General features: G+C 38.8%; 8 protein-coding genes across 12 annotated transcripts; 3 read left to right on the top strand and 5 right to left on the bottom strand.

Moving 5' to 3' along the window:
- Positions 1–40278: 40278 nt before the first annotated feature.
- Positions 40279–67765, bottom strand: fign (fidgetin). Of its 2 annotated transcripts, XM_075478718.1 has the most exons (3): positions 67615–67765; positions 66717–66751; positions 40279–44290 (listed from the first exon to the last, which is right to left on the bottom strand). In XM_075478718.1, the coding sequence occupies exons 2-3, from the start codon at positions 66739–66741 to the stop codon at positions 42051–42053; spliced, it is 2265 nt and encodes a 754-aa protein (XP_075334833.1). In that variant the 5' UTR covers positions 66742–66751; positions 67615–67765; the 3' UTR covers positions 40279–42050. The 2 variants fall into 2 exon arrangements, with proteins under 2 accessions (XP_075334833.1, XP_075334834.1); XM_075478719.1 differs by lacking the exon at positions 66717–66751.
- Positions 67766–111381: 43616 nt separating this feature from the next.
- On the bottom strand, positions 111382–137731 carry grb14 (growth factor receptor-bound protein 14). 2 transcript variants are annotated; one of them, XM_075479723.1, is made up of 14 exons: positions 137374–137731; positions 136165–136294; positions 120759–120915; positions 119339–119460; positions 118449–118523; positions 118196–118333; positions 117014–117124; positions 116774–116869; positions 116358–116420; positions 114354–114470; positions 113887–113956; positions 113719–113806; positions 113300–113393; positions 111382–112655 (listed from the first exon to the last, which is right to left on the bottom strand). In XM_075479723.1, exons 1-14 carry the CDS (start codon positions 137559–137561, stop codon positions 112509–112511), a joined length of 1596 nt encoding a protein of 531 aa, XP_075335838.1. In that variant the 5' UTR covers positions 137562–137731; the 3' UTR covers positions 111382–112508. The 2 variants fall into 2 exon arrangements, with proteins under 2 accessions (XP_075335838.1, XP_075335839.1); XM_075479724.1 differs by lacking the exons at positions 136165–136294; positions 137374–137731 and adding an exon at positions 124547–124927.
- Positions 137732–141664: 3933 nt separating this feature from the next.
- Positions 141665–165392, bottom strand: cobll1b (cordon-bleu WH2 repeat protein-like 1b). The gene is made up of 14 exons (XM_075479722.1): positions 165119–165392; positions 164815–164895; positions 149446–149634; positions 148077–148281; positions 147773–147998; positions 147594–147638; positions 147401–147495; positions 146963–147199; positions 146719–146845; positions 145075–145288; positions 144892–144977; positions 143297–144750; positions 142253–142361; positions 141665–142159 (listed from the first exon to the last, which is right to left on the bottom strand). Exons 1-13 carry the CDS (start codon positions 165157–165159, stop codon positions 142275–142277), a joined length of 3087 nt encoding a protein of 1028 aa, XP_075335837.1. The 5' UTR covers positions 165160–165392; the 3' UTR covers positions 141665–142159; positions 142253–142274.
- A 1238-nt stretch (positions 165393–166630) lies between these two features.
- slc38a11 (solute carrier family 38 member 11) lies at positions 166631–171168 on the bottom strand. Its single transcript, XM_075478717.1, has 12 exons — positions 171034–171168; positions 170828–170948; positions 169974–170048; positions 169747–169881; positions 169485–169550; positions 169257–169363; positions 169098–169177; positions 168934–169004; positions 167806–167967; positions 167600–167712; positions 167335–167466; positions 166631–167262 (listed from the first exon to the last, which is right to left on the bottom strand). Exons 1-12 carry the CDS (start codon positions 171043–171045, stop codon positions 167023–167025), a joined length of 1314 nt encoding a protein of 437 aa, XP_075334832.1. The 5' UTR covers positions 171046–171168; the 3' UTR covers positions 166631–167022.
- A 1251-nt stretch (positions 171169–172419) lies between these two features.
- On the top strand, positions 172420–209337 carry scn1laa (sodium channel, voltage-gated, type I-like, alpha). The gene is made up of 27 exons (XM_075479720.1): positions 172420–172593; positions 176966–177282; positions 180965–181083; positions 182324–182413; positions 182520–182648; positions 183231–183322; positions 186200–186433; positions 187936–187999; positions 188160–188301; positions 190254–190460; positions 190944–191210; positions 192225–192599; positions 193901–194033; positions 194141–194379; positions 194469–194642; positions 195683–196039; positions 196222–196701; positions 198810–198954; positions 199057–199211; positions 199352–199525; positions 202352–202474; positions 204583–204864; positions 204970–205026; positions 205613–205748; positions 205831–205937; positions 206062–206332; positions 206429–209337. Exons 2-27 carry the CDS (start codon positions 177019–177021, stop codon positions 207610–207612), a joined length of 6000 nt encoding a protein of 1999 aa, XP_075335835.1. The 5' UTR covers positions 172420–172593; positions 176966–177018; the 3' UTR covers positions 207613–209337.
- Positions 209338–215286: 5949 nt separating this feature from the next.
- Positions 215287–228566, top strand: ttc21b (tetratricopeptide repeat domain 21B). The gene is made up of 29 exons (XM_075479721.1): positions 215287–215460; positions 215863–215992; positions 216096–216206; positions 216284–216450; positions 216562–216684; positions 217430–217587; positions 218893–218977; positions 219106–219204; positions 220031–220226; positions 220325–220422; positions 220690–220890; positions 221097–221226; positions 221322–221479; positions 222207–222431; positions 222541–222779; positions 223077–223149; positions 224041–224151; positions 224230–224368; positions 224851–224957; positions 225181–225369; positions 225587–225697; positions 225787–225868; positions 225961–226111; positions 226197–226358; positions 226752–226947; positions 227205–227429; positions 227577–227697; positions 227789–227856; positions 227941–228566. Exons 1-29 carry the CDS (start codon positions 215437–215439, stop codon positions 228016–228018), a joined length of 3957 nt encoding a protein of 1318 aa, XP_075335836.1. The 5' UTR covers positions 215287–215436; the 3' UTR covers positions 228019–228566.
- A 798-nt stretch (positions 228567–229364) lies between these two features.
- galnt3 (UDP-N-acetyl-alpha-D-galactosamine:polypeptide N-acetylgalactosaminyltransferase 3 (GalNAc-T3)) lies at positions 229365–237724 on the top strand. The gene is made up of 11 exons (XM_075479719.1): positions 229365–229681; positions 229965–230504; positions 231171–231343; positions 231868–232017; positions 232201–232435; positions 232536–232653; positions 232783–232983; positions 235078–235209; positions 235427–235528; positions 235621–235773; positions 235876–237724. The coding sequence occupies exons 2-11, from the start codon at positions 230008–230010 to the stop codon at positions 235987–235989; spliced, it is 1875 nt and encodes a 624-aa protein (XP_075335834.1). The 5' UTR covers positions 229365–229681; positions 229965–230007; the 3' UTR covers positions 235990–237724.
- An 867-nt stretch (positions 237725–238591) lies between these two features.
- csrnp3 (cysteine-serine-rich nuclear protein 3) lies at positions 238592–260492 on the bottom strand. 3 transcript variants are annotated; one of them, XM_075479715.1, is made up of 6 exons: positions 260240–260492; positions 259348–259388; positions 245906–246075; positions 242125–242384; positions 240431–240727; positions 238592–240246 (listed from the first exon to the last, which is right to left on the bottom strand). In XM_075479715.1, exons 3-6 carry the CDS (start codon positions 246054–246056, stop codon positions 239116–239118), a joined length of 1839 nt encoding a protein of 612 aa, XP_075335830.1. In that variant the 5' UTR covers positions 246057–246075; positions 259348–259388; positions 260240–260492; the 3' UTR covers positions 238592–239115. The 3 variants fall into 3 exon arrangements, with proteins under 3 accessions (XP_075335830.1, XP_075335831.1, XP_075335833.1); XM_075479716.1 differs by having other exon boundaries at positions 259348–259383; XM_075479718.1 differs by lacking the exons at positions 259348–259388; positions 260240–260492 and adding an exon at positions 249036–249438.
- Positions 260493–262711: the final 2219 nt, after the last annotated feature.

Raw genomic sequence — 262711 nt, 5'->3', positions numbered from 1 at the left:
GTAGGGGATGGTTGCGGCATGCACGGCGTTTCCTCCTGCGTTGCCTTGCAAGGAAAAAATACGTTGCGATGTTGATGAGAATCTGTGGCCAGACAGACAGCAACGTCTGGACGGCCAGGAGGTCATGAGGGAGGGGCAGGGGAGGTGGAGGGGGGGGGGGAGGGGGAGCGGGAGGGGGACGACAGCGACCAGTAAAGTGTTGCTATAGTGTTTTCTGTAAGCTGCAGATTTTTTTACAGTACTGTAGGCCACATAATTTTGTTTTTTTTGTTTGTGTTTATATTACAGTATATGTGTACTATGTATATTTTTCTTTTCCTTCTACAATACTATACTGTATGGAAGTTACGTACTTCACAGTATTTGTGTGAATAAAAATGGTTGGTATGAGTGTATTGTGTGTGCTTTGAGGCTAATCTTACTGTGAAACTTTTTTCCTTCAGTTTTATACACTATTGTATTCTGTTAGGTAGTCCTATGCCATAGTGACAAAACATCTAAACATTTTGACTTTGAGTGCTCACATAATGCCAAAAAGGACAATGCATTTTGGGGGCACTGACTATTTGAATGAGTAAGAAACTTAATTTTGACACATGGCTGAACTGTTTAGGGGGAGATATGAGCTTTTGCTGGTGAACCATGGTGTTTTGCTGAACCATTCAGTTTAGTTTTGCAAAAAGTACTAAAGAGTGTTGAAAACGTCCTGTCTGTTTCAAGAAATGAGCCTAGGCAATTGAGAAAGATCTTTGCAATTTGGGTGGCACTGACTCTTTACATGGGAAAGAAATCAGGTCTGAAGCATGGGTGAACAGTTTTGGGAGAGATATGTGCTTTTGCAGGTTAGCTATGCTGTTGTGCTGAACTATAAGAGTGTTATGCCAAATGATCTTAGAGTTTTGAGAATGTAATTTCTGTTTCAAGAAATGAGCCAAACCAATAGAGAAAAACTGTAAAGAGTTGTAGTCTGTGTGTACTGTAATGTCTCTATGCTGACACCATGTGGTTACTACAACAAGTTGCATGATGCGTTCAGACTGCTGGAAACGTGATTACCATGGGAGACTCAGCCCAATTCAAGAATATAATTTTGTAGTCATCTTTGAACTCATCATCTCTGTTTCAACCATAAAAAGTTGAGCTGCACATCTTTATGTTTCTGAAAACTCATATTCCAAAGGCTTATCTCTTTTATATGATTTGAAAATATTACTTTGGAAATCAATTTGACCCCAAACCCTCAGAATGCTAAAAAGTTATTCATGGACAATAAATATGAATATAATGTACCCTTTTGCTTTCAAATTAGCAATGATTTGATATGAACTAATTTTCAACTAATAACTGTATTTGGACATACTCTGCATCATTGGTTTGGTGTATGTGATTGGAGCATAAATGACATGGCATAAATGCTGAAAACATTTTTTGCTTAACATTCTGAAGTCGAAACGCTTCACTTAAAGGCGGGGTAGGGGTTCGTTTTCTGGAGCATTTTTTTACATATTGCTTGAAATACTCTTCACACCCCCATTGCAACCAATTAATTAAAAGTTTTGACACAAAAATGAAAAGTTTTAGTGGCCTCTAGAACGTACAATCTAGGAAAAACAGTATCCAATCATACTGAACGGACCGTTAACAATGATTGGATTCTGATGCGTCTATCAAACTGCAATCTGCTCCTCCCTCCCCCTCCTTCCCCCTGTGCGCGTTCCCTTCTTTGTGAACGAATTACGCAACCAGAAGCTTGGCAGGACGCTAAACTATAGCCAGCTTGGCTAGCACCTAGCATTATTAAACGTATAGTTAGCATATACTAAATACTAAATACGGCAACGATCGATGCTTGCTGTCAGAACAGCACCTTCGTGCTCGTGAACAAGCATTGCGCGTTCATGTACTCTAGAGGCGTGGCTTCGGGGGGAATCTGAAGAAAAGGGTTGGGACTTTTGACCTGTGTATTTTCAAAATGCAGCTTCGCTGGACTCAAAATCCAGGATCTCCTACCCTACCTTTAACATTCTGCCTGTCTTGCCACAGATTTTCATCATTCATCACACCTGATATCACCTTCCACGCTGCAACTATCCCCACCAACTTTCTGCGGCAATGAAAGCAGCATCCACTATAACAAGTAGACATTAGGTCTTGAGACAGATGATTGTGTCCCTTCCTCCTCAATACTGAAAAACAATTTTCATCTATTTGGATCCAGGGATGGAGAAGATGTTGGAAGGAAAACCAGTATATTATTTTGGTGGACAGTAGACAGTCTCCTTATTGCATTTGAGTATCGTATGATTATGTTATCTGACACAGTTTCAAATATCATCAAGGGCTACCTTACTCTCTGAATCTCAATAATGGGTACTGTGTCAAGGGTGTCAAAGAAAGTCAGTTTCTGGATATGGGACAAGTAAATAGCATAACTATATGACATTCTCAGATATTGTCACATACAGTGATTTTGCCACAGTTTCAACTCCAAACACAAAGCTGTAAGATATTTAACTTCTTTCCAGCTTGATTTTCCCAGAACAATTGAAAAGAATCAGTTTTACTATACAATTACACAGATACTTGAAGTAAACATATTCGGTGCCCTCCTCTGAAACTTTGTTAATATGCAGGCTACAGTGAAGGAAAACCCTTTAACACTTACTAACACAACACCACCACACCAAAGGTGTGTAACTCCTTCACTATGTCATAGTTTTACTTTCAAAGGACGTTGTAGTAAAGTAGTTTCATAGTAACATGATGTCTTATTTGTAGCCGAGATTCTTATAGAGTTTGTATTTGGAAAGATGCCATTATCCTTTAAGGCAGCACACAGCATCTCTCACAGTATAATAGTACTAATTGCCACCATCATGTTTCACATTTCCTTTTCTTGTGGAGGTGTAAAAGCTGAAACCTGCACAAGGTATTCATCTTGTTCTGCAAACTGGAAATTGCAAATATATAATACTATATTACAGCCTACAGTATGTACTTCTGTGTTTAAAGATGCACAGTGAGCAGGATGTATTTCTGTCTGCATGTGTATAATGCACAGGATCTTGCTTTTAACTATTTGTCATTCTACTGTATTTTTTAGAAATATTTTTCTACAGTGCTACAACTCGTCAGTAAACAGAAACATAGATAATTCCAATTTTGATAACATGCTTGTTTTAGTGTAACGTTCACATGTCTCAGTTCCACGATGAGGACCTACATGCAGAAAACCCAAGGGAGGCATACATGATGATAAGCAAAGCTATAAACATGCTAAAACTAATGATATACAAATTAACATGAAAAATTAAAAACTGTTGGGGCGAATAGCTTGGAAAGAAAGTAAAAATAAGACGAGACACATAAAGAAAGAAACCAATTTACATACATCCTTGTCCTTCTTTGCTTTGCTCTGTGTTGTAGTATTCCCTTCCCTACACAACCATTAATCTTTACCACCCTTACTCCTCTGCCTCGTGATTACTTACGTGGGCGTCAGCTTCCTCTGTGTTCAGAAAATGTTGTCATTCTGTTGGAGTTTTTTGACATTACAAAATTACAAAAGAAAAACAACACACTGCTGTGATGATATTCACAAGATAACTGCGATATGTAATTTGATTACTGCTTGACTCAGATAATGATTCACACATATTCAGGAGATTATAGTTATTCAGTCGACAGTGTGACATAAACCTTTTTGATCAGAAAAATGTACTTGCTAGTAACAGCGGAAAGTCATGACCAATACCCACTCAGTCACATGGATCAAGTTAAAGTTGTTGCAATTGCTTTTTGGATCTGTCATCAACAATGTTTCAGTGGTGCTAAGGTTTTTGCATGTTGTTGATAATAATGAAAATGATAATAATAATAATTCATAATCATTTGAGAACTGAAAAGCTGATAAGACATAGTGATTTATTGATGGAAAACTCTGCCCCTTCACTCGAACATTTCTGAAACACCAGTAAAACAGAAGAGGGCAGTGTTGATCAATGCATAACCAACAAGTTCTAACTAACCAACTGTTTCATTTGTTTGTATGACATTCTCCAAGAACTGTTGGTCTTCATGACCTGAAAAAATTCTATGCCTTCAGTTTCACACTTACAGTGTGTTTACAATCGGTATAACACTTTCGTCTCTATAGAAATTGAACATTCTCCAAACAGTTGTATTTACAGACTTGCAGCTTGGCAGAAGAGTTATTCAAACATAAAAAAACCCATACAAGGAACCAAAACAATTCTTTACAAATATTTTACTGTCATTCATTACAGTACCATCAAATGTCTGTCATGTATCTACTGGGCAAAAAGCAAGATTCAACAAACATGGGAGCACATTGTATCTTTTATTGCATGAATTGTATGAAGTAGGCTGCAACAAGAAGCAACAAAAATATTTTTGTTGCTTCTTGTGAAATATAAATTAAAAAATATATTCACTCTCTTCCTCTTTCCAATACACCTGGGAAATAACATTGCATGCCTGATCCATCACCTGCAATCTCCTGGAGATATAACCAGACATCTTGCATTTGCTGCATCCAGGAAAGCCATCTGATCATGCGGCCAGTGGTCATAAACTTTCCACCTCCATGAGGAAAACAGCTCCTTCGTGGGGTTTAGAAATGGAGAATGTATTGGAAAGTAAAGTGACACCAACCTTGAAGAAGGTTGTAAACCACTGTGACTAGAAGAGAGTGATGAAACCTCATATTTTCCCATAAAGAATAGTCTTTTATGGATTATGGAGTTTTCGAAATTCAAAACAAAAAAGTTTTGAGTTAGTTCTTTTGCATCAAAGTGATGACAAGTGATTGGCAGTTTAGTCTACACTGACCCCTGTTTTGCTGACGGTGATTTTTGAAAAAGTGAACTCAGTCGGTTTCTACACATTAGAGAGACCAGTAAGCATGACACATGCATGGAAACAAGCATTGTAAGGTAAATTTAGTCTCAATTCATGCTTAATACTGGATGGACATATGCTCTCAAATTGATCTGGCTGGAAGGAACAAAGCTGTGGTGCAAAGTGTGTTGGATTTTCATACCAAGAATTAAGGAGGGAAGTTTATATGCTTAGATAGATAGATAGATAGATAGATAGATAGATAGATAGATAGATAGATAGATAGATAGATAGATAGATAGATAGATAGATAGATAGATAGATAGATAGATAGATAGATAGATAGATAGATAGATGGATAGATAGATAGATAGATAGATAGATAGATAAAGTGTACTTTGAAGCCACAAAATGAAAAAAGGGTGGTCAGTGTTAAAAGTCATTGTTAAGTTGTGGCACTGATGATAAAAAGTTATTCTTGTGAGGAGGGTCAATTGGTACCATACCAATGTAACATTCATATCATCTGAATTATGAATCAGCGTAAGGAGAGTTCTAAGTTCTAAGATGATGAATATTTAAATGATTAAGTATACAGATCATCGTATTGACAAAGGGAGAATACTAATGTCCACTTTTTTGAGTCTCATTAGAGGTTAAGCAGAATGCAAAACTGCATGATTTATTTTCAATCTTGCACTTTTGCACCTTTTGATTTGGCATTTCTGAGATTAGATAACTTATTTTTCTATTAATTTTTGAAACTATAAATCTGGCGTGGAACAAAATGCAAATGAGGGATAAGAGGTGCCTTTTGTCTTTTAAGATGTTAAAGATCTGTTTTAACTGTCATTGTGCAAAATATTCCACGTGCACAAGACTGTGCCTGTAACAAATCCTTCATTTTCAAGGACCATGATCTCATAGATGACATGCTTAGACTGCCTGCTGTTCCCACTGACACAGACATTGTCTGTAATCTATTAAATTGAATGTTGTATTTAACTGGTTTAGAGCCAGGGCACAGTTACATGCTTTTGTATCATTCAAACTCCTCTCTCTGGTGGAATGTGCTCATTTTGGTCAGAGTGAGGCAGAGAGAAAGGGAGTTAGAGCCCATGCAGGTGAGAGTGTCTAACAGAAAGGAAATCAATATGATGTAAATTATTAAGAGCTCAGGAATGCATCTGACCCCTACTGTCTTGCAGCAGGCTGGGCTCTGAAGGCTGGCAGGTGGACGCGAGCTTGGACTCTCCCTCTAACACTCATTAGTGGCTGGAAGCCGGGGCTCCTTGTGAGTGGGAAGGCAGGGATCACAGCAGGGAAGTGATGGCCCAGGCCTCTCACATCCCAGCTCAGCCTTCGCTCTGGCTTTGCCAGCCTCTCCCTGGAAGCTCATTAGTAAGTGCACTGATGCATAAGAGCTAGTCATTAGCTGGTCTTTTTTTCCGTCTTCATCTCGCTTTCTCCCCGACACCATGTCTGATCCTGAAGACCGGTGGCAGCGCTGGTTTAAAAGACAAGCGAAGTCCACATTACCGCAGGTGCTCTAGACGTATGGATATGAGACAGTGGTAGCCATGAGTTTTTTTTTCCTTTTTAGAAGGTGGAGGGTGGGGGTGGGGAGGATGAGGTGGGGATGTCAATTTGGAGTTTTTCAAATGGAGTCCATCCACAGCCCTTCAAACCAAAGAGTAAACATTAGCACTTGACCAAGGCTTTGGCTGGGCTCCCCTTTCTTCCTCCATGGTTGGTTTTGATCTAGGGTATTTGCTTTTGCTGCTGGCCAGATCCCCTCAGCACCTGATGGTTGCCCAGGCTCTGAGTAAATAAGATCTGGGGCCCAAGCATCTTCAGGGCTGATGGGTAAATAAGGTCTCTGGTGTGCGTAGCGTGCCTGCCAGCAGGGTGAACACTGGTGTGGAGCCCTCTAGAGACGCGCCATCCCCCTTTTCTATATCTGGCTGTTTAATTCTGTTATCCTCTCTCTCTTAAACTTTCTCCATTCCACCTCCCAGGCCAGCACACAAACACTTTCACAAACAGACCTCCTTCTCAGCAGGCGTACTGATAAATGTTTGCAAGTTGTAAAAGAGAACATTTATGACTTCTGAAGCCCTTGCAACTGGACCAACTGGCATAAAATAACTGAATCACTTGACGGATTGAACAAATAGAAATTGTGCAAAAATCAATTTAAGACATATGGCGTATGAATTCTATTGTCAGAACATTACCTGGAGTTTTTCACATGTTTTGTCATTAGCCCATTATAATTTTGAAGTTTGCAGATGGATCTCATTAGAATTTAAAGATCTCATAATTAAAAGTGTTTTGGAGATCACACAGGATCAAGCTCTTCTCTCTGAGGAGCAGCTTGGCATTTACTAAGTCTTTAAATGTCAGAAAGATAAATGATGATGATAGCTCCTGTAATAATGTAATTACTTTTTCAATGGTAATCTTCCAAGCCCACAAACAAATGGATTTCATATGGTACTGAAAGATTAAACAATTTAACACCTGATGTCTCTATGATTTATAAAAAAAAAAAGGCCATAGGGGAGCTGCAAAATAAAACAGGGTTTATATTGCTCAACCTACATATTGTTTGCCTTGGTGCTTTCAGCTCAGCATTGGATAATGTAAGTAGTCTATGAAAGTCTTAAATGTTTTGTGCTAGTTTCTCCTGTAAATGTAAATCATCCAGCAGCTTGTCTAATGAATAAATTCCTGTCCAATAGTGGACTAAAAGGTACATAAAAGTTTCCATGCTATAGTGTCATTCAGTCAGTGTAACGAGGGGTTTGCCTTTGTGAAAGTTTACTGAGTCAAATCTCAACAGCTTAATGTGATCTGGCACTAGCCATGCTGGATCCCCCTATGCCAATTAATTCAGGTTGTAACTCACAGACTCCTGCTGACCAATTCACATCCATTGTTGATAGTTTTTGGCTGCAGGAGCCTCTAACTTCCTTGTTAGAGCCAAAAACTGCAAGAATCCCACCACTTCTTTCAGCCCCATCATATTGTCTCTTGATTGCCAGCAATTAGTTAAGCCAGGCAGGCTGAGAAATGACAAGATGGGGCATGGCTATTGCAATGCATGGGCGTTGTTGGCTCACACGCCAGCTGAAAGCCTTAACAATGTTTGTTAACCCAAGGGGTCACCACTGATTCACTAGTCCAGACAGAAAACAAGATTTATGTAGCACAAATCAATACACATTCAGACTTTTACCTTTGTAGAGCGCAAGCTACGCACTTCGCTCTATCAGTCTAACATGACACTAATGTGTTTTTATTCCAGTTTAACCCAGCCAGTGATGAATCTGTTGGCAGGCGAAGAAGAAGACGGTGAGAAGCGGGCTGCCCTTGATTACTTGGGGAACACACGGCAACATGCAGAGGCTGATGCAGTGGCATGTCACCGAGGCAATGACCCATCAGTCTTCAGGTTTCCCGCTGGGGATTGTTTATCTGCTGTTTATTCAGTGTGAGAGAAATCTGCAATTTACATCCCAGTGCCTAACAGTGTATCAAATGGACTAATGACAGTGTACTTGAGTGTTGATCCCACTCACTTCTGTCTTAAGTGAATTAGAATGAATTCACATCCTCCAATTCTCCTTACCGGGTGTGTTCACAAGCCAACCTAACTGGTTCTCTTTATTCTCTATGCCATCCGCTCTGATTTCATTAACATTGCTTGTCAACCAAACACAAAAGGACACACACCTGGCATAACACTCACTGCAAACAACACCAGAGTAAATTACAGAAGAGTAGGAAACCTCTTCTTAAGAGCTGGCAGGCCAATAATGCAAAATTTGTTTAATGTCGTCCCTGCTTACCATGTTAAAGAGGGAAATTGGGAGGTGACACGAGTGATGGCCAGCATTCTCTGGGTATCGACCAGCAGGCACAATAGAGGAGTTGAGTCTGGTGCCAAGTTCTATTTCAGGGGCTGCATTCCAATTGATTAGGAGGCTTGTGAAACAAACGCTGGTGACAGAAACAAGATTATGGCCTCGGCAACTGTTGGGCAGAATGCCAGGTGTGCGGTCTTTCCTTGCAGGATCTCTCTCGCCCGCTCTGTCTCTCATGCACACATTAGCGACAAATTAAAAACACCCACAATGCGACCACTGGGATAACTTAGCGTCATTATCTCTCTGCATTTCATGACATACTTGACCAGATTTAGCTTGTTTCCTTTAATTTCCACTTACAGAGAGTTTTCAACCCAGGATTCGTCAAATGTCCAACAAAAAAATCTACATTTTGCAGGACTCTTGAAAATAGAACATTTCCAGAATGATATTTAACCAAGACAACGAGTCATGTCTTGCTTTAGTCAAGGATAGTTTGAAGTACTTTGAATGCCTTAGCTCTGAGCTTCTGACTTTATGAACTGAAGAATTTATAAGTGTGCTTGGAGGGTATTATTCTGTGTGACTTTGTGCGTGCAGGGCCAATAAGTGGTTTCACGCCTTATATTCGCAGCAGCATACTGTAAACTATACCTTGTCTTGAAGGAACTAAAAATCTGGACAATAGTTCTGGAAAATGAGAGCATGCTCAATTTGCATTTTAATGTGGAAATGAACATCATAAAACAAGTTATCCTGACCAAATGCTACTCCTGCAATAAAGTTCTGGCTTAATATAAGTAAGTAATCATTACAATTACATTTTTGAGTGCATTGAAAGTGCATCAATAAGAACATTTTAGCTATAGATATACTTTTTGATAATTTAGTTTTGGTTTATGTTCATCACAAGACAAGCCAAGTGTTGCATCTTGCTCTTTGCAAATATGCTTTGATTGGGACACGTATGAAGAAGCCATGCATAAAATTTATGCATGACTGATGCAAAGTTCACTAGGCCTGCGCCAAACAAAACACTGTTCAATTAAAAGGGAAGTAATGGCATCCTATATAATAAGGGATATCTGTGCATGCATAAACTGACAGAAAAGCACGATGGCTCATTTGTGTCATGCTATGTAATTTAGTTAATGCATTTCCCCTTGCTCTTTAAAACACTTGCACATTCAAATTTGCCATCATAATCTCTATGACAGAGGACATTAATTACGTTCGCTTGCTGATCTCTGTTTCTTCACAACATCTCTGATTAAAATTTCACACATTGTAATGATGTGCTTCAGAGCTAGAAGCTGTGAAACAGTCAGTGGGCTTGAATTCCTATTCTTGGGAGGTTTGTCTGGCCCCCCAAAAAAGGACACATGTAATCCAAATGAAAGCTGTTAAGTGCTTGAGGAGAAGCTTTATTTACATGCAAATGGAAATATATCTTAGCAACTTGTTCATTATAATATTGTGCAAATGAGGGAACAACAAAGCAGCAACTTCTCTCCGCATATGTGGGTTCAAATATCATATTTGGGAAGTTTAATTAAGCAATAGATTATATTTTGAAAGGAGCATTCACTTTAATGAATCCCCAGAGACTGCAGATAAACATGGAAATACTATCAAAGCATTAATCTATTTAATGGATGTAAAAATTAGTGATGTAAATGGCTTTGAGCCTTTATTTTTATTGCTCATGGGGATATTTAGCAGATAAAGACGACACTTATGTAACCTACATTGTACTACATTTATATGGTCTCCAAAAAAGTATTAGTTTTTGGAGACTACACAAATGATACGCTACCATTTTCAAGGACAAACATTTATTTAAAGCATGCTCTTAACAGCAATAACTGTCAAAACACTGAAGCGTAAGTATCTCTGCTTTGTTTCTAACCTAATTCAGAGCTCATTCAAAATTCTTACTTATCTCTAACATACCTGGAACAGAGCACATAACTCTCACTCCTCTGTTTCAGTGAGCTCTTTTTGAAGCAAAAAGAAAAACCTTTGGCCATTTCAGTTTTCTCAATAAGATGTTTACCTGAGTGTGGCTCTATATTCTGCAATCCCGAAACAGTGCAGAGTCAGTGAACCCTGCTACATTCTGTGATGGAGGAGTGCTACGTGCCCAACATTCACCTCTGTGAGGCTGGCTGTTGTTTATCCCTGTAATGTCCATTTTATTGGGAATCTCAGCGAGCCTTCACACTGCCTGCTGCGTTCAGCAGTGTGGAGAAGCCGGGGCCGGTAGAGTGGTGGTCAGTGTCTGTCAATCACAATCACAAGGATCAGTTAGTCGCCATCAGTCTGAGAAGCCGTTGTTGCCCGGCTTCCATCTCCTTGCGCTCTACCTCCACAGACTGACCTTTTTTTCATTATTTGTTCTTTGATCTTTCTGCCTTTATACATCTTATGTCGCCTGACCCTTTTTGATTAGCTCATTCTGTTTGTTTAGTGCTGTTCATTGTTTACAATTATAGACAGAAGTGGCAAAAAAAAAAAAAGGACTGAAGAATATGCATTATTTTTAAGCTCAAAGGAGGGTTCACTTTTGTGTTTGAGTCTATAAGGGGGAGGGCTGTTATTGTGGAAGAGAGCAGTCAGAGGTGATAAGAAGGGAACACCACAATATACTCTAGCTGTTGGAAAACAAACACAAAACATTGATTTTATCATTTTTACTGACACCCAAAGCTCTGCAGTTGATGTTTACCTGACATGAAATAAACAGTATATTGGAGTGTAGACTTCTACTCTGCATTTCATTTGCCACCCTGCCCTCAGTATATGTATGTCTTTGACCTGTTCCCACCCCTAATTTTCCCTATCACATTCTGAGCAGACCTGCCAACGGTCAGCTTCATTACAGCCAATATCTTAAATCACCTCTCATGTGCTACCCACCAGTTTGAAGCTTGGTCTCCTCTGAATTGCAGTCATTTAAATGTTCCTGCGCTGATTGTGGGTGCAGGTGGTAATACATTAAGGGACTGAGACAGCCGGTGGCACAGTGCTGAAAGACCTTTATCCATTTGTACTAAGTTTCCCCTCACATTCGGAGGCATGTCGGTCTAATTAGGCCAATGGTTTTGACTGTGGCCATATTCATATGGGACAGCTCACTTTAAGTTGTACAACAAGGTGATTCTACATCATGTATACTCCACCCGGCCAATAGATTATGACACAGTCTAGAGAATTTCAAGTTGAAATTGTACAATAATGAAAGCAGAGAAAGGCTGCAGAGAAGAACTGTGACAGGGTTATTGCTCTTTTACTTTCCATCCTTTAAGTAAAGGAAGCCTCAGATCTCCAGGGAGGCGGAGATGTCTGATGTGCAAAACACTGCTTTTTTATTTGAAAGGAACAAATCAAAAAATGTTTGTAACTACTTAGAAAGAGAGTCAATTTATAGTTTGGAACCTCATGTTTCCATGATATGAAGACACAGGTGTTTTACAGTGCTGTGAGTCAAATCAGTGGCTTTGGCTCAATCTTATAAAAACAACTTGTCTCTGTGTATGAACCATACTGAGTTCTCAGTACGTCTCTGTCTCTCAATGATGAGCTCTTCAAGCAGGTAAAAGCTTCAGAAAGCCCTCGGTCCATTTCCATTCTAGCTTCCAGCAGTGTGAGTGGTGTGACAGCCTCTTGGGGCAAAGGGATTATTGAGATCAAGCCTCCCCCAGCTCTATGCCTCTGGCCCAGCCAGACGAGCCAACCCAGTCAGTTGCTTGAGCCCCCCCGGTGCCTTACAGAGCAGCCCACCAGACGCACAGAGAGCAAAGAGGCACCAGGGACCCCTCTAATTGTCCATGCTTTGGGCAGCTCTCTGGCAAGCCAGCATGAAGAAGGCCCCCAGTCCCAAGGCTGTCCCACTGCTCCCCACTCAGCCCTCACTCACAGATTCTGAGGACGATATAGTATCTGCTTTGAGGCTTTATGTTTCTGTCCTATGAAACAGCTGGAAATTTTGAATGTCTTTGAAAATCTACTTATAACATGGCCCTTGCTAGTGTTACAGGGTATCTATATTGTGAATTTGTATTTATTGATCTATTCATTCAATTATTCAATCATTTACATTTTTTATTGCTGTTAATCTTATGGTTTACTAAAATATCTGTAGAACACATATGTGTAATAATAATAATGATAATAATAATAATAATATTGATAATAAAAATGATGATGATGATAATAAATCTTTAATGTTGTTAATGTAAAACTGCATATGTATGCTCCACTTACATCCTTAATGTCAGTGGAACTCTAAAACAACAAGAAATATTTTGTCAGTCTAATAGATTCCTTTGTGTTGGTTCTTAGAGGACATGTTTTCAAAAGAAGCTTCTCTTAACCCACCGGTGAGAGAAGGAGGAATTGTGGAGGCCATTGCTGCTGGGAACTGGATGAGGACTGACAAGGCCACCCATACAAAGGAAGGGGCAGCCTCTAGTCAACCAGTGGGGGGAGGGGAGGCACATGAATGTGTACAGCCACAGTAATAAGGGCGTAATTACTTTTATACATGCTCAGTGTTTTGTTACCACTCAAAAATATACTATGGTCTTCTTTCGATATTGAACTATATGACTACATAATTTTTTCCGTTGAATAACTAAAGAGATGAATTACTGAGTTTTCCACTAGAAGTAGAACATTGTGGCATATTGCAGTGATAAGGTGCTGAAAAATTATTTACAGTTCATCTTAACCTTTATAAATGCAGTGTCAACACAAAATAATAATAATGCACAAAAGCATAGAGGCCAGCAGACTATTCTAAAAACTGACTGAACATCAATAATATATTTTGTGTATTAGCAGCTCATTAGCAACCAGCACATTGCAGAAAATCCACTTGATAAAAGTGATTTAATCATTTTTACTTCTCCTTCCTCTTTCGAATGATGAAAAAATACATCTTGTAGCGGACAGATTATGCTTCAAATATACATATATACAGATGAATGTGTTTTCCCGTAGATGGCCTGCGGCTCACTTAACCTGCGATAGGTGCCTACTGGTAATATGATTAAATCTCTTTAATTCATACCTAAACCCAATGTTAGGTGTGGCTACTGACTAATATTTTTGGCTTTGTTTTTCTTACTTCTTTAGAAAAAAAAGTCTGGGATAAAACAAGACCAAATGTGCTTGTGTTGTGGATATTGTGCAACTATTGAAAAAGTTATGGGCTCAGTAAATGGGCATTAAGCATGCTGGTCATGCCAGTAACAGCTATGCAGAGAATAGCCAGACAATAGCCCCTAACTGGACTGTGACAGGGTAATTACCGTGTGCACATAATAAAATACTCTTTACATAGGTCACTTGGAAAGTGTAATTTAAAAAGCATTATAGATTATTTTTATTGAAGCAATTAAATCAAAAAGCAAAAAAGTAATTAAATGTGGAGGTAATAATAGTCTTGGTCAACAGGATTTGTTTTGAGAGAAGGATTTGTCAGCCTCACCTCTCTAATGCACCCTTTATGAACCAGACACCGTTTAATTCACAGTTTACAATTTTATTATGTTAAACTGTTTTTTTTTTCCCAACAACAATTACGTTTATAATGCCAAAAACTGAGCAGCATTTAATGAAATCATTGTCATGAGTGATAATCGCAAGTGAATGCTAGATCTGAATTATCATCTTCCACTATGTTCTAAATTAATGAATCGTCTGTATTCATACTAGTGGTTTATAATTATGTTAAATTGGCCGTCTTATCAACAGTCAAAGACTTGGGATTATCAGCGTCCTGACTGTGTGGACTGTGCCAAATTCCTTGTGGATATTCGCCCGTTCCTTGCACAAAGAAAGAAGGAGAGATAATACTGGGAGGTTAAACTCCACAATTTTCTCTTAAAAGATGTAAGGAGCGCTTTTGCACAAATGCACTCCTGCTTTATGAGGGAAATCAGACTGACGGGTCTGTGGGGCATTAACATCCACTTGACTCTCAGTGCAACTGATTTTACAAGCCAACACATACATAGAGCTGACACATCAACACTGTTGATCTCTGCAATTGTGCCAGGTAACTGAATTCAGATGATATGTTAATGGGAAGGGGAAAGATGTTGCCCTCGTTAGAACACGGGCCGCTTGAATTTCAGAAACGTATTATCATTCAGCCTGCACATTTCTCTGAATAACTGCAATAATCAAATTGTCAGGCAGGAAAAAAAATGCTTCATTTTAATGCAGGAAGGTCTAAAATAAATTGGGTCAAAAAAGAAGCAAGTGAAATTTCTTGTTAATCAAATACGTGTAAATAAAGTGGGTAAAATCCCACCAGGAAGAGAAGAAAGAATTTAAGAAATAGTTCAAATTAAAAAGCTAGAGTAGCATCTTTGCTGGAGCGCATTGAACCCTGCACCTGTTTTATTATAAATTTGAAGCATGAAGTATGAAGCTGTTCAGCAGATACTCCACACATATTGCCAGCTTCAACTCCACACCTCTCCTCAACTACTATTAACATTTCTCTTGACATCCGCAGTGTCATTTATGGAAAAGAAGCTATAATAACCCTTCACATGTGTCCTTTGATTACTCTATAAATAGTTATCCTGACACATAGTGAGAGAAGTTTAACAAAGCTAAATGTTTAAAAAAAACAATGTATGGTCAAAAGTCAACAAGGAATTTTCAAGCTGAGAAAAACTAATGAATGGGGAAGGTTGTTGCTGACTTCACATGTAACACTTTGGACATATTTGGACATGTTAGTTGTGATTTGATGCATAACATTATTATATCCTTTTGTGTAATCTCCTGTCATTGGGAATGCGAACAGCAGAGGGCAGCTTGAATGCATAAATACAAACTAGAAGGACGCATCTTTCAGTCATCAAAGGCATGCACTCGTTTACATCTCTGGGTTCCCAGCACTCACCTCAGCTACTGTCTGACAGCCGGCTGGAGAGACAGCGATCAGCATCAACCGTATCACAGTACCACACTGGGGACAGTGGAGGAAGTGAGGAACAAAAGAATTGTGGAGTGACAGGTAATTGACCAAGACCAGCCAAGTAGCAGGTAATGTTTTGAAAGCCTCATGTCAGTTTGTGAGTCACATAAAATCTCTAGTTTTCTCTGTCCTCCCCCTCTCCGCCTCACTCTTACCTGCGGGTTGCAGAAAGTTACAGCAGTCGCTGCCGAAGAGCAAACCTCAAAGAAAACACTGCTCTCTGCTGCTTTTATTGTTAAACCTGTGTTCAGCCATTGTCTGCCCTCCCTCCTGAGCGCCATCTCTCCCCCTTCCACGCTGTGTCTAACCCCCCTCCCCTCTCTCACTGTGGCTCAAGATGAATCTGCCAGCATGTGCCCATGCTCTTCATCACTGTCAGGTGCCCCATGGTGGTCCTCCTCCTCTTTTTCAAACCGGGCACCAACCGCTGGCTAGAATTATTCCTCACCTCCAAAACTCTCCCCACTGTTTCTAAATAAATGTGGCTGTGGTAACCGAGGAGTGCTGCTCATCCATCTTTACTGCGCAGTGTGTGGAGTGTGCAGTGTTTACTGAAGTAGACAGAGAGTCTAATAGGCCACACAGTACTGTAAAGTGCAAAGACACAAACTGTGGACTATATTGGTTTTCTGTAATTGGTTTAGACTAGAAATTTGTTCTGCCCCACAATTTAGAGCAAAGCTGTTTGTTTGTTAGTGTCACAAACTGATTTCGCGTTAACATCCTTAAGAATTACACTGAATCATCCACAGCAGATGTTAAGTTTGCGAACCACAGTTTTTCCACATTGCAGCAGCTCATTAGCAGTTGTTTGGCCAACTACACAAGATTCATTGAAAGGACTGACACAAGAATAAGAGATAATGTTAGACTTGTTGTCAAGGCACATAAGATAGCTATCATAATGCCTGCACGTCTGCATGGTTTAACTTAATGTTTGAGAAGAAAACACTTACACATGCTGTATCAACGATGTGTGCAGCTGTTGTTGAAAAAGGATGCTTGGATTTCTTTTCTTTTGTGTGGCTTATCAGCAGATAATTAAAGAGGATACATTAATGTGTTTTCTTTGAGGTAATTAAGCTCTTCCACATGACTGACGTTGTCCTCACTGTCCCTTCCTTCATGCAAATTCAATTTCACTTCCAGTCTTTTGCTATATTTGTTGAACGTCCTTGTTAAAGAATGTAGACAAGAGAAAGTTAAACCATTTAATTTCTTATGAAAAGAAAAACATTTAGACTGTTAGTTGCTTAAATAAGGAAAGCACCTGCAATTCATCAATAACAGCAGTTAAATCAAATGACCTGCCATACTAGACCCTCAGTTGATCTCTCGTGGAACTCATCCACCACAATTCTTTCCTTTCTCAGACTGAATCTTATTCCTCAACATAAATGCACACGCTAAGTTCGCCCAAGTTCAAGTTTAAATGGTTTTGTAATTAACAAGTAAGCCAAGCTTAAAAATGTCACATTTATTGTATTTTCATATCTCAGAAATTCAGTCCTGAAACAGAATGATGTGTGTTTTATAGCAGTTACGATAAGAGGCTTACACAGTCAAAATCTCAATATAGATCATTTGACAAACGTCTTTGGTGGCCACTCGTTAAATTGGTTTCACCCGCATATTTAGGCCTTATTTAAAAGATATCCTTGAATAATGATAAGCTGTTTAGCTCCTCTGAAAAGAGGAGGGTGAAGCAAATGAACCCATTTCACTCTGTTTTGTTTAATCTGTAACGTTGTAGGTTCTCTGCAGTCTTTTCTCCCTTAGTTTATAGCTGCTATATTCTGGGACAAATTAACTCAGTTTAAGCACACCTACCTGAATTTAAGGCAGTCTAATGCTCCGTGTTGCATATCAAGGATACAAGAACATATTATCTGATCATTCCTTGCATTCATTACATTAATGAATCAAATATGAATAAGTGTTCTCTTCACAAAAGTCCATTACCATAAACATGAATATTAATGTCATTATGTGGTGATGCTGAGCTAAAATATCTAATGACATGTTTCAATATGCCAGTGGAGCAAAACTAAGAAACAAACAAAAACACTTTTTCCCCTTCTAATTTTGACCTCAAATATGCAAATTTACAAATGATAGTTCAACAATAATTGTGAAAAACTAATATATTTTTGCAAATACAAAACATGTGTCTGTCATTATAATTAATCATCTCTAATTTGCTGTTTGTCACTGAGTTGTTGACAGGTAAGATCTAAAATTCTTTAACCGTTTTAGGCATAGTACTGCAGGTGTTCGGAATAATGTGGCTCGAAATCACTAAAAGCAACAAAACGCAGCACTAAGAAAAAATAACATCACGTTTCTACATGGTTAACAAAACACTATATTTCACTAACACAGTGTTTTATGGCACAATGATGTTGACACGCAGTGATCGCACTTGATATATCTCAAGCTTTTTCTTTTGAAAGCCCAAGATGTAAAACGTGCAACTAATCATGAAGAAAACAAATGTTTCAAAAAGGTGTTGCATGGTCACTTTTTTTGGAACCAAATACACCAACAAGCTGGTTGTATTTTACTCCTGCTGAAACGTTGGCTGTCAACAGAGCTCCCATCAAAAGCGGCAGTACCAGTGCCTAGAGCGTCTGGCTCTGTCCTCTTTTTTTACAACCAGACTGTGTCTCTGGCAGCTGCACGCATGCACACTGGCCGAGGTCAAAGCTGTCACTTCAGAGGGCACTGTCAAATCTCAGCCAACGCAGGATGATGTGAGAGTGCTCCCTACAATCACCCAGATGTTTCCAATCAGCTGGACTTCTATCCACACCCATTTTCTGTGCTGAGTGGCGAGTGCCACCATCTACCTCTGGAAACCTTTTATAAAAGTGAAGGAGAAAATAATTATTCATTGAAATGATCTTCTGAATCCATTTTCTCCAAGTTGTCACTGTGTGTCTTGGAAGATTTGTATCATTTTTAAGGCAAACAACAAAAAGTCAAGGGGAGAACAGGAGATTTATAGAAATGTTTTGACAGATTTCAGCAAATTCTTTTTTTTTTTTGGCTTGACCTATGATTTCGATGGTGAAGTTGTGTGCTAGTTTTCCACACAAGTTTGTGTGTGAATATGTTATGTTTTTTTCTATCCTAACATCTTTACATTTAACCCACGTTCATTTCTAACTTTTTTGGCAAGATAATCGATTAACTTAAGTAGTATAACTGTTGTGCTTCACGAATGATTTATTACTGTATTCATTTACAGCCTGAAGTTTGATGCAATATGAGCTTACTCTGTGTGAAATATGATCTGAAAAATAAGAAGAAAAACCTGACTACAATTCTAGATTACAGTAGGAAAAGTTTGGCTTTATTGCACAGGAACCTTGTCTGTAAGTCAACCTTACAACTGTCTGAGTCATTTATTTGTAACAAGATGATGTATCTACAAATATTTAGACTAGATATTTAGATATTTCTGGACTACTTTACGGAGCAATAAATGAAAAATACATTGACAATTTTGATGATAAAAATAATCTTTCATTTCCAACAAAATGGGCACTTTTAGATGCTGCAAAGGGACCCATGTCAGCAGTGATGTCAGCACTTGCTGCATTATTAAGAGGGGACCTATGTTTGTGTATGTGCTCACATTGTACATTTTCCCAAAAGAAGATGTACCTAAAAAAAGAAAAACAACCCAAAAAACAGACTAATTGGGACAAGAAAACCTCACATTCTTAAGCGTTATGACAGCATGAGAAAAGTACATTTTGAAGAAGCCATAAAGAAGATTATGTACAATGTATTTGATGGCACTTTGGAAATGACAAAGACAGAGTAAGTAGGGGGTAGGGTCCCAGTGGTTGGCCCCTAACAAGTTTGTTCAACCATGTTTGTATATACCAAAGAAAATCAACATGTCCTGCAACATTAAATAGTCGGTAAGAGTGAAACTTGAAACAAAACTTCACATTATTAAATGGCCCATTGATTTAAAGACTGTCTGTATTAGTGTTATGCATAAAGCAAATGCATTAAATGTGACAGACGGTAGTATTCAACTCTAGATTCTTTTACATCAAGGAGCAAGAAGGAATCATCCTTGACTTCAAACAAGCCCACGAATGAGGCGAGGCGTGCCTCAACCATCCAATGCAAATTATCACAATTTGGAGTGTTATATTCAGACGAAGACCATTGCTAAATGGTCAGACAAGCTAGTCACAGATATTAAAATAAATTAAGTCTAATTTGAATTTTAGTCACGCTACGTTAACTAATAGAACATTATTAACATTTCAAAAGATAAAAAAAAAAGCTTTTTCCTGCAAAATTAACAGTGGCTGGGCTGACCTGTAAGCCATGCAGTCTGATCACCGTAATGACAGTGTAATGGCATATTTACATTAAAATCTTGGCTGCTATTATGGAATTCAAAATGGGAAGCTCGGTCAGGGATTATTTAGTCTGGCCTACTGGCCTTTCGGTGAATCTTTCTTTCTCAACTTAAATACAAAGCAAAAAGTTCTCATTTCATGACTATTTATGTAAACGGTCTCTGTGGTTTGCTTTCCTGCTCACCACCCTTATACTCTCTTTAGTTCCAACCTTTTTTTCTCATCTCCTCTCTCTTTTCCCTCCTTGGTCTTTATAGGCAATTATCATTTCACTTCAGAGATGTCAAAATCCTCCACTTCAGTTGTATCTCGAGGAGCTTCGCTGGGATGAGTGGAATTCTTCACCGACAAAGATGAGTAGCCCTCTCCCACCATCCGTGAACCTTCTGATATTGCAGTCTTTGAAACAAGAGAATTTCTTTGCATTTTAAATATTCCTAATTCATTTCCCCCCCTTTGATATCCCTCAAGAAACTGCTGTGCTATTTCAAGATAGAGGATGTGAGCACAGAAGCGATATGATCAGAGTGGTGAAGAGGTTTTAGGTTTAAGGTTTCATTGGTGTGAAAGGAGTGATGGAATGAATTTCTTGTAATGTTGAATACATTTTGGCTGAGAATTAGCTTAGCTTTGCTTGACTCTATGGCTGAATTTCAACTCACCACCTCCCACAACACTGTAGGGCTGCAATTAATGATTAAACTGCTGATTATTTTATCAACATATTGCTCAATTGGAACAATTGGACCAAAAAGAGTACAAAAACAGTGAAGTATGCATATGAAAGTTGAATCAAGCAAACGTTACATTTTCTTTCGAGTTGAAAATCCCAAGTATTTAATCCACATTAACTGATCTTAGTTAACCTATTAATATGAAAAATAAATTTGTAAATTCTATATTTGAAAGACATATCTCAATGTAAATATGAAGAAGATAAAAGAATGCTTTGTTTCACGTTTTGAGAAGCTGCAAGCGGTGAATGTTTAGTATTTTTATTTGACAGCAAATACAGTTAATATCTAAACTGTTGATCAATTTTCTGACTGTGCTTCAATCAATTAATTGAATAACTGTTTCTGTCCCACACAGGTTAGTACACATCACTTCATGTGCAAATTAAAAAATATATATGATATATGAATAGAATGAATAGAGTCTTATGCAATTTTATGTAATGTTTTGCTGTGGTGCTGCTGTACTGTCCATCACAGTGGCTCCAGTATTCTTTGACTCTAATAATCACCACAGTAGAAAAAAATTGACTGAATCAACAAGTGTAGAGCAAAAATGTTGTTAGTTATATCAATCATTGAGTTCATTTTAAAAACTTACACGATTTGTGCCACAGCTTTTGCAGATCTTCATTTCTAAATGTTACTTTTATTTGATATAATAACTGTGTCCTGGTAATTGTGTTCGTGTATTTCTTTTTTTTTTCAAATCTTATCAAGAATTGATGCAACTTACGTGAATACACACATCCCAGTCTCACAGAAAAACACAAAATAAACTAAAACTGTCTGATTTGTGTTAGAAAAGTTAATTTTTGTTGGATACTGGACACAACATAGAGGAATATCACAGTGCCACATTTCACCAAATAGTCATGCAGTGACTCTTGGATCAGAAATAAGAGGTCGCAAAGTCGATATTTGGAGATCGATTGGGGTTGGTGAAATAAGCTACACACACAAATACCAACCCAGTTTGAGGCTTGTCCCAACAAATTATATTTTATAGTCACTTTACTTTTGAGATCAGTTGCTGTTCCATTGCTGTCTTAAACATTGTAAAATACTTGGTTAAAGTAAGGGATTGCCCTATGATTGGTTAATGTTAGCCATGAAAAACTATGATTAAAGTTTGGAAAACATAATGGGTTGCATTATAACAGACACCGTTATAATATATAGCATCAAATTTTCTTTTAACTAGATTACTGGCTGCCAAGTCCTGCCCCATTGGCTAAACACATGAAATCTGATAAACAAACCACACAAAGGTTTTCCTTAAATTTGTTACTTAAAACGCTACCCCGGGTGGACTCCACACCAAGTTTCCTGAATTGAGATATTTTCATAATCTCTTTCCATGAGAAGAATTACATGATTACCCATGACCAGTTAGATATCTATTATAGTACTGATAATTGCATCCTGTTGTATTTATAAGTAATATAGACTAAATTATCAGTTAGAATGTTTTGTACCACTTTATAGTCTTCATCTAGGACTTTAATATGAAGCTGTATGACATCCCATACTAGCAATATCGTTTATGAACATTGATTTACCCCCTACTGCGTACTGTGAGCCGAGTTCCAGCCTCGTTTTGGCGTTGACGAAAGTAGTCCGGCTAGTTGGCTGGGGTTTGAAAAATATAACATTCAAAAGAGTAATACATTTGCATCACGAAATCGTTAAAAAAGTCAGACCTCACAATCGCTTGGCGCTATTTTCTCTCCCTTCGCCATTATATGTCATCTTTGTTATGTTACCTTGATCGTTAATACACGAGTTCTGGCATTACATTTTCGACGGTTTTTATCTATGGTAAATAAAATGTGATACTGAAAGGGTGGTTTGGCAGTGCTGTCTTCCCTTTACCTTACTGCCTTTTGGAAACAGATCTATCATCAACACACGGACTCCACATGACTGTTGGCCGTGAATGTTGGACTTCTGACATTCTGCAGGTGGGAAGAGGTGATATGTATTTAAAAATGCAAAATGGCATCTAATGTTTAGCGTTACTGCATGTTTCCCAGACCTGGGGGTGGACCTGACCATCTGCTCCCCTGGTCAGATGGAACTATGCTTTTGGCAATGCTCAGAGCAATTTCATTGGGCTGCATCTCAAAGGACATTCAGTATTATCAGATTTATCTTTCCTTGAAAAAACAGAGACACTGGCACAGTATGAATAACAATATGCTTAGAGAAGGAAGGGGGTGAAATGAGTAGAATGGAGGGAGAGGGACAATAATAACAACAAGTTGCCTTGCAAGCAGCCAGAAACTGTCACATTATGGATGGAATCACTTCAGAAACATAGAGAATTAATACCCTAATGAAGCTTCGAGTGGCTATTAGGTGTGTGTAATGTGGCTCCCGGGGGCTGGGATAGCTGTCCAGCAGCTTTAGGCCCTTATTTGTGCACAGTCACCTCAGCAGTTGCTTTTATTAGGGTAACATTAGAGGAAAAGGGAGAATGCCAGAGAAAGATAACGTTTTATTACTCTGGTTCCCAGGGAGCCATGCTCTACCTGTCACAGGCACACAGAGCATGCTGTTTCAGTTCATTTTACAGCTAAATATCTCTGGTACAAATGTTTCTGTCTGTGGAACAACATTTGGGCTATTATCACCAAAGTGTTCCTGGTGCTGCCTGGAGATGAGTTATTTGGTGTAATGTTTCAAACGGTGTGAAAGGATTTCAGTTGCACACAGCTGTGAATACAAATTTCATTCACATTTTTCATCCACATTAATATACTCGATTTCTCTCTTTTTCCCCACTTCTCTTCCACTCTCCTGTTCTTTTGACAGGCCAATTGCATTCCTCTGCTTTTTTTTTTTATTATATATCCTTACATTTTCAAGGAGCGAATTGCTCTCCACTGTCACTGTGCTCTGGCCAAGAATTCATTTTTAGTAGGTCAAATGTTTCAGAGTGTCATCTTTGACAGGAACCAACCAGCACGATGAACACAAGGAAAGACACGGCCTGCTGATTTTTTTTTTCTTCCTTTTTCTTTATGTTCAATCACTGTGTACACTTAAAGCATGGCAAGCATGCAGTACACGAAGCATGGGCACAAATTGTCCATATAGAAATCAATATTGAATTAAAACACTGCCTGCTCATGAATAAGAAAAAACAAAAAAGAAAAAACAAATTAATAATGGTAAGGGGCTATTGGAGCTGCAGGACTCTGCAGTCAGCTAATGAAGGTTATGTTGCATGGCAGAATTCAGTAATTGCAACGCACAAGTGAGGTATTAGACAGGATGTAGCTAATGGAAAACAATCACATTTAACATGGCTCCTTGGTTCTAGCTGTTCAATAAGTGAGCAGCAGGCTGGCTCTCAACAAACAGGAGGCGGTGGCAGGGGGAGGTGGGTTCACACAGCACAGGGTTTTAATGTGATCGGACTATAACAGACAATCTATTTACAGTGTGCTCTGGGGAGCTAATAAACAAATGTTGAGTAATTTCAGCCAGCAGTAATTACCCTTGCAGCTGACAAGGAGAGTGTGATACTCTCTCCTTCACCTCCGGCTCAGTCCAGGAGGCTCTTCGGAGCTCGGTCCTCCTCTGCTCATAGATGTGGCTTCAGGCCAGCAGTCAAGCATGCAGGATAGTTTACAGCACAATGCTTCTTTCTGGGCACCGGGGTATCAGATTCTACATGCCATTATTCTGTTTTGGTTACGTGATAGCCAAGCAAGAATGAATATGATTCAAAACTCATAACTTGTCAAAAAAAAAAAAGAAAAAAAAAGACATGAATGTGCTACAGTTGTTTACATATAATCCAATTAAACACAAATTTAGGTTACCAGCTTCAGAGCTAATTAATACCTGTACATGATTTCGGTGAAACTCATCACTTCCTTTAGCCACATGCCTATATGAACTATAAACCAGTTTAGAAATCATCAGGGGAAAAGAATGAATATCAAGATTAGGAAGGAAACAAATTACTTTGCAGGTTAGATGAGCACGAAGGCCAAAGGCATCTTTATCCAGAGAGCTCAGACTTGATCCCCCGGCTATGGTGAAATAGATTTTTATGCAAATATATGTATTGATCACTGCATGTCTCTTTGATTGAGAAAACTGCATGTGATTACATAGAGATAATCATTATGGTGTAGGTATTAGTGGATCTTATTTACATCAACATGGAAAAGATTATCTGTTGCGCACAACTACTCAACATTTTCCAATACTTGTGTCTTTTTTTTTTGTGGATGGATTGCTACAGTTTTTTTTAGCACATTGTCACACATATCTGATGTTTAATTCTCCTGTTGCTGTGCTCTTGCAGCTTTGTGTGAGCGGTGTGTGTCAAACACTGAGATTTTCTTTTTCAGAACACAGTACATTAGCCCTAGACGCCTGGTCTTCCTGACCGGTATGGCACAAACAATGCCACATATCAGATCCCAACATTCTCTACAGAATAACAAGAAGGGAGTGGAGCGGTGACGTGCAGGGTCCAGTTTGAGGGTCTGACAGACGGATAGTGAGCCAGCCTGTCCCTTATCCTCAGACAGGCAGATGTCCCCTCTCCCTGCGTGGCCGGCTGCTGACCAGGGGAGAGCCAGGCGGCTGCTGAAATGAAGAAACTTGAGAGCTCCTCAGGGGGTGAGCTGGTCATTTGATGTCCAGCACAAGGGCAGGGTGTGATGCTGAATGAGCGGAGGGAGAGAGGCAGTCTCTGCAGTCTGTTACAAAGGCCTGGTCTGAAGGGTGGGGAAGGAAGGAAAAATACTGAGCACAGACAGACTATTATTAAATTTCATCCATTTTTGTCAGAGCCACAAAACACATCCAGGAAACTTGTGTGAGTTCAATGAAAGCAATCAGATCAAATACAATTCGGTTTAATCAATTCAGATGTATGTTCATTACCATGTATTCATTTTTTGCAAAAACTTGACAATTTTTGTGTTTTATTAACGGCCCATAATAACTTGCAGCACAAAGGGGAGTGATAAGAGACGATCGACAAATCCCAATGAAATATGTGAAACCATGGCATCTTTCTTACCTGGCCTGGGTTCAGTCTTGCAGGCAGAAAAGAGCCCTTTGAAGGCTACAGAGAGGAGATGAGAGGTAGAATTGCCTGCAGAGGGATCAACTATGCCAAAGTGCCAGCACCACAGTGCTGTAATTAATCGCTAGCGATGGCAGCCTCAGTCTTGCTGCCCTGCTCAACTTTTCCCTCACGACAAAACCTGCGGTCAGGAGTTGTTAGGCAACATTAACTGACTGTACTGTGTCCATTTTCTGGGATGAAGGGTGTGTGTGTGTGTGTGGAGATTTCTCAGGGTGGGTAGATATAGGACTACTGTGGGGGCTCAGGTTAGGAGAGCGACAGTACATAAGCCATGGCTATGTACCTTTCATCTTGGAGGAGATTTGGAGAGGTTTCAGACCACAGAGACTTCTTAATTCTCACTAATTCATTTGCGTTCCAGATTCACTAGGCCAGGGATAACCTGAGAATGATAATGAACTCGCAAAGGGAGTGCATGGTCCCTTGCCTTTGAATGTGCTCGGAATAGATTCAGATAATCTTTACTTGTGAATCTTTCTTGAAGAGAAGAATCCTATTAAGGAAGATTGCTTGTCATGAGTTGTTCTCCAAGTCGGGATATTTTGCTGGTCAACAGACATACTCATGAGAAAATATATCTTCGAAATCATACTTTAAAATGATTATTTATTCAGAAGCTGCATGATCTGGAATCAATAAATTCTACCCACCACCTTACATAAATGCTTTTTTCCCCCTGGAAATCAAAATTCATCCAAACAATTTATTATCATTACAAATGAGGCAGTACACTATTTACATTTATTGATTACAGTGCCACATATTCAATACTATACACATACAACTAAGATCATGTTTTTCATGGCAAAAATATATTTGCTGTTTAAAAGTTCTCACTTTTCAGCACAGCAATATGATCATGGTCCTTCAGAAATAAAACGGATTTTTGCACTGCCACACAACATTCACAATCCAAATGTGCTCGTCCTTTGCAGTCAGACTGAAGACTGAACTCAAAGAATTTTCCATAGGCTTCTTTATAGCAGGCTGACAATGAATAGAGAGATTTTCAAGAGATTTACAGGTCTGTGGAGTTCTGAGGGATAGATTGCAAACTCTTGTGAAAAAAGGGAGGGAAAGCTGCCTTACTTTGGGGCTGGTCTCATCTTTGGTCAAACAGAAGTGAGCTTAATTTGTGGGTCTGCCTGGGGAATATCAAAGGAGAAAAAGCTTTGAGTGACGCCAAGCTTGAGCTCCCTGATGTTAGTGAGATGAATGAAAGCAGGGTCTATGGGCTACGGGGCCTTCTCACACCCTCACATTAGGAAAAGTCTTTTAAGTTCTCATCATGGTGATTGTGTAGAATGCAGTACAATGTAAGTGTTTGAGAGGAGCCCTTGTCATCAGTCTAACTGATATATATATTTTGATGTGCGTCATAAATATAACCAAAGTTATAGTTGTAGTAATAGTTGAACAGACTTTATGTGATTATAGGTGTAAAAACCCTGTGAAGGGAAAAAGTAAAAACATCTGAAAAGTTTGTAGTTTCAACAATGTTTCATTACAATAATATTGCAATATAACTCCTTTATTCAAATTGACTAAATATTTGCAAGTAGTGAACAGTTATTCTATTTACATATTGTTATTGTTACTGCATGTGTAAAGTGTTCACTACACTGTACATTCACTGCAAATGCTCCCATTTCAGTTTATCATATCATCATAATATGTGTGTGGATCATTTCTTTGTCAATTATTACATATTTACACCAGACTACACTGATGAGCATCCATCAGGAGTTGTAGTTGTTGTGAAAAACCTTAAACTCTTAAACTCTAATTCTTTAGCTTCCATATAATAAAATGGGTGTACTTTGCTTATAAAACTGAATGGAGAGACTTTTATGAAGAATATTGCTGTTTAGAATTTTAGGTCTTTTATTTGCATACCGACATATTGTAAAGTGACTATTAGATCTAAGATATGGCAACTATATAGTATTTACTCACATTTAAGTTGTAAATAGCATTCAAGTGAACTAAATGAAAAGACATATCGTTCCAAGTTTATTTCTTATGCAGAGGAATTCACTCTGCCTTTCAGTGATTTCCAACAGAGGACTTTCTGTGCTATTGTATAGGACTGGCTGGCCTTGATAGAATGACCTAACATTTTGACAGGACAGAATATAAAGCTGTTCTTTATTCTGTGGACATTTCACCAGATGCAGGCATGGGAACTGCTTTAATCAATAGAAATGTGGGTGTACTGTATGATTTATTCCAAGCTTTGCTTTATAAAAAAAAAATTTAAGAAAGCTTTGGACATTGCCACACATGCAAGCTATAACAAGACCCACTCAATTTTCCCTGAAAGCTTCTGTTTTGATGGTTGTTGCTGTGGAGTTTCTACAAGCGCTATCTGATCAGCCTCAGAGGCTTGCCAACGAGACAGATGATTAGGTACGGCAAAGAAGCCTCATCACCGGCTAAAATTGATGACTCAATGCTGGATGACAGACAACTCCATTTGTATCAAGATAAGGCCCTGACAGTCCTACAGCAATCACAACTGAGCCATTATTGAGCATAAAGAAGAGCATTTATAATATCATTAAATCCAGATACACTTCTCTTCACATCTGGCAGGCAGCCATGCATGTGAAGGAGGGGGGTTAAGGGACAGAAAGAGAGAAGCAAAGTAGAAAAAAAACACTCGGGGCAATCATTCCTGGCAGTGAGCTGGCAGCTGCAGTGTTTTTTGTAATTTCAATATGTTTCTCTGCACCTCAAGCTTGGGTGCAATAACAGCTTACAGATTGCTTATGTCATCAAATTTTGACAAACTTCTCAATTGCTTTTGACCTTCATCTTTAGCCATATGCTTTCTTCTTTTTTCTTATCTCCCCTTGAGTCAATAAACAATATATTCACCTGACAGTAATTGTGTGTATCAAACAGGAAATGCTTGAAAATAAACAAGAAAAACAATAATTGATGTGTTTGTTACTCCAGGAACAAACTACGAACACTGACAAATCATCAAGGCTTTTTTTAATATTGTGTTACAGTTTCTCGTTCACGAATTCGGCAAGAATTGGTTTTAAGCTGGCGAATGTAAGTTCAGTATTCACTGAATTGCATGATCTCTGGCAACTGGCAACAACTTAATCGGGAGAAAAAAAGGGATTTATTTGTTGGCTGCCACATTCTGCCTTCAGTATATTATGGTATTAAGTTTGTAAGTCGGTGGAACTGTAGTGGATGGATGGAACACTGTTTGTCCAGAAGTTCCCCAATTCTGTGTTTTGATGATGGCTGTGGAAAGCATTGCATATCATGTTGGTCCAACATCTCCCTTAGGTGTTAAAGTGCCAACAAGTTCTTCGTTTTGATCCGATCATACAAGTGATTTTTTCCATAGTAGCGATGATAACTAGATCCAGATTGCTTTGCTCAGTTCAGGAAAAAGAGCTGACTCTTTCATCTCCAAAATGGCACTTCTCTTAGTACCATTTATGTCTTATTGTTTGTCATTTTGACAAATGATTAGTATGTATGCTTAAGTATATTACACTTACATTCTGAGTAAACATATTCAGCTTAATAATATTTTTTATAAACTTACATACTGTTAAGTAAAAAAAAAAACACGTAAAATATTACTGCAGAAGTGTGCTGGTAATTTTATTTATACTGACCTGAGCAAATTTGCATTTCAGTATACAAATTCTAAAATGCCTTATATGCCTACGAAGGCAGTTAGTAGACCCTGATTCCTTTGTTACTAAAATGGGTCCAGAATGCTACTGCGTTTTAGATTCACTTATTAATTTCGGCCACTCCTCCTGCCTTTGTGCTCTCCTCTGTGCACTGACTGTTCCTCTGTTTCTGTGGAACTGCACCTCCTTCTGCTTTTTAACCTGATGGTATGATTTTATTCTGTTATTGCACCTGACTGGTTTCCTGACATCGACGTGGTCAGTAAGAGCCTTTGACAGTTACAAAGCGGTGATGTTGTCATTATGGTATTAAAAGAATACGCTTTATCATTGTTATGATTATTATTAATAATAATAATAATAACGGATAATCGGATCAAGATAATTCTTAAGTATTTCCTTTTAGAAGCCACAAAACCTTCACAACTTGATAGGAGGGGGTGTGATAACAAGAAGCGCTTTCAATAATTCCTGCATACATGACACGAGTTCAAGACCAACATATGACAACAACTTTTTCATTTCTGAGTGGTGTTCAGTTAATAATACAGTCACACTTTACTAAAATACTTTTGTGACGTCCTGGATGGGTTTAGCAATGAAGATTTCTTTTTGGTTTGGGTTGGATAAAGATCATGGTTATGGATAAACAAACAGAAATTTCATAACGTGTCACCCTGATGGATGGTATATTCTGCTTTTTGCCTTTGTACCATGTAACCACAGCACATTCCAACAAAACTGTCTCTTCCCGGTTGGATTTAATCTGTAACTCCACTTGGTTCAGTTATATTGCAAAATTACTTGGTGAAGTTTAGAAAACAATCGTAATTAGGACAAAAAAAAGCATCCTCTTTAAATGCGACCGCGGCAGTCCCTTTAATGGATATAATTTTTATGAATCCTATGCAATTAATCTCATGACCACAAGACATTGGACTCACCACTGACGTATTTATCAGCGCTTTCGGCCTGTATGAAAGAACACCTCATGGTATTTGGGTGAAGCACAGTCTCTAATTTGAACTGAAAAAAAATCTGATCCATTTTGCTTCCATCAAACCATTCAATGATCCTTGTGCCCAATAGTAACATATAATTGCTGTAAACTGGCAATACAAAACCCTTGGTATCACTTCTTTAAATAAATATATATCAATATAAGTAAATGATAATTGCAGACATGCAGGTTAGCCAGCAAAGTGTATCAACTTCTCAGGTAGACTGAATGAAGCCATAACAAAATGCTTGTGTCACGCAGGCACAACTTTGAGGAAGAGGACTTTGAGGATGAGGATTTGCTCCATATGTCGTGTTGTAAGTAACAAAAGCAGAATCATTCTCATTTTCAGGTGGCTCAACACTAATTTGAACATATGTATAAAAATTATTTTATATCTCTGCCAATATGCACCCAAAGTGCAACACACTGGGACTTTATCCTATCCATGTGCTTTGGCTATTGGTCTAAACCAAAGCAAACAATATCTGAATGTAAACTTACGTGGGATTTATTCGTGTTCACACAGCAAGATGGTGATATTCAGTACGTCAGCATTACGCTATCTGAACCCTCATGGGGGGATTTTGGAGTGACAATGTGATGTTGTGTGAACAGATGGAGGCTTATTGGAAAAGATCACTCCCATCAGGAGACAATTTTTTTTATCATGGGCCAAAGATGATCACTTTTTATTTATCCCTTCCAATGTTAGCAACTGCATTTCGTACCATAAGAGAGCCTCTAGAAGTACATTTGCCTCTAGAAGTATATTTGTAACTGATTCTGCGATGTTTCTAAAAAGTACATTTGAACTACTACTAACTACTTGTGAATGTCTATATCCCTTTCAGATTCCATTCGAAAATATTACTTTGATTAGACATTTGCTCTATTTACTGTTTCTGTTGCATTACATTAATTAGGTGTATTCCTCTCAGTCAAGTCTTTGTTATTCTGATGTGAGAACCTCTCTACCCTCGTATAGATCAAAAGCATTATAGAGACCTCTTGAATTGTAAACTGACAATGTGGCATTAAAAAGTATCTTGTTTCATGATCTGATGATCAGAGTAAACAACACTTTTCATATTATACAGCCAATCCACAGTTTGACATTTCCCTCTGATTTTCATATCTTTGCCTGAAATGACAGTCTGTGTAACGTGTGGGGGCTTTAAAAATGCCATGCCTGATATGAAATCAATTTGCATTTCCCCAGTGCCTGGATAACATGGCCCTGTCAGAGGACCCTGCAGATCTGCTGGAGATAATGACGTTATGGAGGGCGACTTGCACAGTGGAAAGGATGAAATTGAGAGAGTGACGTTCCGTGTTTCCCATGATTGTCTTGACAGGGGGATGTGTGACTATTGGACATGTACTTTTCTGTCTTTGCTACCCATTAGGTCCTCTTGTTTCCAGTCAGGGGTTAAGACAGACTAAAGAGATCCACCAATTTTGAAATATGACCAAAGCCTCCTTCTGCAAGTGACTTCAAGGTAAAGAAAGCTCCCTGCTATTATGAATATTTCAGAGAAAAAAAATCAGCATTTGGTTATATATACTATAAATGTATGGTGCATTACAGCGTAAAATATTACATTTAATGAATTTCACAATTTCAATAAAGAGAATGATATAGATCATTTTCTTCCTTTAATTTACAGATTTTGATACACTGAATAGCTATTTGGCACCTGAAAAGATTAGAGAATGAAGGCCTAATTTTGACAAAGAGAAAAAGGAATAAAGTTTTATAAAACGTACTGTTTGTTATATTACTTTATTTGCATACTATTCTAGGAGTTCAGTGTGGCTCTCTTTTTTTTAAAAGAACCATACAGTAATGGTAAATACACTTTGGCCACTTCATAAAAATGTGAAAAGGAATCAAATTCAACAGTACACTGTTACAAAATAGAATGGTATTAAAATAGGTGACTTTACCTAGCCTACACATTTAGATATATGCAAAATAGATAGTATTTCTTGAACAGGTTTAGTGTTAAGTTCTATCTTTCAAAATATTTTGTACACTTTGTGATGGGGTGGTGGTGTCATGGGGCTGTTAGGCTCTGTTTAGGCTCAGCATATAGCGATAATACGTAAACTGCAATATTTTACACCAGTGACTGAGCTTCTTCTCCAACTCTGTTTTATCTACAACCCTATTTTCACTTAATAAAAAAAAAAACAGCACAGAAATCAAGAAGTAAACTATAATTCTTAATAATAAGAACCGGCAGTTTGCATAGCTCTAAAAGTAAATGTGCTGGGGATATACACACTAATTATATTTGCAGATCACAGCTTGACTTGTATGGTTTTTTTTTTCTTTTCAGTGCACCTCATTATTTTTTCATATCAAGGCAGAATTGCTTTGAATGCCTGGGGATTAACAAGGTCATATCATAATAATCTATGTGTATATGGTGAGTTTGATGATGCAGAAGGACCACTAAAGTACAAAATATGCTTTTCCCCGTGTTATCTTAATAAATAAAAACAACCCAATGTGTATGTGCAAGTGGCCCATTGGGGTTTAATGTCCACCTTTGGCAAACTGTCATCTATATTTGAAATACACAGCTGTATGCTGGGATGTCCCAGGCATAATAAGTTGTAGACTCATGATGTTTGAACGAGACAGGCAGATAATGAGACATCCTGGCTCTAATCAACCTGATACAAGTCTGAGGAGGAGGAGAGATGGGTCTGTCACACCAATAACAGTTTTCAATTAATAATAACATAATTTTGTCCAGTCTCTCAGGATTGGGGTAACTTGAGGGGCTTCCCCCACATACAGTGTAACAAACCTTTGTGCTCTGCAGCTGTGCATGACAAACACACAGCCTCTCTAAATTGTACACACAGACCCAGACACACAATGCACAAATTTATACTTGTCTGTATGGTTTGTTAGCACTCAAGAGATAAAACTTTACATGTTGCTCCCAATTAGCACAGCAGTGACCGTGCACTGTCTCCTGTGCTCAGCTTCCTTTCTGAAGAGGGTCTATTTATGTGAGGACTCATGAGAATGTGAGAATTGAGGCGAGAGAGAGAGAGAGAGAGAGAGAGGGGAGATATGGACTGTGTGAGATAGTGTGTGTGTTATGAGGTAAAAAGGGTGAGAGAGGGAAGGGAAGTGAAAGAAAGAGATAGAAAGAAAGGGGGAATTGAAATGGCTTAAGCGTTCATTTTGAGTGGAGAGACAGGTCCTATTAACGTTTAACAGCATTTGTGCAACTTGGTGCCGAGGTTATGATGCAAATGAGGAGGAATTAAAACTGGCCAGAGGTTTGTCATTGATGGATTGCAGTCTGGCGGTGCTCACACTTCCTAGTGTCCATCAGAAGCGATTACTGTGTAATTAAACCTTATTTCTGGACTCTCCAGTGCATAATTACTTTGTGAATGTAACCATCATCTAAAAGCTGCAAAAATGCTTTACCATTCGTCTAGCAGTCAGTTTCTCAGGCTTGTGTCAGATATAGCCATCAGACAGAGCAAAAGAATTGTCACTTTTAATAAGAGGCGAAAAAATTAAATGAAACAGTATGCTTATTACAGAAAAATTAGGCTTTCAAGAGTCCTTTCTGTTATTTGCATAATTTATCCCCCACCCCACCTACCACTCACATGCACACTGCAAGCTTTAGGCAATTTCCCTCACATTTAAATAGATTGCACATTTAAGGCTACTTAAGGAAAATTATCACTTTGCATATTTTAATTGTTATGAAGGAAGTGATTTGAGAGAGGTCTGTGGCTCATCCTCTTGAGCCATGCGGTTGTGAAGCTGTCTGATTCGGCTGCTCAGCGCTGCAGCTCCACAGATAACCTCCGAGTTCACACACATCCACTCCAGTTTCATCAGAATGCAAATGAGGCACAGAACACTGGGACAAGTGGATCTTTGATATTTACAAAATAGCCACTAATAACTTGAGTGTAATTTGTTTGACTCAACTTTATTTATCTCTTATTTGTTCTGATTTTATTTATTTTTCTACCTCCTGGTCAAATGACCCTTTTAAAAATTCATTGGAAAAAAGCAAAGATGTTTGCTGCAAGAATTTCAGAGCAAGAGCAGCAGGATGGAGGAAGAATGTTCTTCCCTGGAACCAGCCTGAGACAAAATGTTAAAAAGGAATGCATATGCAATGTAAAGTAATGTATTTTCAATCTGCAGTGCTTGGCACTATGAAAGGAAAAACTTGCAAAATTATCAATGTGGAGGAGATGCACGGTAGAGACTCAAATTAAAGTTACTAAAGCTGTTCGGAACATATTCAGTTTTGATTGTGTATGAATTGTGTGGAAACCTACCTCCTTGTACATTCTGAATTCAGCATGCAGTTTCCTAGATTAGTAAATAAACCACACATAGTACACAAACAGATACAATTCTCTTTGTTTTTCTTTTCTTAATCAATTACTCAATTGACAGAACATCAGACAGAACAGGCCCTGTGGGTTGTGGTGTTCAACATAAATGAAGCCAAAATACCATGAATAAGGCATAAAGGTGAGAAACTACAGGCAAAACCATTATCTTTTCATTTTACATTGGTCTACCTTTGCATCCATAACAAAACCATAGTATAAAGTGTAAATAAGAATATAATTATTTAACAGATACACATCAAGCTTTTCATTTCATGGCATTTTTTCATGCCATGAAAATCTACTAATACTCGATGAAATATCAAATCTCATTATTTCTAAATCAGAATATAGTTGCTTTGATATACATGTTAAACCAAGGGAGTTTTATTGTGATGTTTATTTGTTAAAAATGCAACTCTTTCCACCGAAGTGTATTTTTTTCTGGTCAGTTTTATGAATTTAAACTCCATTTTCCTTTCCTTTTTTTCTTTTATTTCTTTAATGCTAAACACTGTAACAATAAAGGCTTTCAGTTTTACAGTAAATAATTTTTTTTTCACACAATGCTCTCTGCATGCATCAATACCATTCTACAAAGACAGCTCTACATTGGAAGCTGAAGTGTTTTAATGTGTAAATACTAATACTTTTGACCTGTCAAACTCATCAGTCCTTACGCAGAAAAGTACTTAATTACTGGCAGGCACTGATCTTAAGAAATTACACTTTTCACTCCCCTTGCTTTTAGTATGGTTCATTTTACTGCTTTTAATCACATTAATCACACATCTTTATTTAGAACTGTCACATGCAAACAAAAGCATGCTTAATTCAGTGAAGAGAATGGCTAATTCTCCAAATAACTGGCTTACAGTTGACCTGAAGTTCTTTTGCCTACCGATGTTGAACGCACTTATTGTAAGTCGCTTTGGTTAAAAGCGTCTGCAAAATGACCGTAATGTTACAGGACATGATACAAGCGCAAAATATTTTGTATTTCTTGCTGTAAAGCCAGTGTTATTCTCTCCATGATTAGACTAATCAAATAAGAGAATATGTAAGCTTTCATACCAGTCCACTCACAGATGATAAGGATATGCTCACGGAATGAAAAGAGAATAAGCACTAACGCAGTACACTTTGTTTATCCTCAATTTTGTTATTTCCACAGAAACTTCCCATGGATGCACAATATACCACCTAATGATATGATAAAAGTGGATTTTAAATCATTTATTTATTTTCCTATTTAAAAATGGGTTTATATGTCATTTTATTGCTGGGAGGAGAGTAATAAAGGCCTTTGGATTTGTGTTTTTACTGCTTCTTCTATTTACAAGTTGGTTTTGTATGGGGTTGTGGTGTTTTGAAAAAACAATAAAAAAGGGAGTAGCAAAAACCTTTCAATTCAGCCGCTGCTAACTGAATTACTATCAATTATATTACTATTTAATTGCAGTGAGGAAATTAGAAGAAGAGAAATTCTGATTTAATTTGGTTCTGGTTTAAAGCGGCAGTAGGCAACTTTTTTTTAGTCATATTAGCTTGAACTGTCATGGGATTCTGGAAGTAGAATATTAAATAGGCTGTTTAGGAAAAATAACGAAATCTGTAGCTCCCTCTGAAGCCTGTAATCATGCTTACAAAAACCGAGCGCTCCCGGCTGTTTTTAACCAATCAAGTTAGGGTGGAGGAATCCTACCTGTCAATCACAGCTTGTGCACACGCTGCTGAGCGTGAGTCTTCCCCAGCTTGTGAGCGCTCACACTGGTGTGAACTCACGTGCACAACCTCGTCCACAGAGGGGGAGGGGTTTGGGGGGCGATTCGGAGCTTGTTAGAGGTTGGGGGAGGGACCTGAAAGTTGTGTCAGTTCGAATTTTCCGACTTTAGACTCGGAATTTTGAAAACTTGCCTACTGCAGCTTTAACATTGTCTTTTATGAGGGAAAAATAAAAAAGCATATTCAGAGTTCAGGAAAAAAAGAAACATCTTTATTCAGAATTCCAATAAGTTTCATGTACCTTGAAATGAAAATACAAATAAATTGACTGTACTGTAAATATGGCGATACAAACACACATATAAACATGTATGTGGTGCGTTTTCGTATGAATACTGTATATCAATAGCAAATGTACAATACATACAACTATGTGCAAGTTCACTTTCTGTACATATATATGAAAAGTAAGAATTCAAAATGTCCATACCCTAATGTTAACCCCTCACACAGGACTTGCATGTAGAATTGCAAGTGCACATACGTTGCATGTTACCATCGCACTACAACAGCTCACAAAGAGTTAAAGCAATTTATTATTTTTTTAGAGAAATAATTTGCATTTGAGCAGATACAGTCCACAACAGCTTAATGAAAATTGGTTATTGTAAATAAACTGTATGTCAGATGTCATGTGCAGATCAACTCGATCTTTGTCTTCAAGGTGCCTTATTTCTTCTGTGACTGTCTTTTTTGAGGTAGACTGCACTGATTCAAGGGCAAGCTTTTCATTTCCTTCTTCAGCTTTTTTTTTTCTTTTTCTAAAAACTGTTTTAACTTCTTTTTTAAGTACCAAATGCTTAACATTCAAAAAAAGTGAATACTACAAGAACAACAAGTAGCAATGAGGTAGAAATGGTTATAAAGGATGTCAGACTAATACACGAAGATGGAATAAACTTTTTAAACAATAAATGCAATTATGGGAAATGTAAAAAAAAAAAGTTTGTTTAGTGACAGACTTGGTATCACTGTGAGACTTGATGTGCTCATCAAATGTTTAGCTCAACTGTTGCTTTTGACTTTAGGTCCTTTTCACATAATATAAACCTAAATAATGAATGTCTATTTTTAATGATAGCATCTAAGACTTGTGAAATATACACAAGCATCTGGGTAAATGCCAAATTGTTTTTAGCTGTGAGCCTTTCTACTGTTTGGTTGTCATGAAAATTCAAATCAAACATATTTTTATTCCCTACTTGTCACACACTCACGCTTTGTCAAGATTCTTCACATTACTTTACAAAACAGGGAACTGTTCCACAGCAACATATTGTCAGTGTAATCTTCTGCCAGTTATCCTCCTGCAGTAAATGACAAACAGGTTGTGACAACAGTAAACAGGGACAGGAAATAATCACTTTATGGCACTGAGTTATGAGCAATTAAGACAGATAGAGTAAGGAGGCTGGAGTGGATGAGGGGGGGCGGACACCAGACACCTAAGCATGGAACTTGTGTTTGAGTCCAGGCTGCAGTTGTCTTCCATCTTTATTTCCACTAAATTAAAGTATGCAAAACATTTTGGGTAGCCGTAGATACACACAATGAAATACAATACATTTTAATATGGAAGTCTTCGTTGAAATGTTCCATTTTGCCATGGTGGCGCATCCCAACATTGTTACGTTATCAGCTCGGGAAACCCTGCACATCCAAAAAGGACTCATTAGGGCTATCCTCTGCATTCAAAACCAGTGCAGCAGACTCTTAACCAAATGTTGGTATGCGATGAGTGGGAGTGGGAGCATGATGTAAAATTAAAAGAGGAAAGATATAAAAATGCAAATATACATTACTAGCACTGCACGGTTTGCGAATAGAACATTCCCCCTTTTCTCATGACTTCTTAAACAAAACAAAAGGAAGAAAATTGCATTTGCATTTCAGACAAAACATTGTATGGCATGATGTATTTCTGCCACTATCTGTGTGTTTCAATTAGAACAAATCAGCCTAGTGTTTCTCAGCCAAACTAAGGCATCATAAAACTCCTGTTTACACTAATAGGTAGCGCAAAAAATCTTTCTATTTTCAAACAATTTTACATTGTAGAAGTAAGGGCACTAAAATGTATTATTCTTCAAAAGCATGTTCATCATACTCAAAATGCTCTACTTTGGCCACAAAAACAAAGAAAAACGAACACTTGTGCAACAAATACTGACACAATATTAAAGCAGTGTTTTTAGGAAGAGCACTCTAACTCTTTAATTTGAACGTATTTCCCAAATCCTAAAAAATAACAACAACAAAAAAAACCCTGATGTAATTACATTCGATTATATTTTTGTTCATGTACCAGATTTTCTCAATAAATCTTTCAAAACGTGCGAGTCTGAAACTGGAGCTCATCTAACAGGGAAAAAAAATGCTTCGCTTGTGGTTTGGTCAATACTTTTTTTGTTGTGAATATGTTGCTGTGTGACATTTTTGAAATCCACTACATTAACAATGTAACCAAGCTGGGAAAATTACATGGCATTTAAATTCTGAGAATCCAGAGAGTTTTTGAATTGGACAAATTATCCTTAGTTTCAAGTCACCATAATTTGTGCAGTGTTTTTTGAAAATGCTGTAATCGTCTTATGAATAGAGTACTCACCTATACACATACAGCTTATAAAACACAATATTAAAGTATGGACTGGTTTACCATCAAAAAGGTGGACAGCTTTTGTAGCAGCAGTGTTGATGCTATGTTATTGTTTTGGACACTTTAAAAATTCTGATATGAACCTAAAGAAGTCAATGACAATGGCAAAATCTGTTGGCATTAATCAATATGCATTAATGTGCTCAAATTTTAATCAAACAAAAACAAAACAAAAAAGTCAAATATGTGAAACAGTCAACAGATATCGTATAGATTGATTCTTAAAAACCAGTGCCCTTTAGTGTCTCTGCAGGCCTTCACACCTACAGTGCTTTCTACCTCAGTGGCATGTTTCAACGTGCAAGTGCGTTACTTTTTTTTATAGCTCTGAGGACATAATACATTCAATAATACTTGCCAATTCAGCTCTCAGACTGGCTCTTCTTTCACTGGAAATGTTGTGTGGAAATTTCCTGATTAATGGCAGCAAATAGAGATAAACTTCACAGTAACAGTTTAAATGTGAAAATTACAGTAAAGTAGCAGTAACAGTAATACTTTGAATGCAGACCATGTACAACTAGCTTTCAAGACATGTACTTAAAAAGGAATGCCACTAAATTAATGAATTATACAAATATTGTCTACCATACAGAAGTCAAACCAATTCTTGTATAAAAGGTATATGTATATATATATATATATATATATATATATATATATATATATGTATATATATATATATATATTTATATATATATATATATATATATATATATATATATATATATATATATATATAGATATATATATATATATATATATATATATATATATATATATACATACCGCATATATATGTATATATATATTCAAGACAAAAAAATCTGCACATAGCATCACTGAGAAGCCTGTGACATCTATTTTTTTAATACAGATTCAAGGGTCTAACAAGGTAATGCAACAAGATCTACTTGTGAATTCAAGCTGATAAAGACCAAATTGTCCTAAGGCAAAGGCAGAGTGTGTAGTTTTCAGTGGTATTCCCCTTCAAGTGCATAATGTGGTGAAGCAAAGGGTAATAAAAATGTAAAGCTAATAGATTTTGCACATAACTAAATATTGTTTGGTGCGTTCCCCATGGGGTTTCCTCATCAAACAAGCAGAGTATGTGGTCGTGTTTTGCTGTATTTGTGAATTTGTCTTTCAGAGATAACAAAGAAACTGTAGTAGTAAGGAACGTAGGCCTTACATAATCCTTAGGTTTCATTAATGATAAAACAGCAGCAGGACAGAGCACAATAGCTCAGGGCTGATGTCTTCCTCTACCCCGAGATGTTTGTCGGCACCTTTCGAAATTTCTCTCAGCACAGCACCACCACAAGCTGAACAGGAAACCGAACAACTGGATCATTGTTTTGATGTAAATGAAGGTTCTCCATGTTATAGCCAACGGGGAAAGAAAAGTTCTAAATGGAAATTTTCTCAAGGTTACAATTTAATCTGCTTTAAATCCTTTACTTTAAAGGCAAATCTCTGATCATAATACCAGTTTCCCTTTCAAATAAATTCAAAGGTAAAGAATCCTAAACAAACTGATTTTAGGCCTTGCAAATAAAAGACAATACCCTCATACATTCACTGTAGTAACCTTCTCATTTTGAGCTTTTTGAGGTATTATAAAGCTTTTTCTGTTTTGATGCTGCAACTTCAAATGCAGGCCAAATGCTTGTGTAGCTTGTAGTGCTTCAGTGAAAGCCCATGAGGTACTAAATATATCAACATCACGTTCCTGAGTTTTCAAAAAGAGAACATCAAAAGAAAAAATTCTGAATTTTACAATGTGAATTACTTACTATAACAATATTTTGACAGGAATGACATTTTTGTCTTATTTTAAGTGAAGTCACCTTGTAAAACATTTTCTTTTCTTGGAAACGACAGAGGAAAGGCTCGTATATCGAACAAATGTAAGTTTGATTTAAAACAAATCACACTGTTTCAGCCAAAAAAAGTGGGTGTGTCAGTGTTCTTGTAATGAAACGACTTACACATATAAAAACCAAGTGCAGGATAATGAAGCCCAACAAAAAAATTATGCCAATAAATTTAATTCAGCTCAAATTAACCACAGCGGTTCACAGAGAGCACGAAACAGACACAGCTGAGAAACACTGTTCCAATGAAAAAATTTTTTTTTTCTTTTGTCACATTGTAAAGCTTTTGTTATATTAGCACATATCACCAATGACGACTGTGAGGCAAAACAACAACAAAACAATTTAAAAAACAGAAAAAAAAACTTTATCAGCACCATCTCAGGCACTTAATAGCAACAAAATCTCATGATCAGCAGTATATATATATATTTGTATATATATTTATATACAAAAATTGGGGCATTGTTTACAGGTTATTTCAGTGAGCGCATAGCCTAAGCCAAGAAAAATCTTAAATTGATTTTTAACAATGTGTGATGTCCAGACAGTTGTGAAGCCTGTAAGGGCAATCGCTATGCTCTATATAGTATGTTCATGTCATGTCTTTTTTTTTTCTTGCTCACTGAGGGCCAAAGACCTTATTTGTATTCAACTTCTGAGTTTTAAGAAATCGTGTTCAATGGGTTTCTTTCATTGACTACAGCCAAACATTTTATTCCACTCAGTGTACATGTCAAGCTCTTTTTGTGATATGCTTGACTGGAATTTGCAAAATACATTGTCAAAGTCTTGATAAGAGACTGGTCTCATCTGACCAGGGTGAATATTTGACAGGTCAGCACCAGGCATGCCATGGAGAGGACCGACCAGAGCCTCTTGACATAGCTGGGCCACATCCAGTCCTGAAAATCCTTCTGTCCTCTGAACCAGAAGTGACATCTCTTTGTCACTAAGACAGTAGTTGTGCATTGAGAGCAGTTGACTGATTATCTGATGGCGTGCTGACCCATCAGGCAAGGGAATGAGCAATCGCTTAGTAAAGTACCTCCGTAGGCTCTCAGGGATCTCTTGAGGCTTGCTGGTAGAGCAGACCACAAGAACATGGTCCTCAGCAGAAGTCAGAATACTGTCGAGCTGTATGAGGAGCTCAGCTTTGAGGTGATTCACTGGACTCTCGTCACTGAGCTGGGCTGACAACAGCAGATCCAGATCACTGATGAAGATGACTGCTGGTTGGCGACACCGTGCAACAAGGAAAGAGGCCTGGATGATCTTGTCCCCTTCCCCAAGCCACTTGGTCACCAGTGCTGAGCTGCTTAGTCGCAAAAAGGCAGCCCCCAGCTGAATGGCCATGCAGCGTGCCAGCATTGATCTACCAGTTCCCTGAGGTCCAAACAAAAGGAGGCTCCGAGGTAATGTGGCAAGTCCATTAAACATATCAGGCCTTAAAATAGGCCACAGTATCTCCTCTTTAATAGCTGCTTTGGCCATATCCAAACCTGCGATGTCACTCCAGTCCACCGGAGAACCTTGCTGAAGGATTTCTGTTGTCACCATCTCCACCAGGTTGGAATCGCTGTTCTTCAGTTGTTTCTCTGCAGCATGGATGGAGGAGGTAGCCGTACCTATTTCTGGTCCTGTAAGGGAGTGGGAGAGGTGTTGTCTGTGCTCTTCAGTTTGCTCGCTCATGATGGGAGATCCAAACTTGCTGTAGGGCTCACCAGTTCTGAGATCCCCTGCAGAGCTTTTGGTTGATCCATAGGACGGCGGAGTTAGTGCTCTGCCAGGGTGTATCTTAAATTTTCTTGGCTGATCAGAGGACATTGGTTGTTTGGTTGGCTTAAAACCTAAAGATGATACTTCAGCATTTCTTTCAAAACCACTGCTCCTGTTTGAATCTGACACGCTGCTGTCTGCTACTATGTACATTGGACTCTGTGAGGAGCGCTGTTGGTTATAGCTGAAATTACCATAGCTTGAGTCCATATCTCCATGTCCACTCATGTAGAAAGCTTTTCGTTTTAATGAGTTGGATGTACTGCCATTTAAAGGTGTAGGTGCAATTGGTGTGTGATTATGGGACTGGTAGGTGTAGCCAGGTAGTGTGGAGGGAGGTATTGGTGTAGGGGCTGCAATACCAGACGGTAGATAAGCGGAAGGGGGGGGTGCTCCCCCAGGGCTATAACCAGGACCCACAGCAGTCTGTGAAGCATACCCTGTTGGAGGATAATTGTAGTTGGGTAGATTTGGCGACCCAGCATTATAGCTTGGCACTAAAGCAGGGGGAGGCGGTGGGGGAGGTGGTTGTAACAGCCCAGCACTGTGCAAAGGAGAGGGGTGTGGAGAAGGAAGGGCTGGGGTATTCTGGCTGCTGTAGCTAGAATGAAGGTACGAGCCATTGTAGCTGGCAGTATATTCCTGAGAGGGGAGGCCCGAGTGAAGAGTGGTGACTGGGTGACTCCCACAGTTACTGCTGGAATAGCTAGGCTCAGACAAGCTGCTGGCCACCCCTGGGGAGCTGCCTATGCTAGCCGACGCATCTGTAGGGGGTAGGGCAGCTGTCATTCCAGCTTTGCTCACAGATATAACATCTGGAGCACAGTTCATTGGGTAAATCCCCTCCTGCCAGGCCTCATTCTCTGACTTTCGTCCATTCATGAGTCCGGTGGTGGTGTTATCAGAGTAGGAGCACAGCAGGGCTCTTTCATTTGGGCCTTCTAAGATCCCAGAATACTTCTCTGCATATTTCTTGAGCAGATTGGAGGCAGTCAGTGCAGAGATGTCATCGTTTGCCCACGCATACTGGTATGTTCGCTGTAAGTGCCCCCGGTAGGCCTCCACTTTGTGTGCTGGCGAGCGGGTTGTGGATGAGATGTCAAAGTGTTGTTCTGCCCATTGTGTGTGCTCTGGGGTCCACTGCATCTTTAGACCTAGATATTTTGCATAAGGGAGAAATATGTCAAAGTGAGTATCAAATATAATTCACAACCATTTAAAATTCATAAATATTTTAGAAAGACAAATGAGTAGAAATTTAAACACTAAGAAAAAAAGGTTTTAACTATCTTTCTACTTCTTTGAATGAAGAATGAATGAATATTACAAAGAAAAAAACATTACAACCTGCTTCTTAAACTGTCTCTCATCTGATAAACAGACAACACTAACTGGATTCACATCATGGTCAGTGGGAGGATGTGGGACCCAACACCTGGTTACTGTGGTATAATCCACCCAACGCAGAGCAGAATGACACAGACATTGCAGGTCAGTCTATAATCCAACTCTCATCTGAGGCATTCTGAGACAGTTTCAAATCTGCTTGGAGGAGAGCAGCAAAGCAATCTTCCTTGGCAGCGCTCTGTTGCTTTCATCACACAAAGCCCTCAGCCCAGCATGAATTACATCCACATCGACTCTGCCTACTGCTTCCTCGTCGACAATAAAGAGAAAAAGAAAGAAGAAGAAAAAAAAAAAACATTCCTCACTTGTCTTTTTTCTCTGCAGCTTCACTTTGTCTCTCTATGATGCCTTAACGGTTTGAATGATGGAAATAATCAAGTTAAATCCTAAAGTCAATATGCAAATAAAAGATTTCCCTGATGCTGTCATCTTTTACTTTCGGATTATCAGTGAAAGTGCTGTGCCCCATTAAAAAGTAGACTATTAGAGATTACAGCTCAAAACAATCTGAGAGTGTATAGAGGCAAATCTTTCATCAACACTAATCTGATCAAAAGCTACACAAAGATATGAAATAAAGAAAGGATGCGATTAAGCAAACCTTTCTTGCCTGTTAAAATACAGCTGTCTTTGTTAAGATGCTGCCAAACTACTATTCTTTATTATTCAGTAGGTTAAGTCCATATCAGAGGATTTAAACAACAAACAGCTATTGTCCAGAGGCAGATTACAAATGCAGTGTTTGTCTGTAGATTCCCTTCCGACTCCCTCCCAGCCGTTTGCCAACGTGCCACACTAGACACCAGCTGCTAATTAGGAGGATGATGCTGCACTAATTGTGTTAATTTACAAGGTTTTAGTCAAAGAGATCCATGCTATGGCTCACATAGTTGTCAACCATCCAAGCTAATGATTAAAGGAAAAAAAAGATAAAGGCACGATGCAATAAGCCTGAGCAGAAAAATAAGGGAGTCATTATTATGGATGAACGGCTACAGAAATTATGTAAAAAAAGTTTCTTTTCATGGTAATAAAAATGCTGAACCTTATTTTAAAAATGTTTTAATAAAAGCTTATGTGGCAGCCAGACTCTTGAGAATATTAAAAGTAGTTACTGATTACCTTTTTGTATTAGTTACGCACTATATTCTAGGCCAGCTATCTTTTTAGGTTTGTAGGTGGGTGGATCGCAAAAGTAAGAGATTTTAAGTTCTAATAATTTTTTCAGTGCACCGTGACATTTAATTGCATTTTTTTTTGTACATACGGTAGAAAATGAGAAAAAGGTTTGCACAGTTATTACAGTATTGGGGAAATAGCAACTAGCACTGCATTGTCTGCCAAGAATCTCAACCATTATGGGATAATGGCTCTTGTAAAAATCATTCACTAGAGTTCCTTAACACTCAAGGCCCATTTTGTCAATAGCAAAATTGCACACAGCTCACATTGAGTGAGATTCTTGTATTATAGCAAATACACTCTGAACAGTGTACCACTTTGGACAATCAAAGAGGAGCTACTTGCAAAGTGTACTTGAGATCACTGAGCCCCACACAGACGATCAAAATATAGCGAACTACTTATTTTCTATGTAGAAAACCATTTAAACTGAGCAAAAGGTCTATTGAAATTAGGAAACAGAAAAAAAAACCTACATCCTGCAGTAATGTGAGTTCAGTTATGTTAGATCAAAATTTAACGTTGCATATTAGAATGAATGTGAATGTCATCACGTTTGTGTCGTATGTCTGTAGGTGAAAAATCTAAAGAACCCAATATCTGATAATATCTATATAGCACTGAATGTGAGAAACGATAAGACTTTATATAACCTGATTGGTTCAAGGTTTCAATCCTAGAAGATACAATGTGCACTAAAACATAGTATCTATACATATATAGCGAGAGACAGAAATACAATTAAACACACACTGCATCCACAAATTTACATATGCTCACACACTACATTATCATAATGATCTGGCACTTTGGTACTGCGGTAAAATCTGCCCTTTATTCTAACTGCATAGAAATTCAAAACATCATCCACAGGTTCCTTTGTCCTTCTTTAAAATGGTATAATTACAGAGCATACAACTGGTGGAATGTTTTCAGATTGCCTCAGGACATGAGCTCAAGTTCCACTGATCAGCCATCAACAAATAAGGCCTTTGTTGGACTCTTTGGTATTTGTCAATTCATGGCTCTAATTAATCCTCGAGGGTAAATTTTAAGACAATTTCTTTCAGGGAATTTTTTTCTCCCAAAATGCAGCCAATCTTTAGTCTTAAAAAAATGTTAGATTTGGATGATCCCCTACAAGTTGTGAGATATATTCAAGAAAACATATATTTTTCAAACGCATATAGAATCGTCATTAATAATAAAATGGTGGTGTCCTGACAATCATTGTTATCTACTGTGCATATCATTTCACACCCATCAGTGAAAAGAAAAGCAGTTGAGCATGCGACATGTGATGATGTCATGGTGTCATTCTGCGTTGTGGCATGTAATTTCTGGTTCAGTGATCATCATCGATGAAACAGAGAGGCTGACCTTTTTGGGAACTATTAATCTGGTAGCCCAGGCCGTTTTTAAGCAAACAAGACTGGGCCTCCACTCTGTCCATCCAATTTCCTTGCGCGTAAATTGGACCACCGCTTGCACAATTCTCTATTCATTACAGTGCCGCTGAAAGGAAGCACAGAGGTGGCAGAGTGGTTTTTCTTTCCCTTTTTCTGTGTATGTGCGTACGGTAAGTGTGTGTGTGGGAGAGGGAGAGGAAGAGAGAGATAGAGTTGAGGTAAAATGCCTTCCAGGAGGTTCCCAAGCATAAAGGGCTGGACTTTCCTTCCCCCTTTTGCTTTTGGGGGAGGGGAAGGTGGTTGGGTAGAGGGAAAGCTGTCTTAATTGAAACGCGGCCTAATCAGACTCATTACCATTTTTGCCAATTTGCACCATCAAAGATGCTTATTAGGTAACTGTGTTTAATAAGCCACTCTTTAGAAAACTAACTGTAATGAGCTCTTTAAAGTCTGACTTGAGCGTGATTACACACTGAAAACTCAAACTGAAGCAGACTGGTACATTTAACCATGTACAATGTCATAATTAAGCCACACAAACTCTGCACTTCACACCACACAATAGTCCCAGCTGAGGCAGTAGACATACAGAAAGTATTTATAATTACTGATCATTACAACCCTGGGATTCTCAGAGCCAGACGTAAACATAATTATGGGAGCATTTGCTCTTATTCTGCACACACAGAGCTCTCTACTTGACAAGCGTGCAAATATTGCAGACAGACAGTAATTATGTTTATAAATAAAAACAAGCTCATATTCATATTCAAATTCACTGGAGATAGTCTTTGTAGGGGTGGGGCGAAGTCTAATACACTATGAAATGGTAATCGGTACGGCTATAGAGTCATTCATCTCACATATCAAGTTAAGACTATTTAAACTCAATTTAGAGCTTCATGTGGCAGTAATTCCAATCTTTGGATGGCAGGGTGCCATTTAACCCCTCATTTAGAAAAGATAGGCCTTCCTCAGTCACTGTCTTTTCTAAGGCTACTTCTTATACATTTCACAGTCTGACCACCCATGGCAGCAAATTACTACATGTCCCCACACTTTCAAAGTCCACTGATCCCAGTGGATTATATTCTAATCAAAGGTGGAAAATGACTGTGAAAGCATGCTGTTATTCTATGCTTATTGTATTTAACCTGCCAGTTAAGTTACAACATCCCGTGACAATGCCTTTGTTTGTTGTCACAACAATACCTGATCATATAATAACATTCCAGCTGCTGCTATAAAGACAATTGTTCTCACTATTTGTTTATTCATACATGTATTGGGTAAATGGAACAATGAAAAAATGTAACTTTGGCTGAATTCTTAGAAACACGCATTCATTCTGAGAGGTAGAAGCACTGCTGTAAAAATATTAGGACACCTCATTAAATATTTAGTTCTTCATTTAGAAATATCAACACAACAATATATCAGTCTTACATTAACCTTTTTCAACAGCTTGGGGCTTCTTGCATGCACATCCTGTTTTTAATCCCCCCACAACATCTCAATATACAACAAGTCCTTCAACTGAAAGGGTCATATAAGTATGTTCATACCCCTCAATAGTGTAAATAACCCCTTTCTGTTGAGTATTGCCCCTACAAGCATCAGAAGGGAAATACGAGCATTTCCTCTTCAGTGCAGATGTCATTCTCAGGTATTTTGTTAAAGAAGCCACACACTCCTCAGAAGGAGTGGCTGGAAGGAACAGATAAGTTTTGTACTTTAAACCAAGGGGGTTAGTGTGATATGAGATTAAGGCCAACATATGTTCCATCAATAACCTCATAACACTTTACTAAAATACTTTAGATTATGAAATTTCATGGACAGGGTTTCATGGCTGCATTGTTCTGGTTTCTATGGTTTTATGTAAGCAAAGAATGTAAAGCTGTCACTTTCTTGTTGGCTTTAGAAAAAGTATCAAATAAAAGGTGTCTGGGTTGGGTTAGTAAACAATCATGGTTCCGGGTAAAAGACATCATTTTTACGATCTGACAGTATCTTCACGAACACCACTTTTACGCCTCATGCACAGTTGTTATCATGACCACTAGAGATTGCATATTCTTTAAAGGGAATAATATAACATATCTGCCTGCATGAACAAACACCACATGGTCAAGTTTTGGGGAAGAGGGCAGTCTCCAATATAGGATTAAGATCTGGCTTTGACTGTGCCATTCCACAATTCTCCATTTTTTTCTCTTAAGCCATTACTGAATGGATTTAAGTAAATGTCATTGACTATTGTCATGTTGGGTGAACCACCTCTGGCATCTCTGGACAATGGTCTCACATTTTGTCATGATCTGTGGACATTTGTGTTCTGTTTTTGGCTGGGTCTTAGTGTTACTTAATTGTTCTGATTTTTGTGTTTTCTGTGTTAGGTCTTTTAAGTTCATGTAGGGTTTTTCTGTTTTGTTTCATCTACTGGATTCTTGTTATATTCCTCATTACATTCCTTGTGTTGCGTCAGTTAGTCTTGCTTTCTACTCTCCCTGTACACTGGCATTCAATTAGCCAATTATCGCACCTGCCCTTGGTTGGTCATTAGCTCTCTCTGTATTATTACTCCCCGGTTTTCTTTGTTCAGTGCAAGATCCATGATGTCGCTCTTCTGTTGTGTATCATGCATTGTGCTCTTCATTGTCTCTTGGATTACCTGCCACCACAGTGCTTTGCTCTGTTTGAGTGATTTAGTAAGTTATTTATCATATGCCTGCCTGACTCTGGTAGATTTCCTGCATTTGAGTTCACACACAACACTGACACATTTTCCTGAATCACGCTTTGCTTTGCACACATGCCCTTCGAGCCAGGACTGATGTGCCTTTGTTCTGCATCGGTATCATGAATGAAAGTACAGAGTCGGCATGGGGGGGTTGAAGTTAATCCGCTGCTGTTACACCTCAGAGCCAGCAAAGGAGGTAGTTACAGAGACGCAATGGGCTACGTGTGTAAGGTCAAGCTGGTATCGTGGAGTGCGCCTTTCTAACCAATGATGCTGTCGTCACTCAGGTGATTCCGTGATGCTGGCTTGAAAACTGTAAACATACACTGATGCGAGCTGATCCGCCCCTGTCTAGCGTGTTTGAATTACCAAGAAGGAAAAGCGACGGGTTAATGAGGACATCTTTTTTGTGCCAATAAGCCGCAAATGATGTGTGAAAAGGGCTTATGATGGTGAGTGTTCCAGGTCCTGCTGCATCAAATCAGCCCCCAACTATTCCTTCATCCATCAATTTTCTATACCCCCCTTAATCCAAGTCAGGGTCATGGGGGGGCTGGAGCGTATCCCAGCTGCAAGAGGAGGGGTACACCGGGATAGGTTGTCAGTCTATAACAGGGCCCAGCCTCAAACCATGCTACTGATACCCCGATGCTTTTATAAATTATTATGAAGGTTCTTTCACTCAAATGCTGCCTTTGGTTTTCGGCAAACATGTCCCATGTCACTGTATTCAAATAATCCAGTTTTAGCAGCGTTGGGAGTAGGGCATTCGACCTGGTTTCCTTTTTTAGTCACTAGTAGCGTAGCTCATTGGTTTTACTATTCAAGTAATCCATTACTAGTTACTTTCTCAAATAATTAATCTGTTACTGTTGACATTTTACGGTATAGCCTGTGTGTTTTGTTGCCACTAAACAGACAAAAAAGAAAGCGAGACAAAAAGAAAATCCCATTCTTTCCGTGTCTCTTCTGCTCCTCAGCAGGCAATCAGCCCTGCACATATCAGTGCACATGTGCAGCTCACTTTGAGGGAAATTAATGAACGTGTAGCTGGTTATGTGGTAAAGGAGATTTTTTTTCCCCCTTAAAATCATCGATACAATCCCAGTAACTTGTAAGCTATATGCATTGAAATTCACACGTTTGGTTGTATGCTCGTTCGTAAACATGATCATGGATAAAATGCTGTAAAGTGGATATCATGTATATATGATTCAGATTATGCACCACAAAACAAACTGTTATGAGGTAGAGCCAGTGCATAGAGGGTGTGCTTATTTTTTCTAATAAGAAATTTATATTGATTATATTTTGCATATCATTATGCCCATATGCTTACCTATGCTATTAAAAGACCAAGTTTTCATGGGCTCTCCTATGTTATTATTTTTTTTACAGTACTATGTAAAATATTCAATGTATATGAGACGAATCCAACACATGCTTTTGTTGGAATACATTGCAGCTGTCACCATATGCTTGAAGGATTCAAAGAAGTGAGGATTTGCGCAAAGCCACAGATTAAAGCAGTTGATCGATCCAACGTGTAACTATAGAATCACAAATACATTTCATGAAGAAATGAAGTATGTCATTATTATTTCTTGAGGCACACTTTATAATATTTCTCTGTCATATCTGATGTTACATTCATAGGTGCAAGACTTCTTAATTCTTTAAATAGTTTACAAATTATAAAGAGACTTCTTTATGCCCTTTATCCATCATTTAGCTTCCCATATGCTCAGTTGGGAACTTTGCTGTATTTACTTGAGCAATGGACCTTGTCACTGTTGACTGCACCCAGTGAGGGCAGCCAACAGACATTTGACACATAATCACAAAGTCAACAGTTTCTTTTAACTGCTATGGAAGAGCATCACCAAATGCATAATTCACAATAAGTTAATTCCATGTCCTCAGATTTTTTCAGTTGAAATATGTAGTCATTTAAGGCACCTGTCTAACATTCATACAGCGAAAACATATTTCTGATCTCTGAAGCAAAGACCACAATCACTAACATATCTATTCAACATTCCAGGCTGAAACTAGATAATGCTCTGCTTTTCTGAAAGGTGTCGTAAAATGTGGATAGCATGCTTAGTTCTTCATGGGAAATCTTTGCAGCTTAATGAGCAGCCAGCTCAGTCCCAGAAGCAGATATATCACTAACTCAAACCACCTTAAACAATTTATGTATGATCTGATATACACACAAAATAAGACGAGAAGATATGGAATAGTCGAAGTTGTAGTCATAGAGCATCCAAAATGGATGTTAAAATATCCATCAGCTTTCATTCACTGTTTTCATGAATTCATCAGTGGCCTCACCAACCACAGTATTTTTCCTATAATTACAATATATTATTTACTCAGATAGAACATCACAAATAAAGCCAACAGCAAAGACTTAAAACTATAAAGAGCCTTTTCTTAAAGATTGTGGTAATAATTTATTTTCACTGCAGTGAATTTGGTTCGAACTGACGTCATATGAAACTGGTTGCTACAGCAGCAACCACCCCAGACAGAGATATCTAACTGAGTTAAAATGTCAAAACCTAAAAAAAAAAAGACTGTTTATTTAACCGTCGTGTAAAGTGGCCTTCCTCTACCTTTACAGTTCAGTTGATCTTACAGTCAAGGAAAGATTCCCCTGTCATTTTCAGACATGAACATCTGAGTAGATTCGCACCATTGTTACACTAATGGTATACCAAATGAGAAAAGTCTGCACACCATTTATAATAGTGTATCACTCTGCCCGCCCACTCAATGCCTCACCCAGAATTAGCTGTGAAAGCATCATATATGCCCACTATCATTGTTCCAATAACAAACAATTGCCATGCACCATTAAATCTAACATCTAGAAATCTTTTGCATTTTATGAGAAAAGAGTCTGGCAAGCACTGACCAAGTACAGCAGTAGCACAACACATCTTAACACTCATCTGATGAAATGTAAATCCCTCGGTGCTAATACAGTTAGCACAAGATAAAGATAGATATATTGAAAACATTTTACAACTGTATCTGTCACAGCTTAGTGTGGTCAATTATAGCATGTATTTTCCTATTCATTGTTAAAGATTTACAAGCTGACAGTGTGGTTAAAAAGTGATGACTTTGGTGACATGATTACATCTATACTTTTTGTGGCAGGTAATTTACTTGCAGTTTCGTGCCACACAGGAACACCAAAATAAAGATCAAAATAAAAATACAGTTAAACAACAGGGTGAGAGTCAGCTCACACCCTGACTGCCATGGTCGAGAAAAAGTTAGACAATTATTTGAGGACAGCAAGCAGTTACCATAAAAACATAGTCGCAATTCGCAAAAAATTAAAACATTACTTTGGCAATTATCATAGAGTTGTTAAAGCTGAAAAAACCTTCAGCACAATGTTGCAGGAAGGTGTCAAAATGCCAATTTGTTTAAGTGCACCCAAAGCACATTTTATGCTCCTTAGACAGATCTGCAACAGCATGGAGAGATTTTCTTCTCAGAGATCAGTGCGCTAATTCCCATTGTCTTTGAGTTACTTAGACTACAATGGAGGTTCCTAAAAAAATATGCTCAAGTAATTATAACAGAAGCAAAGTGGCATGAAGTGGGGCGGCCACAAGGTCCAAGCTAAAGATTTTGGTGGGACGATAGTTCAACAGAACACTGGACTTGAACAGATATGGTTATTTGTTTTCCTTCTGAAATTATAGTCTGTGTTCTACATGCATGTTTAATATTGTAACCTTGAAAATAAAGGTTCTCTATTTTGAATTAAACCCCAATCTTTCCAAAATGTATTTTAGCTTACACCTAAAGTAAGCAGAGGTTACAACAAATAGATAAATAAATATAATCAAAAATTGCTGTATTTCCTGACAATGCACCTACAGGTGTGAGTGTAAGGATAAAACACCATAGTCTTTCCAGGAGTAAGGCAACCTGACACACGAGTTACCTTTGAATAAACCATATAAATCCTTGTAAGATTTATATGCTCTAAAAGCTGTTCAAATGTAGGAAAATGTGTTCTTTGTTATATCATTGAGTGTCAGACTGGACAGGGCAAGGAAAAATTAATGAGGCACAAATTCAATTTTGTCTTCAGTTTTAGACCTTTTTTTTTGTTATACAGTTAACCGAACATACAAATTGAATAAATAAAAATTCAACACAATAATATTTACACAATACAATGTGCCTTTTCTTTTCTCCAGAATCTACAATGACTCATTTTAATTTCAATAATACATTGTCACAATTAGATAATCCCATTATATTTAATCATTTTTATTATACTTTGCTGTTATCTGAAAGTTAAACATTCAAGAACGCTAAATAGTTAAGAATGATTACTGATTCTGATTAAATTGTAAAATGTATTTGTTGCATACTTCTATTCTAAAGTCCCATGAATTTTTGGGCTGAGCTCACGATTAACTCTGTTGGCTTTAGGGCAGCATGTTTTTCTTATATTTCATATTAATTCTGGATATTGTGAGGGTGAGCTGTCACTTCTTTGTCTCTGTGATGCTCATTAAACCAAGACTCTTCAGACCAAGAGGCTCTTGAGGCAACATCTTCCATTACTGCCCTAAGTACAGCTAAATCCACACATATGCTAAACTAACAGTCCGGCACACACCAGTAGAACTCGAACATGGGTTAAAAACTAAGACAATTACAGCAGACAGCTTTCATCGTGTTCTGTAGTGCATGATACTGATGAATACTCAAATGGCTTGTTAGTTAAAAGAACACAGTTGTTGAACTCAAACAGGGGGTAAAACTTGTTTAACCTTAGAGCACACATACAGCAGAGCAGGGTTTTTTTTTTTTACTAACCAGTATGAACTTGGCTACTTTGCCTCTCAAGGGATCACTTACACACTTCAAAAGAAAGGAGAAGCATATTGTGACCCTCCTAAATGTGGAATCATTGACCAAAAGCAACCCACTAACTCTTCATCCCCCAAACTTTAGTTCCCTTGAGGATGACGAGAACAAGTAAAACAAGCACACCTTTACTTTCACTGGAAGGCAGTGGTTTCATCACACCGACTCATCTTATTTACACACCAATGGGCCCATTGGAAATTACCAAATGATCTTGTTCACTGGTCCAATTCACAACTGTGATTACTTCCAACCATTAGACTTAACCACCATGAAAACATGGTGAAAAGACGTGAAAAAAAGTACATAAAAAAAAAAACTCATAATTCCCAGTATGGAGATAAAACAAACTTTTATTCTTAAAAGGGTGTATTGCTTACCACATTAGTTTCCTAATCCAACAAAATAGTGAGGGAGAGCAAAATTGATTGAAAAATAGAAAATAAAGAAAATTTAAAAACTGAAGTGTCACCCATGACACAACAAAATATCTAAGAGATGCTCATCAGTATTTGTCAAAAATTCCTGGGAATGAGAAGAAAAAAAAAGTGCACACATTCTCCTTCGTACACGGACTTTAGTTCTCTTTAAAAATCACTTTTAATTGTGAAAATTATTTAAGCAAATATACCTTATAGAGATAAACCATCTCCACAATTCAATCTTTAAACAGATATGAAAAAAAATCCTTTGTAGCATATAATAACATTTACGATCCATCTTTAAATGTATTTATATGATCCACTGAAATGCAAGGCCGTTTGAATTTTCCTAAACCCATTCTAAACCCAACTCTGTTGTATAGAAATAATTGCAACTGCATTTATGAAATTAAATAATTGAATTTTTAAAATCTTTTTTGCATGTACATGAATGCCAAGGGCATCTGCTGCTCTATTTGCATTTCACAATGCACTAAACTGATTAAAGTTTAAATTGAAATCTAACTTCAAAAACACCCGAGTGAGCAGCAAAAGGATGTTTGCCTGTAACTGCTGTCAGAAGAGTTCTGAAGCATTCTGTGGTATCGACTGCAAGTCTCAAAGAAGGTCACTTCTCCAACACAGGCCAGACAAAAGGTGAAATGAGACAACTGAAGCAATTTTAGGTCAATATGAAATAGAAATCTCTCAGCTATACTGTAATAAAGTTACTGAAGTGAAGTAAGGAAGCCATAAAGGAGAACTTTTACAAGGAAAGAGCTGTCAAGGAGATTGGTTCGCCCACTGGCAAACAATGATTTCAAAGAGCTAAGTTGGCAAAGTGAGCACACCACGGAGGTGAATTACAGCATTTGCCTTTGAAGGTAAGACTAGATTTAGAGGAAAGATTGATTTTTTTTAAAAGTATTGAACAATTTTTGATAATCCCAATATATTCCCAATATATATTTCCCTTGAAATGCTGTGTAAGTGACCAAACAAGAATATCATATTTGTATGTTTCTTTACCAGCTCGATGTGTGTGTGTGCTCGTGTTGAATAAAACAACACACTCACACCCATATGCTTTTCCAGGCTGCACTTAAAACAAATTTACTGCTCATGTTTTATATTTTCCTTTATATAAACCTGCTCTACCAAACGGTTGAGTCAAAATAAAAATTAACCACTGAAGTATTTCCTAAGCAAAGTCAAGCACAACTAGAGATGTGGGGCAAACTGAAGGGAAAAACAATCACAAAGCATATTTGTAACCTGTTGGGTCACCACTTGCCATCAAAACAGCATCAGTGCACCTGGAAGTCTTACACAGACAAAAATAACTGAGGCACATGTTACACTGGTAACACAGAAATATGTTTGCTCAACATAAATGTATTGAGTTGAGGGTTTATTAACAATTCATTTATTGAGTTTACCAATACTAGACTCAAAACATTTAGGTTGAGCAAACACATTTCTGTTTAGTCAGTCTAACATGTCTTTTTGCGTTCAGATTTTCAACTAATTGGATATCCACTGACTGTGAGGACCATCGTATGATTTCATACTAACCCAGTGGAGCTGCACTGTTGTCTTGGAAGAGACCCCACCCATTGCCACGTAAAGGTTTAATCATAAGCAAGTTAACTGAGAACAATTTTTTTTGAATGATTTGCAGTGATTCTTAAGCTGCCTGAAGCACTGCACACTAAATGCATGCCAACAAAATGACACCAGCGCTGAGCCACGAGATCCCCTCACTGTATAGGAATCAGAAGTTTAGGTTTTTCCTCTTTCCTTCATATTATCTCTAATCGTGTTGAGTTACATCAGAAAAAAGAACTTGAATGATATGCTTTTTCATAATTTTGAAATAATGTTGTAGAAAAGGTTGATTGAAACCACATTTGCATTTAATTAATTTTTTAAGACTGTTTTTGCCTTATCTAAAAATGGGTCTGATAGAAGATGGAAACATCTTTAAGCTGTGAAGTAATGAGCTGAATACCCTGCTGATCTGCAGTTTCCTCCTCTTAGGAAGAAACATGGTCGATACGAGACCATGAAAGAAAAATGACCATAGTATATCCATAGTATCTGTTTCTTTTCAATGAGCCAAACTGTAAAAATCCTCAAAGACCTCTCTCCATTCTCAGATTTAGCTTTGTTTCAAGTAGGTGGACACTAAATCTCCCACTAACAGAGCCATGTGTATCTATAACTTATACCACAATATTACGCAGTTAGTTAATTTGTTCCAAAGCCATTAACGTAGCCAAAACATAGCAAATTTGCATGATTACAAATCCTCAATTCAACTATAAAATGCATGGATGCCATCTTGTTGGGGTACCCGAATAAAACTAGAAATTCAATTAACTTTACTTATTTATCACCAATTCACAGCTGTAGTAATCTCCAAACCAAAGATGGAAACAGGTTTAAACGAGTACCATGAAGCAAGAATTATTCCTGGTTGCTATAATAAACATCTCTAATTTGTACGATTGGCTTAACCTTTTGCTATTTCCATTCGCAAGCATGCTGTAGCAGAGCAATGCTGTAATTGTGCTACAATTTGTACAAAAGGCAAAAATGAAAGATGTCTATTTACAACAACCATAAACCGCTGTGAGACAGGCGGACGAGAAATTGGAGCCTTCAGAGAGTTTAGTGCTTTGACATAAATGAGGAACGTGCATCAGAAATTATTCCAGAGCATTCCTTAATAGATTATGAAATGAAGGAAAGAAAAAAGGTCAATTTGTGTCAAAAAAGCAATTGTGAAAAATAAATTAGATAATTAATAGAAATCGAGAGGTAGGCATTTCAAATATTTTTCTCAGTCTCTTTGTTCAACAAACACCTTTCGGGTGTTATCCGTCCATTCCTCAGGTAGGTTTTGCATTTTACACTACAAAGCACAAATTATCAGTCACAGAATGAACAGACACCAAACATTTCCCTGATTTCATTATGTGCACTTCTTTATGCAGTTTAAAGCAATGATTGTTCCACATTGTGCTGCATTTGCATGTTCAGAGTTCAGCCAATTAAAAGCTAATTAATTAGACACAATTCTATTAAGACACAAATCCCAGTCATCAATATACACAAGCAAGGGTTAGCCGTTGCTCAAATGTGAATTGGCTCTTTGCGCCGCATGGACAAGAGAAGAGCACAATAGCGCTATTGGAGCTCACAATAAACAGTTTGGCATGCATATATTTGTTGGAGCATGAACTCATCAGTGCTCATAGATTTTACTTCCCTGGATAGAAAGCTGAGCCGTCACTTGGACAAAGATCTCTCAAATGATCACTATTAGGAAAAACCTTCATTATCAAATATTGATACTGTCTGCTGTTTGTCTCTCTGTTCCTGCAATCACCCTCAAAGAAATTATTCTGCAAATGCTTCAAGCAGTGTAAGAAAGAAAATGCAAACACGTCTCATCAGTCCTCCTTTATCCTCTCTGCACAGCAGAGCTCAAAAACAAAATGGTTTTAAAAAAGCGGTCAAAGGTTTCTTTGAAGATTCACATGATCAGAACTCAATCAGGATTCTACATTGTGTCTGCGTTTAGCTTGGACTGGACTTAGCATGTCCTCTCAATAAATGCTACCATAAATTGGGATGTACTTGAAGTTATTACGTTCTTGTTTCGTATCTATTACCTTTATTGGACATCTTCATTGTGTTCCAAAAAAAGGGACTGCTTTATATGTTAGTGTAAGAGAATCTATAATAAAGATAACAGTAAACATGCATTATGATCTCTGATTGTAAGTCCTGGATGTAATGCTTGATTCTTTACAGTGCACTTTTTGGGACTGTCTTCCATGCGCCAGCTTTCCATCTATTGCACCGAATGCTTATAGGGGGAAAACAGGCACATAGCCTACTGGAAGAAACATGCAATATAAAAACATTTACTCTGCTGTTTATTTGTTAAATTTTTGCCTTTCTTACAGGTTAGGTGCATACTGTTAAATAAATGTGCTTCTGGCTCATGTGAGCTCCCTTGATGAATTGTGAACAGCCAGTAGTGAACAGAAAGTACATTGGTCCACTTTGTACAAGGCAATTCATACAGCCTTGCTCATTTGGGTATGCATGAAATAACAATATCCTACTGGGAGCACTCTGAGTTTCAAACACTTGGGGTCAACTACACAAGCAGATTCCACATGTGCAGCCTGTGGCCACTGAGGTCTGGAATCTACCTCCCTCCTGGCTGGGTGACGTTGCATGTTCTATTTCCAGACTGAGGGTTGAAGTGAGGCTGCAGGGAGTGTAACACTGACCCACATGACCTGTGGCCTAGAAAAGCTGCCTGAAGCTCTGCACACTGAAAAACTCCTCACTCCTTTGCTACAGCCTTTCAAAGGCAAACAAAACCTTGGCGAGTAGCATGTGTCTTTTCATGCCGAATGATTTGCATCCTTTTTTATTCACATCTTTGACTTGTTGTCACTGTATTTTGCACTGTTAGTGGAGCCTGATGCTCCCTCTCTGATGTCTCAAGTGGGATGAAAGAAAAGCAAGCCAAGGAGGCAAAACTGCTTTACTTTCAGGCCCAGTGTCTACAGGCCACATGTCTCCAGTCATCTGTCACTAGTTTACATACATACTATGACACTTCCGCTCTCTGTGGGAACGCGTTGTCACTACTTAGCCGCCAGCGGAGGCTGACTGGGTGCTAGATGGGTCTCCCCCAGGTACCTCTAGGGAGCAACATTAGGCCTACTGACAGACTGACAGGAGCACACAGACACACACACACAGGCATGACACACATGCACACAGTACAGCCCTTTTCCAAGGAGTGCTCACTACAGTACACCAGCTCACTAGCTCCCAAGGCATAGCACACTTTGCATAAAGCAGTGACTTTGCTTTACATCAATTTTTTCCGACACAAAATTATTTTCACCCCTCTAGCCTCTCCGTGCTACATAGAAGTTTTGAAATGAATAATGGAAACAACAGAACTGAAGACTCATGGGATCCATTTAAAGATGTGGGAGAGGCGATGGAGTCAGGGTTAGGCTGCTGAAACATCACGCTCCGAGTAAATGAATCTCCTATTGTTCCGGACGATATAGAAATGCTGCCATAAACTGAGTGCAGGCCTAATAATGCCAAGAATGATGTAGTATTAAAACATTTTCCCTTTAAATAAGGAGAACATTACAGAAAAACTGCAACAATAAACTAGGTTTTTTTTCTTTTAATGTCAATAAGAGAAAGAAATTATCTCTAGGCTAACTGAGTTAGAAAAGCTGCAGACACAACCAGCTAACAACATTGAATAGCTCTGTGCTTTGCAGATATCTTACACACTGGTATCAAACAGAACGCAAGCCTTTGTTTAAGGCATGCAACATGCAGGACAGAGCATATAGGACAAATGCCTCAATTGGAGGGAGTTTAAATTTTGTTTAGCTCTCAGCAAAACCTTAGTGTGGTACTTCTACCTTCCCTCCCCAGATAACTACAATGGAAGTGACCGTGCGAGTGAGGGGCAGTCCACTGTAACAACTATTTTAGACCATGCAAAGTCAACGTGACTCCTGAGGTGATTTCCTGATAAAGAACACAAAAGAAGTGTCAGCGCTCATGAAGCTCAGTGTTGATGCTGATCTCTTAAGCGCTCATTTCTTAGCGACTTCTTTTTCCTTTTTTAAAACGCATCTAATACAAGGTGGACTACGAAAGAGACGGTCAAATTGGCCACATGCCAAGACAATACTTCCAGGAATTATTCAGACACCTAAAGCAAAACCCAGATTTATGAGTTTAACTTGTATACATTTATTAATCTAATAAAAATCTTGCATTTTCTTTCTCTCCCTTCGTGTCCAGTCGTACTCCTTTACTCCTGCACAAACAGCTGTAGTCACGTCACTGTAGACACCCGCTGCCTTGCCAAAGCCTGACACCTTAAACCTCCATGACAGCATATACACACCCCCCTCTCTCCTCTCCCCTCTGGTCACCGCTTTCTCCCTCCTCGCTACACCATCAGGCAAACCTCAACCCATCCTCTCTCGTCCCCGGCTCTCAAGCCTTCCTCTGCTAGCGCCTGGCACCAGGCCAAACTGTCAGCCACCCGACGCCACGGAGGATGAATGAATCACTGAGAACTTTAAGAAAAGCACTGATAGCTCACATCTCATCTGATCATCGCTTTAGATAATTGTCTCAAATTGATGTTTAAGACAATTAGGATGGGGGGGATAAATGGAAGGAGGAAAAAAAAAAGAGTCAAAAGATGAGTTTTTATATTCAAACCAAATACAAGCATGCTCTTGAATATAAATGTCAATGTTAATTCAAGCGTGTATTTCAATACATGAATCGTAAAATCATTATTTAGTCATTACTACAATTTCAAAAGCATTAAATGGCTGCGCTGTACTGTTTTTCTGTGAGAAAAATGTTTTCATCATTTTTTTTCAATCTAAATTTCCAACAAGCCACAGTCAGTCAGTCAGTCAGTCAGTCAAGTGTAATCATAATTAAGGGATTATATTGTTATATTCGAAGATATGCATAAAAGGACAGTCATTTCAAACATTTACTACTTCGAGTAGACTATAATAAAGCTGACAAATGTTGTGGAATGAAATATTACTTAAAGAGCTGTCTAGTTGCTCGCCGCCTTCGGTGTGTATGCAGTGGTGGCCTCGATTATCAGATTAATCAGAAACTGGTTTATGAGAGAACACAAGAGGAATTTCAATAGAGCAAAAATACTAGTTTTTTTCTCATCCTCATGTGAAAGGCTCGCTGCTATCTCACAATATGAAACTCCCCAACAGCATGTAAAAAAAAAAAAAAAAAAAAAAAAAAAACACCTTGGAAGAAGGACAACAACAAACATCTCTCTTCACCAAGGTTATTCAATGATAAGCAACAGTACTCAGCCACACAATGATGGCTCAAAGTGCCAGCTATTTTCAAAAATCATGAAATTGTAGATTTTGTTAAACATACTGTTGGGTACTTAAAGCCTGACGGTTACAGTATGTTATCTGGTTTAATAAATAAATTGGAGATTTGGAAGCGGATTCAGTCCTGAGGACACGATGTTGTTATTTCTCATAGATGAATAACAAGATCATCCTGTTGTCTAGAGCTCTCGACAGCTCCTCCAGTCAGACCGCGGTTATGCAGCATCCCACGAATTATGTTCTCAACCAGAAAATTCAAAAGTTAACCTCATAAATTTGATAAGAAAACACTTTAACGGGATGTAAGGAGGACAGCATTTACAAAAAAAACTAAATATGGAAGATTGTCTATTTTTTTTTTTAAGAAATATGCATACTGTTGAAATGCAGGGTTAGGCTAAAGTAAAGATTTATCAATCTACAATTGTTTTGGTCAGTTAAAGGAATTTTGAAAATCTAGAATTCCCCACATCTAATTAAAATGTAAACAGTGTAATGAGGACATCAGTGATTTAGGCAAATGTCTCTGTGGCTGCCACTGGGGGTATGATAATTACAGAGGCAAATCTATGAATGCACATGAATCTCCTACAAGTCCAGATTAAAAGCCTTAGTGCTAAACCTAGTTTAGTACACCTGGGGATTGTCTATTCTAGCCAATCCCCAACAGGCTCCAAGCTGCCTCGTCTTCTTATGAGTGCAGAGACACCTCATGTGAAGGAGATGAAACAAAGCCCCTGTTTCGATGTGTTGGAAGAGAGATGAACAAAGAGTTTGAGGCAACAAATTCTGAACTCTGTGTAAATAATATGCCTTGCAATGGCCTGAATAACGCAGCCCTGCAACATACGGTACGTTCTCAAATGTTGCTATTATGATCAGTCAGTTAGTGGACCTGAAGCTTGACAAGCACATTATATTTTATATATTGATCATAATGACATTTTAGGATGTACATGTCAAGGATTTGTTTCTTTACAAAAAAAATTGAAAGCTTTAGAAGGGTCTGTGTTCAAACAATTTTAGGTATTAAAACATGCCCAAAGAAAAACAGACAGGCAGACCAACAGGCATGCACACAAAAAGAAAACCTGCTTATCAACTTATATTTCAGCTTTTCTTTCCAGGACATATTATGCCTTATAAAATCAAAGTATTCCAAGCAAGCTGCAGTTAAACTGATTCTAAATATCATTAATAGGCATCCTGCATTGTTTGGTCAGATAGAATCTGTTAATCCAAATTAACCTGTGAGCATTTTGTTAGAATTAGAAGAAATAAAATCACATGACAGGCCCACAGCTAGAAGACATATGAAGCGTAAATACAAGCAGCCAATGGTAGGCACACATATTTTAGAAAATCTCTATGCCATATGCTGTCACTCAGACTCAAAAGTCTGAGCAGACATTCACTGTGTCTAAATGAGATGGTAGGAGGAGGAGGAGGAGGGAAAAAGGGAGGATGTCAAGGATTCATGGTCCTTCATCTTTGCAGTAGAGCAAACACGTCCCTCAGTATAGCAACAGACAGCTGCCTCCACCTTCTAATGCAGTCCAACTTAAATCACTGCGAGAATTGTCAGTGTAGAGAGAAATGCGCAAAGATAACACAGCAAGCTGCCATGAGGGAAACGACAGAGAAGTGGATACAAGGGAGGGAGAGATGAACCAAGACAGAGACAAAGAGAGAGGAGGGAGGGGGAACATGTTAAAAGACTGGAGTTTTTTCGTCCCTTTTTGCTTGAGTCTTGACTCCAGTGGGGACTCTTTAGCTTTTTATATGAAAAACAGCAAAGACACCACTTAACATATTTGCTTCAAGATGACAATCCTGCTCTGATGTGGTTTAATGTAGTTAAAGGTTTGGGACAGGATTCCTTGTAGTAACTGTCAAATAGATCGATCGGTAAAGATGAACATTTCATCTGTTTACAAAAGCTCTGCAGACATCCCAGGGGGCATTTACACAGAGTCAGCGCAGTGTATTCTGGAGCTGGCTTTAATTGCCGTCATTAGTGTATATATGAGGTGTCAGTTGTACTGTATACCGTCTCCCTAAAGTAATGCTTTAAATCATGCTGTCATTTTTAGTGATCACTTGTGGCGTTACACACTTCGGATTACAGACAGAACATTCAGAGAAGCTAAACTGCTTCACAAAGACAAATCAAGCTTTTAAGTCAAATATTTATCTAAGATGCACATCCCTGAGTGTATGTGGACACGTCCGTAAATCAGTGACCATAATTAACCAAAGACCAATTGAACCAAAGTAGTTGGTTGTACTGCATTATAACAGGGGGGTATGCAGACACTAAATTTATGGGAACCTACTCTGTTGCAGCCTGAAAACGCACACGGCAATATGAGCTTGTAAAACAGCACTGGAACAGGGGGAAAAAAAATTAAAGTGTTATTTTGACAGTCTAATATTTTCCTGCAATCTGTCAGACCAAATTACACTGCACAGTAAACAAGAAATTCCGTTCCACGAACAGAAAGTAATGCCCTTGTCTAAATAATGTGTCTCAATGGAACAAGAATATTCTGGTATCTTTTTAGTTTACCGCACACAGGTCCGTGTTATTATTTACTACCTCTCTATACAACTTGTGTGACATATAGTGAAGATGGTGATGAAAACAGGAGGGTCAGCATCTGTTGTCAAATTCTGTTCAGAGATTTATGTCAAGCAGCAGCTCAGGTTGTTATCATTGGTGCCATCCTATCAGGAATAAACAGGGCTGTCAGCTTCTTTCCATGCACACTCAAGGTGTCTGAGGTTAAGTAAGGATCTGCCAACACACTGCAGGAGCTCAGACATGGAACCCTTCCAGAGTTTGAACTCTGATAAATATGCTAAGGTAGATCTTAATAATTATTTCAGATCAAAGGTACAGGTGAATACTTTAACTGGTAAGACTTTTGTAAAGCAGATGCATTGTAATTCCCTCAGATAAAGTCACTTTTACTCATGCTGAAATAATTACTTTCACTAGAATTTGGTGTGCAAATGTGGTAACATCGAAATGCATACATTACCATGTGTTTTTTCTACGTTCTCAGTCTAATCACGCCACCCCAAATGTGAAATATTACCTTTGAAGAGGCTGGGAAATATATTAAAGATTTAAGGCACAAGCTATAGATTAAGTTGAAAATATTGTTTATCGCTCCAAACAATTTGCTGTCATGTTTAGTGTCCATGTCTGAGCAGCTCAAATCAAAAGTCATTTTAATACAAATGCATGCATGGGGAGGGAAACAAATATGAAAAACATTCAAATCTGAGAGAAAATTTTAATACCCACTTTACAAAAACCACATTACAGCCAAACACTCAAACATAATGAACATGATGGTAATATACATTTTTTTTCCCACTGAGTGACAGATGCTGTTATTTTTGAAGAGGAGTGAAAACATACTTCAGCTCACTACTGATGATGTTAGTTTCCTCTCAAAGCATAACATGCAAATGAAATGTGTGAACACAATTAAGTAAATTGTTCTACGGAGGTGGAAAAGGTTCACACAGGACAAAGTGTTTGCAGGAGAGAGCCAACATACAACTTGTTACTTTTCCTGACTTTGTGTCCATTTACTGGCTTGTCACAAATAATTGCCACTGCAACAAGAACAGCAACTATGTCTGATATCTCTTTGAATTCATTTGTGAACAGATCCATTAGTGTGGCAGTGACATCTAAATAAAAGCAATCCTATCCGTGAGGTGTTTGTCAGAATACTCATATATTGCTATAATTGGAAAAAATGACAGTTACAGTATTGTTGTATCACCGGTCATTTTTTCATGCAATTACTTTTTAGTAATCTTTTATTACAAAAAAAAAATTGTCTATTTGTAATCCATCCCGATGGCTGTAGAACTGTGACAGCAAATTTCTAGTTCATCATTTGTTTCAATTTTCAAAAGAGGTCCTGAACTGCTGTGGTGTCATAGAATTCAAAACTAAACATCTCTCTCATATCAGTCCTTTAAAGTAAAAAATAAATAAAAATCTCTGTGGCTTGATTCTAAACATAAAAGCAGACTCAACACAAAAAAATGTATTTGGGGTAGGTTTGAAAATTGGATCTTTTTAATGTAAATTTGCCTCACTTCAAAACGTCATATCCATGACTGTTTAAGCAAAGTAGTCATATTGTCAGCGTTTTGCATGCAAAAACACACAAAAAACTATCCAATCAGTAAAAAGCAAAACAGAACTGCACATAAAGAATGACAATTGCAGAAACCAAATTAAAATGGGGGACAATTCCCTTACCTTCTCAAGGCTCTTTGAACTTAAATAATAATGTCATTTGTGTAAAATGATTCATACACTGCGTCCTGATCTGATCTGAGTTATGATCCTTCAATTATTGAACCTGAACCAAGCAAACTTTGCGAGATGAACCATGCATGCACAAAGACAAAAATGCTGCAATGACAGCTTTTTTTTTTTTTTCCAAATACGACAAATACCAAATAATAATATAACAACACTTAACACAATTACAATTTAAACATAGGCCTACCATAAAAACTGGTGCTAGTGATCATGTCTTGAAGCCTAAAAACAAGAGGAGAAGGAAAACAGCAGAATCGGAATTTTCACGAGGAGGAATTCCAAAGGTTGCTTCTCATTACAGCCACTTTTTTCTTCAGCTATCGGATTTCACAACTTTAAGAAAAAAGCACGTCCCCTTGTTCTTTCTTCAGGTGTTCATTTCGGTCACATAATTAAGAATATCATAAACCAAGGAAAATTGACCATGCGTGTTAGTTCGAAAAAAAAAACCGTGTATTCGCAAATAGAAATAGTCTTTATGTAAGCCGTGGACGGAGACGCGAGAGCCACAGAGGCACGACTGGAGGCTGTCACTTCTTGCGCGAGTTGAAACTAGAGAATAGGAAGCATGCGAGTGACTGGAGATGACATAAAACACACATCCTTCATGCCGCCCATTAGAGGAAGAGGCTAAACCAGCGTGATGCCCCCTCCCTTTACTTTTAAAATAGATTACTTGCCAGCAGTTGTCCCACTAAGAACGCTATGACAACCCATCCATCTATTAACCTCCCGCCTGCGGGTATCGCGGCAAGTTATATTCAGGCTGACATGCAGAAACTTCTCGTTACAGGAAAGTTATTTAGGAGACTGGATCCAGCCGTGCGTAAACCCCTTGTCCCCCAACAACGCAGTCAAACATTAATAGCAAAGTCGCTCTAACTCCAAAGCTGTTGTTTAGTTTTTTCTAAAGCGGTGACAAGTCATTTTGCCTGTGAAAACGCAGAATGACTGGCCACAGACAGCCTGCGCTGCAGCCTTGTGATGCTCGACACCGTCTCTCCGCGAGCGTTTGGTGCGGACAGAGCAGCTCCGTTTCTCCTTTTTAAATTGTTCGCATCCCTGATAGACAGAGCGGGACTTACCTGTGTAGGGGACAGGGCAGCGTCAGGGTTTATAGAACCATCGATCCGGAGAGTGTGGAGATGAATGGCTCGCTGCGGTCAAGCGTGGCTGCTCACGATTTGAAACCATTCCAAGTTAGTGAGGGGAAGACTGACCACAGCCTCTGCCATGTTGGAATTCCAAACCCTGGACAGCTGCTCCACTGACTGAAGGCAGCACGCTGCACACTGCGCATGTTCTCTCGAGCGAGAGCCAAATTCAAAGAATCACCCTTATTAAGAACCAGATAAGTAGCCTATCGTGGCAACATTTCGCCTGGGGCAGTTTGACGTATGACATTTACAGTACTGTCTGCAAGGGCCTCTACCTTCCTCTACTTTGCTTTGTATATATACTGCTGAGTGCAGTCTGGGGGGCTGTATATGTTTCTATGTTAATGAAAACTAATTGTCTTTATGCTCTGGTTATCCCTGGGCACCATGTGTTATTCCTGTGGTTTAAATTAGCTTTACATTACAGCACTGGCACTGAAAATGTGGCCTTTATTTCTTCTTTATATATATATGTATAGGTAACTAAATATAAAGAATTGGGTCAGCATAAAAGCATGCTTGTTTAATGAGAATAAAAACGAACAGCCAGCAGCAAACCAGAGTAGCTTAAAGAACCTTTATTGAGCTTTTAATGTTATTTCATTTAATTTTGTTGTATTTTTTCCTCTATTAGTGTGCTATAGCTCTATTGTGCATGAAAAGGTCTGTAAAACCAAAGGAGATCATTCTCTCCCACTGGAAAATGCTCGTGAAAGGCCTCATTTGTAGTCCAGGGTTAGTCTGACTCAGGGATGTAAACTTCTGGGATAAAGGGCCGTTCACACTGACAACAATAATCATAAGAGTGATGATGTGAGCATCACTGAGCAATAAAGTTTGGCAAACAGCAACGCCAAGCATGCACGCTACGCTTTACGTGGACCCCAAAATGGATTCTGATGACCTGCTGTGCCGCTGCATATTACACACAGAAAGAAAAAGAAAACCAATCGGGTGTGAGCTCATGAAGAAAAGAGGAGTTGGGAAAATTTGTCTCTCAGTTACAAGATCTGTTTTTCAAAGAGTTATTGAATACTTTTTAAAGTGTTGAAATCAGTTTCACTGCTCCCTGTAAATGATCAAAGTAAACAAAATGAAACTTTAGACAACCCATCAGCACCAAAGACCACCTGACTGTGTGTCACAAATAGATTGTTCTGTTCTGTGTATATATTTATTTGATTTGCTGTAATTATCTCCTTTTTTAATCAAATTGCTCCACTAATCATCTCTAGGGTCTTATTTGCCACTATTGTTGAAATTATAAATGTGACGTGAACTCTATTAGCCACTTCAGTTGGAACAATATTTGTAGCTATGTTTTTTTTTTTTTTGTAGTTTTCATGTAGGCATGTTGCTCTTGGTGTGGACAGCCCTTAAGTCTCCCAGCTGGCTGCACCCTTCAAGCAGTGTCCCCTCACTACATTAAACAACCTCCATGCTGCCTGATCAGCCTGTACACACTGAAAATAGTAGGTTTTAAGGAAGACAGCAATTGTGCAATAAGGTGAGCTTGTCTTGTTCTTTTAGCAATTTCTTGTTAAGATTTGAAATCCATGTCTATGGCTTTCGCTGGGAAGTTCTTGCGTGTTTGCCCACCAGTTCCACCAGAACAAGCTCCCACTCTCCTTTGCAGAGGCGCCGTGACTGCGTTACGGCCTGGTGTCACCCAAGAAGATTGGGATTAGTGGGAAAACTTGCAAACACGTCAGTGCTTTCTTTTTCAGAGGGAGCTTTTCAGGAAGTGTCCTTGAAGGCCTTCTAAGCAAGTTGTTGCCTAATTTATTCCTAAAAAACAAAACAACATGCACTCACACAAACCTAATGCATCCCAATCGAGTCTGAAAAGCCAGTAGAAGTCTAGTGGCACATTTCATATTTCTTTGGAGAGACAGCCCTCTGTTTATACTTAATGATATTATATTAACTTGTATATAATATATAGAATATAGAAATAGATTATTTATTCATACGTCATCGTTATTTTGCTTTTTTCATTATAGTTTTTGGTGGCAAGCTTTTGGCAGGGGGTGTGTAGACACCCATGCAATGCCCCGGTGCGGGTGTGTGAACCGTAAACATGATCATTAGTTGGAATTGCCATCTCCTCCTAGTTTATGCTACACCTTGCCGTGAGGTTTTGCAGAGGTATGGACATGCATGCTTGCACTTATGAACATAACATCTGTGAAACTACCAGTCTCATTTCTCTGACTTACTGTTATGTTCTGTGACTAACCACAGACTTGCCTCTTCATTCTAAAGACCCCCTTTACTGTGCTCACATCACAGCTGAGGAGCGGGTAAAGTTTGAATGCAGCAGTTACAAACACAAAACACTTAGTGGATCTTTAAAATTCCAATTAAATAGTTTGCAAAGTGGGGTTTATTTCCATACCTTTACTGTTTGCTGTAAAAGGGGAGGTTAGGGAGGTGATCGACTCTCCAGCATACTATGACTGGTCAGCTCCGCTGTCTGAGCACCTACTGCCTCTACATCAGCTCTGCTGCAACATAAAATTCAATAAGTTGTTTAATTGGACACAAAATTAGTCACAACCCCGAGTGCAGAATAAGTCAGCAACTTTTATGCAGCATTTTCCAGTAAAAGACAAACTCCAAATTATACCTATGTTGGGCCATATACTGCAAGATAGGTACTAGTTATGACGCTAGAGAGCATTTAATTAGATTGCATGGCCACTTCATTTAATTAATTTTTGTTTAGCAGATGCATTTATCTGCTAAAAGCGACTTTTAAATGAGGAATACATTGGAGACAGAGTGGGATTCAGTATCTTGCCCAAGGACGCTTTGACATGTAGACTGGGGAAGCTGGGAATCGACCCATTAACCTTCCGACTGAAGGACGACCACTCTACTCCTGAGCGGCAGCACCCCTCAGAGACAGAAACTAACATGAACTGATTCAGACAAAGGGTGACAAGAGGTACTGCAGCAGGACACGGTGAGAGAAAAAAAATTGTTTTTTTAAAGCTTAAAAACCTTTTCTAACCGACCACCCAAATGCAACAATAATATGTTTTTTTTAATTGGATAGAGGTCAACTACAGGTGGTCTTTTGACCTTTTAAGACTGTAAATTCCATGAAATCACATGTTCACATTTTATACAATCCCACATAAAATGTCATTCATAACATAATTTGGTCTTTGTATGGATTAAATGAACGTATATTGTGGAAATCAGCTGAGATTCTGAGCAGATTTTTGCCTTCTTTGGAGACCAAAGATCTTTTTCCCTTCCCTTAAAAAGCGTTTGACTTAAATCCTTTAGTTAGTGTCAACTATAAAGGAATCAATATGCATTTCTTAATATTTTGTCCAGAAAACTTTAAAAAAACATTTTTTATTTTATTATTATGACGCATAGTTCTGCAGATTATTCTCCACAACCTCACTATTATCTGCACACAGCCTTGAAAAAGGGAGGTGATCCCTTCTCCACAGGGGACGTCCGAAAGACCCTGGTTGGGAAACATGATATGATGTTTGGCACCAAAAGTCGCATTATGCCCTCTCATCTCCATACCCAAGGCCCTGGGAGTGATGCATTGATTCAGCCTTCAGTGCTCCCTTGACTGCACCATGTTAATTCCAAACTGCAGGAACTCTTTTGAGAGATCATGAGGCAGGACACAGAGGAGCCACAGGGCTGCTGTGGAAAACGATAGTTTAAGCTCACACACTCCGACAGCTTTCACTACTACTGCATAGTTGCTGCTTGCAAACAACAAAGAGTATTTTGCCATGATAATCCCATATATTCTGGCTATAATGCAGTCAAATCCTGTTAATACTTAAATGATTTGATCAGAAATAAGTGTCCAAGCTTCCGGAGGAACAGCAAGTGAAAATCTCTGTGCTGTGGAGGTCATGGTGAAAACAACAGCAGTGCATTTCCAGGTGTAGCCACTTCCATTGTCTCCTTCCTCATATGGGCATGTTCAGTCTATGCCTTTGTCCTTGTGTCAGCAGGCAGGACATTCTGAATTATTTTGCTCAGCTGCCTCCCTGAACTCTTGATACAGCACGTCAATACACACACGCTGCAGACACTCACACACACACAGCCAGCAAGAGCACAGTTCATGTCCATCACACACATGAATCCCTGACATATCAAACCTATGAGAAAAATTATAATCATAATTGTTATACATTTACTGTAACTGCTAAATTAAGCATATCAAGATATTTCACATATGAGTATATTTCTTTTGATTTCATGACACTTATGTTGAGAAAACATTCTTTGGGAAAAAAAAAAGAAAAGAGAATTTAATGAAAACAACTTGTGATTTCTCCCTTCCTGTTGTAAACACATAGAAAGTGAAACTGCTCATTTCCCCAAGAATGAATCTATGGCTCTACATGGCATGTGACTGGCTTTTTTTTCACCCTCTGCCTACAGACTCTTATGTCATGTGTGATCACTTCAGCAGCGTTGCTGGGCTTTTTTTTTTCACTGCCATGACACCCTGACTCTGGAGAAACCAGCAGCGTGCAATGGAGCATGCATGTTCATGTAACAGTTTTTATTCCCCTGATCAGTGGTTTGAAGAATTATTGACCGATCCTTACAGTAATCACAGCAGATGCACTTGGATCATGTTTTATGATAGATAAAAAACATATTGAGTACTTCCAATAGCCCTACAAACCTATAATGCATTATCATCCCCAAATTGTGCTTATATTTTCCATCATTACGCAGTTTAATCAAATTTGATTTAGGACTTTTCAAGAAGTGATGCTGTAAGCAACATAATCAACAGAGATGCTATACTCCATCTCTGAGCCATCCCTGTCAAGAATTTCTCATTAGGAATAGAGATCTTTGAGCACATAAGGACCATCATTGTAGTCAAGTCACAGTAATAAAGCATTTTGCTACAAGAAACCAGCTATAATAGAGAAGGAAAGATGTGCAAAAAGACTTGGTTTTGAACATTATTCTAAAATGTGTATCTAAGTCCCTGTATGGACTCAGGCTAAAATCCTAATAGGGACAAGCTTGAAGTGAATAGAGCACACAAGAGGATAAGCTACTAAATCTTGCAATAAAAGCAATGTGATTTACAGTAAATTCCACAAGGCTGACAGTGCCACAGCTGAGGGCATAAACACTCCTTTCAGTGCTGCGCCTCACTTCTGTCTACTGTGAACTACAATCACATCGGCATGCTGCTCAGCAGCAGTGACTTTGATAAATCACCAGGAAGTCCCACTGTTGGCTTAAAAGTAGAGCTTGTTCAGTTGCAATTCTGCATTTGTGCCTCTTTAATGTGTATGGAAGTGGCTTTAGCAGTAATCTGTCAGTGATTGATTAGATGTGGCTGAATCCGTTCTCCTCCACTAGCTCGTGGTTCGGCCACAGCTGTGTATTTACAGAAAGATGGCTGTGTTAGGGAAGAGGCTGCCTTATTTACCTGCAACATAAACATAGTTACTTCCACTTGGGTGACTATACACTCAGGATGACCACCAGTAAAACTAGAAACAAGGAGTGACATGTTTTGTTGTTACTGAATTCACGCTCTAGTGGATAAAGAAATGGGCTTATAGACCTATGACAGAGTTGCTTTGGGAATAAATCTCGTTTAAATCTGTCATCCATGTTTGCAACAGCAGAAAAAGATCCACTGATATGTGAATACAATACTGTCTCCTTTCAGATAGTGATATAAAAACAGAAATGTAACAGATGTGTATGTAACCATTAAAACATATTTATTTTCTATGTGACTCAAGAGGTTGAAAAAGCAATTTGGAAAGGGTGCTGGGTATTGATCACACTTACCAACAATCCATTTTAATTAAATATTAAGAGAATGTGCTGTATTGATAGTTACTGAGCAGGAACTGCTTCTCTTTAGCCGTCATTTAAAAAAAATGTACAACTGGAAAAGAGGACAAGCTTTAATAAAACTCTCATGTAATTAAGAAGTATGAAAGCTAGGCTGTGTTATATGCATTTTGTATTCAGTGAATACTTTAGTTATTTTTAAAAGAAGGTCTGAGTATGAACATCCGTGCATGAATTTTAATGGAGATACTTAAATGGTAATTATTCCACTCAGGCTCAAACGTAGGTAACAAATGGAATTCAATCAGTGTCCGTGCATAATGATGGTCATTAGGAGAAAGAAAATAATAATGACATCCTATCTGCATTAAACCTGCAGACACTTTACACAATGATCCTGCAGTCATTATTGATCTCCATGGAGATAAGCAATTGTCACTTTTCAACATTGTGTCTGAATGTTAAATACAGCTCATTTTGTTTTTTTCTCAAACTATTTCAGCCAACACCAAATTTTCATTTAATTTACTTCACTCCTTGAAATCCTTGTCTTGTTTGACATGATTGTAATTTAGGTTCATTGTTACAGAGGCTCACCCACTATTTTTCCCCCTGAGTTTCATAAGGCTTGTTTAAAATGAACACCACAACTGAATGTGGTCGTAGGGATACTCTGAGTGTGTCTGATATGTGAATATGCATATAGTACACATACTGAAGACTGTCGTTTCCTACTCTTGATTGCTGCATTATGTTTTGTGAAGCAAAAATTAAAGCAAATTACCCAGCGTTTGAAGCCACAGTTTTTGGATCAAAATCTGGAAAACAGAACTACAGAAAGAAATAAATGTGCATTCTTCCATCAGGTATTTGATTAATATTCCCATGCAATTAGTTTTGATCTTTGAATAATTCATTATTAGATGGAGATTGTAACAGTTGCTTACACATATTGTACAGTAGGCAGCATGTATTGAGTCGTATCCAAGACGGCCACTTGGTTGAATAATTAAATAAGATCTCCAATCAAATGATCCATGATTTGCATGCCTTCTGTTGCCAACTAGCTCCATCTGTTTGGTTTTGAGAGCTCTGACACAGTTGCTCGTGTGAGTGAAACAGCAATAATGTAATTGTGGATGTGACAGATACACCAGATGATGCAGGGACTGTTTGAAAGTCTGGTCCAAGGCATACTGTACAGCATGGTGTCATATGGTCTGCAAGAAAGCATGACAAAAACAGTTTCATAAAGTCTCTATAGTTTCTTCTTATTCTGATTAAAATGAAAGAACTTTCATGGTAATTATCTCATGAATTTAATCACACACTCCTAATGCTGGAACGGTGTTTAAAACCCTCGTCTGAAGCCTACATCACAAAGTTGTTGTATCTTAATTGAATAGCAGGCTTCAAAGCTCAGAGGGTGAAGGACAATAGTAGCAGGGCTAGTTTGGCTTGGTGCCAGTGGACAATGCAGAGCCGGACTCGGCTCTCAGCAGCAGGCAGAGCCCATGCTGAAGTCCACATCAGGAGAGACAGCCTCTGCTGCTTTGATGGATCTGTCATCACAGCCAGTATCTGCCCTCAGCTGGAGTTCAGGTATTCACCACCAATAACATGTTACTATCCCAGATTAGGCTCTAAGTCTGCCTCCCCTTGTTTGCGCCCTCTCCTGATGTGCTCAGAGGACAGTGTAGTGCCCGAGATCACATTAACATCAAGACAACTTATTAAAAGTCTGTTAAAATTGTTGATTAGTCTGTTTTTAACCTAAAGAAACCCATTACCTAAGTTCATTTAAATCTTAAGACTTACCATTGTTGTAGATGGCCTATAAGGTCAATTTATATTACGCTGTTAATTTCAATGAAACTGATTAGTTAACAATTAGATAACATTCAAGACGTGGTCAAAGAGCTACATGTTAAAAGCCAGTAAGACATGATTTACTCTAGTTGTATGCTTTTTATGTCGAACCACATCTGCCTATTTGAACCAGTGATGCCAAGGTCATTCAATTAATGCCTCTCCCTTTTTATCAGGCTCACTAGCTCCACAGAAACTGAGTGCCTCTTTGTCCATCACAGCTAAGTGCTTTTGTGCTCAAGTAAAAGCCCACTATGATCACAAAGCAAAATTCTTATTTTTTCTGTCTGATGAGCATGAATTGAAAAAAATTAGATATTAACAGTGAAATTAGTCTTTCTACTCATTTTTTTTCAAAGTGTTTATTATTACCGTTATTATGTGAATTGCCAATTGTATATGTTTTTGCCTGGTGTGTAAACAGTCTTACAATGAAACTGACATTTTCTTTATGCCTTTAGAATGTGTGTTAAGACTTTGATATTTGTTCAAGGTGTGTGCCCTCAAAGATATATGACATTGCAAATAGTTGAGAGGCCAGACCTGGTTCAAGAGATGATTTAATGGCAAGTGTAGCTAACATTTCATATACAATGAGAATGGTCTTCCAGTGATGAAGTCAGATTTGACCATAGACAGTTAGCATATTTTAAAATTTCTTATCAGATCATTAAATTTTGATAGGAAAATAACATCAGACACAAATCAACATTGAAAAGTGTTTTATGGAAATATTACAACATATTTGGAGGGATATTTGAGACTTTCCTTCATCAAAATCTGTACCCATAGGTTGTTTGTTCATCAGGCCAAAGCAGCCTACAATTATGTTGACAGTAGGTATGACCTCTAGTGGTTGTGGGAGTAACTACATATGAGTTGCAAAAATGGCATCCATAAAGGCGTTGGTTTGGGTTGCGTTATAAAAAGAATTTATTTTAGTCTAAAATAATGATGGCACCATCACCATGTAGTTTTAATTTCTTAATCCTAACCAAATGATCTTATTTGGTAAAAGTTTCATGGTCATGTAACATGTTTAAATGTAACCAAGACAACTAGCAAAATGGTGTCCTTAGGGCGTCACCTTGTAAAAAGAATGTATTTTAAACCTTGAAGGTGTGGTACTTCACATGACGGAATCATGAGTTGTATTCAAGGGAACAACCTGGACAAGGGCATATTAATTTACCTTTTTACAATAAAGCCCTCAAGTCTCCTTTGGTCAAACTGATTGTTGTCAGAATTATTTTGACTTTGTGCCTTTGTTTGTGTCTGGAAATGATAATCTCAGTCCATTATGTGTATAAGATATGTTGGTCAAAAGTACGTTTCAGCACGCATAGCCTCATGAAAAATCAATAATCATGTAAAACATAAAAGTGGCTCTTCAGGACACATTATCATATATGCGTAATGTCAATCACAAAGGTCCAGTACAGCACACACAAATTTGAGAGAAGCAGACGCTTGCAAAACACACTGCAAAGGGTTTGATTCCTTTTTGCAAGGCAATGCTTTTCCAAACAGCTCCAAGTCTTCCTGATCGGCTCTAATCCCCAGCTTTCACACATAAGTCATTGAGAGCGATGGAGTCCCCTCTGTTTACTCACTCCAACCCAAATGATCTTTCACAAGTAGACCACTTCAGATGTGAAATGGAATTTGCCAGGGTGTTCTATCCCAAGTCTATTTCTCTGTACGCTTTACCAATTCCCAAACAAGGTCCAGTCGCTCACATATAATGTCTATAAGGATTGTGCCTGGCTCCTCTGTTGTTTTAATGGCCCACGGGAAAAGCTCTTTGACGTGAGTAACGGAGGGTTCTTCTTAAGCACATACACAGCACCAAATTTCATTTTGTTTAGCACTGCACATGTCCATTGGACATTTGGGAACACTTATTACAGCGTGTGTATGATTTAACATTATTGTAACTTAAGAAAAAAACCCGTTAGCAACCAACCTTAATAAACAAAAAAAAAGGAGAATACTCAAGCACACAGTACACTAGTTATAAGCAGTGGTCGTGATATTTATCAGGATTTAATACTAGATTTAATTTCTTCTTCAAAAAGCAGTATGTGTTTTGTCAGATGTTTTGTCAGTTTAAAGAGCTTAACTGATGGCCTTATCTTTGCAGTGGCTGACAGTATTACTGCTATGGTACATAGTTATGATAAATGGTTGTTTTAAGAGGGCTGCATTTACTTTGTGGAGTCATTATGAGAATATTATGTATGAGAAAACAGTCATTAATATTCATTATAATTGCTAACTACTGAGCTGAATGCTGATGGAGTGTGTTCAGTTGCCAGTTGCCATCACTGGCCTGCCTTTCCTAATGCATCTCTCACCACATTTGTACAGCAATCAATGTAGGTGTTTAAGAAGGTGTTTGCAACACAATCTGACTTTTAATCAGTAAGCCCATAAAAAGCTTGTGGGAAGAATGAATTAGTACACAATAGTCGTAAAAGTATTTTGCAGTTGTAATGGTAAAAAGTCAGTAAACCTGAAAAAAGAAAAAAACATTTTGCTGTCTATGTGAATCCCTGTTGTAGAATTCAGTGAATTAGCTGCCTCGTAGTCTCCAATGAATAGTCTTCCTATTTCAGATGATAAGGGCCCCGATTTTGTTTGTTTCTGGTAATTGGAGCAATGTTGAAGTGAGGAGCACTGATACATTTTCAAGTCTATGTGTGAATGAGGCTGGCGATGGAAGAGAAAGGTCAGGCCTTGGACTTGCCTTTCTCCCCCAGGGCCCTGAGCAGTGGGGGCTGGAGAACACCACAAACAATTAAACATGTTGCTTCTCAGGGCAGAGCAGCCAGACTCCTGTTGGTTAGAGAAGTTTTTTTCTACCTCAGTGGGCTGTTGTTGGTCACTCTTCAGAGCAATAATCTGCAGGTCTGAGCAATCAATACAGCCACGACAGCTTCAGCTTCCATTAGCGCAGGCGTCTCTTGAGTGCCTGTGCATGAGCAGAGTGAGCACAGAATAGGCATCAACAAACACACCGACAGCCACACACACACACACACACACACACACACACACACACATACATATATATATATATATATATATATATATATATATATATATATATATATATTCAAGCTCATGCACTGAATCACCCACACACATGTACATGCACTGACACAATGGATACAAATACCTACATGGTACGTCTATAGATAAACATAGAACACACAAATTCATTATCCCATATCCAAACAATTTAAGAATATCTTACACGATCCTTTATTTAATTTACATAGGTAATTTACTCTCTCATTCTTTGGACACTAGCAATGTTATTTTTCATTATTTAGTCATTTAATGAACCGTCCAGGCAATTTACAATGCGTTGATGAATTACAACAACTGTGTCCTGCTGCAATGCAGTATCAGCTTCTACTAAATAAGATGTGAATTATGTTGCTATCAACAAGTCCTCTAAAGTAAATGACAAACTATGTCTGTTTTATGATGTGACAGTGCTGAAGTTCAGGTTTGGTAAAATTTAACAACATAACAGCACCTGACTCTCTCCTTCTCTCTCTGTCGTAATTCCTGCTCCCTAGAGGCTTTGCCATTGATCATAAAAATATGTTGTCTTGGGGCAGAGACTGAAATTACTGATGCTGTCACTTTCTTCAGAGGACAGACTCATTTTTATTGTGATGTTTATGCTCAAAGCACTCAGTGTATGGAAGAGCCAAGGCCTTGGTTAGAATCTGAAAAAGTCTGACAAAGTATAAGTTTGCTTTATTGACTACATGTAACCATGTCACAATCTTTCACACAAGCAACAGGCTTCGGCTCGATCTCAGCACCCAACATCAACGTGTGATACATCTGTCTCAACAACAGTCTTACTATTTTTGCACATTTCAAGCATGAAGGGCTTAACTGATTAAAGAAAACATGAAATCAGACCATTCTGTTTCTCACAGGAGAAGTCGTTTTTACTTTGGGAGTTAAGAAGAATATATAAGTGTGTTGTTTCTTTATGCCCATCACATAAATCATTTTCTAAGTAATTATTTAATATCAGATAAATATTCATTGGCATTTCTCATTCATATTGCTTTATTATAATTTTATTTAATTATAATTCAAGTGTCAGCTGCCCAGGCTAATGGGCAACCATGCAACTCTGAGGTCTGACGCCGGGTCTTTGCTTGATTTGATCCTACTTCTTCGGACATTATTTTTAGAAACGTATTGTTCATCTTTTTTTGTGTTCCACCTGCCCAGTTTTGCTTTAAATATATGTATATATATGTATAAGTACATACATACATGAGTCAGTGTTCGGTGGTTAAAAAAGAAATTCCTTGAAAATTGTCAGGTACAAGGAAAGGACTGAAAATGTGTGAAAAAGCAGCCAACGTTCAAAGAAAAATTTTGAAAGATCTTCAGAAAGCCTTGGAGAACTATTGCTGAGGACCACTTAATAAGAAAGCCTGGCTTTTTGGCAATCAAAATTTAAACAAAATATAAAGAAATAAAGGGCAGCAGAGTACTGTAAGCTCGAAAATATCACCGTTATTTTCTGTTTTATATAATGTACAGAATATACCTACAAACAGCATCCAGAGACCTGTATAGCATTTATTCTTTGTACGTGAACAAAATTATGCTGACAGAACTGTTTTCAACAACAAAGATAGTGAATAACACCTTTCTAAGCGCTACATGGCATATGTTTTTCCTGAATTGTAGATAATAATGCAATCATCTAAGCATCTGAGGCAGCGCTGTGTGTTCTGGGGCAAGTGCATCTGTGTGAATTTGGTTGCTTTTGAACTAGGTAGTAATAGAATCAACAAGTAGAACACAACTGGCATGTCTCGAATAAGACGTGACCTTGAGAAATCTTTGTAACTGAAGTGTTACAATTATACAAACACCTTGAGACACCTTGCTAAATACTTTCTAGAGGAAAAAAATATATAAAAGTAATTTTCCAACTATTCCTCAATGTAAAAAGCACTAATTGGATTCTCTGGTTATTGTGTGTCTTACAAAGCTCTACAGTACCTGTCTTAATACCCTCTGAAAAGTCCTGTAAAGATGACAGCCACAAAGCAATGATTAGAACAGTAAAGTAAGAATAACATGCACAATCATGAGTTTTAATGACAGATGATCCTAATACAAGGGCAATGAAAAAACTTTCAAAGAAAATTCCTTTTTTTGGGGAGTACTGTCTTTTGTTGTTCTTACTTTTTGAGCGCCACATAACTACGCTGACAAAGAGCAGACAAACTTTCCTGCAAAATAACTGCAGACGATTGTAGGGGCCAGACTCTGTATGTGAAAACACTCAAGGTTGGTTTAAAAGAGAGCTTCTTTTCCTTTACATTCTTATCATCTCTACTTCTATCAGCAGACTCACAATAAGATGCTGAATAGCCCTATGGGAAGGTGATTCACAATCTCGATACATTCTAAATGCAGAGCAGATGATGATTTACATTTGGTTCTGAGTATATTAATCCTAACCAAAAACCCTTTGTATACTGCTGAGAATAGGCGTGACTGTGCCCTCAAGAGAAATATGTTATTCTCCGATAACGTGCTTGTTTTGTCCTTTATTTAGACAGGAATCTCTTTCAAAAGCCTGCAACACCACATCCCCACAAAAAACTATGAGCTACCTGATATAAATGTATAAAAGAGATAGAAATCGGTTAGTTTCGTCCATTTTGTTGTGATGCTCTTCATCCAGTTTGTGAGTTGTTTTGTGTGTATGTGTTTTAGAGGGTGAGCAGGTTGAATTTCTCTTAATTGTTCTGTGACCTTTCTATATACCCTTAGCAATTAGCTGATGAGTTTGTCTGCACTTGTCAGTATCACTGGGTTGTAATCAACACAAACAGAAAGAGACTGCTCAGAAGAGGGACTAGCTACCAGCTTAGCATTCAAGGACCCTTACCTTACTTAATTTTATTAATGACAAAACAATAATCAAATGGAGTTTGATGAAAGGAAGACTGATAACAAGTGTTGACCTACTTGGAGTATACAAGAAGTATGGCTAGAATCATACAAATTAACCCTTGATGTAAGGTGGTCATCCTGTGATTATTTATATTAAAAAACAGAAGAAAGAAACACAAACAGAAGAAATCATATTTCTTGGGAATTAATATAAGATGTTTCCATCCAAACCTTTCTATCTTGTGTTTTAGTGCTGTACTGAAGGTTTGAGTTAGTTTAAGCGATGGGTTTGGACAAACAACCATTCAGGACGCCAAGGTTACATCGGAATCAGTGTCAGCATTGTGTTACTTGCACAAAAGCTTCTTGGGCTCAGGGCGCAAAACTTTGTGGTTTTACAGTAAACACAGCAAATATGTAAGATGCCTATGTTTATTTTGGGAGTACATAATGGGCTGAGACTTGTGACCCTGGAAACTTAAAAAAATGTTTTTTCTTACAAGTGATGAATGGCAGACTAAGCTGAGTAGACCAAAATAAATGCATAAATATATGAATGAATAAATACCATAAATCAATCACGTATTGACTTATGGAAAAGTAATCCTTTATAATTATATCATATGACCCACTGGAAGTGTATGACAGAGTATATTTCTAACACCACCAGCTACTTTTGTTTCCCTTGTCCACTGTTCAGGAATTGTTTGGCTGCATTCTGGCTGAGGCTGTTGACACCAGCTGATTACAGCCCATGGGTGTGAGGACAGTAAAGACTTAGCTGTCATTTCAAATGTCAGTCTTCCCTCCTCTCAGCTCCCTTTGTTCATTCTCTGTGTTACACACACGTTAAGGTTAAGTCTGCAAAACAGATGACTTTTACATACAAAGCAATAATGCAGCACCTTTCGACTAGTTTTGTGCAGGTGTAACCACTGAGAAACAATTTTTCAGCAATATTTCATTTCTGTGATTCACTTTTTTTCTTCAAATGTCCATCATCTGTTTTTCCCTTTTCAAATATACTCCAGGAGGGGCCAAATTGGGTTCCTATCTTAGTAAACGTTAAAACTTGGTCAGCCTAAAATACATAATGGGTCTTTTTGAACAAGGTTTCCCTAAACTTAATTTTCTTTCCTAAACCTAACCAAACAATTGCTAAAAAATTAAATTAAATTTAAGACACAAAGAAAATCTATTACATAACTGTTTAGTTTCAATCCTTTCACAGATGTTGCACCCTTTATGCATGAAAACTGTGACACCCATCTGTTGCACTGGCCCTAAAGAGGCAGAACAGATCAAATCTAAAGGCCCTGTCACACTGTTGCATATGAGAGAAGCGTATGAGTTGCGTATGAAAATTAATAATATAATTTTCATACGCACGAAAAGTCCTTGAAAATAAAGAATGACTAGCGTATGAGTAGCATATGAACTGCGCATGCCCAGCGTACGTTTCAACGCGCCTATATCAGCAGCCTTTCCACAAATTTGCTCCATTATTGCAGTAGACGACGCGCTATCAACATCTCTCGAGACATTCATCTCGATCATGCCTCCCAAGAAGCAATCGTCGTTTGCCCGGGCCCTGGGCCGAGGAAAAGGCAAAAAAACACAAGAATCATTCTCACCCAAACCTGCTGAAATGCCTGATGCACCTGCGGCTGATGAGTTACATGCTTCTGAGCGATCAAGATCCCCAACTCCTCCCCCTGACCGCTCCCGTGAATCGTCGGTTGCCTGCCGCCTCTATCTCCGCCCGTCTGGCGGAGATGGAGGCGGCAGACGGGCGGAGGCTATAAATACGCTAGCTGTACGGTACACCTTCATGCCAACATATGGCAATTTATGTCCAGCGTTCTCGACCTATCAGTAACGTACCTCTAGCGTATTCAGCATATGCCTAGCGTATGCTTAGCGTATTAACCATACGCACAAAAGTTTTGAGCATGTTCAAAAAATTATTTCTGCCTCAGCGTATGCCAACGTATGCCAGCGTGCTTGAAACGTATACAACCTATGCCTAACGTTCCCCTGGCGTATGTCAGCGTATACCAGCGTATGAGTGATAATTTTCATACGCAACTCATTTGCTTCTCTCATACGCAACAGTGTGACAGGGCCTTTAATGAAGGAGGACATTTGTTTTTTGGTCTGTTTTTATGTTTTCTGTCACTATAAGGTCAGGAAAACATCACTGCTGGCCTTAAGATAGACCCTCTCACGTCTTTTTCTTTTTTTATCAGTCGGAGATGAACCATGCTCTGCAGATCAGACACCGAGGCATCGATGTGAGGTTTTTAATCCCAAATACTGCTGAACACACGCCTACCTTCATCTGAAGCACGGCTCATTTCAGACAGACGGATTTCACTCACACAGATACTGATATATTTATCCAGTGATAGTGCAGGCACAAAAGATTAATATCACTGAGATATTTTACATTGAAAGTAATGCTGATTCTAATGAAATCCTACATGCACATGGTTACAATTTTGTTCCTGCTTCACAATATACATGAGAATGGGCCCAAAAACACAATACATTAGTACCAGATGGAACACAAGCGCCAGTCTCTAAAAAGGGAAAACATAGTCTTGTCATATTTTTATAAACCATGACAAGACTGATGCTGGTCATCATAAGCCAATGTTGTCTAATTTGTTATATATCTTTTTGGTTGAGTGCTGTTGCTGTGCTTAACACACTAAAAATGGTCCCTTTGCTAAGTTAGAGAGGTAGTCTGAAAAATGTCCAGACCTCAGAGATAACCAGCTGTGCTTGTTAATGCCTAAAGCAAAAATGTGGTGTTTGTAAATTAATGAAATTGATAGACCATCTTTATTCAAAGAGTTTGGCAGAAGAGCACTTCTGTGATAATGGGTTGTGCCAAATGTGAGGGCACCATAAACATCGCTGCGGTCACACAGTAAGGCACTTATTTTTGTTCTATTATGGGAAAGATGCATTTTAACACAATCTATTAAGTGAGCTACTCAGAAAAACCAGGGCAGACTGCAGTACTTCAGCCACAAATAATTGTAATTAAGTGTCTTAAAATGAAAATATGCTTGTCCACTACATGCAAATTAAAAAAAAAAGAATAAAAAAGTAGTTCAACATTTTCTTCACTACCTGTTCGTAAAGAAGCTACGGGTAATTAGACATAGAAAAATGTTTATCAACTGGACTCACTATGAGCGAGCACACACACTGTCCTCCCACCACCTGAGTTGTGATATTCCTTTAAAGCTGCAATTATCAGAAGATTAACAAGTTCATGCTGCTATGACAGGATGCTGTGAGAATGAATTTCAGTTCCAACAGCACTTGGCAGTTTGCCATCGCTGAAGGTGACAGAAATCTTGCCGATCTTGCACGACATTGAAGGCGGATGGACGGAGCGGGCTGGGTGGAGCTTATGAAACTCAAAGTCATTGCTGTTTGGGCTTCCACCCTGCCCTCGCTGCCCCAGTCCGCTGGATCAGCTTTACTCAGCAGATTCCTCTCCTGTGGGAAACAGGAGAGGCAGAAGGCGGCTGAAAGCTGTCTAACCTAACACATGGCTAAACCCTTTACTGTCCTAATGCTAATTATTGATCATATGATTAAGGCAGATGAAGAGATTTTTTTTTTTTTTTTAAATGAGAGCTGCAATTGTGCATCTCCACGTCGTCTGGAGAGACCTGGCAAAAGATCAATACTTTCAATCAAGGCAGAGAGCTCTTCTGTCAGTCACGCTGAGTAAGGTGATTACAATTGAGTCTTAAGACAATGAAGAACTTTACGGGGCGTCCTCAGGCAAACTTGGTCTCCTCGCAGGGATTCTAATGAACTTAGACCTGCTAAATAGGCCTTTCAAACTACTTCATCAAAGATCCTGAGTGACTGGCCCAGCACCAATGCTGCCAATTTCTCCGTCTCTCATCTGTGAGTTCATACATGTGAGGACACACCACATCAAAGATGACACAACCACTGAAATCAAGAGTTCCTAACTTTAATCCACTGAATACAGTACCAACAAACTCTAGATTGATACTTTTTGTTACAGGCCAGTCTGAGAGGTGCTTTATTCTGATTTTATTCTAATTTTCTCATGACATTGTCGATAGGTTCATTTCCACTAATTCTATATCAAGGTGATTGGTTTCAGTTTTAATCTGAGTAAGTTGAAAGCATCCAATTCCACTTATGAAGTTTGGAGGTCATGTCTGTCATGGGTCTTCATGAGGACACAGACACAATTTTTCGTTGTAGGCGCTGCAAGTAAATCACATGCTTTCCTTTTCAAGAAATATGTAGATGAACAAATGTGATCAAAGCGATAAAATTCTGTGCTTCTCTCAGACAGCAGTAATGACAGAACTGAAAATTCTTTGAGAGGACATACATCAACATTTCGCTGTGATTCTTAGATCTTAGTGTAGTTTATTCTTTGCCTGTCAGTAAACAGAAATCATTGTTTCCTGTATGTTCTTATCAGGTTGATCGTGGGAAATGTGTTGGCAGGATGGCGTTGCATAGCGCTGTGGTGGTTTTGCATCATCACCTCACAGCAAAACGATTCCTTACTCAAATCTCAACTGTGGCTTCTCTGTGCAGGTTATCTCCTGGTACACAATTAATTAATGTTGACAGGCAGTTTCATGGTTAGAAACACAAGCAAAAATCATCGCTCTTCAATAATAAAGAGGTAATTAATGAAAGTGATTTCATGTGTACCTCTCTCATAGCAAATATCTCCAGTCAGACAAAAGTGTTTATGTATGAAAGCTTTACTTTCTCTCAGAAATACTATTGTTTTTAGTGTTATCTTACATTGTTCGAATGGAGTTCAAACGCTGCAAGTTCTCAGTTGCAACCCAATGCAGCACGCCAGCTTAAAGTTATACGAAAGTGAGTTTACAGATTGTTTCACAGCAGTTACGTTACGTTTTTTTAAGTGGGGTTGTGTGAAGTACTTAAGAGTAGTTTGTGTCTTACCTGCAGTAGACCACAGTCTGCTCTCAGCTTTAGTTACTCAGATTGGGACCGGAGAAGAGCAAATTTTTGCCATCTTAAAAAATTCAGTCTTTAAGAATTGATAGTGGTTTGAGCAAAGATAGGGCACAGCCACCCTGCATGCAATGGAGTGTAGCAGCACAAACATTCTGCATTGGAGAAAATGAAATGATTGAAAAATAAATAAGTAAATAACAAGTACAAAAGAAAAACAAACTATGGTGTAAAAATGGGATAGTGTAAGAATATGCAGCATAACGTTTGCTCAAAAGGCTATGGCATTTTTTAGGTTGGATTTGTTTAAATGGTGAAAATGAGCTACTCTGTGGCCCTGTTCTGACTAGCTTTAGGCTTAGCTAACCCGTCTGGAATTCCTCCCCGATTCCAAAAACTGAGAGCTGTCTGACTTCTGTCTACTTGAGGTAAGACACTGACTACTCAAAAGTTCTTCACACTACTGCACTTCAAAAGAAGAAAACCCTAAAAAAAAAAAAAAAAAAAACTATTTAAGTTTTAAAAAGCAAACAAACCCACCCACGCCTCCCACAAAACCCCACGGGAAGCTGCAGCATCTGCAGATTTCATATGAAAAGTCCATTTTCTGTGGAGCTTGTAAATGTGTGTGTGGGTGTGTGCGACAGCAATTTGTACCGATCGCTGTATTTTTAGTCTTCACAGCCGAGTGCTCTCATTGGCTGGTGTCTGCACATCTTCTGCCCAAAGATTGCCGCCCCAAAACAGATAACAATTAGGAAAACCCCAGCACAGAAATCGACTTACACTCACTTCTGTAGGTCTCAAGATATGACTCAGAGGGATTACTTTGGTTTGTTTATTTTAGAAATATGTTACACTGTATGTCAGGATGGACCAGCAACACATAGATTCATTTGGGTTTTTTCCTCAGACAAGCTTGGCTGTATTTTGGCCAATTCTGCGGTGTCTTGGGTAGACTTGTTCGTTCTGTACTGCCAGTTTGGTGTCAGTATGGGGAAAAACAATTTTTGTCATGGCTTGTCAAAGGTAATTTTACTTTACTTAACAAGACATTTCATAGTAAAGTCCCACATATTTAGGCAATTCTGCATGGTCTGCTTTTAAATCCTAATGCTACAATTAAAGTAATTTTTTTTTTTAACTTTTATTAAAAGGCCTTACTTCAAATTGTCTGAAGCTTCCCTGAGTACAAAAGAAAAATGTTTAGTACATGTTCTTTTTAAGTTTAGCCTAATACAGTGGGTGTTCCAGATCCATTCATCATCTGTCTATTTCAAATTCATAGTGACTGTATAGCGAATGGAATGTTTGAAATCAAACACGTTTGTTATGAAAATTAAATTCTATATAAAGAACAAGTTTGGCATGTGAAAATGTCTTTTTTCTACTAATGTAGAAAAGAAAAAATGAAAAATTAAGCTGAAAATTGTGATCTTTTACAGAATATCTGGGGGAAATATTTCCGAGTAGAAATCTCTCTTTTAATTTCCCAACGTCAACACAGGTTAATGTAACGAATCAACAAAAGCTTATTGGCAAAAAAGCACCTCTGCAGATTTGCACCAAAAAAAGCCGTAAACCTTGATTGCTCCATCATGCTGAGTAAACATGTATTTGTAAAACAAAGGTTCAGTAGCAGTAGTTCTGTGCTGGGGATTTTTCTCTGTCTTTAACAGGCAGCATGAAGCAGCGTTCATCCCTCTGTGGCTGACACCAGCCTTTCAGGGAGCAGGTGACTTGTTAGTACTCTAAGCAACAACGGGAACAGATGTGTCCCTGACAGTGGATGGATGGTCAGGGTCCATCTGGTCAGTGCAGCCCTGGACAGGAATGATGAATACAGCTTCATCAGTGAATAGCTGCCATCAATCGCGTGGCATGGCGATGGCCAGTGACAGCCACACGCCAGCCACGGGCCCCAGGTGTGGTGAGCGGAGAGCTGGCTGGCTTTGGAATGCAGGTCAATCAAAGAAGTCTGAGCTGGTGGTACATGTTGAAATGTAAAGTGCATGCGTTACAAAGCAGATGAAGCGCATTGCTTAGTTGTAGGTGAAAAGAATCTGTTATTTGATACATAAGCAGACTGGGGCCCAGATTTATTTCAGTGCAGGGCTGTAACTAAGTCTTTGTGCTAAGGATGTGCAGCAAGCGTCTCGACACGTCATGGCTCTACATTGTCTTCCCCAGCAGTCCCAGATGAAATGTGTTGCATCCTTGTCTGCTTCAGTGCATAGACATGGAGAGGTACTAAAACATTGACCTTGCTGTGGTCCATTCTGAATATGTTATGACTCCTGGTCCCCTTGAACTGTCACAACTTTAAAGGAACAACGTCTAATGGTTTCATACCTTGTGTGTAGATCATTAAGCAGGACGCCGAAAAATGACTGAGTAGAAAATTGTGCGGTAGCCTACATATTTATAAACATAATAATTAATTTATGTTGTAATTGAAAGAGAAATGAAGATCCTTTCTTTCAATGAGGAGGAAAACCAGAAAGGTTGTGCTTTCAGACCGAGGTGATGGTGCAAACATGTCACTTCAGTACGCTGTCTGACTAAATAATGCAGTCGTTTCGGACTGGCAATGACAAAAAGAGCCAGAAAACAAAACAGCAAGTGTGCTGTATTTATGTCACCCTGAAAATGACCAAGATTTAAAAAAACAAATAAAAGAACTTTGATGACAAAAATCAAATTAAAACAAATAGAGGAGTATTCAACATTAGAGTACTCAACACACAAAAAAGATTCTCAGACAAATCTCAGACAAATCAGCCTCAATTATTGCTTTTTTTTTGCCTTTTCAAGAAACAGATGAATAGCCATTTTTACACAGTTGTCACTGATGTCATCTAGATCTCAATGTAGGGGATAAAAATAGCTTGGCTATGTGGCACACTATCAAGGAGAAAGCCTAAACACAAGTGCACATATGAATGACCGGTTAGAGAGCGGAAAAGTCTAATACATATTTATTGGCACATTTCATCGTCTCTCTTGCCTAACATGAGCCTCAACCCGTCTAGTTCTTTCAAACCTGCTGATGTCAAAGGCTCACTGAAACATTTTTTTTAAATTTCTCTTATATATGATATTAGCTGCAATGATAATTGACTAGTCAAAGGAACTACAATACTTATACAGCATCCTTATTCTTCTTGATTTGCTCTAATTGAAAATGAAATCTGTTTGAGATGATTTCTTGTGCTTGAAAACCTTTAACCACACTAAAACCAAGCCACTAAAATTGAGTTAGTTGTTTTGATAATATTTGTAGATCAGGTATTGATATATGATTGCTTTCTTTTGTTAAATAGTGTTATTTTTTAAGTGCGTGTTCTTAGGCTATGCATATATATGTCTATATATCCATTTCACTAGGACAATTAGAAAAAACAAAAAATTAACTGATGCACTATCATGTCTTCGGGTATTCAAGTATTCAAGCACAATTGTGTGTGCATAGCAGTGAGGAGAATTGGTTTCCTTATTTTTTCCTTTCCTTTAGCTCAGTTCAGGCATTTACTCTATAAGCAGGGAAAGGTGGCCATAAGCCTGCAGAGAGCTGGTTTTGTACATTACTGCAGCCCTGTCGTTTCCTCAGTGGGGTGTCCCCTGGGAAAATCAAGGGGAGGAGAGGGCCATGGGGGAGGGTCCAACAGAAAATATACAACACAGGCATTACCTTTAGAAAAAACATTCAGGTGTTAGTTGTCTGATGCTACTTACATGTGATTAAGCCTTTGCTTCTAAACGGTTTGATAACCTTTGAGGTGTGTGCAGCTGATGTGTTCTTGTCTTCTCTTTCTGTCTCCCCTCTGACAAATACCACAGATGACCATCTTAACAAGAATCACGCACACATTTGAAGCTACGATTTGCTTTGTGAGGCTTCTTGGAAGTGACATTAATCCACTTTTTCTTCAACAAACTGACAAGAGCACAGAATGGAGGTGTCACACTTGCCGACAGTGGAGGGGGCAGTTTGGCTTTGACTGTCCTGCTAAAGCACTGCAGCTGCCTGTAGGAGTCATAGCTCTGCAAATAAAAAAAAAACACCATTAAGCAAACTGCTCAATATTGAATAAAATAATTTCTGTCTTTCAAACAGAATGCAACAAGAATTCTACATTTAATTTTTCAAATGAGATATTCTCAGAAGAATGCAATGTAGTGCAGGTAAATTGTTTCAAGGATGGCCATTTTGCTGGTTGTTGAAGATGGTAGTTCACCTTTTGCTGATCTTTAAAACAAAAACTCTTCTTCCATTTGGCATCTGCTGGGATGCTGCAGGAAGTTTTACTTGTGTATTTATTAGAACATGTTGAGCAAATGGCATTACTAAAAGCAATTTGACCTGGTCAGATGCAAAGATGACTACTTGTATTAAAGTAATTTTTTTCCTTTGAAGGAACATATTGGCTTCTGCTGAGGAATACTCGTTATGAGGTCATTCAATCACTGACCAATATCTTGGGATTTTCGAGGCTTTACTTTTTCTCGTATGCTGTACAGCTTGTTAAGTTGATAAAAGGATCAAATGCATTGTGTATTCATAGCACAGCTCAGTAACAATCACATCAACGCTGTCATCATTGGGCTGCATGTGAGATTTGTTCTCACTACAATCCAAACAAAGCAAGAAGACATAAAAAAAATGCATAATTTGTCAAAAATAATACTGTAACATATCTGAACTGTTGAAAGTAATGCGATAATAACCCAGCAACACATGCTCAAATTCTCACTTTCACACTTTGAAAATTGTGCAATTAAGACAAGTGGATGTTCAGATTCCTAATTAACTCTCTCTTACAGCTGATGGTGGTAATGCAGCACATTGTTTTTGGTAAATACCACCAAAATCAAAATCATCCTAGTTTCTTTGAACCAGGGATTTTAGTTATCAACCAGCCTCATGCACAGCATGCAAGACAAGGGCACAACTAACACCAATGCAGTTGTTGCCGAGAAGGTACTCATTTCTAGGACATCAGATGCTGAAGATCTGCCAAAGCTCGTAGCACTTTGCCATTGAATGCACTAGTCACGGTAATGTTTGACATTGATAGAAAACAATGCCCTTATAAATTAAAAGTTACATCAATTGATTTAAGCACCAAAAGCAGTTCAATATATATATATATATATATATATATATATATATATATAAGATCATACACCATTTCACAGTATCAACCCTGCACGCCAGAGGGAGTCAATGCATTAGGATCTGATATTAAGGGATCCTGACATAGTGGTGCCATGTGATGCACTGGCAGCAAAACTGGACAAACACTGTTCAAATGGGCTTGAAGCAAACCAAAAGTCACATTGATGTAAAGCAAATTGACCAATGTTTTTTAGTTTCCAAAACTTGCTAATGATTGAATATGTAAAATTTCAAATCAATTTCTCTGTGATAGTATAGAAGTATATTATGTTTTAATCCAAGCTCCCGAACGTTCAAGTTACTGTATGTCGGTCCCTTTTTAGTCCAGAGGGGGCGATCTTCCAAATTATCTTCCACTGTATAACCCATCTGGCTAATGGGCCTTTTACTTCCCAAGAGCGAGTTATAAGACCAGAGGCACGCTTGTTGCAGTTTTTTAAAGATAAAACATAGTGATGAGCTGCATGAAAAGCCTCAAGTTAAGTTTCAGTGTTAGCTTGGTTTGTTTTGAACTGAACGTTTGCTGCTCTTCAGCGACATCCAGCTGTTTTCAGAGGTTGCATATTGCACCTTTACGTACTATATCCTTACCTGTGGATTCAGCCTTTGCTTGTGTCTTTACTTGCCTGAATCATAACCAGTAACTTAGTTAATGACAGGTCCATTTCTGCTGTGACAGAAAGATACTTGACATTCAGCCTAGTGGTTCTGGTGATATTACTCACGCACATGGCACACTGAGACAGAGCCGCTCACTTTTCTCAGTTGAACAGTTACAGAACATCACACCCAGGTTACCCAAGGTCATTCTGAATGAACTTTAATATAAAGCACATTGAGTTCACCTTCATCATTAAAACTACATTTCACTCAAAAATGTTTTACTAATACAAATATAAATCAATCTGCTCTCAGTCATGACTATATATGTTATCTATTCACACAAGTCTCTTAAGTACTGATTAAAATTTTTTATTGTTTAACAAATATTAAGTTCAGGAAAGGGCTGCATGGTGGTGTGGTGGTTAGCACTGTTGCCTCAAAGCAAAAGAGTTCCAGGTTCAACTCCAGGCTGGTGCCTTTCTGGGTGCTCTGGCCCTCCCACTGTCCAAAAACATGCATGCTACATAAAATGGTGTCTCTAAAATCCTTAGGAGTGGTTGTTTGTCTCTGTGTGGCCCTGTGATGGACTGGCAACCTGTCCAGGGTGTACCCAGCCTCTTGCCCAATGGGATGGCCTCCAGCCCCCCCGTGACCCAACAGACGGATTAAGCAGGTATAGAAAATGGATGGAAGTTTGGGGAAAGGCTGTTCCCTGGTTTGATGTGAAGCGACAGCGTTTCTTTGTGATCTACACCGATAAACTAGAGTTTTTGCTGTTGGATGGAATCAGTTGAGTCATTTGGATGCCTTGCTTAGCTAATGGTTTGGTGATGGCAGAAGCCTTCAGCACGCATTAAAGTAGACATCAGCCCACAAGAAAGAGTGGCCTGGGAGAGAGAACTACAGTACAAACTAACAATGGCAGCTCCAGTTTTTTATATTTATAGCGCCCAGCAGGTGTCAGCCACAGCAGTCTCTCTGCCCCCTTTGACACCCCATGGCTGCCTGTTCTCCTCTGTATGAAAGAAAAGCGAGGGGGTGGGGGTGGGCAGCTGCCGCCTGGGATTAGGTACCTGAATCCAATCTTGAGGAGCAGTGGGCTCCAGTGGCGTTAAAGTGTTTTCTGGAGAATTTCTCATGTTCCCCACTAGCTGATTATTTCCAGATTTTAGTTCTGCCTCAGCGGAGATGAGCTCCACACAGTTTTGCCAGTTGTGGTTAAGATGTTGCTTGACACTCACAGGCCACACTCAGATGAGTTGTGTAATCCCATTTAGGGTAGCACATGTCAAAAGCAAATAATAAGTTTTGGTGTTACCGTTTGTCTACATGTCTGAATACACAGAATTGCATTTAACAAGCACAGCAGGTAAATTGGAGATAAATTGAATCTTTGCTTTGTCCTAAGACAAAGACATTCCTTTTCACCTCTTTTTGCCTTCGTCCCGCAGTGTCAGCACTCCTCTGTTTACTCTTGCTCATTGACCTTGGTTGTTCTTCCACTTCATAGCCCTGCTAATATGACCCCCCACCCTCTCCACACATACACATGCACATACTATAAAATCCTTTGAATCACTGAAGGGATGGAGGGAGATTCTTCAATGTAGCAGCACAGCTACAATGACTGGCCTCCAGCAGAAAACTGAAGAGAGTAGAATGTAGGCTTCAACTCAACAATGTATCCTTGCCCATAAACACAAGAATATGTGTATGTAGATTTGTTTATGAAGCCAGAGCTTCTCACCATGAGGTTGTGTGCACGACACAATCTGTATGGTGGGATTTGAGTTATAGGTGATAAGTAGTAGATTTCAGTTTTTTTGGCTTACTGTGGTAAAGCTGTGAATAAACCTTTGACACTATCAAAAAATGCTAATGGCATAATTTAGTTAGTTGCCATGTCAGTGTCAGTTGTTGCTCGGGTGACGTAATGGACATCCTCCAGTAGTGGCAGGATGGGTACTATGCTAACCACTACTCCACATGCCATAATGTCTTTGAGCAGTACCCTGAGCCCCATATTGCTCCAAATGGCGACCCAGTGCCTTATATTACAGCCCCATGGCTATTACTGTGAATTGTTTGATGTGAAAAAAACCTGGGAAAGCACTTTGTATGACCTATGACACTTCGACATGTGGTCCGGGGGAGCCAGGGATCAAACCTCCAACAGACGGCCGCTCTTCTTACTGAGCTACAGCCAAAGGATGAGCTCATATGTTTGATGCTTAAAATCTCTCTTGATCTGATGCAACTTTACATTGTCTCATCTTACTTCTGCTTCCCAGCCTTGTGTGTCGCTTTATTGACTTGATTTCAAACAGATTATGGAATTAAAAGCGAAAGCTTCTATTTTCACGCTGTGAATGAGCAAAAAGGAGAGACAGATAATAAAAAAAAGACGATTATAAGCGGAGGACTCTCAGGTTAAATCGACTCCTTGTCTGGGCACATGTTGAGTGTTTCCAAAATGAAGTTTTCTGGCTACGCTCAAACACAGGTGAGATACACTCCAGTCTCTGTGACCCTGAACAAGAGGCAGGTATAGATGGTGGATGGATGAATGGATGAATGGATGAGTTGTTGTTTAAAAAATAAATGTTTATACCACTGTGGGTTCCCCCAAAACAATCTTGTGAGTAAAACTTCCCTCTTCTTTTTTGCATACACTACAGTTTTCGGACCTACATGTGCAGACAAAGAAAAAAGCGACACCTATCGTCAATCTAAGAGTTATTTGTAATGGCTAACCAAATGATTGCTGAGTGAACCCTGAACAGGTGCAAAAAAATCACTGCTTATGTGCAGGTTACCATAGAAACTTCACAAGCCAGAATTGGCTGCGGTCATCTCAATTAACCCCTTTCGTCTTTTTACATTAAGAATATTTCTGGTAGTGTAATCAAATGCAGTTCTTTCAACACATGAATTTATCTCCCTGTCTTGGTTCAAGAGATGTAAGTACTTTGTGTTGTCAGACAGTTTAAATGAAAGATTTCAAGAATGCTTCACAAATAGCACAACTAAATTTTCTCTTACCGCAGCTTGAAATTCTTGCTATTGCTGACTTTCTCAACCTGTTTGCCATTACTGCCATCACTTTAGTGCAAGTTCCAGCCATCTGTAATCTTAAAAGAAATTGCATCGAAGGTTGACCGTATAAATATATTTTTTTACATAATGCAGACTCATCATTTCTGATGTTCAGGGAACACACAGTCCAAAGCCTTCAAACACCAGCAACTATCATGGCCGAACCCATGAACTTGGGACAGAGAGTAGACCAGCTCTATACAAGCCGACACCATGAACATCATGGCAGCGCAGTCACTGTGTGTATCTTGTTTCAGCATGCAAATACTTTGAATACTTTAAATCTTTTGTTCTCATGGAAATATGAGCCCATTACAAGGGAATGAGCTCATGTCTTAGAGATAATTGCTGCTTACAGGTGATAGTTTCATTGCATTGTCTCAACTCTGACAGTTAATTGAATTACTACTTAGTAACATGGGTAAATGCAGCCATTGTTCAACAGCCCAGCACTCCACTGTCTAAGAGCAACTTTTGATCTTGTGCATCTAAAATTCATGAGCAGATTGGTTAAGGGATTTTGTCTAGAAACTGAGTAGTTTTAAAAGAAGCTTATCACGGGCATGTAAACATCTTTTTTCTTCACATGTCATAGCCATCTCATGATAATGTGAAAGGGGCTGCTCATAAGTAATGAGCTCGCTGGGAGCTCTTACCTGAGTCCTCAGTTCCCTTCAGCTTCAGTGAGCTTTATTGTGACTGGCCACACAATGTTTAACTGCACTCTCACAACTTTTCTGTTTGGGTTCACAGTCACAGGATTCTGTTTTTGGCTGCAACATGGACATGTTTTCAGCTAAAAGTTTAAAAATGCTTTTTATATTCTGGTTTGACATGTAAATAGTATTTTGTAACTGTAACCATAATTTTGTGAACATTCACAAATTTATCCATGACCCTAATTTAGCTAAGGTGTCCATTGAAGTTTTTATCTGTAACAATCTAATACTTTCATTACAGTAACATCTTGTGTGCAGAAAATTAAGTCATCAATCACTTTCTTTCAGAATGACCAGTTTGAGGTTAATGCATGAGGATTTTTATGTAGTCACTGATACTGGTGCTGATGCTCTACTCTAGATTAATAGAATCAGACAGCCACTGTAAACTATCTAAAGGTTCTCTTTGGAAAAGAGGTGTTACTGTCTGCCAGCTTGATGATAAAACAATGTGATTTGTAGGCACAGATAAACATTCTGGAGAAATCTGTAACGATACAGATGACTGAATCTGAAATTAAATCGACGTCTAGACAGACTTTATTCTCGACTTACTTAAGCATTAAGATGAAGAGAGACAAATATTTAAGGTCTTTGATGTCACTATTCACTGCAGGATGATGGCACGTTCAGCACAGTAAAGCTTCTGTATACTTGCTAATGATGACAGAGGAGGCCAGAGTGTCAACATGAACTAAGGGAATTCAACAAAATCCTCATTACAAGGTCTAATAATTAAAATATTGATTAATTAGTGTTACATTGATTTACAGTCACACTGTATCAAACCGTGAGTCCTTAATTACTGTGCCATTATGGCACGAACCAACCTACTCCTTTTTTGTCACATGTAATGAAAAAGAACATTTCTTTAACTGCCTTTTAAATTTTTGACCTGTAAAATTTTAATGGGGAGTACAGTGGGTGTCGAATCTGGATTGGCAGTTAAGTCATGGGTGGCTAATGTCTGTGAGTCTGGTTAAGTGGTCGTACACACTGGGAACTGAAACGCCTCTCCAGAGGGATTGGTCAGGGTTACTCTTCTCACCAGTCTCTGCAAAGGCACAATGAATAATTACACAAAACTTGACTTTTCTAGTGTTCCAGTGCACTTTTTACAAAGCATTAAAATGTCTGTGAAATATCCCCCAAAATATTTTTAGGAAGCAGGGATATGTAGTTATAAAAGTTCTTTGATACGAGCTCTTTTTGCGGTTCGCATTTGGTGGTTAGTTAATGAAGAGGTGTTGAACAGGATTTGAATCCTATTTTCTACTCCAAGGACTCAGAAAATGGTACTTCAAGCACTTAGGGATCCCTTTTTTCCCCCTGAAATTGGAAATTGCATAGATATGAGAGTGAAGTACAAATCATTAACAAAGTTTTGGCTAACTGATGACAAGGTACAGTGCTTGATTCTGTCCACAGCCCCAAACCTCAATAAAGGTGTTATAAATTATTCTACATACAGAAATCATTTTGAAAATATCTACAGCAAAAGCGTTTAGAAAGGTTCGGTTGTTTTTAAAGTTTTAGCATTGTACCTGTATTTATTCTACTATACACATTTATACTACAACTTTATTTTCCCTTGTTTGCCTATTTCTGGTCTGGCAGTGTCATAGATTGTTTATACAGTATCCACCAACATTTTAGAATTTACATTCTAAAGTCCAATAGTTTTAATGTAAATTCCAAACCACAGGATTTATGTGAGTAAACTTGAAATTCTAATTGATAATGCCTAAACTTAACAAAATAGTTTTAATTAGGGGTGTCCCGATCAGGTTTTTGCCACGGAGGCCGAGTCCGAGTCATATAATTTTGAGTATCTGCCGATACCGAGTCCCGATCCTTCTACAGTACATTAAAAAAATGAAGAACGGTGAAGAAACAGATCAAGGATGTCCCTGATTTTTTATTTTATTCACTTATTTTATCATTTAACTAATTCAATTAGTTTTATCGTTTGAAGTGTTTATTAGTTTTATTAATTTGATAATTGAATTAATCAAATAATAAACAAATTCTTGACATTGTAGTTTAGTGCAACAATGTCTAATATAAAAACGAGCAGTAGTTCAACTTGAAATACCTGGCAGGCATGTAAACATATAAGCAAATAAAAGTGCCACAGTGTTATAAAGTAAGGCCAGTCATGAGGCATTGGAGACCCATCCAAGATGGCGGCCTCGCTGACACGTTAGCTCCAATAAGCAGCGTCAGTCTATTAGGTGTCTACGTATATTATGTCTATGGTTGAGACGGTCTGACTCTGTACCACCACATAACAGTAAACACTAAGCTGTTATCTTTTTACATTTGTTTTGAAATATTATAGTTCTGTTAAAAAAAAAATAATGAGAATAAATATACATATATAGATAGGCTATATATCCGATCGCTGATCTGGATGGAATGTCCGATTCCGATCGAGTCAGAAACCACGTGATCGGCCCCGATTTCCGATCATGTGATCGGATCGGGACATCCATAGTTTTAATGCCTAAACCTTACCAGGTGGTTAACACAAATGAACCTTATTAATCAGCCAGTGAAAGCAAGGGTAAGTAGTTAGCCTGAAAGCACACAAAAACAGTGATGGAAACCAACATCGGTTATTGAAAACACCATTGCTCCATGTAGTTGTTTTAGTGTCATTTGGCTCCAATGAATAAATAAACAAATAAATAAAAGAGATAAGAGAAGAAAAAGTGCAAAAAACTGTATCTCTGGAAATGTATCAACAGATTCAGTTTTCTTGTTAGTTTTTACATTTTGCCCCTGTGAGACTGCATGAAAATCACTGAGCACACAAAAAACACTCAGAAATGAGAGGAGTTATGTTTAGGATATTTATGATATAAGGTTTAATGTAGAGCCTAGGGGCTTCTGATTTATCTTAGTGTGACCTATGAAAACTAAGCAAGTATTCTCAGATTGATTTAATGCATTACACATACTTGTGCTCTTTCCATAGTTACCATGACACTTAAGGCCTCCCACCAACCACCTACTTGATTGCAAATGCTTCATAGTGGCACATTTAAATATCTACTAAAACACACAACTGTTACTTTAAAAATTGATTTAAAGAATTTAGAGAAACAGATAAAAGCAATGTCTTATTTATGGTGAATGTAACTTATAAGAGCTTGTTTTTTTGCTTAAATAATGGAAATGAAACTCCTAAAATAAACCTTTGAAAATAACAAGAACTAAAACAGCTATTGAAATAGCTCTAGGGCAGTAAGAAAAAATAAATAAAAAGGTTTGGGGGACACAGCCGATATCTTTTTATATTTTACTGAAATGTGAACAGTAATACACATCCATGATTTGACCGCGTCGGAGCCTATATTCACCCAACCTTTGTTTGCACCCTGTATTTGCATTTCAAAGAGAGCTCTTGGGAAGCTGATTTGCATATTTCTATCTAATTAACAACTTTTAAATGAACAAGTCAAAATCTAACAATTGTTCCTCTCTGTCATAGAAAGGTCCATACTGACTGTCCGTACCATTAGGTGTAAAGAATGACACATTGGCTAACACTGAAAATGCTACACAGATTTACTGTAATTTGATATATTTTTGGGGATTATTCATTTACGAAACAATGGAATTATCATGGGTAAATGAACAGAAACCCAACTTTTCTAAAACAACAAATTAAAACATTTTAACTATTTATTATTTTCAAAGGACCTCTAAACAATATTTTAGGGTTTTAGGTACATGTTTTATTTTATGGTGCATTCCTCCTAGACTCATTCAAATTTCATGACCGTCCCTTAGTGATCCCATTATTATGTATTTTTTGCACATCTCTCCATGATGGTGAATCGAAAGGAAGGTGAAAGAATGGTCAAGCTACCATATCATTAAAATATCCTAAATTCTGACAAAGGAAAGAAACAAAGTTCACTGTGTTAAGGAAAAGCTTGGTCATGGTTAAGAAAAAGACAGGCTATTCATTTCTGATAGATGCTTTGTTCATCTGAATTCTCTATAAGATATAAAATATGAACTAACTATGTGATCATTAATTGGGCCCATTGTAATTTGAGGATTCTGGGCTGCATATTGTTGGCAGCTCTCTACGGGGTCTGTCTGTGCAGGAACATGTCGAGGGGGTACCAGCCAGGATGCCTCAGCCATTTAGAGAGCAGCTCGCCACTCGCACATCGGCATACAAATGAGTGGGGTTAAAAAGGCACGGCTCCTCTCAGAGACAGCCCTCCTTCTCCAGCTCCGCTCCAAAGGGTCTCCACGGACTAATTTCCAAAACCACCTCTTAATGTGGGCTTGTGTCAATCACCTGAACAGACAGCTTCATCCCCTGATATGGAGTAGTCATAGAGTAGAGCCAGGCAGACCAAAGGAAATACAGTGGTGCTTAACAGGCGCCGGCATACAGAAAATAAAGAAGAAAAGCCCTTATAGCCAAACTGATTATTTGTAAAAGATAATGTTTATATTCACATTAGAACTGTAAAGTCAGCAAATAAAAATGGTACTTTTGGTAAAATGCACTTTATTGTTTTGCCACAGAATTAGCTGGTGTATTATCAAGCTTTGGATTTTTAGACTAAATTGAGTTATAATAAAGATGTTTACAAGTCTGAAGTGTACATACATATTATTAAACAACAACTTTGTGTGACACCCTTTCGTGTTCTCTTACTTTTCTGGACATTAAGTAGTTGGGAGACCATCCCTCAAACCCAGCTTTGCCTTGTTGAGTTACAATCCAAGATGACATATGACATGGGAAATGATGAGAAAACCATTGGGATACTTACAGTAGATTGATTCTCTCATTGCCTCATTCTTTTCTAGTTAGTCCTTTATTGGCTACGGAGGTAGAGTCGTGAAGCTGAGTGAAAGAGGAACGAATCATTCTGCCCTGTTTAATCCACGGGACATTGAAGGAGGGTGATCACTTCTTAAGAGCACAAAGGCCTTCAAGGAAATCACTGCAGTCTATGAGGTCCCAAAGCTGATTTAAAAGAAAGATGTCCCAGGTCCCAGCTTTTAACAGGAATAAAGCCATCCTGTACAATAACAATCCAAGGCTCCAAAGGCAGGCACTACTCACGGTCAAATAAGAAGATCTCAGGTTTGGATGAAAACCCTGCGTCCCTTATAGAGATGAAGATGTTTGGCTCTTACAGATAAATTAAGTGGTGTGAATAAAACAAACCCTTTGACACATTATCATGCCAAATTGCGAGAAAATCTACTAAAGTAATATGGTTAGATGATGTGGATAAACTGTGTTTAACATACGTTCCAATTAGATTTATGGTTAGGCATGAAGGAAATCCTTGTGAAGTCCCTTTCTCTTCATTATCAAACAGTCAGAATAAATGGCCCACCTTTATCATAAACCTTAATCAAAGCAGAACTGCATAAAAATGAATCACATCACATCTTCCATTTAACCTCAAAGGGAAAATGGAAGACAAGGATATCATTATCTTTATTGTTTGTTTCAGTGAAATACATAAGGTGTATAAGAAATTTGCCTAACAGCCAGTGGCAACGAATAGAGATAATGAGCGTTCTTGCATTTTCCTGCAGCTTTGTCATTTTTGGTTGAGTTGAGACACGTTGATTGCATTTATGAACTCCTACGTAGCAGATGATGTGCTTTAATTCACATCTTTCTAACTTTATCCCAAGCAGCTATACAGACAAAACGAGCTTTCGGGTTATACAAGTTGAGACGCGGTATATTTGAAGTTTCTTTTTTTTTTAATTGTTCGCTAAGTAACTGATTTAGTTTTAAAGTAGACTTTTAAAACTGAGTGTAAAATTAATGAGAGCATTATAACTTTTTGTCAGCGTAAAAAATTCATTGCTGCTATAATTCGGTCACCTCTGTGGTTCTCAACTTATTTCATACACATTTCATGTGATGAATCCTGATAGTGTGTATCTCCATTTCAGGGGACCCTGGGAGCTCAGAGAGGGACACCTGCTTGTGAGAAAAGCATTGGCCACATTTTTGTAACTGCATATCTGTTCTCTGGATTGTACTTTTGCTGTGCAAGCCATAAGTTTAGCTTTAACATTCCTATGTCTGTTCTATTTCATCAGTCTCATTATTTTAAAAATAATATTCCAGATTTCTTCAGTTTACACTGCAAGTGCACAGTAGACTTAAATAGTAAATTGAATAAGCTTCTAGCTGAAAAAATACTGCAGGCTGCCAGCTGGAGTGAAGTCATACTGATTTTTGATACCTTAATTATAAACATCAATCAGGAATACGGGATTCATTAAAATGATTTATGATCTCAGGTTAGAAAAGAGTTTGCCAAAGGATCAGATGAACATCCCAATATGTAATATTGTTATAAGCTAATGAATATCTTAAAGCCCTTTTTAGAAACATGAATAATACCACGTTAATAACAATGCTATCAAGATTATAGCATTTTTGCCTATATGTTGCATCCACTGTTATCCAGTTTAGTGCATGACAAAGGAAACATAGGCTTCAGTCTTTGTTGCTACACATCAATGCACAATTCAGCTTAGCTGGATTTGAACTTTAAGAATTTGTGCATGCTGAAAGCTAAAGCCCTTTTGTTAGTTTTTAAGTGACACAGGTGGCACTTGACGGGAGTGTTAAGCACTGTTGCCTGGAAAAAGGTTCCTCGGTCGAACCTCACCTGAGGCTTTTCTTTGCAGAGTTTGCAGGTTCACCCTTTTGCCTGTGAGGATTTTCTTTGAGCACTCCGGTCTCTTCCCACAGTTTGAAGATATGCATGTTTAGTAAATTGGTCCACTGTTCACATGCTATAGCTATGAGACTAAGTGTGTATTTTTTTCCTCTGTGTTGGCCATGTAATCATGGTGACCTATCCATGTTGTGCCCTGCTTCTCACCTGTCGAGTCAGCTGGGATAAGCTCCAGCCTCCACAACTCTGCAAAGGAAAAAGTGGGCAAAGAGAACAGATGGATATGTGACACACAATTAAGTTACACTGCGAAAACACCAAAGCCATCTGATGGCTCTGTGAGAGGACCCGCTTTATCTGTTAATCATTTGGCGCTATGCAAAAACACTGAATTGAATTTAATTGAACACACCATGACAATCATGAAAATTAGCTTGAGATACACACCACAGAGTGGTCCAGTATACAGTAAATGTATCACCTGAGCAACCATTTATATAACCCAGCACAATAGCAGAATATGATTTATTTATCGAGATGCACATCTGTATTAGCAGCACACTCACTACAACATGCTGCTGCCTACATGCATGGTCCACGCCACTATTACTCCGTCTTACAGTAAGCACAGACTGTTTATACATGCAGTGCAAAGCTTACTTTAACAAAACCATGTTGACACTCAAAGAACATAATGTTACACACCCGAAATTTCTGGAGAGATAGTTAACTGCCTCATTTCAAACATGTGCAGCCACTGTAGATGACGGTAATAAACTCATATACGCACAGATCCCCAAATGTCTATATAACATCATCACAGATAATATTTACAATGAATTTTTCATATCATTTTAACTGACTATCTATTGCCCACTGGTCCATTTTACGTGCAAGTAAATAGTGCACTGACTTTATTTTGAGGAACAAAACCAATAATTTGTATCCACTGTTTACACAGTGGAACACGCCAGAGATGTGTCAGTAAAGATTACAGCTTGTAAATTCTTATTGCCATCTTTCAGTTGTTTGAGAAATATGACAGCAATTACTCCACCACCATGGTAGCTGACCAACCCTGAAAACCATTACACATAAATATGTTGTGATCCCCGTGTTCAACAGCCTGTTGTGGACAGAGATGCTTTCCTTTCCTTCTACTGTGCAGGCATGTCTAGGGTCATGGCCATTTTGTCCATATCCCATTTCTTGGTGTATCTTTAGCAAACCAAGTAAACCGATGCACTGCAGCTCTTACTAAAGTCTTTCTCTGTTGTTGCTATATGTGGGTCAAAGAGGAATCTTTTGAAAACAGGAAGATAGGAAAACTGCCCAGCAGTAAATGAAAGGGGTTTACAAAGCTGGAGCTATTCTCTTAAATGTCTGACCAGACAGCCGATAGTCAGTAGAAATACTCTTAAGTACAAATATTTCTACACCTGCTCCATCACTTTTGTACCTTTATAAACACAGAAGCATCTGGAAGGCAGTTCCAGTCTGAGATTCAATTAACTTGTGCTATAATAAGGGGCAAAGACTTGAAGTTAGCAGTACAGAACTGAGGTACAGAGGTATGATTGACGTGAGCCTGTATTCAACCTCAGCTTGAAAGGAAGCGCACAGTAAACAAATAGCATGCTCTCAAAACATTTCCTGTGTATTAAATTGTCAAAAGAAAAAAAAAGAAAACCCTCCTTTTTTTTGGCAACATGAAATGATGTTTGATTATAAGATATCACTGCTGTCCAGGAGATCAGTGCTAGAATATGTGAGCATTGTGGCTTGTTGATGAATTGAATAAGTCTGAGCTGCTCTGTAAATCTCTGAGTTGAAGGACGAGCAGTATCTCATGCTGGCCTCTATCTGAGGGAAGAGAAAGCCTTGCGGCAAAGATAGAGAGGAAAGCGGGCAGTGGGGAGAAATCCGGTAATTTCAACAATTTCAATATTGTCCTTCTGTGAGAGTAAAAACACTATCCTTGTCCCTCTGATTATGTTCTTTAATTCTTAAGTAAAATATGTTGATGAATGTTGATTGATCTATATAGGCTTGCTTGGTATACTGTACTTGAGTTTCAGTGGTTGTTTGAAGAGATAAATTTGTATGTGTTTATCTGTGTGTCCAGCTATTTCTGGAGCCAAGCATATCATATTGCTATGACATCAAACGTCAATAATCAAAAGTGCCCACTTTTGGTTCCAAACTTTTTTGAGGGCTCTACTCACATCCAGGCTCTGAGTACTTAAAGCATAGCAAACTCCCCTCACTAAATGATTGACAGTGTCAAATCCAGTCTCAAACCTATTATGTTTTACTTCACTGCTCATTTCAGTGCTCTCTCTTACGATGGCCACTGAATGTGAAGGTTCTGAGGCTTGATCGTGTTTGCTAAATGTACTGTAAACTGCACAGTAATTAATGTGCGGAACATTGATGTCAAAAAGCATGTCACCTACAACATTTTCACCCATTATGCAAACTTTTGACTCACTGATTTGAAGTCATTTAGATCCGTTGTACTGGTAATGTTTGTTGCAGTAGCAGAGAGTAATACAACCAACATAACACATTTACGCTGTATGACTCCATGCTCTTAGATAAAAAAGCCAATCAGTCTTTGTTGTTTCTGCGTGGAACAATGAATAGCAAATCATTGATTATATATGTCTATTCTGACACTCAAACTAGTGGAACAGTATCAGCCTCAACAGGCATTGTTCAGAATTAGATGACTAGTCAGCAGTGCCGCAGCTCTGTGGTAAAGAAACGAACATGTTTACAGCTGATGGTGGGACTTTTAATTCTAATTTCAATTTCATTTAATTTCATATGCCTTAACTGGGCATATGAAACTTATCTTTGTTTGATTGTTATATTCTGTCTGTAGTAACTCTTTTTTCTCATTGGAACATCTCTATTTTATTGGTGGAGGTCAGATCAGAGGGGCAATTTTCTGAGTAGTTTTACTTATTCTCTGGAAATATAACACAACATCTTCTATTCTTCAATCCTCCAAATAAAGTTCTCTAGAAAGTCCCAAAATAAATAAAATCAGATATTCAGCACAAATCAGTAGTAATAGTTTTGGGTAAGGCCTTCTAATTCAATGCAAAAAAAAAAAATATATATATATATATATACATATATATACATATATATACATATATATATATATATATATATATATATATATACACTTTTTACCCTAACACTTTCCAAGTATTTTTTAAATCTATTCGAAAAATTTGAATACAAACGTCATTTAAGATTTTTCTTTTATTTCTTCTTATTGATTAAAGCGTCACATTTGCATTCACATTCTTCTTATCCGTGTTGTTAATTTTGTTATGATATTGTACCATTTTAGTAAAGACTAGTTTTGAGAAGCACAAGGGCATTTTAACTGCATCTCTCACTGTAAAGACCATGACAATTCTTAAATATTAAAGATGAATACTAAAAACATCTTCCGACTGTCTGTCTGTTCTGATGTAGATTAATTTCCTACAAAGTACAGCAATGGCACTACCTTAATAATAAGTCGATCTATGGCATAAATGCTGTAGGCATACAATGTGGGGAGTTGTAAATTCATTTGGTTGTGTGTTTGGATGCTTTCTGCCCTCTTGTGGTGCAGATCTGTAGCTTGAGTAACATTTCAAATTTGCTCATCAGCAAGATGCGCGAAATGACAAAGAAAGACAAATAATAGCAATAATTACATGCATAAAGCATGCAAATATTGAAAAGAAATAACACTAAGAAGCCGTTTGATGCATATAACCTCCATGTGAAATCTAGAAAAAGGACAGATGAATAGTTTTGGAACACATGTAACGCTTTCACAGGCAGCTCAGTTTTACATATGGGGTGCAAATTCTCATTTCTTGTGTCAATTAAATTGACAGTAATAAGATTGTGTTTTGCTAAATATGTTGCATGGCACCCGGACAAGGAATTCACAGTAAAACAAAAGATTTCTTTAAAGACACTCAAGTAAAAGCACAGAGTAGATTAAAATAATTTAGAATCTACAACATGATACATACATGATACATAAGCACCAATCCTCCCTGACTCTGAGCCAGATTAGACTGTGAGTGAATCTGTTCACAAGTGCACAGCTAAAGGTCGGTACAGTATTGGATTTTTTCAAATATTTTTCAAAATACCCCCTGGCATTGCAAATATTTTTGACCACTGCATAATACGTTGGGGAAGGATGAATCCCCACTCCTCCGTGCCCCCATCTCTCCTGCTCTCTTACACAGACACAAAAACGCACAGATACCACAGCGCAATGCCTGCCAATCTGCACAGAAAAACACCGCTCTGGGTTATTCATCGATTGACCATTCAAATCCCAACATATGTTTCTCTGCTTCTATTCCGCTGTGTTCTCAGAAATGGACGACTTCCTAATTCTTCCACAAGGTTTCCTACCCTGTTCAGGAGTCACTCGCACACCATGTAAATGAGAAGAAAAAAAAAGAAGGAGGAAAGAATTTAAATTAATCCAAAATATGTACAAATGTGCTTGTGCACTTGTACACATGTGTATCAGTGTGTGCTACTGTGAACATTTTGACCTTTTTAGCAGAAAAATGCAAAGAGAGTATATCATACTAACTGCACTGATAAAACTACATGTTCAGGTATGAATGATAGCAAGCATCAGCAGATGAATCTGAGAGTGTTGGTCTACTTTTACAGTGCATAGTAATTCACCTCAAGTTGCTGCACTGTCAAACATCTCAGCTTTACTTTGCTTTTCATGTCTTCCTTTAGTCCAAAATGTTTTTTTTTTCTCTCCGAAACCTCCTCCTGCTTCTATCTCTGTCTTTTTCCTCGTGTTATCCACCCTTTTGATCACCTGAAACATCAGTCCTTCACCACCAGAAGCTGTGGTTTATGTCTCCCTGCTGTCCGTGACTTGCTGCCTGCCTTCAAGTGAGAGAGCCTCCCTGCTGAGCAAGTGCCAAACTTGAGAGTTTGTGGGAGAGCTGAGCACATTTTACATGGAGGACTGCCTTAATGTTTTTTTGTTGGTGGGAAGACACACAGGGTGCTGCGCTTCAGATACACTTTGTTCATGTGTGCAAGGCCAAACTAATCCCTCTATGTCTCCTCGCCTCACTCTCCCAGACACTAAACCAGCAAAACCTACAGCTATCACAGAAGCAAATGTATCCGCTTTGAATATTCTGAATAAAAAGCTTTGTGTCTCTTTATATGTTGAGCTCTTGGCTGATATCATGTAGGGATGTTATTATTTTATCTGGTAGGGATTAGAAGGAGACATGGCCTCTGTAGGTCTCCCTCAGAGCAAAGCCAGACCTCCCATGGTAATTTCTCAAGGTGAAGAGGAGCGTTTGCAATGTTTCAGCTTTGAAGGTGGACTCAAAATACAATAACAGAAATAACAGAAGCCCTGCTGTACAGGACACGCCAATTCAATGGCACTACTTGTTTGCAAAGATCTCAGAGGCCAGGATCTATGGTGGCCCTGAGGTACAAAATAGAAAAAAAACAGAACAGAATTACAGGAAACAAAACAAGGCAACGTAAAACTAAACATCTCATAAGAGCAGCAACAAAACAGGAAATACATCAGAATTTGATTAATGTTTTGGGGGGGATTTTCTAAAATGTTGGTGTTTTTTTCTTTGGTAGCTCTTTTTCTTTGGTTGCTCTCCTGGTTGTGTTATGGGTTTTTGTTGTCCTTTGCACCTCCGTATGACTGTGTTTAAGGATTAAGACAGACTGTTCAAGTTCACACAGGTCCAGGTGTTAAATGAAACTTTTAGCTTCACCAGAACAAACACGGTAAATAATAACAAGAAGGAAAACATTAAAAAAAAGATATTTTCATTTTTTGTTTGCCCAGTTTTTGTTTGCTCATAAATTGTATGAGCCTCTCTACATGGCAAAACGGCAACGAAATGCACATGATGCATACGATTAAAGCAGCTCCCTTAAGTATTTAAAAATAGGTCTGCATGTCCAGCCTTTTGAGATTTAATGACTATACTGTGACTCCACAGAGAATTACTGCCAGTAATTGATTATTAAAACTTGAAATTGCAAACCATATCCATTATTTGACAAGTGCATGTGTTATCCTTGTAATTAACAAAGCTTGGTGCTTACCATTTGCCACTTACAAGACCCCCTGAAAAATATATCAGAGGTTAGAAAGGCAACTTATGGAGCAAGCATTGTCTGGGCAATTATCTGAGACATAATGCATGACCCGAGATGCCCAAAACCTCAAGAATTTCCACCAAAGCACCTCCACAATCACAAAAAATTTCCAGAAGGTAAGATACTAATTGGTTAGCAGTTGTACTGGTTTACTATAATGTTTTTCTCATTTGAGCTATTAAATGGGAAACATTTTAAACACCTAAAATTAGCTGCTATTCTCAATGCACAGAAGTCCCTTTTTTAGATTCATTGTAGAATAACAGACTCTTCTTTTGTCACTTAATCATTTCACACAACACAGAGTGAACATGTTCTATGGCATTCATAATATATGATGAGAATAGCCTGCAACAATCACCTTTTGTGCATTCATGACGCAAAAAAAAAAATCAAAATGCAAAAATGTGTCATTGCTATTGCATTTACTGTTTTTCATTTAACATAAAATAAATCAGATATTACTATTGTGTTTATCATTATTAAAACTATCAATGTTAAGCCTGTGTAATCTATAATCTACGAAAACAAGAGATAATTGTTGCCCTGTGTTTGAGCAGTGTTTACGAAACATTAAATCAACAAAATGACAACGCAAAAAAGTAGTACTCCAACTGTAACTACCCCAGAGTGAGCCACAGTCTGGTAATTGTAAATGATTAACCAATGAACTCATTAGTTAAGCAGTCTGATGTGTATTCAAAATCTGTATTGTGTGTGTTCTTTTTCCAATAAGGGAAAACAGGAAAAGGTTGTGTATTTTTATTTTTTTTCAAACTGACCCACGATTATCTTAGCCCAAGTCCACTGTGGCCTCTGTAGAGCTGTTGGATTTGCTTCTGGCTTTTGATAGTCCTGATGGGAAAGCTTTTTGCAAAGGAACAGTTAAAGCCTCTAACCTCCACTACAACACGCCTCCCCCCAAACAAAGATATTCTCTTTTCCTCATAGACCATAACCAAAGTCCAGATAATGCCTTTTTGGGATTCAACAGTAGAGTTTTCATTTCATTGAAGACAATCTGTCAGTGGCCAAAGACAGAGAAGGCAGATGACTGAATATAGACAAGGGAATACAACAAGAGTTGACAGTTGATAGTTCCGAAGTATAAAAAACCTGAAGTCATAAGAATGAGTGTGCAGCCAGGAGTGAATCCACTGTGGTGCGGTGGTGTAAAGTGTTACAAACAGTTGTAGTTGTCCACGAGGGCCAAGACAGAGCAGAGACAGGCTTTCTTTACTGGGAGAGATGGTGTATCCACAGGCCGTTTGGGCTGGGTAGAGCTGGATGAATTCATTAAAGGAAGCCCAGTCTCTCTCAGCTGCCATCTCTCCCCCTGCAGCCAAACTCCGATCAATGGCAGGAATACATCCAAAACAACATTTAGCACAAGACCTCGGAAGCAGAGGTGCATTTTAGACTTCTCTGTGTGCGCACATCTCGCCTGGATGTGAGCACTGTTTCGAAATATGCGATTGAAGCAGAGCAGGGGAGGTATAGGGGCAATGTGTTGGTCTCATAACAGAGAAGATTGACAAGATATTCTGTTCCATTTTCTGTTGTGTGGGCAATCTATATCCATTAGTATTTTTTTTTTCTATGTAGTCTATATAGTTCTTTGGTGATTATAAGGGAAATATGATTAACACAAAATTAATTCCTGACCTTGTACCTCAGACTTTTCCACTCATTATTAATGTAAAAGCAACTGCACATAAATCATCACTGTAAAAAGATCTACTTAATGTCATTTATAACACATTCAGATTCTTGGATCATTGTTAGCACATAAAACTTTTTGACTACAGCAAATTACATTAAACACTGACATAGTTGTGCAACTTTTTTGGTTTAAACTGATCTAAATTGTATATTTAAAAAAAAATGTACATCAGTTTTATGTTATTTAAATTCAAATTGTATTAGTGTGTTGCAAAGCTCCTTCTTGTACCATCTTATGGTCATAACAGCACAGTATGTAAGCACATACTGCGTATAGAGCTGTATTAACCCATATATTGCCCACATAATAATTCAGTAAATCACACTTGACAATGTTTATCTAATGCGACCTGTTCACAGGCTGCACAGTGAGACTAAATTTAACAGCCTCCTCGTGAAGTCACAATGAAAATCTTCCCTTACGGAGCAGCACCCAACTGTGTGCTGACGAGATGGCTCAGTTGGACAATCTATCTCATAGTTAAATTGTGTGTCATTGAAGCTGTGGAATAAAACTGCATGCCCTACTTTCCTAAAAAAGAAGATAATGTAATGTAATAGCTTCCTTTTTTTAAATAAAGGCAACATATTCCCAACAGCATGAATGATACACTCAATGGCAGTTTTTAAACATCACCAAAACTTCACTGATGAAGGTTTAGCATACAGTGCGTTCACCTTGCTGCTTTTTGGTAAATGTGAAAAGGAATGACAATAAATCATACCTGAGAAATAAACATGATTTACATACAAATGAAGACTGTAGCTCACGATACTAATCAATCAGTGCTATTTTCCTGCTGAAAAGAAAACAAGAGTCGTGTAATTTTACAAATACCTTGTTTTTAAAACTGATGTATTATGGCTTAGTACAAAAAAAAGGGGGAAAAAGGACTGAATGATGCTGAATATACACAGTAGTGTTAATAACATAACAAAACATCCCCAGTGTGGCTCTACATGAGTGGCAGTAACATCGAAATACAACCAACCTAAGGTGTTGCAAATTGCACCTGAATCTGAAGAAAATAAAAAAAGGTCAATTTCCTTGTACAATAAATTCTGACATGATCAAAATCAGTTACACAGTATTTAGATTTTCTTTGTTTTGGGTTTACATTTACAGTTCTTTTTCTAAAAAAAAATGCACTTGCTCTTGTTCTAGAGCAAGCACAAAGGTAATTGCATGAGAACAAACACTTCATTTAATCACAGAAATGTAAATCGAATGCACAGTGCAGGGTAGTGTGGTTGCGTGCCATTTCTTCAGCTTTCTTTTCCTCTCTCTTTTGCTCAGTCTGGTTGCAGGCTATGCATTGACACTTCCTGAGAGGTCTCTTTAACTATCAGTTAGAAAAAGAACAATCACAAAACAAGTACATGAATACTTGGAGAAACATAAATTACGTTGAAAAGTAAGATAGCTTACATTACTGAAATTGGCTGGAGGTTTCATGTAGTGTTATTCCCAGCCTGATACGGTTGCAGGAAAGCAATTGTGTTCAACCATTAGCTTCGACAGACCTTAACTGATATGTAATACTCTATAGATGCTTAAATTCCAGCTGGTGTACTTTTAGAACCTTCTCTAACTAGCATCATGTTGTGAATTTTCAGCTGTTTTCAGAACATATTCAGCTTTACAATATACAGTGCAAGAAGTCATGTTTACACTTTTTAAAACAGATTTACCACCACATAGAGACACTTTACAGGGTTGACAAAATTATCTTGCATGTGATCTACAGCAACAGCAGTCATTCATCTTAAAGTTCATTTAGAAAGACTGTTTTTCTAGAAAAAAAAAAGAAAAATAAGGCTGCACCAAGATATGAAAACCACTGTCTGTTATTCTTTATTCTTCAAGGCACAAAAACACAAGAAGCATTTGTCCAGAGGAACCTGGAATTAAGGTGCACATAGGCTCTCTGGGGCTTCCTGGATCCCGGTTCACAGGGTGATCTGGGTACAGTGGTGCTTGAGCTTGCAGGGAAGAACCCCACGGTTCAACTGGTAAAACTCCACCAACTGGATCAAGTCAGAAAAACGTGTGTGGCCATCGTCCAAACTGTAGAACAAGTCCCCTTCATCATCCACCTACAGTGGAGCACACAAACAGACATGCACACATGCAAACCCACACACATAGAAAATGCATACAAGAGATATGACTTATTAAACACACGGCTCGAGGGCAGGCGTAAACATATCGAAGCTGTTGACTACCGTGCAGAAGTTTTAGTTATTTTAGATGTTTGGATCCTTTCACTCAAGGGATCTGATCTAATCTATGCCAGATTCACTACAGCATATCACAATGACTTCAAACATAAAACCAGATTTAAAATGACCTATCTTGAGCAACAGGAACAAGGAGTCCTAATATAGATGATCTATATGTCACAGAGTCTGTCTAGGATTTAATTGAAGAGATAGATGAGAGAGAGACAGACTAAATCCGCATTCAGTGCAGTAGATATAGAAAGTTTTCTACAAAGTTTGGATCAAATTACCTGCCAAGAACTTAAAAAAAAAAAGAAACTGCTGGTGAGTGTACCAACATTAGGAGAAATCAAAGGCAAATGATCATTTAATTTAGGTTATGGGTCTTTGTGACACGTTGTATGATAAAATACATATTTGTGGCTATATTTCTGAAAGCATCCTCACTTAACTTTTAATCGTAAAAGCTTTTGTACAGTACCATACTGTTTTTTTTTCAAATTAGTAATTGTACTCACTGGTAAGATCTGAAAGTGCCTGATTTTCTGCAAGTGGCACAATGACAGAACAAATGTCTTTGGGTTGCTTTGGCTGTCCCTCAGAAGAAATACTCTGGAACAGAAAGAAAGCTCTTCACTGTGGCTCAAAACTTAAAGTCATAAAACATAAAAACACAATTATTTACCGATCATGCCTGATCTGTCAGTATTCAAAGGATGACATAGTATGACTGCCTAAGACCTAATATTGTAACCGCCAAAGTAAAAATGATGTTTTTAGTGATTATATGGCATTTTGTAAATAACAATCTATTGTGAACATGCTTGTTCTTCTTCAAGTAGATACTGGGAAATGAGTCCCTCTGACGACTGGGAACCCAGAAGTTGTCCTAGTTATGAAAATGCACCACAGAAAGAGGAAGAGTACAACAACTCACCCATCAACGAGGCCCTGCTGAGTGATTAGACGCTGAGCCTCCTCGCGAGACAGTTTTCCATGGAACCATGACTGCGCCACGTGAATTGCTATATCACAGAGACTGTATCTTACAAACTTTCTTGCAGTTATTATATATAGCAAACAGTTAAAGGAGCATCTCACAAACCTATGTTTGGTAGAGAGCTGTGTGCGGTGGAGGGGCTCCCATGACCACTCAGGCGGTGGCAGCTTTTCCTCTGAGGGAAACACGAGTTAAAGCCGAAAAATTACATATTATTTCTATTTGTTTGTTTTTCTGTTTTTATAAGGTGCTCACAATCTGATCCTACTTAGCCTAATTTCTCTGAGCCGTATACATAAATATTGTGTAATTCTGCAAATATTTACTAACTCATAGATTCGTTCCACCCCACAAACACCTTTTGGGGCATTTGATTTAAGGATGTTTCATAAAGATTACTTAAGTATTTAAATGCAAGTTTCCACAGGATGAAAAACTAGGGTTGTGATTATTGTGAAGCATTACTCATTATGAAGCTTATCTTTATTCTAACTGGTTTACTTGCAGTATGGGAACCTTTTAGAAATGTCCAGAAAGAGTGGAGCAATTTCTTAAGAAAACCTCTAACTCACCCTCCAGGACAGGCCTTCCTCTACAGCCACAGACAGCGCCTCAGAAGGGTTCTCAATCACCCGAGTTTTTTGGCCAGAAAAGTCCATGGCCACCAGTGAGTTCTCTGAGATGCTTCTCTGAAACGGCACACGTATCACACACTGTTATTAGAGGACTGTGGTGTATACGTAAAATGTTCATCTTTTTTGCGTTATCTTTAATACAAGACATTTAGATAAAAACATGGTCAAGTTGATGGGAAATTCCTTTTTTTTTAAATAAAATGTATAATAGCCGAGCTGTCAATATCAATTTTGTTTTTGGTTCACTTTCCTTTGTGGACTGAATATTGGACTGACTTTTGTTGCACTGTATTGCCATCTAGTGTCTGTGTGATGTGACTCCAGCCTCATTCCTGGAGAAAACTCCATTGAAAAGGGATTAGAGTGGGATAAGAATGACACAGAAGTAAATTCTAACCGTTTATGCTGTCATAAGGTGAGTGGTTCAAAATACCTGCACACATGAAAATTTTTCTTACCGGGATTACCTCAAAGCTTTTAAGTTACCACAGTCATTGCTGTACCATGTTCTCAGCTTGCCACTAAAACAATTGCTTAAAACAAAGTGTGTGATTCTTAAAATCTTACAATTCCTCGAATTCTGTCTGACCCACATCAACCATGTGAACATTCACATCCTTGTTTAAATTGTGTTCATTAAACTTGAACGTGGCCTTTTCATATATTTTAGTGTGACTTCCGTATGCGAAGCTGTATTCTCTTTTGTGTAGCATCTTTGGCAAAAACTGCCATTTTAACCACATAAGTTTCAGTATCCAGGCCCTGAATCTGGCTGAGTTGTGGATTTTTTTTTTTTTAAATCTTTCTAGCTAATCCTCCTGGCAGGGCTGTTGGTCACATAGAACCCTCCGACAGCAGAGAAGAGGTGATGAGATGCTAAATGTGAGAGCAGCTGATCATTATGTATTTTTAGAAAGCGAGCAGTTCACAAAGATGTCCACATAACCCATAATAGATTGCATTTGCTTCCTCAGTAGAGTCTGAAGCTATTCTGGGACATGGAGCCTACATCACCACACTGAAGGTGCCTGATTTGTCCTATGTAATTATATTACTTCAGTGATATATGTTGACATGTCTTTTTAACATTTGTATGTGAGTCTAAAGTTATGTTAATTGATTTTTTTTATGGGTTGGGGGAAATGGGACAAACAGAAGCATAAAAGCAAATAAAAGCCCATCACTGACCATCTTATAAAGCTATTAAAACAAACACTTAGCAAACATGCACCTACATATCCACCATACATGGGAAATCATAACTATTCATTTGAAGGTTTGATTATGCCCACTTCAGTCTATTTCACTTCTCTTTTAACTTGATTTAGCCCAGCTGTTGTTTTTTTAGCTGCTAAATGCTTTATCGTGTTCACTGTCTCACAGTATTATCATTGTATCACTTCCTATTTTGTTGGTATGAAAAAAATGTGTTGAATGTGGCCAGACAAATGGTTGAGTGTGAGCAATTTAGGCTAAAAATGGCTAATTTCAGATAGGGTTTAAATGTTCCATCATAGTCTTTGTAGAAAAGATGGACATAGCCAATGTGGAGGTGCTTAGTGTGCATTATCATTGACAACTGCGAGCTGCTTACAGCTTTTCATTTCTGTTTCTAGTCGACTCAAATAAAAACATTGTCAGCCTTTCGAATTAAAGTTGATACATTCTGCCTTCTCCACACTCTGGTGTTCTTAGCTTGATTTACTCCTTCTGATCAGTGTGCTGGTGGTCATTTTAAAACTCATCCCACAATCAAACAGATGTTATGCCCGGAAGAGGCACGTTTTAGTCAAATCAACACTGCTACACTCTGATAACTACATGCTCCAAAAACAAAGATTTACAAACTGATGCATGACATCGGGGTGGCTTAATTCAATATCAGCCACAGGTTCTCATAAATTGTTTTATAATAACATAATAATAACAACTTCAGCTTACCATTGGTGAGGCTTTCTGCTTCTGGTGTGGCTGAATGAAATTTTGGTAAAGTTGCATCCCAAACTGAAACATGAAACAAGATGAACATTATACTTTTGAATCAAAATATTTATTACATGCCAACTTTGACATCATTTCATGGCAGTATTGCTATAATAGAACTGAGCAGGAACAAATAAGACTTTTGTGCTTCACTGTATTTTATTTATGGAGCAGCAGGAGTGACTAATGCTTTAAACAGTTTCAGCAGATATCCAGACAATGAACACATGCTGCTTCTATCAAGAGTGGGAGTGCTAATCCAGCATCACTCAATAGTTTCCCTTGACCTCCTCCAAAAGCTAAATCTGATTCTAGCACTGACTCAGCATTCCTCCCGCTAGATATCACCCAGAGTTATTCATCAGCAAGCCAACCTTTAACAAGCGTATGGCTGTGATCCAGCAGGTCTTCGTCTGCTCATCATCCGCACAAAGCAACTTCAAGTCTCGAACTGAACTGCACTTTGTAGACTGGGGCGAGAAGTTACAAGCAGAAAAAATAGTTCAATGTGCTTTGAGTCAGTACTTTACTTCTGCTTCTTTTGCACAGTTCTAACAATGATCTTTTTCATGATAACAAGCCCTGTCAACACTGCTTAAAGAAAGCAATAATACCTTGATACAGAAGGCAAACTCTGTGGGCGCACTATGTAGTTTCTTGGCTGACAACACAGTGTAAACATCACTATCGCTGAAGTCAGCGAAGAACTGGAGATGCCTTGGTTCCTATGAGAAAAAGAGAATCGATAATAAAACAAAAGTACTGTTTAGGTATAAATTTAGGTGCAAAATATGAAATCAGACATAAAATGGTCTCTAACGCCAATGCTTTTAAAACTGGTGTTCAATATTTGAGAAACAGACATGTGTCAGCATCTGAGGCTCTTATTTCATTTTACAATATGTCATCACTGAAAAAAAAGAAAAAAAAATAGAACAAAACACAAAGGTAATTGTTTTTATTTCCTTTTTTTTTAGTAATTGGTGGGATACATTTCTGCCAAGCATAAAATATAAATCTAATATTTCTATTTAAAAAAAAAAGACATGTTATCAGTCATTCTGGCCATGGTGAGCTTATAAATCTTATGGAAAAATGTAGACATATTGACAGCATCAATAGCTACATTGTGCCAAAGATAACTCGCTAAGTTGATAAAGCTCAAAGACTTCCATTGTTCTGCTTTCATGTGACACACTGTTCCCACTTCCTTATTTAAAGTAATGCCTCAGCCATTAGTGTCTGTGCTGACTGACTAGCAATGTGTTTGACCACGACGCCAGATGAATAGTAAACACACTGGAATAAAAGCAAGCGCCCTTCCAAAGCCTCTCTGCACTTGAAGACAAAAGGTTACTGTTACTGTAGGAAATGAAAGCAGCTGAAAAGCAGTTGCACTGGTGTGGCTAGTGCTCAGGTATAAGCTTAATTTGTCAGCAGTATTGAGAGTACTGTTTCAGCTTGGCTGCTATGCCAGCTGACCTAAGGAAAATCAAGCTCAACCTGTTCCATTGCCCTTTCAGAACATGGTTAGGATGTATCCAGAGGATGAACTGGGGCCCCCATAGAGTAACAAATAGAGGGCTAGGAGGAAGTTTTAAAAAACATGAAGACAAATATTCACTTTTCCTACTGGTCTCACATATTTCAATCCTGTTCTTATCTAATAAGTGTGTAAATTGAGGGTATCTAGATCAATTACTGTATGCACAAATCATGTTAAAGCAATGTATTGCACACAGAATGGTTTTGGAAGAGGTTTTGATTTTTTTTTATCTTTTCATTCATGTACTAACCTTGGACGTCCCCTTACTGGAGAAATAAATCCCCGACCTGCGCAAGACAAAATAAAACTTCTTCCAAGACTTCCTGCTTTGCTCTTTGGCATGGAGGTACCCATGGATCTCTGGACAAGTGCTGGATTTGAGAAAGGTCTGTGTTGGGTAGAGATATATTTGTCCATAGATGGGCATGTTCAGTTAGTTATCAAGAAAACTATTGGCAATCAAAAGCAGATAGAGTGCACTATAAACAGAAAGAACTTGACACCTCTATAAGCTCAGAGTGATCCACCATCCCATTGGTTTCCGTGGATATGGAGACCATGTTATCTGGGAAAAAGTCCTGTGAAAATGAGAGTGACATCCATGATTACAACACATTTAAACTTCTTCAACTCACATAATTGTGGGACTGTGATGGCGATTTTCCATTTCATGATATTGAACGGTTCAGGCTGTAAGTATTGCATAACTAATGCCCACCGACTCGAAGTTACAAGTGAGTCGAACAGATACTAAACTGTGATTCGGAATACAGTCCAGAGCTCTGATTTGTCAGAAAGAGTCATCACCTGTGGGCATAAACATCTCTACAGCAGCGCACAATGACACACTGCTTTGTTCAATGAAGTCATTTGAAAGTCCAGCAGAGAATTTATAAAATAAATTAACAACAACAATAATTTAGTTTTTTCATGGAACACATATTGTGCTCATGATTAATAAATTCATGAAAGTGTTATTCATTTACAGATTGATCTTTGTTTCGCTGCTGACCAGAGCTGAAACAAGCAGTTGTCATGATCATTCTCAAAAGATATTCAAACCCCTCTGAAATAAAAGTCTGCGATAAAGTCAATCAGTACAATAAATAGTCTATGCTCCTCTATACTCCTCACTTGTAAGTAACTTTGGATAAAAGCATCTTTTAAATCAAATTACTGTAATAAACACACACAGTAAATTATTGTCTCGCCTGTGCCGCTACAGTTTCCCAGACTCCACAAAGAGGGAATACTGTCTGTAGTGGAAAACAAAGGATGGAACTTCTGTGCTGGGCAAAACCATACTATATCGTACTATCTACTAGAAAAATGCCATGAGTGGGTGAGTTCAAAAACAGATCATATGCTCGCCTTATACACGATCGTCACTCACCAGGGGTTTTCTGAAGAATTCATATTTGGCATAATTCTTCCTGAAATATAGTCTGCTGTCTGTGTCCATTCCCCCGCCTGATAGCACCTCCATGATAGACTCATGGTCTTCAATAGTTCTCTCTAGAAAGAGCAGAAGGGAAGAAAATGAAAGAAAGGTCTGTACGGATCTAGAAACCATCACTGAGAATTAGGAGCAAAATGGTTTTTTTTGCCAAAGATGCTCTGCTTTGGTAAGAGGATGTTTAAGTTTGTGGAGATATCTAGGAGCACAGTGAGAGTAGCATTGAGGCAAATAAGTCCTTAGATAAATTGCTTACATGGCTATAAATAACATATGCAACATGAGCAGATGAGCATGTAATAAGCATTAAACATTTAATGCTGCGGTGTCACCATAAAGGCTCAAAAGATTGTACAACTGATAATGTTTTCCAACCACTGTTCTCCAGAAAGATGCAGCTTATGTTTGAGGTCATAAGCACGTCAATATGCAGCAACTCTGTACATGTTCCTACATCACAATGTGCTCTGGCCACATCTTGTTGCGGTTAATTTGGCTGCAAATGCTTATAAAAAGGTGATGGTGATGATGGTGAAGGGTGCTATACTGCGGTCTTTCAGACAAGAAATCCAGAGTTTGACAGCAATCTCTTACACTCCTTGTGATTCTTCTGTTTTCTATTGCGGTCTAACCCATGCATGGTTAGGGTTAGAGTAAAAAGTATATGGAAATATGAAAATATGTAGTTCACACTGTCTTAAATGAATACGGGAAAGTATATTTGCCATACAAATGATAGCACAATAATCAATATGGTTAATACAATGGGTCCTCACCACTGAAGGCAATTATTACATGCTTGGTCAAAGCTACTAGATCTCTCTCAAACTAAATCTGGTACCTAAATCTTTTATTTGTTTGTGATGGTTTCACCAAACCAGAACCAAATCAGCAGTGCCAGGCTATGCCAAAATGTAGACCACCCAGCAACCTCCAGTAAAAAACTCAACTACTAAAAAGAACATACGTCTGACTTTCTACATATTTGCCGTGACACAGTGTTTATACTGAGCTTAAAGGTCAGTATAAATAGTAGATATTTTTTCAGTTGTGTGCAACCGTGATAGAAAAAAAAACATACCGTGCAATCAGATTTAAATGTTAAAAGAAAATATTTGAAGAAAAATGCTGTTTTCATGAAATTATTTAAATACATTTTGGAGCTTTTTTAAAGTGCATCAAAATTTGCCTGGAATCATGTAACTCTGAGCATTTGATATAGTGCAGTGGAACCTACTAATGAGATACACCCACAGGTTCAAGACTATGATGTAAACCTGAGAGCTTACACGCTTTTTGCTTTCACATCGCACAGACTACAGTATAAAGGTTATTTCAGCAGAAAACGAAATCTTACCTATTCCAAGATGAGCGAGGTGTTCAAATAGAGTCCAGCTGTGGTCATCAATGCAGTGATTCTTCAAGACAAACAGCTGGCATATATCCCGGGCAGTGACATCAGTGGGAACCTCTACAGCTTTGCTGGTATTATCTTCACTATAAACTTTGATTACCTGAAACAGATATATTTCATCATATTTCATCCAAGCGTCAGGTTAGAACACCGTTCACTGTGTTTATCAGTGTGACACACACACAGTGATAAAGCCTGTTTCCCTCTCCAGCAACACAATATTTAAAAACTTACAGTTGATCAATGCCTTGTAAAGTAGAACATACATGTTTAAGGATATACGACTTGTGCAAATATCTGACACTAACACATGGCTGTATCAAATTTGAACTGATGAATCCAACTGGAACAATTTCTTACTGTTCTGTTCGAGCACACTTTTTAACCATAACATGAGTATATTGCAAAGAAGAGTTTTTGTGAGAAACATAAAAACACACTTCTGACCGCACAGTGTCTAATAAAAGAACCTTTGAATGTTTCCCTGTTTTCTTCTATGCTGCAGTAAAGTCAAAAGAAGTTGTACGACAATACTGCCTCTTAGCACCTGTGCTCTCCTGACTCCACGTTGGGGGTCATCACCACCTCACCTGCCTCCTTTCCCTGCCAATAAAGATTCATGAGGCCAGAGATCACATAGTTCATTCACAAGCAGCTGGAGATAGATAGTAACATAGCTCCAATCCCCTTCTATTCAAACACACACACATATGGCAAGCAGATATCCTACAAAATGCCATGCAAGAGCCCAAAAGTGCTGACTAAATCAAATCAAAATCAAATTTATTTGTATAGCACATTTCATGTACAAACAGTTCAAAGTGCTTTACATAAAATAAAAGCATTGCATAAATGTAATGCTAGCGGGGTTAACTCAGTGTAAGGTTGACGGAGATGGGTAAGAAGGGAGGGAGGTGCAGCAAAGACAAAATAGTTGATGTTTTTGAAGCTGAGCTTGAATAACCTGACTCATTTTGTGAAGACAAAGGAAGACAGAGCTCTTTAAGAGGGCTGAGCTTTGGGTCCTCAAGGAGCCATCGGGAAATGGAAGCCGCTGGAGATGACATCACCTCTTAGTGTAAACCATTTAGTGTTCAATCAGCCCACATGGAGCCTAACAGGAGCTGCGGATGTCTAGCAAAGCCAAATGCCTGAATTAAACAGGTCACTCCACCATCCAGTGTTTATTACAGTTATACAGTAACACTGTAAGCTTAGTGTGTATCTATTTATCTATGTAGATATATCTATATATATATCTATATATGAATGAGTGAGCAAAAACACATCATAGAATAAAAAATTGATTCACTCCACTGCTAGGGATGACTTCATCGCAGGCTTAAATGGATATGGCTCTCTGAGATTTGGCTTAATAAAATCACTCAGGCATCACATTTCTCCTGGAGCAGGCTGGGTTTTGATAGTGAACAAGCAGCCCCTTTATAAAGCACTAGCACAGCAGACGTACATAAACTTTAAATTGCTTAACAAAACCCAAGTCAGTTTTATACAGTGCTTAGTTTGGAAGGCTTGAGGACACACATCTTCTCATGACATGAGGAATGCAGCGATGCACAATCATGGTGTAAATTGTTACTACATCTCCATTACTCTTTTAAGAAAAGGAAGAACAAAAGACCTACTTACTTTACTTTCACCATAAAAAACAAAAGTTTAAAGATAAAAAAAAGTGCAAACACACCAAAGCTGACTATTGGAGGAAGTGAGGAAAAATGGATGAAGGGTGCGAGCAAGATAAAAAAAAAAAACATCGGGTTGGATTTTACTGCTGGAGAGAGCTCACAGAAAAAAGAGGTTGCAGAGTGTTTTGTTTTTTGAATGTGAGTATTTTTGGACTTCTCAAAAATCCTACTTTTATTTCAGCTGTACCTATATATACTGTTGGTTAGTTAAGCATGCAACTAAAGTTCTTAATATGATTAGTGTGAAAAAAATGTCTCAATTTGTAAAGTAATTGAAGTTGGCAGAAATAAGTCAAAGGAAACCATTTCACTTATTAATGAAGGGTGTAGGAGTAGAAAGTGAACCGTGTATAAGAATCTCGATCATGAACTTGTTTATATAGTTTGTTGCATTTCACTGGTGCCTTTTGCATAGCTTATAAAACGGCAAATGATGCAATATTTTTAGCTTTGTTCATTTCAAACAGCTCTCAAAAGGTATGCATTATTGTTTTGACAAATCCAAACTGAGATTTTATCTTTTAAGTTGGATCAAAACGGGAATGGTCAGGCTCTCTGACAACAGGATCTACATACAAGCAACATTAATATGATGCCAACTATAGTACTTATCTAAAGAGCTGTGTCACATAAGTGAGGGGTGAAACAGGGGGCAGAGCAACAGAACATTACGTGCTGTAAAGCCAGTCTGGACAAGGCAGAGTAAATCCAGATACTTACTATGCAGCACTAAATATAGTCTCATTGAACATAAACTCCTCTATTAGACCTTCTTATCTCAAGGACAGGACAGTGTGTGCCATTTTGCCAATTAGCCTCCTAAGGTTGAACCTTGAAGTGCTCTCCCACAGCTGTGACTCTGTCGCTGAGTGGTGATGAGAAGTTGGCCTACAGCCTTGACTAAGAAAACCACCAGAATCATCCTCGCATTTCTCCACTGTCATAACACTGGGAAAACTGACAGTTTCAGATTCATTTAGGGCTTTCTTCCTAAAGGCCAGACCAGGTACCACTTATGCCAACTATTAACGGTTGCATTGCCAGCTGCTCAATACTACAACCCACTCAGTACTAGGATCTACCGGAAAGTAAAAGCCAGACAGTGCAATCAGCAGGACATGAATTACAACAACAGGCAAATGTTATCTAGCAATACTGATAAGCAAACTGTGAAGTTAGTTGCTGCTTTACATATTGCAACGGCTGCACAGTGTGGGTTCTTGTATGGTGAGCAAAAATGATTTGGCTTTGCTTTCATTTGGGATGTCCATACATTTTTCAGACGAGAATGTATTGATAATGTATCAGCTTGGGAGTCGTATCAGTTTCCTGCTTTGTAAGTAATCTGGTGAGATAGCAAGGTGTTTGCAAGAAAGGAAGCAAGAGTTCAATTAGCCATTGGAAGTAAAGGAGCCTTTTTGAAGGGAACAGGTTGGAGTTTCAATTTAATTTGACCATTTTCGTGAAAATCGGAAATCAAGCATCACGCCACAGAAAATGCAACACCACCTATAGTGTTAAATCTTGAGGGCTTCACTGGCTTCCCTTGTTCAGGACTTCAGCTCCTCATTAAAGAAGATGATACAATTGATATATATGGCATACATTTATGTTCCTGTGAGAGTAGGCTGGTGTGTGGGATTAATCTCCCTCTGGAACTTTCAAATAACATCTTTGTTATTAATGTGCCATTAATTGATCACAACAATAAACGCGTTGAGTTTAGTTTTTCTGTGACTTTTTTGTAAATTCAAAGGTTTAAACAACTAGAACTTGTCCAAGTAAAGTATTCTGAATGAAACAAGAGCATTATTCATGTAAATAAATTCTTCTGAAAGTTCGAAACAATAATGAGTCTTTATACACCATTGCGGTCACATGAGCTTCAACCTCATCCAGTGCCATCTCAATAGCAACTTAAATTTAGAACAAGAACAGAAGGCAGCAATTGAGTTGTTATACTGAGAGAAAAAAAACCTGAATATTAAGGAAATACCATAGAAGAAATCCATGTTAGATTCCTACCCGCTTCTGCAGACAAAGTGGTGTGATGGCAGGAAGGGTGACTCTTCTCGCATGGAAATTCATGCTGTTGCTTTACATCCACAATCAACTAAGAGATGAACATCCATAAATAATAACTGAAGGTACAAATTATAGCCGTGATGATATCAATAATTTATTCATGCGTTAGAATTTAACACAAACACATTTTTCTATATTGTTACCCTAATGTATCCTATAGAAAGCCCTTTAAAGTGTGCTCCCTCAGAGTGCAAGTGTGAGAAACTAAGGCATGTTGCCTCCCCACAACACAAACTCCTCCTTTGTCCTTGAGAATGTAAAATCTTTTTTCCTTTTTTTCTACTTTTAGAAAGAGAGCTCCAACAAACAAAATAGAGAAAAAAGAATTCTCATGACAAACAGAGCTGAAATATACAGTACAAGGCCAGAGGGAGCTTAAATACTTGTATTAAAAGTAACAAAATGATAAAGTAAGACCCAAACAAAGGAGCTGAAGATTTAACATGTATCAGAGTGTTTCTGCTGACTTTGTCTCCAGACAAAACAAAGTTTTTTTTCAGGTTTCTGATACAAAATACATTTTACAAAACAAACATTCTTGAGCATAATCATAAAAATCTTATTCAAGTTTCTATTCTTTATGAGAAATGAAAATTTACAAAGATGATCACTGAAAGAATTGTAAAACTCAACCCCATTAACCCACCAGCTAGATGTAAACCAGGCCTCAGATTTCTCGCTAATTCCTTTATTTCGAATTATTTTTCAAAATAGCATTCATTGATTAATCTATTAACTATGATGGTGATTGTTACATTGAGTATTAGTATTAGCAGCATGTGTTGTCCATTTGACATCCTGTGCAGCACACACAAAAACACACCCACAGTTAAGAATTCGCCAAAACACTCTCATGCAGACATGTGAGTTTAAACTATCAGTGTGTTCACAATGTGATTCACATATGAACCGTGTTAGTCATATAATTATTATTCAGCTTTCTGCATTTCAGGGGACACTGATTAACACAAATATGTGCAATACAGTGAAATGTTATAGATTCTATTTTTCTTCTAGGCTTCTTTACTGACTGTGTCATGTGTTTCCATAGTCTACTGTAACTTGTTAATATCTAATTCTGAATATAGAGTAACTTTGCATGATTTATATGCTGCAGTAAGGGATTTATTAAATGTCATGCCAATGAACTACCAAAAAAAAGAAAAAAGGAGAAGGAAAAGAGACAGATAGAGAGAAATGTGTATGTCGTTTACCAGAAAACGGTAAAATAAAACAACAATTTTGATGGTGCGTCAGTTTAAAAAAAACCTCAAAATGTTATGTTCCCCAATGAGCTTCCTTTATTCACAAACCAGCATCTTGATTTATACAATTTCGTTCACCAGTGTATAAAGCATAAAATGTAACAGAACTTGCTCACACACAAAAAGGGCACCCACAATTTCACAGTATTGACGCAATGAACCCTTAAAAGAATTGTTTGTGAATGCAATGAACCAAGGGGTTTTGATAAAAAAAAAAAAAAAAAAAAAAACTGTCATGTAAAGTCTGATTCTACTGGTTACATAACTCTTTATTCCCTCTACTTTTTCTAGTCTCCTTTAAATGTGTCCAGTTCCAGTCTAGATGAAAAGGTTAGCTTCTCCATCATGTAAACAGCTTGAACAAAGAACATCTAAAGGTGTTCAGGAGTGTCTGGTGACAGGCTGTACGCAATAGATCCTTTTGGCCCTTTGGGATGGGGGTTGGGATCTCTGTGGATTAGCGTGTCTTCTCACAGATGCCATCAGATTTTAGACAGTTTGAAGAACACCTCAGACTCTTTTTACGTTCCCCAAGCCATTGCTAAGGAGCGTTTGCAGGGACCGCTGTCATCCTGCTGTGGTCAGATTTCAGTCATGGTATTGTTGTTTACAATAATGTCAGTTACCCAAAATATGCACCCTGCAATGAAAATGGTAATGATAATTAGTTTGCCCCCACTTCAATACACTTTATTGTGATGCCTGTAATCATGGAACTAGACTGCAGTATTGCAGCCATTTGACAATATGCACAAAGGCTTGTGAAAGTGCTTGTGAAAAATAATCAGATGCTGTGAAGAGCAGATGTAATTTCAATATGGCTATTTGTGTATTTAGAAGAAAGAAACAATCCCAGACATCGAGAGAAATGAAATGACCACATATCTACAAACTCATTTGGCCCCACTATTTTGAGGCTAAATATCTGGTTAATTTCAAAATAATGTGCGTATTCATTGCTTTCTAAACTACCTATAGTTTATGCGTTTTTGTTATTAACCATAGACAATATATTATTTGTGCTGAGAAAGCTGTCTGAATATGAATACTCTGACTCACTCAGCAATCTAGAGGGGTGCCCCACATAGATAAAGCAGCTACATTGTAAAACTTCTGAAATCTTTGAAAACTTATTGCCAAAAGTCAGATTACTGCATTTCAACCCATAAATAGGTCCTAAACTGATTTATATCCTCTAATTAGTAAATGGCATTATATTTACCTTCACAAAACTAAGCATGTAGCAAAATTGGGCTGAACTCATGAGTGAACTCATGAGAACAGACAAGGAAAGAAGAGCCTCCCACAACAGGCTTCATCTTTATCTGGAAACACAGCACACTGACTTGTGAGAGTACAGACAAGTAGACGCTGCTAGTTATCACACAGCTAAAATGAATAGGAATTAATGGAGCCAGGATGATAACAGAGTCTCCACAACTCCCATAACAAAGCCAGCTCCAGACACATTGTCCTTGACAATAGCTGATTCAATCAAGACCCCTCTGCAGGCTCTGTCAGAGTAAGACAGCAACCAGAGGTGCGGTGGTCCGAACAGACGAGTGACAAATTAAAGGAAAAACTTGAACCTTTAACCCCTACAGTGACGGGATCTGGTGGCTCTGTTATGCTGTGGGGGACATTTTGCTGGCATGGTTTGGGTCCCTATTTTCTATTAGAGGAGTGGCTCGCTGATGGACATCTGTGGGATAATAAGGATACAGCAAAGTTTTACATACTTGTATAGTCAGTGACAAAGTGCCGTGAAGCTTGTAAGATGACAAACCATATAAGAACAGGAACCCAACACATTACTAAGAAACTAAATTGTATATTGATTTTTCCTGTGGGCTGCACGGTGGTGTGGTGGTTAGCACTGTCGCCTCACAGCAAGAAGGTTCCGGGTTCAACACCCAGCTGGGGCCTTTCTGTGTGGAGTTTGCATGTTCTCCCCGTGTATGCGTGGGTTCTCTCTGGGTACTCTGGCTTCCTCCCACTGTCCAGAAACATGCATGTTAGGTTAATTGGCATCTCTAAATTGTCCTTAGGAGTGAGTGTGAGTGTGCATGGTTGTTTGTCTCGTTTGTCTCTATGTGGCCCTGCGATGGACTGGCGGCCTGTCCAGGGTGTACCCCGCCTCTTGCCCATTGACTGCTGGGATAGGCTCCAGCCCCCCTGCGACCCGACCGACGGATTCAGCGGTATAGATAATGGATGGATGGATGGATTTTTCCTGTAATTTGTCACCTTTCTACGTATGCAGGTATATATTTCAAATTGTACCTACATTGACGGAAATTGTAGGTGGGGACAGAGGGGACTAATACATCGCTGTAAATAAATATTTTTTACATGAATCCATGAAATACATCTTGGGTACCCATGCTAATCGCTGACTCAAAATAACTGGGCTGGAAAGTTTTAAATGTCTGGGCCACTCCCCCTCTAATTTCACAGTAGTGGTTTGGTCCTGTCCTGGCCCCTCCCCTTCCGCCTCTCTTCCTCACACCACTGACAGCTTTAGCTCTGCATTGCAATGCGTGCCATTTCCAGCTGTAATGAATTACTTTGTAAAGGCTAAGTTAAGACAAAGGATGTATCAAAAATTAATTAAAAAAAAAAACGTAGAGTAAAACATGTTACACTTGTAACCAGAGTTTATTTCTCCTCCTCTATGAAAATGTAATTTAATCACGTGTTTCAGTCCGTGTCTCTATGTAGCCATGTGTGTACACTCTTTTTCTTTCTTTTTACCTATTTCAAGCAGTTTGGTTTGTTAGAAAGTCCAGACTTTTGTCTACGATATTGTATCCTTGGTTTAATCAAACATGTGTGTTTTCCTACCCAAAACCTTGCCTGTAACGGACAATGAGTATATCATTTCTCTGAAATAATCTTTATCTTTACTTACCCGAAACAGTCAAGTTTTAAGCATGTTCTTTTTTCTTACTGCTTATTGAAGGTTCCACTTCTGTTATTTTGTTTACAAATGTTGAGATAATGATTTCCATGAAAGACAACTAAACACAAAAAAAGTCTTTGTTGAAAAAATATTAGAAAATATTAGATAGGTTTCTAGTTTGTTTCCTAATATTCTGAACTTTTACACATAGACTGAACAATTGAAATGTGCTCTATCAGAAATCTGTATCAGAAATATTAAACCTCATATACAGTTAGGAAACTGCTGTTTGCCCTGTCAGTGTTTAAGATATTTGTTTTATGGGTGTCTATTTGTTAGGCAGCTAAGGTCAGTTGACATAGCGGAGAAAACAAAAAGAAACATCTTCCAGTCTGTTTTCAGCGCACCACAACAAGTAACCAAATGGACACTAGTGAAACTGTTTAATAAAGAAGAAAGCAACTCAGAGAACAGAGCTGGGCTCAGACACACATGGACAACCAGAGAGTTTCATGTAAGTTTGTAGATCTTTTATGGGTGCTGAGAAATGTGTACTCGGATTCTATGAAATAGGTGGAAGATTCAGAGTCAACCAAGAACCCGAGACTTCAAATGACAGCACAGCATACAGAAAAAAAATGAATGATGATAAATCTATAGAGCTAATAGTTCCCCAATCAACATTTGCTTCTGTCTATTATCCCCAACATTTTAAAGGAAATATTGACCTACGTGTATCTAATGTATCTCTATGCATGAGGATTATCTGAAAACCTATCTGAAAGTCCCAGAGATTGCAATCAATACCTATGTGGTAGAGCAAATTCTCATACTTTAAAACTCCTAAGATTTAGAATTAAAATCCTGAAAATTCACAGTACATACGTTCATACCTGGCAGTAATATGCAAACGCACATGCATCTTGAGTGGCCGCTTGTGATATGATCTAAGGTGCCCAGTCTATGTGCAAAAAAAAATGCTGCCTGTGTACCACAGTCAGCTCTCAACTAAGAAACTAAAAGGGCATCAGTAAGTCTTCTAATGTTTCTGAAAGATCACAAATGCATGAAATGACCTGAACTATAAAAAATGTTTGCCATTAACATCCCTCAGATTTGCCTGAATCAGTTGAAAAAAAGTTACAGGGTTAAAGGAGCATGAAATAGAATATTTATGATCCGACAAACCTCGGTTTCAGTACACTTGTGCTGACTCAAAACACATTTAATTAAGCTGTTAAACTCTCTGCAGATAGTCTCCAAAGCAAGATTGCGAAAAAAAATCTACCCGCAGTAAACAGCAGCTTTACTTCCAGTAATGCATCCATGGACTGTGTGCACCTTGTATTGCATAATAACTCAGTAATCCCCTTGTTCTGATGCTTCACTCTAAGTTCTGCCTATTGACCTTAAAACAACACTTTTAAGGAGCACTCTGTAGAAATGAATGTAAATGACGAGCAGGAGGTTGTCTGTTAACGACACATTCTGAGAGTTTGGGTTCCACTTAGAATGTTTTTTTTTTTCAGAACTCAGAAGAGGGGAGGAAACATCATAATGATACTCTAATGCAACAGGGGGTCCGCGGAGGTACTGCAGGGGTGGTCGCGAAATCTTTGATTGATTAGACGATTTTTAACTTTTTTTTTTCTCACAAATTGTGTGGAAACGTGTGCCATCCGCAGATGGTTTGAGGATTCATTGTCCCATCTACATGCATGTTTAAAGTTAAAATCTGTGGATCATTTGAATAGCTCAGTGTTGTATGCAAGATGTTTGTTTATAAATGGCAGTGGCACGGCCACCCTGTACCTTGCACATGTTTAAAATAAAAACATGAATATATTAACCTGTGTATTATTTGAATCGCTTAGTATTGAATGTATAATAACCGAGTAGCTATGTTTATACACGGTTTATACACTAGGCGCCGTTAAATATGAAACACAATTGTATGCCATATAAATAGTAGGGGGGTCCCTGCTCCAACTCTCCATCAGTTTGGGGGTCCCTGGCCTGAAAAACGTTGAAGACCCCTGCTCTAATGGTTGATTTTCTAGAGTTACATCAGGGTGGGAGGTGGTTGTTCAACAGGCGCCAGGACATATCTCTGTTCACGCGGGTAAAGAATGTGGCCATTCATGTTCAAGAACACCTTGGCCTGAAAGATTGGATCTGAATACATCTTCTGTTCACGCCAAGTGTGTATTTAACTTTCTCCACCTTTGTTTGGAGGAAACCAGGATGCATGTTAATAACAGTTCTGAACAATGCCTTTGTCGTCAACTTTTGCCACTCGGTATCATCTATCAGTAACTATTGTAACAATCTTGCAATCTTTCAAAAGGAAAAGCAACGAGAATCCAGTTGTTAGTTATGAGAGGGACTGCAGTTTAATATACTATGTTTTTGTTTTTTTATGCTCTAATCAAATCAGATCTGAAGCAACTTCTGAACATGCGTGTTCCTGTCTAAAAGAAAGTGGAGAAGGACTGTTGTATAAGAAACTTAACTTGGACAACATTTAATGAAGATAGGCCATGTTTTATGTTCGCGGTGTTTGTGAAAGGGTGTGTGCTTATAAATGTTGTATCACTCTCACACTTTGATCCCTGCTTGTTGGCATCTATACAAGATCCTAGTCGGCAGGTGCCTTTCCCTAACAACACAGCACCAATGCAAAACCATATCACATCTTTGGGTATTTGGCAAAGGCACCTGAACTTGAGATTAATGAAATATGATCACAGTGTTATCATATGCTATGATCAACCATCAGGAAGCAAGATAAATGGAAAAAAAAACATGAAACATATATATGAAAAACCAACGAGACAGAGATATGGAGAAAAATAAGGGGACTCTGTGTTCAGCTCACACCAGATGACTTCCTATATATAACACAAACGCTGTTTGGCACAAGGACTGAAAGCTATGTGCGAGGATTAAAGAACATGACTCCCCTGATTCTAATTACTCAACTTTTTTATTTAACCGCTGCGTTGTAATCACTGACACAAGTTGAGGAGATGCTTAAACCCAGTAATCTCACAATCCATTTTATTCCTTTCATAGAAAACATTAGATGTGTCATATCTTAACCAGCAAACTTAAAATATCCTTGGTTTTCATTTCAGAGGTCTGTTCATGTTATGGTACAGTGTAACCTAAACTAAGTTGTCAGTTTGTCATTAGTATTTCTAAGGAGTACAGCTACTACTACACAGAGGGCAAAAGAATATTTGGAAGACAAACTTCAATTGGCTAAAAATACTTTAAGTTGTCATAGTGACCTAGACACAGCCATGTTAATCTCTCAGATAAATGTCATGTTAGACACTGACATTGCGTTTATCAATAAACATTTAACTTTTGATGGACTTTAACACTGTTGCTGCGGAGGATTTTTAATTTTAATTTTACATTTAAATTTTAAGGTTCTGAATTGAATTGAGCGTTTTTTCTGGTTAATGTGAGAATATTCTTAGGGCAAAGAGCAGGGTTGTCATGTGTGGAGGACTGAAGATAAAAAATGTTGAAAAAATAGAAATGGCTCAGTAAATGAAATAATATACCAATATATACGATAAAATAAATAAAAAACATTACTTGTGAAAGCTAAAGCAAAGAGTTCCAATTTACTTCTGATGTGTGATGCATGCAGCATAGAGGAGGCTGGATAATCTTTTAGACTGACATCAGTTTCCTTTCTAAATCTGAGCGGCTCACTAAATGACACATTTTTTATTTAAAGGTGCTAGAAAAAATGCCAGGAGTTTTTGAGTTGGTATTGGTATTGATTTCCATAACGTGTCTCCTTTGATATCCAGCAATGGGATTTTTTTCAGACAGGTGGAATTTGTTCTATATTATCCTGAATGGTGGTGGCAGTGGATGTTTATTTATAGAATCATCAATTATTTATGATCTTGATGTTAAGGTGGCAGCATCATTTCCTGGATCTGTGAGACTGGAGTAATAGACTGAGGGGTAAGTTATTAACACTGATTTCTTTCTATAATGACAAATGGAATAGTGGGGTTTGCAATCTTGCAAATATTTCTAGCATCATCATATCGTGTTAAATACTCTGTGCTTGTTTCAGTCATGCCTGTGTCTGCCTTAAATCTTGAAGCCAAACGTATTATAGGGCATGCTCTGTAAGGCTGTTGATTTTTTTTAAAAAGCGAGAAATACTCTGATATTTAAACCAAGTGAGAAAACAATTCTTCTTCTGTCAAATTCATCTGAGCATTGTGGGTCTGAGATATATAATGCTAGCATGCTCATTAGCCAGCTAAAGTAACAATAAAACCTAGGAAAAGTAAGTCCTGTGACATCAAGTCTACTCTCAACTCAGCATGACAGGAGGAAGTACTGCTATCCAAAAACAAGAGTGTGAAAAGAAAGAGTGGAAAGAAAGAGTGTGTATGTATGAAAGAGTCACTGAGTACAACCATGACTAAAGCTCTTGACGAGCAACAGCTGGAAAGCTAGATGGCTGGCGAAAGGGGTTACAAGCTAGCATTTGTTTTCAGCCCTATCAAGAAGTTTCTTAAATGATCACAAATGTCGTAAGCCAATGCATGTACAACATTATTTAGAAATTTATTTTTCTGGTGGCTGTGGTTGACAGAAAAACTAAAAACTTGTTCACATTTTGATCATGACTATGTGGCTTCATTTTAGTAATGTGTTATGACACTGCAAACAAAATGCCAACAGCAGACAAAAGAGATTATATAGATCCTCAAAAGTGAAATAGCTTTGAAAATCTTTGTATTATAGAGGTATCACACTGACATCGCAGCTAGTTTCCTTGCTCATTAATCTTAACCTGTCTCTTTAGAATATCATTATTTTCAGATAATAAAGACTGATGGGAAAATTACAGCCCAAAAAGACTTGGAGGGCAATTTTCCATTGCAGAAAAGATCGGATGGTGGGTGTGGGGACAAGTGCTGCACATTTGGAACAATGATGTCATTGGTTTCTTAAGGGCCTCTGAAAGGAGGTCATAACCTTGTCCCACAACGAGTGTGACATAAAAACAGCTGTTCAGTCTGACATACTCCCTTTGTCTTCTCAAGAATGTTGGTGAAAAGACCAAGTAAGGGGCTGTCAAGCCCATGAGGTGCAGACTTCATCAGCAAGATACATAAGGATCACTTTAAGATTTAATTACAAGGAAACCGCATGGTTTTAGAATGAGGTCAATTGGTTATGATTGTTCCCCTTCACTGTGAACCTTGGGTATTATTCTCATATCAAAGAAATCAAAGAAAATATCAAATCCTGGCATATCCTTAATCTATCTTCACATTTGGTTGGAAGGTGCAGGAGAATCTATAATCACTCTGTAATTTCTGATGTGAGTGCTTTAGGTGCATCAAGAGGAAATAGAGTTGAAGGGTTCATTTGAGACAGAAAGATAATCAAGAGATATTATGCATGCAAAAGAACAGATACTGGTTTGATTGAACTCTTGTGTACTACTAACAGCAACAGAAAGCATAACCCTCCTGATTTATTTCAATCTTCGCAGCCACACATGAGCACAGAGAGTTCTAATGCTGCAGATAGTCAGTAGTAATTGCAGAGCTCTGTAATTAAGCTTTACAGGGAGTCTTTACTTTAAGTTGCACTCTGCTGCTACAAATACAAACTCAAATATATTATACACACAGACAAACCACAAAGATACTGAAATCAACTCAAGCTCACAGTATAGGGATCCACATCCAGGAAATATTTTGTGGTTGGCGAGTCAAACTAACAGCCCAGGAAAATCTATAGACAAAATCACACTGAAAGTTATGCACCCATAATTGTCACTCGAGCTTTCCAAAATAATGAATATGCCGACTGTCCATTCCAAGCTGAGGATCCCCTACATTACAAAACAGTATGTGCAAGTTGTTAGTGGAGTAATCTATGTCTAGCACGTCTAATCTAGCATGTACAGCAAAATAAGACCCATCTCCATTGATGCACATCACGTATTTCCCCTTTGTCAGGGATTCTTAACTTCATGCTGCAACACACAAGGTAGTTATCCCCCTTAGCACTGTTTGTACAGGGTTAACATTGTAAATTGGTGTATTTTTAGTCAAACGTGATCTTTTCTAAACTCTGACCGTGTAGTTTAGGTTTCTAAACTGAACTAAGGTTTCTGCTAAACCCAACCAATCGGTGAGGGAGCGCAAGACAGGAACATTTGATCAGACAAAACTCACAAAAAATGACTACAGTCTAAACTACTGTAATTAAAAGCCCTTGGACTTAGTCCGTCACCACTCCAGCTTCCCGGTGCTCCATCATAAGGAGGCATTTGATCCCTACATCAAATATCCTTGATAGTTTGTAGCAGTAAATATGCCAAAAATCCTCCTCTACATACGTCAACTAAAAACAGTGAAAAGAGTTAGGGTCTGTGTCCACAAACAACAGTTTTAATTTTTAGAGTTCTTCTCTTAAGCCCTTATTGCTTCTAGGTAAACCCCCAGGGTGGCATTAGTTTCTATGACTCCATTATTAAGAGGGCTTATATCGAAGGTCCTGCCCCTCTCTTGATCTTGTAACAGTGAAAGAGAAGCAACTTTAACGAACACGGTGGTGTTTCGAAATGTGTTTTTGATTGTTTTGGGGTTTTTTACACTAAAAGGGTTTTCACCTCTTTCAAGGTAACATTTAGTCTAAAATGAACTTTAAGGAATTGAGCAGAACGTCTGGTATTGTTATTGTGAAATTGCAAGAGAGTGAAAAGGCAACAGCAGGCAAGAGTGAGGAAACCACTGACTGATTATAAAAGTAAAGAAAAAAAAATCATGTAATAAATAGCAGCCAAAAGTGTCTCAACATCTAAACCAGAGTGAAGGCTTTCCAAGCACTGGTAGGTACTTCCCAGCATTTAGTGCATGATAATCACACACCCTGTGCTAAAACAAACAACAGTGCTGTGGGCACTATGCCAGGTATTTCTTGGGTAAACCATGAAGTTATCTTGTTTCTAATGTAAATCTACAGGTGGTAAAATAACTTATAACTTAATAATTTATTTGTATTATCCATTTTTAATTTGGTTTAGTTGCCATTGTTTGTAGGTAGAAACCTGCATTTCCATGAGTATTACCATGTTGATTATTTTAGCATGCTGACATAGCATTTTTTATCTCACTGCCTTCACTTTACATACTTGTAAAACCGGTCCAACCAGCAACATGTCCTGAAGTTACAATCGAATCTAAAGTCAAACACTGTAACTTTTAAAATGTCCTGCAGTTGTTTTCTAACTCAATTTCAATTTGCTGTCAGTGAATTTGCTTGCCTCGGGCAACAAAGGCCTTATTCTGTCAAATTTGTGCTTCAAGTTCTGTAAATGGGACACTCACCTGAGTTGCACTACTTTTGGTCCATGGTAAAAAAGATTCAGAGACGAGGGGGGAGAGGGCTGAGTGGAGAAGATCAGGAACGGGGTTTCTAACAGGGGAAGATAAGGACTCCTCTCCCTCTTTAATGCTCCTGAAGAATAACAGCACAGATATAAGAGGGATGGAAACATCTTACGTCAAAGTGTGTATGAGATTCTTTAGTTTTCAAAATTGCCACTTAGGTTAAGCTGAATTTCCAAATATATATACATGTAAATACATATACATATACATATATATATATGTATATATATATATATATATATATATATATATATATATACACATATATATATATATGTGTGTATGTGTGTGTGTGTATATGTATGTAAAATTATCCCTGGACTGAGTCCACTGTGATGAAACAGAAGAATGAAGCAGCTGATAAACACTTTGACAGAAACAGTCAGTCTTTACACTGACCCCCCTCCCTCTTTATGAACAAACTGACACACCCACTCAATAACAGATTTTGATAAGACGGCAGTTCATGTACTCGGGCGCAGCCGCTGATTTTACTACTATAGTAAATGGGCAGAGCTTGGGCAGTTTGTTGAAGAGACGGAGAGAAAGTATATTCTCTTGCAATAAATTAAATAAATAAATAAATGAGCCAATTAATTTTTTGCATGATGTGAAAATATTTTTCCAATATGTAGCTTCACTCAACAATATAACATAACAATGCAACAGTCGTTTTTCAGCATAAAAACATGTGTGTGTATTTTCAAGGATAGAAGTTGTATCATTAGTTTTAAAGCTATAATCTATTCACTGTGATTTGGTGTAGAGCTAAACAGGTCAACAAAAATACGTTTGCCAGATGATAATGTGAGAAAACTTCACCTCATAGTTTCACTCCTCTTCTACTGAGTCAACCACTGTCTCACTCAGACTAACCGTCCAGGTCTTTAAATGCAGTGTCAGAGTAAAATATCGCACTTCATCCATAAGTGGTCTAGCCTATCACTGAACAACACCACAGCTTTCTAACAGACATCTCTGATGGCTCCTGCAAATACAAACACTGTGGTATTCATCTGTGGTTCAGCTCACACTGTAGAATGTGGAGCAGAAACCACTTCTTTCATTTAAGTACTTTTATCACGATCGCAATCTATAAATACCCCTGTGCCTTACATAGTATGCGTACAGAAAAATGACTCGTACCTGTTCCCATTGCAGAGCTTAGTCCTGGTCTTCGGAGCATTTGGCGTGAGTAAAGGATCTTGCCACGGGATGAGGGCTGGGCTGGGAAAGCCACTCACATTCCCCTTCCCACTCTGAAAAATCTCTGCTTTCTGTCCGAGGCTTCCAGAAGTGTGTACTTTGTTCAGTGTCTTATTCATATCACACATGTGGGTCGGCTAAATCCAAGGCATCATCTGGAGCAGACAGTGGAGAGGAGCTGTTGAACTGGAGTGTATGCACGGTTGGAGCAGGCTGGCTGGCAGGGCTCCTCAGCTCACAGCTCAGCAGAGTGCACACATGCATACATACACACACTCACACACAAGTCTCTCCAGCTCATCTGCTGCCCACAGGGCTGGCCCTGTGGGGCAAAACGATCCCTCCTATCCAAACATGATCCACCACAATAAAGATATTTTTAACACAATGACTCTCAAAACAACCATCCTTCCTCTGACACATGGTAATTATTAATGATCAACTAGTTTGTTTCTTTTATTTATTTTGTTGATTTTGCTCTTTGATGAATTTGCATTTTCTAACTGGAAGTCAGGATGTGCGCTCTCAAAGAACACTCAAACAAAGACGTTGGTAATGAGTACAGGAGGGCTATAAATCCAACTGTTCTTTTGCAGTGGACTTTGCACAGGGATTGCACTTTAAACTTAGTACACTGTAGTAGGCCTGTGGTTGTAAAGAGTAGCTAGCCCAGCAGATTGGTTGACTCGCTGGCTGTGTCACTCAGTGACAGGCCCCATGTGGGGGATGGTTGGGATGATAACATCATTCTGAGAGGTAATATGTAACAGACCCTGACCAGGGAAGACACAGACTAACAGACGGCATAGGGTTAAAGCAATAACTCTGTACATTAATAGCTGACATTTCGTGGCCTACTTCATTAAATCATACCAGCAAATATGACTACTTCAGCTATGGTTTAAAACCTTTTTTGCATATCAAAATGATAAAAGAACAAAAAGTTTCCTACTGAGAAAACAGATGTCTGGAAATAAAAATCAGACTCATATGTACGATACAATCTTTATCTTCCTGTATCTACTGTAATCTACTCAATTTACACATACCACAGCCTCAGGATATCCCAGCTCTGCGTTGGTCTTGGTGCTACTATAGAGGCCTTAAAGGGCATATAGACATAGCATGAGTGTGTGCCAAGAGGACCATATTTTATGCAATGAAAAACCTGTTCTCTAAGCCAACCGTGTTTGTCTTGCTATTTTTGCTATTGCTTTTATCTCCTTAAATCTGAGGTATTTTTCATAAGTAATAAGAAAAAGAGCTTAGTTTAAGCAGTAACAACAAGCTAATTGTAAGACTAAACAATTTTGAACACTATGAAAGGGTTCCTTTCATAGTGTCCAAAATACTTAAAATATTTATAATACTTACTTAACCATTATACACTTAATGATGGTTCATTATTAAGTGTTCCCATTGTTATCAGTGGCATGCTGACAGCCGAAAGAAGTTCATCTAAAACGGACATTTTTTATCTCCACCCACTCAAAACTGTAAAGTGGAGAGTAAATAAAATAATCATATCAATGAGCCTGTGGCACTCATGTTATTGAACCTGTTTAAACTATTTTCATGTGCAGCTCAAGCAAATCTGTTGCAACATAAATGAATGATCGGGAGCTTTAATAATCTGAATGGGACATTCTGAAAAAACTTCCAAAATGAGCTTTTGTTACATTTTTATTTTAAAAAATAAAAGAATAAAATAGATAAATAGATAAATTTAAAAAAAAAAAAGAATAAATAAAAAAATGCAGGGAAGGAAATGACAGAGAGGAAGAGGTTAATTGTCCAATTCTGCATTAACTTATGGTGGGTGCCAGTAACCCTAAAGTCCACACAGGTGCCCCTTGGAGAGTGACGATGGTATTGTCCAGCACATGAACAATAGACGTGTTCTACTTAGGTTTTACAATTGGAACGTAACCAAAATGGTTTTTGTTACTGGTGTAGATAAGGGTTATGTTAATCATTTCTAAAATAATATACCAATTTCTTTATGTCACAATAAAGTATTTGTTTAGAGAGTCAATCAGTGGCATATTTCATAGTTTAACTGACCACTGACACTTTTTGCTGTCAATGTCAATGAGTTAAAAACAATGGCATGGACAAACAAAGAAAGAGATGAGCTGCTTCGTGTACGGGGTCACAGTTGCGCCAATATTGTTCACATGTGCACTGTTTATGTTGCAGACTAATTGTGTTCTTGAAACTGCAAACTGTACTGCATTGACAAAACTATTTCCACAACAATGTTGTCTATGTAGATTATAACTTGAAAACATTTCCAGTTTCAACTTGTTACTTAAAGCAGAATTAAAGTGTCTGAATACTACAACTATGCCCTACAGACTCATTCTGATGGGAGAAGTCGTACTTCACAACATTTCGTTTAGCTTTTTTAATATGAAAACAAGACGTTTGCGATGCAGCATAACGTTTAGCAAAAAGTTTGTTGATGTGGTGAAGACAATGTCATTGGAGGAAATGAGGAAAGAAAAAGAAAACAGGATGTCGAGCGATGTCGACTTATGGCGCTTTTCCACTAGCTCGGCACGGCTCGCCACGGCTCGGTTTGGTTGTGTTTCTATTATAAACGAGTATACTTCGTGCCTGCTCGACGTGGGCGGGGTCGTCGTAACACGGCTGGGCGTGTTGCTGCTCACCCTGTGGCTTTTTGTCGCACAGAAGGCAAGAGAAGAGAGCCAGAGAAGACTCCTGGCCGCCCGACAAAACAGTATTGAAAAGTACCGGAGAGTTTTGTTTACGAGCTTCAAAAAGACGACGTTTGGAGGTACGCTAACGGTTGCTAACGCTAGCTTTTATTATCCGCGTTATGACGCTTCCAGTGACGACAATCAGTGGAAGGCAGTCGGCTGACGTCACGTTTTAGTAACGCTTCGGCCCGCTTGGAACCAGGGCTGAGGTGATACGGAAAATCGTCCCGGTTGCAGGTACGGCGTGCTAATGGAAATACGCAATGCCGAGCCGAAGCGAGCTAGTGGAAAAGCGCCATTAGCCTTGCTGCTTTTGAACTTTAACGAATAACCTATTAGCTCTCTCGTTCTCTGTTGCGTTTGCTTTGCTTCCCAAGTTGTCAAAATGTGGTTTGGTAATTATAAAATGAAGATCTCTCTCCCTCTGCTCTGCACATTTTCTGAATTGGAGCACATTGAAGCGGCGATTGATTCTTTCAAAGAAATGAAGTCAGTCATACTGACAGACGGTGTGTTTATCCGTGTTATTCATTAGAGACTGAGATGTACGTAAAATATAACCTAATCATTATCATCTCTGCCTCATACATAAAGCCTCAGTCAGCCACCTCAGTCGGGTTTTACGCCAGCATGCAAGACTTATTTTCAACAACTGTGGCCACCGTCGCATCATCGTTCCCATATTTTCGTTTTATGGTTATATTCCCCAGGCAGTGAGCACCTATGATAGCTGGAGCATACACATCATTCACCACAATCATTTTTAAAAAGTGCTTGTGCTGTAAGGAAGAAGTGATTCACCACAACTCTTCAGAGCATTGCACTTTGTTTTGGTTTCTCAGATGTTTCCAGGAAAAATGTGTTTTTGGTTGCGAGGACAAGTTGACCCTTTTAGGGAAGCTTCCCTAAAGACCAAGCAATATTGGAGCAGTTTGTTTTTTTTCTACCCAGAAACAGTCTCAACTCCAAGGAGGTTTGTTTTATGAACAAGGTCCAGTACGATGCTGGCTACAGGGAAATCAAAGCTAAAAGTCAAGGCCACCACAGCACCTCAAGTGGTGAGTGAAAGGGTTTCAAATATCTGTGTTGTGTTGGCATTAGCTGTACGAATGCATTTTATTGCAAACAAAATGGGGACACCGAGTCAAAAGTCAGCAAAGGGGGCCAACAGTCCTTTGTGTTCATACATTTGTTCACTAGGCAACTGAACATATCAATCTGTTGCTTATTTTTTAAGTTTAAAAAGGAGTTGTTGCAACTCCCTGACCAGCAACAGGAGCTGTGCACTTCTCATCTGCTCCCCACCCCTTGGCAAGCCTCCAGAAATTCAACCAATCAGGAGACACTTTCACCAAACCCTCTGCTTCTCAAGAGGACACTTCCTCCAGTTGTCCTGAAATGATAACATACTATTTGGAGTTATGGGTGCAGCGCTAATCTAGAGGTACCCAAGGTTAAGAAGTAGAAGCACAAATAAGCATACCAGGTCTACTTTAAAGACGGGCAAGTGACTGAATAAAAGCTTTATTTATATCAATCACTGACAAGAACTGTACACATCAGTGTATTTCTGCATACATTTGAATCAAAACTCTGTAATACTTAAAATATATCTGAAAAATAATCTAAGAAATATTCACCATACGTCAGTTCTGGTCTCTTTAACATCAAGTATTATTTAGATAATACATTTTCATAATACCCCCCCCAAAAAAAAAAAGAAATTACAGCTCCGTAAATGATTCTAATAATTTATAGAATTGTTCTCATCCAACATCACTGATCGCTCACAAGGCTTTGCATTAAATGCACAATACCCATCACATAAAATAAAAGAAAAACATTAAAATATGCAAGAACATTACTTAATGATGTGAAAATAAAAAATTAATAAATGTCAAAATACATAATTTTAGGTTGGCTGGTGAAGACCACTAAAAGGAGGTTTCTTCTTTTGTGTCATGGGATAAAGGAAAACTCAAATTGGACAAGAGGAGCTTCTCCTGCAAGAAAAGAAAAAAAAAAAAAAAGTTATGGAAGATTAAAATGATACAACATCACATGATACTGGATTTTGCTTACTGTGGATAATGTACCTTAAGAAGAATTTAACGACTGCTATGGACCGCTCTTGTTGGCCATTTCAAAAACGTCCTCTCTCTGGAGTGTGGAGCCATCACTATCCATCTCTTCATTTTCGCAATCCTGAGATTTTAAATATAGAGACACAGGAATTACTGGAGACTTCCAATGTCCCTCAAGAGAGAACACATACGTCCTAGAAGCACCAGGAACATTTGGACAGCTTCCTTGCCTGTGCACATAATGGAATATTTTGTGCACACAAACAAAACTCAGAATGTGCTATATGCTGATACACATCAACTTTTTAAGCATTTATGGCTGAACAGCTTACATTGTACATCAACAAACTTTTCATTGCATGGCAAGCAATATTTTGCACTGTAAGAAGTATCCGAGTATTTATGCCAACAACCGCCTCTTATCAGCCAACTAAATCTTTTAAAACCTATGAACAACTAAGTTCAACCGTAACAAGGAATATGGGTTACCTCATGAAGAAAAAAAAAAAAAAAAAAAAAAAAAAAAAAAAACATGATAACAAGAGAAGGAAAGATTGTAGGCATTGCTCAAGTATTCATCGTCTCAATGTCCTCCTTTCATTTTCTACTTTTCTTCAACTACTTTGTAAAATACAATAAATCATAAACATTAACTACAACCATCTTGTCCATTCATTTCAAATTAGCTAAACAGAAATGCAGAACTTAAAAAAAAAAAAAAAAAGGCTGGCATCAAACCCTGGGCTGATCCAAGTCACTGGATCACAAACGTGCCACTAAATGTTCTGCTACCTGTAAGAGAGTCATGTGTGTAAGAAGCGCCACTGGTCACATTCCAGCTGATAAAATCCAAATCATCAGAGCCGATGCAAAACAGAAAAAAAATTAAAGACGTGCTTTGGTCTGAAGTGCCGGGGGCTCTTCTACTGAAGCATTATTATGTTTGTGTGTCAGCTGAAATAAAAAGGAAACTCTGACTAGCAACTGTGGTCTCATGAGCTTTCATTTTTAGTTGGATATTTTAACGTCACCATGCAACACTGTATCAGAACTAACCTTGAGTTTAGTTAATCCTCCGACTGATGAGTGACTTGTAATTGGAGAGACGGGTGGAGACGGGGTAAAGGGAGGCGTGTGGGAGAGGGAATGGCTCCTTTTCACTGCAGAGGACACTGCCTGGGCAAAGCGGGATGGAGTTGCAGGAGAATAAGGTCTTGGAGCTGCAAAGCTCCTTAATTTGTCCAAGCTCAATCCTACGGTTGGCTCTCTGGCTGGCACACTACTTTGCCTTGTCATTTTCATGAAAGCAACATTCTTGTCATCTGGTTTGGGACTAAGCTGGACATTAGTGGCCCCTGCTGTCTCCTCCTGACACTGCACAGGAGGAGGAGGAGGGGGTGGCAATGCTGCCCTTTCTGCTCTCCCTTGAGTCTCCTTGAGGCCAGAGCCAGGGCTGGCAGTAAGATTTTTCTCTGCAGCTGAAGTAACATAATACCCAGGTGTTTTTTTGTGCTGTGCCAAGTGGAAAGAAGTAGGTTTGGGTTTCGTTGCGGGTGGAATTTTCATCTCCTTGACCTCTGCTGGTGCTTGAGACGCTTCATTAGCTGAGGATGAGATTTCGTCTGTGCTGTGTAAACTTGTTGGTGATGAGGAATGAGTAGGTTCAGGTATACTTCCATTTACAGTGTGTTGCGTAGTAGTATTTGTAGTAGTAGTAGTAGTAGTAGTAGTAGTAGTAGCAGTGCTAGTCAGTACGTTTTCCCTGGGTAAATTAGAATGAGGCTCATTTTTTTCTTTTGAGACGTCCGTCTGCTCCCTCTGTCCCGTCCTCTCTTCCGAATCAAGAGAACAAATCTGAAGTCCCTCTGCTGGAGCTTCATCAGGAGGCGTTTCCAGTGTCAGTGCAACTTCAAAATATCTTAGTTTCTCAAGAGATTTCTGTGGCACAATGGTGTATGTTGTCATCCCAACTTTGGGAATGTAGTCCCTCGTCAGCTCGTTGGAAGGCTTGTGTTTTGGCTCAGAGTCTGTAGCGTGTGTAGATGGCACTTTTGTTGCAGCAGGGGCACTTGACGGCGAGCCTTGGCATGATGAGGTCTCCGACTTGGTGGATGAGGCACATTTGAGGTCAGATGGTTCCAGCTCCTCTGTCAAAGTGGCCATGTCTCTTCTCCCCACAGTTTCTACATCAGGCACATCTGCTGATGATGGTCGTTTGTCCTCGTGTTCTTGTGGAGACACAGGGAGCCGTGAGAAATCCGTTTGCACTTCAGCATCTTCACCACTGGGACGCAATGTGCTGGTGGTCACTGAACTCTCTAACCTGCAAGTCAACTCCCGGAGGGTTTCAGTGTTTACTTGAACAGAGGCCTGAGCCTCCGCCTCCGGAGTTATAGGCGGAGGGAGGCTGCAAGCACTGCAGTCACCATCAGCACCGTCAACTACAGACTCCTCGAGCCCACGACAGATGGGTTGTGGACTAATATCTTCAACCTGAAGTGGATCTCCATCTGTAAAGAAAAGAGCATTTTTTTATTTTAAATGCGAGACATAAGTTGACAACATTACTCACAATTAAAAAAAGTATGATTTCTGGAGACAAGTTTAGAGCAGATATGAAGTATTCTCTTATCATTTGAGGGAAAACACACCTTTGATTGTCAGCATAGATGACACTGTGGCATCAGTTTCCTTCGCACTCAGCAATGCAGAATCATTCAGTGTGCTCTGAAGCTGACTGAAGAAAAGGAAAACAAGCAAATACTTGCAGATGCACAAATAAAATCAATAGATAAACATGCCTCAGCCGTGAGTAGCATTACTCGAGTTCGTACTTGCCATCTGAGGACAGATCAACAGACTGATCTTCCCCACTGCCCTCCACTGACATCATGCTCGCCGTCTCAATATCCGGGGAAGGGGTATGCAGCGAGACTTCAGGTGACAAGTTGAAGCTGCTTTCCGCTTCCTGGGTGCTACTAGTAGCTGTAGATTTTACTGATGCAGTCGTCTCCTCTTGTTCCATAATCTCTTCCAGTGTGTTAGCAGCTGCAGAAAAACATTAAAAAATAAAAAATATATATATGTGTAATTCACATTATAATTACAGGCTAGCAGCCTGTATTAGGAGTATATTTAAAAAAAAAAAAAAAAGATACACGAGTAACATTTGAAGATAATTAATTCAGTTGCATTATATGCATTTTCCTTCCAGCTTCATTAAGAAAGAAACATGCAATTATACTGTTTATATATTAGCACCCATAAGAACACAATGGTTTCAATGAATACTTTCCACTGAATGAACTTTTACATCTCAGCTCTTAATTTAGCACCAAAGGAAGCACGTCACAGAGGAGCAGAAGCAACAGGAATTTCAAGGCCGCTTAAACAAAGCTTGCGGTTTTCAGCTTCTGATCTTGATATGTACCCAGTCACAAGAGGCAATTACAGAAAGAGCGCGGGAGGTGATCCTTCTCGGGGAAATGAATGTTGGAAACATCAGGAGTGTACAAACTCATGTTATATGAATGACGACTGACATAAAATAATGTGAGGTTTATCAATGTGATCTGGGAGCCGTGTTGGGAGTGAAAGGATTACGGGTTAGCGAGACGCAAAAGAAAACCAAAAATCAGTTATTTAGAGAGCAGCTTATAAAGGATCAACAATTTTACAACTGTGCATGGCTGGATACCATCAAGAGCATGTGAGTGGGAGAAGTTTGTCTAATCTTCCCCTTATCTTGACAATTCTAGCAATAAAAACTGGCATAACCGACTGTTTCATCAAACCTCAGTTAAAAATATTTGGACATACTTTTTCTTTAAATTGCCGTGTATACAGGATGGGTGGAGTTTCTCCAACAGGACAATGAGGTCCCATGGGTCTACACAATCACAGGAAAGTAGGCCAAAACAATGCAATTTTGGCACAACCAAGAGGAAAATGCCAAAGAACTTCTAACCAAATACAAAGCGTCTTATCAGACACCGTTTCTTCCAAACTGTTAATTATGGTTTGGAATTTAAATGGAAAAAAAAAAAAAGTTCAGGTTCAGGAAATATAAGTCGGAGAGGAGACCAAATGGGAAATTAATCTAAATGGACAGGATGAGGGAATACACAAGCAGACCCAGAGGCACAACTTGTTATTTCTGGAATTTAAAAGCTTACCAACTTCATTTAGATTAATAACTGGCCATGCTTTCAATGTTTGTGTCTCCTAACCATGCTGTAGCTTCAAATTAAGCACTTCACAATAACAACCACTAGGAAGCGCAAGAGTCAAATAAGACAAAAGCAGACTAAAGTTTTGAGAGGTTAAGGTACACACTTGACCGAATTTGAAGTTCACACACAAACTCCTCCTGATTAAATTTTAGATGTATGGAAACGGATAACCACACAGCCCCTGTGAGTGAAAGTATAAACTGATAGGAAATACTAACGAGCAAGCAAAAATAAACAAAGGCAAACCTTGCAAAGTTTCATCTAGAGAAACAGATTCCTGAAGAAGAGCACTTGGAGACGTTGGGGGTAGAGGAGCCTTGCGTTTAGTTCTCTTCAGCGAAGACTCTGCTGAGGACCCTCGACTTACACCAATCTACTTGACAAGATTTATACATAAACAATGCACATCAAAGAAATCATGATTAGAAATCAAGGATTTTACTTCAGATCCAACATCAAAGCCTCAATCTTATCTTAAAAGTCCACTCACCTGATCACTGTCAAGTTGGGTGTTCGGTTCAGAGTCAAGTGTCTGGGGGGTGCCGAGGTCCGAGTGACAGCTCTGAGAGACGAGGAGCGGGGGTTGGGGTGCACGTCTCTTCTTTGGCACGTCAGTAAAGATTGTGGGAGAGCCCAGCGGGGATGAATTTGAGCACGGGAAGGCCATACTGAGCGGTCGAGGCTTGCTCGCGAGTACAGGAGAAGCTGGAGCACTGGCTGTCGTTGGCTTTAAAGAGCAAACATCCAATCAGAACATGATAAGAGGCCCGTTTCAGAATCACACAGTGAACATTAACTAATGGCGAACCAAAGCAAAGAAACCTCCCTCTGAACATTCATATTTGCTCGCCGAAAAAGCAAAACATTTGTCGTTATCAGTGAATTCAATCAACATTGACATGCAACCGTTTTGCCACAGAATATTTACCTGCTCGGACTTTTTCTTGCTTTTTCGAAACATGCTGAAGAGGCCTTTATTTTCTTTTTCTTTCTGATTTTTATCTTTCCCTGGTGTGACCGCACCTGGAAAGACATATGAAAAGTCACAACTGTTCGAACACTCGGTCATAAACACGATAGCACTTTTGAAATCAATCACGCCATGTGCAACAATGACATACCTGCACCCGTTGGGGAGCTCGAGCATACAGCAGAAGCAGGTTGTCCTGCAGAGCCAACAAGTTACAGACAAAACGTAAGTTGATGAGGGACAGGATGAGAAGTACTACACAGAATATATGCTAAACCACAAATTGTTTGTATGCACTTAGGTACAGGGTATGAACACATTAGAACTTACCTTTTGTGTCCCTTGCATAAACCTCCCGTATTGTGTAATCATTAAGTGAATTGGACAAGTCCAAAGGGACCGGTGACTGAATGTCTCTCAACAGAACTGTGGTCTCCGTGTTGAATTCACATTTCTCACAGATTGCTGGTAGGTGTTCAGCAAGGGGAACTCTGGGATTTACTCGCAATATTGTTTTCTGGGATTTTTTGTAGTTTATTACCATCCGAACAGTTGCCTAAGGAACACAAGAGACAATCATCATTTATTTGGCATCAACAACAAAAGGATTTGTGTCCCTTGTTTGACACCGTACCTCGGGCATCTGAGGGGCCGTCTTCTTATTTTTATCCTCTCCTTTAGGTTTCAGTATGATCTTTTCTGCATCCAAAGTTCCTATGAGAGCATTGGGTTTGAGCTTGATATTGTTGCTGTTTGCAGTGACCAGCTCTAAGGTGTGGCTTGATGGATTCAGGTGATACTTTGCGCAAAGTGTCACTAACAGATCCATTAGGGGTTTGCTGAAAAGGCACATAGCAAAAACAAATAATCCATTAATTCAAGTAAAGAAGAATAACAGGAAAACAAAGAAACTTTGCAAAGAATTAGAAAAAAAAAACAAAAAAAACAAAAAAACTAAAGAATGAATTCCTCAGGTTGCAGTAAAATTTGAGATTTTTTATCTTTACAAAAATCGACTTGAAACTTGCCCGACTTGTTCATATTTTCTAATTTATCGATACAATTTAAGAATATAGTGAAATATTTTAACTATTATCTTAATTTCCAAAAAGATGACATTTCAAAATGAATGTTTGCTGGATAAAAAATAATTTGTGTTAAAAGAAATTAATTAAACGATTAAAAATTGATCAAAAACAATGGCCAATTAGCTGACTCGTGATTAATTAATTGATAGTCGCAGATGCACCGCTTTGCAAAAAAAAAAAAAAAAAAAAAAAAAAAAATCTTTTTTTTTTTAATAGATGGGTACATTAACTGATTTAAAAGCTGCAAGAACGTGTGGAAACAACAGCACAAAGTAAACTTGAAACCTCTAACGCCAATTTATTGTATATTCAACCTGAACAGGTTTACGTGAGGAAAAGTGAATCTCTTCGAACTAGATTATTCACAGAGACTTCTCGAGAGAGGTAAAAGGTTGCATAAAAAACGTTTGCATTGAGATAATGAAAGCTTTATCTTAAGTAAACTCCTCTGATGGAGAGTCTGAACTGTGAGACGAAGAAATACACGCAGACCTTGCTCTGCAACACTGACATTTGGGTATGCCAACATGTTGAGCTGAATGGGTGGTAGAGTCGTAGTTGAAGTATTCAACTAGGTCATTATCTCACAGTGGTGTGCAAAAGTGAGATAATCCTTTCATTTTTAGAAACACATATTTGTTAATGCCCAAGAGTGATCAAAAATAAAATAAAATGCAGTGCAATACTGCTCCAGTGCACACTAAAACCACAAAACTCTGCAACTCCACCCATCTGACTCAGTCTGATAAAAGCAGGATGTCATGTGATGACTTCATCTGTCATCAGGCTCAAGATGTGGATCTTAAATGAGCAAGTGCAATGTAATGCTCTTGCTCAAACTGTGTATACATACGTGCATTATCTCACACATCCTTATTTAGAGATATTGATTCAGATATTTGAGACCATCTGTACCTTCCGTGAACCACTGTCATCTTTTCCACTCCACCAGGTAGCACCACTGTGAGAGAGAGCTCTTTATCAATAAGGTTCTCCTTCTGCTCCATTGTTAAATGAGGGCTTCCTGGGTGCCACTGAGAGAAACCTGGAGAATCCAGCCTCTTCAGTCCTGGCGGGGATGGGGCTTTGCTTTTGGTCGACACCCTACAGTTGGACAAAAAAATAAATAAATAAATAAAAGTGTCATCTACTCTTAAATGTGTTTAGTATATGGCCATTGTTTTGACACAGAGAGAGAAATAAAATAAAAACATTTAAAAGGAAACGGATGTTTTTTTTCTTTATTTTCTTTTAAAGCAGTGGGGCTCCAACACTGACAACAAGTCACAAGACATCCAAATGGACAGATTTACTTATTGAGCCTGAAATGAACAAACGGTGGAAAAGACACCGATATCAAAACTCAAGAATTAGTCCTCTATTGTGGTCACTGTTAAATATTTAAGTTCAGGGAATGGGGTGTTATAGCATCATGCATTTTCTTATCAAAATCGTCATTTATGCAAGTCACTTGGAACAGCATTCGAATGGATGATTGAAAGCATGACAAGCAAATCTTAGTTCTGAGGCGTGTTTCAACTGTTTGTCAAGACTTTACATTCCTGGAAACCGCGTCAGTAAGAGGTGTGAGAGAGCAGTAGCAGTTGCAAGAGTTTACAGGCTACTGGACACACATTCACACAAACTAATAAATAAATAAATTATAGACAAACATTTTTTCCCCACGTTTTTCTGTCAGCTGGCCATCTGTCAGACTTGCATCTGAAATCTACGACACAAAGTATTTACGATAATTAAACCATTTCCATAATGCAGTGTTTTGGACTACAAACAAGAAAATGTTTTTCTTTGAACAGGGCCGTCATTATAGAGTTTAAAGATTAGCTGCAACACATTTTGTTTTGTATCATTACTTCCCTGGCATGGAAAACAGCAGATGTTACGACAAGAAACGAGTGTAAACACGAGAGCACATCTTCAGCGAGCCCATGATCCCAAACATTGGAAACATTCATGTGTCATTTCATTCAGTCAGGGTGCGCACACGCACACACAGGCTTTTGCAGACCCAGTGCTCTGAATTACGGCTTGCAAAGTCTCACGTGGGGGCACTGCTTATTCAAACAGAGGAATCCGAGCAATGCAAGGTCACAGGCTCCACTGAGGCACATCTACTGAAGGATTATTAGTATGTGGGCGGACGCCCTTAAAGGCTTATATGTATACACACACACACACACACACTTGTGTTTTGAATACAAGTTATGAAACTCTAGTCCTACATTGTATATATGGTTAAAAAAAAAAAAAAAAAAAAGTAATTTTTTTTTTCTATTTTTAAATAAGTGGTAGAATGTCATAATCATTCTGCCTGAATCCCAGTTACACTTGAGAAGTGCAAACTGTTCAAATATTCTGCAAATAATTAACAGCTGGGAAATAGATTTACAGGTATTTTACAACCAATATAAAAACCAAAACAACTTCATTTCATTTAGGGGAATGACCCAACTCCAGCCCAAGGCTACAGAGTCTAGTTTTCCAGTTAATGCCATTGCTGACAATACTGAAGTAGCGACCGAGACCTCAAAGATTCAGCCTGCTGGTTTGCAATAAACTACTATTCCTTTTTGTGTTCAAATTTTCTAGTGAGAGTCTCATTACTTCTCTTAAAGGGAACACAAACAGCCACAACAACATTTTACAAGAAATCAACTAGTGATTGTAACAACATAAATGTAGCACCACGTTAGTCAACGCGCCCTTTGCCTATTGGCTGACGCCGACCCAACCCTTATGGCTGTCCACAACCAGCTGCGCTCAATGGGTAATCAGCTGCTGCTCGCAATTGGATGCTGGCATTTGGGGCACTTCATTTAAACTTGGTTTGCTGTCACTGCTTTTTTTTTTGCTTTCTGCTTGCACCCACCACCTCCCCTGCTCCACCGACTTCTCATTGCCAAACAATGTCATACTGTTGTTCATTGTTGCTTGCTCTGTTCTAGGGGGTTTGTTGCCTTTACAGCAAATGGAAGGCACTCCACCTGAGGATGCTGCTGTTCCCTGTCTTGGCTTCCATGGAGCTCATGGAAAAGTCGGGAACTTCCTCCGAACAGAGCCATACCGCCAAACACAATTGTATGCATTCAGAATAAGCTTCTGAAATTCATCTCTGTTTCTCGTCTCGTTTTGACGAGAGTGGGTCTGACAGAACTTACCATTGCATGCTTTTTTTTTTTTTCATAACATGTCTTTTAGTAAAAAAAAAAAAAAAAAAAAAAAAAAAGAATCATATTTATAGCATTATTTTCCTAGTTCCTAAAGCAACTATGTCAGGCTGTAAAATTCATGAGCCTTTCTTGAGCTGATCATATGATCATTTGTCAGCCAGACTACAGGCTGTACAGTTGCAGAGGAACATAGTGGGAATTTTTCAAGAAAGACTGCTCCAGCACCAGGAAAGCAAGCAAGCAGAGAATAGTGCAAATGCACATCTTAAAATCTGTTCATTATAGAGTCATAAAGCCACGCCATCTAACAGAAACAATAACCAGCAAGCCCAAAACATCCGTCATGGGTTGTTGAGCATGTTTTGGGATATCCCGTTCTTCTGTGTCACAACAACAAATTTAAAAACCTGCTGGAAACAAACTTAGATATGTAAATACAAAATAAATCCATCAAGAAACTTGCTTGGCTCACTCAGACCAACTTGGACTGAACCAGCAATTCCTAAATCCATTAAAAGTAGTTTGTGTACAAAGTCCTTCCAGTCTGCAATAGCTTCAAACCAGCCGTTTACTAAATGGTGTTGCAAAACTTGAGCTTACAAAGCACTGAGACTATTGCTCTTGTGAGTTTACACTAGCCAAACCAGTATTATTTGGTCAGAAAAACATTAATACTAAAAATACTGAGCTTTTGTTCCAGTGCACCCTAATAAAATATATCATTCAATCTTAAGTAGGGTTTAAAATAAGGTCCGACAGTAGCCTACATAAAAATATATAAGCAAGTACTTATACTCCTCAAAATGTTACTCAACTAAATGAGTCACACATCACAATGCCAATGTTAGATGAACCTCCAGATAAAGCCAACTATGTAACAGTTTGGAACACAAAGGGGCAAATATTTTGTGGCATCTCATCTCTGTACAAGATCTAGTTTGTATGCGCAGTCCATAATTTAATTTATCAATTTTCTTTCTCTTTATTAATCCCGAGGGAAATTCAAAGTAGAATTTATGGCATTTTTATATTCTAGCCTTTCATTTCTACCTTTTCAGACCAAGTACGATAAAAGTAAAGAAAGCTGCACACAAACAAATAGCGGCCAAATTCAACCTGCACAAACTGATCTGTGTGAGCCATCTGCATTTTTCAGATCTTTATGAGAATGTGTTACAATGACCTTAAAGACGAGGCTTCCTTCTTAAAAAAAAAAAAAAAAAAAGCTGTTCACTTGTTTCTCTAGTCAAAAGTTTGATATTCATAAAGGCCATTTCTAGGGCCCAAGAATGCAAACACCTGTTGGAGTTGTAGGCAGAGAAACACAGTTCAAAAGACTAAGGGACCAATCCCATCACTTCCTGGGATGGGTCTTGGTAGAGCTCATTATAAAAGGGACAAGTTTTTTATTTATTTTTTCTCCAGCAACACACTATTAGCCATTTGCTTTCATGTTAAAGCCTCAAGAGAGCTTGAGCCAAGTCCATAGAAGCAGCAACTGCCCAAGTGGAGGATTTGGAAGCGAGGACCTTTTGCCAATTAACAAATTTCAAAAGAAAGTACACGTGGAGAGTTAAAACAACAATAGAGAATTTTGTGAACCTTAAAACTATGTACTTTTGAAGTACATTGACTTTTGTTATGCATGTTCCTGGGTGTAAAACTGCCCTAGAGGGCCCAATGGGTGAAACACTGCAGTTCAAGGCTTTGGTTGGCTTTACGGTCGCTTGATATTTTTGTGGGCTTTAAATGGCGTCTTTGTGGCCTCTTCAACATGACAAAAAAATATATAAATAATGCGTATGGTTGTACATTTGCAGACTCACACAGATTTGTTTTTGAGACAGCGGTGTTACATCCCACAACTGCAGGGGGAGCTAAAGATCACTTTAAGTCTCAGTAAGTTAAATCTTACAGTTTAAACTGAGCTAGCATGTTTGCATATAATGGAGCATTTCTAGGGCCCACACAATATATACACAGTCGATAGCATGAGTAGTGCAAGATGTATTCTACTAATCGTCCAGAACAATATTAATGACTAGATTAAAACATTTTGTAAGTACTCATCCCCTTTTCAAATAATAAAACGTCATGCAATCTTTGAAATGGATTGATTTTGCCATTATTAGGAGGGGAAAAGGTTTTAAATGAGCAGTTCATTTTTTTTCTAAGGGTCAATGTGGACACCTTTGGAGATGATACATTCTTCCTTTTGAAATGACTGCATTGCAGACTGTGCACAGACTGAGGTTTCCCCAAATAAAAGACTAAATAATGTTACATAACTACTAATATAGTTTAATGTTATCTCTCTTTGTCATTATTAAACAACAAAAAGATTTTAAAAAAATAAAAATCAATGAAAATCTGCATTATATTTTGGTCAATGTTCTTCCTTCTCTAAATGACACTTAAATTGAATAGATTGAAAGTAAACAACTTTAAATTTGGCATGTGGGGCTCAAGTGTTCTATATCTGTTGTCAGAGCTGTGTTTCTGAGTCAGTCTATGTTCACACCCTCTGATGAAGATTGTTTTGAAATTCAGTTTCACATTAACGTTCCCAGATAACTGGAAACAAAGTCAATGTGTCATCGTTTCCAACAAACAAATCTAGTCAAACCTGTTCCAGTTATAAACTGCCTGGTTGCATTTCAGGGGATAAAAGGAGAGCGAGGCACCTCCATGACCTTGCCTATTCACACATCCATTTAGATTTACAGTACCAACAACAGCAGGAACCCAATTTTAAATTGATGGATTACAAGTTAAAGAAAATAATAGCCAACATGTGTAACAAAGGGAATCCTTAATTAAGCGATTCAACCTTTAATGAGAATAACATTTAAATAATAATCACCCTCGCAGTTCTGGAGCTTGTGAGGCAATTCAATCCTTTTAGTTACAATGATTACATTAAAATCCATTTGTGATTAAACCATCTTAATCTCTAATTGTTTGGATTCTAACAAGACGACTCACTGCAGTGCAAAGTTTAGGGAGCTTGTTTGTTTTAAACTTCTTTAAAACAAACAAAAGAAAGTCACCATTTACTAAGAAAACATCCTCAATTGCTTACAGTGCAGCTTCATATGGTGTGAGAAAATGTCTTCATCATTTGCAGCTATTTGGCATGCATGCTGAGCACTTTCCACATCACCATACTGACAGACATGCATTTGGGTAACAGTTGAAACAAGCAGCAACTCAATTTGAACCACTTGGAGCAAATGCCAGCTATCAAAAAAAATCATTGCAGTGTGTGCGCAATCTGTCTGTCACTTCTTATGTTGTCCTAAAAAAGACTAAATTGGGTTTTACAAGGCACAGAGCAGGGACTTTTTAGATGTACAACAGCTGCCAGATTGCAAACCGCTGGTGTCGGACCACCACAAACAGATTAATTTGAATGACACGTAAAGAGAAAAATTAGCTAAACAGACATTTACACTGTGCCCTTGTGCCCAAAGCCCCGATTTCATGGTTCAGGCTGAAACTTTTCCTTTCCCAACGCATTTTATGATGTATTGTAAAATTGGGCACGAGCCATTTTTCATTGACATTTCACCAAACAAAATATTTCAGAAGGTTGTGTTCTCTAAAGAATCTTTTTTTTCCTTTCTTTTTTGCCGCTGGGAGAATTTGCTGAGTTAACTGAAATAGTGCAATGTTTTCCATTTTGTTCTTTTGAAGGTGTAATTCCTGAATCATCTCATTTCTCCCACTGCGGTTAACAGTTTTGGTGTCGTGTTTGCTCCTCGCGGTCTCCATATATCTGACTGTGAAAGCCCAAACAGGAGAATTTGATAAATTAGTATGGAAAAATAAACAATGGCCAAGTGCAGTCTACAGCAATTTCATCCCGGAAGCGTGTTCAAATCAAGACACCTCGAGCAGGTGACGGACACAGAGTGTTTGCATTTTCCATCCAGGCCTGTGTTGATCTGTTGCTGAATGAGAGAAGACATGTTGCAGCTTGACTGTGCTGATGCCTCATTCACAGCCTTTCCCTGGGAGGTCTGACAGTGACAAACAAGCCTTTTCAATACCGCAGAGCATGCTTGACAGACATGATCATAGACCACACTACCAGGAAATAACAGGCCTGTTGTCATGGTGTCATTTCTTACACTTTGTCATGGGATGATCTTGTGATCATGACCAGTAGAAACAAACAGACTGAAAAGCTGTGTGCACTACGATAAATAAACACTGCACGCTAAGCTGCTTCATCAAACTGGTCTTCTTGTTTTCAATGCAACCATCAGCTGATCTGGGGTTTGGAAGTTAGCAAGATTAAAACAGATGTGTGAAGAACGGACGCAACCTAAAAGGGTTGAAATCTATCGTGCCCACTAAATAAGTTGGTAAAACTAAGCATATCTAGTGTAAGATTAATTGAAAAGGGAAATAAAGGTTTTAAATCTTTACATTCACACCTGCTTGATGAGGTATTTAGTGAAATGTCTACTGAAAGCCTCTTAAAAGACAGAGGGAAAAGAAAGTGCACAATAACCAGATGCTTCCTCTTGTGTAAAAAAATACTTCTTTGATTAGGTGTGAAAAAGACAAAGAAAAGGGAGTCGAAAGAGTTCTGCACTTTGTTATATGTAGTCAAAAAATTTGAAACTGAAAATCAGCAGAAATCAACCAGCTGCACAAAAGAAAATCCCAATTCCATTCATTCCACTCTGTTCCAGGTGGCACTACTTTTAACCAGAAACAGTTTCAACATTGCTGTCAAGTTTATTCCATCCAATCAATTAAACACCCTACGTCAAATGTAACAATTGATCAAATGGGAGTGGCTTAGAAAGAAAACCAGACAAATTCAGAAAGGTTTAGTTCCTCTGGGGTAGAGAAAAGATGAAGGATTAACATAAAATGCCTTCTGTGGTATGCTAGCAGCAGCTGGGTAGAAGTATGGCCCCTTGGGGAATGGTGGGTTTGGGAACAAAGACACAAACAAGTGCTTTCATTTCTTTTTTTTCATAGAAGTGTCTCTCCTCAGTCACACTTTCTGACAACACCCTGTTTATTTTCAGAAACGAGCCAAACATTAAATGCTCCACTGACCAAAACACCAAACAACTCCACTAGCAAGAGCTCAGCTGTACAGTCAAACATGCAGGCTTAAACATGCCAAAGAGAGGCAAGTTCAACACACCCACCACTTCAAGTCAGGACCAGCAGACAGATAGAGGTCCGAGTGCAAAAGAAGTGTGTACACAAAGGCCCCGTTTAACATTAAAAGTGTCCTGCTGCAGCCTTGATAAATACTACTGACAAACAAATTTGGAGAGCAGGTGACAGATCTCCTTTCACTTTGCTAGCATTTCATTCTACACTCTTACCTTTCTACCCAAGGTTGTGCCCGCTCACATCATTTCCACTCTTCACTTCACACTGTGTTCTCCCATGAGTAGTCAGACAGACTAAGCTCTGACGGTATAGCTTTAAAGGACCCACCTTAATGCCACGCCCAAGTCTGTGACATCAGAAACCTGTCTCCTCTACCTAAATCCTGCCAGCCCTCTTACTGTGTCTCCCTTAAAGCTCCAGCGTACAGTCTGCTAGCACCAGCACCCCCACCCACCCACCTACCCTCTCCGGGTCATGAGCAGAAAGGTAAGCAGCTTTGCCTCCCTTTGCAGACAGGACCTGAGGGTGGGGCCAGTGGGGCAGCAGCTCACTAACACACATGCTGCAGCGTGTAGGCTCCCAGCTTTTAGTCAAAGACTGGCGTTAATCTGATGTATGATCATGTTTGATCCTTTTATTCTACTCATGCAGCAATGATGCAATTATCAGAGTAAACATTCAAGGGAAGTCAAGAGGGGCTCCTGATCCATTCATTGTCTTCTCACATGGTTAAAGCCATCTTGGAATCCTCCCCACTCTGTAATTTAATCAGGCAGTCCTCCTGTGTTTGCTTTTCATTATGAAATACACTGCCAAACAACAACTCACCTCTGCAGAATTGACTCACTCTAAAACCACGTTAGAGGACTTAGACGGTGGAGCGAAACCATAATGATGTTGATTCTAGGCAAACAAACAAACAAACAAAAAAACCGACATAAGCACTACCTCTGTGGAAGCAACCTGGCAGATTTTCCTTCAATTAAAGAATATTGGCAGAAAACCTGAAACAAAATCAGTCAGTTGTTACACAGATCACTGTTTAGCTTCTAAATATTGTGACATAATATTCTAAAATCTCTCTATTTATACAAATAACTTTCAACAAGATTCAACAGGATCTTGGCTCCTGTAACAATTATCATCACATTGAGACTTGCCTCTATTACAGAGCACACAGTTAAAACTGTGCAGTTACACACTGTATGCTTCTGTAAAAAACTCGTACTTCTTTTAGGAGACTATACTCTCCCTGGTACGGAAGCAATAAATTTGTCTTTCCATTATGAAATAAGTGTTCATTGCCAGGTCTTTATCAGTTATTTTACAGTTTCACTGATGAATGCGTAACCCAACAAAAAACACCACCAAAAACCATGAAATGATAAGAAGAGAAGAAGTGAATGGAGATGTCGGCCGGCTGGAGAGAAAAAGGCAAGAAGTTACACAGAGTGTTTCTGACAAGAATTACATCTCACATCATTTCTCATTGTTGATATGTATATATCTACCTCTAAAGGGAAAGTTTTTCAACCTGGGGCCTATTTTGGCCCTGCATTTACGTGTGTTATAATGCCAGGTAGAAAAATCTCTGAAATCAGACCCATTCTGAGAGAGAACACTATGCTGGACAACTGCTAAACAGTTGCAATGTTTTATAATGTCAATGGCAAAGTTTTGTAACTGACAGGTTCAGATTGTTACTTTAAGTGTCTGACTACATCATGGAAAAGATGTCTGCTGAATTTCCACTGAAGGAAGACTCTCACTTCTCCTTGAGCCAACCAGGAGGAGTGTAGTAATCTTACAGAGTTGGGCTACAAGACTGAAGTTTCGAAAGACAAATAGTGGGTTGTGGTTTTCGAAACTGTGGCAACAAAATGTCAAGTTACACTTTGCAAAGCTTTCACAGACCCCCTCTGGATTGGGACACGCTGAAGATCAATTGCCTCATCCTAATAGTAAAAAAATCTCCAGAATATTTGGTCCTGGCACCTGTAAATCTTCTCTGATTAGAAAAGCCCTGACTGCTCCAGGTTCCATTCCCAGCTGGGGCCTCTCTGTGTGGAGTTTGCATGTTCTCCCTGTGTATGCGTGGGTTCTCTCCGGGTACTCCGGCTTCCTCCCACCATACAAAAACATGCATGTCATGAATGCTAAATTATCCCGAGGAGTGAGTGTGAGCGTGGATGGTTATGTGTCTCACTTGGGTCTATGTGGCGACCTGTCCAGGGTGTACCCTGCATCTCGCCCAATGACAGCTGGGATAGGCTCATGCCCCCCCCCCCCCCCACACACACACACACACACACACAACCCGACCCTTAATTGGATTAAGTGAGTATAGAAAATGGATGGATGGATAGTTGTCCTTTCCATAATGCTTTCAAACACACTAATAATTTCAGCCTTTTTGTTGCATAGATAATAGTTTCCACTAAAATGAAATGGAATTCTACAATCAATATATTTTATTTTTTTCTTTACATTTTTTTTTCATACTTAGCCAAAGAATTCTCACTCTGAAATGATCTGGACAGTCGGTTTTTTTTTTTTCCTCTGTTGAAATTATCATCAAAGGTCCAGATTTTTGAATATTTGTTCAGATCACGTCTCATTTTCATGTTGAAATATACAATTTCAGAAGACTTTTAAGACAAAACATAATTGTCTAAATGCAAACACTGGACTTGCAAAGTTTTATTGCAATATCTATTTGTCACAATACTCATCAGTATAAAAAAGTTTACATCTACTAGTTTTCCCCATTCATCTGTAGTTTCTCCATTTTTTTTTATTTCTATCTATTAAAAGTTGACAGTAATACCGTTAATCTTGGCAGTGTGACATGAGGTCACACTTCATCCACCTTGAACCAAAACATTCATCAAGCTGCAGCCTTCCCTACCACTTTTTCCCTTTTAAGGTCTCTTTGTGTCTCTCTTTGTGTGTATAAACAAATGTTTAGCCTTCCCTCATAGTCAAGCTGTCAGTCAAATGCCACTAAAATATTTAATTAAATAAGGGGAGTTTCACCTTTGTAGATGGATGCAGAGAGACATACTCAGGCTACGGATACTCAGCTCATCACCTGCCAAAATCAGCCTCCTTCCTGGTCTCTGATGAGGGCGGACACCCTCACGCTGTAAAAGCTGTCCTCATACTGGACCTCCAGCCAATTTGATAAAGGAGCTGAGAATTTATCCCTTCCCACTGACATCTTGGTACACCACCATCTGTTACCCACTACTCATTGGTATTTGGCAGCCATCTCCTGAACCTCTCCACTTTCACCTTAAATCCCCCCTTAAAACACCAAATCCTTCAACTCTTTTGGCCTTCATGCTTATCTGCCTTCTCTTTCTAACACATCTATGCTGTCATACTCATAACCACTCCTGGTATCTTACTTAGTCATCTTTAAATCATCTTATCACACGTTTCACTTGAAGTTAAGATTTGTGTATACAAGAATTTTCATGTGTCATATTTCACAATTAGAAAAGAAAAGGCACAAGGGGTGGAGAGTTGGGGATTCTGAGGAAAGACAAAACACAGGGTGTGAGCTACAGCTGGTAATCTGGTGCGAGGTCACTCACATTAAACACAAGCTTCTTTTAAAAAGGCCTAGAAAGGCCGTTACTTCATAGGCAATGTGGGATGGAAAGAGATTAGTAAGAAAAAGAGCACAAGGACCCAATGAGAACTTCCCACCTCCTATTTGTATTGTTTATTAGCGCAGGGAAAAACATTTTCTTTTTTACTTTTTCCCACAGCAGTTTCTTGCACAAGTCTGGTCCAACTTCAAGTCACAGGGTGTCCCTAACATCATTATGTGGAGTACTGATAGATATCTAAAAGACCAGACTTGAACTTTCATGACCTGCCCCATTTGAACTCATTATTCGTCAAAGGCACACTCTTCTCCTGCAAGATATGATGTAGAGGGTATAACATGAAGCAGAAGTAAAGTAAGCTTGCAAATCAGTATATCTTTCAGCAAGTTAGATTCTAACACTTGAGATCATTCATCGAGATTTCTCAACATCATTCTGGTCGCTGAACTGGGGTCTGCCATGGTACATTACCCTCACCTTATCTCCATGCAGCTCAAATATTTTCCCTCTAAACATTGCACCATAACGAACCCATGGCTGTGCACCGACAAAAAAAAAGAGGCAGCCAAACATAAAGAAGAAACACAATGCATGTTTTAGTCTGTTTGCACACAGTTTTATACAAATCCCAAGAGGGTGGGGGGTGTATAAGAGGTTGTTTGGGTCTTCAGAAATTCTTTTCCAGTTCCAGTGCACACAATAACCCCACACAGTCCTGCTCAAACTGCACAGAAACGATAAGGTACAGTAATTCCCTCTGGTCTCTGGTGACTTGACCAAATGTGTGCTTTTCTAAGCGGGGCTAACATTTAGATAACATAACTTAGTGATAGAGAAAGTGTCCCTGGAAGGCATAATTATAACCATCACACTGTGTCCCTTCATCTGAAACAATGCAGCATTGTTCAAAGTTCGGCATCTTTCAATGGCACAACAGCATGTGTTTGCATCTTTTGCTGATCACATGAACTGGAGTTTCTAAAGTGGACATGCTACCGCTTAGCCGCTTCCTGCGCTCAAACAGGCCCATTCATTTAGTCACTATTGGTGTAAACAGAGTATTCTATTTTGCACAGGCCTACAGATCAGCAATCCGAAATATGAATGTCATTTCTCACAAACAATCTCAAGGCGAGCACAACAGCCCTTTCCTAAACTTTCAATCTCGCAGACTGAGGAGGAATAGCACATTTCCTTTAACCTTTTGTCTCAAACAGAGTGACATGTTAATATATTGAATTAGCAGTTACAAGTTACAATTGTGCAGCACCTCAGAGGCCTGGAACACAAGTAAACACAGCTGGACAGACAAATTGTGTGGATCTTGAATATAAAGTAGCTCAGCGTCTTTTACTTACTAATACTCGCTGTGAATGCCAACGTCCTCACTGAAACTCCTACGGCTGCCCGCTTCTGTCACACTGTTGCTCATTAGCTTCCTTTACTCTTTGTTAGGAAATGATAAGGTTCACAGTTTGATATTAGGCAAATTTTTGGAAAAAAAAGGGACCGATGCTGCAACGACCAATTGTGTGGGTGCTGCACTGGCTTGAGACAACATCACAATCACAGGAATACTGACAGTGCCATCTAGAGAACCATGGCATGGTGTGCACTTTTGTATTAACCTTCCCTTTGTGCCACAGCACTGGTTTAAGGTTGTATTTATGATTTGGCATTTGCAAAAAGGTGTTTAATTTCTTGTGAAACAGATCCTTGGAAAACTCAGCAATGCCAGCCAGGACTGTCTGGCCTCTATCTGTAGAGATCTCATCTAAACAAGACAAACACTGATAATGAAGGTCAAGCAAATCGAGCCAATTTGTTCCTTTGTCACATGAAATGTCTGAATGTTATTGGAGATATGCAAAATTTCCTATTGAGAGCGCACAAAGGACCAATTCAAGTGAGGTCATTGTGAATGTTACACAGGCTGAGAGTGGGAGGCATTCAACTGTCATGGCCTGAAAAAGTGCATAACAGAAACAAAGAGGGGCCAAGTCTTCCAGTCTATTTAGCCGGTGTACAATCAGGATCTGTGCAACAAATCCATTCACACAGGCTGTGATCAGCATCAATAAAAGCTAAATGCATAACCATAACATATATGTTAGAGATCAAAAGAAAAATTAGGTATGATAACCAAACCGCGCTTGGTAAAATTCATGACTATCCATAAAGAAATCTGTGCTGTTATCTACGGTCAATGCGTTGGCCTCAGAGTCGCAACAAAGACGACCTATTATTCCCTGTTCCCTGGATTTTAGCCACTATGTCTGTTTTGGGCCACTGACGCTGGAAGCAACTTTGAAATAAAACTTTCCTGTATCCAAACAAATAGTCGCTCATCGCTGCTTGAACTTTAATCCTGATTTTGCTCTTACTTTATTCCATCTAGGGGGTGGATGTTTTTGAATGACACTCTTTATATTTGCCTTTTGAAACCCAGAAGATCTGAGCGTGCTCACTGAGGGCAGGGTGCTGTCAACCCAATAACGTATCATCCTAAATGAAGACAGCCCTGTTGTTTCTGGGGGTAACTACAAGGAGAGAGCAGTGTGATACGCTTTAGTCTACTCCAGGCCCTCTGATTTTTCTACCTTGACTTTGGTTGCTGCACTTCAACTCCACATGCCTGCATTCTTCAAATATCTTAGTTTCAGCTGTCAATCTTGCCATAGTTTTCATCTGTACACACTTGTGAACAGCTGTGCCTTTGGATTGCCTGAAACAGCTGTGGGATTCACAATGCCTTAACTAATTCCACATTTTGCCCTGAAGGGAGCCAGCCATGTGAGATCATGGTTTAAGGTGTGTCCAATTAGCAGGGCCAGCTTCAAGGGTTGCCAGAACACTGAATTAATATGATTCATGCTGGACAGTTGGCAGTGTCAAGGCAATGATTATGATTAATGTAACAAAAGTTTTTTTTAAAAAGTCCTTCTTCAAACGCTATCAATAAACATCACTTTTTAATAGTATCAAAAGTTAAATGATATCTGCATGTGCTTGTGTGCTAGAAACAACCCTGCTCAAAAAACAACCAGCCAAGTGTTTCTGGCAAGGTCGGTGTTTGGATAACAAATGAAGTCTAACTTTGAAGGGGGGGCGCACACATGAAAATCTTCACATGTGACTGCATTTGAAAAGGGGAAAATGAGCAGGTTTACTCACCCCAAATAAAGGAAGCCAAAAATAAGAGCGTGAATATGTCTTCCCCCACACCCTGGCAGCATATGGAGGAGTGCGGTTTACTTTTTCGAATAATACTCAAACCACAGAGATAGAAATAGTCTGCTACTCTCTCCTGCCAAGGAGCGTGGCTGTGCTCTCAGATTACACAATATTTATGAAATATGATCAAAACTCACACCAAAAGGTTTTTCGTTTATTTGACTTTATTTTTTTTTTCCAGTTATCTGAGTCTGAATATTATTTCTACAATTGGGAAAGTACAGTACTGCAGGGCAGGACTGGAAACTTTGCACAGCTATCATGGAGCGCAAGCTTGGAAACCATCATGTGCTCAAAGTCTCCTCTCACCTCAAATTTAAATCTCAAAATCTCGGCAGATCGCCCACGAATGCCAAAAGAGTGAGCAGTGACTGTAAGAGAGCCCTGGAAACTCACTCACCCCTTTTTAATGATTCCAACCACTGGAATACAAGCGGCTGACATCATCTCCAACTCTATGGACCAAAAAGTGATGGGAAATTCCATTATGTCAAACACTCCCGGCACCTCTTTACTGCATCTTATTTTACAGTTCGACACGATGAATCGGTGCACAACAGACGGCACGATTTCCACAACAGTCATCAGCCTCATCTCAGGGACAGAGGGGGCTGAATGTTTTGCCCGCAACATAGTTCCCATGACCCTCTACATATGGTCGAGGCAATTTCTCAGTAAAAGTCTGAGAGCAGGAAATGAGGGGAGTTCAGAGGTCGAAACGTCTGCAACAACTGTGACTCCGCTGAGATGTACTGAGTGAAAGGAATGTTAGTTTAAAGTTTGGTTATGCAGATGCATTGTGTGACAAAGGTGGCATTATGCACATGTCTTAGACACCTGAGAAAACAGTTGGTTATGTGCTGCCATGTGTTGACAGCAGCCCAAAGTTAGTTTCCCTTTAGGTTTGTGCACAAAGAAGGAAAAAAACAAACACCTTTCCCCCGTAAAGAAAATTAGTAGAAAACTTAAGCTGAGTTGAAAGAAGAATTATTAATACCACTCGCAGAGAAAGGGTCCCATGAGATCTTAAATCACGTTCCTCACCATCAACAAGTAAAACACAGTTATTACAGCTGTTTTTCTAAATGTGCGCATACCTCTGAGTGGAGCTCCGCGGATGGGACTGGGATCCGTGATCATCCATGACTAAACTCATCGGCTTAACAAAATCCCTTGGACTAGTTAAACACAAACAAAAAGCACAATTCATTTTCAGTGAGAGTTATCATGCTAAACTGCGGCAGAAGCTGCTCGAACTCGCTGCTGTCAGTGAAACAAACGGGCAAATACCAAAGATGTGGGCGAATCCCACATGAGGTCATCGGTTTTCTCAGTCTTACGAACCGTTTCTTTCTTCTTCACAGTGGAGATGACGCGCGTTACCTGTCGCGTTTTACCTACCATGAATGAGCTTGGTTTTCCAAGCAGTTGTCAACTTCCATCAGTCTCCAAGAAGGTGAAGAGACAGCAACAAACAGATTTTGTCTTGAACGATAAGGTCTCTCTGAAGTGGGTTGAGTGCCTTTTTGGACACCATTCCAGTGACTTTCTATCTATTTCTATTTCTATCCCTTCCCTTCCTCTCTTTTTTTGATCAGATATGCATTATTTCCCTCCTGACACTGCAGCCCACCCAAACTGTGCCAACTTCCATCTGCACTTCACCCTGACAGCCTCTGCATCGCAGCGCCGAGCAGTAAAAGCGGGGCGTTTCTCGAGTTCCGTCAGAGTTTCAGTGCAGCCTGTAGGCTCATACAAGTTTGTATTTTGGTAGAGAACGCATAATGCAACAACCCAATACGGCTATGTATTCAAGTGCAACACGAGTAAGTGCATTCTTATAGAGTAAAATAAGCGGTAACTAGTCAAAACACGTCAGTGTTGATGTTTTGTACTTCCTTTCTGCTTTGTGCGTCCACAGTGACATCATGTGGCTGAATATGAACGCCATGCAGCTCCCCTTCCTCTGTGGATGGAGGGCGATGAGTTCATGGATTTCAAGAATTGATAAAGAAACACATCATTACCTGGGATTACTTTTCCTACATGTTTATTTATCTATCTGTCTATTTTTGTAAAAACAATTTTTTTTTTTTTTAAAGTGATTTTTTTTCTGGTATAGCCTATTACCAGTGGTTTTTACTGTATTTCAAATTTAGCCCGGACATAAGCAGGCAGCAGGCTGTATAAACACAGTCACTCTGTACTGATATTTTATATGGAATGATGAGGATTTTTTCATACAAAAAGAAACCACACTGTATTTCTCATGCTTAAGGTACAGTGAACACGATGGGATCTGTTCGCTGGTGAATTAGCAAAGATTCAGTATTCCTTTAAAAATCCGTTGTAGCCTACCATCTATTCCTGTAGAATATAGTCACTGAAGCAGGATGCACAGGTGGTTTATAACTTAATCAATGCAAATTCACTTAGACTATTGGCTCTTTTGACTGTAAAGATCAATTGATATTGAGAAAAAACAAGCTACATCGCGCTGTATTTCGACTGATTCATACCGACTTCAGCGAGATTCTTTTGGTCTGTGATCAGAGATGACTTAAAGTTGAAAAAGAAGACCAAGGCACTCATTTCCATTTTAATTAGTTTGCTGTTGCAAAAAAGCAGAAAGGTTTGACAGGTCTGCAATACTTTAATGAAAACACATTTCATTGGAATTCTAAAATGACACATAATAATTGTCCTTGAATGTTTTATTGTTATCAAATGACATTTATAATTGAAACCCTGTGTTGTGAACATATGTCATTTGGGGGGGATTCCCCTTCTGTGTTTAATCCACACTGTTACATATCAAATCATGTTACTAATTTAGAAAAAAGGAAAATGAACATTTGCATGTGGAATGAATGACAAAAAGAATGCGGACCCCTAAATATTACATCCGTATGTGATAGCTGAACATCTTCTTCTACAACTATGGTGAATACTAAGCTGCTCCTCAGCCCCTTCTCTGCTGGAAATACAACGCAAGATTTTATGACAAGCATTAAATAGGTCAGACATTTTTACTGGGCATCCGGACTTGTGGTCGCCTTTGCAATTCATCCTCTGGGACTTTGCTGAGTTTAGGGTCTAAGGTCTCATTAAGCACGAATGATCTTTCCCTGAACTGTTACTTTGATGCTAAAAGCATGCAACTGCCTGAAAATGAAGCAAAGGAGCCAGTATCCCGATAGACCAAACTTACACATGGGAATACCAGGACTACAAGTAAAATGTAAGCTTACCGTTGTCATGAAGGGTACGTTTAAGACAACCGAATATATAAATAAAGCATTTTCTCATCCAGGTGGCACAGTGCCAGAGATGTTGCTGTCTGCACAGTAGAACATCTCCACACCATGCGAGCAGTCCTGAGGGAAGAGGCCCGTCATGGTCAGACCAGTGATCATGACAAACAAGCCAATTAGTATCAAAGTGCTGGGAATCAGGTTTTCACCCTGGAACCAGCGGCTGGGGGAGAGTTTGAGGAAGCATGCAGATGGGATGATGAAGATCAGAGGGGTGGCACTCAGAGCACCCTGGACGGCAGAGGAAAAATAACTCAGTTCATACTCTGACTTAGCTTATACCGAAATGAGCGTGTGACTTACATTCAGCTCCAAAACAACTCCCAGGCAGTCATAAGCCAGAGATATTGATGCGCAGACTGCAACTATGAGCAGGGTAATGGCCGCATGCTCGGCTTTTGAAAGATCCCGACCGCAAATAACATTCGATACCACCTGAGGAAAAAACAAGAAAAAACATTTATTTACAGTAAATTGATGCATTTCCTGTAAGGGAAATACCAAAATATGTAAACATGGGGCTGTTAAATAGTTTTTTCTTATTTGGCTGCCTAAAAGTATTACTAACCTCTCGTGTAACAAAACACTCCAATGGAAATGTGGTTATTATGCTGAAGCCAAAGCAGAAGCGACCAAATGTTGCCAGGTTATCATTTCTGCAGTAGTTCTCAAATACGTCTCCTGAAAAGAGAAACATTTGAAATAATAATGGACACTGAAATTCAATTAAATGAATAGGAGGAATATAACTGCGACACATTTCTTTGTTGATACCTTGCGTATAGCCAGTGAAGGTTGTATAGCCAGCGACAGCAAAGGCCGCACTGATTATTAGAGCTGAGCCTACAGAAATGTGTGTGATCCGAGACCAGTTGGCCAACGTGGGCTGCTTCAGAGAGCCATAGATCAGAAAGCTGTTGTGGTGGCATATGAAGGCTAAAGGAACAACCATTGACAACATCAGAGTTCAGTTGACAGAAAAGATACTGTAAAAACTGTTTGAGGTGCTTCTTCCCTTTGGGATTAATGTAAACTGTGAATAATCATACCATTTAGGGCTGTCAACCAATCCTGACCTAGTTTATTTCAAACAATGCTGTATTTTCCTGATAGAAAGAACACCTCAATTTGTCTGTGGCAGTGGGAGCTGTTCAAAGTGGATTGGAAAACCCACATCTCTCTAATAAAAGGAGACATTATTTTATCATTTTTGTTGTGACTGACCCTGAGATTTGCCTGAGAATCAACATTCAAACAGTGTCTTAACATACATCCTCATTTCCAAAAATGTTGACATGCTGTTTAAGGTGGAACAGAATACAGTGATTCACAAATTCATTTGAATCTACATTCAAAATAGTGGAAAAGTTCAAACTGAGTAGTTGGTTTCTGAAACATATATATTCAAAAAGGTTGGAACAGTAGCAGGTTCACCACTGTGATGCATTACGTCGACCTTTAACAACTCTGTGTGGGGTTTGGCCCTGAGAGGACCAAATACTGTTGTTCTAAAAGTGAAATTTGACCCTTTCTTGCTTGATATCAGATTTAGCTGCCTAACAATTCAAAGCTTTGTTTGCCCTTTTTCTTCCTATAATGATCATTGTGGTTACAGGTCTGCTTTGCAGCTATATGGTATATGTGGTACATGGCTTTCATATATAAATCCACATTAACATTTACATTATCTCTGCTCTTAGAAGGATGCAGCATCCATGACTTTAAATTCAAATTGTGATTCATGAAAGCACGGTTTTCAATTTATCTATAAATGTTTTTTTTTTTGTTTTTTTTTATCCACTGCATGGTGCACTTTTAAGTTTAATTTGCGAATGCAGAGACAAACTGTATCGAGTGACAACACTGAGAAAAAAAGTGCAAGCATCATGCAGAAAAACTCACCAAAAGACATTACACCAACTGCCTGAATGGCGTTCCACTTTGCAAATGTCCACGCATGCTCTGTAGGGAGGCTACGAAATTACATTTCTATTCAGTCATCGATGAAAACCGAAAAACACCAAGAATTAGAATATCAGAATTAGAATTAGAATGTTCATACATACATGTGAGGTCCAAGAGTAGCTGCTCTGATGATTACAACGATGAGGATGGTAAGTGTCAGCACCATTGACAGGAAGGACACCTGGTTAACACGTGAATGTTTTACAGGCAGCATGACAATCGGTAAGTTACACAAACAGTTCTGCGATCATCAGTCTCACCTTCCCAAGTTTCTCTATGTTTCGATAAAGTGAGAGCGGCAGCGTGAAGAAAAAGGTAGACAGCAAGATCACAAAGTGTCGCTCTGCGAGTATGTGATCTGGACCAACTGCAAACAAAAGCCCAAGCCGACATACCACACATACAACATCCTGTTGAATATCATGTGTGCACGGCAGGATTTATTTTCAGGTTTTTCAGACCTCAAACAAACAGGGTTTTGCTCCTACCTCCTGGTATTCTCTGAAAAACTTTGGTCAGTGTGTCACCAGTTGTGATGTTGTAGCTGATCATGGCTGAAGGAGAGGAATAAATTGAACCAGTGTTTTCTTATTGATATTAATCTGCAGTTTTATTATTGCTTGACAGTGGAGGCAGGATAAGAAGAAGCAGAAACACTACTTTTCACACCACAAAGGAAATATGGCAGAATGGCAAAACAGCAAGGTTTAATACTTCACTTCAATTTCAGCCACTTGTATGACAACTTACCAATGAAAGGATAGAGGAACTGCAGTGCAGATAACATCAGGAATCCAGGGAAACCAAATGTGTTTCGTACCAGAGACTGGTAACTGTTTGATCCTGACATCTTTCCTCCTTTTATCAGAAGAACAATTGAGTAGTCTGCCATTAAAAATTGAGAATAAGAATTATTTATTTTGACGATTATTAGTATCTGAATTGATAAATTCACATTTGCCAACAGGTAAACCAACCTGTGATGAACGCAACAACAATCAATAGAAGAAGACCCAAAGGGAGCCCCGCCTGGTTCAGTGCATATGGTAAGCCTGGTTTTAAAAAGCACAGTGATGGAGTTGGAAAAAGGAATATCAAACTAAAAGAACAGCAAAAACAAAGCTCAAAATGATCAGTCGGGTGACATGTCTGAAATGATTGCTCTGTTAAGACTTACAATGGCAACGCTGTCTGCTTTATTTGTAATGTCAGTTTTAGTGTGATGCTTTGCTGAACCAAAGATCAGCTGGGACCACCATCAAAGCACTACTTTCTGTGCATGTACTCCAGATTAATCTAAATGAAACTGTAATCATATTTTTCATGCTGTAGAGATTTTTTTTTTTTTTTTTGAAAGAGCTTAAGAAACATGTCTTGGGGTTTATTTGTCTTTGTCATTATAAAAAAAGTAATTGTTGTCACTATTCCACTCCCAAAAACAGTTTTAGTTGATTTCGGCCAATCCTGCAAAGGCATTTGTAGCACGTGTACAATTTTTATGTATGTGTCTTTAACAAACATCTGTTACAAACCTAAATGTTGAGCAATAAAACGGTGTTATCTCGGAGGTGATTAGTGGTGTATGCATAAAGTTGAGGTTTTGAGCAACAGGGGTTAAATGTATGAAGCAGTTGGGGGCAACAGGCGCCAGTCATATGATGCCGCTGCAGGGCTTGAATGAAAGCTTCTCCTTGTTGCACCAATATTAGCTATTGTAACTTTTTGCTTCATTCAATCATCTTAGCGTTCAGACTTCGAAATCAGCCATGGATGTTTATTCTCCAGCCTGAGTGCATGGACTGGGGGCTGTCATAAGGAAGTCAATATTTACCTATTATCCCAGATCCTATGATGGAGTTGATGAAATTAAAAGATGCTGATAACATCGAGCCGCTGGACTCTCGGACTGCTTTTTGTGGATGAATTAATGTTGTCCCTTCTTCGCCGTTTGACTGAAAGAAATAGAAAGCAGTGGAAGCAGAAATGTTTCTGTCTGTTGCTCTGACCCTAAAGCGGCCACCACTGCACTGCACCTACCTGCTGAGCCATTATGGAGCACCAGCTGGTCGATTCTCTGTCCCTTCAGTGTCCCCAGAGTAGACTTTCACATATCTGCGCCGTGACTCGCATTAGGAAAGGTTTGTGGAAATGTCCGTCAGTTTCGAGCAAGTTTTAGCCTTCTTAACTTTGGTGTAAGGAAAAAGAGAAAAAAAAAAGAGCACCTCAACAGCGCCACGCCTTGATTTTAGGGCCAAACTGCATGAAACCTCCGTGTATTCCCAGCGATAAGAATATACTGACTGAAACTTTTTTTGGAACTTACAAATTTGGACTCGGATCTCGTTTTATTCAGCAAACGTGAGAGAGTAAGCTTCCCTTTAGCTCCACCCCAAAACATGTATGAACTCACTGAATAAAATATGGATTTAAAGGATTTATTATTGGACTAAGCTGTAAAGCTGCCTGATTAAAAGCTCCCTTTGTTCAGAGAGGGAAACCAAAGAAAGAAGAATAAGAAACAGGGGTTTGGTCTATGTTTCTAACACTGACAGCTGTGTTTTTTGGAGATATTTTACCAGTTTAAATTAGTGCTCCTGGTTTTTTCTGCATTTGGTTCCAATTGTGACAAACAGATCTTATTTTGCCCGGGCTTGACTGGATTCACGTTATCATTAGTCTGGTAACATAGGTGCCACATTTTTTTCTTTAGCAGGGCTTACCATTAGGCCATTTACAGAGATTTACAGCCAGCTAATTTATCTGTTCATTAACTGCCTACTATGACTTGTTTCTGTTATTATCATCATTCGATGTTTAAATCATTATTTGTTTCTTATCATCACATTTATTTATTCAGCTTTAGTTATTAATTAATTTTTTTCTCTCTTTTTAATAAAACCTATGAAGGAATCTGGTGGGAAAAAAAGAAAGTTTCCATTCTGAAAACTGTGATACAGCCACAATTTAGTTTCAGTCTGTGTCCACCAGGGGGCACCAGACTTACAGTCCTGGCTCACTGTCAAGTCATCACTCAAACTTTACAAACTAAATGATTACTTATAAATAAAACGTACAATACTGTTTCACATGTAGACCACCTAAGAGACTATTTTATTGATGATTTCATTGCTTGAACCGAGAAATTATGCATAACTTTTCAGATTACACACAACAGATCACATAATGCCAAACACACACAGAGAAAAGGAAAGAGAAAGGGACTGTTTCAAAACACAGTCAATCAGATTTATTGCTGTGGTTTTAGCTCTTAGTTTCTCATACCAAGATCTAATTCCCGACAACAACGCTCGGTAACCGCACTATTGGCTCAACAGCTTCTGAGGCACCTCTGCCCTCACTTTGGTACCCAGGAAGAGCCGGAAGCGCCTCAGTACGGTACTCTGCCGCTCCGAGGGGTGGACGCAGTCTCTGTCTCTCAAGGTTTTCCTGTTGAATTTTTTTTAATGAGTAGCTCTGCACAGGGAGAAGCTGCACACATCTTGAACGGACTGACAGGACAACGTTTTTCGTCATACTGAGGGTGTTCTACATAATTCTTTCGACTTGTGTTCACCTGTCGATGATGGAAAATTGATGGTGAGTTAAAATTAGTACAAGATGTGCTTTTGTCCTAAAGTAATGGTTGTGAAATTCCCTTTAAAGTAGTTTATTCCCCCACTGCATGCTATTCATGAAAGTTTGAGTTGGAAATAAGTCTTATAATTCTATCTATCTATCTATCTATCTATCTATCTATCTATCTATCTATCTATCTATCTATCTATCTATCTATCTATCTATCTATCTATCTATCTAAATATTTATTATCTCTGTATGAAAAAAAAAGTGCCTGAGATGTTTCACCTTTTGCTGTATGATGTAATATTTGATTATCATATTGTTAAATGTATCACATAAAATAATGTCAATGTTGGAGAGCCTGTGTGGGAAAACGTGATTGATCTCTTGTTGCAGTTTGGGCAAAAACTAGACAGCAAATTGCGGTCTCCAATACATTACAGAAGTTAATGGGCATGGCAGCAATTATTAGCCCACACTCCATCTTAGATGACTTCCTGCTTGCCTGACTGTCAACATCATTATTAGATTGCTGTCAATTAGAGATCTGACTGTCCTGCCCGCCTTTCATCCGGAGTGTACAGAGTGTAGCCTGGCAGCTTGTACATAAAAACATTAATTGATTAGAGAATTGTGTGAACAGTCACTCGTCATCAGCTATTTTGCCAACGCCCTGAAGGAGTAAGACTGAGTCGTGTATCTGTACTCGGTATGAGGAAGCAGCAGTTATGAGTTGTGAGCACTTAAAAGCTTTGAGTGTTTTGGTCCCTCAGGAGCCCACAGGCATTGGATTGTTATCCATCTGTATGCAGATATATTCAGGCTGGAATAACATATTTTCTCATTCTTACACATGAATGAAAGCCAGATCGATACATCAATTACTTTGCTTTTGTCACCTTTGTGGCTGTTCTACAGCATGCCTGAACAGCTGTACGAGTAACGACTCATCTAACGAATCTTTAGTGAATTTTGCCAAACACCCCTACCCCTACTCATTGTCAATGGATACATTTGAGTCCATCAGTTTGAAAGTTGGTCTTAAAGCAATAGTTTTGTGGTTGTGAGCCCATTATTGTCACTGCAGTTGATCGTACTGCCCATAGAGTTTGGTTACGCATTTCCCATATATGATTCAATGATAGAAGAGAAACAAAGTATCTTTTCTTCCTGTGTTACAAATAATTTATCAGTATAAAAAGAAAATGTGAACTCCAATCCATATAACCACTGTTCAGGTCATTTTCAGGACAGAGCATCAACATAGTGGGCTATGTTTTACACTTTTTGTCTCTTTTCAAAACCTTCTCTTCAGTATCTCTTGAAAGAAATTATATAAACCTCATCAATCAATCAAAACATATGAAAAAATTCTGAATATGGATCCAGCTCCCCGGTGAATGCATAGGCCTATGCATTCAGTCTGACAAAAATATATACTTTACTTTATTAGGCAATTCAGGTAGTTTAGGATACAGTGGTTACACTGGTTCTCTTTGAAAGCCTACAGACAATCAAAAAGCAAGATGTCACAAACCATTTCATACATCATGTATGTGCCAAAAAGCATTCTGAGGTCAAATAATTTCACTTTGGAATTGAGTGATGTACATTAATCATTAAAGCTAAGCTTCCGTCTCTGTTTGACCCTGTGGCCTAAAGCCAGTGTCAGGCATCGCTTGAAGCACTTCATCAAGACCCAGTTTAATGCACGATGCATAACAGATATCAAAGTAACTTGTTGGCGTTCTGTTCCAACGAAAGTTGGTGGGAACAAATGTGCTTGTGTCAGGTTAATCAGCACAAGGTCATGATGCAGACAGGTTAGAGATAAATTGAAGTGGGCCTATTTGAAGCGTCAAAGTGGCAGTTCGTATCTCAAGTTATGTGTAATGAGTTGGGAACAGATTGACAGAGTGATGCATACCTCTTTAGATGTTACAAACGGCAGGTTGACCTTGTTGGGTGATCATCAGATCAAAGTTCTTTATTCAATTTAATGTCTGCAGATAGCCATCAGATATTTTTGAACTTTGTATTGCTGCTATTTCTCAGTTGTGTAGTTGTTCCTTTTAACCCATACAAACCTGATGTAACGTAATGCCCCACGTGCTCCATTTCAGACCTGGAGTGTCCTTAGGGTGCTTTCACTTTTCAAGTGTGATGTGAGCATCTTGTCACACTTGTCATCATTTTAAAGGCATACAAAGCATTTTTTAAATATTGCTATAGATAAAGGGCAAAGTCAGTCATTTACAACTAAAGGCAAACGTTTAAATTTTCTATTGGTCTTAATTTCAGATTCATAGTTTCTTCAGAGGCTGAGAAATAAAGGTTTTAGTGGCTCATAACAACTTAGTCAAGTTGTTGCAGAAAGTCCCCAGGTTTTATAGTTTTTTTTAAACAGTCTGAGGTACATCAGAAGTGTTATAGTAACCCTCTGCAGAAGAAATCAGTGGTCTATTTTTCTCTACGAACAATGATATACTCAAATATTACTATTATGTCTTTTGTTATGTAAAGTGTGCAACAGAGCAGGATAGTTGCACTGTAAACATTTTTATCCACAAATTTCAGTGAGTGTAGAACTCATCGACCAATTTTCACAAGCTCAAATTTGTTAGATTATTTGCACTGAGCTGAAAACAAAATATTATATCTTCTGGGGAAAAAAATATAACCACTATTTTGTAAAAATGTGATTTTAAAAACATGTTAGATTATACTTAACTTTTTGTGTTTTTTGCTACATTTGATGTTGGAAAGCACATTTTTCAGCAGTGTAGTACTTTGCTTTTGGAACTGGACTTTGTTTTTTTTGTTTTTTTAAATTTACAGATGCACTCAAATCTGAAATGAGTAAAAAATACTTGTTCATACGAGTGACTATAATGCACATGGCATTGTATGACTGTATAACACATGTTGAATTCTAGAAATTCCTGCGCACATACCTAGAATATTGAAACAGGGGAAAGATATATTTGCATAACATGAATGCTGCTTGCACAGATATTTGCAACCCCTCTTTGGACTTGCAAAGGTCTTGTGCACCGCATTTGACTAGCTCAGCAACCCAGCCATTTGTCGGTTGTCGGTCAAGTGACCATCGAGGGAGTGTTTTGGCAGTGTCAGTGATGAATATATTCATTGTGTTTTGTGAAATGTAACGATAATTTATATTGGAAATAAGGAGCTATCTCGTTTGCTTGAATTGTGTCTTTAGTTCCATAAGGACAGTAAGTGTGTGACAGTATTAAAGTTCTGCTTGTCACGCCCATGGTCCCCAATCACTCTCACTCCCTATTTAGTTCTCAGTCCTTTGTGTTCCTTTGTGAGATTCTTACCCTACCTTACCTACCTGACCTGCTTCCCTTGCTTCCCTTGCTTCCCATTGTTTCCCATGTTCCACGTCGTTTTTGCCAAGTCAAGTATTTATTTATCCATGCCATGTTGAGACCTTTGTTTATTTTTTCACAGTTTGATTTTTGAATCCGGCTAAGCCGCGCCTTTTGTTTGTACTTTGTTTTTGTTAAATAAACCCAGTTTTTCTTTGAAGTCCGCATCCGTGTCCTACATCCCCACCTTCACCTCACCCTCAACCCGTGACACTGCTGTGTTTCTACTCCGCATGTTATTATTATAGTAGACCATGTACAGAGACTTAGGCTATATTAAAACCCAAAGTTGTTTTTTCTTCTTTTTTTCTCATCGCTGTGTTGTTTCAATTACATCACACAAGCCCAACTCAGTGCTAAGGGCAATTGATTGACCAGTGTGTTTGTGATTGACTTTTTCTTTGTGTCTGATTACAACACACTGTCTGAATGTATTTTTTTTATGCTGTTGAATTCAAATCATGCTGAATCTCTGTGGCAGGCATATGCAGTGCAGTCTGTAGTGCATTCATATTTAATACAGCATAGGTCTTCCTAACACATCCTACCAGTCAGGTCTATTAGTAGGATGGATCTTTTCCTCCCTCTGCTCTTTGTCAGGCACTGAGGGAAAGAGACTCATTCCATTTTGAGGGATGGTGGAGGGGAGCAAGAATCTCACCTGGAATTGATCATTGTCATGTCAAATTTTAATTTTATCTGCAGATGAGCAGATAATTAGGTCTAATTTTATCACACTTGGAGAGAATTTATGTGCATGACAGCCATCTTTAGACCTGTTATAGCAGATGGTGATCTCTGGCCAAAGAGCAGAAACAAACCCATCTTCTTTTCCTCTCCATTTGAAAGTAATTTGTCTGTTGGCAGAGTTACAGATGATTAGCCAAAGATGAGACATCACGTAATATTTAATGTTAGAACAAAGACAATGTTACCCAGCTTTGTAAACTGCCCCCGACCTGTGTTTTTTTTTTCCCATTTTGACCCTTCAGGCCTTTCTCACGTTGGAGGCTAGTTGTTCACTCTGAAGTTGCAGGATGAAAAGATGGCACAACCGCTTTTACCACCAGGTCCAGATAGCTTCCACCACTTCAGTCGCGAGTCCCTCAAAGCCATCGAGAAACGGATTGATGAGGAGAATGCCAGGAAGCCCAAGGGAGAGAAGAAAAAGCGTGATGATGAGAATGAGCTCAAACCAAGTCGTGATCTGGAGGCGGGCAAGTCCCTCCCTCTTCTCTATGGGGACATACCCCAAGGCATGGTTTCGACACCGCTGGATGATCTGGATCCCTACTACTATAATCAGAAAGTAGGCTTGTTTCATTCCATATTTGTGTCTTTTATTCTACATATTAGACGAAAACCTTTTACAAGTAGAATCAAAAAAAGAAATTGTTAAAAAAAAAAATATTTGGTTGTTATCGCAACACTTAAGCATGAAACTGCATGAGAGATGACATACTGAAACCTTTTTTTAACTGTGTTGAAATGTATGGACATAATTTGTGGTTTGATATTCTTAAAGAGTCTGTAAGAGAGTGGCACTGAAATAAGGCTTCTCTATCGAACATTGCATCCAACTGTTACACAGAAGTATTGTCCCTTAAAGGGATAGTTCGCCTCTTTTGACATGAAGCTGTATGACATCCCATACTAGCAATATCGTTTATGAACATTGACTTACCCCCTGCTGAGTACTGTGAGCCGAGTTCCAGCCTCGTTTTGGCGTTGACAAAAGTAGTCAGGCTGGTTGGCTGGGGTTTAAAAAATAAAGCATTTTGCTTCTACTTCTACTGCCGACAGCCACGCCTGTTACAGTGTTTACTGCTCGGAAGCAGGGGACTGCTCGGTCTGCACTTCGGTCTGCACGGTCTACACAGCACGCAGTGATATGAAGGGAGAGAAAATAGCGCCAAGCGATTGTGAGGTCTGACTTTTTCCTGGAGAACGATTTTGTGATGCAAAGTGTTACTCTTTTGAATGCATATTGTTTTGAGAAGCAAAACGCTTTATTTTTTAAACCCCAGCCAACTAGCCGGACTACTCTTGTCAACGGCAAAATGAGGCCGCAGGGCTCTAGACTAAGTTTTTGCACTGGTGCACCAGCACAAAAGTTAGGTGCACCCAAATTTTCGAACGCATTGCATTTAACACCGCAGTTTTACAGGTTCACTTTTTTATTTTTTTATTTTTAAATCGCTGTCCATATAGGCAATATTGACTTGTAAACGATTAACTAGCAATCTGGTCAAAATAAAGTTCTTTATTTGAAGCACAATTCTACAAACTTACTGAACTTAACGTACTAACTACTTACTGAAACTTACTGAAAAAGTGTTGGTGCTTAAAGTGCTTCACTGGCCTGAAATTTAAACTTAAAACATCTCAAGATAAATGAAATAAAAAGAAAATCTAAATTAAAATTGCAAGTGTTTTAAGGGCTTCAAACTGAACATCTCATGGCTCAATGTCTTATGGACTATCCTCCATTGCAGTCACATGCCCCTGGGATGGCCAACCTGTAGTTGGGTTAAATATATGTATATTAGTATATTCACCGGTTTTCCTCTCCTCAAGATACGGCCGTACACAATGACGCATTCCTGAACGATCAGGAAAGCCATGTACTCACTGTTCGCAATTAGCACAGACGTCTTTTTTTTCAATGTATCTGCGATGACTCCTATAAATTGCGCGCACGCGACATCATTGCTGTACGTCGGGTTTATGTTCAAGCCATTTTTCTTCTGAAGAATTATTTCGGACTTGAACTTAGTGAAGGGAACTTTTGCAATATGGTAGGGAACGTTAAACTTGATTATCATCTCGGCCTCGTCTGATGATGTGTTTGCTGCTGCCTGCGGCTGAAAGGCAGCGGGGAGAGGGGACACTGAGCAGGTAATGTGTTTCATAGCTGCTGTTTTCACACTGAGATCCGCTACCTTCGCGGGTCCAAATTGCCACTTCGTCCCGCGTCGAGCAATGGGAAAGCTTGGCGTATTAGGTGATCCGTGTCGCCTGAAGCCGAGTTCAGAGGGCGTTGCCTAGTGGCAGAGCGTCACACGAAACACATAAAATGCTGGGCGTGTACAATGAAGTTATTGATGTTATTTTACGGGGTGTGGATGGTCACAACGTGGGATGCCGCCGAAGAACATATGCGGTGAATACAAGAGCACTATAATCTCCAAGTTGAGGAAATCCATCGACAATTTGAAGCAGAAGAACGCGAACAGCATCGACGCAATCGACGAAGACGTTTAGCTGTCATGGCTCTGAACACACGTGTGTCTGCAAGAAGATTGTGGAAGATGGCAAGACCACAAGGGTTTGTGTTTTGGTCCAATGCGCTGAACAGTTTTGACGACGACGAGTGGAGAAAGCACTTGAAGTGAAACTTGTCCTCACCTGTCGCTGTTGTTCTGAATCACCTGTCCATTCTGTCTTTTAAACTCCTCACGTCACGCCACGTCCATCCCGCGTCAATTGCTTTCACATCAAATTCGGCTCGGCAAAAAGACTAGGGTCCGGCGCGGGTCGAATGGCGAGTCGAGTTGACACGCCCCCCCGGATCGTCAGTGTGAAAGGAACAGCGGACACGCTAAATTTGTGAATTAAACGCGGGTTCTTCCTCAGTGTGAAAGGGGCGTTGTTCTTTTTCAGTGTTTCAATTCGAAATGTATTAGAACCAGTCACAAATGCACTATTGCCACACTTTACAGTAAATGCAGTGCATTATATTATCGGCTTTACTGCATCTTAGCCAGGTAAACTGGTCAAGCCACTCTCTTCGAAATGTATACACTTTACCCCTTTTAATTTCAGTTGGTTCTGGCTCGGAGTCGATCGTATGTGGCTTATTATCTGATGCTAGCTCCGGACCAGGGCCTGACATACCGTGGGAGGTTGATGGCTCCTTGTCAGGGCATTGATTGTGGTTATTTTCGGACGAATCAGGCCTTAACTTAACCAAAAAGTTGTAAATCGTTCTTTTCATCTTATCACCCACGGCTACATCCACTGTTTATCTGATGGGCCTAGGTTCATCACCTCTGTGTCTGACTACAGGATGCGCGTGTTCAAACGTACACACACGTACACGGGCCAATCAGAGGGGGGTCCTGCCCTTCACTATCTCTGATTGGTTTAGACCACGATATGGGTCTAATGTTTGTCTGTTGTTGAACCACAGGGAGACTTTCAGAGTCGCGTGGACTTTTTTTTTTTTTTTCCTCGAACGGGTGGTTGCACCTGTGCAACCTAAAGACAAATCTTTGAATGCTGTAACATGTGAAGAAAATCATATATATTGAATACTTCTTTGTTGCTTTCACATGTAAACTCCAGACAACATCAGGATTATCAAGTCTGAATGTTGCGTTGTTAATTTTTCATATAGAGTATGTACCAGACAAGAAGAGATTGTTGCTGTGAGCCACATTCTCACCAGTGGAAATACTGTGGTAAATGCACCTGGGTAGTATGCATGAGACAAGATATACTTCAGTATGCTGTAGAAATGTTGTTAATAAAAAAAACACGTGTGGTGTGTAAGAATACTGCGTTATCTCTAACGGTGCCTCTTTTTGCATCTATATCATGAATGAATTTCGATGAAGCGGCATTGCCTAAAAAAAGAGGCAAAGAAAACATACGGGGCAAGAGGAAAGAGAAGGAAGCAGCAGGCATCATCAGTACACCCACACAGTAACTATAAAGGCCCTGGATTATTATCCAGTTTATTCACTCATGTGCTCAGTATGACATTACCCGGGGTTTCCACTGGAGAGCTGGCAGGGTAAAGTCCGGACAATGCGTAGTGCATCTGATAAAGACATTAGGCAATCTCACATGCTGCTTCTCTGGATAATGTGTCGAAGATTTCAGAGCAGCAGTGCATGTGCAGGAAAAGCTTTTGATTAGTTACGGTAATGTGGGCTTGAAAGTAAGTCAAATAATTCTGTATGAATATAATCTCTTTTTACTTTTAGACTTTCGTAGTATTAAACAAAGGGAAGTACATTTATCGCTTCAACGCTGCTCCTGCCTTGTACCTCCTGGGCCCCTTCAACCTTCTAAGAAGAATATCAATCAAGATTCTGGTACATTCATATCCTTTTTTCAACAAGGCATTCATCTCATAAGCATTAAACAGGTTTTATGTTGAGTATCATGTGGTGACACAAGCTTAGTTTAACTTGTTTACATTGCAACTTTGATTCAGTTCACTGACACGGGAAGTTTGAGCATATCTGTTTATGTGAATAATTAAATGACTAAATGATAACCTGATTTCCAAAAGACATAAAGTTAAAGGTAAGACATTTATTTTGTGCTATTAGGCTAGATGGATTTATTGATTTTGCCTCCCTTGTACTTTCAATAGCATTAAAGAAAACCTGAGAATAGATAATGGTTTTGGCTCCCTGCGTGGTCAGTAATAGCAGCAAAGAGGGAGATTACAGCCTTTAAATACAGAAGCCAGCTGTCTCTCAGCTCTTTTTTTGGTTGATTTTTGCTCATCCTTACGGTTTGGTTACTAGTTGTATGAGATTATCATGCTGTGTTGCATGCACTGCTCTTCTCACATCCTTTTAGAGATTTTTAGTACCTGTAAGGGTCACCGCAAAGCTTTCAATTTATATCTTTTGAAGAGGTCCATTGTTTTTTTTTCGTTTGTTTGGGATGATTATCCTCTCTTGAAGCCATATCCCTTTCATCTTGAGCTTTATTTTTTTTCCAAAGACATCATTATATGATATTTGCCTCTAGAATTCATAGGTATTTAACCGAATACATTTTTGCCTCTAAAGAATTATTTATCCTTGCGCTGCTGGCTGTAACAAAAGCCCAAATCATCATTCATCCACCCTCGGGAAAACAATGCTCCACCCCTACAGAATCTCTTTGCTCTTTTAACAACAAGTTTTTTTGTCCTCCATAACTTTTCAAATCTTTTGTTAGCTGCCATTTCTTAATTAGAGTCAGATACGAGCAAGTGGCTATACCTGAAAAAGCTTTGGTGTCTTCTTATAGCCTTCTCCTGCTTTGTGGGCATCTGTGGATTTGATATTAGTTGTGCTAGTCACCTGTGACTGTGAAAAAGCCAAAAGCCCTCACAAGTTGTTATTGTAGAGTTCAAATCTGTTTCATGTTGGCTAAAATATGGACTGGAACTCTCCACCTTTAAGGTTTTACCTTTTGGACATCAGTTAATCTTCTACTCACATTTGTATACGGACAGATTTTAAATGGGTGCACAAACCTTTGCATGAGACTGGTTTCAAAATGACACAAAAACTGTTTATCCGCCGATAAAAATCATTGTCTTCCTTGACAACCACCTGCAAATTGTTCAGCATAGTGATCATGTGCACTATCCTCACCAACTGTGTATTCATGACGTTTCATAAACTGCCTGACTGGGCAAAGAACATGGAGTAAGTTTTACATTAACGACACATCAAATGATATACACGTACTTTATCACATATCACACATTTTGTAATTGTTTTGCAAAGTGAAAGAAATATTTTTTTCCAACAGGTACACGTTTACTGCAATCTATACCTTTGAATCCCTAGTTAAGATTTTAGCTCGTGGATTCTGTATAGGAGAGTTCACTTTTCTAAGAGATCCCTGGAACTGGCTGGATTTCTTTGTCATTGTCATGGCGTAAGTATAAAATTTCAGCAAATTTCAACAACGCAAGAATTATTCCATGTCTTCTTCAAAGTTTCATTAGTATAGAACTTGTGTTTTTTTGTGTGCAAGCTGACATCCCAAAAAGTTATTCTTTGTTATTTTTGGGGAGGTCTGTATTTCTCTAACCGTCAACAAATCCCAAAAAAGTAGTGACTCACAATGTCTCTCATTACTTTCCATTTTTTTTCTCTGGCTCATTAGTTCCAAACAAATAGAATTTGTACAAAAGTGGAATTCCACAGCACATAAATAAGAATAAAAGCTAAATCAGACTTTGAAAGCACAGATAATTCTTGTTAGTATTGTTGCTGGTCTAGGTAGTCTAGGTATTTTTTTAATGTAAATTTTAAGCTAAACTGTCGCTTGTCCAGTCTTTTCTTATTTGGTATGCTATTTCCCATCATTGTAGCATATCATTATCATTTTACCCTTAAAAGTGTAGGCCCACGTATCTCACTTCAGTGTAATTTCTTATCCTAATGCTAGTAAAATGTAAATGAATTCTATTGATGTCTGACTATATATTTGAAAAAATTCCAATTTTGCCTGCAGGTACGTGACTGAGTTTATTAAGTATGGGAATTTCTCGGCTCTTCGCATATTCAGAGTTCTGCGAGCTTTCAAAGCTATTTCTGTTATCCCAGGTAAGTGGTACAGGTGCATGCATCCTTGTCACCCCTCACCCCCCCTTCCTGTTATAGAGGACTGCCATGTCAAAAATAAATAAATATATGTGGAAATGAATAATTAAATACACATGTTTTTCATTTATCTATCAATTTATTTTTTACTTGAATTATATTTAGTTCCACATTTATTTTTTATTTCTGCGTTTAATTTAATTTTTATTTTTACGTTTACTTTTTTTATTTCCACATTTGTTTATTTGGTCACAAGTTAAACTAACTGCTTCCTTCAGTCTTAAAACATAACGGGTCGTATATTGGAGATGAGCTATCTCCAAGACCCAAAACTGCATCGCAGCACAATTAGTGAGGTGGATACATACAGAGCTTGTAACAGGTGATACTTCTGTTTACAATCAATCATTACAATCAAGTGATGTGACACACACAATACGGCACTAATCAGGACAGCTAAATGGCCTCTTCCGGTTTTTCAACCGCTGGCGTAGCGACGAGCAACCATCAACACTTTTAGCTGAAGGACACCAGTTAACGCCAGTTAAAATGTAAAAATACACGTATTTAATTATTGATTTCCTCATATGTCTATATATTTATGTAGTTTTGATCATGGCAGTTTGGGTCCTCGATAATCCTATAACTAATACCAAATGTTCATTCTAATATAACGCACATGTCACAGGGTTTTTTTTCAGCGAGCTTAGCATTCACAATCGTAAACACTATCATGGTTATCTCTGGTAAAAAGTTGTTCAACGGGGAGTTAAGATTATCAGTAACTTAGTTTAGTGCCCAGATTTAATGTTTTAAATCAGGGACTGACTTTTAATGATCAATGAGAGAACAGTGGGTTTTGTTTGCGTTGCTCTGTGAGATGTGTGGTATTTCTTTCCATCTGCTGAGCGACCCACTCTTTGTTTTTCCCACTATTGTTTCGAAATGGTTTGCTGTTTCGACTCTTGTTGCTCCTCTTTTCGTGTGGTGTGGGTGTGTCCCAGTATTACTGCATGCATGTGATCCAAATTTCCACTCCCATTTTCTTCCTGTTCATTGATGCAGTGGTCATGTTGTCAAATTGATTGGTAGCTATCTTTTTTTGCAAATATGGGGTGGCTACTAAAATAGATTATAGGATTATGAGATTACTTAGATGCTCTTAACATATCGCATTATTATGAAACACTTTCTTTTCCAACTTGTTCCTAGTTGGAAATAGGATAAAGAATTAATGTATCCTTGTTTTTACACCCAAGTTTTACTTCACTGTCCATTGTGATTTTGATAACTTTCAAGAAGCGTAATGATAAAATCAGCAACAGCCAGAGTAGCGTACTTCTGGGTTAGGTTGGCTAATCTGAAAAACATAAAATTATAGTTTAATTAAAGAAGTCAGTAGAGAAAAGTAGGTTTAACAAGAAAAGTTAACAGATAGCCAAAGCATTAATGATTGAAATCATGGATAAGTTATGAGGTATGAAAGTGAAAATTGTAGCAGTAAACATAATGGATAATCTATTGATATGTTAAGATTATTATATATTGTATATAGATTATTATTTATGACTTTATTCAATAGAAATAACCAGCTGCTTGATAACTACTGAAATCTTTACCTTGATTTATGGATAACTGAAGATTAACCATGAAAGGCATCCACAACTCAAAATGTGAGTTCAGAGTAAATAAAACATTTTTTTGTACAGTTATTGTTACAGTTGATCATTTTTAGCAATATTTTCAAAAGATGAGAAATTGTATTGTTGCAGTATGAATAATTGAGGAAATTTTATAAGACTAACTAAATAAATAATTTCAGAATCTAAGATATAAAAAAAAAAGGCTGAAGTTAAATTTGAAGTGTAGCAGCGAGAGGTTTGGTTGATATCCTCAGATATCGCCATGACTGGACTGCAGTGTTGTTTTTGTAGCTTGGCAATAATTTAGTTGATAATGTCACACACAACATGCAGGTAACTCGGGTAAATTCTCCCTTTAGACATTGATGAAAATTCACTGCCAACTGTTCCACATCCTGAGTGCAGAGATACTCCTTGTTAGTGATATGTCCAGGATTACACCACTTGTTGTTAACAAGCTCTGCAATTTCTCCTCCTATACTTATACCTCCCTTTCAGGGAGACAGGGAGGTATAAGCCAGGTAGAGAGGCATTGGAGTCCAGAATATGCTCCTGCAGCCATGTCTCATTGAAACACATAACACTTTCCCGATATTCCTGCTGTTTCCTCATCAGTGATCCAAGTTTGTCCATTTCATTGGCCAGCAATCTTACATTACCAGCGATGATCAAAGGAAAAAGTAGTTTAAGCTTCCACCTAATTGCTCTCCATTTTTGCTCCTACCCATTACTTGGGCTTTGTGAAAAACTTTTACGTTGGCACAGTAGCACATTGTAAACGATTTTTAAAAATGCCCCAAAAAAATCTCTCCATCAGCATAGCATCCAAACCAGCGTAAAAAAAAAACAAACAAAAAAAAAACTCCTAATAGCTAATAAAACTGTACAATTAAGACATGAAATCGCAAAAAAAAATATATATATGTATATATATAAAACAGTTCAAGGTGATAGCAATTTCATGTGTAAGGACAAGTTATAAAAATGTTAAGAAATTTGTAATGGGTCACCTAATATAATGAATTGCTGTTACAGTATTCACTAAAATTTGTATGTTATTGGTTAAAATAGGAAGCTAGCTTGTATTTGTAATTGGTTGAAACAGTTTGTAATCGTAATAGATGCAGAAAAAAATTAATGTGATCGCTTACACTAAAATATAAGTAGTCTTGGTTTAGCTTAAATCAAAATGCTGGGAACCATGACAAAGAGTGACAAGTGCTTTTGTGTTTCACAGGTCTGAAGACCATTGTTGGTGCATTGTTTCAGTCAGTGAAGAAGCTTGGGGATGTAATGATCCTGACTATCTTCTGCTTGAGTGTCTTTGCACTTGTGGGGTTGCAGCTGTTTATGGGGCATTTACAGAATAAGTGCGTACGGATAATAAAAAATGATGGGCCTCCATCCACAACAAATTCTACATCTCACGATGGGACCCAATTCAACTGGACTGCATATTTACTGAACGAGCGTGAGTACTTGATTTTCTTCTGTTATTCTCTGAGCTGGATGGAAAACTGTAAAGTTGTATCTAATGTAAGGGACAAAGGAGATGTTTTAACTGTTTTATCCTTTCAGCATGTTTGTTTTCATACACATGCTGAATATATTTCAGTCTAAAGCAGCTATATCATGCAGCAACCCTGCTATAATACAGACCATATCTGCGCCAGATGGCCTCTGATCTTTGAAATGTAGCCTTCCAGAGGTGCTTTAAACCTACACTTGACCTAAAGGCAAGCCGGAGCTACTCATGTGTCTTTGCAGTGATTTTTATGGGAAAACAATTGTGCTCCTAACTTGATCTGTGATTTCAATAACTGATTTTCCCAATGAGTTTTTTATCTCAATAGTTAAGTTTGTACACCTTATTTGATACAACATTTTCTGTATTATGGCCTCAGATAAAGTGAAATTTTCACCTGAAAATATATGGTAAATCTTAGTGTTTAGCTAAGTTACTTTCAGTTACGTGTGAGCATTTTCGTGTGCAAAGAATTGTTGACACAGCACACCACTGCCCCCCAAACATTTTGTCGGCAATAATTTGTCCAGTTAGACGGGAATCTTTTTAGTCTGGGAGCTATGCGTTAAAAGGCTTTACACACAATTATTTCAATATTGTTAGAAAACCACTCAATTTGTAGTAACTGTAACGTCAATAAATGTAATTTATATTGAGAGTGTCGAACCTTGAATCCCCAAGAAGAATAAATCATCGACAATTGTCCAAATAGTTCCTGACTGAACTGTTTATGTGAGGCTTTTGAAAATAGTTTCAAATAAAGTCAATAAAAACTTAAGCCCTTCACGTTACGCCGGTGGGCTTTGTTGCATTTTTCCGAACAATTTGGGGGTTTTCCTCAGCCTCCTTTTCGACTTACTTACGCATGTTTTACACAGTTGGAAAGCTTAAGTTCTTGAGTATCAAATGGTGTATGTCATTTCAGGATACAATCATAACTGTAGACACAGTAAACACTTATGTTAAACCAGTCGCAAATACAAAAAATAATGCAACTCAACTATGAAGTCTCACAGTATTCCAAGAACAGATACAACTCCCAACAAAAATGGTCCTGTTGCGTTGGCAAGGGCCCGGTCAATGTACTCCAGTAAAATAGTTAGTCCATGACAAGTCTTACTTCCATAAAGACTTTTGAAATTTCCATGAGACCATGCCTCTACTGCAAGTGGTCCAAGAACAGTTTTAAATTTACTTTGGGTGTGCCTTTCTTAGGTGTTTTAGGCGAAAATTGCAGGAATTTTAAGGTGTTAACATTACAGGTGTAAATTACATATGATTTATTGCACATGCCTTGTAATGAAATGTAATACATCATAGAGATGTACCTATTCAAATTATGATCTTACAATAATTCAGTTTTAGTCATATTCTCTTAAGAAACCATTGCTGAAACAGTCCTCCTCACAAATATTAAAACCATGGTTTTCCCTTTTTTTCTCATTCAGATAATCATTATTACCTTCCAGACAAACGAGATCCATTGCTTTGTGGAAACAGCAGTGCCGCTGGGTAAGCAAGGTGGCCAATGGCAGCCGATAGAATGCTGATTATGTTATAGAATAAATACATTTCATTTATGGTGTATTGCTGAATTATTGCTGAAGGCCATATGGAAGGAAAAGTGGGACAGCTAATTCTTTCTGAGCTTAAAATACTCTATTTCCTACAGGCAGTGTCCAGAAGGGTATATCTGCATTAGATTCGGACGAAACCCAGACTATGGCTACACTAGCTTTGACTCCTTTGGTTGGGCCTTCCTCTCCCTGTTTAGACTGATGACACAGGATTACTGGGAGAATCTTTACCAGCAGGTACGGAGTGGGAAAGGTGACATGAGAAAAATATGTATATATATATATATATATATATACTGTATACACACACACATATATATATATATCTATATATATATATATATATATATAGATCTATAGATATATCTATAGATCTATATATGTGTGTTTGTGTGTGTGTGTGTGTGTGTGTGTGTGTATAGCTTTCAACTAAGGCCCTGCTGTTTGACCTTACGTACTTACATGGGTTTCATCTGTTCTATCAGCTTTTACTATTCTTTTTTAAACAATAAGGTGTATTATTAAGCAGCATGATCTCCAGGATACTGATGCTTTGTTTAGTCTTTTTGTTTGTTTGTTTGTTGTTCTTTTTAAAGATTGTAGAAGATGTGATGCTGAATGTAATCTGCATAAAAATTCCAAATTTTGGGGCCCAGGTGGAAAACTTCATGAGCCAGAGGCACCTTTGAGCGTAATCCCAACAACAGCCGGAAATGTTGGTTTTTAAAAAAAAAAAAAAAAAATTATTGATTAGATAAAACCAATTTAAGTTTAGTTAAAAGATGCCCATAAACTATTATATACATCCAGAGAGGGCTGTTAGTGGACAAGAGCAGCATTTTGTAAGACGGTAAAAGTCAGTTTATTTATTCACATCTATATTAAATCTATAGTAAATGAGTGTTAACTAGTATACCCAGTAAGACTTGAATCTTTTAGTTATTTTTTGTTGTCAAAGCTTTGTTTTGTTTTGTTTGAGTTAAAAAAATGTTTAAAAAGTTTGCCGTGGTTACAATTTACAGTTTTGCAATTCTAATGCTAAAACCGTTTTGTCCTTCTTTTTCTGTGTAGCACCTTGTGAGTGAATATCTCTTACTTGCTTCCTTCTGTTTGTGAATGACTCTGTGAGAAGAACACATTTGGATGCACAATGGCAAAATATTTAACCTAATGTGTGGTTCAGGACGCTATATGTTGGATGATTGCCTCTGTAGGTACAGAAATAGGTGGGGCTTGCTGTGTCAAAGAGTAAAGATGAGCTACAAAGCATCCTGTTCAAACAAACTTCTAAAACCAGTGCAGGTGCATCAGAGGAAAAAATAGGAGTCCTAATGTGACTCACGCAAACAAACCCATTCAAGGTGTAAAAAGCAATATTGGTGTCCAATGAATATGCCAGTACTTAGCATTGTAATATCAATAAGCAAAGCAAACAGCTAATACAACAAAGCTCCAATGAGGGCATTGAGTAACAATACCTGTCATTATCAATGAGGTCTCTTCAATACCAATGTTTTTTGTCCCTAAAATAGAACAGAGATTTATTGTTAAGTATGCTACAAAACCATTCAGAATATCAATTTGATCATCTTTGAGATAATAAACATGATTGCTGTCTCTTACAGAAGGACACAACAATGAAATTCATTGAATAAAAACCCTAGCAACAGCAAAAAAAACCCAACTAGAAATATTCAAATCTTAACTCTTTATTATATGTGTTACTCTCGCAGTCAGTAATTTCTGACACATTAGTTTAACCCTGACATTAACATGGTGTATGAATCTGCACACCATTAGAAAATTCTCAAATGGTCTTAATGATGTCACTGCAGATTGGTCACGTTAATTGTAATGAAATATAGATCCCTGAATTCCATGTAGGCTTTAGGTTTGCCCTTGAATGAGCCTATTTTGCTAATTTGGACATCAAAATGTATTGGTCAATTACAAAAAAACACAGATACAGAAACAGTTATATATATACTATATACTATACTATATATTCTGATATATCTTAATTGTAATTATATACCTAATATTTACAGGAATATTTTATAAAAAGGTAATAGTTAAGAAACACACAATAACAAGCTATTATAAAAGAAAAATTACTCAGCGTGATTAGTGTATTAGTGTAATAAGAAGTAAGTATAAGTGTACCAGAATCTTGTGTGTATTCCTTCCAGACTTTGCGAGCATCTGGGAAGCCCTACATGGTCTTCTTTGTCTTGGTGATCTTCCTCGGTTCCTTCTACTTGATAAACCTGATCTTGGCTGTAGTCGCTATGGCCTATGAGGAGCAGAGCCAGGCCAACATGAAGGAAGCTAAGGAGAAGGAGGAAGAATTTCAGGCCATGCTAGAGCAGCTGAGACAGCAGCAAGAGGATGCTCAGGTATGTTGCTATGAGGACTGGTTGAGCAGTTAGTTAAGCAGCAACAAGAACGTAGCTATGTAGTTATGGATGTGTGCTCTCACCAGCACCACAACAATCCATGCAAATAGTTTGGTGATGTCTAGACACAAATCCAATCTCATAACAAGATGGCCTGTCTGTTCCAAAGATTTGATTTGAGAAATATGTCTGATTTTTCTGCAATCTGTTGATACTTCAAATAAGATATTCAGTCATCATGTGGTGTTTTCATGACCATAATACATAAATATGCCTGGTTCAGGATTATTTTCTCTGCAATTATTAACAAGCGTTAATCAGTGTATTAATATGCAGTTACCTTCTGGGTTTCATGGTATGTCCATGCACATAAATATATTTGGTTATTAGTAATAATGGCAAAGATCAACCTTAAACATCTCCATACAATTCTGAAACATTGTCTAGAAGATTTTCTCATCACTTTTGTCTTTTCTCAACAAGGCATTAGCTAGCGCAGCTGCAGCAGAGAGTGGAGAGGCCGTTGACAAATGTGGTGGCACTCAGAGTTCCTCTGATGCTTCTAAGTTGAGCTCCAAAAGTGCCAAAGAAAGACGCAACAGGAGAAGAAAAAGAAAAGAGGAAGAAGGGAAGGGGGCTGCGAAGATGCCTGAATCAGATTCACTGGACAGTGTAAAGAAGGGTCGCTGCCGCTTCTCTGTGGATGGAAACCTGCTCAACTATGACATGAAATGCTCCTCCACACATCAGGTGCAGTAACATCTGTCATTATTCTTTGACTAAAAAAGTAATCATCTGTTGGCCATTTTTTCTGAATCAAGTCCTAACATTAGTTCTGTATGTTCTTTTTCAGTTTTAAAGTTTCTTTTATATGCAGAACTTTATTTCTTTACCTTATTTTGTATTTCATTATTGTATCTTTTCAAGAATATCATCACATATTACAATTCTAGTAATTATGATATTTTCTAACTTAGTATATATGTTTTTTTTAATGATCACATCCTTCGATCCTTTACACCAAATTACAGTTGCATAGATTTTAATTATCAATTGAATGTAATATTCTTTGTCAGTTATATAATCTTCAGATTGACTAACAGTCTTTCTTCTTGCAAAACTTACTATTCTATTTAATCTGTCAAAAAGTAGCACTCTTGTAATTCATACCTCTTCCATTGGCCACGAAATATTAAGGATTTTATAAAGTGAAATCAAAACTCCAGTCTATGATGGGTGTTCATTTAGTAAAATGGCATATATGTGTTCTTTGTCTTTGCAGAGGTTGAAAAATAATTAATGCGAGGCATTAAGAATAAAAAAGACTGATACTATGAATACTAAGCTTTGTCTTAGATTTACAGAATATCAGATTTACTTAAATCTGTTCCGTTTATTAAGTTTCCTTACCATTGCAGACACCCAAATAGATTTTTGTCATCACTTTCATATCATCTTGATCATCACCATCATCCTGCTCTTGTCATTGTGAGCCACAATCAGGATATGTTTTAATTGTGTGATTTTCTTCTTACAATGCTTATCATTGATATGACCACCACCATCATCATAATCATCATTCTTTTCTTCTTCATCATGATCGTCATCATGATCATCATCTTTACAAGTCTTATTCATCACCACTATGTATTTTTAAGTTTTCTTACCATACTCATCTCCATCGTCATGCTGTTCACACCATAGTCTCCATTCTTTCCTCCTCATGATCAGCATTTATCAATAGAGAATATCTTTTTCTCTCAGTCTTTTCTGAGTTTTCGTGGACCCCTGCTCTCATCCAAACGAAACAGCAAGACCAGCCTTTTCAGTTTCCGAAGCCAAACACCGGATGTGGGCTCGGAAAATGAGTTTGCAGATGATGAGAACAGCATTTTTGAGGACAGCCTGAGTCGGAGGGGATCCCTGTTCCATCCCCAGAGGTGCGATCGACGGAGCAGCAGTATGAGCCAGTGCAGTTTCTTGCCACATTTCCTATGTCAACACAGTGGGATAAGGCACAGCTCTGTAGACTTCAATGGGGTTGTGTCTCTGGTGGATGGGCATTCACTCCCATCTTCACCACCTGTGGGGCTCCATCTGCCTAAAGTGATGGTAGATATGGCCTCCACCGGGGACAATGTAAGAAATGCTTCCCTATCCCAGTTGTCCCTATTTATTTGCTCAGAGCTCTCATGTAGTGGCTCTCACATTTAATCATATCAACTACACTTCACATGTCTGATACTAAGCATTGAGACTGAATATCCTCCAAAGCAGGACAAAGTCTTTAGATTGATCATTTAGATAACCATTAAGTCAAATATTGGTGACCTATGCAGGTTAGCATTGATAAAAATGTAAAATTGAAAGTTTATACATGCTCATTATAAACATGATTTGGTTGTTTTTCTTGAACAATTTGTTTTCTGGGCCAGCCTGATTCTACAGCATACATATTTGATAGGAATTAAAAAATGGATTTGGTGGACAAGTTTAAATTTTTTGTGGGTTGTCTTAGTCAGAACAGGGTAAAATTCTACATAAATGCCCAAAAGTTCTATAATGTATTTTGATTTCCCAAGACCTCTAGACTGAGGGTAGTTGACTTCAGCTTGTCTGTGCAAAAAAAAAAAGAAAAAGGATTTGTTAACAACACTCACTGGACTGACGAACTCCCAAAAAAATGGCCAGGGAGCTCAATGTAGCTCTGACAAAGGCTTTGAACCTTTGATTTAGTCAACTGAAGCATAGCTGCTTTGCTTGGAGGAAAGCATCTGAAAAAATCCAAGCTGTGACTTTCAACTGTGAAGAAATTGATTTGGATGGTCAGAAATGACCTGAAAACCACTCAGGCACAAGTCTCACTTGAAATGGAAGCTGTTGGAACATCAGTGTCACTTTAAAGCAACTTTTATGTAGAATCATGGAGTATAACCCACATCCATCAGCTTGACTGTTGAAACTTTTTGACACATTATGGCAATCCAGCAGCACAATGACTCCAAACACGTCAGAGCTGGTAGTGGATAGGGTCACAAGTCAAGTCCCTACAATGACACGGAGTGGTCCAATATCCAACCAGAATCCTGACTGAAGCTTGTTGATAAGAACAAAAAGCAATTTTGAGTGTGCATGTACATGTTTTCCCCTTTGTTTTTTTTTGCAAGCTGCAGATAAATGTCTTTTTAGAACTTCAGAAAAACCTTTTCTGACGTAATCAGAATGACAAATTAGGGATGAACACACTACTGTTCTTAATTATATCAAAAACTATTGGCCTATTACACTTTTGTTTATCGTTATAACTAGCAAGCTTATCTTGCCCACTATTCTAATCATTATGCGTAAGATATGGATAAAGTATATGTGTTGCTTTTGTTGTTTATTCATAGTAACTAACAATACACTGTTGCATCTGTAACAAACATTTCTATGGCCAGGCGGACACTACTGACACAGAATACAGACAGGCCAGTGGAGGACACTGTGGGGAGTTTATGGACTTCCTCGATGAACCAGAGTTCAGACAGAGAGCACATAGTATAGCTAGTGTCATAACCAGCACCATGGAAGGTATGTTTTCTGTATCATTGCATCAATTTTGAAAACATATTATGCCTTTCATGTTTACAAGATAAATGGTAGTTTCACATAACATTTTTTGCATGTTTTGCCATCAGAGCTCGAGGAGTCCAGGCAGAAGTGTCCTCCTTGCTGGTATACTTTTGCTCAAACATTCCTTATCTGGGAGTTTTGTCCAAAATGGCTGAAAATGAAGAAAGTGGTTAAACTGATTGTGATGGACCCATTCACCGACCTTACAATCACCATCTGCATTGTGCTCAACACATTATTTATGTCCATGGAACATTACCCAATATTGCCTTGGTTCTCCAAAATGCTGACTGTGGGCAATCTGGTAAGCTGACTTCAGAGTAATGTACATGTTTTTGCAAAATGCTCGTGATTTATAGTAATGATCCTGTTTTTTTGTTTTTTTTTCCTTAGGTGTTCACTGGGATCTTCACAGCTGAAATGGTCTTTAAGGTCATTGCTTTGGACCCATACTATTATTTTCAAGAGGGGTGGAATATTTTTGATGGAGTCATTGTCATCTTAAGCTTGATGGAGCTTTGTCTGGCCAATGTGCCTGGCATGTCTGTTTTGAGGTCATTCAGATTGGTAAGTCGAACTATAAATGTGCAGTGTCAAGATAAAGTATGTGAAAAATCTATTTTATACAGATTGTCTAAAAGTACTGTATAATCAGCTCTTCATTTACATTAGGGATGAACAAACACAATATGTTTAAACTTATAGCGTACAACTCCTTGTATTGCCACTACATGTCCATCTTCAATAATCATTCAAACATTCATGCTCTAGATTATTGACATAATTAAAAGCTGACGAGGGTCAGGGAGTGAAAAGTCCATTCAGTGCAATAAGATTTGAGACAAGAGAAGGATGTCAGGATGGTTGTCTGCTCGCTGAAGTTTGGAAGCTAAGTAATGCAGCAGGACAACTACCCTAAATATCAAAGTAGATTAATAATTGAGGGACTTCAAACAAAGAATAACCTTTCAAGCAGTAAGACTGGTCCGAGATTTCTTCTTTTTAGGTCTACATCCCAGACATGCTTTTTTTTGGGTGTCATTGCTGTCTGAGGAGGTCAAACTACTTGTGACATACAGACATTTTTTCACTGGCACAAGAAATTTGTTCGAGAAAGACATATTGAACTGCATGAAAGTTTTTGGACTGTGGTGCTGTGGTGATTAGCACTGTCACATCACAGCAAGAGGGTTCCTAGTTTGAATCCCGGCTGAGGCCTTTCTGTGCAGAGTTTATATGTTCTTCCTTTGCATGCGGGGGTTCTCTCCCACCATCCAAAAACACGCATGTTAGATTAATTGGTCATTCAAAGTTGACCCTAGGAGTGATTGTGAGTGTGCATGGTTGTTTTTCTATCTGTTGGTCCTGTGATGGAATGACAACCTGCCCAGGGTGTCCCATGCCTCTCACCCATTGGTAGCTGGGATAGTGTCCCACCCCCAACGTGACCATGCATTGTATGTTTAGTAACTTAAGCACGTTTCTTCTACTTAAATGCTAATTATGCTTATTTAGTTTACATACTTATTTGTCACTAGTAAATATGTTCTGGTGTGTTTTGAGTGCAGGAACTCATTAAATTACTTGACTTCTTTTTCCTTTTACAGCTGAGAGTGTTCAAGTTGGCTAAATCTTGGCCCACTCTTAACACACTCATCAAAATAATTGGTAATTCAGTGGGAGCTTTGGGCAACCTGACCCTGGTGTTGGCCATTATTGTCTTCATCTTTGCTGTGGTGGGAATGCAGTTGTTTGGAAAATATTACAAGGACTGTGTGTGTAAAATCTCTGTGGACTGCACTCTGCCTCGCTGGCACATGAACGACTTCTTCCATTCATTCCTCATTGTGTTCCGAGTGCTTTGTGGAGAGTGGATAGAGACCATGTGGGACTGTATGGAGGTGGCTGGGACTGCCAGGTGCCTCATTCTCTACATGATGGTCATGGTCATTGGAAATCTTGTGGTACATTACATCTTTTATGGTCAATTCATAAGTCCAAGTCATCCAATTTTTCTCTGTTTAACTTATCACTGCAATAAATAAATATCCATGATGCAGTTTCAGTTATACTTGTTTTGTTGATATCATTCAGGAGCAAAAGACAAAAGATCAATCTCACGTTAAGTGATGTCATTGTCTTACAGGTGCTGAACCTGTTCCTGGCCCTGCTGCTGAGTTCATTTAGTGCAGACAATCTGGCAGCGACAGAAGATGACAGTGACATGAACAATTTACAGATCGCAATTGGACGGATTCACAGAGGCATTGCCTTCACTAAGTCGCTGCTCCGAAGTAGCTGCAGCAGTTTATGTCTCAGGGATAAAAAGAAAAGGAAGAGCGAAGACAAACCTCTGGATGAGCTCCACAAACCTTTTGGGATAAATGGTGTTCCCGATCATGCTATCAAAGACTTTCATAAGAATGGCAATGGGGATGTGATTGGAGTGGACAAAAGTGGAGACAAGTACATAGTCAGCAGCAAGAGTGATGACTCAATTATGTCTTTCATTAATAACCCTAGTCTGACTGTTACAGTACCTATTGCTGTGGGTGAGTCTGACTTTGAAATGCTCAACACTGAGGACTTCAGCAGTGTCTCGTCTGACATACCAGGAGTCCATGTGGTAAGGCTGCTGTTTTGGATTGGTCAGTTTAGTTTGTCATTTTGCATTTACAATTAGAAATAATGTTGCTTTAAAGCAAAGTCTCATCAGCGTTATCGTAAGCTACATATTTATATGATGTGATGGATCACATGGGTTTTTGTGTTGAGGCACTCATGTTGAGGGACATAGGATGATCTATTGCACTACAGTCTACAGTCCGAGCACGTGTCATAATGTTTCCTCCACAGATTCCATATACGAAGGAGAGGCCATATAGACAGGAAAACACTAGGGTGCAGATTACATTATGTTCCATTTAAATCTTGAGTGCTTGGGCACTGAGTCTTCCTCTAGTGTACTGCGGTTTGTATTATGTAGAATATGAATAGAATATGAATAGAATATGAATAGAATAGAAATAGAAATAGAAATAGAAAAATAATTTATTCATCCCCCGTGGGGGAAATTCAAATTGTCATGTAGCTCAATTAAGATGTTTACAATGATTGTATATTAGAACAAAATAATAATAATAATTAATTCATGAATAAACACGTAAATAAAATGAATAAATAAATGTGAGAAGAACATGTCAGCAGTCACTGTTAAAAAAGCCTTATGGCTGTGGGGACAAAGGACCTCCTGAACCTCTCAGTCCTGCAGTTGCTCCTCTGTCCTGCCAGGATGCTGTGGAGGGGGTGTTTATTGTTCACCATAAAAGAATATAACTTCCTCTTCATCCGATGCACCACCACACATCTGAGAGGGTCCAGCTCCCTGCCTATCACAGAACTTGCCATTTTCACCAGTTTGTCCAGGCGCCGACAGTTTTTGTCTGTAGTGCAACTCCCCCAGCACTCAACAGCATAGAGCAGTGCACTCTCAATGGCAGTGTGATAAAACAAGCACAGCATATCACTGCAGACATTGAAGGACCTGAGCCGTCTCAGGAAGAAGAGACGGCTCTGTCCCTTCCTGTACACCGTTTCTATGTTGGCAGACCACTCCAGTTTATTGTCCAGTACCACCCCTGGACAATAGGACTGGACAGACTCTGTCTTCTCTTCCTCAATGCAGGCTGACTGCAAATATATGCATAATATGTAGAGTATATGTAGAAAAGCTAGTGGTGCTATCAGTTTAAATACATATTTTTACATGCACTAGAAAGCTGTATAGTACACCATTATGACTACCTAACACAGACGACATATTTTCTAGTAAAGATTCGATACGAAGAAGCCTCATGAAAATGGGATTTGTGGCAGAGCCATTGTAGATTTTTCCCAATAAAGTGCTTTTATGAGTGTGTGCTCAAGGGTGATAAGAACACAGGTGTAATTTCTGGAGATTTTATGGTTTAAGCACATCTACAAAAAAAAAAGTACTATCAATGTTTTAGATTCCAAATTATAAAAAAAAAAAAAAAACATTTTTGAGGTCTAGTTGACTTTTGATTATGCTCAAGCATAACATGCTGCATTGTTCTTCTCACAGAAACAGAATAGCAGGTTTGAAGCACAAGCTATCATCACACTGACATTAGTGAATCCAGAATATCGCAGTAACATGTTTACATCAATGCCTGCACTGCATTAGCTGGTCCCAGGGCAGCCAAGTGCTCCTGCATTCTCCAGGAAGACATTGAAGCTGCTCTCATACCAGCTATTAAGAGACACACCCTGCAGAAAGCCATACAACAATAAGCTGAATTAGAGTCCATATGGCTACTTGAAAACAATGCCAGGCTTGAAATGATCTTTCTCTTCTTCGATCTATTTTTTAATGCAGATGCTGCAAACACCTGTTATAAGTATCTATGTGACTGACGTAGCAAACATTCAACAGTTAAAACAAGTTACAGTATTTTAAATTAGCTGGTAAATTGTACGTGAAAATGCTTTTGATGTCACTGGTGATACAATCTTTCTATTCTTATTGCTGTAGATATTTATCACTGTGCTTTGTTTAAGCCATATATGTGTGATTTCAACTTGATCTGAATACAATTTGACAATTCTTTTGATGTCTTCACCAAAGGCCTTAAACAAGACATCTGTTTCAGTGACATTTGCCATGCTCATATCATATGAGTTTTTCATCTACAATTTTGGTTTTATCCACAGGTTATTGATGATGATGATGATGATGATGGGCAGCTCAGCTCTTCTGAGGGCAGCACAGTGGATGGTCTGCCAGCTGGAGAGGGAGCAGACTTTTTAGACTTTGATTTTCAAGAAGCTATGGAACCTGACAACTGCTTTCCTGCAGGTAAAGGCTACGACTACGCAACTCATCAACTAAAGCATTCATTTTGATCTGATACAGGGTAGTACATGTCTAAAACACCATCTCACCTTTGTCTCTTCTCAGTTTGTGTGCAAAATGTCAAGTGTTGTCAAGTAAACGTGGATATGGGTTGGTGGAAGATGTGGTGGACACTAAGAAAAACGTGTTACCGGATAGTGGAGCACAACTGGTTTGAGAGCTTCATCATCTTCATGATCCTGCTTAGCAGTGGAGCACTTGTAAGTCCCTGATTCTCATTCTCTTCAAAGTACAGACAAACTTTATTTTAAAGACAATTTCTTTCTCGAAATGTATTATATTACTGAAATTTACCGTTGTGTTTACAATTAAAGACTCGATGTTTTCAATTTCTCATCAGGCATTTGAAGACATCTACATTGAGCAGAGGAAGACAATCAAAACAGTGTTGGAGTTCGCCGACAAAATTTTCACCTACATCTTCATTCTGGAGATGCTGCTGAAATGGGTGGCGTATGGATTTGCAAAGTATTTCACAAATGCGTGGTGCTGGTTGGACTTCCTCATTGTTGATGTAGGTTGAAGCATCTCAGTTTGTCGTAAGAAATACCTACTGTACACTCAGTTTTTCAATCCTCTTTTTTAAGAGGATGAGGTGCATAGAATTTGCATAGAGGTGCACGTCGCTTTGGTTAAAAGCGTCTGCAAAATGACCGTAATGTAATGTAATGTAATGTAGAATTGATGTAGACACAACAAAGCTCAAAAAGCAGTAAAGAATTATATATGGCTGCTTCATGTGAATTATAAACAAAAAATACCGTACTAAATGGTAGTGCAGGAATTTATATTTATCCATCTATTAAATATGCACACTTAAATCTTTAGAGTGGATAAACTACATAGCTGACTGAGTTAGATGTGGTGTACATGCCCTACTACTAGGGGTGTAACGGTATGAAAATTTAACCTCACGGTTATAGTGACCAAAATGATCACGGTTTTCGGTATTATCGCGGTATTTTTAAAAGTGTGTTCAATCAGTTCAGAAAGCACTGACAGGCCTAAAAAAAAAAAAAAAAAGAAAGCACTGACAAGCCTACACAAGCTGAAAAAAGTGCAACAGTGTTTATTATATCGCAAAATCTTATCAAAAACATCAACAATTAACATTAAAGGAACAAGAGTGCAGCATGTAAACAGCTTATTTGTCAGAAACATTTCCATATATTCATTATATTATGATCATTATTATTAGCATGACGGAAAGTTTTAAGGAGAGACTTTCGGACCAAGTCCGCAATTTCCCATGTGATCACTCTTCCAATGCATAGCGATAAGCGTGCATGTCAGACCAGCTGGCGTCGGATCGCGGAGTTGGGAATCGATGCAGAAATACGTTTGTTGACATGAGCACGCAATACCGGCTTTTGAACTATTTCCGAATCTGATATTACTGTGGTCTGCCCCGAGTGGAGTCCTCTGCTATCATGCGTTTTGGTCACGGCAAGTCTGCACAGTTTCAGACTGCGAATGTTGTTGTGTTTATTTTAAAACAAAATACAGTGTTAGAGAGCGAAATACAGGCTAACGGGGTGAAATACAATCTTACAGGGCAAAACACAGGTGAATTTGGGCGATTTTTAATTATTTTTCCGTCTGAAAGTTACAATTCCCTTTCAAAGGATGCATTCCGCGATTTTCGTCCGTTTTCCGTTATCGCGGAAAATCGTTGGCTCTACGCATGCAAAGAGATACTGTAGCCTACAACTGTATGATAAACGCAACTCAAATGTGCACCCGTCTAGCTCTGAGGCTAACGTTAAAGATGTGTCCCGATTAGCTCCACACTAACACTGAACGAACATGTGCATGTGCTGTAGGCATCTGTTTAGATTATTGACACGTTATTAAAAAGTTAGACAGACGGATCATTGCATTCTGCTTCAACCCGATGTCCCCACACCATGCATTTATTTATGCATTTGAGCTGAAACGTTAACGTTAACTTACCTTGCATTGGCTATACAGTTGTGGGTGATGATCACGGAGATGAGCAAGGAGATTTGACGGAGTGCCACCTTTAGCGGAAACTTTTTTCCTGCATGTTCTGCAGACAGGATAACCATCTTCTATCAACTGTCCCAAAATACCAAAATATGCCCATACTTCGGATTTAGTCCTCTTAGAGGGCTGATAAATGTCCTGACTCTGAGTGCTGTCATACAGTACACCTTCGGCCATGATTCCAACTACAAGAAATCCACGTTGTGGGCTGTGCAGTGAGCATCCGCGACAAATTAAGAACTCGGATGAGGCTGTGAAGGATTAAACTCACGGTTTTCATACCGTGTTATTAACCGTGATATTAATGATATTTGAAATGAACGCGGTAATTGTTATCGTCAACACTTTTTATCGTGGTTTACCGTCATACCGTTACATCCCTACCTACTACTGGTCTCCCAGCCTGTGCTGTGAAACCTCTGCAGATGGTCCAGAATGCGGCAGCGCGTCTGGTCTTCAATCAGCCTAAAAAAGTAACTGATGTTAGCCTATAAAGTACTTACTGAAACGGCTCCCATCTACTTGAATGCTCTCGCAAAAGCTTATGTCATGACTCAGTTACTCCGGTCGTCAGAGGATAATCATCTAGCAGCGCCTACACCACGCTCAAGACAATCCAGACTCTTTTCATTTGTCGCTCCACGATTGTGAAATGACAATTGCTTCCCTACCCCCTCGACTGCACTTTCTCTTTCTGTTGTTCCCTCTATACCTGCACTCTATTTCTACACTGTCATCCCTGTCACCTCTGACAGAGCCTGACTACTGGTTTTCTTTCTATGTAGCTTATTGTTAGCTTTGATGTTAGCTGCATTGTTATATCCTCATTTGTAAGTCGCTTTGGATAAATGCATCTTCCAAATGCATAATGCATAAACAGTATAGTTGGGACAGGTCAACCACAGAATAAGACCAATGTAGTATTGCCCGTTAACCGAATACATATGTCTTTGGACTGTAGGACTAAGTTGAGGTACCTAAGGAAACCCAGCATGTATACAGTCCAGTGAAAATGTGCAAAACCCACACAGAAAACCCTCAGCTGACCAGCAGGTTCAAATGCAGAACCTTATTACTGTGAAATAAGAGAGCTAACCATTACCATACTGCACCCAGGACATGTACAAATAAATGAATGAATGACTGAAAAAAACGATCAGACCAAGAATGATTTAAGTAAAGATGTTTTCTTTTTTTATATTTATATGAGAGGAATAGCAAAAAAAAATGCTATCAACACATTGTAGGTTCTGTACTGTCTTAAAGTGTGCCTTGCACATGCATAGTGTGTCTTCTCTGCTTACAATGTAATATCTGTGTTCATTTGTTCCAGGTCTCACTGGTCAGTATGGTGGCGAATGCTTTAGGGGTTGCAGAACTGGGTGCGATCAAGTCTCTGAGAACCCTGCGAGCTCTGAGGCCCCTGAGAGCCTTGTCTCGGTTCGACGGCATGAGGGTAGAGTAACTGAATAGCCTTATACACATATATCCTTTAATATCCTTACCCATTCTGAGAAACAGTGCACTTTCTACCACCGACTTATTGCACTGGCTCAGTATTCAAGCATTCCACAATGCAGTGAAGAACAACATTAAATGGATATTAAGTTTTCCTTTTTCGTAGTGGGATTGTGTGGATAACTTATGAGCTTTTAGTGTCTTACCAGTATTCGAATGCAGCTAGTGCACAAAGAGGTGACCAGGAGGCATCTTAATCAGATGTCCAAACCATCTAAGCAGATTCTATTCGATGTGGAGGGCCTTCAGCAAATTACATATTCTAGATTTTTCCACCGCATCACTTTTGTATCAGTTATTTACGTTGTCACATCATTTTCTTGGCTGTATAACATCCATGTTGCTACGTGTTCCACAGTTCTTGTAACACAGTCAGCGTTACTGTCTGATGGAAAAGATTATGTTTAGATGGTCAATTTAGGCTCTTCTGTTGGTTTGAGCAGTGGTTAGCTTGGCTCACCGGTCATAAATCATTTCTGATTCTCCATACCGAGGACTTGCTTACTGCTGACCACCTCGAAAGTGCTTCACACAACCTCACAGACAAAAAAGTAATCTTCCTTAAACTCTCTGTCTTTGCAAGACACAGAATTTGTTGTAGGTAAAAAACATATTCCTTAATTTACTTTGCCTTCTTTTTCCAGTTATTATTTGTCTTCTGTGTTAGCTCAAACAATTAGATGCAGATTTTTTGATTGATGATTTTGGCTCTCGAGATAATCTATTGCTTAATATAAAGACTTGCGTCTGAGAGAAACAGGGGTTAATGAAGTTGATTATTTCCGGCAGGGAGCAGTAAATTTCCACTGTTTACCAGAATTCCTTTTAAGTCATTGTTCCTGAGTGAGAGATTTACTGTTGACAAAATCATTGTGTATTTACTATTAAGTTATCACTTCTTATTTAGTGAGTGGTATTGACTTTATCCTACTATATATTACTTTTTGGCGAGGGCACTATGTAATGTTCCTCATTTTGTGGATTTGAACATTTTCCCTAATGAGTTAAATAGATTAGCTATGATTAGCAGGTGTTATAGATCTAAATATGTCCTACTTTTGCTCACTTTTTTTTGTTTGTTTTTTGTTTTTCACTTTAGTTTTTGTGGCAAATAAAGGTGCCACACCATGTTCATCGGTAATCTTTAGTGGTGCTGGTAGGTGGATTTGGTGAGCATAAAGCCCTGACAAAGCCAGGGTAGCTCTTTCAATTTCTTCAGTCTTTATGCTAAGCTAAGCTACTGGCTCCAGCTTCCTATTTAATTCATGTGAGAGTGGTTTAAATTTACCCCTCAAACTCATGGCAAGCAAACAAAACTGTAAATTTCCCAAAATGCTGAATTATTCTTTGAGATGGCACCATGTCTCGTGCAAAAAAAATGTAATTATGCTTTTGGCACATATTTTATTGGCATAATATTTTGCTGTGCTGTGCTGTCATGGCCTAAACAGAGGTTGATAACTTATGTAACTGAAGGCGCACGGTTGTCAGCTGTTGAAATCAATGAAGCATGTATCGATTGGTTCCTTTCATATTGTAGTCAAGTTTTACAGCATTGCTATGATTGCCTTTACTCACGTGGTCGCCAGTGAAGTCCTTTATTTACATGCCAATTTTCTCATGTGCGTCAACAGCTCTGCTTAGATTATGTTTGCTGTGTTATCTAACGTGGTTTCTATGTGCTGTGTATAGGTTTCTGTTTACAGTAATCATATTTTATGGCATCCTAGATCCTCTACAAGCTGTTTTGTTTCAGTGTTCATTTAAAGTTAAGTTATCCACTAAAACTACTTTTCACTTAGATCAATCTCTTGCCGCCTCTCCTCCTAGTTTTTTGCATTGTTACTATGAACTTATCAGTGCATTTCAGCTTTGGTGGTCAGTCACAGCTGTAATGAGCTCAAGCTATTGTATGTTGACACTGAAATGTTCCCTCTTATGTGTTCATTTTATTACATTACCAGGGTACAGTTGGGTGCATCAGTTTTAAATAGCATTTTCTCTACGTGCAGTACAGATGTGTTTTGTATGTGTGCTGATGACCAGGTGGTTGTCAATGCCCTACTGGGAGCCATTCCTTCCATCTTCAATGTGCTGCTGGTCTGTCTCATCTTCTGGCTCATCTTCAGCATCATGGGAGTCAACTTATTTGCAGGGAAGTTCTACAGTTGTGTGAACAGAACTACGGATAAGCCTTTCCCTCGAACAGAGGTGAGATTCATGAATGAATGCTTGGCCTTGGAAAATGAGACACATTCAGCACGCTGGAAGAACGTCAAAGTCAACTTTGACAATGTTGGCATGGGGTACCTTGCACTGCTACAAGTGGTAAGTACCCAGAAGAAAACTTGATCATAAAATGTCAGATAATTGCACAATGTGTGCATTTTATAAAATAATTTGCCATGTTTTGCTGTACTTATTTCTATACAGGCTACATTCAAAGGATGGATGGACATCATGTATGCTGCTGTGGACTCTCCAAGCAAGGTAATAGTATATTATTTGTGTAATATACTACTAAGATGTATTTAGATTCTCTACAGAAAAGCAAGGCAATGCATCAATTGTAAAACATAGCAATGATAAATTAATTTACTTTCATTTTTGCTATATTTGTTTCAAAGCACCATGTCACTTTTTTTCTGTCAATTGCTTCCTACTGCTGTAAATTCAGTGAAAAAAACTGCAACTTACATTTACAGCACAGTATTCTTTAAACAGATTCAGTTGTTTGAAATTGACAAATGGATCAAGAAATTACAGCCACAGTGAGCTGGTAGATCAAGCACGGCAGGCAACTGAATGCAGCTTTAAGTCCTCAACAGAAAGGCAATGTGCAGCTTGAAATCAGAACACGATAGCAGTTACTCCCAATCTCCTTTCCTTTTAGCTTTTCTGTAAACAAATACAGCAAAAGCTTTTCTGAGGTCATACTTATGTACCTTTGAGATTTGTGAGTGTTCGTGTAATTCACTCTTGTTGTTACCACTGTTTGCTACATAAACTACAATTGAAGTATATTGGACTCTAACCTTCCATTCACTAATTTCTCTATTTTATGTTTCTATTATAGCAAGAAGAGCAGCCAGAATATGAAGTCCACTTACATATGTACTTATATTTTGTTGTTTTCATCATATTTGGAGCCTTTTTCACCCTGAATCTCTTCATCGGTGTCATTATAGACAATTTCAATCAGCAGAAGAAAAAGATAAGTATCAAATCTTCTTTCTAAACAACTTTTGATATTTGTATTTTTCTGTGATTTAACATGGATCTTGTGCCCTCTTTAATTTGGAGGTCAAGACATCTTCATGACTGAAGACCAGAAGAAATACTACAATGCCATGAAAAAGCTTGGGTCAAAGAAACCACAAAAACCTATTCCTAGGCCAACTGTATGTAACTTTTATCTAGAATACAACTAATTCAATTCAATAATCTGATCTTGTGTTATTAGTATGCAATATGTATTTTTGTCTTATTTGTGTGTGGGTGTGTGTGTGTGTTTGTGCCTTTCAGAACAAGATTCAAGCATACATCTTTGACTTCACCACAAAACAAGCATTTGATATTGTGATTATGGTTCTAATATGGCTGAATATGGTAGCCATGATGGTGGAAACTGCTGACCAGTCAGAAGAAAAAGCTGAAGTTCTCTTGAATATCAATATAGTGTTCATTGCCATCTTTGCTGGAGAATGTTTGCTGAAGATGATCTCTCTTCGCCAGTACTATTTCATAAATGGCTGGAATATATTTGACTTTGTTGTAGTCATCCTGTCAGTCATTGGTATGATATGCTTTGTCATCTGTTTTACACAAACAAACTGAGTTTGTCTGTATAACTGTTTTATTTAGTGTAATATGTTGTCCTTTCTTTCCTTAGGTGTGTTTCTCGCAGATTTGATACAGAAGTACTTTGTCTCCCCAACCCTGTTCAGAGTCATTCGACTGGCTCGGATCGGCCGTGTCCTCCGCCTTATTAAAAGTGCCAAAGGAATCCGCACACTCTTGTTTGCCTTGATGATGTCACTTCCTGCTTTGTTCAACATTGGTCTCTTGCTCTTCTTGGTGATGTTTATCTATGCCATCTTTGGCATGTCAAACTTTGCTTATGTCAAGAAGGAAAAAGGTATCGATGACCTTTTCAATTTTGAGACTTTTGGCAACAGCATGATCTGTTTGTTTCAGATCACCACATCAGGAGGGTGGGATGTCCTCTTAGCTCCAATTCTCAACAAACACAAAGATGATTGCGACCCTTACATGGAGAATCCTGGCAGCTCTGTTAAAGGAAACTGTGGAAACCCTACTGTAGGAATTGCTTTCTTTGTGAGTTACATCATCATCTGCTTTCTCATTGTGGTGAACATGTATATTGCAGTCATCCTGGAAAACTTTGGTGTGGCCACTGAGGAGAGCACTGACCCGTTAAGCGAGGACGACTTTGAAATGTTTTATGAGGTTTGGGAAAGGTTTGATCCTCGTGCAACGCAATTTGTGAATTACAACAAGCTTTCAGACTTCGCAGATGATCTGCAACCACCGTTACGCATTCCCAAACCTAATAAGATGGAACTTATCTCTATGGATCTCCCAATTGTTAGTGGGGACCGCATTCACTGCCTGGATATCCTGTTTGCCTTCACAAAACGTGTTCTTGGTGAGGGTGGTGAGATGGACATTCTTAGGGGGCAAATGGAGGAGCGCTTCATGGCTTCAAATCCCTCCAAATTGTCATATGAGCCCATCACCACCACACTCTGCCGCAAGCAGGAGGATATGTCAGCTGTTGTTATTCAGAGAGCATTTAGACGATACACAACGAGGATTAAGTCCCCTGACACATCCAGTGTTGACATTAAAAAGGATGAAAACGTCACTGACAAAGAAGATCTTGTCACAGACAAACATGAAGGAAATTCTAGTGCTGATAAAACTGAGCTGACACCTTCGATGGCTTCTCAATCTTCATGTAATAGTGTGACAACAAATGAGAAAAACAAATGCGAAAAAGACCGAAGCGAAAAGGAGATTGCAAGCAAAGATGTCAGTGAACAAGATATATAAAACCACGATGGAGGCGCAACAAAGACTTTCATGACACAATGTTTACAATTTTGAAAAACCCCAGTATGGATATCCACTATGCCTCATAGACTGCTTACTTGAGGCTTGTGTCTCAGTGGCTCATTCATGCTTTAATCACACTATTATGGATGATTTCAGGAGCATCAAACCTCTTGGCCGTGTGTGAAGATCAGCAACATTATTTGAAGTGTTTTGAAAGACACATTAGTTTGGCTTTAACTTCAATTGCAGCTAGTTCTGCTATCCAGTGTCTTGAATTATTGTTATATCACAGGCTGTTCATTTACTGGCGTGATTATTTTTCAAGCTGAAAAAGTGTTTTGTTTTATTATTAAAGCATTCATTATTTGGTCAGTCGGTCTATAATTTTTTTAACTCTTCCGGTGGTTCCCTCGGGGGTAATCTTTTTAATGAACGCACTGCTTTAAGGCTGGTCTTGCTCACTGATAGTGCTTGGAATGTTGGACAAAGCCAGGAGGCAATGTCAGAGTTATGGTTGAGTAGAACTGTTGACCCGCATGAATGTTTCTCCATGGTTATGCATGCCAAAGAGTGCTGTTTTCATCATATTCTCTCCCAAGTTTTATGATGCAATGTTTAGTCATGATCTGGCTGCTTTTTGAAAAAAACAAAAAAAACAAAACATCATCTTACCATGCATCTTAGAGCAAATCAAGTACGCTGATTGTGTGTTCTTATCAGTGTCAGAGCAGTAACCAAATATACTTTGCACATTGTTTAATCATAAAACCATATTCACGTGTCATCTCAGCCTCCTGTTATATACCCATGTACCATTGACAATATTATTGATTATTCACAAGTTTTATCATAAAGCTGTTCTAAAAACAAAGACTCCAATGCCTTTTAAAGCTGGAAATTAAAGCATAATTCCAAGTTATTTGCACACTGTATCTGACTTTGTGATCATTTACATCCCTATAAATCAAATCGCTGGCAGTGTGCTTTAGAGGTGGAGATGATCTATAATATTGTCTAGTCATAGGACGGCAGTGTCACCTGAAGTTTTTCCAAAACACACAGCTCCTCCTTTTGCATACCCTGTCTTCATTGTCTGTGTTTTCTGTCTTGGTTGCGTGTCTTCTGTAGTGATTATAAAATCACTTGATATGACCGAATTCTTTTTGATTCCCTATGACTACAAACTAAAATCTAATCTCCGTGTGCTTTTTTTTGTTTGATGAATGTGCAATATTGACAGTACGTTTTTATGAAAAACACAAAGCTTCATGTTAGATTACTCAAGGGATATTTGACTGAAAATGTATGTGCTTTATAAACTTTCTTATTTTCTCAGTCTTCATCATGATGAATATCGTAGATGGATGAAAGATGGCTCGCGTGTTCTGAATGATCACGGGGAAATGGCATCACACATTTGGTGTTCTTTGCTATTTCCTGTCTCTGTTTACATTTTATATTGTTGCCTCCCTGAGCAGCTTCATCTGAGTTCCATCTGTTGTCCTCAGTTATATAAGTATAACTCACATAATGTAATTACATTTTGCATGTCATGAAAATGTTCCAATACTTATGCTACACTTTATGCACAGTGAAAGAATGTTTTTATGACATAGGGTTAAACATTTCCCATTGTTTATATGCATAATACTTGTAGTATATAAACCACTTGCATGCAAGTCATTGTTACAACTCATTTCTCGAAAAAGGTAAACTATTGAAATAAAGATTACATGTAAGTCAAGTACGCCTACAAAATTCATTCTTCATTTGTTTTATCATAAAGATCTGATTGGGGTGTTGGGGTAATAATTTGAACAATATTCTTCTCAAATTAGACTACCTGTTCATCTAAAGTTTGGCTCTGAATGCTTTGTTTACTTCGTCTTTTTTTTAATTCTTCTTTCTTTGTTCTGTACAGGTCGATGTATTGTTTAGTCATGTAAAGTCCTTACATCTAATTAGAATTGAGCTCCTGAAACACTAAGTGTGTATAATATACATGAAGACTGTTCAAATTCTGAGATAATAAGTCTCCCCTCAGTTAAAGTTTCGAAAAAAAAGATACCACTTTCACCTTCTTTTTTCTTAATTTCTTTGAAGTTATTGCTAGATTCCTCCATACCTATCGGATAAGTTCTTTCTTTGTTTTATCCCATACACACTTGCCAAGTAAATATTTCTTTGTGCAGCAAGTCATCTAATCGAAACAATCATACAGCTCATTGGTACATACCCTTCAATGCAACTTGTAATGGCCTCCTGTGAACCACACCTGCAAGCGGCAGAAGGGACGGTTGACTCATAAGCGTTTTCACATCGGAGCAGAAGTCATTTTCAAGTCTTTTGACACTTGAGACCAACATATGTTCCTGCAACAACATTTTACTAAAACACTTTTGTCACCTGGATTTAGACAATAACATCAATTCATTTCAAGTCAGTTTTATAGTGCCAAATCATGGCAAGTCATTCAAGACACTAAAGATACAGACCAGTTCAGGCAAAATATAATCCAATCTAATCCAAATGATTTGGTGACAGTTAGAAGACCATGATGGTTTGAACAAAATACATTCTTTTAACAATGAGACAATCACGTTTATGGATGCTAGTTTGCTGGTTGCCTTGAAACCTTTCTTGCTATATGAGCCATATTAGAAATATATTTAAGTGATTCTTCTTATAGCAAACAAAATAATTCCTCATCTACTTTCACTGAACCTTCCCTGAAAGACTTCCTGTCTGATACTTTGAAAACCTCTGATATACATTATATAGTTGGTAGAGATTCTAGAAAAACATGAAGATCACTGATGACAGCAAGAACAAAGAAGACAAATATATTTATTTTTGCATGAGAGAGTAAAGACGGGTAAGGGTAAGATATTAGGAGCTTGTAGCAATGGGTTAACATGATTGTCAGAGAAATGATTCATAGGCATTAAGCATTAGCTTTTATAACAAAAATTCATAGAAATGCCAAAAGCACAACCAAACCCCAATCATTAGATGTCATTTTGAAACCTGTAAAATGTTGAAGTATTCATCCATTTCATATGCAAAATGTAATAAGCACTCAAACTATTAATGCTTCAGCTACAGTAATCAATGTCTTGAATTTCATGGGATATTGAAAGCTCTTATTTTTTAAGGGACACAATATGTACTATGAGTATTTCTTAAACAAAAACATTTTAGACACTACTGTTATATTATACTCAGAATATTCAGATATTCAGAACTAAAATGTGTTCAAGTTAAGTGTTTATTACTGCTGTGTTATTTATTTCAGCAAACATCTGTGTAAGGAGCTAGAATCTGGTTTCTGAGTATGTTGTGTGGCATCTGCCAGAACTATTAGCATCTAAAGTGGATGGAACATTTTATTAATTATTAACGGCAATCCAAATATTAATTTATTTTCCAGCAATACTTTTGCCTATTGCGGTTGCTGAACCCTTTGGACAGTAAACGGGAGACTGGTAGCAAAGTGCTCATTATTCCTGCCAAACAATGTGATTATCACTTTGCGCCACACCCACTCGAGGTACTTTATGGCTCATATGTTGTTTTACTGAAAGAGCGGTCAGCACAACATTTGAGCTGCAACAGTCTAAGTGTTTGCCAGCATCCACTTACACATTATCACAGAAACAAATCAGCAATTGTTTTGATGTCAGGATTTCTATTCTGTATCAATTTTTGCTTAATGTCATCTACCCTCTGATGTAAGAGATCCAACATTGTATTTCATGAAATGTAACTGAAACCAGCATACTGCTTCACCGATGGCAACAAGTGGGGTTACAGATTGCCTATTTTAATGGTCAATAAATCAAGAATGATTCTGCAGATTCTCCTTGCTTGTTGCCCAGCAACCTGACAGCAAACTCCTTTGTTAGACTGCATTAAGGTGGAAGGTCGGATGTTGGTCTACTGTCCCGATGTCTGGAGTCTTGCATGCTGGGCAGTAATATGTGGACATGTTTATGTGAAAGGATGTCTATTTGGCTTGGATCTGGCCACCGGTATGCATGGAGGGGGGCATTTTAAAAACATTTCAGAGAGAAATTTGAGAATGCTACCCATAACAGCTCTGTAATTTTATTTGCTGTAGATAAATGGGTTGAAAATCCCATTATGTTAGATAGTGCTGAGTTCCCTCTTATACCTTCCCAATGTGCTAATAGACAGACACACAAGCTGTCAGAAACACATGCATGTAGTTTGTTTTTTTAAACCACAACCTCTAAATCACATATTTGCAGACAAAGCAGTGAACTGTTTCTCATTCAAAACAAAGTTTACAGACTTTTAAATTAGAAATACAACAGAGATTTTCCTTTTTCCATTTCTTTTATCATCAGCTGTTTTGATTTCATAGTCACAGCATATATGCAAGAAAACAGAATGATACCTGTTGAATAATTACAAGGGTAAACTAGCACGTCTGAGCACTGAAGTGCAAAGTAATCAGATTTGAAGCAACTTTTTTCATGGCAGCACACGTGGAAAATAGAAATAAAAGAGTTCATTAGCAAGTGATCTGCTTGTATAATTGAGCATTGATCAATAATGGTCTATGCAAACCACAATGGATATAGCCATTAGAATGCTATAGTAATATACCCCAGGGGGTCAGTATTCCATTGTACTGCTCTAATAGGTTTTCAGATGCATCCTTTGAAAGTGCAACAACACATGCAGTATTTATTGCTCTTTGCCAACTACAACACCTCAAATATCTACCATGTAACTACTCTATACTATGTTTATCATTGTAAAATTACATATATTTCATTCAGATAAATTGAATCATCAAAGAAAAAGAGAAAAGTCTACGTTGATAAATTTATATTATTGGTCATGCATATATGTTATTGTAAAGTAACCTCCATGAAGTCCAAACCTCTGCTCAAATTTATATGATACAATACGTAGCTATTTGCCATTGCTGCACATACTGTACACAGAGCTCGATATCAACCTGATTTACTCTTCCATTGATGTGTTCTGTAGAGGGTAATGATTATGTGCCAGGGTTAGCGCTAAATAGTATCTGACAAGGCATGGAAAGGTCTCTATTGGAACAGTTGCACCATGACTCATCACTGTGGACATCATACTTAACAGTCAATTCATGGTGTTGCATAACATTGGGCCACCAGTTATCACTGACTTGATAGAAACATATTTCTACTGCGCATGGTTATGTATATAAACATGTAAAAATGGGTGACAATGTGTGCTAACGTTGCTGATACAAGATGGAAAGTAATAAAGTTTATATAACACAATAACTTGAACACAATAAAGTATCGATGTTATCTTACGCAGTCTAATTGTGCAGCACTGGCAGAGAACAGAGCCCGCCATACGAAAAACAAACCATACAAACCAAACTTATGTGAGTGTAATCGAAGCTAGTGAACCAGCTCACATCATTTCCATATATTCAAAGTAGGTTATACTTACTTTGACCTTTGTCATGGATTTTTAAATACATTCTAGAGTTGTTTAACAAAGTAAATTTCTGAAGATACTGGAGCTATTCGGGTTCAGTTTGATGGTGCTTCCTATTTCAACTTCACTCTATTTCAGAATGAAATATTGCATTTTATCTCATCACATTTACCTGACTGCTGTTGTTACCTTAGTTATAGCAATATCACTTTATAAAATTACCACAACGTAATGAAATGAAATGTTATGAAGCAGTCACTGGAAAACATATCGAATTAGTAAACATCAGCTACATCTCTCATGCATTTGACACTGGAACCCAACAGGGTATGTAATGAATGCTGTTCTCTTTTAACATTTGATGGACTACTGCTTCTACTTGAGTTTCGAGAATGGTATGCTGTGAAAAATGTAATCAAATGTAATGTAGTGATTTGCAAACCTCATAAATGACTATTTTATTCACAACAGAACTTTGAAAACATACGAAATATGGCGTGCGAGATATTTTACCCCGTCATGAAAAAAAGCTCATCTATGACAGCAACATGTCTCAAAAATGTTGGAATCAGGGAAACAAAAGGCTGGAAAAGTAATTAGGAAACTAATTGTAAAAGGGCAGTTAATTATGTGATCTGACAACAGATCAGTAACAAGATTGGATATTAAAGAGCACCATAAAAAGGCAGAATCTCTGAAAAGTAAACATGGACAAAAGTGCAGCATCATGAAAAAAATGTCCACAAAATGCAGAATAATTTCAGAAAAAATGTTCTGAATATTCTATCATCTACAGTACATGATATCATCAAAAGATTCAGAGAATCTGGAGACAACTGTGTGGGCAAGGGACACAGCCAAAAAGATATTGGAAGCCTGCAATCTTCAGGGCCTCAGGCAGCACTGTAATAAAAATGTTCATGATAATAAATGTTCAAGCTCAAAAACACTTACAGATACCACTGTCTGTGAACACAGTCCATAAATGCAGGTTAAAGGCCAATTGTGCAACAAAGAAGCCAAATGAGAACATGATATGGAAACACCGATGTCTTCCTTGGGTCAAAGCTAATTCCAAATTTACTGAGTCAAAATGGGAAACTGCTCTGCGATCAGACTAATCAAAATCTAAAATTCCTTTAAAGAAAAACATGGACGCTGATCCTTCTGAACAAAAGAGGGAACGATCTCTGATGGCATGGGGATGCATTAGTGCCCATGGAACTGGAAACTTGCACATCTAAAACTGTGCCATCAATGCTAAAAAGTATATAAAGGTTTTAGAACAACAAGATCCCATCCGGACAACATACATGGGGCTGAGTCATCAAGCGAAAAAATTGATGGATTGTGAAAGGTAAAATATGACAAAGAATGGGACAATGTTCTTCTTCAAGAGGTCCAGCAAAAGTGCCCAGAGGTTTATTAAGTGGGGATGCTACACATATGTGAACATGACCCTGTACCAATGCTTTTAGGCATGTTGCTGGCATCAAATTAAAGATGAGCTAATATTTTGTATTATTAATATTATATATTAGCTAATATTATATTGTGAAATAACTTTCAGCACTTATAATGTCATACATGTTCAACTGTGAATAAGATATTGGTTTATGAGGTATGTAAAATTACTGCATTACGATTTTATCAACATTTTACACAGCTTCCGAACCTTTTTGGAATTGAGTTGTACTTAACAAAGTGAATTAAAGTTATATCATGAAGATAGAATATCTGTTTTTGACGGAGTGTCTTTTTCAAAGTATGCCAATACAATTTCATGATTGGGCTATTAGGTTTATCATAAATTTACAATAATGGTAGGGTCGACTGTGGTTGTAATAGAAGTAGGAGCAGTTTGGTATCAAAATAATAATAAGAGTGATTACGCCCTCTATAGATATAAAACGAAAACTACCTTGACAAGCGTCAGGCCGTGGGCTGATTTTCTCCGAAACTCAGTCTTTCAGGCTTCTGACAGTTCTAAAACCCTAATGTACTTTGCTAAATGTCATCTAAAAGACGGTAGAAAATATGAAAAATTGAAATGTTAGAGAATATAAACTATATAAATGTTCTAAACCTAAAAATATGGTACAACGAGACGGTTCATACAGCACTCAGAAAGGAAGTGGGACCTGAAAGTCAAAGCATAGGGATTATCAAGAGGACTTTCCAATGCTGTTCCTAAGTTACCAGCCAACGCTAAAGGACTTGGTGCAAGATGGCGAAGACAACACGAAAATTGCTATAATGTGCGTCTTGTTTTAAAGAACCGTCTACAGAAGGAATATTGTCAAAGTGTTATAGTAACGCCAAAGCACTGTCTGCACCTACAGCGTTTGAAACAAGATGGAGGATGAAGACACAATGCTGGTAAGTTTACACGGTTAACGATACAGCACCTGAAGACTCAAACGAAAACGTGTCGGGAAGCGAAATAACAATGTAACTTGTTAGAGAGAAAAAAGAAACTAGTACAACTATAGATTAAGGAGGATGATTTTGTAGTATAGGATATTCTTAATGGTGTAAGAGTTGTAGCAGCAGTTGGCTGCGACGACGGCTTATTCCATGGTAACAACTTACTTTAACTAGCTTAACATGCATTGTTGCTGCAAACGCAGGGTACCTGGTGCATCCTTTACTTACTCGATTACTTCATTCTGTTTTGTCAAAGTAACTGCTAACACGATGCGGTTGATAACCTACTTTTAGCTGTTTCTTTCTTTTTTGTTTTGTTTTATCTTTTAAATTCCCTCCTTGTGTTTCCCTCAGGCTTCGATCAAGTACTACTGTTATGAAAAGTACTTCAGTCATGCTGTGAACTCCTCATCAGCTGCTCAAAGGAAATACAGCAATGATCCCATCTATATTTTTTTCCACGCATACGGGACTCTTATGCAAGGTGAGCTAAAAAAAAAAAAAAAGACGTGAAATTCGTAATTTATTTTTTTAGGTGTGCCTTTTCCTTCTGTTATACGTGTAGCTCTTTGATCGTTTTACTTCAGATCAAATTGAAGAAGCCACAGCAGAACTGGAAGCAATAAGAGATGATCGAGATGTGTCTCTCTGCACATTAATGGCTCTTGTCTATGCAGAGAAAAGAAAAACAAACCCAGGTAAGCCAGCATAGTTCTTTTATTCGTGCCGTTAGACACATTTGCTGGGATTTTTACAAGTCTCCTTGTATTCACAGACAGAGAAGTTATTCAGGAACTTGATGCTAAGGTCAAAGAAGATCGTAAAAGTGCACCTCCCAAGAGTCTGTACCATGCTGGCACTTTTCTCTGGCTATTAGGGCGGAATGATAAAGCTAGGGAGTACACGGAAAGAATGATCAAACTCTCCAATGGCTCTAGAGAGGTAAGATTTGTATTGTTCCCATAAGATGATTGTCAAATGTATCAATATTATATTGGAAAGCACGTGTGTTCTTGCGTTTTTGTAAAATGTGCACTGATATTTGTCATTTAGGGGATAATCCTAAAAGCCTGGATAGATGTTACATCTGGGAAAGACGCATACGCCAGAAAGGCTGGAAAATACTTTGATGAGGGGCTGAAAGAGAAAGCAGATGTTTTCGCCCTGATGGGAAAGGTGACATGGAAAATACTGATCCATACTGAATGGCCTTCTTCAGCTGCAGCTGCAAATAATATGCTGCTATAATTCCTCACATTTCCCACAAAAATCTCATGAAACCTCCTATGTATCTAATTGACTCAGTCCTTGATTAAATGCATCTTTTTCCAGGACATTAATTTCACTACTAAGTTCACTGTTTTCGTTTACCTCATTGAACAAAAGCTTGGTTCTGAAAGATTTGGGTTGTTTTTGTTTTTTTAATGCAAAACAAATTTTCATTTGCAGACACAAATTATTTCAACCTTATACTTGACTGGAAATAATACAAAGACAACTAATCAAATGTTAAATCTGAGAAAAGTCGCTGCTTTTTGAAAAACTTGCACTTATGTAGAGTTTTGCGCTGTTTACCACCATGCTGCACGGCCTTAACCTACACATCGTCACATCAAATTCAAAGAGAGCGAATAACTCAGCATATGTTTTGTAAGTTTCGACGTTTGTTATGTCGTCTTTGTATTATTTTCAATTCAATATTATTTCTGTAAATGATTGTGTTTCTCTTTTTATTCACATTTGAAAGAATCCCATTGTTTTGGAAATGATCTTAGCTCTTACAGATCTTTTGAACTGTAAATGATTTGTATCATTCCAACGTAACATTTTAAATATTGCCTACCTGCTGTTTATGATTGAATACGTTTTTTATTCATTTTGTGCGTGTCAGTCATCCTCACTGATATTTCTTTTGTCTCAGGCACAATACTATGAATATCGTCAGAACTACTCTGGAGCATTAGAGATGGTTAACCAAGTCATAGTGAGTTTCCCTGGGTTCTTACCTGCTCTAATCAAGAAAATGAAACTGTTGCTCAGTCTCCAAGACTGGGACCAAACCATAGATGCTGCACACAGGTAATCACTTTGGGGCTTTTTTGAGGGTTTCTTCGAAATTGTGCGATGATCTCTGATATTTCTTTAATGTAATACTATTTGAGCTTGCTTCCCAAAACTAAAAAAAGATCAAAAACAATGGCCCAGTTTTAATTTGGTAGGTAGATGATGACTAATCCTTGATCCTTAAAAGGGGGCACCTTACCCCTGAAAGACGAGGGATACGGTTCGGTCGTCTGTGTATTCGATGACATGACAAAAAAAAAATTTTTTTAAGCATTTATGAAGAAAAGACAGTCTGCCGTCACAAATTAACCTGCATTCACCTACATATGAAAGACTAAAGTGATGCCTCAAAGCAGTGCATACTGTCTAAAGGCCATTTTATATGGAGTTATCTCTCTGTGTAGCTCCCAGCCCCTGTAGACACAGCAGAAAAAGAACATGTGTAGAACATAGTGCTGTCCTACTAAGTCAACTAAGAGCAGTCCACATATTTATGAGACTGCCCCCAAGTGGCAGCAAAAGCTCTAACATGACACGCATTTGAGTGGGACCAACTGGGCGAACATGGAGATCTATGTTCGGCAGGTTTTCAAAATTCCGAGTCTAAAGTCGGAAAATTCGAACTGATACAACTTTCAGGTCCCTCCCCCAACCTCTAACAAGCTCCGAATCGCCCCCCAAACCCCTCCCCCTCTGTGGACGAGGTTGTGCACGTGAGTTCACACCAGTGTGAGCGCACACAAGCTGGGGCAGACTCACGCTTAGCAGCGTGTGCACAAGCTGTGATTGACAGGTAGGATTCCTCCACCCTAACTTGATTGGTTAAAAACAGCCGGGAGCGCTCGGTTTTTGCAAGCTTGATTACAGGCTTCAGAGGGAGCTACAGATTTCGTTATTTTTACTAAACAGCCTATTTAATATTCTACTTCCAGAATCCCATGACAGTTCAAGCTAATATGACTAAAAAAAAGTTGCCGACCGCTTTAACTGTTTGTGTTTGCCAGTGCCAGACAACATAAAACACATAAACAACAAATTACAAGAATCACATACAATTTCAAAGAGTTGCAGTTCAGGTTTAAGCAGCTTTGGTAGCCTCTTTCTGATCTCGTGAAGTTGACTGGGGAGCAGGCAGCAAACGGTATTCCTTACATCCTTTAGATGCCTTCATAGTCCCTTTTAGTTGTAATGTTATTTGTCTGGGAGCTCAACACAGTTCTGCAGGAGTATCATATATTCTATTACTATCAATAAAAGAAATCCTAGCTTATTAAGTGTTGGAGATGGACTTTATTCACAGCGTCTTGTGTTATGTTTCAGGCTTTTACAGAAAGATAAAAATAACCTGGAGGCACTGCGGATTCTAGCTCTACATTCTTTGTGTAGGGACGGTGATATTACTGAGGTAAAGTTAACACAATTTTACATTATCATACATTGAACATAGTAGTAGGAAATCAGCATGAAGGTAAATAAAGCATGTAATAAGTGGACATACAGTATGATGGAAGTCTTGATGTCTCCCAATAACAGGCTGTAAAGCATCTTTCGAACGTCTTCAGCAGCTTAGACATGCTGGAACCACACAACCCTGAGCTTTTCTACAGAATGTCTCTTGCCTTCACCCGCGTCGTAAGCCCATTTTTCAGTATTATTCTAAATTCTGTTCCGAAATGTTTCAGCGGTTGTTTCCCAGAGTTTATATGACCTTGAAGATACTGAAGCGTTTCTCTGAAAACTTTGTTGTTTCAAAAAGTTTGGGAGTTTAGTGTTATGCCTTTTACACTATCTGAGGTATTTTGACTGCCTATTCTAACAAAACGTATTATTTCAAAATTCACTGCAACCTTGATGGCAGAAAAAGTTACTAATCGTTGTAGATGTATAAAACATCAAAAGATTATATATTTCTCGATGATAATTTGAAAGATTTTTGTAAGTAGCTAACTTACAAAGTAGCTAACAGACATTTCTGTGTGAAAACGACACTCACCGGCCTATTTACAGAGGAGATCTGACGCAGTCCTGTACAAAATGTCGTGTGGCTTCTAAAATGCCATTTTCATTAACATTTTAAAAAGGTGATGATGCAACTTTATGTTTTATGTTTTGCGTTGTTAATTAAGTTTAACACTTCTAAATGTAATGCAGTCCAGTGTACCAATATCTCCCACTATGGCCTCACATCTGGACAAACAGTAAAATCCTCAAATAGGATAATAATAATCTTAGAAGTGAACTTTTCAGCTCCAATGCAACGTTTAGCTAGATCTGTGGCAGTCAGTTTAACCCAATGTAAGAAAAAATGTATTGTTAAGCCTTTAAGAAATATATGTATATTTTTATTTATGTTATATTTTAAAAGGGTTAATTATGGAATAAACCCTTTACCTCTGAGGCATTCTTTGCACAGATTTACAGCCCTTACTGTTATTGTTGTGTTTTTGTTGCACGCCAGTGTGGACGCAATGAGAAAGTGATTGAGCAGACATTCAGAATGGTGGAAAGAGCCTTCTCTGTGGCATCAGAGGACCCAGATTTAGCCACAGAGTTGGGTTACCAGATGGTGCTTCAGGGCAGAATCAAGGAGGCCATGAAGTGGTACAAGACTGCTATTACCAACAGGGAGAAAGCTAGCATTTCAGCTTTGACTGGTAACGTGTTCACATGATACTTTGAGTGCAAAATTAATATATATATTAAGAAAAAAAAATCAAACATAAATTTCCCATTTCATATCGTCATTATCCAGGTATAGCTCGTTGCCAACTGATAGAGGGCCAACTTGAAGATGCAGAACAACAGTTGGAATTTCTCACAGAGATTCAACAATCCATTGGAAAATCAGCGGTAATGTCTTCTATAAGAGTTTGCTGGAAGGAGAGGCTTATCATGATTTAGAGCTATTGTTGAAGCATCATGCAAACATGATGGCAGGACTGCAGTTTTTCCTCTCAGTTCTTCATATTTCCTCCAAGATTTATTTATTTTTTTGCTCTTAATGTGGAACCTTTGAGTTCTTTTTCTAGAGTAGCCCTTTTTAAGTGGCCGAATCTGTTGAATCGTATTTAATTTCTTTGCCTTTCTTCACATGCGATTTGTTTTTTACTCTTATAGGAACTTCTGTACCTGCAGGCTGTGTTATCAGTGAAAAAGCACCGGTCCCAGGAAGAGGTGACCAATCTGCTGAACGATGCAGTGGACACACACTTCTCTTCACTTCAGGGTCTGCCTTTGGGAGTAGAATATCTAGAGAAGATGAACCCTGACTTCCTGTTGGAGATTGTGAAAGAGTATCTTGCACTGTGTCCCTCTAAGGTACGACTAAAAGAATCATTAGTGATAAGGGCCTTCATTTTTTGAAGTGGAAGAGAGCTTCAGAATTTATGTTTCCCCTTGTGACGTCTTTTCTTAGGACACATTTCTTGGTAGTTTAACCCTCTTGCTTAAAGACTTGTGAAAAAAGTAACATTTAAGACATGATTAATGTGTAGTAAATAGCATTTTCACTGATCCTCTATAAGCCTCCTGCCCCTGGCCAGCCTCCTGCCCCTCAGCTTCAGCACTGTGCCACGTTGTTGGATACTGTTGTCAAGATAGTTCCGGGCCTCCTTCATGCAGTCTTCATGTTAGCTAAAGTCAGATATCAGTCTGGTGAGTTTCCCAATCGAGCAGTTTATTTATTTACTTGTTTGTTCTTGTCTCGTGTGAGTGGTATTTTAAATTGCATTGCTGCTGTGTTCGCTCAGGTGACATTGAAGCTGCTCAGAGCAGCCTGCAGCACTGCATAGACCAGTGTCCATCTCATGCAGATGCACATCTGTTAATGGCCCAGATCCATCTGCTGCAGGGTAACGTGACGATGTGCAACCAGTCTCTCGAACTCTGCCTCAGCCATAACTTTGAGGTAAAATCGCCGTCAACGTCAACACTCCAGTATAACCCATTGCGAAATGAGCAGATACTTTCCACACAATGTTCATACTTTGATGAGCCACCCACATAGATTTGGTGACCCTTTCACATATTTGTTTTGTAACTTTTTTTCTTGCTGTAACATTTAACTAATGAAAATACAGACGTGCTCCAAATATAGGGGCAGCCAATTTTACCAACTAGATGTTGCCACAGACTTGGATGGCAGCGAAAACAAGAAACAAGTCACAATTAAGTGAATGTCCATGAAACATGAAACATGAAGGCATCCTGTCGCTTCATATATTATATTTAATGCAAGTATATATAACGATGTAAATACAAATAGATACAGCCTAAAATGACATCGCTGTTATTACAGGTGTTCAGACACTTAAGCATTATTTAGATCGGATCGCTGTGATCACATTCAGAGATGGTCTGGGACACATATAGCCAAACACTGTAAAGCAGTATGAACCCAAATGTGTCTTAGGCCACATTAACAAACCACCTACTCACCTAACTTCAAGTGGCTGGGTGGCAACACACTCACATTTGCCACATGCACGCAGATCACCGGATATGTTTATTAAAGCCTGGTGTAAACAGCTTTTAAGTCATATCATTGCAAAATGACGTTCTTGATTGGTTGACCTTGTTTTTATTGATGCAGGGATTGCTCGTCCAAATGGGTCATGATTTATTGTTCATTCCAGATTCGGGACCACCCATTGTACCACCTGATTAAGGCTCAGGCTAAGAAGAAAATGGGTGAGCTTGCAGAGGCTATTCAAACATTGCAGATGGCTATGAGTCTTCCAGGTGTCCGCAGAGCTGGATCGTCATCCAAGTCTAAGCACAGGAAGGCAGAACTGAGCTCTGCCGACTGTGTATCTGTCTTCTTGGAGTTAGCTGAGGCTCTGTGGCTCAACGGAAAACAGGTAAAATACTCCTTTGAATGTGTGCCGAAATTTTAGTTGGGCCCATATATATATATGTGTGGCTTTGAAGGAAAAAGTAATAAGCTGATGAATGGATTTCCTCTTTCAGCACGAAGCAGCAAAGGTGATGCAGGATGCCATCAATGAGTTCTCTGGAACCCCCGAGGAGCTACGTGTCACTATAGCTAACGCAGACCTGGCCCTATTGCGTGGTGACACAGAGCTAGCGCTGAGTATGCTGAGAAACATCACACCTGAGCAGCCCTATTACATTCAGGCCAAAGAGAAAATGGCAGACATTTATCTGAAGCACAGAAGAGAAAAAAGACTTTATGCAAGTTGTTACAGGTGAGCACTACATTTGGAATCAGGTGAAACAAAAATGACACTGAAATCTAGGATGATAAATGATAACTGAATATACACACGTGCACACTGTAGTTCCCACATATGTCAAATAGTTAAGTCTAGTAAAACAGAAGGTACTTTGAATCGAGCCATCCATGCAGTTGAAAAGAAATGTTTATGGTTCTTAATGGTAGTTTAGACCTAGCGAAGCATGAATGACCAACAGATCACCACAGAGGTGTGTCTACAATAATGAAGTACATCATTTGCAATGTGATACGCCCGTCTATTCCTTAGAGAAATGGTGGAGAAGCTGCCTAACCCTCACACATACCTCTTACTGGGCGATGCCTACATGAACATTCAGGAGGTGAGTGAAATCTGGGATTCAGCTGTGTCTAATGAGATATTTTTTTGTACAAACACTTAGTTTGGCTTTACATGTGCATTTAAAATCACTTTATTTCTCATCAGTTTTGGACATATTTTAAAAGAATAGCCTAGCTCAAAGTAAAAACACAGACGGGGTCTATTTTCTGCACTGTACTGTTCACACTGTACTTTCCACTCTCATCTGCTGATAATGCTCACATACCTTTGCTTAAAAGATCAGAATGTTTCAAAAACAGATCAGAAAGTAAATAAATGTGCTTCCACTCCTAGAGCAAGAATGCTTTCATTACATTAATTAAGAAAAAAAAGATTTTAGAAATGAAGGTTTTTCCCACGGGGGATCAGTGGCACCACAGAAACTCCTTGCATAGTCTCCCCATCCATCTACAGATAAGAAAGTTATCAGCCGGTTTCTGGTAGAAGACAAGAATCACTGACCTAAAGTCATTTTTCCAAACTGTGGTGGACACAAAAAACATAATCCTCACTGATAGATCAGGTACAAACAAAAGACCAATCATGAAGTCTTTCAATCATTTTACACAGTGGACCGGATCGGAATGCAGCTACGTTGTTGTTCAGTCGGTTTTAAGATAAATCATAGCATCAAAGACTGTCAGATATTGTGGTACTGGTGGCAACCTAAGCCGCATATTGTTGACACATAGTTTGGTTGTGACGATAGGTAAGATAACAGCCAAAAAGAGATCCTCCAAACCTCAGTATTTATGTCTTTATTAACCATCCCCAAAAGCATGTACTTTAAAGCAGACAACCCCTTAAGTTGTTTAAAGCATTTTACTGCCATTTATAATATTTACACATACCAGCAGCAAATTGTGGCTCATTGCCGTGTGTTTATCTTTAGCCCGAGAAAGCCATCGAGGTTTACGAGCAGGCGCTGAGGAAAAACCCCAAAGATGGTGCCTTAGGCAGCAAGATTGGGAAAGCCCTCGTCAAGACTCATAACTACGTCAAGGTCTGTGTTTACAGTCATTTGAAGATTAAACTCACTCAAACAAACTAGTGCTGACGCAAGACTGCCGTTAACATACAGGCAATTAATTACTATGAAGCTGCCCTGAAGACTGAGCAACAGAATTTCCTGCGCTATGACCTGGCTGAGCTTCTGATGAAGATGAAGCAATACGAGCGCTGTGAGAAGGTCCTGCATGACGCTCTGGCTCACGAACCAGGTACTTCAGACGTCACGATATGTCACAGCCGTGATGACGCAAACAATTTGGCAGCATAAACACCATGTGCGATGCAAAACTGGGCGTTGATGTTTGTAAATGATGGTGATGCTGTACTTCTTGTGTTTGCACACAGAATCTGCAATCTTTCTGCTATGTTTTTGAGAGAGGATTCATAGACTGTTGAGGGGCAGGGAGATCATATCTCTGAATTTCATATCATAGAAAGTGAAGATCCATTCCTGGCTCTTTCCAAGGCATTTGAGGCATTTGACCACAGGGGGGTGCTGCAATGTGTAACCGCACTATGGCCCACATGCATGTTTTTTCTAACATTGCTTACAGCTGTTCCTTTTACGTGATCTGGTTGCCACGGTAACTGTGACCTCCTGGACTGCACGGCCCCCATTGCTTCTTGAAGCTACACTTGTCTATTGGGTCGCCGTGCTTCTAATTTCTCTTTTTCTTTCTCCAAAATCCAGTAAATGAACTGCCCGCCCTCTCAGATGATTGCCGCTATCTGGTCCTGTTGGCAAAGATCCAAAACAAAGTTGAAAAAAATGAGGAAGTGCTACTTTCTCTGCAAAGAGTAGGTGACTCCGGTCATTTTGTCTTTTTCACGTTTTCTATAAGATATTATTTCTTCATTATTTCTCTACTTCACCGTGATCTGCATAAAGATAAGACAGTCATCTAAAACCATGGGCACATTTACAAATGTGTGTCTCATTGTACAATTTTCTGAACAAACTTTAATGATTGTCATTGGGTTTTTTTCATTTCTGTAATGACACTGTGTTTGTTGTTCATAGGCCCGAGATGTGCAGGCCAAGGTGTTGAAGCGTGTGCAGATGGAGCAGCCTGACGCTGTCCCCACGCAGAAGCAACTTGCTGCTGAGATCTGTGCCGAGATCGCCAAACACTATACAAGTCAGAGGGGCTATGAGAGAGCGGTCAAATTCTACAAAGAAGCTCTTGTGTATTGTGAGACAGATCGCAAGGTCAGTGCAGCTGAATCAAAACCGTTGTTTGTACTCACCACAGCTGTGCTACGCCAGCATTGGAATCTTTTTCAGTCTTTTGCCTGTTATTTTTTAATTTATAAAAGTGATCTCATTTGTTTATGGTTTGATTATTCAAAATGCCACCCTCAATATTATTGCACAAAAAACCATGTGACATGATTTCATTCAGATGAATGCGCTCCCTTGTTCTTAGGTGATGCTGGAGTTGGCGCGGTTGTATCTGACTCTGGACGAGGTGGATGCCTGCCAGGAGCAATGCAGTGTCATTTTGAAGAATGATCAGTTTAATGAAGATGCAACTCTGGTTGGTTCTGTTTCCCTGACAACACAACTGCTCTCACAGCCCTTCTTTAAAGCTAATATAAAAAGCGCATTTCTCCTATTCGTTTGTAGATGATGGCAGACATTATGTTTAGGAAGCAGGACTATGAACAGGCAGTGTTTCATTTTCATCAACTCCTTGAGCGCAAACCAGGTGCACCTTGCTTTTTTTTTCTTTTTTATGTGAATTGATGATTTGACTTTCTCAAAATGAAAAGCATAATGAACTGCACCTGTCGCTTTCAGACAACTACCCAACTTTGTCACGCCTTATCGACTTGTTGAGGAGGGCTGGCAAGTTGGAAGAAGTCCCCAGATTTCTTGATTTGGCTGAAAAACATTCTTCCAGGTCTAAATTTGACCCTGGGTTTAACTACTGCAAAGGACTTTATCTTTGGTAAGTGGGAAGACTTTTCACCCCATGATTATTGGCACTTCTGTTCTTTTAAGCCTTTGTGACTAAACTCGTGCTTTCTGCTCAGGTACACGGGAGAGCCAAATGACGCCCTTCGACACTTTAATAAGGCCCGAAAAGACAACGACTGGGGTCAAAATGCTGTGTATAACATGATCGAAATCTACCTTAACCCTGACAATGACACCATCGGTGGAGAAGTGTTTGAGAATTTAGAAGGTGAAATTGGGTGAGTGGACTTTTATTAACAGAGTCAGGTGGAGTGGAAATGACTCGATTCAGAATACATTCCTCTGTTTAAAACCTCTCTTGTTATTCAATTTAATTCAATTAATTTTTATTTATATAGCGCCAAATACAACAAATGTCATCTCAAGGCACTTAAATAATAAAGTCCAATTCAAGTCAATTGGAATTGAATTAATTGTAATCATAATTATTTGTAAAATGATCCTATTCATTCATATAGAGCCAATTCAAAAACAATTTCCTAGCTAAGGAAACCAACAGATTGCACCGAAACTTGTCTTCAGTCCAATGTCCCGTCCTGAGCGTGCCTGAGGCGACTGTGGAAAGGAAAGGATGGATTATGCTAACATGCTTTTGCTTTGTCACTCCTTAGCAACTCCACAGAGAAGCAGGAGTCAGAGCAGCTTGCTGTGAGAACAGCTGAAAAGCTACTCAAAGAGATAAAGCCTCAGACACCGGGCGGACATGTACAGCTCCACATCCTGGAGAACTACTGCTTGCTTGCGACTAAACAGAAGGCTAATATAGAGAAAGCCCTCAGTGTTTTCACAGAGGTTGCAAACAATGAGGTAAGTAAACTCCAGATGGTGCATGAGTTACATCACTCCCTCTTGTGTAAATATACCCACACTAAGAGATGGGCATTATTTCAGGCTCTCGCTTAATGTCTGTGAGCACCATTTGGCTAGAAACCGCACATCACTCTGTACCAAACTGAATATCAGTGTACATAACTGCTTATGTGGTAATAGTTTACCTACATAAATCGTTGGTGGGATGTTGTCAGATTCATCCTGTTTCACCAGAATACTTTGGTTCAATCCAGAAAGACCACGTACCAGCACTACTGGCCATGGCAACAGCTTACATGATGCTAAAACAAACCCCTCGAGCCAGGAACCAGCTCAAACGCATAGCTAAGATGAACTGGAACATTGCTGACGCCGATGAGTTTGAAAAGAGCTGGCTGCTCCTGGCAGACGTATACATCCACTCAGGGAAGTTTGACATGGCAGGGGACCTTTTGAAGAGATGCCTCAATCATAACAAGGTCAGTTATACCGTCACTGCTTAAACATGACATCAAGGCTATATATAGCACATATATGCGCATCTTATCCTCTTTTTGACAAATGGTGTTTCCTTAAAACTCAGAAACTAACTTTAATTTCAATGTGTAACTGGACCTTTTTCCTAGTCATGCTGCAAAGCTTATGAATATCAGGGCTACATAATGGAAAAAGAGCAGGCGTTCCGTGATGCTGCACTCAACTATGAACTGGCTTGGAAATATGGAAATCGGACAAACCCAACTATTGGTATGTCAAGCAAAATCAGATGTCAAGTTCTATTTATAAATGGATCAAGACAAAACACTTTTGCAGCATCTAACGTCTACTTTTCCTTTAGGATACAAGCTTGCTTTTAACTATTTGAAAGCAAAGAGGCATGTCGATGCCATAGATGTCTGTCATAAGGTGAGACATCTGGAGATGGATGCTGACACTCTGTCATCTTTGAGTTGACTTTATGATTTGAATCGGATTTATTTCTGTCCACAGGTTCTTGCTGCTCATCCAAATTATCCAAAGATGAGAAAGGAAATCCTGGACAAGGCTCGCGCTGCCTTGAGATCTTAGTGTTGGACCTGTTTGTGTGAGTGTGTGTGTGTGTGTGTGTGCAAGAGCAAGTGAAGGAAAGAGAAAGACATAAAATAAATATTTATCTTTTGAAATTAGTCAGCTTTTAGCAAATCTACTTTTGTTGTTTGGATTTTCCTGCTGAAAGTGAACAGTTACTTGGATTTGGGAAGAACCTCAAACACATTTCTATGTACAATTTTTTTTCTGAGCCTATTCTAAGCTGGTTGCTGGCAGTCCAAAGAGAAAACACAGAGCAGACACATTCAGGCATGTGCACGACTGAAAGCTTAAAGACATAAAACAGCTATAAAAATGTTTTTGCAGCATAAAGCGAGGGAAACTCGTAGAAAGGGAGTCTTTGGAGCCTTTCACCTGTATTTACTCAAACTGTGTTTCTATTCTAGCCTATTCTAATTTTTTAAGGCAACAACTCAAGTCTCTGATAGTGATTTTCTGTAGCTGACTTAGCATTTATGTAATGTAGAGAATTATGTTTGTTTTATTTGTTTTGTCGTTCAAATAGATAGTCATTTAATAAATGTATAACAGTGTTTCCTTGGTCTTACTTTTTTTTTCACCTGAAGCTTCAATGAATGCATTAATAAGAACATTTGCCCTCCTAATTATGGATGAACGCACGATCGATGCATCCACATATCAAACGCCACTCGAATCACATGTTGGACACAGAGCAGCATTTTAATGGACAAAATAAACTAGCCGCCTGCCGTGGGTCGGACGCGGTGGGGGACATGGTCCTCACAGATGGAGTCGGTGTGCAAGTCAGTGACCGATAGACTTCAAACAAGGCACCAGAGAAGGTTCCCTGCGGTGAAATCCACGTCTGCAAGCATTGCGAACAACATCCGTGGGACATTTAGGGGAAAAGACAAGCTCGCAGAGAGCGGGGGTGAGTGTCCACAACTTTTATCTGGAATTCTCGGATTAATTGTTCGCTCCCTGCGCTGAAAAGACTCGGGGAGTTTTCCACATTTTCCCCCGGACCATGTGTGATCTCAGTTTAATGAGGACACGTTCATTAAGTTTAAGCCCCGCGAGCGCGATGTGAAGTCTCTCAGAGACTTGATTGGATGCGGTGGGATATATCGGCTTCTTCCGTTATTTGTAACCCAGCAACTGTTCCAGTGAATGACCAGTTGAACAAATCCCATTAATGACGCCGTTGCTGACTCTGAGCAACTCCGAAGAGATCAGTCACCTATAGTACTCCAAACGAAGACAGCCTCAACTCGCATTGATCGAGAGTTCATCGTCACAACACTGACTGAGAGCCTTGATTTGTTTTGGCTGATTATGGGGAAGGTGGCCGCAGTTGATCGCCATCGTCTTTTGTAATCTCTGCTCTCTGGTTTGTATTCCAGGTATGGATTCTGACCGCTGTTTTGACATGCAGGCATCCTCTCTGCGCACGCGCACCGGTGCGTCACCGCCTTCTACCTGAGAGTAACACACCTGGATCCAACGACACGGAAGTTTGGGGAAGTCAGAACACAGAGCGAGTCTTTTTGTCTCCTCGCATAGTTTCAGTGGAGCTGAAGCAACAAGCAGAGGGTCCTCAGTTAAAGCAGGATGCAGGGTCGTTGGATTTGAGAATCAGTTAAAGGACTGCTAAACCTAACCTGTAGATCAGCGACTCATGGTACGTTTTTATTTACTCTGAGGGAATCCGGATCCCAGGATGTTGCGCTGATTTCACGTGCTGATTTCAAATATGTGATTTGTGAATATTTGTATATAAATTTTTTGAATAATAAGTGTTATGCTGAAAGCACACAGTGTTACTGTGGTGATATAGCAGACGATGTATCAATATGTTGTCTGTATTTTTCTCTGAAACCTTGATGTCTTAAATGTTAAAAAAAATTCTGTTAATGTGGACTGCTAATCATTGTAACACATTTCACTATATCTACTTATTACAGCTGAATCTCAGTCCAAAGCCTGCTTGGTCTCCACTAAAGAACAATGACAGCTCTTCGCAGATTCCTCCGAAGACGATTGCACCCTTTTAAACTGGCTGTAGTGGCCCTAGTCTTTGTCACATTTGTGTTCTTTATACAATGGGAAGTGGGGACCCAAAGCCAACAGGAGGAACCATGGCTAAAGGAGATGGCAGTGAAGCGAGACGCCATGCTGGGGATGGTGATGGGAGCTGTCAATAACTTCAGGGATGCAATGCCAAAAATGCAGATCAAAGCCCCCATACGGCAGCAGGATGAGCCAGACGGTGCTTCCTGCCTGCCAGGTCACTACACTGCTGCTGAGCTCAGGCCCGCTCTGGAGAGGCCACCCCAGAAACCTCTTGCTCCTGGAGCTGCTGGGAAACCATTCCACACAAATTCACTGAGCCCCGAAGAGCAGAAGGAGAAAGAGAGGGGTGAAGAGAAACACTGCTTTAACCTGTATGCCAGTGATCGCATCTCTTTGAACAGGGACCTGGGCGCAGACACAAGACCACCTGAGTATGTCAACACGTACAGTCTTTATGCTTTCAAAAAACTTTTACAAAGTAATTGAGTTCTACTTTGTGTTCTCAAAGTGTGTGTGTGTGTGTGTGGGAGGGGGGGTGTAGGCTACAAGAAGATCTTGCTGTTCGAGATTAGCATAAAAGTGTTCAGTTCTCCTTGGCTTATTACAAGAATTTATCCAAAATATAACTCTGAGTCACACCAAAAAATATCCACCAAGATTACTGCAAGATTTATTGTTGATGGGGTAATGTGACATGACTGTTGAACCCAAACAAATTCCTCACATTTGCTTTTTGAATCCGACGAAAACGTCAGGGAGAAACCACAGAGATGATTGCTCTGTCTGACTTTGTTTCTGCATGCCTGCCCGGTTACAGTTGGCTAAATTCAAAGACAAGCGGTTTTGTGGTACCTGGAAGACCAAATGCATTTAATTTTGTAATCAGTATACAGCGCAGACATAACGCCTGTTCATGCATTACAAAATCTCCCACTCCAACAGGGCAGGTATTTCAAAGGTTGCCACTCATGCAGGATCATAGCTGAAATAGACTCCCCACAGGGGAGAGCCTGCAGATGTAATAACCAGACTATTGCTCTACTCAAGAACCGTTCAGAATAGTCAGATCTTTGTTTTCTTTGTCCTTCTCAATGCAGATGTATAGAGCAAACCTTCAAGCGATGCCCCCCCTTGCCGACCACCAGTGTGATAATTGTGTTTCACAACGAAGCCTGGAGCACTCTGCTGAGAACAGTGTACAGTGTCCTCCACACCTCACCCGCCATTCTCCTTAAGGAGATCATCCTGGTAGATGACGCGAGCGTGGATGGTAAAAACTCAACGGGGGCCGTCAAGACTGCCCCGCTCACTTTTGAGTTTGATGTCTTGCAGCTTCAGCTTCTGTAGCTTGTGAAGTGGGTAACAACAGGAAGCAAGGGGCTGCTGTCAAATACACCAAAGAGGAATTAGCAGTGGTTGGGCTACGAAATGAGTTACTGCCTGCAAATAGGTCAGATGTTGGAAGGAAGCAAAATGCAGGAGAGGTCAGAGGTTTCAGGGAATGCAGGCCAGCTGACACTTAAAGCTTAGTCATTAGATGGGAGCAGGCATCAAACTGACCTTCGCTCTACAACTGATCTCCGCACACACTGTCACTGTCACACACTCTCACAAGGTGTTAGTTTTTATCTGTTTTGAGTCTTCTTTTTTGTTTTAAGGACTATGAAAATAGTCTACGCAGAACTATTACACATTAATAGAGTCTTTAGAAAAAGCTGTTTACTTTTGCATTCGTCAGATCTTTTTGGAAATTTATTTTGAACTCTCTGTCTAATGAATATCCCATGCTTTCAGATGCATTGAAGGATGCTCTGGATGAGTATCTGAAGCAGCTGAACATTGTGCGAGTAGTCCGACAGCGAGAAAGGAAAGGACTCATAACTGCTCGGCTTCTGGGCGCGTCCGTGGCCACCGGTGACACGCTAACCTTTCTCGATGCCCATTGTTAGTTCACACCACTTAGTCAACACCATTATGCACATATTAAGACTGTTCTTCACACCCTTTCTTACACACCCAGAGCTCTACAAAGCAATGTTTGCTCTGGTTGAAAGCCAAGACATAAGAAAGGTAGAAATTATTAAGAAAGCAGCTGTGATGAAGTGTCCTGTGTGCATGTATTAATAGGTGAATGCTTTAATGGATGGCTGGAGCCTCTGCTGGCAAGGATAGCTGAGAACTACACTGCAGTAGTGAGTCCAGATATAACCACTATTGATCTCAATACATTTGAGTTCATGAAACCGTCCCCATATGGCCAGAACCACAACCGGGGCAACTTTGACTGGGGTCTTTCTTTTGGCTGGGAGAGTCTACCATATCACGAGAAACAAAGGAGGAAAGATGAAACGTATCCCATTAAGTAAGCAAGAGTTGCGCATCAATTTGGAATATCCCCTGTATGTAAGCTTTTTTTTGTAAAAAAATTTTTAAACCTGTACCTGAATTGATTTATTTTAAAGGACTCCCACATTTGCTGGTGGGCTCTTTTCCATCTCTAAAGAATATTTCTACCACATCGGAAGCTACGATGAAGAAATGGAAATCTGGGGTGGTGAGAATATTGAAATGTCATTTAGGGTAAGACCTCAGTGAGCTGTCATGCTGTGCAGCAGTGTACATATTCACCACTTTCAGCCTCGCCTACACGGGTGTGTCTAACCACATGTCATTGTGCGTCTGTTTCTCCCAACTGCTATTAATCTGCAGGTGTGGCAGTGCGGTGGACAGCTGGAGATCCTCCCTTGCTCCATTGTTGGTCATGTGTTCCGCACAAAAAGCCCACACACCTTTCCCAAGGGGACACAAGTGATTGCTCGCAACCAGGTACGACTGGCAGAAGTCTGGATGGATGACTACAAGGAGATCTTCTATCGCCGTAACCAGCAAGCTGCGCAAATTGCAAAAGATGTAAGTGCTGGTTTTGAATCTAGCATGCCTATGATATTCTGTTAATTGACTTCGCTCATTTTGAAGGAGTAGCAAATTGCTCTAAGGCATTGTCTTTCGCTTCCACTCTTCACGGTTGTAAATAAGTGTTTTTCAAGTCCACTCATTACTATCTCCCCCTCAAGGCAAGTTTGAGCAAATGCTGCTCCTGTTCCTGACGCCCTTACAACAAGCATTAAGTCTGATTATGAATTACTTAACATGCTCTACAGGAGAAAGCATGCACTCTCCAGGAAAATGATTCACTATTATATTTCTCTATGTGTGAACTCTGTAAAAATTAAACGCATACTTCAAAATGAGGAGACATAGATTGGCTATCAGAGGATGAAAGCAGTTAACCAACAAAGAAAAGCCCTTAAGGAAATCAGCTCTGGTAAAATGACAGCCTCTCCAACATGTGGTCTCATTGGAGCCATAAACATTTCCCTCAGGGCTATACCTCACAGAAGAGGCCAGCCCTTTCCTGCTGATTTCAAACAGACACGCTGTAGTCCACGGCTTCACAGAGTCCCCTGTCAGGGCCATCAGTGGGCCCTAGAGTGAGCACAATTCCCCTCATTATAGTCATTAAGGGCTCTCATTATTTAAGAGTAATCAGGTTCCTGCAACTGTTTTTAAATGTGCCTTTACTCTTTAGTTTGAAAGTAACAGTGGTCAGATATGTTTCTGTAGTTAATTAAACAAATGAGGCATTCGAGCACTGGAACACAGTTGCTGGTGTTGAGAAGTGTTAAGTGATGGTGATCATCAAAGCAATTCAAAAAGGAAATGTTTCAGTCAAATTTAGACTGAAATACTCAGGAACTACAGTCTACAGTATGGCATGGATTGCCTTGAAATGTAATACACTGAATTAGTAGATTTAATCCAATTTTGTTTTGCTGCTTTTAGAAAGGTTAATTAAAGCATCAGCTCCACAGTAAATTGTTTTGTGCTTGACTGGTGAAAGAAGCCGTGACTCTGGGCTCTTTGTTCATTTTATACCAAGAGGTGTTTTCTACCTGATCAGTGTAATTAGTGGTGAGATGTTTCACCACATGTTGCCTTACAAAATGTTTTCTTTCATTTATTTTTTTTTTCGTCTTTTGTTGCCCACGACTTAGGTTTTCAAACATTTTATCAGGCATCAAGTCGAAATAGGCATCTAAAACAAAAACCTTTCTCAGTTTAAAAAGATGATTTTAAATTTGATAGTAACTTGTCTAATCTCCCTTGGGATTTTTTATTTGTCTTTGCATTTCATTGTATTTTCAATATCACATCAGGTTTACATGTTTTGCAAATCATTACATTATGTTTTTATTTAAATTGCACGCTATGGTTTTCTCACTAGCTTCAGCTGTGCACTTCTGAGTTCTTTTAGCACTAATTAAAGCTGCCGTCGGCAACTTTTTTTTAGTCATATTAGCTTGAACTGTCATGGGATTCTGAAAGGAGAATATTAAATAGGCTGTTTAGGAAAAATCCCGAATTCTGTAGCTCCCTCTGAAGCCTGTAATCGTGCTTGCAAAAATTGAGCGCTCCCGGCTGTTTTTAACCAATCACGTTAGGTTTATTATTGATCTATTATCTGAGCAGAACAGTCACCAACCACGTCTTCCATGCTGAGCGTGAGTCTGCCCCCAGCTTGTGTGCGCGCACACTGGTGTGAACTCACGTGCACAACCTCGTCCACAGAGGGGGGGGGACCTGAAAGTTGTATCAGTTCGAATTTTCCGACTTTAGACTCGGAATTTTGAAAACCTGCCGACGGCAGCTTTAAGATGCTAAACCTCATATTTGATGTATAAAAAAATGAACATGCCATTATTTTCAGAACAGAAAATCTAAAGTCCAAAATTGTTTTGTTTACCAATTGTTCAAAGTCTTTGAGCTCTTTATAATTCTTGCATTTCATTGCAGATGGACAGTGTTACTGGAGTAAAAGATTCTGCCTCTTTTTTTTCTACGTGTTTAAAAAGAAAAAGAAAAAATCTGTATACTGATCTTGTGTAGAAAATGAGAGTCTTTTCTCAGTTTATCTTGCTTTCCTGCCTTTCATTGTTACAACAGAGAACTTTTGGAGATATCTCCAAACGCACGGACCTCAGAGCGCGGCTGCAATGCAAAAGCTTCTCTTGGTATTTGAGGAACGTCTATCCAGAAGTCTTCATGCCTGATCTCAACCCACTCCGCTTTGGCTCGGTAAGACCATACACCCCATCACCACCTCTTTCCAACCCCACCGCTCTGTCTAGCCACTGTGGGTTTCCACTTAGAATCTCCAGAGGGTTCAGAGCAGTTCCAATTTAACACCACAAAAGCACTTCAGAGCTTGAAGTTGTTTGAACAGCTTGTGCTGGATGTTAGTTTTTCATTTTGTTTCCTCTCACTGCTCTCTTTTCCTTCTCTTTTTCTTTAGGTGAAAAATGTGGGCAAAGACTCATGTCTGGATGCTGGAGAGAACAATGAGGGTGGGAAGGAGCTCATTATGTACCCATGTCATGGACTAGGAGGAAACCAGGTCAGCAGTAAAATGTACCTTCTATCTCTTGATAAGACTGCACGGTTCACTTACAGACACACTGATTAGGTTTTTGATCTCCTGTGCTCTAGTATTTTGAGTACTCCACACGTCATGAGATTAGACACAACGTTCAGAAGGAGCTGTGTATGCATGGGGCAGAGGGAGCTGTGAAGCTGGATGACTGCCAATACAAAGGCAGGAACACATTTGCAGGAGCAGAACAAAAATGGGAGCTGAGAGATGTGAGTTCTGTCTTTTGCATTTCTTTGCACTGTGATTTCAGACGCCTGGGTTATCATTTCTGTTTTTTGGGAGAGTAATGGTTTTATCGTCTCTTTATATAGAACCAGTTAATCTACTTACCAGGATGGAACATGTGTCTGACTGCCCGTCATGAGCATCCCTCTCTCGCTCATTGCAGCCCCTCGGACAGATACCAGCACTGGTCCTTCATCTGAGTGGGCAAAACATCACTTTGGAAACAGCTACGTATGCATGAGCATACTTGGACACAAGTATTCTTTTACGTATGCAGCTTTTTTTTTTTTTTTAGAATAATGATTGTATTGAGTTTTTTAATTTATTTTTTTATACATGTAAGAAGTCAACTGCTGCTGCTGGAAAGTCCAGACTTTGGAAGAAACCATAATGTGCCACCTCTACAAAGAAGCGACCGATTCTTGCAACAGTGAAGTTGCGCTATGTTGACGAGTGCCTCTTTTGGGTTTTAGATGTTTTCAATTCTCCAAATCTTCTCAAACCAAAACATGCAACATTTGGTATTTAAAGCCAGCATACTCGTCACTGAGACATAAATGTAAGACAAAGATTGTGAGCAAAAGGTTCCTACTGGTAACACTAAAATCCCAAATGTGATGCACCAAAGAGACAGACAGTGAAAACTTCAACCAAACAAGAATTCTATGCATTGTCCCTTTAAAATGTAATTCTTGGAATGGAAGACCTCTTATTCGGGATGGTCCTGTGCTTTGGATATAATGTTGTGGTTTTTTTTTTTTTTCTTGATGTGAAACTGATTGAAGGTTTTGGTGGCGGTGTGGTGAGGTTGTTGCAAATTTCAGGTGAAACTTAGTTTGGTCTCCTCAGTCCAAAATGCATCAGTTATTTCTCAAAGTATTCTTTTTTTTAAACAATTTTTTTTTATCTTTTAACATTTTCAATATAAATAGATAAGAAGAAGAAAGGCTGATTTTAATGCACAAAACTTTGTGTGCTCATCGACAGCCTGAAACTCTCTGCATTTAAGCAGGGGTCAACATACTAATTTCTGGTGCAGGCACTAGTGTTTAAATGGCTGTGAAATATTGTTTGACTGGTTAAAGATCAGGTTGTGTTTGCCTTTAGTCAAATAGAAGCTGCCATGGTGCAAAGATGTTATTTTGAGCTCAATAAATTCAGTTGGGTAGAATAAACAAATAGCCACTTCTTTGATTCATCCCTGTGGTCTGCAGAGGGCGCCTCAGACCACAGGGGCAGCGCTAACTCACTTTGCGGTAGAACTATGATGGACTGGAGAGTTATTTCATAAGTGACTTGCATCACAAAATCATTTTTGATCAAATTTATTTGAAAATCATGTTTAAACGAAACAACAAAAGAATGATCTAGGCTTTACTTACAGTTGGAAATCAAACACATTGAAAAAAATGTACCATTTTGTGCAAAACTTATGCATTTCACCAAACGTGGAATAGAGTTTAACAAATCAGGCACATGAAGCTTTACAACTCACGACGCGCATGAAACAAATTACAATTTTAAGATAGTGAAGCAATTTACTCAATACAGACTGTTTAGTAAACCACAATAAATACACATTTCAATATATCATTCGCAATAAATACTGGAAACTAAACCCAAACGCAGGAGTTCTAACTGGATGCACTGTCATTGTATCTAGCCTTCTCACATTATATGCTTTGGCACAATTAATAAGCACTATAGGCTATGCTGATGCCACTGATTGCCTGAAAGCGTTTTTGTACACTTACTCTGTACCGTGAAAAGTGGCTCGAGGTCCGAGATGCTCTACAGACACAAAACCACCAAAGCTGTAGTGTTGAACTCTGATTTGAACAAAGTCACAGGCATTTGCAAGCTTGAAAGAGAGGCAAACGCCGGTATTCATGCAGGAGCAGAGACTGAAGAGCTACAGCCTCACTCGCAGAAACTATTGCAGTCCACCAAATGTTGAGGCTATTTACACATTTTTGGTAAGCAGTGTTAGTTTTCATATCTGGCTTTTCAGACCTTTTTCAGTGGCTTACAGAACAGTAGGAGATCTCTCTTTTTTTTGCTGATTAGTAGAATCGCGTTTATAAAATAAGCTTTGATTGTCAACTTGAAATATTTGTTTTTGCCATATAGAATTACTAAAACTAGGATATTGCGTGTGTTTGTTTTTTTAAGTAGTGTATCCAAAGTAGTGCTTAAGATACTAATAAGTACAATGACAGTCAATCAAAGTCCACTTTATTGAAGACTTTCTATAGAAAGGAAAGTCTGTTGACATCTATTGTAAACAAACTACTTGGTTTTTAAGATCAATTCAATTTAGCTCCACTGGTTACTGTTTGAATTAAGCCATTTATGGTCATTTAATGATGAATGCAGAGTTTTGGTGTCTGGAATGAATCATAGAGTTTCTTCTTCTACCGTTTTTATATCCCTGTTTCCAGGAAACGCCCAAAAGGATAAGTCCTCATTTGCAGTGATACATGCTAAGTATATGATTCAAAAACTGAATAGGTGGGGACACAAGGGTAGGTTATTTGAAACCATCTGCATGCCACTGGACCTCGATACATACTATAAGTGCAAAAGGCTTTGAGTTGGTTTTGACATGTCTGTTCGTATTGTATTCCAGAGTCTTCAGGGTTTTTCATGCTTTTCAAAACCATAGAAAAGCATCAGATCATGACACAAAAGAAGATAAATGCTTATTATGAAAACAACACTTTTTTATATACATATATATCTATATATATATAGATATATATAGATACATATATATATTTTAAAAAAAGGTATTCCCCCCCCCCAATATCACTGAGATTCCCAAAACAGCATGCACATTTTTTATCAAAACATTTACAATATAGAAGTTTACACGTATAACTCAGCAACGATAAATAAACTGACAGTGAACCTTTTTAAACATTTGACAAATAAAGCAGACATAGAAAAGTTCCATCTACAGTACAATATCTGCTTGAAACAAGAAGTCTACATCTGAAATTACAGGAAACATTGCACAGCATGACATATATTGTGTTTTTGATGTTTTGTACGTTTTAGTTTTTTCTTCCATTTGTTCCATTTTGCAGTTAAGCACAAACGCTGTCTAGGAGAAACATGCAAGAGTGCAAAGTTCCTCCAAACCGTTTCCTTCACAAACCTATGGCTTCATAGTTACAGATGAACGTGTTACGGTGCCGTAAATTGCTTTGAAATTTAAGGTCAGTCAATGAAAAAAGGCAATGATCCTGTTCCCTTGCAATACCACTTGGTCAGACTCAAGTGAAGACATAATAACGAAAGAACACTTTAAAAGGTGAGGCCTTTTAAATGGCTGTGACCTCAGGGCAATGGTCTGGTAAAGGAAGGTTCTTCGTATTTTTTGCTAGTAAGGTCAGATCAGAATGTCCATTAACACTTGACTCCTTTGGAGGCTGTGTAGCCGTCATGCATGAACTGTGACTGCTGTAGGAACCCTGACTGTTATTGTTCAGGTAGTTTTGAAACTGTGTCTGATTCTGGTTCTCCGGCTGTTCCACTAATGCTGCTTTGGACAAAACCTTCTGGTCAGATGTGTAGCAGGTCAAAGAAGCAGTGGGAGCACCACCAGTCGTAGTAAAATGGTGATTGGTTGTGTACTGTTCCTCTGCCTGATTAGAATAGTCCGTGTATTGCTCAGCAGTCACGCTGAATGGTCCCTCGGCCATGCTGCCGTTGGTCGTGCTGACTGGATCTTGGAATGCTAAAGCTTCCCCGTAGGGTTGGCTGGGCTGGCTAGTTTGGCCATTAGAGCTGGCGCTGGAGCTCTCCAGCTGATAGTACTCAGCCGAGGAAGAGTTCATTAAATAAGTGTTTCCGTTTATGTGGTTATCGCGTGCCACAGAGGCATCGCTGTAACACAACACAGAGGACAAGGGCACCACTTCAGTGTGAGAAACTGCTGGGCTCGCCATGTCATCCTCAAAATTCTCAGTCTTCTCTGCATCCTCATCATCCAGCTCATCATCCTCAGAGTCGCTGTTAGCCAAGCTCTGAGTGCTGGAGTCAGACAGCCCGCTGCAAACGCTACTACTGTCTTCCTCTTCATCCTCATCTTCTTCATTCTCTTCTTCCTCTTCCTCGTCTTCTTCCTCCTCGTCTTCGTCATCTAATGGCTCCTCCATCTCCTCTGCCACCTGCAGGTGCATGTTGGCAGTCTGTGGGACAGCCTCTGACAGGGAGTAGTCCAGCCTGTCCTGCGACTGCGTGTAAGGGTTTCCGCTTCCCAGGTCGTTAGGGACACTACGGTAACCGTTGCTCGGGGAGGTTTGCTGCTGCTCGCGACTCTTCTCCAGTTCCAGCTTCATGATGGTGTGCAGGAAGTGGGTGCGAACACGAATGGGATTAAACTCTACTCTTCCAGCTGAATTGCTGCAACCCTCTTTTGTGCAGCCACATGGAAATGACATGCGATCCACCTAAGAAAAAACACAACATTCACAGCGTGATGCGTGTTGAAACACAAGACTTTACTGCTTCTTTTACTGTACTGTATTAACCACCGAGTCCTGAACCTTCTCCTTAAATGTAAGTGTTTGTGTTCACAGGTAAGAACATGGAGCATAAAGTGATGTGTTATGTATTATGCATTATGGGATTTACCTGACACTTGATCCCTGCTATGCTGCAGGCGCAGGTCTCTGGGTCACAGAAAACTCTGCAATCGCAGCCGCAGTCCTCCCTGGAAATGCGGATGGCCCGAAGTTCATGTTTCTCCTCCACGTCAATCTTCTTTACCCCAGAGGAGCGCAGCAGTGCCCGGCGCTTTTTGGTGGTGAGAGGCTGCAAAAAGAAGTACTCGTCTACCTCTGTGTTGTCGAGGTCGATGTCATCATCAGAGATGTCCTCAGCTGTGAGCGTGTTGGCCTCCTCAGACTCCACTGTGCCATTCTTTGTCAGCTGAAAAGAAGATGGGAACACATACAGGGACTTTTAGAGTTGGGCCGTTCCATGCCAGCCTGGCTAAACCTCCCAGTTCATGTTGTGGATTTTCTTGGAAAAAAAATTGATAATGATAACGTGAAAACTTTCATTGCGTGCATCGGACCTTGCGAAATCCTGAAATTCTACGCCAACATGACTTAGGTAGGAATTTTTTAATCTTTGAGCCAAATTTGTTCATTTTTACAGTTCTCTTTGAGACTCAGTTTAATCTAATTTTCAAAGAATTGGGTTAAAATTCTACTGAACCTCGGCAAATAATTACTAACAGTTGTAGTACGAATAATTAAATGAATCATATAATTAGGAAACAGACTAATCTTTACATATGTTATTTGCCTAAACCAATTAAAACCAAAAAAGATTACTTTTTTACAGGAATAAATCATATCTATTATGTATTTGATCAAAATTGTAAATGTTCATGGAGGCAACTTTGAATTATGGTGACATTTTCCACATGAATAGCTCTGCTTCCACTCTGAGGCCCTTAGATGCTCTTTATTGCTCTGCATTAAGATTTATTACTGGTGATAGTTACAATACCCGTCATTGTGAGCTTTATGCTAAGGTTGGTTGGCCTTTGCTCTCCGTAAAACATGACGGAGACCAGGTTTTATTTGTTAAATAGATGTTTTGCTAGATGTTTTTACTGAACATAGTAAATCCAGTTTTTCTTACTGTGCACCTGTAATGTGGAATAACCTGCACAATAATCTGTAACACTCTAAAACCTTGATTTGTCTTATCCTTTAGGCACTTCAGGATTTTAATCTTGTCAGATTTGATCTCTAGTTGTGATTGTTACGTGTTGCTCATAGTGAGTGGATGTATGCTGACTGTATTATATTCAAAAGTGTAAACACAAAGCATAACTTTCTTTGTCAACATCAACAAAACTCAGTATGCTGAGATTTGTAGTTTTAAAATACAGTTAGAAGCAGTCAACGTGTAAGTTAAAAATGGAGAAAAATAAAAGCAGTACATTTCTTATCATCATTAACTCTGCAACAGTTAAGTTGCAGCTTAACAATTAAAATCTAACCCTCTGTAACATGTTTGAAAGAATCACAAAAAAAGAGCTCAGATAGCCAAAGTTTCAATAATTCCCAACCCTGAAGTATTTCAGTTAAGCCTTAGGATATCACAAGCTCTAACATGTGTTTTTTTGTTGTTTTTTTCTAAGAAATTCCACGACATGAAAGGGGCTGTGTATTACTTTGAAACAAAGAATATTTCCGAAGAACCTCTTTACAAACTTGATCCCGAAATCTGCTGTATGAAGCTTGAAAAATGCACTGGTCGGAGTGACTTAGAAGATTAATTTGTTTGGCAACATTTAGCAAAGCTTTTACCCTCAGTTTGATTGAGTTAAGTTTCTCCTCCTTCAAGTGGTCTCTGAGCATGTCTTTGTGGATCCTTTCCTGCTCCAGGGCAAATTCACCCAGGGAGTACTGCCTGACCCAGCTGTGCCTGTTGGACATGCCCAGTGTGCTGCCTCCCTGGCTGGGCACGCTGGTGAAGCCCTGCCGCCGGCTGAAGTAGTACACTGTCACATTCTCAAAATGCACCCTCCTCGTTCGCAGGCGCTTCTCCCGCTTCAGGATTGAATCAGCTGCAAAAGAAATCTTAATTAAAAAGCGACACATAGCAAGCACTTGTCATTTTTGGTATGAAGTATTTATGACAAATCATTAATCCCATGCGGAAAGAATTAAAGCTGAAAATGACAGTATCATGTATGCATAAACGCAGCTTTGTTTGAATTATTTATATAATCCTTTATGTTAGAGACGAGCCCTTTAAAACGTGTTTTGTGACCATTTTTATGCAACAAGGGACACAGTTTTGAGCAAGAATTGTCCTTAAATGCCTGAAATATGGCAAATTCTTTCCTGCTGCCTTGTCAACAAGCTTTTTCATATCTTTAACTCGGCACAGATTTTTCAGCCCTGCTGCTTGACATCCAAGTCCCAAGTGTGTCTTTTTAAGGAGAGCTCTACAAGGGGGAGGTGCAAAGAGGAGGGCAAAGTCGGAGCATAAATAATCCCCCGCCTGGCCCGAACAGGAAGAGTGCTGGTTCACACAGAGGCAGCATTACCCAGTGCGCCCCCCCCCCCCCCCCATCACACAGACAAGACAAATAGAAACCATCTGGTTCCAGCAGCTCTCCACCCCATCCAAGAAGGACAACGCATTTCATAACAAATGAAGAGATGTCATGCTGATGCTACTCAGCAGAGCCCAGTGTCATTATCTGCAAAAAGAGATGCAAAACATCTTGATGTAGCTGTCAGTAATTAGTTAAATGTATAAGACATCTAACATTTAGCATGTTTTTCATACAAGTTTTTCTCTACCCTGTAAAGGCTCCAACACTCTGACTCTCACCGTAACCCCATCAAGGGACGTAAATCAAAGCCACTCAAAACATTACTGTTTCATCTGCCTGCCTTGACAGTCATCACGCACAGCTCCCGCGTAGCTTTTGACCTTCTCGAGCTTCCACCTACCAGCAACTACAGAGGCAAAGTGCATCACCACACTTGTATTTCTAAGCCTTTTTTTCCTGCAGGAGGGGAGCTTTGTAATCAGGCCACCTGCCATTCACAAAAGCAAAACTTTTATACACGAAGACACATTCTTTTATGACTCTCCTCTTTTGCTCTTTTAGAAATCACATTATTGCGATTGTTTTCTAACAAAAGATGGATAAAGTAGCCGTTTCTAATGCATCTTATTTATATCCACCGTCATCTTTCTACATGCACATTTCTCTTATTAGAAATGACCTCAGAGTCCCTTTGAACCTGCAGAGGAAACTTGTCTTTTGTAATTGATTTAACTTTGACTGTGACAGTAGTTTTTCATTCAAATTTAGTTCAAGCCAAGAATTACTGTGGAATGTCATAGTAATAGGTCGCTCATGACACAACACAAAGCTTCATCAAATCAAATCTCAGCAGTGACCTAATCTTAAACTACATTTGCAGATCTCATCTGTACTTCTTTATTGAGTAAACTTAAAAGGTCTTAATCTAAACTACAGCAGCTTAACTGATCAACAGAAAAAATATATTCACCTTTTTTCCTCCTATTATCAATTTAACCACATAGAGCTTAAAGTACTATAAACTTAACATGTTTTTGCTTTTTATTCTTGATGTAACAAGACTGATTGCCAAAGAAAAGTTGTGTTCATAATTGATTATAATAAATTATAGCAAAGGGGAAAGAAACAATAATATAGTAAACGTCACAATAAAAGTCCTGCTAATGATTCTAGCTGCAGTGCTTGGAACCACCTGTTCAGACGTGTGTGTGATGACTTACAGTAGTCAAGGGAAGAGTAGTTAAAAACATGCAGAACTTTTTGTAACTCAGCAGATTGAAAGAAGATATGATTTTTATGATTGCTGGAAAAAAATAAGACTGAACACCATGTGTGACTTGAGCATCAAAACCGAGGTTAGAACGAAATTCCTAGATTCCTGTAACTTGTCCTAATGTTAGAAGGACAAGTTGTGAGATAAGCAAGGCTGCGTGAATCTGTTGTTGTTAATGCCACATGCAGCTGAGTGTCATCACCGAGCTATAGGATCTTGAATAATCTGGCCAGGAGGTAACATGGCCCTAAGACTAACTCCTGGGGCAGGCAGCAACTGAGCTGCGCTGTTTAGGAGGCAATGTAAAAAATAAAGAAATGTGATCAACAGCATCAAAGGCAGCAAATTAAATCTTAAAGAACTCAAATCTAGCAGTCTCTTCTATTTGCACACTGCAGCTGGTCATTACTCACTTTAACAAGTGCTGTCTCTGCACATTGAAGTGCTCTAAAACCAGAATGGAAGCTGTAAAAAACACTTTTATCACTCATAAATTTATATCAACTGTTTAGAGATGACTTTCTCCAAAACATTAGATAAAAAGAACAGTTTGGAGATTAGTATGTAGTTACTTAAAGATAAGTGGTCCGAAGTAGGTTTAGCAGTAGATAAACATGTTGGAAACTCTGTGGAAAAGAACCAAAGACCAGAAAATTATTAAGAATGTGTAATATAACAGGGCTGACTGTGGAAAATACTTCCTTAAGCAGCCTTGTGGGAACAATATCTACAATATATGAGGAAGAGGTCATGTGGGAGATGGTGCGCTCTAACTCTGGTAGGGAAATCTATTTCAGGCAGAACTAACATATGGAATGAAAATCCAGCAAAAATCAGGATGAATTTTAGATCTGATATTTTTCTTTATTTACAATATGACTTTTTTAAATTGCAAATTCTTAAAAAGATTAGGACGGATCAATAATAACGGTATAAATTACCCTAAGTGTATTCTAGGAATAACCCATTCAATTCAGGATCAATTTTGTTCAAATTGCAAAATAAAGCACAGGCCTTGGTGGGAGATGCCTCCTCTTGTTTAGATTTATATTGTTGTGCTGTTTATTAAGATAGCCTCCCCGGCTGGGCACGTGAAGCGTAGGTATAGACTTCATTATTGCCAAGCAGCAGTGTTTTTTTACCTATGAAGATGTCGCTGTGGGATCCAAGTAATTTTTTCTCCACCACATTATATAATAAAAAAAAATACATAAATCAAGCAATTTTTTACTTAATAACTATGACATGAAACTGCAGCCCTAACTTTAACCAATTTATCATCACGTCTAGACAATACATTAGTATATAGCTGTAACACTCTTCATAGAGAGTGGCTAATCTACAGTGCATGTACAGTGCCAACAGTGTTACACACACAGCTTGAGACTGCTTCAGCTCGTTCCTGCACGCTGATGCTGCTCCTAATGAGGGAGGCTGCCTGTGCATGCTTACCCTTTATCACAGCACTTGCCTCCTCTCTTCTCTAATGCACGGCTGCAATTTTAAATTCATATGATACTCCCTTATCAACAGACATGCAGGTTTGTTTTCTTTGACCTGCTTCCTGTAATGATTGTGAGCTAGCAAATCAAACTAGCTCTGAGAATTATTCACATCCTGATTATAAATCCCTTTCAGTGCTTCAGCTTTGTTTCCCTTGATATGAAATGGTGACATTAATCTTACTGTCAATAGCGTACATTTGCCACACTGAGAATAATGCATGCATATAAAAGACACAGGCACTCACGAGTGAAAGGACCTGAGGCAGAGGGGTTAACACTGTCACTGCTATCCCCACTCTCGCTGCAGGAGACCTCCTCATCAGACTCCTGCACAGAAGAGCACGGGGAGGAGGAGGCCTCCACCTCCTCAAATTTCCTCTTCAGTATTCCACTCATGGCTCCCCGGCATATGCACCTGAAACCGAGAGACAGCAAAGGGGCCACGCATTATTTAATATCCAGTTTAGGGCCTTCATAATCCTCAGCTCACTCAATTAGCCACCAACACGGACTCCCCCACTTTCACGCACACACACACACAGAATCTCTCCTGCTGCTGTCCCAGCTTCCAGGCGTTCCCCTGGGCCATTGATCACCTTGGCACAAAGGAGCAAAGAGGGAAGAAGAAAGCTGCTAATTACATACTACATCTGCCTTACAGTGAGTTCATTCCACTGTGTTTGATTGAAAGGTTGGAGAAAAAGACTGACTGGACTAACTTGTCTTGCACTGCTACCTGTCAGCATTAACTGTTGTACAGTATATAATATGTACAGTATGAGGTGATTGTTTTGATACCTATAAAATGCAGAATAATAGTTCAATAATAGTTCAAAACATCCAATGGCAGGACATCTATAACACAGCAGCTTACAGGATTATAAATCCAGCCATTTTTCTGAAAGGAAGTAATAAATTCTGACAAAATTGGCATGAAGTGTGATTATACTTTTTTAACACAGGTGCATGCCCACATTTCCATATAGCTATGCAATTGTGACAATATTCACATGAAGTGACATGTGGATCTATCACTATCTCGTACGTCTTTAATGAGCTTCACTTAAATCAGATGCCTCCTACAGAGAAAGAAAAAAAGAGCGAGAGAAGGCCTCAGGTGAAAGCACTTACAGTCACGGTAGCATAAAACAAAAATCTATACTATGAAAGGCTGCAACTGCTCCTATAATCCTCTACAAATGCAGCCAATAATCATGTATCATAGGGCATTGTAGAATGAAATAAATAAGCAGTGAATATAATCACTGTCACGAACCTTTCAGTGACAGCCACCACAGTGCCGTCAGTCTCCATAACAGTGACAGGGTACAGCAACGTTATGCACAGATTCTAAAAAACACTCTTTATGTCTATTTTAATGTCTGTGGCTGGCATTCATGCAAAGGTTTTTGTAACAGACCCCTTCAATGTCAAGTGAGAGAGTCCATTAACTTCCCCTGACTGATGATGCAATTAGACAAATAAACAAGGACAGGCTCATCTGTCAAAAACAGTAAAACGAATTGCAATTACACTGAATCTGTCTCTAATGCTGCTGCACTGTAACTATCAAACGGCACATCAGTCAGATTTATGCTTTTGTTCCCATCAATACCATGCACATTGTGATGTTACAAGGCCAGTTTAAAATGGTTGAAAATACAGTGCTTTAGTGTATCAAACTGCAAAACCTTAAATCCTCAGTTTTAACAGCAGTAAATGGAACATCATGTCACATTTAGAAATAATACAACAGTGCTGCAGAGGCACAACAGAGATTGCTATGACTGGCACTGCTTTCTCTCTTAGAACCTGGAATCAGTAGAGACAGCGTGCATCTTCAGCCAGTCCCGTTCTGTCTAACTGCCAGAGCAGCTTGTGGGGGAGTTCCATTCACAGACAGCCTCAGTGTTTCATCTGGGCTCCGCTATCAAGTCATTACAGATGCAAATGCTGCCTGAGAGAGAGGTGCAACCCAGAGAGGACTATTGGTGCCAGCAAGAGGGTCATTGTTCCCTGGAGGCTGTGCTTGTTCAGTGCAGTGACATGGCACGGCCAGCATTTGGAGAACCTCCAGAGTCAACATATCTACCTACAACTAAGGAATGTGTGGCATCCTCCATGTGGGAGAAAGTGAAGGAGAGAGGAGTCAGTCAGGCTAACCTCGTCGAATAGATCTCTTTAGATAAAGAATTTATTATGATTTGGATGAGAAATACGTGGCTGTATCCTGAGTTAGAGGGAGCTGTCTTTTACAGTATGTGCAGCTAACTGAACTGGCTGACAAGAGCTGAATCTCCTCTCCCTTCTGAATGAGCACGACAAGACTGAGATTAACTAGAGAGGGAAAGGTTACATAATTATGTTTTGTGAGATTTAAAAATGTGATCAACAAAAGCTGCTGATCTCCCATCAGAAACAGATTTCTTTCACAATCCTGTTCATTTGCTGCCAAGCTGGAGTGGAAATTTCCACCAGATATGACCTGTGCAATTTTAGTCCATTTCCTCCTGAAGGTCCTAATTAGAAGCCATTGTTGGAAGCATATTCGTATGCTTCGCCCTTAGCTGATGCTGCACAAGGCTTTGATACTAAAAGTGGTTTCCATGGAGATTCTAATGTACTCTCATAACTGGTGCTTCCCCATATGGCTGTATTTCCAGTGTTACATACTGTGTATGAGGACACTCAACAACAAAGCATTGATGTCAGAGAAAATTCTGTTCATACATTTGCAGTCATTCCTTCCTCAGACTAATGTGTTACTGATTCATCTGCTTTCTGTTATGACAGCATGAAAAGTCAAAATATTGAAACTGAATGGGCATGACATCATATACCACAGAGCTGTGGGTAATCTCGGGTGAACCTCTTTCATTTGTGGCTTCATAAAAAACAGAGTTTGTTACCCCTCTCCAACAGCCCTTTCTTTGTCTTCACTGTTGCCTCACCACTAATCATGGCTGGGCAGCACATACTATTGTAAAAGGGAGAAAATCCCAGTGAAAATAATGCAGCAAGAGCCAGCATGGAAAGCCCCTCCCTGTGTTTGCCTCTGTGTGAGCATACATCAAGTACGGACACCAACTCTTTCCCTTAATCAAGAGTGCTCACAGCTCTGTAGCACTCTTGCATCCCAAATACAATAATTTCCATCATTCACAAAGTTCTCACAATCATGAAAAAACTATCTGACCACACAAGGCTCGAAACGCTCATCCCAAGTGATGCCAACAAGCCTGTGGCATCTGGAGCACGTCATGACACATCAGTCCTGCTGTGACAACATTACACATCTGTGTGTGTGTGTGTGTGTGTGTGTGTGTGTGTGTGTGTGTGTGTGTGTGTGTGCAGTCTCTCACAGGAACAACTGACCTGTATCCACTGGCAGAGAGTGACTCCTTTCACCTCTTCTCACAGCAGTGCAGCCACACAGTCACAAACGTGGCTATTCAAAAAAGGTGAAACATGATGAATGAAGAGATTCCCATTTTGTTTCAGTCCACTGACTTGCAGCGACCCCTGAGCTGCAGGGGCATGAGAAAGAAGGGTGCAGGAGAGTGAGGGAGACTAGTAATTTTCCAGCTCTGACCGCACTGTCGTACCATATGCTTTATTGTTACAAGACGACAGTCTTTCTCACTTTAAATCCCTCTCTGTCACCGTGTTGCTCTCTGCTTCTCTTTCTCTCTTTGGCCACACAAAGGCTCATTAGTTGCAGCCGGCTGAAAGGCAGAAGCCTGACTGGAGCAGAGTGGAGCAGAGCAGAGGCAGCCTGTGAGATCACATGGGTGGGATGTCTGAGAGAGAGAGTCAGGCGTGCCACTGCTACTGCTGTCTGCAGATATTTTTACCAACATGAGCTGGGGAGGGAAGGAGGGCAGGGAGGGAGTGAGGAGAGAGAGGTATAGATGGGGGAAAAAAACTAAATGTTGAAGAAATTGGTGAGGGGAGGTATGTGGGAAATGCAGGCCAGTGGGAAAATGGGGCAAAGGGGGTCTAAGAGAAATGCATAGAGGAGGGGATTCAGAGGGTAATAGGGAATGGGAGGGGGAGAATGAGAAAGATTTGGAAAGGGGTGAGTGGGGTAAAGAAAAAGAAAAGAGGAAACAACTGATGCCAAGAAAAACACCATAGAAGGGGGGAGGTACCAACACCACAAAGAAAAAGCAAAACAAAAATTCCAGCCTAAATCAATAGAACATTTTTAAAAAGTAGCATATATGTCATGAAGAAATGTTAACAAAAGGGACAGTTTCAGAAAAACCTGCTGTACATATGCTGCATAGTTGGGAGAGATTGTCATCAACTTAAACTACCTCATCCACAGGAAACAAGATTTATCTGCACTGAAGTAAATGTGCTCCTGACGTTTCCTATGCCCGGAAGTTCTGCTGAAGAGTCAGAGGGGGCCTCAGCTTGTGCAGTCAAAGAGCTACGATCCCATCTTGTACTCAGTTGGATCATATGTCAACATAAAAGGTCCGGCACTTCCTCTTTCAGGATAGCTTTGAGCCTAGATGCTTTTTTTCCCCTGACAGCCAATGCAGTATTACGGTCATTGCAAACAAAGGACAATTTTCTAAGCACAAACATGGCATTCTGTACAGTATACTGTACTTCTCTTGCCTATTGTGCAGTAGGAAATATATGACTTATATAATCTGGAAGAGGGTTACAAAATCAGCGATTAATTGCCTGTGTTGAAAAGGTTAAGGCCTTACATAGAATTTTTCTAAAATTTAAGGTAGATCTGACGTGAGTGAACCAGGTGATTTATAAAAATATCAATAAAGCAAGGTTTATAAGGCTTCTACAATACAGTCTCAAGAATACAAATGCCATTTGCCCTTGCAGTCCTCTGCATCCTCTCCAGAGTCCTCGCTGAGCCTCAGCTCCACACCACTGCACTCTTCCTTCATCTATGTTGCAAACCACCAAAGATGATCATAAATTTGAGAACATCACCACGGAATGAAATCAATGTCTAAAATAATTTTGTACGTATTTGTTGTGAGCCAGAAAAGTACTGACTGTACAGTGACAGACCATGCTAAGCCCTCAGCGTTCATCGCTGGCTATTACAGCTGAATCTGAATGATGACAAAACAAGTAAGCATATGAACATAACTGCGGCAGCGAATGCACACATGCACGCAAAGACAGCAAGACCATTACGTAAACCAATAAGTTAGAGCGCCAATGAAGAAAATGCAATAGATCATTTTCTTGTCCATTTGTTCAGTCATTACAAAACTATAAACACAATATACAGTGCATGAGACTAACGAAAAGCTGCTGTCATTATCTTAATTTAAAAAAAAAAATTATTATTATCATTTTACACTTATTATGTGTGGGTCATATAAGGGTGTCTCTCTCCCCTCTAAAAGACTGCATGAAAAAAAATCAATGCCAGTGACTTACTCATACTAATAGGTGGGAACAGGAGCAACAGTGATTCATTCCTGATGGATTTGTGTAATCTTGTTGTACCTGGCAAGGAAAGAAGCCAAAGCTGGTAACTATGTCTCTATCTTCAAATACATCTGCATCCATATTTGCATAGTGGAAGTGGGTGGACAATACAAATAGCTTGTTCTGTCTTCTTAAAAACATTTGCATTTGTCATTTCCATGTAACATATCAATTTAGACTTTGAACATTTGTTAAATGAATTAGCCATCTATCCAGAAGGCTGGCACATCAAATAATTTTAACTCATTAGTTTGTGACAAAAAAAAAAAGAAAATCCTAAAGTAGGCCATCAAATAAAATGATGTTTTTGATCAAAATGTAACTTATTGCTCTAAATAACTATGACAACACATGTGTTGTGTCTGTATGAAAAATACAGACACAACACATTGATCAGTTTTGTACAACCAGATTGGTCCCCTGGTCATGTTCTCCACAACCTCTGATGTTATGTTACTACACTATCTATCTCCTTTGTTTCAATGATTTATCCATAAGCCTCACACATATACGGCTCCCTATTACATAAAAATGCATTGCACCATTGCAATGGTGACCTATATTTGTTCTGACTTCAAGAGGCTCTCTCATATGAATGAAGGCAACTGAAGGCAAAAATAAACAAAGAAAGGTTTAGAAATGATCTCGTTTCAAGTGTAGCCATGTGTAGTAATTGGAGTCACTTGCAAAACGTCACAAATAAAAAGTAAATTGCAAAAATATGACATCTTCAAACAGAGTCTATCGTTTAATAGGGCAAATACAGGAGTAGGTTATGTGTCTTTCAGACACATTAGTGGCTCAGGGCCAGGGTTTGCATGTGTCATGTTAAAAATGCAACGGTTAAAAGCAATCACCAGTCCAAAAGGTTTGGTTCTCAACTCTCTGGTTCATGAAAACATATAAGTAGCTGAGAAAGAAGCTGGAGTGAAGAGAGGCTGAGTCATTGCACCCACCTTGTTTATCACCTTCATTCAGTCCAATTCATTGCCCAACACAGCAATCTCACAGCATCTTCAATACCACAAAGCCCAGATGGCAGATTCTTTAACCAACCGTATTAGGTTTAGACCTAGACCAAGATAGATGAAGGTGACACACAACCTTTTTTTGTGTTAATACTGCAAAAGGATCTATTTGAAAACAAAGTCTTATGGCACTTTGCATGAGGCTGGTTTTGTTTTAAACTTTGAGCTCAGGTTCACTTGTGGTTTACCTAGCTAAGAAATACCTAGTAAAACACAAATGGATGGGTTTCATGTCCAATGTTGTCACAGACGCGTGGGTGCAGTAAGGGGGCAGAAAGCAGTGCCGATCCCAGTTTGCTTAGCAGATCCGAGATCAGAGATGACAAGGCAGTAAAAAAAGGATGGACAAAAATTGTTCAATATTCTAAAGGCACCAAATGCCTTTTTGCCAAGAGAAAATGGTGGAGTCAGCCCAGGACAAAGGGTCGACTGGGGTCCATTAGGTCCCAAATGCAGAGAAGTCTCTGCAGACACTTTGAGTCTCAAAACAAAAAATTCTGATCTTGTTTCACAAGACTTTATCTCTTGTAACAACAATGAGAACATAATTATTTGTTTCTAAGGATCTGATGTGCGCAGACATTTGTGTACTGGGCCATGAAACTACTAACTTGTAAATGTCAAACCATTTGTTGTCAAGAATAGTGTTGGAACCTGGTCATTTCTCTGTATGATTGATTACGAATTTATTGATATAATCAAAAATTTAAACTAGCCACTTTTCCAGACTATGCTAGCTCTCAGTCGTTTCTTCTACAGTATGTCTACAGCAAATGCATCCAAGGATGTTTGTGCACAAGGAACCCGTCTCCAGGTGTAAAACATGACATAAGATGGTACAGAAAACAGAACAAAAACTTCCATGTAATAGGTGAAAGTTCACTCACATCACCACCATGACCTCCCACTAGAAAGTGGAAAAACTAATTTTACACAAAATAATACAACGCACCCACACCATGTCACCTTTTGAGTCTCAGCTATGGTAGCTGCAGTATATACAGATCACCATGTCAACTGCTGTCATTAACATCAATGACCTGCAGTGTGCCCACTGAGCATTTCCAAATGTATATATGTGAGTAAAGGATATGTGCATACTGTAGGCCACAGATACAGCGAGTTGTCAGTGGCTCATCATATTCTGAAGATTTTCTCTATTCCAAAGATGATGCTGACACAGAATTCATTTCTTATTTTAGTATGCAAGAAGAAGCTAATTACTTTTTCTAACAAGACCGCATGTTGTTCAAAGATATTTAAGCAGCACTCTTGTCTGCATGCTAGACAGTTGTTTCAGCCCTCAGTCTAAAAGACTCCGACAATTAAGTTCACACTGAACTATTTTGTAAAAGAACTATAATGGTCAACACATATTTGTGACTACTACAACTGATAGGTTCAGGTTAGGAAAGGTTAGGTCTTTGTCATGATTGAACCTGTATCAAGGCATCCAACTGCAGTTTTAAGCTAATCTTAGTTAATTGCTTAGGGTGGCTGGGAGGCTGCGCTTAAGTTTGCCCATATACCTGGAGCACTTATCTCAAGGAAACAAGAGGATGAATTGAAGAAAAACTGGCAGCCAGGCTTTAAAAATGCCACATTCATTTTTGTAAAAACTGCACCGCGGGCATGTACACTTGATAGCTTTGATAGGTTTTGGCAAGATTTGGTGTTTTCGTGCTTACAGAGTGATTTCCTCTCACTCAGAAGGCTGATCTGCTGGCTTCACATAGACACAGTATCGGTGACTGAATCCTAATAAGGCTGTTCTAGACTTTTCAAGCTCTGGAGGAATTTTCGGAAAAGCATTTCTACTTGTGAAAAGCATTGTGTGGGGTAGTCGTGACGCTCATTGCAATCCCTTGGGGCTTAACTCAGGTAAGCCAAGTGCATGCCACCTGCTGAGCAGGAAATAGAAGAGATACAAAACAAAAAAAAACAAAACTCGAGCTTTTTTGCAACCTGAGGACCCAGAGACAAAAATGGCTGGTGAAGCTTGGATTGATTTAAATCGGAAAAACCTCCTGAGGTGTTGTAATGATTAATAATCAGTTATATACAAAGCATGTATACACTATTTGCATTTTTAGAAAACAGTCCCTAAAGGAGGACCAGTCTTCCTGGAGCAACTGTGAGTGGGAGGAGGGGTAATGTTGTATGGGTATAGATCGATATAGACTGTAGGAAAATTAGCTTCCTTGTTCTGTCTGCTTCTGCCAAATGCCCATGTCATTCAATATGGCTGGCCTCATCCAAGCCTACAAGTGTTTCTGCTGTGAAGAAGTACACATTTATTGAGCCCAGATGGTTCAGCAAATCTTTGCTTATCAATTATCCTTTCCTCTTAAATTTGAGAATAATTTCTTTTTTCACGGCAGCAGAATGTCTGAAAAACCACGGGTGCATTCCCGTAAAGAGAACGGATTGGAACACAGAGCGAAGACAGTCCCTGCAACCACAAAAGCTCCTCATCAAAGCAGCTAGTCTGAGGTTGTATGTCGGACTCATCCATCACCGGTGTCGCACTCAGCCATAAACGGCAAAGAGAAATAAAGACAGGCGGGGAGAGAGAAAGACCCGGGTCTCAGCTGGACTCCCTTGAGGAGAGGCTGTGGCCTGGATGATTATACAGCTACAGATGATGTCAGTGGAGGATCCCGGTCTATGAGAGAACACAAACACACGCTCACATATTCACTGAAGCTGTTTTGTCGAAAGGATAAGGTAAAGGCTTCTTTGTGAGAGGTCAGGGGCCATCCGCTTTAATATGTATGTCATGTTCATGGAAAATTTAACAAACATTTCTGTTCTACCTCTGGAGGACACAGTCACATGGACCAAATATGAAAAGGAGAATCACTTGTTTATCAAAAAAATAATAAAATAAGTAAGGCAGCAGCAGAAAAATAATCTATGTGCAAATGCTGCAATTACACTAAAACATGCTTGATAAATTTGTAGCTGCAGCTAGAAAACAGTGGCGGTCAGATGAGCTAATTGTACAAATAAATAATTGTCAGTTGCATTCTTCTCCTCTCAATTGGCCTTGAAAGAATTACACAAGAATGTGCGTGTTGTGAAAAAAAAGAGAGAAAAAAATATCCCCCAATTAAACACAAAGGAATCCATTTAAGGAAACGTTGCAACATCTACAGATTTATGCAAATGAGACTTCACATGCGCTCTGTACATTTGTTAACTTGCATTTGCCTGAGGCTGCAGACAGATCTGCTCCACACACATGAAAGAGGGGGTGGAGGGGTGGAAGAGGGGGAGGGGATGCAGGAGGGTGGGAGGGAGCGCAGCCCACTGCTCAGCACTCAGCACACGGAGGAGCTGCAGCCTGGTGATGCCTGCTGCAGCCTCTCCTTTGCAACTACAGCACTGGGAGTCATTGATCTGTTCTTCCTTCTCTTAGAACAATAAAGGAAGCATGGCTCCTGATTAACCACATGCGTGTACAGAAAGCGCGCTACTGTGCTACATTTATGGATGCACCACTTTCACCGTTACATCTCAGTTAATCACAATGAGCTGGAGTTGGCTGCCGGTCTGATGAGTAGCAGCGTATATCCACATCCTGAATAATAACTGATATTCTAGCACAAACTTGTTTACAGCTCTGAGCTTGTGAACTTTTTTTTTTTTATTCTCCAGGCAAGATTGTAAAATCCTTCACACCAAACAGCATTAGCAGTGTTTTAGTGAAAAACGCGTAATGAAAGCGGGATCTTTACATTTCATCCAACATCTCGGTAGCCATTATTCGTTACAAGCAGTGATCAAAATAGACGACAGCAGACAAGCAGGGAGGCAGACGCTCCACATTCACACTGATGTTTTGATTTGCTGTAATTCAAGTCCCACGCTGTGGAGGCATAATCAGGTACTCTCACCCTCATGTCAATCACAATGCATACCTAAATTATTCATGCCTCTATGTTTTATTTATGACTATATTTTCCCATGCCACCAGAAAGTTAGCGAAAGCTGGTTTGCTGGCAGAAACAGAACTGCCAAAGCATTTCTTAGAGACAGGGCTGCTTTTATCTTTCACACAGACTGGGGAAAGCTGTGGGACGTAGAGTTCATATTCTGCAGACAGGCCTTATCATTTATATATAGCCAGTACCTTGTAGAGATCTTGAATAATTTCCTTATATGCAAAACATTCACACTGTTATCTGAGGAAACTTGTGAAGTAGGCCAGCACTGCATGCTAGTACAATGTGCGGCGACTTGGAGTGACATAAAAAGACGAGCGGCATACGATAGTTTTGGCGTGAGAATTGTTACAGGTTAGTAATTCAAATCCTATGAGGATGATTTCATGTCTCAATGATTCATTGAAGGTGCTGCTAAAGGTGATTGAGATCATTATCAAAGACTGTGATGTCGCCTGGAAGTCTTTGGTGAGAATTCATTGAGATTTTAAGTTTGGAAAACTATTTCACTTAAAATAAAATAAAATCAACAATTCAATGTAATAACAACAAGAAGTTCAGTTTAATTGTTGTTTAACTATTTTTCTTTCTTTTGAATAAGTGTGTTTTACCTGATCAAATAGCTTATGAGATGTCAAACATTTAGAAAAGAAACGCTCAAATAAAAGGAAAAAGCACCAGCACACTTATCTCCTTTGCACAAAAAGTATTATCTATAATCTTGGTAGCAAAGACTTTCAGAGCTGAAAAACTCAGATGTTTTTGTTAATAAAATGCAGTTTGGGGGCAAAACTGTGTTTTCTTTAATATATGTTGTAAACAGCCAAAGAAAGGAAGAAACCATCATAATTCTAAAACACTGACTTAGACCTCATGTGCACGCGTCTTAGAAGCACATCATTTTCTTTTACATGATTAACAAGGAACTCCCTTGAGGGACATTATCTCTTTAACGAAGACATCCAGTCAAAATGTCAGCATAGAGTAGTTTTACATGAAGTAATATAATAATATACAATCATGTTAAATGAAGTGCAGTATTTTTTTCTCACGTTTGTCTTGTTTTACCATAAACTTAACAATCAAAACTCATTAAACCAGAAAAAGATATGCATTTCTTTCTTTTTTTTCTTGACATTTGATGAGTTGGCGACAGACAAAACATTCCAAATAGGTGTCATGGCAACATCTCAAGAGAGCGCAATCCTGTACCGTGAAAGCCAAGCACAGCTCAGCCAGAAAGGAGCCAAACACACAAAAAGAGTCGCATCAAAAGCTTCTAAATTGGAACCATGAACCCTGCTGAGGCTCACAAAGCTGCTATGCAATCTAAAGGGTTGATATTAGTTCACACTCAAATCCTACCGACTGAATACTTCATCAGTCCTACAATTTATATTCGGTGTTTGTGAAGCTCAATTAAAATGTGCGATGACAATTAATGAAAAGCACATTGAATCTGGAATATGGAAAGAAGAATTACTGAGAAAGCCAATTTCTTTCTCTTTTTTTGTCAGAGAAGCGTGTATATGACATGCTACAAAAACAGCTGTCTTGTCAGCAAGGCTCGCTGAATCCACCCGCCTGTCATCTTCCCTGAATAATTACATTAAATGGTAGGATTTTTTTTTTTTAAATAGCAGAAAATCGAATTCACCATTAAAGGAAAATCTTCTAATTCCTGCAAAACATGGAGACCCTTTAAACTCATTTCTGCATGATTACATGGATAACAATGTTCTTAACCTCTACATAAGCTTTATGAACATATTTTTTATGAAAATAAGTAATTCCCTTGTTTTTATTGCTTCAATCTAATTCCTTTGTTCCACAATTTTACATTTTTAACTCACTGCAGCCTTTGAAGAAAGAAGAAGGGGGGGCTTTCCCCAAACCGAATAATTTTCCTTTAATAATTCCTTTTCTGGCTTTGTGGGATACTTTTTTAGTGAAATGGAAAAACACAAAAAGAGATTTTTGCATGACAGTCCATTTATTATCCAATCCAGGAATTAAGAGTTCAAAAAGGACAGACTAAAAAGCACAATACCAATTACCACTCAAGCATTATGACTTTTTGCCTGACAAATGCATTGTAAAAAAAAAAAAAGAAAACCCAAAACAACCACTGCTCTGAACAGCAACTTACGATGTGACTCTCAACCCAACTTGGCAAATCTCTGTGAACCTCCAAGTCAAGCTAAGAGCCCAAAGTCTTGTTGTTCCTCATAAAAGGAAACAAAATAGATTCATCCACGCGTGTGAACCTTTGTGCACAGACAACTCACCCACATCAGCCTCCTGCAGAGAGACTCTCCTTAGCGCTGCTAAGCCATAACACCTCTCCTGTGAATCTTTAATGGACTACATTTACTGTTATCAAGCTTGGGCCATCTGTGCTACAGTATGTAATACCAGCATGGCTGATTCACTTCTTCAAAATAAGCCGACAGCTTAATGATGCAGCTTTTCACAAGTAAATACATCTTCTTAATGTTTCAGTGTCCTTTAACTCTGTGCCACATGCACTAATTAAATTCTGCTCCCAGTAGAGGACTGGGTGCTGATAGACTGAGGAAACAGATGAATTTAAGGAGGGAAACCACACAGTCCACAGGAGAGAGGCCCCACTCTCCAAACACACACACACACACATACAACCAGCCTAACTCCTCACCTTTCAAATCTCAACCACAGATATGAAAATTGTGTAACTGCGTGTTGCATGCTTGCAAGCAGCTGCAGACTGTTGGACTCTTTATTTCTGACGAAAGAGACCGGCAGAAGAACAATGCAGAAGGCAGTGCTCTTGGACAATAATGATGCCACGCTCAAGTCTACTGTATAGGCAACCTGACAAAACAAATGAATGGCAACAGCAAAAAGCTCTCCGTCTTTACTGCCTTCAAAGTATTCTTTTAGCTCCAATGGTTGATTTAAAGACAAAAAACAATTATAAAAAAAAATTAATACAACCCACTCTAGAATGAATACATCTTTTCATCTTCTCTGGTATAATTCAGTGAGAAAAAAACTGTCTTTATTGACTAAACACTGCTGTCTGCACCAACATCGCATCATATCTCGTTATCAGAGGGTCCTTTGTGGCATCTTAGCAACAGTTGTGTGAGCTTTGAACGCTGTGTATCTTGCAGGCATGAATTCAATATGTTAATGTGTTGTGAAGACTGACAACGTGATATTTGAAACGGCAAATCCAAGATCCGATCTTACCTTTAGCTAAATGTCTTACACTGCAAAGATCCACTTCTGCTCTGTGGAGAACAAAGAAGAGAAACAAACGCAATGTTTATTCCTTCAGCCAGCGTAAAACCATTCACTTTATAAGGGGATCGTGCTCAACAAGGCCTGAGGAAATACGGTGAATGCTGTTTGTTGGATGTGTGATGCAAAGTGTCTTAAACAAGATACACACCAAATAATTATTCTGTTATGCTTGTTGTTATCACAACAGAAGTACACAGGCTTTGTCAGGGAAACTTTGAATTTTTAGTATTGACATAGAAATGATTGACAGAGCTTTACCTCAAGCCTCTGTGAGCCATTCGTTCTTTTATAACAGAGGGGTGGAGGGGAGCTGGGGGTGTCCCCGGGGTCCTCTCCCTGTTCTATACAAAGCCTGCGTCTGGGGTTTGCATGAAAGCTCAGTTGGCCGTATAGCAGCAAGCTGATTTCTAATATAGCCTAGCAGGCTGTGTGGCACACGTGTGCCTTCAGAAACAATTCACAAAGACGTACAAGCTCTGACAGGCATGGTTCATTTGATTCTTTGTCTTTTTCTTCCAAGATTTTGTATTATGTATTTACTATATGAAATGGACATTGTTGTTGAACAAGTGATCTAATTTAAATGTACATTTAGTTGTAGCAGCTGTCCCACATTAAGTAGAGTGACAGCTGAGGTGTGGTGCCCAGTGTAGGTTGACAAATGGAGCACTCAGGGATGGGTTCCTGCTGCATTAAGAAGTAACAAAACAGCAGCGGGACCGCATAAACGTCAATTTACTTTCAATCGCAAGTAAAACAAAGAAAATGGCCATGTATTTTCCATCTTGTGTGCATGTGTTAAAATGCAGGCGTATAACCTGTAATTGGTCATACTCACCATTCATTTTGTTCCTATCATCAGTATCCAGCCGCTCATAGACACACCACGCTGCTCTCAATGGACTTCCCAGAATTTCCTCTAAACCACGGCACGGTTTTAACCTGCGGAAATCCTCCACTAATGAGAGACCACTAAAACCGGTACCAGATCCCCTTAATAGTACTGGGCTGACCGGCGAAATAGGCACATGCAGCAGTGCTTAAAGAAGCGCTTCTTCCGGCTGCTGAGGGAACAATGGTGCAGCATCAGACTGACAGCTTCACGGACAACGTGACTTGGTCCGTCCAATCATGGTTTTATAATCCAGGAATCAGCCGCAGCAGAGCTGCTGCTGCCCGCTGGAGCCTAAACGCAAATCCCCCTTGTATCATCATGTGCGACACACACACACACACACACACACACATATCCTGATAGATTTAGAGAAGAAATCCGGGTTTGCTGTTAAACTCCCTTTGGAACTACACGAAAACCGAAAATCCGTCCCAAGATTTCCACATCTTCATGTTTTTCAATGGATAAGCTACTTTTTTCTTTCTTTGTTCCTTCACTATTCGGCTTGGAATAATTTTAGAACATCCCTGAAATGTTGAACTATTGTTTCAGGAATGATTACAGTTTCAAATATCACACTAAGTGTTATTCCAGGCTAATAATTGATCGATGTAAGAGGCTTTTAAAATGAAACACTTGCCTTGGCAAACACCTTTAGACTAAAGGCTGAGAATTTGACTTTTCAAATTCAAGTCCCTCGTGCACTCATGGTAAAAAGGACTTTCGTTTGGTCGTCTTCAGGGGGAAAAAATGAATGAAAGAAAGAAAAAAATAACACGAAGTTCTCAGTATGAGTTTTGTGTTTCAAACGATGGGGGGATCATTGGCGTGTAGCGAGCTGCCATCTTGTGGCCAAAATGTAGAACTACATAGCACTGTCGAATTTTTAAACTGTGTGCATAATTTAGGCTTTAAACTATTGTGAAACTGCATTGTAATGCAAGGACTTTATTATATCTGGCTAAACAAAAAAAATTGTTTGGGTGTTTTAATATTTAGCTTGAGTAAGGCCAAACTTTGTTTTTATAACTAAGAGTCATATCAAGAATGTTTTTTCTACTTTTTGGGAAGTTTTGAAAAGTGGTTCAACTATTGTACTGGGGGAAAAAAAAGGTTGCTGTAGTTTCCTGCACTAGAGAAAACATGAAGGTAAGGTATGTCATGACGTGTTGCATGTTGGGAAAGTCAAGTCAAATCAACCAAAGTTCTTCACGGATTGAAAATACTAATATAAAACAACCATACTTGATACATCAAGAAATTAAATAAAATCATATTTTAAATTGTTCAACTTGAAAGGAAGACTGAGCAAAAGAGATGAGTCTTCAGCAATGATTTTTGAGCCATCTCGTGAGGATTGCCCTGTGTTACCTGTGCCTGCCACCTGTCGTCACTATATTTCTAGAAAAAATGTGCTATAATCGAAGAATTTGTAAAAAAAAAAAAAAAACACTTTATACATTGACATATAAAAACATTGTATATGTCAAGCATTCTATTATGTGTAGAGATGGCCTGAGTCTTGATTCTGTACAGCAGGCTACATGTCTTTAACTGCCCCCGGGGGACAAATAGATTGAATTAAATTTAAAGCACAACACTAATGGTTCGTATCTCCTCTATGCAAGGTCCCTGAATTTAGAAAAAAGCCTCCGGGCAAGTAGCTTGACTACATCTTCAAATTCTCAGTAGGATACAAGTGTTCTGAAATATTGTATATTACTCTGCTTTGAGTGTGCTACCTTTCACATACTATAGTACTACCCACTAATGGATTATAAACCTCAGGCTCTGGGAACAGGTTTGTTAAAGACTTCCCACCTTAAAAACATAACCAGTGTATTTGTGTTTAAAGGCACATTGGGACTGTTTCTCTGTCCCTGACGTGGGTTTAGGACTGTTGGGTTGGGACTTCAATTATCTCTTTATTATATTTTCAGTGTCTTTGTGATAATTTTGTTTACTAATTTTTCTGTGGTCATCTGACCTGTTTTTGTGTTTACTTTGGTGAGTCTTTGCATCATTTGACTTATCTTTTTGGTATATAGTTCAGGTTGTGTTTTTTTTGTTTGTTTTTTTGAGTGATGAAAAAGAAAAGGCATCGCAGACATAACCAGGACCAGACTATAAACTAGGATGCCCTGACCTGTTGGACTCCTGCCTGTGCTTTTCTGGCCTGTTCAGTAATCCATCCATTTGACTAGCAGTAGAGATGTCACCAAGGTACTCGTTGAGGTAATATAGTACCCTCCATGGTAATATTGAACCGGAAGTACTGTAGTAACAATATGATACACACTGTAGCTGATTTCATTAGGCAAGGCAAGGCATGGCAAGTTTATTTGTATAGCACAATTCAACAACAAGGCGATTCAAAGTGCTTTACAGACACATTAAAACAGTAGAAATAAAAAG

This window comes from Odontesthes bonariensis, chromosome 12 (assembly GCF_027942865.1).
Source record: "Odontesthes bonariensis isolate fOdoBon6 chromosome 12, fOdoBon6.hap1, whole genome shotgun sequence".
In the NCBI taxonomy this organism is placed as follows: domain Eukaryota; kingdom Metazoa; phylum Chordata; class Actinopteri; order Atheriniformes; family Atherinopsidae; genus Odontesthes; species Odontesthes bonariensis.
The sequence above is the reverse complement of the archived record's forward strand: the minus strand, read 5'-3'. Positions and strand labels throughout refer to the sequence as shown.

Coding starts and splice junctions, on each gene's coding strand:
- fign (XM_075478718.1), bottom strand. CDS start 66,741: ATGATCACTAGCACCAGTTTTTATG. Junction 44,291..66,716: donor CACTAGCACCAGTTTTTATG/GTAGGCCTATGT, acceptor CAAAATATCTAG/GTCTAAAGATGCAGTGGACC.
- grb14 (XM_075479723.1), bottom strand. CDS start 137,561: ATGTGTGATATGAATAAGACACTGAACAAAGTACACACTTCTGGAAGC. Junction 119,461..120,758: donor CCTCGCTCATCTTGGAATAG/GTAAGATTTCGT, acceptor TGCTCTTTCTAG/AGAGAACTATTGAAGACCAT. Junction 118,524..119,338: donor AATTCTTCAGAAAACCCCTG/GTGAGTGACGAT, acceptor TCATTTTCACAG/GACTTTTTCCCAGATAACAT.
- cobll1b (XM_075479722.1), bottom strand. CDS start 165,159: ATGGAAGTTGACAACTGCTTGGAAAACCAAGCTCATTCATG. Junction 149,635..164,814: donor CCGCGGAGCTCCACTCAGAG/GTATGCGCACAT, acceptor GTCCAACTGTAG/GGTGTCGACCAAAAGCAAAG. Junction 147,496..147,593: donor GAGCTCCCCAACGGGTGCAG/GTATGTCATTGT, acceptor ATGTCTTTCCAG/GTGCGGTCACACCAGGGAAA.
- slc38a11 (XM_075478717.1), bottom strand. Junction 169,364..169,484: donor TTTTCAGAGAATACCAGGAG/GTAGGAGCAAAA, acceptor TTTTGTTTGCAG/TTGGTCCAGATCACATACTC. Junction 167,263..167,334: donor GAGTTGTTTTGGAGCTGAAT/GTAAGTCACACG, acceptor TCTGCCGTCCAG/GGTGCTCTGAGTGCCACCCC.
- scn1laa (XM_075479720.1), top strand. CDS start 177,019: ATGGCACAACCGCTTTTACCACCAGGTCCAGATAGCTTCCACCACTTC. Junction 188,302..190,253: donor GGGAGAATCTTTACCAGCAG/GTACGGAGTGGG, acceptor TATTCCTTCCAG/ACTTTGCGAGCATCTGGGAA. Junction 196,040..196,221: donor TGGTCATTGGAAATCTTGTG/GTACATTACATC, acceptor ATTGTCTTACAG/GTGCTGAACCTGTTCCTGGC.
- ttc21b (XM_075479721.1), top strand. CDS start 215,437: ATGGAGGATGAAGACACAATGCTG. Junction 216,685..217,429: donor TTTTCGCCCTGATGGGAAAG/GTGACATGGAAA, acceptor CTTTTGTCTCAG/GCACAATACTATGAATATCG. Junction 221,227..221,321: donor TAAAGTCAGATATCAGTCTG/GTGAGTTTCCCA, acceptor GTGTTCGCTCAG/GTGACATTGAAGCTGCTCAG.
- galnt3 (XM_075479719.1), top strand. CDS start 230,008: ATGACAGCTCTTCGCAGATTCCTCCGAAGACGATTGCACCCTTTTAAA. Junction 230,505..231,170: donor GCAGACACAAGACCACCTGA/GTATGTCAACAC, acceptor TTCTCAATGCAG/ATGTATAGAGCAAACCTTCA. Junction 235,529..235,620: donor ATGGACTAGGAGGAAACCAG/GTCAGCAGTAAA, acceptor CCTGTGCTCTAG/TATTTTGAGTACTCCACACG.
- csrnp3 (XM_075479715.1), bottom strand. CDS start 246,056: ATGAGTGGAATACTGAAGAGGAAATTTGAGGAGGTGGAGGCCTCCTCC. Junction 242,385..245,905: donor TGCCTCAGGTCCTTTCACTC/GTGAGTGCCTGT, acceptor TTTCTTTTGCAG/CTGATTCAATCCTGAAGCGG. Junction 240,247..240,430: donor TAGCAGGGATCAAGTGTCAG/GTAAATCCCATA, acceptor GTTTTTTCTTAG/GTGGATCGCATGTCATTTCC.